The sequence below is a fragment of the Periophthalmus magnuspinnatus genome, chromosome 9 (genome assembly GCF_009829125.3).
Source record: "Periophthalmus magnuspinnatus isolate fPerMag1 chromosome 9, fPerMag1.2.pri, whole genome shotgun sequence".
Taxonomy (NCBI): domain Eukaryota; kingdom Metazoa; phylum Chordata; class Actinopteri; order Gobiiformes; family Gobiidae; genus Periophthalmus; species Periophthalmus magnuspinnatus.
The window spans coordinates 4,524,412-4,810,062 of NC_047134.1; the positions used below are offsets into that span (position 1 = coordinate 4,524,412).

The 285,651-nt window shown below is 42.7% G+C and overlaps 15 protein-coding genes, 1 long non-coding RNA gene, 3 other non-coding genes and 1 pseudogene across 25 annotated transcripts; 11 read left to right on the forward strand and 9 right to left on the reverse strand.

Annotated features, from left to right (window-relative positions):
- Positions 1-9,505, reverse strand: part of LOC117375778 (phosphatidylinositol glycan anchor biosynthesis class U protein-like) — a 54,650-nt pseudogene extending 45,145 nt beyond the window's left edge.
- A 12,428-nt stretch (positions 9,506-21,933) lies between these two features.
- Positions 21,934-22,020, forward strand: trnay-gua (transfer RNA tyrosine (anticodon GUA)). Its single transcript is given in 2 exon segments — positions 21,934-21,970; positions 21,985-22,020. It is a non-coding gene; the product is annotated as a tRNA-Tyr (tRNA).
- Positions 22,021-22,589: 569 nt separating this feature from the next.
- trnaa-agc (transfer RNA alanine (anticodon AGC)) lies at positions 22,590-22,662 on the forward strand. Its single transcript has one exon. It is a non-coding gene; the product is annotated as a tRNA-Ala (tRNA).
- Positions 22,663-23,746: 1,084 nt separating this feature from the next.
- ogdha (oxoglutarate dehydrogenase a) lies at positions 23,747-57,148 on the forward strand. 4 transcript variants are annotated; one of them, XM_055224021.1, is made up of 24 exons: positions 23,747-23,877; positions 27,856-28,202; positions 31,557-31,739; positions 34,678-34,780; positions 36,969-37,013; positions 38,552-38,581; positions 42,392-42,507; positions 43,858-44,012; positions 44,673-44,910; positions 45,840-46,019; positions 47,017-47,145; positions 47,935-48,114; positions 48,997-49,149; positions 49,480-49,582; positions 50,218-50,346; positions 50,543-50,693; positions 50,876-51,003; positions 51,171-51,349; positions 51,822-51,893; positions 52,363-52,488; positions 53,963-54,035; positions 54,399-54,562; positions 54,633-54,787; positions 55,637-57,148. In XM_055224021.1, the coding sequence occupies exons 2-24, from the start codon at positions 27,963-27,965 to the stop codon at positions 55,695-55,697; spliced, it is 3,093 nt and encodes a 1,030-aa protein (XP_055079996.1). In that variant the 5' UTR covers positions 23,747-23,877; positions 27,856-27,962; the 3' UTR covers positions 55,698-57,148. The 4 variants fall into 4 exon arrangements, with proteins under 4 accessions (XP_055079996.1, XP_033827974.1, XP_055079997.1 ...); XM_055224022.1 differs by lacking the exon at positions 38,552-38,581 and having other exon boundaries at positions 23,772-23,877; XM_033972083.2 differs by lacking the exons at positions 36,969-37,013; positions 38,552-38,581.
- Positions 57,149-58,671: 1,523 nt separating this feature from the next.
- On the reverse strand, positions 58,672-73,596 carry LOC117376726 (hippocampus abundant transcript-like protein 1). The gene is made up of 12 exons (XM_033973251.2): positions 73,344-73,596; positions 69,075-69,161; positions 68,889-68,951; positions 68,658-68,785; positions 67,239-67,353; positions 65,716-65,922; positions 64,790-64,903; positions 64,323-64,394; positions 63,888-64,000; positions 63,128-63,225; positions 62,327-62,463; positions 58,672-61,853 (listed from the first exon to the last, which is right to left on the reverse strand). The coding sequence occupies exons 1-12, from the start codon at positions 73,398-73,400 to the stop codon at positions 61,644-61,646; spliced, it is 1,401 nt and encodes a 466-aa protein (XP_033829142.1). The 5' UTR covers positions 73,401-73,596; the 3' UTR covers positions 58,672-61,643.
- A 4,050-nt stretch (positions 73,597-77,646) lies between these two features.
- On the forward strand, positions 77,647-88,929 carry LOC117376375 (spindlin-1-like). Its single transcript, XM_033972835.2, has 7 exons — positions 77,647-77,751; positions 80,578-80,915; positions 81,042-81,090; positions 84,172-84,269; positions 84,609-84,764; positions 84,963-85,196; positions 85,869-88,929. Exons 2-7 carry the CDS (start codon positions 80,867-80,869, stop codon positions 86,063-86,065), a joined length of 783 nt encoding a protein of 260 aa, XP_033828726.1. The 5' UTR covers positions 77,647-77,751; positions 80,578-80,866; the 3' UTR covers positions 86,066-88,929.
- Positions 88,930-92,107: 3,178 nt separating this feature from the next.
- LOC117377010 (small nucleolar RNA U13) lies at positions 92,108-92,209 on the forward strand. The gene has a single exon (XR_004541916.1). It is a non-coding gene; the product is annotated as a small nucleolar RNA U13 (small nucleolar RNA).
- Positions 92,210-94,806: 2,597 nt separating this feature from the next.
- Positions 94,807-101,503, forward strand: mak16 (MAK16 homolog (S. cerevisiae)). Its single transcript, XM_033972833.2, has 10 exons — positions 94,807-94,981; positions 95,674-95,723; positions 95,829-95,938; positions 97,430-97,494; positions 98,089-98,240; positions 98,494-98,548; positions 98,631-98,705; positions 99,071-99,187; positions 100,336-100,401; positions 101,148-101,503. Exons 1-10 carry the CDS (start codon positions 94,967-94,969, stop codon positions 101,385-101,387), a joined length of 945 nt encoding a protein of 314 aa, XP_033828724.1. The 5' UTR covers positions 94,807-94,966; the 3' UTR covers positions 101,388-101,503.
- Positions 101,504-104,825: 3,322 nt separating this feature from the next.
- rsph14 (radial spoke head 14 homolog) lies at positions 104,826-112,011 on the forward strand. Its single transcript, XM_055224027.1, has 8 exons — positions 104,826-105,000; positions 105,848-105,950; positions 106,625-106,743; positions 107,546-107,601; positions 107,774-107,800; positions 108,492-108,649; positions 109,015-109,151; positions 111,456-112,011. Exons 1-8 carry the CDS (start codon positions 104,826-104,828, stop codon positions 111,968-111,970), a joined length of 1,290 nt encoding a protein of 429 aa, XP_055080002.1. The 3' UTR covers positions 111,971-112,011.
- A 2,260-nt stretch (positions 112,012-114,271) lies between these two features.
- Positions 114,272-132,492, forward strand: LOC117376283 (dematin-like). 2 transcript variants are annotated; one of them, XR_008648825.1, is made up of 17 exons: positions 114,272-114,436; positions 120,294-120,352; positions 120,659-120,696; positions 120,791-120,865; positions 121,166-121,294; positions 122,526-122,570; positions 124,003-124,180; positions 124,278-124,322; positions 124,588-124,734; positions 126,565-126,668; positions 126,978-127,074; positions 127,297-127,346; positions 127,493-127,535; positions 128,755-128,799; positions 128,899-128,979; positions 129,077-129,758; positions 130,806-132,492. XR_008648825.1 is itself a non-coding variant. In XM_033972714.2 (16 exons), the coding sequence occupies exons 3-16, from the start codon at positions 120,682-120,684 to the stop codon at positions 129,088-129,090; spliced, it is 1,068 nt and encodes a 355-aa protein (XP_033828605.1). In that variant the 5' UTR covers positions 114,272-114,436; positions 120,294-120,352; positions 120,659-120,681; the 3' UTR covers positions 129,091-132,492. The 2 variants fall into 2 exon arrangements, 1 of the variants encoding a protein (XP_033828605.1); XM_033972714.2 differs by having other exon boundaries at positions 129,077-132,492.
- A 1,400-nt stretch (positions 132,493-133,892) lies between these two features.
- Positions 133,893-148,782, reverse strand: si:dkey-220o5.5 (actin filament-associated protein 1-like 2). Its single transcript, XM_055224442.1, has 16 exons — positions 148,692-148,782; positions 143,523-143,672; positions 143,365-143,430; positions 142,870-142,931; positions 142,223-142,316; positions 141,888-142,120; positions 140,565-140,744; positions 138,861-138,938; positions 138,613-138,682; positions 138,159-138,442; positions 137,360-137,460; positions 137,165-137,246; positions 136,965-137,019; positions 135,700-135,866; positions 135,065-135,175; positions 133,893-134,192 (listed from the first exon to the last, which is right to left on the reverse strand). Exons 1-16 carry the CDS (start codon positions 148,720-148,722, stop codon positions 134,166-134,168), a joined length of 1,791 nt encoding a protein of 596 aa, XP_055080417.1. The 5' UTR covers positions 148,723-148,782; the 3' UTR covers positions 133,893-134,165.
- Positions 148,783-151,001: 2,219 nt separating this feature from the next.
- Positions 151,002-159,608, forward strand: LOC117375978 (ras-related protein Rab-14-like). Of its 2 annotated transcripts, none has more exons than XM_033972378.2 (8): positions 151,002-151,158; positions 151,623-151,682; positions 153,415-153,468; positions 153,990-154,167; positions 154,774-154,840; positions 155,474-155,561; positions 155,826-155,856; positions 156,173-159,608. In XM_033972378.2, exons 2-8 carry the CDS (start codon positions 151,631-151,633, stop codon positions 156,342-156,344), a joined length of 642 nt encoding a protein of 213 aa, XP_033828269.1. In that variant the 5' UTR covers positions 151,002-151,158; positions 151,623-151,630; the 3' UTR covers positions 156,345-159,608. The 2 variants fall into 2 exon arrangements, with proteins under 2 accessions (XP_033828269.1, XP_055080418.1); XM_055224443.1 differs by having other exon boundaries at positions 151,007-151,040.
- A 244-nt stretch (positions 159,609-159,852) lies between these two features.
- ddr2l (discoidin domain receptor family, member 2, like) lies at positions 159,853-177,021 on the reverse strand. Of its 2 annotated transcripts, XM_055224441.1 has the most exons (20): positions 176,651-177,021; positions 173,379-173,476; positions 172,776-172,878; positions 172,284-172,350; positions 171,723-171,875; positions 170,112-170,259; positions 169,671-169,776; positions 168,626-168,806; positions 168,076-168,319; positions 167,247-167,342; positions 166,869-167,011; positions 166,346-166,454; positions 165,919-166,032; positions 165,372-165,476; positions 164,858-165,102; positions 164,657-164,772; positions 163,240-163,437; positions 162,689-162,923; positions 161,986-162,135; positions 159,861-161,593 (listed from the first exon to the last, which is right to left on the reverse strand). In XM_055224441.1, the coding sequence occupies exons 2-20, from the start codon at positions 173,434-173,436 to the stop codon at positions 161,462-161,464; spliced, it is 2,703 nt and encodes a 900-aa protein (XP_055080416.1). In that variant the 5' UTR covers positions 173,437-173,476; positions 176,651-177,021; the 3' UTR covers positions 159,861-161,461. The 2 variants fall into 2 exon arrangements, with proteins under 2 accessions (XP_033828597.1, XP_055080416.1); XM_033972706.2 differs by lacking the exon at positions 165,372-165,476 and having other exon boundaries at positions 159,853-161,593.
- A 13,304-nt stretch (positions 177,022-190,325) lies between these two features.
- ier3 (immediate early response 3) lies at positions 190,326-191,392 on the reverse strand. The gene has a single exon (XM_033972872.2). It carries the CDS (start codon positions 191,223-191,225, stop codon positions 190,749-190,751), a length of 477 nt encoding a protein of 158 aa, XP_033828763.1. The 5' UTR covers positions 191,226-191,392; the 3' UTR covers positions 190,326-190,748.
- Positions 191,393-217,747: 26,355 nt separating this feature from the next.
- On the reverse strand, positions 217,748-222,186 carry LOC129456520 (RING finger protein 223). Its single transcript, XM_055224191.1, has 3 exons — positions 221,946-222,186; positions 219,814-220,546; positions 217,748-218,891 (listed from the first exon to the last, which is right to left on the reverse strand). Exons 2-3 carry the CDS (start codon positions 220,464-220,466, stop codon positions 218,666-218,668), a joined length of 879 nt encoding a protein of 292 aa, XP_055080166.1. The 5' UTR covers positions 220,467-220,546; positions 221,946-222,186; the 3' UTR covers positions 217,748-218,665.
- A 2,772-nt stretch (positions 222,187-224,958) lies between these two features.
- On the reverse strand, positions 224,959-232,324 carry LOC129456521 (uncharacterized). The gene is made up of 8 exons (XM_055224192.1): positions 232,298-232,324; positions 232,027-232,132; positions 231,651-231,722; positions 230,856-230,965; positions 229,249-230,495; positions 227,812-228,124; positions 227,070-227,163; positions 224,959-225,121 (listed from the first exon to the last, which is right to left on the reverse strand). Exons 2-8 carry the CDS (start codon positions 232,129-232,131, stop codon positions 225,005-225,007), a joined length of 2,058 nt encoding a protein of 685 aa, XP_055080167.1. The 5' UTR covers position 232,132; positions 232,298-232,324; the 3' UTR covers positions 224,959-225,004.
- A 70-nt stretch (positions 232,325-232,394) lies between these two features.
- On the reverse strand, positions 232,395-233,449 carry LOC129456539 (uncharacterized). The gene is made up of 3 exons (XR_008648818.1): positions 233,378-233,449; positions 232,884-232,971; positions 232,395-232,449 (listed from the first exon to the last, which is right to left on the reverse strand). It is a non-coding gene; the product is annotated as an uncharacterized LOC129456539 (long non-coding RNA).
- A 7,785-nt stretch (positions 233,450-241,234) lies between these two features.
- Positions 241,235-248,601, forward strand: LOC117376359 (protein FAM240B). Its single transcript, XM_033972812.2, has 3 exons — positions 241,235-241,267; positions 243,314-243,435; positions 248,355-248,601. The coding sequence occupies exons 2-3, from the start codon at positions 243,314-243,316 to the stop codon at positions 248,467-248,469; spliced, it is 237 nt and encodes a 78-aa protein (XP_033828703.1). The 5' UTR covers positions 241,235-241,267; the 3' UTR covers positions 248,470-248,601.
- Positions 248,602-251,530: 2,929 nt separating this feature from the next.
- On the reverse strand, positions 251,531-257,574 carry nudt18 (nudix (nucleoside diphosphate linked moiety X)-type motif 18). Its single transcript, XM_033972811.2, has 9 exons — positions 257,507-257,574; positions 256,820-256,980; positions 255,693-255,803; positions 255,329-255,431; positions 254,846-254,969; positions 254,506-254,630; positions 253,951-254,027; positions 252,287-252,481; positions 251,531-252,021 (listed from the first exon to the last, which is right to left on the reverse strand). The coding sequence occupies exons 2-9, from the start codon at positions 256,976-256,978 to the stop codon at positions 251,911-251,913; spliced, it is 1,005 nt and encodes a 334-aa protein (XP_033828702.1). The 5' UTR covers positions 256,979-256,980; positions 257,507-257,574; the 3' UTR covers positions 251,531-251,910.
- Positions 257,575-259,777: 2,203 nt separating this feature from the next.
- sdhaf1 (succinate dehydrogenase complex assembly factor 1) lies at positions 259,778-261,319 on the forward strand. The gene has a single exon (XM_055224100.1). It carries the CDS (start codon positions 259,879-259,881, stop codon positions 260,128-260,130), a length of 252 nt encoding a protein of 83 aa, XP_055080075.1. The 5' UTR covers positions 259,778-259,878; the 3' UTR covers positions 260,131-261,319.
- The last annotated feature ends 24,332 nt before the right edge of the window (positions 261,320-285,651 follow it).

Genomic DNA, 285,651 nt, shown 5'->3' on the forward strand with positions numbered 1-285,651 from the left:
AAGTACAAGACTAAAGCAAACCAATAGATTATCATGGCCTAGGTGAGAGCTGTCCCAGATTAATACTGTGAAGAATTGCAATCAAGAGTGTTGCATATCAGTTTGGCTTCTGCAGTGAGACGTTTTGGTCAAATAAAGGCATTTAAACATTTGCATTGCAAAATTTGAATCTTAAGTTGTTCATTCTACAGTTATATTCCCATGTGTCTGATCAGTTTCCATCTTGACACAATATACAAGTCAACAATGCAATATTTGACACATGAATAAAATCAATCTATCATCTTATCTAATCAATACATACAGTGAAAGTGAAAGATAAATAAAATGAGCCATTAAAGCTCCCTGGACAGGAAGTTTTTTTCAGAATGTCCTGTCTCCATTTCTTTCAATTTTATATTTTTTATATGGCTTCCAGACTTTGCCAAAAGTATGATTTTAGCAATTATTTCCCTGCTACCCAAACCAGGAAGGTACAAATGGGAAATTATCTCCCACTCTGAGCTCATGTACATGTGTTTAGCTCGGGTAACCCATGGAATCACCCACGTGTGCACCACTGAATGTGCCTATGGAGCAGTATTCTTCACTGATAAAAACTACACTAGGATTAGAGTTGCAATATAACTTTTCCTCTGCTGGATCCACTGGTGCCAACTGCTTGTCTGCCTTGTCAGGAATGTTCCACAGGAGACAAGCACTTACATTTAAATACAAAGCTGTGGCAAACAAATGTTTTTTTTAATCATAATTATTAGTAAATGTTTTAATAAACCCAACATTTATTAATTTATTTTTTAAAGCAACAGTATCAAAACAGCAAACACAAAATAAATCTCTTTACAGTGCAGCAAAATAAATATTACATCATCATTCATTCATTCATTCATTAGCCTTCACAAAAACAAGGGGACATAAATTTGTATTTGAGAAAAAAAATCTAATTAAACAGTACAGTAATTATAGCATAGTAAAATTTGCAACAAGAGCTGTTATTTTGAATTAAAGTGGTTGAATATTATATGTGTTCAAAAATCAATGTTAATACAATCTTAACCATTAGTTCCCCAAGTACCAAAAGACATTATAATTAAGACGAATAAAGGTATATCTTTAAGCATGAAAAATCCATTATTTTTAGGTCAATGTTAAAATTGGGTATTGAAAAGACACATGCAGCTCATTTTAAAATGGTATTTTCCTCATTTTTGTTTACAATAATATTCCAGTTTGGCAGTAAGAAGAAAAAGGGCCTAGAATTATGCAGGACAATTATATTTGATGACAAGGCACACGGTTTTCAAGGTAACTTCTATGATATATTCATTGCTAAAACATAACTTACTTAGATCACCATGTTACCTTTTGTTGTTTTTAAAAATGCTATATCAGCCAAAAACAACACATCATGTTTAATAATTTTTACAGTCCTTTGTCCCTTTGTTCCCCACGCCAAGTCTCTCCTCCTTTAAAGCGCAATTACATTACAATCTGCATGCATTCCACTAATGAAACTACTGCTTATTGCATCAGGTTTGTCTTGTTTTGTGTCTTGTTTCATTGTCGTGTGGGAGTATGGCTACATGGCCTGACCATTGGGTGGGATCATACTGCTAACCGGAAGGAGGGTTCAAATCGTGTCCAGGTGAGATCACAAAATGAATGAAACATGCACGGATGACACCTAAAACCTCATGTTTTTGATGAGGGAATGCTATAACATGGTAGAAAGCTTCATAAAGTAGATTTTGCTTAATACCCTTCTTTAAACAATGTATTAAATCATGTAAGAGACTATAATAAATTGCTGAAATTTGAATATTCGTAACAACATTCCTATGAGTAAAAACGTCCAGTGTTGATTCAAAAGAACTGGTGGAAAACAAAAAAATATTGTGCACACAACTTAGTTTCCAGGAATTATTTCAGCATAAACTGACAACAACAACATCTTGCAAGAAGGAAGGAAGGTTTTCAAAATAAAACCCTGGCATTATATATGTTTATGTAGAGGAAGTTACAAACATGTCAAAGTAAAAAAGTCTACATCCCACATTTTTGTTGGGCTTAATACATTCAGTCTACCAGCATCTTCCACCAACACCGTTCCAGGAGTTTGGTATAATTTCGTCCTGTGTGGTGAAATGCCATTCCCTTACAGGATAATACTCGCCTGTTCTGTCCACTGGCTGGTCTGCTTGGTCAAATGTGACTGAAGAGGTCTTTAAGAGTTATTTTAAAATAAGTGTGGCCTCTGACCCGTCCTTCTTCTTCAGGTAAAGTCCATACGTGAGGTGGTCCTCTCTCCGCAAGAAGGCGTAGAAGTAGTCTGACACCAGGAAAATCTACAAAATGAATAATATAAATAGACAATATTTTATATTACAGTGAATACAGGGGTCACAATGTCTGCCAAAAGACCGCCATGAGATAAAAATCTCATTAAAACATTGTAAATGCTTTCAGTGATAAGAAACCAAGGCACCCCGAGGAAACCTATGCAGGGACAGGGAGACCATGCCCCCCACCCACCGTCTGGGAATGAGAACTTCTGCTCTGAGGCAAGAGCACCAATCGCTGTACCAGGTGTATGAAATAAAACTGATCAATCCAATTAAAAAATATATACATTTTTACATTAGTTTTGGTGTATAGAATACTGTGCAATTCTTGGGTCGAAATGATCATATTGAAACAATCCAAGGATTGAATGTACTTCACCCTCAACAGAATGAATACTAACACAAATATTATTGACAGCTAAAAAAAACAAAACAAAAAAACAAAAAAAAACATGCAAACATACTTTGACTACTTCTAATTTGCGCTAAACTCAGAATCCACAGAAACATAAGCTAAAACATCTGTGGGTCTGAAGTCAGAATATATGTCCACAAAAACACACAGTGGATCAAGTCCTGCTCAGAGCGGAGCACTGGTATTTGCCTTAAGCAGCCTCACTTCTGTCAGTCCAGCCCAAGGCAGTTGTGGCTACAGAAGCAGCTTACTACCATGCAGTACACTTTCAATATCTTGAAAGGTGATTTACATTCTGATTTAATTATGCTTCACCTGAGCCACATTGAACAGTAGTGTAATGGCGTAGTAAAAGTTGGAGTTGGCACTGCCAGAGTAGATCCACAGATGCCACAGCACAGGGAACAGAGCAGAGCAGGCGATCAGCACACATGTGACCAGGAAGATGTTTCTCAGGACTGAGGAGAGACAGAGTACATTTGATTACAAAGCACAATAATTCAGAATCAATGTTTCCATCTCAAACAGTTTAAATATTATTCTGATGCTCTTTGGAATATTCAATATAAAAGAAAAATGTGAAAACAGGTCAAAATAATCAATAAATAAATTAGCAGTATCAAATCGCTTCCCTTAAATGGAGGTTTCAAATTGTAGAATGTGAACACTTAACCCACCTTGCCCTCAGTGTCTGCGTACAGTGTGAATGGGTGAGTGGTAAAGAGTGGTTGTAAAGCGCTTTGAGTGCCTTGAAGGTGGAAAAGCACTATAGAAAAATGTGACCATTTACCATATGATATGGCAATACTAATTAATGCTGCCATATATTTTTTGTGAAATATACCAAAAATAGTCACAGTGACGTAATGACCACGATATTAATGCATCATATTAAGAGAGAAATTTTATTTTTTGTGAGCAAAAGATGAAAATGTTAAAACTGAAACAATAACATAAGTGCAAAGATAAATTAAATACTTATGATATAATCAGCATCAATGGTATAACAAGTATTCTGACATATCTATACAAAGACATTGGATCCTATGGTAGAACAACTATCCCATAGCTGCAAAGTTTCCCTTGAGAAAGACACTTTACCCACTTTAACCACTTCAGCCAGCATTTTCCAACAACACTTTCCACTAGAGATGCTGGGCAACAGTAGCTCAGTTGGTAGAGTGTTTGTCCACCAATTGTTTGTCCACCGATCCACCGATCCAAAGTTTGGTGGTTCAAATTCCGCTCTCAACATAAACGTCATTGGCTGAGTAGGTTGGCGGTGCGATTCTAGATGAATGCTGTTGTTGTGTCCTTGGGCAAGACACTTAACCCACGTCGCCCACCCACGTGTACACTTGTGTGTGAATGGGTGAGTGGTTCCTTGTTGTAAAGTGCTTCGAGTGCCTTGAAAAGCGCTATAGAAAAATGTGACCATTTACCATTAAACCAGCACTAAACAGGAATTGGCTCAAAAGAGCTCAAAACACTTTATCCATTGCATACTGCCATCTGGTGGTCAACATGAAGTTGTTCTCCATCAACACACCTTCAGCAGACAGATTCTTATCATTTCACTCAAACTATTCAATTCAATTCATTTATTTTTGTAACGCCCAAAATCACAACAACAACAACAACAACAATCACAACAAACTATCTTCACTAAGCTGATGAACTTGTGGTTCTTCTACAAATGACAAACTTTTGCCACTTGTAGAAAAAGAACCACAACTTTTACTTAAGAGTACAGTTACACTATTACATAATACATAATAAGTAGGAGTAAAAGTCTTAAAAACTGCTGACATTTATATATTAGCATTTGTCCTGAAGTGATTCTGTCAGTTGTCATATTGTTGAGGGTGAAGTACATGACTTACTTGAGTTTGATGGAGAGAGGAATGGTGTAGAAGAAGACATTGATTTGAAAATCACAGAGGAAGAACAGCCTGAAGTGTTCGAACATCTCAGTGAAAAAATACCAGAAGAGGCCGATGTTTGGAGTCAGGTCTGGAACAGACAAACTGTGGAGGAGAGAGAAGAAATGAATGCAAGAATAAAATCAAATAATGGCCTTATCTGAGTGCAATTCTTATATTTTTTACATCAAGTAGCACATATTTGGAAAATATTGACTTTCAAAGAACTAAACAGAGAACAAAATAATAGCTGTTCATTGCCATATGTTTTTATTCATGACATAAATCAGGACATGATCTTCCAGTGAACTGCTCAGGTATCAGTGTTTCCTACTGTTTTCTGTAAACATTTAGAAAGCAATGCAGCATAATTCTCTATATAGTCTTCTTGCTGAGTCAATTTGATACTAAAAACATTCAAAATGTGTGGAATTGAATGTAACAAAAATCATGTAGAAAAAACTCAGTAAACTTACATGAATCCATAGACAGATGGTATGTAGTCCCAGGAGCCCAGCAGAAAGAAGGAGAGGCAGATGATAACGAACAGACTGCCCAGGTAAATGAGAGGTACTGAACCATGAACCACCAAAAACTGGCCCAGCGGTAGTTCACTGGAATGTACAGCCGCTGGGGAGGGACAGGATGGAGTTCCAGATGATTAGGGAGGTCAATCTCAAATGTTAGTGTGAAAAATTGATTAAATAGCAATTGTTGATTTAGAGATGGGCAAAATTAGAATATCAAGTATATCATATTTTATTAAAAGAAAACATTTAAAACGCAGGACAAAGAACGCACTTGCAATTTAATATTTCAAGTAATGGTATAAAGTGCTATTTCTGCACTTTTGTTATAAATTTTATATCACATAGAGCTCAACCATGACCACCCATCCCCTGGTTCCAGAAATGAATTTCCCATTCATTTTTTCCATAGACTAAAAAAATATATATATTAGAAGTTTGAAAGCTTGCTCAGGGATACTCAGCTCTGTGGTGACTAATGGCCACAAGAACTGTCACTTTATTTAAAATCTGTTTCTGAAATTTTATAAACTGCAAAGTTATTAAAGCATTTCGCAGAATCTTGTGTTTTAAATGTGCTTTTTGAAGGTAAAACTACCGCATTATGGATATTAGTTACCACGTAGCTGGTTAGCCTTCGCGATGACTTTGAACTCTTAATATTTGAATTTTTTCCAAAATTCACCTTGAAAAATGAAAGGAAAATTTACTTCCAGAAATGGCACAGACTTGTTGAGCTCCATTAGTTTAGCACATTTTGGAGTTTATCTGATATTTATTTTCTTAGCTGATATGTTTTTTCTTGCTGTTGTGGCTGATATATTGGCAATATCTATATCAATATGTTAAAATCTAAAGCAAGTCCCAAGTCAGGGGCTTTTTCCAACAAGTGAAAAAAAAAAAAATGCCCAATATCCTGATAATGACACATTATATTACATTGCTACACTAGCTTATCAAAGCAGGCCAGATAAGAGTCTTGCCCAAAGACACAATGGCAATAAACATATACATGCAATAATTGTGTTAAATAATTTAATAATTTACAATAAATTAACCATTGCTGAACAAATTGGTTCAATATTAGTCCTTATAATTATAATATAAAATTATCATATAGTTAATACATTTTGTGCTTATAAAACATAGAGGAGCCTACCTGCATTATGTAGAGCATGGCTGGAGCACAGAGAGTGATGGGGTAGATGGACTGATACGTGGCCAGGGCCAGAAATATGGCACTCAACATGGTATTTTCTGTTCAACAAAAAGAATTTCATTTTGAATTAGACTGGGAGTGTTTAATTTAAATATTTGTGTATAAGATGAGCACATACTTTTAATAGTGCAGAGGAAGAAAAGGCCCAGGACGGCATTGTTGAGTCCACATGTGGATTTGGCAACACAGCACAAAATGGTGAAAGGGTTCAACATGTAACTGCAAACAGACAATGACAAAGAAATCAGGAAATATTTTCTTTTTTAATAATGATAGAAAGATTGTGGCGATTCATTAAGACTCTACTTACACCATGGCGACCTTGAGAGGAATATAATACATTTGCGTGGGGCTCCGGACCAGCTCTAGACAGTCCATGGGATAACAGTCTGCCTCCAGCTCAAATCTTTGCTTTTTCAACTAAAGAGAGGATATCTTTCTATTAGTAATAAACCATTACCACATTAATGAGAATGTAAGTTAATGTGTTTGGCTTGGAAATATCATGTGTTGAAAAGACTTTAAACGAAAGGAAGCAATGGAGTAGCAACTATAAAGGTTTCTTCACAAACTGTCACTTAACATCGTTTTGATAGCTGTTCTACTGAGGTGGTGAGATGATATTTTCTAACAGTAGATATATTTGCTGTATCATTGTCATAATTTGGACATTTTAAATTGCAATACTGATCTAAAATAATTTAATAAAAGAAACAAGTCCGCTGTCTTCCATGTTAGAAACCTGGGGCCAGATATCGCCATAAAGGTCATCACAACAAAAAAGTTACTATGTGACGCTGCGGAATCCTACACCTATCGATTAAGAAAATACAATTTTATAGCAAAGTAAATGCAGGGCAATGGCTGTGTACCAGATTGGAGTAATGACATCTTGAATACAAGGGTATAAAAATGACTCAAGCATGCATGACTCATGCTAAATACTCGTTTGAGAGTGTCAATGAGAAGATAAACAACTATAATATGGTTAAAAGCCCTGAAAATAATAGGGCACATTATTTGTATTGTTATTGGCCTTTTGACCAAGTCTAGAAATGATTTATGGACTTAAAAACTATGCTATTAAAATGTAGGCTATCTCTTTTTTCCTTCAAATGAGGAAGACCTAAATTCAACACTCATTCCACCCCCTAAAAAGTTATATTTCGCCTAATTCCCTCCTTCTCTGTGCCACTATCATCCCACACTGCCTAGGGACCACAGCAGAGGACACCAACTCATGAAAAGGACCCAGACACCTGTGCGCAAAGAGCAGCCCAGATGATGTCTTTTGCTCAGCATTGAGTATCAAATCTATTCCTTAGTATCAAAATAGATTTTTAAATTTCAGTATCAGTACTACAGCATATGATTTTCTGCTGCACTTTACCTGTACCTGGTTTCGCCAGTGGCTCATTTTTGACTGTGAAAAGATGAAGTGACAGTAGTGAATATAAATAGTGTACTAAACGTTGTAATCATAACAGTGCATTATAATACATAATTAGACCTGTCACAATATTCATTATATCGACTTATCCTTGAGTGAATTATAGCAGGAACAATTATTTTTGGGAGTCAATATTTACTGTGGGTACTCTTTCTTTGTAGTAGCACATAACATAACACATGACATATTTAGACTCCCATGTTACATTTTATTGTTTTGAAAAAGATATATTTGATGAACACAAAGTATTAACTTGAGTCTCTCCTTGCTTTGCTCTCCACGCTAAGCCACTCCCCCTTCAGAGTTCTATCGCAACACAATCAACATGCAGCTCATTAGTGAAACTGCTGCATATCTCATCAGCTTCGTCAAGTTGTTGTGTACAGTTCCGTATCATGTTTTTGTATATTTATGGAGAATAGCCGCGTGTGAGCCTGACGTCGACTTGAACAGAATCTTGCAACTAACTGTATTAATAATTATTATTTTAGTCAATGTGGGTGAAGTGCCTTGCCAAAGGACACAACTACAGTGAACAGCATTATGATGTGGTAGAAAGCTAAATGAAAAAATGAAAATGAAATTTTGCAGTGTTTCATTCTCTAATTTGCTATACATTGCAACTCATTTTTTTTGTGTTATCCAGTGGTGTTTTTTTTTATTTTTTTTTTATTGGAGTAGCGTTTTTTTAAATAATCCTGGTTTGTGTCTATAGAATAATTACTATACAATTATTATATTAGCGATACAATTGCGATATTAACATTTATTGTCTATATTTTATTCAGTAATATTTCTCACTTCAAAATGTGTTATTGTGACAGGTCAATACATTATTTCTAAATAAAAAGTTCTGTACCTTGAAGGAGTATTTTTTGTTTTGTCACTCTGAAACCCCGTGCCTGCACTTTACAGACACACCAGTAGACCCCCTCGTCCTCCTCACCCACATTACTGATAGTGTACTGAGACTGGTGAGCTGGGACGGTGTCACAGTTATATTCGCTCTCTTTACAGATAAATTCTCTCTCCAGGTCCTTACAGACAATGGTGGTTTGCTTTGCTTTGGACGTGGTCTGAGTGTATTGATGGCGACAATAAGAATGATCTGTAGAAAGAGGAAATAACAGATTATGGATTTTGGCTACACATAATACAAAACAATAGTACTTTAAAGGTCCTATAGCATGCAAATATGACTCTTGTGAACTTTTAGCCATGTTAGAATGTTGTTTTCCTCTCAAAAACATACCTGGAGTTGTGTTTTGTTTCATTTACAAAGTGGAATACAATGTTTTTTGTTGTTGTTTTTTGCAGGGTTTCTGTGTTAAATATGGGTGAATGAAACAAAACACAACTCCAGGTGTGTTTCTGATAATAAAACAATATTATAACATACATCAGAAAAGAGCGTAATATGGGCACATTAATGTTTTTTTCTTTTTCACACATGCAGATACATTTGTGTAGCTTGCCCATGAAAAAAAAAAAAAGAAATATCACAACCGTATCTTACAAGAGGATAGATTGAATAACTTTGCAGGAGTCTCATCAAATCTGCAGTAGTACGACCCAAAGTCTTCCTTTTGAATCTGCCTCACCATCATCTCAGATATCTCCCTGTGGTGTCGTGGTACAGGCAATATGGCCCCACCTGCTCCCATTGATCATCCACGTTACTGCATATCTCATGTGTTGGAGTAGATACTGTGTGTTCTGTATACATTCCTTTATATGGCCAGATGAATTCAACCCAGCCTCCAGAGCAGCCCGGCACATCTATAATTTCTGCAAAGACTGAAGAAAATAACATTAAGTGGGGTTTGCACCAGTATCTGTGAACCATCTGAATCCCAGGTGCTAATATACATCCTAACCTTCTAAAGAACACATAATGCATTCTTGGCTCTTATTCCCCAGTTCTTTAACATGAACGACTGCAGCAGGATTTTTTTTTTTAAAAGAACCAAATCTTTTTGTTTCAAATTTTTAGATTAACGTTGAACCAATACATGAATCAGCACAGAAGCAGAACGGACAATATAAGTGAGACGTTTCTGCACAAAAAAACATTTTGACATCATAGTAACAGTTTAATTAGATGCATAATTCCAAACACACACTCTCACTATAAACGATTTCAAACACATCTGAGTCTTGGTCTTTTCTCTCTATGAATAGTTTGTCAATTACATTGGCTTCTCTCATATAAATGAATTGCAAAAGAGCCAGTCTTTTGAATGGATCAAAAGGATTCAAATCAAAGAGCCAAAGGTTCCATCACTACTTTGTACATGCTTTTGGCCACCTCACGATAAGTATTTCACATTTTCTAAGTTAAAATAACTTTAACTTTAACTGCATTTAGACTATAAACTACTCTGTTACCAATGGAGCTCCCTCTGCTGTCAGGAATAGGAGAGAACAATCAGAAAGTAAAGTAAACAGTTGAAGTCCTTTTCTTCTGTGAATGCTATGTTTATAGAGCCACGTGTTTGTTGTGAACACAGTTTGACTGTAGAATAAGTTTGGTGATGGTTTATGGGCTTAAAAAGTATAGGAGAAGTACCAGAGTACAGTATTAACTGTGGGCAAAATGCAAAAGGAGAATTGAGGTGCAGAGAAGATGACTTTGCATTAATTGATTAATGAAACAAGTGTAAATGAAGTGAAATATAACTCCAGGTTTTGATGAGGGGACAATAGTATAACATGGACAAAACTGCAAAAAGTTCATTTTGCATAATATGTGTTTAAAGTGCAAAGAAAGCTAAATACAACTCCAGGTATGTTTTTGATTAGGAAACAACAATATACCTGGAAAAAAGTGCTTTTAGAGGCTTCCACAAGCAAGTTCATTACAATTGTAGGGCGTTACTGTTATTATTATTAAAAGGCTATAAAAAGTCAATTTTGCATAATATGTGTTCTTTAACAAAGCTATTACTATAGATAAAATTATGTAAAATGTCCTTCAATTTGGGAACATGGTGTAATATTTCTACCTTGAAGTAGTATTTTCTGTCGTGACACTCTGTGGCCTTCGCTCAGTGATCTGTTGCCGCACCAGTAGACCCCATTGTCCAGTGCCCTCACATCACTGATGGTGTACTTAGCATAAGGGGCATAGAGTGTGTCGCAGGTGTAATTCATCTCTTTACAGATAAAGCCATACACATCATTACAGGAAATGGTGATATGAGCTGAAATCAAGCTAGTTTGTTTGTAGTCTTCATCACAGAAATCAGGGTCTGTAGAAACATGGGATAACTTAATGAGGGGCACAGTAAAGTTGAAAGTAGAACTATGGCTATGTTCACACTGCAGGGTATGTGGCCCAATTCATATTTCTTGTTTGTATTTGATTTTTTTATGTAGTTGTTCACATTACAACAAAAATGAGACTGATATCTAACCTCGAAGTGACCCACATGCAGACACCAGAACACAACATCACATGCAGCACGTTGTGTTTGCGGAAGTAAAAATGGCCTCTATTCGACTTAATCCTGGTGCATTTGTGACTATTTCAAGTTCTTTCAAGTGATTTCACAAAGAAGGAAGAGGGCAAAGATTTTGTGATATGAGACAGATTTTTTAATAACTTTCGGATGAGCAGGAGAACATTTGCCTACATACGTGATTGGAAACATTTATTTATGACGTGTATGTCGCATGAGCATTCGGACTGCAGTCATATGAAATACATATTGGATTTATGACACATACAAATGCAGTCTGGGTCAGATTTGAAAAAAAAAAAAAGATTTGAGCTGTTTACACTGACATTAAAAAATCAAATACAGATCACATATGAGAAAAAAAAATCAGATATGTCCTGCAGTGTGAATGTAGCTTAAGTAGTTTTAATGCACGTGTATAGAAGTTGACTGAGGGAGTGTGCCGCCACTGTGGATCTATTAAAGTATCTGAATAGAGTATTGCTAGCTTAGAGCTGTCTTAAATTGGATTAGTGGCCACTCATTGGTACTACAACGAAAAAATCCCTCCTGCCCAGAAAGATCTTTTCTCATAGAGCACAATGTAATCACAAACTGCTCGTGTTCGACTGACAAATTTCACAATGGTCAAATTTTGTGGCAATTTTTACCTATTTTCCAGATCATACACTTTTTCTCAGCTCAAAATCCGTGTGTTTTCAATCATTTGCTTCGGCTACACTCTATGTCTGCTGTAGCTAAGTTCAAGCTTTGTTAGAGCGGTCACGTGATACGACATGAACGATGTGAACGATATGAACGAGTCCTATTGTCATGAACGGGCAGCAGGTTTAGAACATGGTTCCGAACCGCCCTGGAAGCAGAAACATTCTAATTTATGATTTGCAATTTATCTATCATTCCCTTGTCTCCTTTGTGGCAGCTCTGCTCGCTCAGAGTCTCATGGGGTTAGCTCAACCACGCATGGTCCATGGGCAGGGTAGGATCAGATGTACCTAAAGGCTAAACTCACGACATGCACCTTTCCAAGGAAGGCAGGAATGTGACTAAAAGTACAACATGTGTTAAAAAAACAAAAACAAAACAAAAAAAACAGTAGCATAAGATCCCTTCTGTATGCATTTCCATTTCAAATTGAAAAAAGGGGGGAAAAATCTAATTGGGGAAAAAAAATTCAAGCATTTAATTTCATATTTAAAAGTGTAAAAGGTGAACCTGACAGATGCGGGACAGGCGCAGGGGAAGGCGCAGTGCAGTCTCTCTCTTTCGGACGAGAAAAAGCAGCTTCTCCTGTTTGGATCCAGTGGTCCTGCTGGTCAGTTTCCACATTGTGATTTACATTCACAATATTAGTATAACCCTTGTGCGTCCCTTGTGCAACTCTCACAAGGGGACTCCCCAGAGGGGGGTCATGTAGACCCCCCGTGCTATCGGAAGGAGACTAGTTGTGGGTGGGGGGGGGGGGGGGGGGGGGGTGGAAGACCCCAGCCTCTAAAAATGACACACACCCCCACACACGCACCCCCCCACACACACACACATATGGGTGGGACGAGGACGTGTGTGTATGTGGGGGGGTGGACGACCCCAGGCTCTAAAATTGACACCCCCCCCCCCCCCCACACACACACACACACACACACACAATGGGTAAGACAGAGGTAAGGGGGCGGGGGTGGACGTCCCCAGCCTCTAAAATTGACACACACACACACACAAAATGGGTGAGAGAGAGGTAAGGGGGTGGTGGGGAGGGGGGTGGACGACCCCAGCCTCTAAAATTGACACACACACCCCCCACACACACGCACACACACAACGGTTAGGAGAGAGGTGAGGGGTGGACACGTCTACACACACACAGACATACACACACATATATACACGTCTACATACAGACGCGTACAGAACACACACGCACACCCACACACACATCTACACACACGCCCTACTCCCCACGGACCGGAGTCCTCCGGTCGGGTCCTCCGGAGCTTCGGTCAAACCGTATACAGGGCCGCTACACGAGGAACGCGCAGTGTAAAATATAGAAAAAAAAAATCATTATTATTATTATTATTATTATTATTATTATTATTATTATTATCATTATCATTATCATTATTATATTTTTTTTTTTTGCCAAATTCGTATAAAAATCCATCTCGAAGGAATAAATCTAACGCACGCAAGCAAGCACGCACGCAAACAAAAAAACAAAACAAAAAAAACAACAAAATGTCTCACTACTAAGCATCCCGCGCGGCGGCGGCGGCAGCAGCAGCAGCTAGGTTGACGATGAAATAATAAAAAAAAAACAAAAAAAAAACAAACAACAACCCCCAAACCATCGAGAACAAATACATAAAAGCAAAAGAAATCCCTACAACTCAGAGAGGTCATGTCCCGCACGAGACGCGGGCTCGAATTCACGCCTCGGTACGCGACGGGCTCCTCTGAGCCCGGGGTTTCGGGACGCGCCAGCGGGACACGGGTCTGGATCGAGGGCCTCGGGTCCCGCGAACTTCCTCCTCCTCCTCCTCCTCCTCCTGGTCCTGGTCCCGGTCGTCGTCGTCGTCCTCATTCTCCCCGGCACGATACAGACCCGCCGCAACCGAGGCCCCCGCGGCCTCCGCGGCGGGGTCTCGCTGCGGTTACCGCTGACTCGGATCGAGGGGGAGACCACAACTACTGCAAGCACCGTTATTATTATGATGATGATGATGATGATGATGATGATGATGATGAAGATTCTCATTCTCCCGAAGTTGCCCATCACGGCTCAGACCACAATTATTACAAGCACCGTTCTGATGACGACGACGCCGACGGTGGGGGTGACGAAGATGACGAAGAAGAAGATAACGGTGAAGAAGATGAAGTACCAGTAGTAGAAGAAGAAGAAGAAGAAGAAGAAGAAGAAGAAGAAGAAGAAGAAGAAGAAGAAGAAGAAGAAGAAGAAGAAGAAGAAGAAGAAGAAGAAGATAATGGTGAAGAAGATAACGGTGGTGAAGAAGAAGAAGAAGAAGTAGTACAAATGTTTTCAAAACACGGGGACATCGCGTGGAACTCGAAGCCTCCTCCGCGGACGTCGCTCAGGGGCCCTCAGTCGATCGCGGCCTCGGAACTAGTCGCGTGAGGCGGACCGACCGCCGCGGCCCGCGAGGCCTCCAGGGACGTGTTATCCACTTTCCTGGCGTACTTCACCCCCGAGCTAGAGGACATCGTGATCGAGATGACCAACCTGGAAGGGGTCAGGAGGACGACGCGGAGGCGTCGGGGGCGAGACGGAGAGGAGGAGGAGGAGGATAGAAGCCCGTGGAAGCCCGTGGATCGCACCCAGTTACGCGCCTACGTGGGGCTGCTGATCCTGGCCGGAGTCTACAGGTCGAGGGGCGAGGCGTGTGAAAGTCTCTGGGACCCGGAGAGCGGACGCGCCGTATTCCGCGCCACCATGCCTCTGAAGACCTTCAGATCCTACTCCAGCGTCCTGCGCTTCGACGATCGCGAGACCAGAGAGGCGAGACGCACGATCCCGGACCGGAGGTCACCGTGGACGAGAGGCTGGTTCCCTTTAAAGGTAGTAAAGAAGAAAAAAAAAAGAAAAGAATCAATCAATTAAAAAAAAAAGGATGGAGATGAGGAAAGGCACCTGTCTCTCTATATGAGACAGAAAGAGGAGACACGCACACACACACACACCCCACACACACACACCCCCCACACACACCCACACACACACAGAGAGAGAGAGAGAAGGAGAGAGAGGGAGAGATATTGTACCAAAGGATCGGTTTGCAGCTTTCCACCCCTAACAACAACAATAATAATAATAATAATAATAGTCATATATTTATTTCTTTTCTTTTCTTTTTTTTCACACACACACACACCCACACACACAGAGAGAGAGAGAAATATTGTACCAAAGGATCGGTTTGCAGCTTTCCACCCCTAACAACAACAACAATAATAATAATAGTCATATATTTATTTATTTTCTTTTCTTTTTTTTTTTCCACACACACACACCCACACACACACACACACACACACCCACACACAGAGAGAGAGAGATATTGTACCAAAGGATCGGTTTGCAGCTTTCCACCCCTAACAACAACAATAATAATAATAATAGTCATATATTTATTTCTTTTCTTTTCTTTTTTTTTCACACACACACACACACACACCCACACACAGAGAGAGAGAGATATTGTACCAAAGGATCGGTTTGCAGCTTTCCACCCACACACACACAAAATATAATCCAGGCCGCTGCGCCTTCCGCCAGTACATGCCCTCCAAACGAGCTAAATACGGTATCAAGATGTGGGTCGCGTGCGACGCGCGGTCCAGTTACGCGTGGAAAATGCAGGTGTACACCGGTAAAGCTCGGAAGGATGGCCCCGCGGAGAAGAACCTGGCCGCGCGGGTCGCGCTGGACCTCACCGAGGGACTGGGACCGGGCCGCACCGTGACGTGCGACAACTTTTTCACCTCGTTCCAGCTCGCCCGGAGGCTGTTCTTCGAGAGGGGACTCACCCTGTTGGGGACGCTGCGCGCCAACAGGACGGAGGTCCCGCGCGAACAGGCCCGCCCGCCCACTACCCGGGGGAACGGCAGACGGGTCGGGTCCTCCGCGTACGCGTTCGCCGCCGGCGAGGGGGGAGGCCCCTCGGTCGCCCTAATCTCTTTTATGGCCAAAATAAATAGGAACGTGCTGATCCTCACCACGGCGCCGCGGCACCTGCTGCTCGGAGAGCCGGGGGAAGAAGCGAGAGAGGGAGCTGGAGGAGGAGGAGGACGAAGCCGAAGCCGAGAAAGAGACCGCCGTATCGGTGACGGCAACGAAGACCAACAACAACAACAACAACAACAACAACAACAACAACAACAACAACAACAACAACAACAAAAACCTTCCGCCGTGCTCCATTACAATCGTACCAAGGGAGGAGTGGACAACCTGGATAAAGTCACGGGCACGTACAGCTGCAGGAGGAAAACCTGCCGCTGGCCCATGGTCATCTTTCACAACATGATCGACGTGTCCGCGTACAACGCGTTCGTTCTCTGGAGAGAGCTGAACCCGACGTGGATGCCAGGCAAACGCAACAGACGCAGGCTGTTCTTGGAGCAGCTGGGCAGGGCGCTCGTGGGCCCCAGCGTAATCAGGAGGAGCGCGGGCGGAGGGGAGAGGGGCCGCGGCGGCGGCGGAGGCGGCGGAGCCCGGGACCGCGGCGGCGACGGAGATGAGCGGGACAGAGATGAGGAGGAGGAGGAGGAGGAGGACGGAGAGGACGAACCCGGGACGCGTCCGCGTCCGAAATCGCGACGCGCGCCTGTTCCGGCGAAAAGGAAGAGGTGTCGAACGTGCCCCAGAAGCAAGGACGTCAAAACCACAAACGTGTGCCGGGGGTGCGGTGTGCACGTGTGTGGAAAGTGCGCTCTATCCTTCTGCCCCGCTTGCGCCCCGGTCTGATTTTTATTTTTATTTTTTTATTATTTTATTTTATTCTTGTATTTTGTTTTGGTTTTTTTTCTTTCTTTTTATTATTATTATTTATTTATTTATTTATTTATTCAATTATTATTATTATTATTATTATTATTTTTAGGTTTATGGTTCTCATCGTTCATCCCTTATTCCAGTGTATTTCAACCTTTTTTGAGCCACGGCACATTTTTTTCATTGAAAAAATCACGAGGCACACCATAAGCAGAAAATGTTAAAAAAAATGAAACTCTGCATCCAATATAAAGTAATTCTCATCAGATTATTTTGAGCAGGAATCAAATAAACACGCAAAAAAAGCTTTTTATAATAAAATAAAAATATTTCTACTCACTCAGTGTGAAACCTGATATTTTTTAGCCCAGTTAGGTGTAATTGGATAATTTCCTACGGCACACCGGACAATATCTCACTTGTGTGCCGCGGCACAGTGGTTGAAAAACACTGCCTTATTCGTTTTGTTTTGTATCCACGCCCTCTAGTGGTATTAAAGTGGTTTAGCAAAAGATCAGAATTAACCTGGCCCAAATACCGAATTGCAAAAAAAAAAAAAAAAAAAAAAAAAAACTGTCAATATCCCACTTTATGTGCAACTGATCTGAGCGTTCTCTGGTTTATAGACTGTGAATGTAAACATAAATAAATGAATAAATAAATGAACTAAACAATTTTTTTTCCATTACTTCTGTCTCTGTTACATTTTTAACGAGGTATACACGCACGCACGCCTCTCTTTTTTATTTTTATTTTATTGTCATCGATGGGACTGGGGTCTCTAGGACCCCCGTCGTCCCGACCCCCGCCCCAGAGTCCTCCTCCATTTTGTTTCATGAAGTCCTCCTTCATTTTGTTTCATGAAGTCCTCCTCCATTTTGTTTTTGTTTTCATGAACGGACTAGGGGTCTCCAGGACCCCCGTTGCGGTTCTTCTCCGTTTATTTATTTATTTATTTACGCGAACAGGCTGGGGGGGGGTCTCCTGGCCCCCCCCCCCCACACCGCACAGCCGCTCGCTGGGGTCTCCTGGACCCCCCACCGCCGCTCGCTGGGGTCTCCTGGACCCCCCCATCGCACCGCCGCTCGCTGGGGTCTCCTGGACCCCCCCCCCCCCCACACACACACACACACACACACACCCACACACACACACACCGCACAGCCGCTCGCTGGGGTCTCCTGGACCCCCCACTGCCGCTCGCTGGGGTCTCCTGGACCCCCCCATCGCACCGCCGCTCGCTGGGGTCTCCTGGACCCCCCCCCACACACACACACACCCCCACACACCCCCCCACCGCACAGCCGCTGCTCGGTGGGGATCTCCTGGACCCCCCCCCCACACCGCACCGCCGCTCGCTGGGGTCTCCTGGACCCCCCCATCGCACCGCCGCTCGCTGGGGTCTCCTGGACCCCCACACACACACACACACACACACACACACACACACCGCACAGCCGCTCGCTGGGGTCTCCTGGACCCCCCACCGCCGCTCGCTGGGGTCTCCTGGACCCCCCACCGCCGCTCGCTGGGGTCTCCTGGACCCCCCCCACACACACACACACACCCACACACACACACCGCACAGCCGCTCGCTGGGGTCTCCTGGACCCCCCACCGCCGCTCGCTGGGGTCTCCTGGACCCCCCCATCGCACCGCCGCTCGCTGGGGTCTCCTGGACCCCCACACACACACACACACACACACACCCACACCCCCACACACACACCGCACAGCCGCTGCTCGGTGGGGATCTCCTGGACCCCCCCCACACCGCACCGCCGCTCGCTGGGGTCTCCTGGACCCCCCATCGCACCGCCGCTCGCTGGGGTCTCCTGGACCCCCCCCCCCCCCCCCCCCCACACACACACACACACACACCCACACCCCCACACACACACCGCACAGCCGCTGCTCGGTGGGGATCTCCTGGACCCCCCCCACACCGCACCGCCGCTCGCTGGGGTCTCCTGGACCCCCCCATCGCACCGCCACTCGCTGGGGTCTCCTGGACCCCCCCCCACCGCCGCTCGCCGCTGGGGGGGTCTCCTGGACCCCCGTCACGGCTCTTCTCCGTTTATTTATTTATTTATTTATTTATTTATCTTTGCGTCTCCTGGACCCCATCGAAGTCTCGGTGGGGATCTCCTGGACCCCCCCACACCGCACCGCCTCTCGCTGGGGTCTCCTGGACCCCCCCCACCGCCGCTCGCCGCTCGGGGGGTCTCCTGGACCCCCCCACGGCCGCTCGCCGCTGGGGGGGTCTCCTGGACCCCCGTCACGGCTCTTCTCCGTTTATTTATTTATTTATCTTTGCGAACAGGGGTCTCCTGGACCCCCCCCTCCCCACCGTGATGGAGGGGGTCTCCTGGACCCCATCGAAGTCCTTCTCCGTTTATCCATCCATCCATCCATCCATTTTCTTCCGCTTATCCGGGGCCGGGTCGCGGGGGCAGCAGTCTAAGCAGGGACTCCCAGACTTCCCTCACCCCGGACACGTCCTCCAGCTCCTCCGGTGGGACCCCAAGGCGTTCCCAGGCCAGCCGAGAGACATAGTCCCTCCAGCGTGTCCTGGGTCTTCCCCGGGGCCTCCTCCCGGTGGGACATGCCCAGAACACCTCCCTAGGGAGGCGTCCAGGAGGCATCCTGAGCAGATGCCCGAGCCACCTCAGCTGGTTCCTCTCAACGTGTAGGAGCAGCGGCTCTACTCCGAGCTCCTCCAGTGTGACCAAGCTTCTCCGTTTATTTATTTATTTATTTATTTGTTCTCTTCTTCTTCCATAAACGGACTCGTGAGGTCTCCCCCCCGACCCCCGGCGCTCCACCGCGGGGTCGTGGTATGCTGCGACTCGGGGTCCCGGTGACCCCCCTTGGGGAGCACAAGGGTTATAATCTGGGTTTGTCGCTGCAGGTGACTCTCACGCACAGAGTCCGCTCTGCGTAACATACGGGAAAAGCAAATAAGGCAATGAAACCTTCAAAACTGCTTTGGCACATGGAGAATAAGCACCTGGGATTAAACGATACGCTTTTAGAGTTTTTTTTGTTGTTGTTTTTTTAAAGAAACTGCAGAGCAGAGTAGACATAATCACATAATCAGCGCGATGCATGATGCAGTTGTATTTTTTTAATGCACTTAAGTTGTTTTTGCCATATTTATCTGCCACGTGTAGAAGGCTTGTCCGTGAAAATAAAACCTACATTATTCCGTTATATTATTATTATACAGTGTTATCTTCATTTTAGATGTCAAAAAGTATTTGCGGCTCCCAGTGTTTTATTTTACGTGGAAAGTGGGTCCAAATGGCTCTTTGCGTGTTACAGGTTGCCGACCCCTGCTCTGTTTCCTTCTTTATCTTAAAAACTGCATCATATCCATTTCATGATGCGCAAAATGATCGTTCAAAATCAAAACTAGTGAATTCTTCAGAGCAGAATCTTTCCCCACGTCTGTCTCACTTTTCCACGTCTGTCTCACGACCGAAAGGACAAGATCGCGGATACAAGCGGCCGAAATGGGTTTCACTTCACTTCAGAGTAAGTATAAATCTGTAATCTCCCTATGAATGAGAAACAATGGTTTTCTAATCTCGTCTGTTTAAGTGTTAATGTAATTATCTCAATGGGGTCTATGAGGTCTACCACCTGCTGATCTCCATCAAGATGTTATTGCTTTGTCTGGAATGTTCCACACTACAGCATTAACTGTATTTGCTCAAAAATGTATTCTTTATTGATACTTTGCAGTGGCATTACGCAGGAGGTGTGTACCTGTATCTCTATGGTGGAATGTTCAGCAGTTACCATGGAGACACAATGCACACATTAGCAAATACTGCCAAAACATTCAACATCATCGGAAACTGATTTTTAAAATGTATTTATTTATTTATTTATTTATTTTTTACATTTTTTTAATGGTTTTAAACATCACACTTTCAGGAGCCTGTGATCATGGTCCTGTTTAGGAGTTTGATTTTCAACAAAAAGGTGAGAGTGACTGGCTGAAACTGGAAAAACAGCTAGCTTCTGACTGTAAATGTATGTGTGAGAGACTTTATTAACAGTACAAATCAGCTCACCTGATGTAGTTCAACTAAATCAGCTCTTTATGGTCAGAAAGTGTTAAATTATAGCTCAGATTGAAGTCTAACAAGCCTCAGACAGAACAGTGCCTAGGTTAACATCACATCCCCAGTTAATATTGGTGACATCAGCTGCAAATTACCGGGGGTGACCTCTCCAAAGATCTGACCTGGAAGTATTCTTAAGGGAGATAAACAAATTTAAGCCTGTACTGTGGAACATTCCAGGCAAAGCAATAACATCTCCATGGAGAGGTGGCGTGCCCTCCAACAGAAAATGTAAGCAATACATCTTTGATGTTTACAGAGACTAGATACTAGGCAAATTTATTCTATAGGCACTTTAAAATGTCTTATCCTGTAATTTCAACTTGAACAATTCAATTTAGAGAAAGTAAACTTTTCCAAGGATACTGTTTCTGTCAAAATGGCGTAATAAAACAATTGCGTTGGATTAGTTTGATCACATAAGCTTGGTTATTGCGTCATCTGGTGGTGAGCAAAAATACATTTTAAATATAATATTCACTAGACCTAAGTATAAAGTATTTCTATATAGACAGCGTTTCCATTTTGTATACAAACAAGATTAAATATTACACAAACCTGTCATTTTATTTGCTGTAGTTAAATTAATAAAATAAACTATGTTCTGTTGGGAGATTTCATTTCACTTCTGTACCACCAGATAGCGCCACAGACCATTGTAATTATAAGTTAATATTCACAGTAAAACATAAATCACAAAATAATTATTTTCCGTAATTTCAGTCCTTGCAGGAAACTAAATAAATCTAGCTGCATGTTATTTTTAGTATTAATAGGCAAATAGTTTAAAATTACAGTTAAATACACTTAAAGACCATAAAAAGTGTTTTTCTTTCTTTTATATCTCATACTGAGCTCTAATCGGGGCCTGATGCTCCTGGATCGTGACACCGGGCTGCCCTGCGGCCTGCGGCCTCTTTAGAATGCGCCATGCCGGCCACTACTTTCAGCCCCTTCGATAGCTCAGTTGGTAGAGCGGAGGACTGTAGAGGACATGGCTGACATCCTTAGGTCGCTGGTTCGAATCCGGCTCGAAGGAGGTGAATCTTTTTTTTTTTTCGTGACTTTATAAATTATTACCAAATCCGTAATTGATCGAGGGTGTGGCTAGTCGGAGCTAAAAATGCTAACGCGGGTCATTAGGTGAGCTAAAGATAATTTATTTTAATTAGCAAAACTTCATGAAATTAGATTAAAATGGGTCAAATGAGGCGGTTAAGATGTATTTAAAAAAGTAAAACCTGTATTTAAAGTGCATTTCAGCAGCTTTTCAACGTTAAATATGTTAAATGTGCTAAGGGCAACTAAGCTCGGGGCTAAATAGCACTTAACCCCGATAGCTTGGATAAATAACACATAAATAACTAATTTTTGAGTTAAAAATGCCAAAAATAATAAGGTTAATCAGTAAAACAAGTCGTATTTCACATTTGTTCGCGCTCAGGCTGTTGTTATTTGTTAAAATACGCACATTTTACGTTTTAATTGACTTGGGCGTTGCCTTTTAGCATTAGCATCTAATCTAGCCTTAATTTAGCCTTCCGTAGCTCAAGTGCTCTGACTCACTAAGACGCTTTTAAGTGACGTCACAGGGTCATATCTAACACAGGGGGATTAGCTCAAATGGTAGAGCGCTCGCTTAGCATGCGAGAGGTAGCGGGATCGATGCCCGCATCCTCCAAATTTTTTTTTTGTCGTTTTATTTAGATAATTTAGAATTTTACACGCAGAGAAGAAAGAGACAATGAGAGAATAATAAATACAAGATAGAATAAATACTGGATTTTATTTTTCAGGAAAGAGTGCGTGTAGTGGCAATGCTGAGTCTGTTCTGCCCTTTTCGACGGCAGCCCACATAAAGATCTTGGTAAAAGTTTGTGAAGAAATACATTCGAATTTCCATAAAAAAGTTTATCACAAAATACAACAAAATCAAGATGATTTTGTCAAATGAAAACCACTGAGACACACGTGACTGATATGAAAGCTGGGTTTACATACATAATTGTAATTTAGATAATTAGTTTATTTAATTTGAGATTTTGACAGAGAATTAGCTTTTTTTTTTTTTTTTATTAAGGCCTGATTTAATATCTTAATAGACTAGTTAATTTTATCAACATATTTATATCACACTGCAAATTATACTTTTTTAAATCTAAATTAATTCTTTGTCAAGGCTAGAAAACAGTGGGTCCTATTTGTCCCATTCTGTGTAATAGAATAGCAAACTCTGACATCTGAGATTTACTTGATACACTTTGAAGTTTTAAGACTAGTATAAAGTAATGTTATAAGTAGAAAAGTTTACTTGTAGTATTACACATTTATGATGACTGTTTTTCGACAGACATGAGTGGTAACACAGTCACAACACAATCAGCATGCATCTCACTAATGAAACCACTGCACATCACATCAGGTTTGTGTAGTTGTAGTGTATCAGGTTTTTGTGCATTTATGGACAATTATCATGTGCGAGCATGGGTGATGTAGGCTTGTGGGCGGAATCTTGAACAGAATCTTACAGCTAACCTTAAGGAGGGTTGGAATAGGGCCTGGGAGAGATCGCTAGATTACTCAAACATGCATGGATGACACGTAAAACCTCTTCAGGCATGTTTTTGATGAGGGAACAACGTTATAACGTGGTAGAAAGCTCCAAAAATCGATTTACCATATTACTCCGTCTTAAAGATAAACTCTATAACCGCGTGTTTTGTAGTTTTGTTCTCTAAACTGCCCTGACTCATCCGGCTGCGCGCGGTGACGTCAGTGCCGTGCGTCACTCCCGGTGGTCACTCCTCTGTCACATCGCCGCTGCACCTTTCACCGGGAGCCGCGAAGGGCATCAGGGGAACCGGCCTCACGGAGCACCGCAGCCCGCCTTCTCCAGGTCAGTGCGCGGGTTTGGGAGCTCTGCACGCCGGGCTCCGGGCTCCACACAGCCCGCCCCGGTGGACCCTTGTTCGGGGTAAACGTCGCAGTCTGACCGCAAACGCGACCATCTCAGCCCGGTGCTCAGGAATTCCAGATAGCATGCTAAGCTAAAGCGCGTTTACAGCCACTTTAACGACTTTTAATGTTTTAACGTGTCTATGGAGCGATCGCAGCAAAAGAAAGTTGCATTATTAGTCAGTTATTACATATTTTAATCGATCGTATGTTTAATTAACCCACATTTGCCTAACCTGAAGCTAAATCTGCTAATAGCATTTGTAGAAAGTAGTTGTGTTCTGTGCAAGCTAACCGGCTAATTACATAACTAATCCTGACCGCATCATTTCAACACAGATAGAAGTCATTACGGTACGGATTATTTCACAGTTTGAGCATATTTAATCGCTCGTTTTCGCCGTGTTTTAGCCGTGTTATGCTAAAATGTGGGTGTAATTTTCGGGAACTCATGACTCGTGCAATGAAAAAGGACACGGTGATTGACAGCGCGCCTGGCAAATAGCGCTGCGGGAGACGTGCGGACGGCCAATAAGAGGGCGCAGGGGGCGGGCTCTCGCGGGGGAATATTGTGGAAGGTCAAAACACTGAAGCGCCGCTGGTTTAGAGCCAAGAATAGACCCAGGTCACGGGGGCCAGAATGGGCTCAAAATGGACAGATATTACTCTAAAATAATGTTACTCAAGTGCTAATCCAAATATGTTTTCTAATAGTTAAGGGTCATAATTTGGTATAAAACACACAAGTATTCACTAATTTATTTTTTAGTGTTAAGAAATACTACTACTACTACTAATAATAATAATAATAATCATAATTTTTAAGGTCACTACTCAATTCCGATTGCAATATGCAAAAAACAAAACAAAAAAACAACAGTTATATCATCATATATATCATGTTATAATGTTGTTACCCCCTCAAAAACATACATACATGTATCGATACAAAAAATGTCCCATTCACAGGACAAAAATGAAAATCACATTCTACTCTCTAAAGAGTGTTCTTATTATCATTGTGGTATCAGAATCGATATTGAGTATCAAGTATTTAGTATCAAAATCGACTTTGAAATTTTTAGTATTGTACCAACACAAGTTCGCAGATTACAATGTTTCCTAAGAATAAATCACACTACATTAAAGGTGCACTGTGTAACTTTTGTCTCCATGAAGAATATTCCACTGTATGGCATTAAACATATCTTACAGGTTATATCTGTAGAGATGCGCCTCCACTCACAGTAAGAATGCAATAAAAACACCTTTGCTAACTAAGTGCAAGACAGATACCCTTTATGCTGAACTATGGAACATCTCAAACAAAGCAATAACACCTCCGTGGAGACAGGCAACTGGCAGACCCACCACACTCAAAGCAAAGTTACAGAGTGCACCTTTAAATCATAACTGAAGGGCAAGTATCAATTTGAGGTGTTCTCTCGTAAACTTAAAAAAGATCAGTTTAAAGTATAATTTTAGTCATGTTTTTAGTGCTTGGTTTAGTCCTGGTTTAGATTATATTTTCACATTTGTTTTTATAAACGTGAGTAGAAAAACAAAAGGGTAGTATTCTTTTTGTATTGCAAAGACAAAACAGTGACTCAAATATAAAGCCTCTTTTTGAACTGAAGCAGAGTTTATAAATCTGTAAATCCTACAGTTGTTTATCAGAATGTTGTTAATGTGTTTTTCTAAACGTGAGGAGAACAACACACCTCAGGCCAAAATAAACAAAGTAAATCTAGTTTAAACCTGAGTGATCTGTGGGTGTGGTTCAGTCCTGGTTCAGTCCTGGTTCAGTCCTGGTTCTGTCCTGGTTCTGTCCTGGTTCATTCCTGGTTTACTCCCAGTTCGGCCCGGGTTCATTTCTGGTTCAGTCCCGGTTCAGTTCTGGTTTAGATTATATTTTCACGTGTGTTTTTTATAAATGTGAGTAGAACAACAAAAAGGTAGTATTCTTTTTGTATTGTAAGAGCAAAACAGTGACTAAAGTATAAAGTCTCTTTTTGGACTGAAGCAGAGTTTATAAGTCTGTAAATCCTACAGTTGTTTATCAGAATGTTGTTAATGTGTTTTTCTAAGTGTGAGGAGAACAACACACCTCAGGCTCGTTCTTTTGCCAAAATAAACAGTGAATCTGGTTTAAACCTGAGTGATCTGTGGGTGCGGTTCACAGGGTCTCCACAGATCTGGCATGTAACTTGGCCTGGTGGCATCAACTATTTCTCTCCAAGAAGATATAATTAATGCCAAATTATAGAACATTCCAGGCAAATCAGTAACATTGCCATGGAGATGTCTTGGTTCCTTCTGGTTTAGTCCTGGTTTAGGCCTCTATAATCCAGTATTTCCTCTTGTACTAGTCCTGGTTCAGGCCTGTATTTAGGCCCGTGTTTAGGCCTGTTTTTAGTCCTGGTTCAGGCTTGGTTCAGGCCCGATTCAGGCCCGGTTCAGGCCCGGTTCAGGTCTGGATCAGGCCCGGTTCAGTCTTAATGGTCACATACACGTTGTGAATAAATCTCACCCAAGATTTGACGTGACTCCAGTGTTGAGGTTAGTTCTGTTCTTCAGACTATTTTTAGACTTTGGTGTGACCTTGAACCTGACTTGAGTACATGCCTTTTAACTTCCTGCTTTTGTAGGCCTTGTTTAGACCTGGTTTAGTTTTGCCATAGACCTGGTTTAGACCTGGTTTAGTTCCCCCTTAGACCTGGTTAGTCCAGTTTTTGTCTTCTTTTTTTTTTTTCCTCCCAAGTTTTTTTAATTTTACACATAATTCTGGCTAATCCTTCAACTTGGTTTCGATAATTAGTTTACACAGTGCAGTTAGATCTGTTTTTGCTCTAGTTTTAGTCCTGGTTCAAAACTGGTTCAGTCCTGGTTCAGGCCTGATTCAGTCCCTGTTCAGTCCTTGTTCAGCCCGGGTTTAGTCATGGTTTAGTCCCGGTTCCTTTCAGTTGTTTCCTCGTTGTAAATAAACTTGTGATTGTGTTTCTTTCCCTCGTTCGGTATTAGGCGCTCACCTGTTTGAATGGAGCTTAACTGTGTAAACCTGCCGTACCCCACACCCTTACTGTTTACATAGTGATCTCTGCGTGACATTTGTGTCACCTTTAGTGACCCTCTCAGCCTTTACTGCAGCTCACCGGGCCAGTAAAGTATTCATATTCCTGGGTCAATATAACAGCGCACTTCCTGATTATCAGACAATAAAATGCTTTATAAGTTACACTTGTGTTTTTGTGGATGGTGACTTGTGTTGGCAATGTTTTAAAAATGTATTTTCAAAAACTCACCCCTGAAAAAAAAATCGTATTACCATATGAATTCTAACTGTTTAGAGTAGTGTTATCACGATACTAACATTTAAAAATAATATTTTTGTAACCTATGGACCACTATGAATCTACTTGGACCACAGTGGTCCAGGTAGGTTCATAGTGGTCTATGGGTGTACACCAGTCTGTGTCTAATACTTGTGAAAGATACAGCTCAAGACCATTCTAAAGATACAGTGGTCCCTCGTTTGTCGCAGGGGTTACGTTCCAAAAATAACCCGCAATAAACAAAATCCAATTTTTTTTACAATTATTATATATATTTTAAGGCTGTAAAACCCCTCACCACACACTATATACACTTTTCTCAGACAGGCATTAGCATTTTTCTCACATTTCTCTCTCACATTTCAAACAAAGCTTTTAACAAAGATTAAAAAATATTTAAAGATTGGGCTGTACTAATACCCAGAGGAAAACCGTTCCAGAGTCTGGGACCTGCTACAAGGAAAAGCCCCGCCCCCTCGAGTTTTTTGCCCGAACCTTGGAACAGGAACTTTTGACAGCCCCAGTTTAGACCAACCTGATGCCATCATTTTGAGGCGTTCTGTTGTAACATTTCTCTCTCTCCACAGAACGAGGAAGAGGACCACGCCCACTTCTTGTTGGATACTTCCTGTTGGACGTTACACTTCCTGTGGACTAACCCGGACTCTGTGGGTCTGTGGACCGGACCAGGACTATGCATCGCCTCAGGACTTGTGCGGCTCGTTTGCGGCCGCTAACGGCGACGCAAACCGCTCAGACTGCCGGCCCCAAGCGGCCAATCACAGCCCAGTATCCGGGCGGATCAAGGACGTTTCAGCCAATCAGGTGCTACTCTGCTCCTGTGGCGTCAGAGCCTTTTTTGAATGGAACCAGTTCAAATTATGTCGAGGAAATGTACTTCGCCTGGCTGGAGAACCCAAAGAGTGTACACAAGGTTTGTACTGTACTACTACTGCTACTACTACTATTTATTCTACTATTTAATTATGTACCACGCTGGAGGAGTAGTTGGCACTCTTGCCTTACTGGGAGTGTAGTTTGCATGTTCTCCCTGTGTGTTTACCCCATCAACCTAAAACAAGCACAATGGGTCAAAAACTTCAGCTAAGATAGTCCTGACCAAGACTAGACTAAGATCTGGAGATGGGTCTCCCTCTGGTTCTGACAGGTTTAACCTGAAGCATGAGTCAAATGCAGAGAAAGAATTACCCTCTTGAAGGACTAATAACGCATAAGAAAAAAATATATCTAAAGCTCCATCTGAACCTTACACAGGTTTACCTACCACACACTGACTACTGCTAGTAGTGGTACTAATATTACTAATACTACTACTTTTACTGTTACTGTCTCCACTACAGCTCACCCACGTCAACATGTCTGTACAAAACAATTAAGAAGGCGGCCCCCTCTAATTCAAAATAATGGTCAAACTTAAGTTGTGTTTGCAGCATCAGATATCTAACGTTAAGGATGTCAGATAGTTGAAATGTATCAATATAATCATGGAAAAAATAATGGTTTTTCATGAAAAATCTGACTGGCTGGTTTTAAAATGTTACAGAAATGTGTGTGTCTCCTGCTTATCTCTACGGAGATAAGGCCGTACGGTGGAACATTACAGGCAATGTAATAACATCTCCAAACAAACTCCAAGCGGGCAGCAGAACCTCCACCCGAAAAGTTCCATAGTGCAGCTTTAATGACCCTGGTGTGAAGTTTGTCCTCTGCATTTGACCTATCACACATCCACTGGACCTGATGTGGGTCAAGTATGTAACTGTCCCAGAGCCAGAGGAGCTGTGTCCTTGTGCTGCAGATAATGACAGGAAAGTCACACTGGATTATGTAACACACACACACATATGCAAAGACGTAAACACACACAGACATACACAAGCATACACACACACACACACCTAACTAACTGCCTGTAACCCACAAGAGGGAGAGACTAAAATCTCAACTTTAAACTAATCTAAGAATCCCCTGTATTTCATAACATGTTTGTAGAGATGTAAACTACAGGGTTAGCAGCTTTTACAGAGAATAAGACCCCATGGACACACAGGGAGGGCATCTGGCACACAGGGAGGGCATGTGACACACAGGGAGGGCATGTGACACACGGGCATTTCAGAACATGTCTGCAAAGGTCTACACTTGAGGGTTAGTTTTTACACAGAGCAAAACCCGATGGAGACATGGGGAGGGCATCTGACACGCAGGCACATTTCAGAACAGAGACACTGAAGGACGGGTCAAATGCAGAGGACACACTGTGCTGAGAGGACACTATAATTGACATGAATAAATTGCCAGTCTAATGCCTTGAGCGTTTATTGTGAAAGGCGAGGACTTTTACTGTGACGAGGTGTTCCTGCAGCAGAGTACACCATGTCACAGTGTATTGCCGCGGGTTACAGATATTTTTAGAATGAGACGTCGACACATTTGAAACAGTTTAACAACAATCTGTGAATGTTGTGCTCTGTCTGTCCTCTGAGGATCTTTTCAATATTTGTCTTCTTGTGGCCAGTTTTGCCTAAGTCTGTAGAAGTTTTGGAGGGCTCACTCAAATTAACTGATTGGTTTTGTTTGGGGGGAAAAGTTGAGAAGAAAAGTGCAAAAATACAGGAAGCAGTGCTGAGTTATAAAACCAAATCCCTCTGCCACTGTTGTCGACACAGGAAACTCAAGCCAAAACACAGAGACAGTTTACTCACGATGAAGACATTTTTCTGACAGTTTTCAATTCATCTGGACTCATGGGTCATTTTTAAATCAGACCAGGACAGTGACAATAAACAGTAAACACTGTTTTAAAAAGACAATGACCCCACACTACACGACCCTGACCTCACACCATCTGAGATTGAAGCGTTTTATACTGAATCTTCTTTTTATGAGTCACATTATTATTATAGACCTGAGACTTGTTCAGACTTGTTCAGTTGCAAATAAAACTGTACATTGAAGTTCTTAGTAAAAATATCACTCGAGCAGTGACCCAACACCTCCATTGCACTAGTCCTCCTTAAGAGCACCCGTAAAATGCACCCACACAGTGCACCCACAAAAACCGCCCACAAAGTGCACCTGAAAAGTCCAGAGGGGGGCAGTGAATAATGATGTACAATATGATGTAAACAATATGAACTTTATATCATCTGAACAAGAACCAAACTCGTTCATAAGTGTTTCAGTGTTCACCTGAGCCACAACATCCTAAAGCATCCTGCTGTTTAAACCTTCATTCAAATAAAGGTGATGTCATATTTATTTTTTTATTTGCCTGATCATATTTTGTCATCATCATATTACACTATTGTGTAATTTAGACACATTTTGGCCCTTGTTTACATTATGGTTACTAGGTAACAGTTATGGAAATACCATACATAAACATTATTAAAATGAATAAAATAGGTAATATTAGTAACATGTTGAATTTAATGATTATATTTTAGTTTAGTTAGTCTAACTTTATGCAGTTTAAAGTATTTCTTGTAGGTGTCCTGTAGTATTTCCATGTACTTTATTGTATAGGGCGTAATAGTAAAAACATATTTTTCTGGGATATTTTTATGCTGGTTATGTAAACACTTGCCGTGGATTCAAAAACCACACTTCAGTACTTTACAAAGGTTATGAATCAGTTCAGATGGGTATGATTGACAGGTGACTTAACCAATCACGGACACGCATGATCCGCTCATATCAAAACAAATATGGCTGCTTACAAAAAAAACAAAAATGTCACAGACTGGAAAAACATGGAGGATTTCTGTAGAATCAGTGAGTAAAGCCCAAAACGAAATGGAGCAAAATCTTGTGCCAAAAATTATGGCTCCAAGATGAATCACTGTTTCAGTGAATGCAGCTGGAACATCACAAAGGCTGACATTTTAAAGTGCTGTCATTTCCTCCACAAACAACAAAATCTCCTGTTTTATTCTGTATAAAAACTGCTCTCCCAGTGCTTTAGATCTGCACAAACATGTTCTGAAATGCCCCTGTGTGTCAAATGCCCTCCTTGTCTCCATGGGGTCTTATTGTGCATTCAAACGTCTAACCCTGTAGTTCAGATCTGTACAAACATGTTCAAATTTTGAATCCTCTTATTAAACATAAATCACAAAACTAACCACAATCACAAGGTTTGTCAGAAAAAGTACCATGAGAGACTGTCTCTATGGCGCATGTGTCATCAACCCCCTGCTGATGGAAACTACAGCTCAAACTTTTTGCAAAATCTAACTTCTCATTGTGACTGTTTCTGTTTCAGTCGTGGGATGTGTTTTTTCGTAACGCCAACGCCGGAGCACCCCCTGGTGCTGCGTACCAGTCTCCTCTGGGTCTGAGCTCGGCTCTGGTGTCCCCTCTTGGCTCCGCTGTCTCTGCACAGCCCAATGTGGAGAAGCTAGTGGAGGACCATCTGGCCGTGCAATCCCTCATCAGGGCCTATCAGGTACGAAAACAAGCGCACCCTGCAGCAACAAGCACACTGTACAGAAACAAGCAGACACTGCAGAAACAAGCACACTGTACAGAAACAAGCGCACCCTGCAGCCGCACACCAGACTGACGTCTATAATGCTGATAATGATGCGTCTCACAGAAGTAGTCATATTCACTCAAGGGCTTTGAGGCTTTATGATGACCCAAGGAAGTCAAAATGTGGCCTCTTATGTCACTGCAAAAATTTCGCTCTCGCAGAACCCCTGTATTGCAGTTTTAAATTTTAAGAGCCAGTGAAGCTCTCCACATTGAGGCCTTACCTTATTACAGAAAAGGCAGAAGTCTATACTATTACAAGTATAAGAGATTGCAAACACGATAAACACTGAGGCTCAAAATCCATGGTGGCTATTAAGTCTCTTTATTATAATTTTAAAATGTAATTATAAAGGCATTTGATCAGATATATTCATTAGATTTGTTCTATTGTTCTCAGTGGTTATAAAAGTTTTTAATCACACTGGGGTCAGCATGTTCATGGGTTCCTCAAACAAGGGATGGACCTCCTCTACCTCCTTTTAATCTGAAATCAAATCCATATTTTATCTGCAGATCATGGTTTGAGGGCGGTTTTGGGAGGTTTTTAGTGAGTTTAGTAGGAGATTGTCAAAAATATGCCAACGTTAAATCAAATGTTTAAGTTCATTCAGTTGCTCCATTACCTGTGGTACAAATTGGGCCTGTTCTTAGTGAAGTCTGAGCGTCTGCACCTTGAACCGAGGAACACATGGCAGAAGTTTAGTTCAGTTTGTGTTTTAATGTCACATAACCGTCTCCTCGCAGCAGCAGCATCCCCTGGTTCCTGGTTGTATACCTCAAGGACCTATTTTAAAGTGCATATGACAGGTTTTCATGTTTTTTCTAATTCTGACTTGGTTTGGTGGACAGAACCTGTGCTAAATATTTATCAGAGTCTTACATCAGTTCAGTGGCAGTTTGGGAGAAAAAGTTGAAAAGTATAAAAATACAGAAATTACAGTCCAGTAGAGTCCTAAAACAGAATCCCTCTGCCTTTATATCTGTTTATATGTTTCTATGTCGCCAACACAGAAGGTTTAGGCTCATGGAGACATTTTTCTGACACTTTAAACTTTCATTTAAGTAAAATGTTGTCTTTTATTTTTATTAGTCTAATTATAATTATTGTGTAATTTAGACAGGTTTTGGCCCTTGTTTACATTATGGTTGCTAGGTAACAGCACATGTCCATCCAGGAAGTAACATTAATTAATAATAACTATGTTTTAATGAAATAAATAGTTTAACCTGTCACATGCACTTCTAAGTATTTCTTGCGTACACGACCAGTCAAAAGTTTGGACACTTTTTTATTTTTGTTTTGTCTTTATTCCCACAATTATTTATACTGTACACTATGAGTGTCACATGTGAATGTAGTGAGCAAAAATTAACTCAGAATAACTCAAAACTTGTTTTAGATTTTTTTAAAAAGTTTAAATGAATAAAAAATGAATGTCCTTCACCCTTTGCTTTGACCCTGGTTCACATTTTGTCATTTCTTGACCCTGACGCTCAGCTGTGAAGTGAAAACCATTTCAGGGACTTCATCGTGAAGCTCAATGAGAGAAGCACAAGAGCACTTCAGGATAAAATATAAAACATATTTAGTCAAGTTATTTCACTTTTTTCTTTACTACATGATCCCATATATCTTACTTCATATATTTTATGCGTTCCATCTTTATCTAAAATGTATAAAATAATAAACAAAGGAAAAAAACTTGAATAAAACATGTTTCCAAACTTTAGACTGGTAGTATAAATGTTCTGTAGCGTTTGTATTTCCCCTATACTTCCTGTATATTGCACATGTTTCTGTATATTGCACATATTTCTGTATATTGCACATGTTTCTGTATATTGCACATGTTTCTGTATATCGCACGTATATTCTATTGTGTTGCCGCGGTGACGGGCAGGTGATTGGACATCACTCGGCACAGCTGGACCCTCTGGGCATCAGCTGTGTGAACTTCGATGAGGCTCCTGTGTCCAGCTTCCAGGACGTGGGTGAGCGCCGGACGCCATGTTTGGGACTGTGATGCTAATGATGCTGCTCCACCCACCACCACCCTCAACACCACCCCTCTCACCTCTCCCCTCTCCCCTCTCACTCCCTCTTCACCTCCTCCTGTCTCACTCTCACTGCTGATGGCTGTTTCACTTTTTCCACTCTGTTTTGTTTTGTTGCATCTTTTTATTCCTGCTCTCTTCATCCTTGTGTTCACCCTTGTCATGCTTTCATTCACTCCCCCCTCTTCTGTCCCGCTCCTTATTCTCTCTCTCTTTCTCTTTCTAACTCTATGTATCTTTTCTCTCTCTCTCTCGTCTCCCGCTCCTCTTTCCTCTACCCCTGCCTCCTCTCTTCCCCATCTCTTTCTTATTTGCCCTCACTCCTCCTTACCCCCCCCTCTCTTCTCCCGCTCTTTCTGCTCTTCTTGACCCTCTACCCCTGATCCTTTTTTCTGCCTCTTCCTTGTCTACCTCTTTCACTTCACTCTTTCCTCCTTTAACCTCCTCTCTGTTTCCTGCTCTTCTATTACCCCTCTCTCCCCCTCTCTCTCTCCCCCTCTCCTCCCGCTCCTCTTACCCCCCACTCGTTTCTCTCTCCCCCCTCTCTTTCTTCTCCTTTTACCCTGCCTCCTTCTCTCTTTCTCCTCTTTCTCCTCTTACCCCTCTCCCTCTGGTCCTCCTCTCTCTTTCTCTCCCCCTTTCTCTCTCCCTCTCTCTTTCCTCCTCTCCCCCCTTTCCCCCCTTTCTCCTCTTACTTCTCTTCTCCCCCCTCCCCTCTTTCTCTTTCTCTCTCTCTCTTTCTCTCTCTCTGGTGGGTGGTTGCTCTTGTTTTTGTCCCTCCTCCCTTGCCGTAGATCCGCGGGCACCATGTGGCTCAGCTGGATCCGTTGGGCATCATGGACGCCGATCTCGACTCTTGTGTTCCCACTGACATTATCACGTCCTCCGACAAGCTGGGTAATCATTTCGCCTTAAGCACCTCATTCCACCTTAAATCTGCTCCCCCCTCTCTGCTTCTTCATAACACATTCTGGACTGGGGCTTAGCTGAAGGCTGTGGACTGAACTGTACCGGGACTAGACCTAGACTGAAGAACTAGACCTGGGCTAGACCTGGGCTAAACCTGAACTAGATCTGGACTGAACTGGGTACTAAACCGGGACTAAACCAGGATGAAACCGGGACTAAATCTAGACTTCTCTGCCAGAGTCTTCTTCTAAACCTTGGCCCCTTGTGTTTCTTTAGTTAAATGTCTGAAATTGAGCTGTGAGTTTGTAATAGCTTTGTTTTGGTTTGTTGCGTTGTTCTGGCCAATTACTCAGTTTAAAAGTGGCATCAGGTTTGAAATGATCTTTAATCATGTGTTTATAATCTTGTATCCTCCTCAAAATGCTGTGTTCCACCTTGTGATGTTCTCAGGTGGTAATACAGGAAGCGCTCCTCTGTCCACATACGCAAATAGAAAGAAAAGAGCATACGTAAAAGTATGTTTTTGATGAGGAAACAACATTATACCCTGGTAACGTTAAGCCGAATTTTTGCTCTCCAAAAATGAAAGTTTTGGATTTTGATTTTATTTTAATGTTTTGGGTTTTTTTTCCTGTTTTTCGGTTTTAAGATTAAGCCTCAAACTCAATCTTTATTTTAGCATGGTAAAAACTCCAAGTGGCAGTTTTAGAGCTATATTTGGGTTACAGACAAGCCACCCGGTTATCGCGCTAACCAACTGTGGACGCTTGGGAAAGGTAAGACCAAACCGATTTAAACTTTGGGATTCCTGACGTAAAATCTTCATATTCTAATATGTGAAAATGACACCCAGGACTTTTGGAAAACTTTACTGAACCTGGTGCGTTTTTAGAGATGGGAAATTTTATTTTCCAAAATTGAGAAGGTGAAGGCGTCCGCACAACCGCACGTCACTTCTGTACACTCACTGTGGGGGCACTGTTGTGATCTTTCTTCACGTTTCACAGCACATTTTGGGTGTTCTCTTGTCTCCTTAAATCCTCAGTGCGCAAGACCTTTTTAAGCTCCGCCCACAGTTAAGCTTCACCCTCAGTTTCTCATGAGCCCAATGGACTTAAAGAACTATTTTTGTCAAACCCAGAATTTTTATTCAGATGTCAGTCCGGTCCCATTGGGTCTTAAGCCAGAACCAAACATGGTCGTCCAATCAGATTAGCGATTTTCAGTGACACATGTGAAACAAAGGAGCTCATTGCTTATCTCTGATTTACTCGTTTCTGTGTAGACTCACCTGATGACCGAGGCGACAGGTGCATTGGAGGAAAGGTTTTAAGATGACTCCCGCACTCTCGTTGTTGATCCATCAAACGTTGTGTTAATAAAAGTGTCCCAGGGGTGAGACAGTGTGTGGAAATCTTCTTAAAACCTTTCACCTCTGATTTACAAATAAAATCAAATTTATCTCCACCACATTTTTCAAGACCCCATGATTTTTTTTTTCTTCTCAAAAGCAGCCATATTTGTTTTGTATTATAAGTAGGGCCTGGCACCAGCCGACTCTCCGTTGTTCTTGGTCCACTCAGTCACTCCTGTTTACTTGTGTTATATGTCTCAAATGCAGAAGACATCTCCTCTGGTTTGAAATTGGAAGAATTCAGAAACAAAATGATAAGAGTTTCCATTCTGATTCTGTAACCCAAATCACCTCCATTAAACCTGCGGTACCTGTCAGTATCGAGCTGTGTGTGCATCTCTTTTATGCTTTTGGATGAGGTTGTGTTGGCTGTGTGCCCTTAGACCTGCTTCACTGTCTGAAAAAGCTGTTCTAAAGCTCTGCACGTTTAGTATTCACATGCATGAGTTTTCAGAGAAGTGCCAAAGGGTTTGTGAGAGAGGAGGACGAGAAGGAGCCAGTTTAAATACCCCCTCCTCTCACAGTTTGACAATCAGGTACCCCAGAACTGAAACAGCTCATCTAGACCCAGCCTCTGTTATATATATATATATGAGATACTCTTCTGGTTTCAGAGTTGTATTTCATAGGAGCTCAGTTCGTTCTGTTGCGGCTTTGTTGCGGCTCTGTTCTGGCTAAGTTGCGGCTGCCGTGTGCTGTCTGTTGTAATGTGAACTGTATTCTAATGGTGTGGGTGTCTCTCCACTGCCCCCGCTGGACCAGACGTGTCAGTGTTCAACGAGAGGATCAGAGTTCTGACTGTGGGAGGTAGGGATTCTGCTTAGAACAGAACACTGCTGCTGCTGCTTTAGACCAGTAGAGAGAAGGATGTTTCACTGGACAATGGCAACATGAACAAAAGGAATAGATTAATACAGTTAGACTTCAGTGCAAAGTCACCATTTGTGTAGGTCTCTATTATCCAAGACCAACTACTGTTAAGGTATTTTTTAATGTGGATGCACAATAATATTATTTTATTTTATTTTATTATTTTATTTATTGATTGCAGATGATTAATGGCCAATAATGCCAATTATGACGTCACACCGATAATTTATTCAGATAATTAGAAGCCCAAAATACTTCAATCAGCTTCTTTTCTTCCGAGGTTTCCTCAGAGCACTTTGAGCCCTGGCTCCGCCCCCTGCTCCACAAACACAACATTGTGACAGACCCTGCATTAGCTCTGAGGCTGATGGGCTTGGACTATGTAAAGATCTTGTTGTATTTTAGTTCTCAATCAAACGAGAGGAGGCATGGTGCAGCCAGAGGAGTTTGTTTGAGCCACTTTGACCATGTGACCCTGAGCTCCATGTGACCATATACTCTGTTTGCAGACGAGCAAACCTGTTTCACTAAGAGTGCGGTACAAACGGCCTGTACATACCTGTCTGCATCTTCCCCACCTCTGCTGACTTTATATTCAGTCTATAGACACATTATACGGAGTTGGTGTTGAGCTTTTCCCCTCTGAGTTGCACAAACCACGAACCCCACAGATGATTTTGGCTTATCTGAAGCATATTGTTTATAACAAAAATAACCAAATGGCTTTTACAATGTGGCCTGATGAATTGACCTTATGAAACATCATCTGGACTTAGGACGTCTGTAATTTGAGTTTATGAGCCGCTACAACCTGGTACTGTGACTTCAGATTTGTAAATGTCATATTTTTTTACTCACCTAGACACAGATATAAACATGTAAACTCACAGGCCCGGGAGTCGAATCAGGAACCTTCTGTGTGAGGCTAGCTACTAAGCCACTGCTCTCCCAATATGATCATCTGGAGTTGAGTAATCCTGCATATTTAGTCTCCCTCCCAACCTCAGAATGGTCAGTTCATTTTGTGACTCCGGGAAATGTTCCTCCGTCCATGATTTTCATCGGACTCAGATTAATTTACCAATCAAATTTTACTTTGGTTTGATGCATCTCTAGCTGAAACTAATGCTAAAGTTCGCAACTATTGACTATAGCCTCATTTGCTCATTTGTAGCGTGTATTCAAATTGTCCACATTGTTTCCATATTTCAAAATGCTGTTGTGCAGTGAAATATTCTTCCAAGAAGCTCTCAAGAGACAAACTTTAAACATTTATTCAGCAGTGTTTACTTACTGCTGTTTCCTGAGTGCTTCCTGTTAGCTTCAGTCGCTTTGTTAGCCTCATTAGCCTTTAGCATTAGCTTCTTCAGCCTGTTCTAAAAGAAAGGCAGTAGTTTCAGCTTTAGCGCAGTGCTTTTGACTGTGTGAAAGTGTTAGCGGCGTGGCTAAAGCTGTAGGTTTGTGGTTTGTTGCAGAGTCGGTGTACAGAGGCATCATTCGACGTGGTAAACCTGAGCTAAGCCTGGGTCAAATGAGCCTGGTTCACTTGAGTTTGGATTAGTGTAAGCCTGGCTCTGGGTTTGAGCTGGAGTTTGTGATGTTGCCATTTATTCCTCTCCTCCATCAGAATCAAAGGAGGTTTCAGACCACAGCTTTGTTCATTCGTAAAGCGCCGTTCAGTTTGTAACTTCTTGTATCAACAATGATACTAAACTAAAATCATCATTTCCTGGGCTCTAAATTGGTTTAAAATGCAATGTTCTCATTCCCAGATGTCCTTGTGTACGAGCCTAAACCTTCACGATCAGTTTTACTACAGCAACACAATCGGACAAACTACATCTACAGTATATTATGCCTTCAACACTGCGTAAGCTTCTTGAGCTGACATGCCACTGGCATGATTATATGGAAAAAGAACGTTAATATACTTTTTAACATTCTCAAAGAAGTTTTATGCCATACTGTGGATTATTATAGTCAGAGGAACAACATTTCCATGGAAACCAGTAGGAGGCCAAATCAGAGTCAGATTTGTGGAGAGGCAAGCCCGCTCACAGTGAGGACACATATTTTTCAGTGCAATATAAACCTGCGGTGATTTTAGTCTCCATTATTTATGTCAAAGGGTTTGAGAGAGACGGGGGCGAGATGGAGCCCCGGGGACATCTTAAATGCACCCTTCTTTCACCATTTGAAAAGCAGGTACTGCAGAAGTAAAACATCTGATCTAGATCCAGCCTCTGAGTTGTATTTCACAGTATTTTAGTTAGTTCATTTTGTTGCCGTTGAGTTGCGACTGATTGTTGCGTGGTGGCGCTTTAAATATATGCATTTTAACTTGAATATGTGCCCTATTTCAGTTAAAACATGTTTAAAGATTTTTATTTTTTATCACTCCTCTAACATCAGGGCCAGGGGACTACAGGAGAAAAATAGCCTTTTAGCTAACTCTGGCTTTTTTACACATGTTTATTCACATATTTATTGCACCGTCCCCTTTCAAATAAACTAATCTAATAAAGTACAGAATAACATTCAACCAAATGATGGATGATCAACTCAGGAGCCACAGAAGGATGTGATGACGTAGCGCTGGTTGTCATGGTGATAAGAGAGAGTGAAGCTTTATTGATCTCTCAATGGGAAAATTATACCATAATTCCTGTAGTTTGCTCTCAAATTAAAATGGCATCTGGCGGAATCCGACACCAAGACCCTGGTTTGGTCACACAGTTTAATTTAGAGCCATGTTCTGTGAGGAGAGGAATGTCTCTGTTTGTCCACTGTCTTCAGCAGCCGGTCCTGTGTTTTGGCCAGAATCTGGGAAAGTTTGAGTTATTGTCCCGACATAAATAAAGGCTGCGTGCTGATTGGCTAAAGACGTGTGGTTATCTCTGCTGCGATTGGCTGATGTGTAGTCATCTTTGTTTTGCTGTGGTTAAGGTCAGGTTTGTATTCTCTCCTTGTCTCCTCTCTTCTTTCCTCTCCTCCTCTCCTCTCCTTGTCTCCTTGTCTCATCTCTTACATCTCATTCTTCTCTAAACACTCACTTGCTTCAATGCTTTACTTACATTTTTGCTTTGAAGAATGTATTTTGCATCTTCCCGATTGAAATGTTTTAAGTTATAAAATGTTTTTAAAAATTCTTTAAAGTTTGTACAAAAGGTTGCGTTCAATTTCACAAAGTCACGCATAATGGTCAGAGTTCTCTCTAAAATCAAATGTAATATTTTGAATCCCCATTCCTTAACATAAACAATACAAACTTTTAATCAGTTCACACACAAAATATATCTCATTCATATATATCCAAATATATATGGACATAACTAACCTGCTAGCTGCCGCATTCCAAACAGAAAGTGAGTATGGGCGCGCTGCCAGCTCCCTTGACTCCGTCTCCAATTCTCTTTCTATGGAAAAACTGTGGTCCCTCTCTCTGTAACTGTTGCTATCAGACTCATCATTTTGGTCTTAAAATGTTCATATTAACCCACTCTACATGACCCTGTGGTTTTATATCACAATTTCCCTGAATGTCCCTAAATCAAGTTATGAACATTAATAACAGACAAATCGGCTGCCTTTTTTCCTCGAGGTCGCTCCCTCTAGTGTTAGCAACAGGTTTGACTGACAGTGTTGCTAAGCGCCTGCTCTCTGACAAACCAGCGGTGCGGGGAGAGAGCATTATCCTCAGTAACCTTGCTCCAGATTGGCTCTTTAGTTGCTATGATACGGGTGGTCAAAATTACAAATATGTAACTCTGCTCCAAATTGGCCGCTATAACTGTTATCCACGATCAGCTTCATTTGACTGGAGCCGAACGCTGTGGCTGACGTCGCACTCACTTAGTCCAAAATCATCTTATTGCAGAAGTTGCTGTGGGCGTCGCCATCGTCATTGGGGTTGTATTATTTTGCATGGGCCGATGTCAACAGTAAATAACTTCTGTCTGGACTACAGAGCTGTTTTAAAGCCGCCAGAGAATCGGTGCAGTGTTGTTCACATGACACTGAACATATTACACACATAAACCTACTTCATATCAAATTTTAAAACTGTTCCCAGATTCTCTATTTAAATGAATGGGATTCCCACTTAACCTGAAGTGCCACCAAAAAAGTGAGCATTTGCGGCAAAGTGGGCGGGGCCAAATAATATCAGTACAGCTTATGGTTCCACCCAGAAGCCATTTTCAACTTTATAGTACTGGGTTGAGTCATTAGGATTCATTATATTTTAAGGCAGGAGTTTGGGAGTGAAACTGCCCTGCCCTTGTTTACAGCCAACATCGTTATGGTTCATTATGTCCTGATTGAAATCAGACATACTGGCTCCCACCAAAAAGCCAACACACAAACAGTGTTTGGATAATCACTTTTGAAACCCTTTCTAACATGGACTACTCCTTAACAAATGAGGGATTACATTGTCTACACAAAAAAGTCAAATTTTTTTCCTCTTTAAGTCTCGTGTCTGCTCCAAACCACTTGCGTCTTTTAGTGGCAGAAGATTTGCACTGAGAGTTGATCACTGACCATTAGAAGTAACTGAATCTTGATTAAAATGTAATTATTTCACCTGCCTTAATTAAAATTGAGTTTTATTATAAGAAGAAAAATTACCCCTGTTCTTAAAGGCCCTGTACCTGATTTTTGTTTCATGTTTTTGAGCAAAATGTTTTTTGCCCCTATACAGATGTATTGTATAAGAACCTCTTGAGGTTAAAATAAGTCTGCTGTGTACTGTCTGCATCTAAGTATAAAGTGTTTTATTGTCCAAGAATCAGGAAGTGCACTGTTGGCATGCTAGTTGTTATTACTGTCTCAACGAAACTCCACTCTGGTTTCTGAAAGTTGTGAAAAGTGCTTGTAAACTCATCGTGGTGAATAATTTGGATCCTCTAAATGCATAAGGTAAGTGAGGACTTTGGACCACTGCAAAACATTTAAAATGAGTTAGTTCAGTTTCTCACATGTTTAAATCAGGTACAGCCCCGGTAGTACAGTACAACAGACTTATTCTGAACGCAGCCTTTGCATTCTGGAGCGGTTACATGCACAAAAACAACCATGTTTAACTTTTTCCATAAATTCCAGATTACATCATATTTAAAATTACTTCTCTTAATAAAACAGTGATAATGTTGTTTTTTGTGCATGTAAACTATGATCTCATCCAGTTCATGTTTTAAGTAACTTTTGAATTTGTAACCAGTCTTGTTTTTCTGTGGCTCACCTGCCTCCTCCCCCTCACTCTTTCTCTCCCCCTCCCTCCCCTTCTCTGCCCTGGTGCATGATGGGACTTGTAGGCTTCTATGGTCTGGATGAGTCGGATCTGGATAAGGTTTTCCGTTTGCCCACGACCACGTTCATTGGAGGATCTGAGAGCGCTCTGCCTCTGAAAGAGATCATACGGAGACTTGAGGTGAGGCTTTAACAAAAACACCAAACAGTAAAGATAAACACCTAAAGTCCGCCTGCAACTATTTCGAATAAAGCTGCTAAATTGGGCAGGGCCTGGAGGACTAAAGGAGAGAGTGAGGGGGGAGAAGGGGCGGGGTCTGGAGGACTAAAGAGGAGCATGAGGAGGGGCGGGGTCTGGAGGACTAAAGAGGAACGTGAGGGGGAGAAGGGACAGGGTCTGGAGGACTAAAGGGGAACGTGATGGGGAAGGAGGAGCGGGGTCTGGAGGACTAAAGGGGAGCGTGAGGAGGGACCGGTTCTGGGGGACTAAAGAGGAGTGTGAGGGAGGAGGAGGGACAGGGTCTGGAGGACTAAAGGGGAACGTGATGGGGAAGGAGGAGCGGGGTCTGGAGGACTAAAGGGGAGCGTGAGGAGGGACCGGTTCTGGGGGACTAAAGAGGAGTGTGAGGGGGGAGGAGGGACAGGGTCTGGGGGACTAAAGGGGAACGTGATGGGGAAGGAGGAGCGGGGTCTGGAGGACTAAAGGGGAGCGTGAGGAGGGACCGGTTCTGGGGGACTAAAGAGGAGTGTGAGGGGGGAGGAGGGACAGGGTCTGGGGGACTAAAGGGGAACGTGATGGGGAAGGAGGAGCGGGGTCTGGAGGACTAAAGGGGAGTGTGAGGAGGGACCGGGTCAGGGGGATTAAAGAGGAGAGTGAGGGGGGAGGATGGGCGGGGTCTGGTCTAACACTTCAATTTTGTGTTTATAATCAGAATCTAATCTAATTAGGGCAGTTATGTGTGATGTCACATAGTACTTGAAATTGCTGTAGCCACCCAAAGCACCAAAATGAAAAAAAAAATTCTAGGAACAGTAGGCAGTAGTATTTAAACATCTACAGTTTAGTAGCAAAAAAGTAAATTTAGTGTTTAGTTTCATGTTAAAAGGTCCTGTACTTGATTCTGAACATGACAGAAGAACAAACCACAGGATCTTTGTAGTAATACCTTTTATGAATGCATAGGTCAGTGGTTCTCAAACTTTTTACACCAAGTTTTCTGTGTGGAGTTTCCATGTTCACCCTGTACCTGTGTAGGTTTCAAACGTGTACAGTAATGTCCCCTCTGGAGTCCCAAGAAGAGATTCTTAATCTCAGCGAGTCTATCCAGATTAAATAAAGGTCAAAAGCAGGATTCCTAATGTGGTGATAAACCTGATTTAAATGCTTTGTTGCAAATTGTGCACTGCTATTCTCATGTTTCTCCTGTAGATTGCGTACTGTCAGCATAGTGAGTTCATGTTCATTAATGACTTGTCTTGTCCTGTAGATAGGTATTGCCTCTAACCCTGCTGTTCCTTGTTTGTCCTGTAGATGGCGTACTGTCAGCACATCGGTGTAGAGTTCATGTTCATTAATGACTTGGAGCAGTGTCAGTGGATCAGGCAAAAGTTTGAGACTCCAGGAGTGATGCAGTTCACTCTGGAGGAGAAGAGGACGCTGCTCGCTCGCATGGTCCGCTCCACCAGGTAAGTCTATTTTGTTCTACAAGTCTAAAAATTAAAGAAAAACTCCCGCACACTGTCTCACTCTTAATGCAATTTTATTCCATACAACGTTTCGGTCGCTCTGACCTTCTTCAGGTATCTACCTATTTAATTTAATTAAATCTATTTAATTTTTAGACAAGTGCTTCACCTCCTACGCACCTGTCGCCCAGTCGGGTGTGCGGAGTTCACACAGAAACGAGTTCTACAAGTCTCAAAAAAATGCATTACTACTGTTAACATGGAAACATCTCCCCATAGATCTGACTTGTAACTGTGTCTAATGGCACCAGTTGCTTTAATGACATACTGTGGAACATTCCAGACCTACATATACCCTTTACCAAAATGTTCTCTTCCACTGATTTACCCTTTACCTGTTTGGTGGAACAGGAGTAGTACCTGCTTAAGTATAGTTCACTGTATTTTCTCTTTGAGCTCCCAAACCCGAGCAGGCTTTGTATTACATGGTGGAGATGATCTATTGTTGCCCTAGCAATTAAACTAAATGTTCTATCCTTTGAATGGTAAAAAGTACTTAAAATGTTACAAATAACGGGAAGCTGAAACCCACGAATAGCAACATTTATACTTTTATCAACAAATCCAAAACCTCCTTTACCCCCTCCTCTCTGTGTTCAGGTTTGAGGAGTTCCTGCAGAAGAAGTGGTCTGCAGAAAAGCGCTTTGGTCTGGAGGGCTGTGAGTCTCTGATCCCAGCTCTGAAAACCATCATCGACAAATCCTCCGAGAATGGAGTGGAGAACGTCATCATGGGCATGCCCCACAGGGGGCGCCTCAACGTGCTTGCCAACGTCATTCGCAAAGAGCTCGAGCAGATCTTCTGTCAGTTTGACTCCAAGCTGGAGGCGGCCGACGAGGTGCAAGCATCCTCTATGTCATCCCTCTCATCCTCTGCATCATTCCTCTAATCCTCTGCATCATCCCTTTCCTCCTCTACATCATTCCTTTCCTCTGATCCTCTGCATCATCCATCTCCTCTCATCCTCGGCATCATCCTTCTCATCCTCTACATCATCCCTTTCCTCCTCTACATCATTCCTTTCCTCTCATGTTCTGCATCATCCCTCTCCTCTCATCCTCTGCATTATTGCTCTACTCCCATTCTCTACACCATCCCTCTCCTCTCCTCCTCTACATCATCTCTCTCATACTCTGCTCCTCTGCATCATATGCTCCTCTGCATCCTCTTCTCCTTTGTTTTATGGATCCTCTTCACTACATCATCTGCCCCATCTGAGCCTCTCATCTGCTTCCTCTGCTTCTCTCCTCTGTTCTTCTGACCCTATTTTCTCATCTGCTCCTCTTCTCCTCTGGCTCTCTGACCCTTTCTCCTCTTTTGACCCTCCCCTCCTCTTCTCCTCTCCTCAGACCCTCTCCTCCTCTGACTCAGAGCCTCTCCTCCTCTGACCCCTTCTCTTCTTCTGACCCTCTCCTCCTCTGACCCTCTGACCCTCTCCTCCTCTTCTCTTCTCCTCAGACCCTTTCCTCCTCTGACTTAGAGCCTCTCCTCCGACCCTCTCCTCCCCTGATCTTCTGACACTTTCTCCTCTTTTGACCCTCTCCTCCTCTTCTCCTCTCCTCAGACCCTCTCCTCCTCTGACCCCCTCTGTTCCTCTGACCCTCTCTCTGGCCACAGGGCTCTGGGGATGTGAAGTTCCACTTGGTCATGTACCATCATCGTTTAAATCGTGTCACAGACAGAAACATCACTCTAATCCTCTTTTCTGACCCCCTCTCCTCCTCCTCCTCTGACTCTCTCCCTCTCTGACCCTCTCTCTGGTCACAGGGCTCTGGGGATGTGAAGTACCACTTGGGCATGTACCATCGTCGTATAAACCGCGTCACAGACAGAAACATCACTCTGTCTCTGGTGGCCAACCCGTCTCACCTGGAGGCCGTGGATCCTGTGGTCCAGGGAAAGACCAAAGCTGAACAGTTCTACTGCGGAGACAACGACGGCAAGAGGGTAACAACAGGGGTGCTGCGCAGGCTTAGGGCAGTTTAAAGGCCAGGGACATGTTTTAGCCCTGCCCACTTGGTCCTTTTTTGATACTGTGATATTGATAATTCACAGTGACATTACACTGGGTGTGTTCTATAGGTACATGTATGATGGAAACAATGCATGGCAAAACAATGCACACATAAAACATTGTCAACAAGTTTTAAAATAGTCTGAAAATTCAAGAGAAAAATGCAAAATGGGTTCAAACAACACATTTTCAGGAGCCTGTGAGTAGGAGTTTGATTTTCAACAAAAAGGTGAGAGCGACTAACTGAAAAACTGTTGGCTAAGCTAGCTAGCTTGTAGCAATAAAGTTATGTGAGAAGGAATTGTTTCACAGCAGAAATCAGCTCATCTGCTGTAGTTATAACTAAATCCTTTATGGTCAGATTGTCTTAATGCAGACATGCCCAAACTGTGGCCCTGGGGCCAAATGCAGCCCTCCAACCAATTTTTCTTGGCCCTCAAGCTTTCAGGTGAATTGCCCCATATTACCTTAAACTGTACTTTTTACCCGACATTTCTTCATTCCATAGAATCTGAGTGCTACAATAAAACAAAAACTTTAAACCAGTACTAATTGTTAAAAACATCAACAATAAGCTTTCCTAAATAAAAAGGTTTTTAGATTAGCTTTAAAAGTATTCACTGTATTGGCGACCAGTCTATGACCCCCAATCAGCCCTCTGCTTTGTCTGTGTTTTTATATGTGGCCCTTAAAGAAAAGTTTGGACACCTCTGTAGTGAAACCTCAGAGTAAAGGGAATGTTGATGACATCAGTTGCAAAGTATCAGTTGCAACATGACACAGAAACAACTGATATTTTACAGTTAAATTTTTCTTATTTATCTGTTTTCACTGCACGATACCTGTTGTAAAGAGCATTTAACTAGACAAGTATAAGTTCAAATCAGGTACAGGCCCTTTAAAGTGGACTTTCTGACTGCCATTGTTCAGGTGATGTCGATCCTGCTCCACGGAGACGCCGCGTTCGCCGGTCAGGGAATCGTCTACGAGACGTTTCACCTGTCGGACCTGCCGTCGTACTCCACCCACGGCACCGTGCACGTGGTCGTCAACAATCAGGTGAGACTGGACGAAATCTGATACTACTACAATGATTACTACTAACACAATTACTACTACTGCTGCTACTACCACTAACATGACGAATGCTGGTTCCGCTACTATTGCTGCTAATACGACAACTTCATCTACTACAATGGGTACTATGACCAAACCTCCTTCTGTGGCCACACCTCCTTCAAAGTCTGATCTCGTTGGATTTCTGAAGCTAAGTAGGGCTGGGCTTGGTCAGTATTTAGATGTGATACCATTGGGCATACCAGGTGACAGGGGGGTCGCCAGTGGAAAAAACTGTTGTTTGTCCTTTTGGAAGACACTTCACCTACATTGTCTAGTGTCAATGTGCTGTGGAAATTTTGGTGGTGGGACGGGCTGATGGCACAGATTGGCAGCCTTGTTTCTGTCAGTTTGTCTCGGCAGCTGTGGCCCACCACTGAGTGTGGAGTGAATGAACAACGCACCAAATTGTAAGGTGATTTTGAGTGTCTGGAAAATGCTAATGCATTTTTATTATTAACTGTATGGACACTCAGACCAACTTGTGTTATGTCCATAGGCAAGACACTTCACCCACATTAATTTCCTTTTGTAGTTCATGGGAGGAGGAGCCATAGTGCGAACACAGTGCAGATAATACAGTGAACTCAGCATCACAGAACTGATCAAAATTACCTCAAATTGGCAAAACATTCCACATTTACATTGTTTGATATTTTAATGTCCAATGTCCCGTTTCAAATAATAAATAAATTCTCCCCTCTCCTGTCCTCCTCCCTCTTTCTCTCTCAGATCGGCTTCACCACAGACCCTCGTATGGCTCGCTCGTCCCCCTATCCCACAGACGTCGCTCGTGTGGTGAATGCTCCGATCTTTCACGTAAACGCCGACGACCCCGAGGCCGTGATGTACGTGTGTAACGTGGCTGCAGAGTGGAGAGCCACCTTCCACAAGGACGTCGTGGTCGACCTGGTATGAAAGCAGCAATGACTGTGGACTTCTAACGTCATCTTTGTCAATTTAAATACAATTATTTTCTTTGTTCGAGACTAAATCTAATTCAAACTTTATTCAAACCAGTACTTCTCTTGGAAACATAAAACACTGACAGCAAACAGTGCATTCATTTAAATGTCCTATATGACACAAAATTGACTATTGTGAGGTTTAAGTCATGTTATGCTGCTACCTCCTCAAAAACATAGCTAGAGGTGTGTTTTGTTTCATTCACACGTTTGAGGAACCCTTTATTATTAGTCATCTCCTTTTACCTTTAGTTACCTTTCAAATGGTTCTAGTGAAGGTGCATTGAGTTTAAAAACACAGTGGAGCACTTCCTGTATTACCACATGACATCACAAGGTGGAACAGAGTGTTTTCAGTCTGAGAGAAGAACTCCTAAATGTGTGTTGTGTGTTAAAAGTTGTGTATTTGTGTGTTAAGTGTGTGTGAATGAAACAAAACACAACTCCAGGTCTGTTTGTGATGAGTAAACTACATTAGAACACAGATCAGAAAACATAAGAGGCCTTTAAAGGTGCACTCTGTAATGTTTGTGGTTCGTGCATTAGCTGCTTTCTTTCATGGAGATTTTCTTTCTTTGCCTGAAATGTACGACATAAACTTATCTCAATGGACACACTCTCCACCAGAAAATTTAGTCAGTGCATCTTCACATTTTCCATTAGGCCACATTGTTCTGAATGTTTTGCCTGTTTAAAAATCCATTATCATTAAATATCATCAATAAGGCACATTTTGAGATTTTGGATTACATTTACTCCCATTCAAAGATTCCTGTGTTCTTCTTGTTTCTTTGCTGCTAACGTCTATTTCCTTATTGTGATTTTTCAGGTGTGCTATCGTCGCATGGGCCACAATGAAATGGACGAGCCCATGTTCACTCAGCCACTCATGTATAAACAGATTAAGAAACAGAAGCCAGTGCTGCAGAAGTACGCAGAGAAACTGATCAGCGAGGGAGCTGTGACAAGGCAGGAGTATGAGGTAAATTCAATTCGCCTTTACATCTGTACAAACATGTACTGAAATGCCTGGGATTCTGAACCAGGCTTTCTCCAGACGGATGTGTGGAATGGCTCTCGCTGAAAGCCATTCTAGCGTTCCATAGAATCCTGTATAAATCTCAATTTTCAGAAAAAACACTACTGTTCTTCCAAATGACTCAGCCTCACTACATATTCTGGTCCATCAAAGTATTGGAAAACATATCACAGTAAGGCCTTGCTCCTAAGACATTGGATTATAAATCGGTTAGGTTGGGACTAATCACTGTGTGTGTCATGTCTGATTTGTATGTGATATTTTTGTCTTTAGGAGGAAATTGCGAAGTACGACAAGATCTGTGAAGAGGCGTACGCTCGCTCCAAAGACGAGAAGATCCTGCACATCAAGCACTGGCTGGACTCACCCTGGCCCGGTAACACTGATACTACTGCTACTGCTACTGCTACTACTGCTACTACTGCTACTACTCAAATCAGGCTAGAAATCTAGGGGTAATAATGGACTCAGACATGAACTTTAACAGCCACATCAATAACATCTGCAGCTTTTTACCATCTAAAAACATTGCAAAAGTCAAAGGTAAACTGTCAAAACCAGAATTAGAGAGACTTATCCATGCATTTGTCTCCAGTAGGTTAGACTACTGTAACAGCCTGCTCACTGGCCTCTCCAAACGAGCCTTAACACAGCTGCAGTACATCCAGAACCCTGCTGCTCGGTCCCTGGCTAGAACCAGGAAGTACTTCACACATGCGTCCTGTGCTCAGGTCTCTACTCTGACACCTGTGACTCAGAGAATAGACTTTAAAGAAGCTCTGCTTGTGTACAACTCTCTCCATGGCCTAGCACCAAAGTAGTCTCCGACATGTTAGTGCCATATGAACCATCTCACACTCTGAGGACTTCAGGGACCGGCCTCCTGATGTAGTCCTGGTTTAGTCCTGGTTCAATTCTTGTTTAGTCCCTACCACTACTACTGATAATACAACCATTACTAGTGCTACTGCCACTACTTATTTTACTGCATGCTGTTGTGTTTTCTTGTAGGTTTCTTTACTCTGGATGGACAGCCCAAGTCCATGAGCTGCCCGTCCACTGGTCTGACTGAAGAAAATCTCAACCACATCGGGGGTGTGGCCTCCTCTGTGCCCGTTGAGGACTTCACCATACATGGAGGTAACCAGTAAATACTACTACTACTACTGCTATTGCTACTACTATTACTACTATTATTATTCTATATCCAGTTCAGTACAGGTCCAGTACAGGTCCAGTCCTGGTCCAGTCCTGGTCCAGTCCTGGTCCAGTCCTGGCCCAGTCCTGGCCCAGTCCTGGTCCAGTCCTGGTTTAACCCTCTCTTGTCTTATTCCAGGTCTAAGCAGGATCCTTAAAGGCCGTGGGGAGATGATCCGTAACAGGACTGTGGACTGGGCTCTGGGAGAGTACATGGCCTTTGGGTCTCTGTTGAAGGAGGGCATCCATGTGAGGCTGTCTGGGCAGGATGTGGAGAGGGGGACCTTCAGGTAAAAGTTACACAATGAAGCTTTAAAGCTTTTAACCATGTTCCACTGTCTCCTCATGAATACAAACCTGGGGTTGGATTTTGTTTCTCTGTTGGTTCAATAATCTACTATCAGTGGATTCATCAGTGGTCTCATCCCTCCTTCTCTTCTCACACTGATGTTTGTGTTTTGTCCCTTCATAGCCACCGTCACCACGTGCTCCATGATCAGAACGTGGACAAGCGCACCTGTATCCCCATGAACCACATGAGCCCAGACCAGGCTCCTTACACAGTCTGCAACAGCTCCCTGTCCGAGTACGGCGTCCTTGGTGGGTCAAAACTCAAACACATTAAGCCATCATAGGCACGTCACAACAAGCTGTTGCCATGATAACCCTTTATAGATGCTGACTGTAGTCATGTATTTTAATGTTTTGTACTTTGTCAGGTTTCCAGCTGGGTTTTACTTGATCTTAATGTATATTTTTCTTCTCAGGTTTCGAGTTAGGTTTTGCGATGGCAAGCCCGAACGCTCTGATCCTGTGGGAGGCTCAGTTTGGAGACTTCCATAACACGGCCCAGTGCATCATTGACCAGTTCATCTGCCCGGGTCAGGCCAAGTGGGTCAGACAGAATGGCATTGTGCTGCTGCTGCCCCATGGACTGGAGGGCATGGTACATGAGGAGCCATCTTTAGACTGTATGAGTCTAGATACAGACTCTAGGGGAATATGTAGCTCTAGAGGAGCCGTAGACAGGTGTCTGTTGTATGTGTGGTTTACAGTAGATCCAGACGTTAATGTCTGTTGTGTAGTTTGTTTACAGTAGATCCAGACGTTAATGTCTGTTGTGTAGTTGGTTTACAGTAGATCCAGACGTTAATGTCTGTTGTGTAGTTGGTTTACAGTAGATCCAGACATTAATGTCTGTTGTGTAGTTGGTTTACAGTAGATCCAGACATTCATGTCTGTTGTGTGGTTGGTTTACAGTAGATCCAGACGTTAATGTCTGTTGTGTGTTTGGTTTACAGTAAATGTAGACGTTAATGTCTGTTCTGTGGTTGGTTTACTGTAGATTGAGACGTTCATGTCTGTGGTGCATGTGGTTTACAGTAGATCCAGACATTCATGCCTGTGTTTGTCCTCAGGGTCCAGAGCACTCTTCAGCCCGACCTGAGAGGTTCCTCCAGATGTGCAACGACGACCCCGACGTGCACCCGGTCAGACTCTGCTCCTCTGCTGTCGGGTTTATTTTACAAAAGGAATTTTAGATTTTGAAGCATTAAATACTCAAGTATAAAGTGCCATGTTCTGTAGTGCAGCTACACAGGGATAGATAATACTGGCCATTTAACACATAGAAATTAGTCCTGGTTCATGTCTCTAGTTTAGGTTCAGTCCTGTTTTAGTCCCTGCAGTAGTCCTGGTCTAGTATCTGGTTCTAGTACTTCGTTCTAGTTCCCGGTTCTCTTATTTAACCCCTATCTCTCCTGGTTCAGTCCCTTCTTTATTCCAGGTTTACTCCTGCTTTACTCCAGGTTTTGTTTTGCTTTAAACCCTGTCTCTCCTGGTTCAGTCCCTGGTTCAGTCCCTGCTTTAGTCCCGCTTTAGTCCCGCTTTAGTCCCGCTTTAGTCCCACTTTAGTCCCGCTTTAGTCCCGCTTTAACCTGTGTCTTCTCCTCGTTGCAGCCCATCACAGAGGACTTTGCCGTTCAACAGTTGTACGACTGTAACTGGATCGTGGTGAACTGTTCGTCTCCAGGAAACTACTTCCACGTTCTGAGACGCCAGATACTGCTGCCCTTCAGGAAACCAGTGAGACCGGAGACAAAACTAACCACAACACCACTGCAAGAAACTACAACCCCACAACAACCAACACACCATAATTAACATAACACCACGACAAGCAACCACCAATCTAACTGCAACATTTAAACAAATGGCTAAGATCTCACTGCTTATCAGGAAGCCAGTGAGACCAGAGACAAAACTAACCACAACATCACAACAAGCAACTACAAAACTAACCACAGCATCACAACAAGCAACCACAAAACCTAACCACAACACCACAACAAGCCACCACAAACCCTAACCACAACACCACAGCAAGAAACCACAAAACTAACCACAACACCACAAGAACCAACACAAAACTAACCACATCACAACAACCAACCACACAACTTACCACAACATCACAACAACCAACCATACAACTTACCACATCACAACAAGCAACCACAAAACCTAACCACAACACCACAACAAGCAACTACAAAACTAACCACAACACCACAAGAACCAACACAAAACTAACCACAACATCAGAACAACCAACCACACAACTTACCACAACATCACAACAACCAACCACACAACTTACCACAACATCACAACAACCAACCACACAACTTACCACAACACCACAACAAGCAACTACAAAACTAACTACAACATCACAACAACCAACCACAAAACCTAACCGCAACACCACAACAAGCAACCACAACACCACAACAAGCAACCACAACACCACAACAAGCAACCACAAAACTAACCACAACACCACAAATAGACATGGGGTGATATTAAAATTAGGTGTCAGGATTACCATGGCCAAAATAATTGCAATAAACGATTACATCATGACAGCGATTAAAGCTGTTGACAATTTAAAAATGCTCTGGATATGAATCATTATAATTTGAATATTATAATGAAATTCCATGTTTAAACAACTTCTATATAAATGTACTTTATCAGAGAAAACCACTACGAGCTAGCAGAGTGCATTCTGGAGACGTAGCTTTGTTCTCCACATTCTGGTGATAAAATGGAGATTATCTTTGTTGTGTTTGTTGTCTACGTTTTGTTTTATGTTTTTTTATATATACCTAACCGCAACAAGCAACCACCAGTATAAGCTAACATTTAAACACAGCTCAGATCCTTCTGCCCTTCAGCAAACCAGTGAGACAAATCAAACCACACCACCACCACATTCACTACAAAACCCTGAAAAAAAATCTGCCACACAAAAGTGCCATGTTTCTACTGAATATAGAACAATAATATATTCAAAAATGAACAATTAAAGATTGTGATGGCTGGTTTCATTAGTCCCAAATATGTTTTACAGCTCAACTGTTCTCATAAAGTAAAACATCTCTGTAGAGAAAATAAATGCTGCGTAGGATGTGTTTTGAGCCCTAAATAATCTATTCTAATGGTCTAATCTAACTAGTCTGAACAATGGGAGTGAAACCTGCTTCTTCTGTTCCAGCTGATCGTCTTCACTCCCAAATCGCTGCTGCGCCACCCAGAGGCCAGGTCCAGCTTTGACGAGATGCTCCCAGGTAACACTTTTAAAAGATGCATTGTTTATGCAGCTCTTGAGGTCAAAATAAGTCAGCTGTGTACTGTCTGAATATAATTATTAAGCTTTTCATTGTCTAAGAATCAGAAAGTGTGTGTTAACATGCTAGTTTGTGTTAGCGTTGCTGTCAAGGCAAAACTCTACTCTGGTCTGTGAGAGTTGTGAAAAGTGCTTATAAACTAATCATGATGAATAATTAGCATGCTCTGAATGCATAAGGTAAGTGAGGAGTAACTTTGGACCATTGCAAACTGTTTAAAATGAACTTGTTCTGTTTTTGAATGTTTTTAAGACTGTAAAAATCAGGTAGACTTAAATGCTCAGAGATGAGTGTTGTTTGCAGGGACACATTTCCAGAGGTTGATTCCTGAAGGGGGCGCTGCAGCTCAGAACCCACAGTCTGTGAAGAGAGTGTTGTTCTGCACCGGCAAAGTCTTCTATGAGCTCAACAAGGAGAGGAAGTTACGTGGGCTGGAGGACCAAGTTGCCATCGCCAGGGTGGAGCAGGTACTGCAGCAGGAGGGTGTAGGTTCAACTCCTTTGTGGCAGAGTGGTTACCCTCTCTTTCTCTCCGTAGTTGTCTCCGTTCCCGTTTGACCAGGTGAAGGCAGAGGTGGAAAGGTTCCCAAACGCAGATCTGGTCTGGTGTCAGGAGGAGCACAAGAACCAGGGTTACTATGACTACGTGAAGCCCAGAATCCGTACCACCATCCAGAGAACCAAACCTGTGTGGTACGATTTCACCCAATCACACTTTTCTACAGTAAACACCAGTACAGATCTGTTGTGCAAGCAGCTCTTGAGGTCAAAATAAGTCCACTGTGTGCTGTCAGCATCTAATATAAAGCATTTTATTGTCCGAGAATCAGGAAGTGCGCATTAGCATGCTAGTTGTTGGCTTTACAGTGACGGTAAAATTCCGCTTTGGTCTCTATGAGACTTGTGAAAAGCTCTTATAAACTCATAGACCACTGCAAACTGTTTAAGATTAACTTTTTTCACAATAAAAATCCAGTACAGTGACTTTATAAGGTTCTATATTAGGTCATTTTGTAATGCTGTTTCCTCCTCAAAAACAGACCTGGAGGTGTGTTTTTTTTCATTCACACATATTTGAGTAACACTTTATTATTAGTCTGGAACAGAACAGTTTGAGCTTTGGAGATGTAGACACCTTGTGATGTAGTGGTAGTTTCAAGTTCACAGCTCCTTTTACCTTTAGTTAAGTAGAGACTGGCAACGCCAGGGCTGAAATCATCCAAATGATTCTATTGAAGATGTATGAAGTTTAAAACCACAGTGGAGCACTTCCTGTGTTACCACATGACATCATAAAGTGGAACAGAGTCATTTCTGTTTGAGAGATGCCTAAATGTGCAGGGTTTGTGTGTTAAACATGTGTGAATGAAACAAAACACAACTCCAGATCTGTTTGTGATGAGCAAACAGCATAGCTCAGAGAATAGTGTAATCCGGGAACCTTTAAGCCGTTTTAGAATCAGTATAAGGATTTTTTGTATTTATTTAGTTTTTTTTTAAATTAGTTTTTAATGAAATGTTGATTTTTTAAATGTGTTTTAGGTATGCCGGGCGAGGGGACCAGCCGCTGCTTCCAGCCACAGGAACAAAAACACTCACCTGATGGAGCTGCGACGCTTCCTCGACTCCGCCTTTGACACTGGACACGTTGAGGATGGAGTAGGATCAGAGGTCACAGAGGGGTCAGAGGTCAGGGGGGCCGAGGTGGGCGAGGTTACAAGGGGAAAAGACATCTCTGTTACAAGCGATGCTGCTCAAACTGAAGCAGAAACTCTGACCTGAGAATTTAAAGGTTTTATCTTTATCATCGCGGTATCTCAAAATATGAAAATAAAATGTTTTGGATTCTTTGGGAAACAGTAGCTTCAGTTTCACACATAAAAACAGGAGAAAGTGACCTGAATATTCAAAGTCCAGTATTTGAAACTGGAACAAGAACAAACATGTCAAATATTTGTAGTTTTTTAAAAGTTAAAACCATATTTCTTTGACAAAACGGGTAAAAATATAAAACTTCCATTATCATTTGTTATGTCATGGGTGAACATAAAATTCTACAAACTTAAGACATTTTGGAAATACTTAAAATGTAGAAATATTGGCCTTAAAAAAATTGTAAAATTTAAGTTGAACATTTTAAGATTAAGTTGTTCCATTTTATTAAGAAAAGTGTGGGAAAATATGAGCATTTCGATCTCATTTTGTCCAAAACATGAATGAAATCACTCCTTTTTCTCTTTTATTTCCAGGTCAGAGGTCGTATTTGACTTTTGATTTTCGCCCAGTGTGTTTTGCCTTTTGCAGGTGTAGATTTAAACATGTGATATTTACTCTCAAACACTTTTGTTGGCACATCCTTGACATGAACACTGTGATCAGCCGAGCTCGGGACAACTTCAAATTTCAGTTTAAAATTAAGCTTTTTTAGATTTTTTTTTTTTTTTAAGTTTAAAATGTTTGAAATTTGGTGAAATATTGTATTGTACATTTTTAATTTTTTTTTGCGTGTATGTTCCTGCTTTCGAGTCATCTTAAAATTTTACAGATTTGCAAAACAGATATTGTGAAGTAAATAGTTAATAATTTTGTGGTAAAATGAAACGATGGAATGAAAAAATCTGTTTGAAAGTATCGCTACATACTGTTGGTTTTTATTGAATGTCAAATTAACCATAGCTGTCAAACCAAATTACTTTCACTTTATAGAATCTATTCCTTAGTATTGAAATGGAGTTTGAAATTTTATTATCGCAACATTTTGCCAAAGGACACAATGGCACTACAGGGACAAGGTTTGAACTGGTGACGCTGCAATTGCTGGGTGAATGCTTAACCCTCTGCTCCACACAAGAGTTTCAAAGAGTTTTTAGTTGAGTGTTCTGAAGTTGTCCCGTGTTCCTCTGTCCTGTGTCTGAACTCTGCACTGCTGTTTGAACCGGTGCAAAACACGACCAGTAAAAAGCAACTATTTATTTTCATAACCAGGGAAACGACTCGCTGCGAAGAACCAATAAAAACTGTATTACTCCAACCACATCTGAGTCGAGTTTGATTCCCCAGGAACAATCATAGAATCTTTATAGTCTAACCTGAATCGAGACGGGTGAAAATCCACTGTCAGACTGCAGACGTGTGGACCTGGTTTAGACCTGGTTTAGACCTGGTTTAGACCTGTTTTAGACCTGGCTTAGTCCTGGTTTAGACCTGGTTTAGACCTGGTTTAGACCTGGTTTAGACCTGGTTTAGACCTGGTTTAGACCTGGTTTAGACCTGGTTTAGACCTGGTTTAGACCTGTTTTAGACCTGGCTTAGTCTTGGTTTAGACCTGGCATAAACTTGGTTTAGTCCTGGTTTAGAGTCACTCTACTTTAACCTGAACTGGAGGTCAGAGGTCAGAATCCTCAGGTGGAAATCTTTATGTAACTGTCAGATTACAGATGTGTTGACCTGGTTTATGGTTAATATCTCTAATCACTGGGCCTATCCACATGAAACAAAAAAACTGGCACAAACGTCACAATAACCACAACAGCTTCAGAAAATGGAGCCATTATTCAATCCTAAAGACGTCAGTGTTGTCATTTGAAAGGACTTTTAAATCATAAAATTAATATGAGAAGTTTGTGGAGCTGATCCCAAACTAATAAATGAGAAGGTTTCAACATTTGTGGCACACAAGTTTGGAGATTTCTTTCAAAACAGTGAATATCCCAGAGTTATATCTGAAATTATGACATCAGATTGTAGAACATGAACTCAAATGGTTGAATCTCAGTAGTTTTAAGACCCATCATAATTTTACTCAAGTAATCTATAGTGCAGTGTAACAGTACTCTTACTCAAGTAAAAGTTGTGGTTCCTCTTCCCACTGCGAGTAAGTCTGAAGTTACTTGAGCTTTATGTTGACAAGATGAAATGATTTGAACGTCTGTTTCTTGCAGCTCCTTCAGATATGATTTAGTTTGGCTAATTTTTGTGTCTGTCTTTTGAAGAATGCACAAAATCTGGTATTTTGTATGCATTGTTTTTCAGATTACATTAATTTCACATACATCAGATGTTGTATGCGTCCCTTTCTACAGGTTAAGGCTCTGGACTCATTTTTCTCATTCTCAGTATATGGACAGGCCTGTGTCCAGAGGCTTAACCTGCAGATAGACACATACAGTGTGTCTCATTCTCAGTTTATGGACAGGACTCATGTTCAGAACCTCCAGAATGCACTCACTGAGCTGCAGAGGCTGCACTAGCACTGAGTCATGATTGGCTGCAGTGTGCTCGAGTTTAGGCAGTGATGCGTTCAGATCAGAGAGGCATTTTAGGTTTGAAACAACTGGATTTCAGCACTTGAACTGGCAACCCAAATGAGTCATGTGATGCTTATCCTGCTTTCTGACTGGATTCTGTTTGATTTGAACTTGTTTACCACATATCTAAATCTTACATACAGTTCCTTTCATTTGAAGTATCAGTAATCCTAAGAGATTTTACCCATCCCATAAATGTTTAAAACATAAAATAAAACCATGGACACCAGTACTGCCCCCTGGTGTCAGAGATAAGAACCACACGAGCATCGTTTCACTATAGACACTTTTATTTAATTATATTTATTTAAATCTAAACAGACGTTTTCTGAGCGTCTGAATGAAACGGGATGGAGCCACAGCTCAGATAAAGTGCAGCGTCCAGAGCGAAAATACAAGTTTAATATTTCACTGCTCAGAGTTTGAAGAGACTCAACAGAAATGGCTTTGAAAATAAAAACAGGGTTTTAAATGAGATGCATTTATGTGGTTCAAATTAAAATTAAAGGCCTTGTACATGATTTTCATTCCATGTTTTTGAGCAAAATGTGTCCAGTTCAGATCTATAGTGTAGTATAGGTGTATAAGCAGCTCTTGAGGTTGAAGTTCAAACTAAGTCCACCCTGTGCTGTCTGCATCTAATCATTAAGTGTTTTACTGTCTGATAACCAGGAAGCGCACATCAGCATGCTAGTTGTTGCTGTGAAACTCCATTCTGGTTCTGAAAAGTTGTGAAAACTGCTTAAACTCCTGGTGAATAATGAGGATGCTCTGAATGCTTAAGGTAAGTAAGGAATAAGTTTGGACCATGGCAAACTGTTTGAAATTATATCCAAAACCAGTGTCGTTTTGGTGCATCCCTGGGTCATGTTTTGTATTAGAATGAACTAGATATTACAACAAAAAAATAATTGAAAATATTTTGAGTGTAATTTGAGCAGCTTCGGTTGAGCCTCAAACACAGCGTCGAACCTAAAAAAAAAAAAGATGAAACTTCAGTAACTTTAGTTAAAAACATTTGTGTTGGTTATGTGTCAGTTTAAAGCCTCAACAACAAAAGGAAAACGTGAAAATAAAAACATAAAAACGCAACAGTCTTTGAAGAGCTGTGTCAGCCAATCAGAGCACAGCGTTTATAGGAAACAGGAAGTAGGAATGTGTTTTTACAGTGAAAGTAAACATGGCACTATCTGAAAGTCAAGTTTGAGTTTTGTAGTATCCTGAACAGGTCTAAAACACGATTAAATAAAGGGTTTTTCTGTGAGACAAACTGAGTTTTTGCTTCAGTCCGGTTTTCTGTTTTGACACCTTAAACTTGATATTTGGCATTGTACAACCTGCTGTCACTTGCTCGTCTCCATGGAGACCAGGGCTTTGCCCACAGTATGGCATTACAGGGATCCATCTTACTTTTAACCAATTGATCATTAAAATGAGATCACATCTAAACAAGTGTAACTAAAGCAGACCAGTTTCTTACATCTGGATCTGATAAGGAAACAAAAAGAGCTTGTATTTGAAACACGAGTTGTCCAGCTCTGACATACCCAAAAGATAAAATCAATTTTTAATCTATCGTGCAGCCCTACTGGGATATATACATTTAATGCCCTTTGGTGACATTTCAGAATAATGTCTCCATGGAAACAAGCAGGGGGCGGATCCTGCATCAGAACAGTTATATTGGACCTAAACTTGTTTGAGCTTTTAACCCTGTTACAATGTTGTCCCCTTATCAGAAAGACCTGGAGTTGCATTTTTCACTGGTTTCATCAATCCTGTTTATGTCACCGTGAGGCCTCAGAAAACACTACATTTCAATTTTACCCCGATTGTTACGTCACAGGTAAAAACCTGAAGTTCTTCATAAACTATCACCAGAATCGTATTTTTCAGACTATAAGTTGTACTTTTTTCATAGTTAGGCCAGGGGTGTGACTCAGATTTGGCTTATATGCGAAATTATTAAAATATTGAATTTCACATCTTCAACCACACGAGGGCACTCTAGGCTTGTGTACCAGTATCTACTACTCCTGTACCATCAGAAATTTAAAATTTCAACATAGTAATTTAAGGCATCTGAGAAAGACTGAACAAAAATGCCTCCTAAAAGAAAATCTTATTCTGCTGTGTCTGATAACAGCTATGCAGAAGAGGAAGCGGAGTTTTTCAGAAGTGACACCGAGAATGAAGAATTCAATGGATTTAGTGATTTGGAGTGAGATCAAGAGTAAACTTGTTTTTTATGCTTTAGTTATCTGATTAACTGTTAATATCTTACGTTAAAATGTGTATTCAGTTCGTGGTCTATGCTTCATGTAGCTGAATAAATATAAATGCGTTATGTTAGTGTGCTGTACTGCCATTCAGCCTGTTGTTCTTTTTTATTATTAAAACTTGGCTGTAAAGATAAAATGTCTGTTCTTGGTCTCAGATTTTGTAAAATAAATTTCCCCAAAAAATGCAACTTATAGTCCAGTGCGCTACGTTTTTTTCTTCATTAGTATGCATTTTTTGGCAAATGCGACTTATACTCCTGAGCGATTTTTAGTCTGGAAAATACAGCAATTTCTTCCATTGTCAGCAGACATGAGTCCATTGTATTATTTTAAGTTCTAAAACATGACATGCCAAAGAAAAGGGACTGGCGCTGGTTTAAAGGCCAATAACAACATATATGCATCACGTGTGTCCTTCAAGGCCAGTGAGACGGAGACAAATGAAACATGAAACACAGCTCCAGATGTGACTCAGACGAGAAGATGACCAGATTATGAAGTTCAAAGCGGCGGAGGGGACACACCAAAAATATAACCAGAAAAACATCACGAGTCATGTCAACTCTAGATACCTCTTAAAAATAATAATATAAAAAACGTTTTCATTTGTACTAAACTGAATGTGTGACGCTATTGAATCCTACGAGTATCACCAATTGAGAAAATAAAACTGGAAAAAGAAGTGCGTATGTCACAGTGGTGTCTACTGGTGAAGGTGAAAATAAGAGATTAAAGATTATTCAAACGTGAATCACTCCAAATACAACTTTTGGTGAGTAAATGGTGAGAATACAACTGTAACATGGTTAAAAGCTCTGAAAAGTCTAGTTTGGAGAATAAATATGAAACAAGCATTGGAGATTCTGAGATTGACTTTTAGTGTCACTGTTATTATCCAGAAACTTCTTCAAAATAAATATCGGCTTAAAGTTTAAAATCTCCATGTGGGCGTGTACTTGGTCACATGACAGTGTCCTGGAGGAGGGGTTCAATGTCCTCCGGATCGCTGAGGGGCGGGGCCAAAGCTGAGCCGTTCTGAGCATGTGCAGTGGCGCCTGGCTTCGAGGCATCCGACAGTTTGTGATTTTCAGGAATAAAAAACGCCACAAAGACAGCAACGAGGACCGCACACGAACCAATCAGGAAAGGAGGACCAGGGACCAATGGGGTCTGAGGAGAGAGACCAGAGACCAGGTTAAACCAGGACTAAAGCAGGACTAAAGCAGGAATAAAGCAGGGCTAAACCAGGACTAAACCAGGGACCAACGGGGTCTGAGGATAGATACCAGAGACCGGGTTAAAGCAGGACTAAAACAAGACCCCCCCATCCCCCATTCCCCATCCCCCGCTCACCTCTGTGTATAGGGGGTGCGTGTGTCTCACCTCTGTGTGTGGGAGGGGTGTCTCACCTCTGTGTGTGGGAGGGGTGTCTCACCTCTGTGTGTGGGAGGGGTGTCTCACCTCTGTGTGTGGGAGGGGTGTCTCACCTCTGTGTGTGGGAGGGGTGTCTCACCTCTGTGTGTGGGACGGGTGTCTCACCTCTGTGTGTGGGACGGGTGTCTCACCTCTGTGTGTGGGACGGGTGTCTCACCTCTGTGTGTGGGACGGGTGTCTCACCTTTGTGTGTGGGAGGGGTGTCTCACCTCTGTGGGGGGGGTTTGTGCCGGTTGTTCGATGTCGCTGAGTTCGACATTAAACAGGAAGAAGATGAATCCGTAAAGAGCAGGACCCAGACCGTTACACAGGCCTCGGATACCTGTGATCATGCCCTGTACCACTCCTGTAACAGAGGAGAGAGGGTTAGAGGGAGGAGAGGGAGGAGGAGGAGGAGAACAGAGGGTTAGAGGGAGGAGAGGGAGGAGGAGGAGGAGAACAGAGGGTTAGAGGGAGGAGAGGGAGGAGGAGGAGGAGGAAGAGAGAGGGTTAGAGTACTTGTGACTGTAAAGTGACTACAGATGCTGTACATGTGACTGGCCTCACACTGTGTGAACTGTTGGCCTTTGCACATGTCAGTATAATCACTATCAACTTCTCATTCAGTATATAAAGCTGGGACTCAATATTTATTGTGTACATTGTCTGTGTAAAAGTGAAGGGCTGGAGTACTTTTGTAAAAGTGGAGGTCTTGGGTACTTTTGTTATAATATGATAAGATTTGAGCTGAGCTGCTAACTTCTATAGTTAAATACTGACCAATCAGAGCACAGTATGTGCTGCAGCCTCTTAATGACTAATCTGTTTAAAAATGGTTTTCTGGGATTGTCCTGTTTTATTGTTTTTGCGTCAGTTGTATTGCTAGTATTTCAATATAAATGTGTTCTTGTGATAGACCAATGCCCCATATATCATTATATCACCACAAAAATCGAAATCAGGCTCAACCAGCAATAGCAATAGTAGTAGCAGTAGGAGAAGTACTAGTAGTATATAGCATATACTTGTACCTTGTTGCTCTGCTGAGGCGCAGTGTGAGACCAGAGCAGAAACTGCAGGAAATGTGATGGAGGAGAGCGCCGCGATGGTCCCCGCCGCCCACATCATCCTGAAGAGTACATATAGAAGTACTATCAGGTACTAATACTTATATTGCACCATTATAATACACCCAGACCACATCATCCGGGAGAGTACAGACTGTCATGTACTAGTACTGCTACTACTACTGCTTAAACAGAGACACAGAAGTGAAATACCAACTTTTTAACCCTGCACATAAAGGTCATATGACTCCTAGAACAGTGGAACATACGAGACAGAGCAGCAGGGATGAACCAGGGAGCAGTGTGCATGATCCTGTACATTTACATATTTAGCAGTCCCTGTGTAGAGTCCTAATATAAACAGGCATATAAACATACCAGGGCTGGGAGCTGTTTAACCCAGTACATTTACATATACAACAGGACTGTGTAGAGCAGTCGTTTCCAACCTTAGGCGCAGGACCTGAATTTGGGTCCTCAAAGATTCTCAGGGTCCCTACACAGACTCTAGACTGTGTTAATTTTAATAATGCTGAGGTATGTTAACTGCTTCTATAAGGTATCGTTTAACCATTACTTTTCTATAACATCTTTATTATCCAGAAAACAAAACATTTTCCTTTTAAGACAATAGGTAGAAGGATGTTACCAATGTATCCTCAAATAAAATACAGATGTACACACATACACATGTACATATAAACCTTTAACCATATGCACATACCAGGGCTGAGAGCCAAGGCCATACCAGACCAACTGCACGATCTGAAACATCAAACCCAGAAGAACAGTACGTTTGTTCCCTAAGGTTCTCATCAGGACGCTCAGCAGCACCGTCTGTGGACAAAGAGGGTACTACATGTGAGTATACAGTGCCGTCTGTGGACAGAGAGGGTACTACATGTGAGTATACGCCCCATCTGTGGACAGAGAGGGGACTACATGAGGATTAAACCACGAGGAACAGAGTTTTACAATTGTAGAAGTTTTCCTCTGTGCATTGCAGCGGTGTCTCAGTGGTTAGGACTTTTTCATGTTGGCTCAAACCACATGTTTTACTGACAGAGGATTGGATGTGGACCTCTGCATTAAAACACCAGTGCTGATCACTGACCTTTAGACAGGTGTGAATCTCAGTTCAAAAGCTGTAGACTGTTACCTGGGCAATGATGGAGAGGATGCCCACCATGGCGATGAAGGCAGCAATGGCGGCCGGAGTGAAGTGGATCACCTGAACACACATGACAGAGGCATGAGGGAGGGCATCTGGGATAAAACCAGAGGACCAAAGCCAGAGGAGTAGTAGTTTCAGTGTAGTTAGCTCCTCGCTCCAGAAAGATATAAGGCAGTGTCCAGCAGTAATATGACCAGAACTGAAGAAGCGGCTTGGATGAGCAGCCAACCGTCTTCACTCCTATAACTGTTTGTCCAGTTGGCAAATTTGAATTTTTCCTTTACTATGGATAATACCTGGACAACTGAGGGATTACACAGGCATCAATAGTAGTAGTAGTAACAGTAGCAGTAACAGTATTCGCAGTAGTATTTTCTGACTTCTTTGAGGTAGAGGACGAAGCTGCAGTACTGTCTATAATAGCAGTAGCAGTAGCAGTAGTATTTTCTGACCTGTTTGAGGTAGAGGAAGAAGCTGGAGTACTGTCCGGCCTCGGGAAGATACGACAGGAACACAGTGACACAGATGAGCAGAACAGTGGGGTCCTGTCCCACACGACGTAGAGACTGAAGACAACAGGAACATTCACTTTAATACTGAACACCAAGAAAAAGTTCTGTGTCCTTTTAAACTAAAACTAAGATCATTATCTGACATTTAGTAAACTGTAAGCCACAAACACAGACTCTGACGAGAAAGAAACAAGAAAAATCTACTTTATACCATCGACGATAACCTTAAGGCAGGATTATGTCAGTATCACTTTTCAAAATATTTAAAACACCACATAAATAGAACAACGAAAGACTTTAGCTTAATGACTTTTTATAAATAGGAAATTAGTGCTAAAGGGCTGTTTGTGATGAGAAAACAACATTAGAACAAAGATCAGACAAACATACCTGGAATTGTGTTTTGTTTCATTCACACGTTTAACACACAAACCTTGCATATTATTATTTTTTTTATTGAGTTCTTCTCTCAAACAGAAAACACTCTGTTCCACCTTGTGATGTCATGTGGTAATACAGGAAGTGCTCCACTGTGTTTTTAAACTTCATACACCTTCACTAGAATCATTTGGTTCATTTCAGCCCTGGAATTTCTACTGAAGTACAAGGTAAAAGGAGCTGTTAACTTGAAAACTACCACTTCATGACATCACAAGGTGAAACAGAGCATTTTGAGCTCTGGAGATGTAGACAGACTAATAATAAAGGGTTACTCAAACGTGTGAATGAAACAAAACAACTCTAGGTATGTTTTTGAGGAGGTAAGAGCATTATAACATGGCTTAAAGTTCAGAGTCAGTTTTGTGTAATATAGGACCTTTAAACTTTTAAAACATGGACCCTCTACAGCTGAGACTGAGACTCACGTTAAAGGGGTCCGCCTGCTGCCAGGAGAACTCGGTGGCCCTGATCTTGTCGGGGAGAGACTCTGGCACCAGGAAGAAGACGAAAGCAATGTCAAGCACAGAGATCACCGTTGCAACCAGCACCACCACACTGTCGTCGAAACGCTGAGACAGGAACGCTCCGATGGCTGGAGACGTGACCAGGGACGCAGCAAACGTTGCAGACACCTGACATACAAAAAACAGGAGTGAGCCAGGAGTGAGCCAGGAGTGAGCCAGGAGTGAGCCAGGAGTGAGCCAGGAGTGAGCCAGGAGTGAGCCAGGAGTGAGCCAGGAGTGAGCCGCCAGTGAGCCGCCAGTGAGCCGCCAGTGAGCCGCCAGTGAGCCGCCAGTGAGCCGCCAGTGAGCCGCCAGTGAGCCGCCAGTGAGCCGCCAGTGAGCCGCCAGTGAGCCGCCAGTGAGCCGGGACGTCAGAGGCATTCATAGTCAGAGTAAAAGCTGTGGTTCCTCTTCCCACTGTGAGTAAGTCTAAAGTGACTTGAGCTTTATGTCGACAATATGAAGTGATATGAAAATTTGCATCTCCTTCACATATGATTTAGTTAGGCAAATTTTTGTGTCTGTCCTTTGAAAATACCAGACTTTGTGCAGTTTGTGTTTAATTTAACCCCACACATACAGTGAGGCAAATAAGTATTTGAACACCCTGTGATTTTGCAAGTTCTCCCACTTAGAAATCATGGAGGGGTCCACTGTGAGAGACAATCTAAAAAAAAATCTGGAAATTACATTGTATGATTTTTAAAATAATTTATTTGTGTGTTACTGCTGCAAATAAGTATTTGAATACCTGAGAAAATCAATGTGAATATTTGGTACAGTGGCCTTTGTTTGCAATTACAGAGGTCAAACATTTCTGCAGTTTTTCACCAGGTTTGCACACACTGCAGGAGGGATTTTGTGGACATGCACCCAAGATGAAAATTTCAGACCCCTCCCTGATTTCTAAGTGGGAGAACTTGCAAAATCACAGGGTGTTCAAATACCTATTTGCCTCACTGTAAATAGAATCAAGGGCCTTCTGGCTGTGAGGCAGAATCACTAAATCACTGTGCCAAAGAGAAGCTGCAGCCAAGTCTGAGTAAAACATCAGATATCACATGATCCACTAACACATGATACTGAAGGGTCTGAATCAGGCCTGAACCAGAGCTGAATCAGGAGTAAAGCAGGATTGAACCATGGACTGAACCATGGACTAAACCAGGAACTGAACCAAGGGCTGAACCAGGCTAGTACTTAGATGTGAAACCACTGGGGATACCAGGTGCCAGACTGGGGCGCAAGTGGCAAAATGGTGGGAGGCCAATGGCAGCTTAATTTCTGTCAGTCTGTTCCAGGACAGCTGTGGCTGCAGAAGTATCTAACCAATGTGGAGAATGAATAATGTACAAAACTGTCTGGTAAGAGACAGATAAAAAGCTGTGGCATTATAATTACTAAAACCAGGACTAAAACCAGGACTAAAACCAGGTGGTACTGACCAGTCCGTAGGCTGTGCTCCTCTCGTGTTCCTCAGTGATGTCAGCCACATAAGCGAAAATCACAGAGAACGTGACAGAGAAGATCCCAGAGACAGAGATTAGGGCAAAGTACCACCTGAAAACAGCAACACAAAATGAGACCAAAAAAAAGAAGAGCTTGCACGATACAAATATGTCAAACTAGATTTCGATACCAAGGAATAGACTCAATACACAAGACCAATTCTGATACCACGATGATAATAAACTCTCTTCCTTTAGACAATATGCTGTGATTTTTCCACATTAAATGGTAATACTTTCTTTTATATTCCCATGTGGCCCTATATCTGTTTAATCCCTTAGTGGTCCAGGTAGGTTTCATAGTGGTCCATGGGTGTATACTAGTCTATGTGTCTTACATTTGTTCTGATACAGCTCAAGATCATTTTAAAGCTATTCAGGAAAGGTTCATTTCTGTCTTGTCAATGGGACTTTTTTAGTATTAATACCTGCAAAAAATTTGTATCTAGCTTAGACACTAATCGACACTAAAACTGAAACCTCTTCTTTGCATAGTTGTACATTTATAACCATGACTAGAATGATAATGTTTGTTGATCCAGGCTAAAGCAGACTGTAATTTTGCCCTGTTGATCATGAAGCTCTTGTGATTAGAGCAGATCAGAGGGAGGGCTGTTGGAGCAGAGGGTAAAAGTAAAGCCCTGGAGTCACATGAGGCTCACGAGGCTCAGACTCAATGTGCTTCTTATAAAGACTCAAAAGACTCAATATTTTAAACCAGACACAGAAGAACAAGAAAGGAACTGGAGTCAACAGGAAGAGCCGGGAGATGGACCACCACATGTATAACTCACGATATTTAATTAACCAGAGGTACACAAATAAGACTTTTAGGATTCACAATAAATGGAGGGTCCTAGGGTCCTACACTTGAATAGTGGCTTTGGACACTCTCTTAAAGGGGGAACTCCATACATGGTGTCAAAACAGTATTTTCTTCTCTAAGGGCCACGCATGAATTTGATTTATTTATTTAAAATGGTAAACAGTCATTTTTATACAGCGCTTTTCCACTGTCTAGACACTCAATGCGCTTTACATCAAGGAACCGCACATTCTTTCACATACAAATTCATACACCGGTATACGCAGACGCTGGGGGCGAGGTGGACACAACAACAGTATTCATTTGTTGGAGCTGGAATCACACCGCCAACCTGTGGGTCAGTGGGCAAATGTTCTACTACTGAGCTACTACTGGTGTTTTAGCTCCGTTAGCTTCGCTGTGGGTTTGAATCTCATGAAGAGGGTGGGGGTTGTTACTGAAGTTTTTCTGGTCTTTAAGATGTGTTAAGGTCATTAGGTCATTAGGACTGAACCAAGGCTGTGGTGTTAGCTCTGTTATGGTGTTTTTACCAGGGGTTGAGCCTCATGAAGGGGATGGGGGCGCAGGTGAAGAACACTGTCATCAGGAGAAAGGACTTCCTTCCCCAGATATCAGAAAGAGCGCCGATCAGAGGAGCGGAGAGGAATGACAGGAAACCCTGAGGAAAATCACATCATGTTTTAGTCTTTTATACAGTTCAATATGATCAAGTGTATATGATCATATGTGGCCATCCTGTTAAAAGTAAACATAGCTCTGACCTTGACACCCTGGACCAGTCCATTCATGAGAAACGTGTGCTGCAGGAATGTCTCATTGAGAACCTGAAAGAGAACAGGGGGGTTTATTGCAGTGACAGAGGACGGTCAGGAGACTTTCACATCGTAGTTTCAGATGAAGGGGCTTGGCAGGGGTCTAAATAACTCTCTGGGGGATTCATTACAGACCGTGAGCATGGGTGTGGTCAGGAGGCCCCAGGCGAAGAACTCCAGGAAGATGACGATGACGGCGTGAGTCACTGTGGCCCGACCCCGCTGTATACAAACAAGCATAAATAACATAAACAACAGAAGCACAGGACGTAAACCCATGAGGCTTTAATAAAGGCTGGAGAAATCGAGGGTCCTGTTGCCGTGATTGTAGGAGCAGCCTAATTGGCTCTGTGCATAACAGTATCCAGCTAAAATCACAAAATACAGACTGATCAGTCAGTGAACAGAGAGCTGCAAGGGGGGTTAGCAGTCAGTGGTCAGAGGTTAGGGTCAGGCAGTAGACAGGGATCTGCAGGTGGATGTCACTGACTAACAGTATTAAAGGTAAAATTATAATTAAAAATCCAGCTCCCTGTTACTCTGAGTTCTACACTCACAATATGTCTACTGCAACTGGACATTCTTTACTATACGTTACCATGGCGATAACCTCTCTAGCCCTTATTACCACCCATAGACTGTAGAAAGAAGTGGACTGAGTGAGTGTGACTCACAGCGATCAGCTCCAGTCAAACATGTAGCTCAATGAGGCTAGCAGTTATAGCTGTGAATTTTGGAGCAGAGTACCATATCTGGAATTCCGGCCAGGAATCAGAGAAACCACAGAGCTAATCCAGAGCGAGGCTGGGAGTAACGTCCCTTCCTCCCCGTACTGCTGGTTTGGCAGGGAGCTTAGCAATGCTGTCAATCAAACCTGTTGCTAACACTAGTGAGATCAACCTGGAGGAAAGAAGGCACCTAATTTGTCTGTTACTAATGTTCCTATCTTGATTTACAGATGAAATGATGAAATAAAATCCCCAGAATCGTGTAGAGCAGGTTAATACAAACATTTTAAGCCTGGACGAATGAGGCATTACACAAACATACACAAACATTTTAAGACCAAAAGGACGAGGCTCACTTCAGCCATTACAGAGGAGCTGCAGTTTTTGAATAGAAAGTGAATTGGAGCCAAAGGTACTATCACATTCCTGTAAACAATCAACAAAACATGAACATTATAAACATGGGAAATATAATACTTTAGATCAGCGGAAACACTGCACTTCCCGTTATAGTGACCTCACTTCCTCTCTGAGCGAGGTGACAATAAACAAATATGACTTTGTACTTTCACAGACGCAGCAGAGCCATTGTTCTGAGTCACAAACGAGACCAGCCCAACTCACATGAAATGTGGGGACAGAGCTTTGGTTTAGCTCCTGGTTTAGTTCTGGTTTAGACCTGGTTCAGTCCTGCTCTAGACCTGGTTCAGTCCCTGGTGCATTTATGGAGAATGGTGTGAGCATGGCTGACTTAGGCTTGTGGGCAAATTTGACCAGCTGGCTAAAATAATTAGTTGCAGTCCTAATTTAGTGTCTGTTAATATGAAAATAACCCCTTTGTATATTTTGCATTTGTGTATCATAATTTATATTATTCTTTGTTTAATTTTTTTTTTTTTTTTACCATGTTATAATAACTTCATCAAAAACATGCTTGAAGAGATTTTAGATTAGCGTGTTTGAATAACAAAACTGTACACTACAACTTCACTGCGTTGTGCAGTAGTTTCATTAGTGGGATGCACTCGAATTGTGTTGTGATAGTGCTCTGAATGGGGAGTGACTTAGCGTAGACAGCAAAAAGAAGTGAGACTCAAAGCATCAAAAACAAAAGATTTTTCCTGTTGTTTGATTTTCCTGTTTGTTTTTGTGTGTAGGTGGCTGAGTGGCAACACTCATGCCTCACAGCAAGAAGGTTTGGTTCGATCCCCGGGTCGCCCAGGCCTTTCTGTGTGGAGTTTTGCATGTTTCTCCCCGTGTCTGGATGGGTTTCCTCCGGGTACTCCGGTTTCCCCCATCAACCAAAACATGAACGCCCTTCGAGACAACTGTTGTTGTGATTTTGGGCGTTACAAAAATAAAATGAATTGAATTGAAAAGTGAAACTTAATATGTTGTTTTGGGTGAATATAGCATTTTCAAAACAATAAAAGGTAATATATTTTCTCCAAATGAACAACTCCTTTGATGTCTTCCAGTCAGGTTTTAGACCCCACCACAGCACCGAGAGTGCTCTTATCATGACAAATGACATCCGCTTGAACACTGATGCAGGCAAAGTCTCAGTCTTGATCCTGTTAGATCTGAGTGCTGCCTTTGACACTGTGGATCATGGGATCCTCTTACAGAGACTAGAGGACTGGGTGGGCATCTCTGGTACAGCACTAAAGTGGTTCAAGTCCTATCTAGAAAACAGGGAGTACTTAGTTGAAATTGGAAAGTGTGTCTCAAATAAGGTGTCCCTGACCTGTGGGGTGCCCCAAGGGTCAATCCTGGGACCCCTGTTGTTCAATCTCTACATGCTGCCGTTAGGCCAGTTAATACACAGCAATAATGTGTCCTACCACAACTATGCAGACGACACTCAGATCTATGTCTCACTGGCAACAGGTGAATATGGACCAGTGGATTCACTCTGCCACTGCATCCAACAGATCAGTGTGTGGATGCAAAACAACTTTCTCCAGCTAAACTCAGACAAGACTGAAGTCATCATCTTTGGTCCACAGAAACATAGAAAAAGTGTTAGCAGTCATCTCCAGTCTCTCTCTCTAAAACCTTCAAATCAGGCTAGAAATCTAGGGGTAATAATGGACTCAGACTTGAACTTTAACAGCCACATCAAATCAGTAACATCTGCAGCATTTTACCACCTAAAAAACATTGCAAAAATCACAGGTATACTGTCAAAGCCAGACTTAGAGAGACTTATCCATGCGTTTGTCTCCAGTAGGTTAGACTACTGTAACGGTCTGCTCATTGGCCTCTCCAAACGTGCGTTAAGACAGCTGCAGTACATCCAGAATGTTGCTGCTTGGGTCCTGACTAGAACCAGAAAGTACGAGCACATCGGTCCTGTGCTCAGGTCTCTGCACTGGCTTCCTGTAGCTCAAAGATTAGACTTTAAAGCAGCTCTGCTTGTGTATAAGTCTCGCCATGTCTTAGGTCCAAAGTACATCTCTGAAATGTTAAGTGTCATATGAACCATCTCGCACTCTGAGGACTTCAGGGACCGGACTCCTGCTGGTGCCCAGAGTCAGGACTAAACATGGGGAAATCGGCGTTTCAGTTTTATGCAGCTAAAACCTGGAACAGTCTTCCTGAAGATGTGAGACAGGCCTCTACTTTGACAATGTTTAAATCCAGGCTCAAAACAGTTCTGTTTAGCTGTGCATACGACTGAAAGGTTTTTATTCTGCACTCTTCTGTTTTAATGTTAATTTTATGATAATTATTTGTGATTATTTATGTTTTTATTTGTGTGATTTTAATGTCCTTCTTATTCTGTAAAGCACTTTGAATTACTTTGTGTACGAATTGTGCTATACAAATAAACTTGCCTTGCCTTGCCTAATATGACGATCTAAATATGTTATGTGTTACAGTCCCCATAGAAGTAAAATACGCCGTCTTTAATATCTCAGAGGTAAAATACTCTTGACTCTTGCTACATTTGATGCAGAGATTGGGAACACTGTGGACTTTTTAAACTGTAACACTTTCCCATAATTCTTCATGTGTGGAAGTCTTCATGAAAACACGTTTAATCTGAGGTTAATGTGGTTAAAGCATGAAACACCCGCGCAGTTTACTTACTTACAGTCTACCTACTTTGGCTCACAACACGATTCAAACGAAAAAGACGCACATTTGCACCATTATGAACACTTAAAATAAAATGACAGCACACGTTTTAATCACTTTCAAATTAGTAATTTTAAGGATAGCTAAAAATAGCAGCTTGGGATTTGTATTCGTGTCAAACCAAATCAAAATGTCGTATAACGGGAATGATAAACGTATTCAGAATGTTAAAAACGAGACAAACCGGTTTAATGACATGTTTAACGTCTTTAAATGTGATAAAACATGTCTATGTTGTTAGAAAAGGTTTTGACACAATAGTACATGAATAAAACATGTTTGTAAAATCCATGTGGACGTTATTAGTGTCGTTTTTCGCGTTAGAAAAACTTCCAAACTGTTTATTCAAAGTGTTAGCTAACTGCAGCTAACGTGTCTTTAGCCGCTAATGTTTGTAGCATTTAGCTCGTTTAAAATGTCAAGATTTGGTTGTGAAAACAGTTTAAAGTACGTGGAAGAAGTTTAGCCCAGTGTGAAGAGTCTGTCCCGGGGATAAGTAGCCCCCGGAGCCGAGCTAAAGTGGCTAACTCACCGAGCGGCGGACCGACATGCTGTGGCCGGCCTCGGACGCTGATTTCCCGCAGAGCATCTCACATGGTCCCGGTGCTGCTTCGGTGCGTGCGGAGGGAAGAGGACCGTGGAAAGTGGAGCGGGTCGGTCCGTGCCTCTGTGCCCGCTCTCATCCGTCCCACAGCGGCCGGAGCAGAGTCTAGAGCCGCGGGGAAGAGGAGGGACGTGAGGAGGAACTCTGCCCGAGCATGAGGCACTTCCGCACGGGTCAGTCCGCGGGAGCAGACCGGCCGGGCGGAGCTTAGAGAGGAAAGCCTGGGAGATATACAACTTTCTCATGTTTTAGTACCTATTATTTTTTGTCAAATTTGAGTTGTGCTCTTGGGCAAAACACACCACTTACCTCTGTGACTAATGTGTTAGTTGTGGTCAAAGGGACATTTTAGAATCACATTCCCAAAAGTTTTCAGTGTGCTTATTTGTTTATTTAGGCATTGAAGCTAAGTAAAACAGGATTTACAAACTTGTGAATATTATAAAATAAAACAAGATAACGTCCCACTATGGGGAAAGTTCCAGACAACTGATACTTTGCAGCTGATGTCATCAACATGCACTGGGGGTGTGATTTTAACTGGAGGCACTGTTCGGTCTGAAGCTCTGTTACCCAAGTTAGACTTAAATCTGAGCTCTATTTTTAATACAATCTGACCAGAAAGACCTGACTTAGTTGGAACTACAACAGGTGAGCTGATTTGCCTCTCGAATAACATTACACCTGCAAGTACACTTAAGTTAGAGTAACATTCCTTCAGAATAACATTACTCAAGTAGAAGTACAAAGTAGTCATCCATGAAAGTACTCAAGTAAGAGTAAAAAATGTGTATGGGAAAACTGCTACCCATGTAAGAATAACTTAAATATGAAATAAACCACAAAATGTGTTATTTTCAAACAGACACAATGAGCCAAACTAAATCATATTTGAAGTTCAAGTCACTTCAGACTCACTCACAGAGGGAAGAGGAACCACAACTTTTACTCGAGTAAGAGAACTGTTACACTGTACTACAGCTAAACAGTACAGTACTGTAACAGTACAGTGTACTACATACTACTTGAGTAAAAGTACTGTTACACTGTACTATATATTACTCAATAAGGAGTAGAAGTTTTCTGCTTGAAAGGTACTCTGAGAAGTACTATTTATTTAAAAAGTTACTCCCGGCAGATCGATTTGCAAAAAAAATTAGAATTTACACAAAAATTCGAATTTTTACAGTCTGAATTTCTGCTGACTCCATCTGTATTAAATATGACTGGCCTGTAGAATGTCTGTGTAATTCCACAGTCTTTCAGGTCTGATCCTGTGGACGACTGTTTTGCTATGGTCTGTAGAATGTTAAATTAACTTTATTTTTTATTATTGTGTTTATGGTTTAACTTTATCTGATTTGCGTTGACATTCATTGTTGTGACTATACAAAGAACCATTCAGACATATAGTAATTAGCGCCAAAGAGTTTAATCTATACATAATGTTTTACAGTGAAAACAATTGCATTCACTGCAGTATTTGAGCCAGAGGGAGCAGTCAAAGTACTAACTCCGCCCAGCCCAAGTGCTGCAGTGTGTGAATGTAACGCTCCGTCTGCAGGAGGAATGTGTCTGCTCATGTTTAAATGGGCCAAAAGAGCAAAGTTTGAGCTGTTCATTTTGTTCGGTTCTGCCGTAAAAACCTTAGGCCTGGAGCAGAGATGTGTTTCATTCTGCTGTCTCTTTCGTTCCACCTTGTGATGTCATAAGGTGACATCACCTAAGTTCCACCTTGTGATGTCATAAGGTGACATCAGAGATGTGTTTCATTCTGCCATCTCTTTCTCCAGAGCTCAGCACGTGTTGTTCCACCTTGTGATGTCATAAGGTGACATCACAACATGACAAAATTTTCTGTGTTTATTAAAGGAGGGGGTATTTTACTTCTATGGGGCATTAACTGCTAACAAATAATATGTTCACCATGCAAAGTTACCCCGCCCCCCCTCACCCCCTTCAGAGCACTACCACAATTGGCTACACTAATGAAACTACTGCACATCACATCAGGTTTGTCAAGTTGTAGTGTATTGTATCAATACATTGATTGTATTGTTTTTGTATATTTATGGAGAATAGTCATGTGAGAGCATGGGTGATGTAAGCTTGTGGGCGGAGCCTTGTACAGGATTGTACAACTAACTATAAGGAAGGTTTAAATAGGGTCGGGAGAGATCAGTAGATTACTCAAACATGCATGGATGACATATACAGATGAGGGAACAATGTGATAGAAAGCTCCAAAAAGTAGATTTTGCATAATACCCCGCTTTAAGTAAAGTGCCATATGGCCTTCACTATGACAGAAATAAGAACCTTTATTTTGTATGTTATGTGTTACAGTTAATACCTCATAGAAGTAAATGAATCCCTTTAATACCCCACAGAAGTCAAATACCCCCTCTTTAATACCCCATAGGAGTCAAATACACCCTCTTTAAAAGAAACTGTACAAAAATAATACAATATTAACACTCAACAGTGAAGCGTCTTACATTGTGTCAGATTTATTGAAAAGTCAGTGTCATTTTCAGTGTTCATGAAATGAAAGAGGGAAAAAGAAACTGACAAACAGAGAGAAGAGAAGGGGGGAAGAGAGATGGTAGAGAAAGAGAGAGAAGGACAAACAGGGGGGTGAGAGAGAGAGGAGAGAGAAATGAGAGGGAAGAACAGAGAGAAGTAAGTTTAGAGAGACATAGAGAAGAGAGGGAGGGAGTGAGGTGAGAGACAGACAGAGAGAGAGAGAAGAGAGGGAGATAAAGAGAGGAGAGAAGAGAGAGGAGAGGGACAAGAATAAAAGGGTGAGGGAGGAAGAGGGAGAGAAACAAGGGGAGAGGGGGAGAAAGGAAAGAGAAGAGAGAAAGGGCAGGTAGTAGGGAGAGGAGAAAGCGACATATGGAGAGAGAAGGATAGAGAAAAAGGAGATGGGAAGATGGTGAGGAAGAGAATAAAATATAGAGGTAAAGAGAGGAGAAGCAGAGAGAGGGAGTGGGAAAAGAGAAAAGATGAGAGAGGTAAAGAGAGAGATAAAAGAAAGGAGAAGCAAAGAGAGACATTAGGAGAGATAAAGGGAGAGGCAGAGAGAGAAGGATAGAGGGAGAGATATGGGGGAAGAAACGAGGAGAAAATTAAAGCAAGGAGAAAGAGGTAGAGGTAGAGAGAGAGAGAGAGAGAGAGAGAGAGAGAGAGAGAGAGAGAGAGAGAGAGAGAGAGAGAGAGAGAGAGAGAGAGAGAGAGAGAGAGAGAGAGAGATGCAGACTCGAAGTCAAACTGTCCTCCGTCTGTTTGGTCTTTTCCAAAACAGCAGAAAGGCGGGACGCGGACTAACGAGACTTCCTGTTTGAGACTTTCACAATAAAACACTAGTGAAGAACAGGCAGCTTTATTAACCACAGCGCTGCGCTCAAATCAAGAAATACAAACGCTGTTCCAAACGTGACTATGGGATAAATAAAGGAAAATCAAATATAGATTACTGTGGGAAAACATTGAAAATTGTTTAAAATGAGAGAAAATCATTAAGTGTTAAACTAAAACATCAAACACTCTACACTTGAACTGTGTCGCTCCAAAAACTTCATGTACAATAAGCTAAAGGTCCATCCATCCATCCATTTTCTTCCGCTTATCCGGGGCCGGGTCGCGGGGGCAGCAGTCAAGCTATAGGTGTACTATGTAACTTTTCTGATGGAGGATCCGTCACTTGCTGTTTCCATAGAGATATTACTTTGCCTAGAATGTTCTACAGTGTGCCTTTAAACATAGATATCTTGTATTTTTTTGGTAATTTACTATTTTTGTTCATTGGTGGACTTCAGATGTGATGACGTCATACTGCCATTTGGGGGCAGAAGACAGTTTTTTCATATTACATTTTACTTCGTTCTTCACTGTGTATGAACTAAAATAAAACACATTTATGTTATTATGGGTGATTTTATTGCTAAAAAACTTTAAAATCTGCAGTTTTACTGTCACCGGACTTGCCTCTCCCCAAACCTGACCTGTAACTTGGCCAGGTGTAGGACATGCCGCCTGCTTGTCTCCGTTCCAGAATGACATAAAGCTGATCTATCTCCAGGCAGAATGTTTTGTTTTAACTTAACCAAAATATTCCCAGGACACTCAATGAAACAATGATAATAATCCCTGGCTGTCTGTGAGTGTTTAGTCTACGTTTAGTCTCACTTCTCGGAGACTTTTATTGTGAAGGCGAAACTTCCGGCCCGTATACAGCTCACTGCTCAGCTCCTTTAACGCGGATCGGTCCCGGTGCTCCGCGGCGGCTCTGCTTGGCCTGCTCCTCGTCTGCAGCGGCTCTGATCGGTGCACGGTAAGTAACGGAACCCCGCCGAGCCTCCCCCTGCTCCGGTCTCGGTGCATGCGGCCCTTTAGCCCAGTTAGCCCCCATTAGCTCCCCCGCTTTAGCTCCTGCGGCTAACAACACGGCTAACTCCCGCTCCCTTTGTTCAGCGGAGCTTTTACCGTGTCCTCGCTCGGTGCACGGCGCTGCGGCTCAGTAAACACGTCTCCCCGCTGCGGGAGTACCGGGGTGGTACCGAGGCTGTTGGTACCGGAGAGCGGCGCGCGGTTTTGGTTGGTAATGAGTTTTAATGAGAAACGTGACCTCTGCTGCAAACCCGAGCTGACAGCCGCACACCCACCTCCGCTGCACAGGTGAGCCGCAGCCAAACACCGGCGATCTGCCGGGAATGTACCGGGAATGCACCTGGAATGAGGCCAGGAGACGCGGGGACACCGAGGGGAAACACGGGATTACCAAAATGTCGTCCTAAATGTTCTGTCAACAAAGGAACGTGGAAAAATAGCTCCTGCGGTTTGTTGTTGTTGCAGTGGATTGACATGTGGAAATGTCAACGGCTTTTAACGGTGTTACAGTCTGTCATTTGGACGTTTTAAATAATAAATTTTAAATACTTACGTATTGTTTTTGCTTTATATGTTAAATATTAGCCTAATCTTTGCAGTTTATTCATGGATTTCAGACGAACTAGACAAACGGGAACCGGTGAGGACCATTCCCTTTCAAAAGGTGTTTGATTTAATTGCTTAATTGCTATGACCACGGAGGACGGTTGCCATAGCTTGAAACGCATGAATATCTATCCAACGGTTTCAGAATGATGGAAAATTACGATTGTTGCCATAGTGATTAGCAACAAAATATATATTTTTGAATGGGAAAAAATCCTCAAAATGCTGCATATAAACCCATGAATAATCTGTGCCCAGTTTAGTGGAGTTTAGTAACAGCTTTTGCAGAGAAACCGAACTGTGACACAAAATAATGAACAATTTTCAATAGTAGAATATGAAATTATGTGTTTTCTTTATTTCATGTCCATGAAATGTTTGGAAATCCCAGCGTTGCATTATTCTACATGTGCAGTCACAGTAATGTGCCGCTGTATTAAAGGTCTATTAAAAGTCTACTATGTACATCTAATAAAGGTCTACTATGTACATTTTCTGGTGCAGAGGTACTCTGGAATTTCCCCACTGTGGGACTAATAAAGGCTTATCTTATCTTATCTTATCTTATCTATCTCCATGGAGACAGCAGGGGGCGCTCTATAACCTGGCCAGACAGATTAAGTGATATTTGTTAGTTCACAAACTGATATTTCATCTGCATTGTGGTTTGAGCGGAGTCAAAGGTGAAGTGCGCAAATGAACCCAAACAAACTGGTTGACGCAGATGAACGTGAGCTTGTTTTAGTGAAAATCCAGACTGTTTAGTTTGTGTGGGTCATGCAGTGGGAAGAAATTTGTGCATCTGGATTTAACTCGACTTTGATTTTTTGACTTGTTCTGCTGCTGTGAAGCTTCAACCAATCAGATTCAAGTATTTGTCATGGCATTCCGCCAGCAGACTGTTACATGTGTGGAACTCGAGCAACACACGTCAGTCTGGTGTGAACCTGAAAAGGTTACACACTGTATCTTTATACAGTATTGAGTCTCTAAGGCTTAAGTTTAATGATGCCTTTAGCAGTAATTTAACTCAGATGTGTTGACCTGGTTCATGGTAAAAGTCTGTGTAATTACTGGGCCTATCCACATGAAATACAAACTGGCATAAAGTCCAACGTCTTCTCTTTAAAAGTGTTTAAATCTGTTGTGTTTCTTGGATTTTCTGCTCTGATTTCATTCAAAAACAGTGAATCTCCCATAGAGTTACATAGGCCCCTTTCCTCTTTACCTGAAATTATAGACTGTTTACTTCCTGGTTGCATTCCTGTTTCTTCTGGAGACTCCTGCGGTGGAGGAATGCAACCCTAACCTCTGACCCTGGAGGACTAAGACCCTTGACTATAAAACCTTGGCTTTGTTTGAACCAGTCTCTTTTCACTTTTCACTCACCAGTAACATAAAGTTTGGTCTATGAGACTGAAGTGGTGACACATCTGGAAAAAAAGGTGAAATGTGAACCCTGCATTTGACCCGTCCTTCAGTGACTCTGGGTTAAACCTGCATTTGACCCATCCTTCAGTGTCTCCCATTAAATTTTCATTTGACCCTTCCATCAGTGACTCTGAGTTAAACCTGCATTTGACCCGTCTTTCAGTGTCTTTGGGTTAAACCTTATTTGACTCATCCTTCAATGTGTCTGGGTTAAAACTGCATTTGACCCGTCCCTCAATGTCTCGGTTAAACACACAGATTAATGCTGCATTCCAGTTGCCCTTGGAACACAGATCTCGGAATGACGTAATCTCTGAGTTAAAGATCAGATGCCGGTTCCAGTTGTTCTAGTAAAGTAACAAATACTAAGGAAGTGCTCGAATCAGTTAGCATAACAGAGTATTTATAAGAGGCTCAGTCCAGGAGCAAGTCTACCGGAGCAGGTCATATGATTTCTATATATAAATATATGTATAACTGTCGGGTTTTGAATTTTCACCAAACATAGGGACCCGCAGTGTTGGATTTTGTAACTCTGACTCTGAAAGGTTGTCAGAGTTTGCAACTAGAAATTTCAAGGTCACAAAACTTGGAAAATCTGACCTTCGAGGCCGACTGGAATGCACTATAATACAGTGACTTAGTGGAGATTTTACTGACAAACAGGGAAATATTTGTGGATTTTAACATATTTTTACATTAACGTTAAATCCTCCTGTTTGTTTGGTTTCAGGTCGGACTTCGCGCTTCAGGAGATAGTCTGCCCCCGGCTCCTTTGGTGTGAATGACTTTTCCTCTGGGTCTGGTCTAATTCTTGGGACCTCCACCCCCTTCTCCTCCTCCTCTGCCCCAAACCCCTTCACCATCTCCCCCTCGGCCTTCCCGGTACTGCCCCTCCCCCTACGGCCTGGAGCTCCGTGTGCTACCCCCTGCTGCCCCCGCGCCTGAACTGCCCCTGTGGTCATCACGGTAACTGCCCCACTCCCTTGGCTGTCGTGGTAACAGCAGCAGAGTTTTTATAAATGAAGACGCCATTCAAAAACTCTGTCCCCAGACCTCCGGGTGATGGAGGTGAGACTGAAATGGGACTGGACCGGGGACTGGACCGGGGACGGGACTGGACCGGGGATGGGACTGGACCGGGGGCGGAACCGGGTTTGTTTTTTTGTTTGATTTCCATCTGTTCTTTTTGTGCAGGACACTCTGGAGTCTCTGTCAACATGATGAAGAAGAAGAACCCTCACAAGTAAATATTTAAACTAAACTGTGAAAATTTGTTGTGCTGCAGTGAGTGGGTTTAGTCTCATTTTGCCACATGCCTTAGCCACTGTAGCAAAAGACGAAGTTTAAATCTGTCATCTGGACAAATCGTTGTATGAGTGAAGACATTTCACTGATCATGCTCAGTTCTGAAGAACTGAAGAAGTGGCAGTGACATGCTGGAGGTGTTCTACATGTGTCTCTAATGGTGGAATGTTCAGCAGTTACCATGGAGACACAATGCACACTTTAGCAAACACTGTGAAAAAAGTTTTAAGATGGTCTGGAAACTTAAGAAAAAACAAAATAGATTTAAACAGCGAGTGTTCATGGTCTTGTTTAGGAGTTAGATTTTCAACAAAAACATGAGAGTGAAAAACTGAAAAGCTGCTAGCTAATGCTAGCTAGCTTGTGACTGTTATTTTAATTGGAGCTAAAAAAAAAAATACATTAATGAATAAAGTCTAACAGAGCTTCTGAAAGAGCAGTGCCTTCAGTTAGAATCACACTCCCAGGGAATGTTGATGACATTAGCTTTTAATCAGTGACATTTTACACAAAAAATGGCAGCGTCTGAATGTCCACTCTTCCTACAGGGGGCACTATTAGAGGTCATGCCATTTTTAGTGTCTGAATGTCCACTTGGTGTAAAAGTAGTGCACTCAAAATTTTCCACAACCCACCTTGAAAAGTAGTTGAAGATCCAGCTTATCTCACTGCTGATCCTGATGTGACTAAAACACTCTTAAATAAATCATCATGGTGTAAAGTTGCTAGCATTAGCCGCTTAGCTTAGCTCGAGCTGTTAACAGAGTAAACATTTTTTGTCCAAGATGTTTAAATGATCAAAGTCCAGTCCATTTATGTGAGATCCAATTTGACCTGAACCTGTATGATTATTATTAGTCCATAAAGACCAGTCAAATCTGGTAAGTACTTATGACAGAAATCAAGTTTTATCAAAGTTTACACTTAAGACTTTTTTTCACCCAGACCCAGAGTCACATGATCTGAATGTGGTGAGCTGTGAGTCTGAATCTCTTCTTCAAAAGTCCTTCTTCTGCTCCAAACCACATGTTTTTGCCGACAGAGAATTGGCTGTGGCCCTCTCCATTTAAAGCATTCAAACTGATCAATGCCCATTAGACAGACCTGCTCTGCTCCATACAAGGTGCTGTTCTGCATAATAAAAGTAAAATGAAAAGGAGGGATGATATCTATGGATTATTTTTAGACATCCACAGCTCTGTTTTATTGCTGACCCATAATGAAGTGGTGTGGTTACATTTAGGCATGCGATATTCAAGAACTGTGTTTTGTATAGAGGTTATGCACTGACATCATTGTATTTCAAAAATGCTTCTACTGACGCAGAACTATGAGCAGAACAATGTACAAAATGTGTTTCTTTGGCCTTTTTGGTCTGATTTTTGTCAAATTATCTTCATACAGCAACATGGAAACTTAAAGTTTGCTAGCTTGTTAGCTAACGATGGAGGGAGATAAACATAGACTGTATATATAAATGGACATAGCTAACCTGCAAGCCGCTGCGTTCCAAATAGGAGGTGAGCATGGGGTGCGCTTCCGGCTCCATTGACTGGCTGTAGCCCCTCTTTCTGTAACTGCTGTAGCCCCTCTTTCTGTAACTGCTGCATAGTCGTCATTTTAGTCTTAAAATGTTCATTTTAACCCGCTCTACATGATTGTGGTTTTTATATTTTGCTGTTTGTTATTAATGTTCATATCATGAGTTACATACAAAACAAATCAGGTGCCTTCTTTACGTGAGGTTCCTTCTGCTACCATTAGCAGCAGGTTTGATTGACAGCATTTCTAAGTGCCTACCCACTGCCAAACCAGTGGTGCGGGCAGGAAGGGGTTGTTACCTTAAACAGCTTTGCTCCTGATTGGCTCTTTGGTTGCTATGATACTCGCAGACAGAATTCCAAATATGGAACTCAGCCCAAATTGGCCCCTATAACTGCTAGCCTCGATGAGCTTCATTTGACGGGAGCGAAGGCTGACGTCACACTCACTTAGTCCACTTCTTTATATAGTCTGTGGCGATAAATTACATTTCAAGTCACCCCAGAACAATTATATCCCCAACACTGACTGAGAGTCCTGTTGTTTAAGGAGAGAATGGTTCAGCTGTTTTGTGTTTGATCCAGAGTCTGTATCAGTGAGTCAGAGTCTGCAGTCTCCTGTGGCTTCACTCTTCACTTTATTTTCTTGTTTTAGAATCAAGTACAAACTAAACATTTCTCAGAGTTGTGACTTTTATGTTTGTTTTTAAACTACAGCAGCTCAGTCATGTCTTAGATTTAGTTTTGAGTATTTTTTACAGGAGGAAATGTCATTACTCACCATTGTCGTTCTAAAAATTCATAATGTTGCGATGTCATCTCCATAACCTCTACATGTTTTAACATTCTCCCCTCATCTTCTCTCTCCTTACCTTCTCTCTCCTCTGTCCCTGCCTCCTCCTCGCCTTGTCTCCTCCTCCCTCTTCTCCTTGTTCCCTAACCCCCTCCTCTCTCTCCCCTTTCCTCTCTCCTCCTCTCCTTGTCTCCTCCCTCCTCATCTCCTCCTCCCTCTTCTCCTTGTCCCCTTACCCCCTTCTCTCCTCTCGCTCTCCCCCTCCTCTCTCCTCTCGCTCTCCTCCTCCTCTCTCCTCATCTCCTTGTCTCCTCCTTCTCCTCGTCGCCTCTGTCCTCGTCTCCTCTCGCATTGTCCCCTTAACCCCTCCTCTCTCCTTTCCTCTCTCTCTTCTCCTCATGGCCTTGCTCCTCCCTCTCATCTTCTCCTCTCTCCTTGTCCTTTAACCGCCTCCTCTCTACTTTCCTCTCTCTTGTCGCTCTCCTCCTTCTCCCCTCCTCTCCTCTCTCCTTGTCTCCCCTCTCTCTTCTCCTCGTCTCCTCTCTTCTCCTCTCACCTCCTTCTCATTTCCTTGTCCCTGTACCCCCCCCCCCCCCCCCCCCTCCTCCTCCCTCTCCTCCTTTCCTTGTCTCCTTGTCTGCTTTGTCCTTGTCTCCTCCTCCTCCTCTCTCCTCGTCTCCTTTAGGAAGCAAAAGACCAGTGTTGGTGCCAGTAAAGCTCTGGCTCAGACTCAGAGGAGGAACATTGTGGGCTGCAGAATCCAACACATCTGGAAGGAAGGCAGTAAGTGACCAGATGCCCTCCCATTCTCCTGTATTCCTGTGTGTCAGATGCCCTCTCATCCTCCTGTGTATTTTTAGCTTTATGCTTTAAGTTTTAAAATCCAGATTAAGTTCACCGATCTCATTTTAAACTTGGCGCTTGGTCCTGGCGCATATATTTTTTAAAGACTGAAATCTGAATTAATCTGTGAATCCCCATGAATTTTAGAACATTTTTGTAGGAAGCTAAACTACAGGGTTAGCCGCGTTTACACACAACAAGACCTTATGGAGACACAGGAGTGACACATGAGTGTAGTTCTCAAAGAGGTCGTTGTTTACCTGCAGTGCTTTTGTGCAGGTAAGTCGTCTGTGTGGAAGGGCACAGTTCTGGACCAGGTGCCGGTGAACCCGTCTCTGTATCTGATCAAATACGACGGCTTCGACTGCATCTACGGACTTGAGATCTTCTCCGACGAGAGGGTCATCAACCTGGAGATCCTCCCAGACAGAGTGGGTCAGTACGAGGGACTGAACCAGGGACTGAACCAGGGACTGAACCAGGGACTGAACCAGGGACTGAACCAGGGACTGAACCAGGGACCACAATCAAATCAGATCTCAACCAGGGGCTGCTCCTCTGGCTCCTGCTCTTCTGGCTTCTGCTCCTTTACTCTTCTGCTCCTCTGATGACTCTCTTTCTCTTTCCACTCAGCGCCCTCTCGTGTCGCAGACTCCCCCCTTGCGGACACGATGATCGGTAAAGCTGTGGAGCACATGTTTGAAACGGAGGAGGGGCCGAAGGAGGAGTGGAGGGGGATGGTTCTGGCCCGAGCGCCGGTCATGACCTCCTGGTTCTACATCACCTACGAGAAGGACCCAGTGCTCTACATGTACCAGCTGCTTGACGACTACAAGGAGGGCGATCTGCGCATCATGCCCGACAACAGTGAGTCCAGCACAGTGACCGCATGCTCTGACCACACTGGCCCATCCAGCCTCCTCCTTTGTGCTTCCTGCTTCCTCCTTCCTCCTCCCTCCTATTACCTCTCCCCCTCCTTCCCCCTGCTTCCTCTCTCCTCCCTCCTGCCTCCTCTCTCCTCCCTCCTGCCTCCTCTCTCCTCCCTCCTGCCTCCTACCTCCTCTTTCGTGCTTCCTGCCTCCTCCCTCCTGCTACCTCTCTCCTCTCTCCTCCCACTTGCCTCCTCCCTCCTGCCTCCTCTGTAGTGTGAGTGACAGGCTGTCTGCACATAACCTGAACTGCAGATTAATCGTTGGGGGGTGGTCTGGTTTTGGGTTTGTTTTATGAAGTTCCTCATGATTTGAAGGATTTGTCGTGGCAACAGTCCGTTCTGTTGACTGAAGAGAGGCACTGTCCTCACACTAGCTACTAACCCTTATACCTGACGCCCAAGAACAGGTCCTCCTCACTTTAACCCTTAAGCCTGATGCCCATGAACAGGGCCCGTGAATGTGTGAAGGCTGGAGATGTCAGCTGCCTCACCTTTGTTACTTTGCCCCAGGGCAGCTGTGACACAGAGGTCCCTCCCTCCTCATAGTGACAGAGGCTGGTGTCATTACTGCAAGTGTGATTCTAATGTGCTCTTCCTGTCTTCTCCAGACGAGGGTGGTGCGGAGCGAGAGCCCGGGGAGGTGGTGGACAGTCTGGTGGGCAAACAGGTGGAGTACGCCAAAGAGGATGGAGGCAAGCGCTCGGGGATGGTCATTCACCAGGTCGAGGCAAAGCCCTCCGTCTACTTCATCAAGTTCGACGACGACTTTCACATCTACGTGTACGACCTCGTCAAAACGTCGTAAGAATGCAGCGAACATGGACTCAAAGAGACCAGCACCTGACGCAAAGGAGCACGTTTTATAAAGAGCCTCTACTCTTCATTTATTTAGTGCCGACGCTTTCAAATTAATAAAAATATATTTGTATTTTAACATGTAGCTTTGTAAAGAGAGATCAGGAGTCTAACCCACAACCTCCAAGATAACCACTCTGCCACAGTCACACAGGGAAGACATGCACACTCCACTCAGAGAGATCAGGAGTCTAACCCACAACCTCCTCACTGAGTCCTGGTTTGGCCCTTTTTGAATCCCTTTTTGTAATTGTTGAAGTTGTATATTTAAAGTTACACTATGTAACATTTCCATGATGGAATCCACCACCTGCTCTGTCTTGAAGATGCTGTTTTGTCTTGAATGTTCCACAGTATGGCATTGAACTAAAATCTGTCTCCATGGGGACAAGCATTTCAGAGCTCAGTGTTCATTGTAAACTGTTTACAGCGGTCCAAAGTTATTCCTCACTTAATGTATTCAGAGCATCCCAATTACTCACCATCATGAGTTTATAAGCATTTTTCAAAACTCACAAACCAGAGCAGTTTTTGTCAACATGGTAAAACTAACAACAACTAGCACATTAACGCGCACGTCCTGATTATTGGACAGTAAAACTCATCAGAATCAGATACAGAAAAAATGAAAGCACCTTAAGTTTAATAGATATTATACATTTAATACCGTATTGTGAAACATTCTCAAGAAAGAAACAACATCTCCCTGGAAACAAGCAAATGACAGACCCACACAGGAAAAGTTGCACAGTCCATCTTTAAAGAGGGGGTATTATGCTAAATAGTTTTTAATCATGTTATAACGCTGTTTCCTCACCAAAAACACGCCTGAAGAGGTTTTAGATGTCATGCTTGTTTGCGTAATCTAGCGATCTCTCCCGGGCCCTATTTCAAACCCTCCTTAGCTGTAAGATTCTGTACAAGGCTCTGCCCACAAGCCTACATCACCCATGCTCCCACACGACAATTCACCATAAATATACGAAAACATGATACAAAACTGTACACGGCAACTTGACAAACCTGATGTGCTGTGCAGTAGTTTCATTAGTGGGATGCAGCTGATTGTGTTGTAATAGCTCTTTAATACCTCACTGAAGTAAAATACCCCCTCTTTAATACCACATAGAAGTAAAATACCCCATCTTTAAACAATGCCCCTTGTTTGGCTGATTAGAGGTTCTTTATGAAAACTGTTTGTGTATTTGAATCGCGGTTTGGGTTCGAACTCCTGAGACCTGCCTGGCTCCTGACGTTTGGGGTCTATGAAGGAACGGACCAAAAATGGCAGACCACAGACTCAGCTGCTGCTCGGACTACGTTTCCCATGAGCCCTCACTCCACATGCCCTTTTACGGAACTTCCTCCTGCCGTTCGGAGTGCCCCGATTGGTCGAACGTTCTGGTTTTGTCCATATGTATGTTTTAAAAGCTGAAATATTTAGAGTTTATCCATTTTTACTTTTTTATATTGAAACGATGCATGTGGTTCAGAGGCCTTCATTTCATAAAACTGTTTTTTTTATGACCACAAGTTTGAGGACGAAAGATTTTTATTAATTTATAGAGAATATCAAAGAGGTTTAATCATGGTTCAGTTAGGATTTCGCATATGGTCTAAATCCCTCTTGTTCATACTTGGTCCAGTCCTGGTTTAAAACCGTTTTATTCCTGGTTTAAGTTTGGGTTGGACCTGTCTCTGTCCTGGTTTTGACCTGCCTGGTTTAGTCCTGGTTTAGTCCTGGTTTAGTCCTGGTTTAGTCCTGGTTTAGTCCTGGTTTAGTCCTGGTTTAGTCCTGGTTTAGTCCTGGTTTAGTCCTGGTTTATACCTTGAGTCCTCATCAGATTTAGTGCCTGTTTAGTCCCTGTTCTGGACGTGGCTTAGTTTAAATTGTCTATACTTTACCATATATTTCACTTTTAACTTAAATCAGACGTTTTGAACCAAACATTCTAGATTATTTTTGTAATTTGTGAAATATTGCCAACATTTAAACTGTAAAATATTAAGATTTTAAATTCAAGATGGTTGAAAAATCCCCAACATCCCAACATGTGAATGTCCTCAGAGTTTTGGTCATTGTTGAAAGTGTAAATTTTACCTCACGATTTCTGTTTTACACAAAGCACTTCTGTTAAAACTGGAATTCAGATTTAGACCAAATGAGAGCAAGAGGTGATTGTAATGCAGTTATCAGTTCCGGGTTTGGTCCGGATTTAGACCTGGTTTAAGTTTGGGTTGGGCCTGTCTCTGCTCTGGTTTAGACCTGGTTTAGACCTCGATTAGAGCAGATCTGGTTTAGACCTGGTTTAAGTTTGGGTTGGACTTGTCTCCACTCTGGTTTAGACCTGGGTTAGTCCCGCTTTAGTCCCGCTTTAGTCCCGCTTTAGTCCCGCTTTAGTCCCGCTTTAGTCCCGCTTTAGTCCCGCTTTAGTCCTGCTTTAGTCCTGCTTTAGTCCTCACTTAATCCATTCATTCTCTCTTGTAGCTAAACCTTGGGGAGTTTCATACTTTGCCTTCTTGATTCTCATTGGTGGGTTTGACTGGTTGGGCGGGCCTCAGTCAGCGGTTCTGCGTCCTGATTGGTGCGTTTGCATGCCTTTCTCTTGTATTTACTGTACATTGGTGCGCTGCATGTGTATTGTTGGTTCTTTTGAGCAGATTTTGTCTTGTGAAGAAAATTTTATATGATTTTAATCATTCTTTTTGCTGTTTGTGGCTGAAAATCTGTTGGTTTTTTTTGTCGTCTTTGAAATGTGCCAAGTTCAAAAAGTGTTGTACAGAAAACTATTCACTATTAAAACTGTTTTTCACAAAAGAGAAGTTTAGACCTACTGTGTGGAGTTGGTTTGGTCCTGGTTGAGGGACTGGTTTAGACCTGGTTAGTCCTTGGTTTCGTCCTGGTTCCTGGTTCAGTCCTGGTTCAGGTTTGGCCACAGACTGTATAAATGGACATGGCAAACCTGCTAGCCACCACGTTCCAAATAAAAAGGGATTTTGGGCGCTCTTCTGGCTCTACCAACTCCAATTCACTTTACATTGATAAACTGTGGCGCCTCTCTCTGTAACTGCTGCTGTCAGATTTATCATTTTGCTCTACATGATCCTGGTGTTTGTTTTTCTTTCTCTGTTTTGTCTAACTCAAGATAACTACACAAATAACAGAAAAATCAGGCACCTTCTTTCCCCAAGGTCGCTCCTGTTAGCATTAGCAAAGGTTTGATTGACAGAGCCAACACCACTGATTAAGCACAGCGCTTAGCAACGAAAGAGGCATTACCTTCAACAACCTCGCTCTGGAATGGCTCTTTGGTTGCTATGATACTCTCAGTCAGAATTCCTTATATACAACTTTGCTCCAAATTCTCCCTATAACTGCTAGCCTTGATGAGCTTCATTTGACTGGAGCCGAACGCTGTGGAAGACGTCATACCCAGTCCACTTCTTTATACAGTCTGTGGGTTTGGCCTAACAATACACAAGTACAGTCATCATAAATATGACATAAAAACATGATCAGCTAAAGTTTAAGTCTAGTGTTTGTGTGGCTCTGTCTGAAGCACAGACTGAAGCCTTAGGTCTGAGAGGACACAGGAGTAGGCTCAGAACCAGAACATGGACCAGACACATCAGGAAAACAAACCTCTGAAAACATATAAAGGCTTATCTCTTTATAGACCTCTAAATGCTCTGGAATGCAACGGATTGCATACAGTTTGATCCAACCTTTACTGGAAATGACCCCAGATCCCGGATACACAAGATAAACGATACACATTTACAATATTCAGTTGAACCAATAGAAATCTCTGTAAACCAGGTGTCCTCCTTACATGATATAGGTATATCATAGATATAGATAGCTATGTTACCACCGTATTAGCCCCTCCCAGATGAGCATCACCTGTGTCTGCATACAGAAGCATTATGGCAGTGATCGTTTGGACGTCTGCTACAGCTGCTCCTTGCTCTGATGTTTATGCGGATTGAATAATGCGACGCTGTGATGGATTTTCAAATGACAACACAGAAAGGAACTGTTGTGTTCATTCCACCCTGTGGATGTGTTTGAATGAAATGACTCACTGAAAATATATGAACTTATATGAAAGGAAAAATGGGCCAATGAAATGAAGCAGCCTCGTGTCAAAGGAGCAAACTCACAACAAGACCTTTTTGAATAAAGATCAAAGCAAAAGTTTTGTCACTAAAATGAAGGAAATGATCCTGGAAATGAACACGCTCATGAAACAAAAACAAAATGTGTCTCAAATACAAAAATCTCTTGGTTTGAATGAAATGTGTGAAAATGCCAACTCTACTCACAATGATCAAACCAAGATGAGAAAATGTTTTTCAGACATAATGAAATACACTGAAAGATTTAAACATGTTCAGTGAGTCAAAGACACAGTGACTCACACAAACCTGATTTATATGAAATGTATATGAATTATTTTATATGAATTCATATAAATTGAGTGAAATAAGATGGAATATGAGCTGCCATAAAAGCTTGCAGCACTCCACAACCATCTTCACCACCTCCACCACCTCCTCCACCTTCACCAACTCCTCCACCTCCTCCACCTCCACCACTTTCACCACCTCCTCCACCACCTTCACCACCTCCTCCACCTCCTCAACCTCCTCCACCTCTTCCACCACCTTTTTGATGGCACAAGATGGAACCAAATGGAAACTCCACCTCTGTTCAAACCTCATTATGTTAAATAAGGTTAAAGTTATACCTTATTAATCCCTCATGAGGGAAATTCACTTTCTGCATTTGACCCGTCCATCAATCAAGTGCTGCTGGGACCCACTCAGCCACTGCACTATGAGGACGATCACATGGGCACTTTGAATAGCTGGACAGTCTTGGGTTTTGATCCAAGAGATGAGGCCCTTGTGTTGTGTTTGAGATCTGAGCCTGTCCAAGAGTGGGCAACATATGGACTGGCTGAGTGTAATAGTTCTAACCCACCTGAGTGCTGGGTTTGTGACCCAAATAATCTTTAATTAGACTGTATGTTTTGTCGAATATGATGGTTTTAACCCTGACTCTTCTGAAATTGCTTCTCTTTGCAGATCTGTTTTATATAACCGTTAAACTGGTCTTCGCAGGACCCAGAGTGTTGTTACTCTTATTAACACACTAACCCTATACAAACTTGGTCGGTGTGTGTGTCCCTCTGTGCCAGTCCCCAGCCTGGACAAATGGAGAGAGGTACTTCGGCATCAAAGCTGTTTATTTTAGTCTGACCTTAAAGTGCGTTTGCTCCGTTTTTCAAATGTTGACTTGGATTCGTGACGCAGTACGGCATCTGTGTTTATTTTCTGATATTATGAGTTAAAATAAAAGAGCAGCGGATTCTACCAGAGCAGCCCATGCCACTGCTCCCTACAGTGACTCATTTTAGCAGCATGGGCCTATTTCTTTAACTTTTCTGCCTTGTGCGTTAAGTTATTTATGTCAAACAGGCAGTTCAGCAGTTACCATAGAGACACAATGCACACATTAGCAAACACTGCCAAATAAGTTTTTAGATTGTCTGAAAACTTAAGTAAAAATACAAAATGGATTTAACACATTTTCAGGAGCCTGTGACCCTTTTATTTCAATATAATAAACAAAATAAGTCAAACATACATCAGACACCGTCCAGTCCACACGTAAAAACAAAACAAGTCAAAAAATACACAAGTGTACAAAGTGCTTTTACAATCAAGGCATCAGGAACAGAAGGGGGCAGTGTTTACTCGTTCACAGCAGCAGCTCCCATGATGCATTTCACCATTTACCTCGATTTTTCCGCATTTATTCATTTTAATTTAAACTTTGTGCGTTATTTCATCACCTTATAGCATTTCCACGTCACAGCGGGAGATACAGTACCCGTATATGCGTTTAAGCGTGCCCGTTAACACCGTGAGCGAGCCTGGCGTGCCTGCTCTTCATTATCACTGCCTCACCGTAAGCTGCTCCACGATCCTTCTCGGTTTATCATATGATGAGTGGGTGTGTCACGTATATACGTGAGAGGTACTGACCCACAACTTGTTACGCATCAGTGCCTCAGCCATTCTGACCCCACCGAGAAGTCTAAGGAATCCAAAGTAATGCGTAAAGTTGTAAAAGATCGTTATTCAAGACTGGCTGTTTAACTGCTAATTTTACGTCTGTCAAACTCAAGGCTCAAGGGGCAAATGTGGCCCGCCACGTAATTTTATGTGGCCCGCGAGACGGTAAATTAAAAGGCGCGACTGTCATTTTAAATTAAATCCATGCTGCTTTAATGTATGCATTGGCCATAAACTAACGAGAAATATTTGCAAATAATGATCCCAAAATGTTCAGGAAGGTGATATTTGTAGACATTTAGGGCAGTTTCGAGAAAGCTGAATATAAGTTCGTGCATCAAGGAGAAAAACCTGTATGAAAAAACATACATGTGTTATGAGGCGGAGTCGGTTGTGAAAAAGTACAATCTATGTCGGCATTTTGACACCAAACATGGAGGCAAGTATGCAAACATTAGCCTTCAAGAAAAACAACAAATTGCCCAATAATTAAAAGGCTGTTTTTGAAGCAGTGCTGAAGGTTTGTGAGCAGGTGTGCCCTTATACACTTTTAAAAATGTCTGTAACTGCGTATCCCCTGATAAACTGACATGTGAGTTATTTATCAACAGAAAGAGCTATTTTTGAGCTTATTTTACATAACTTTTGGTTGCATTTAGTGACATTTATACTGCCAGAGTTATATCTGGCCCTTGATGGCAGCCATTTTGTTGATGTGGCCCTTAGTGAAAATGAGTTTGACGCCCCTGGTTTATTTGAATGACAGAGAATTCATTTTATACAAATATTTAGAGAGAAACGACTCAAGCACAGATGTGTTTAAAGTGGTTCAAACTGAGAGTGATAAAGTTTACCCTTTGTATTTTGTAGATTATAACTCAAACATTACATTAATAAACATTTGTCATGTTATCACAATGCCAAATATGTTTTCTGTTTAACAAACCTCTCAGTGGTGTTGCCTGCTCTGCAGAAAGAAAAAGATTTGGTTCTTTTCAAAACAGTTCTAACTATTCATGTAAAGGAACTGTTCAAAAGAGCCGACTCGTTCATGAACACCACATCACTAATAGATAGCCCTGTCATAGTTTCTGGTAGCGATGGGACTTTCGACTCTGTTATGGGATTCAAAGCTTTTCTCTTTATTCTAGTGATGTGACATTCATGAACGAGTCGGATCTTTCGAACGGTTCCCTAATGTGAACGGCTGGAGCTGGATCTCAGTTTTCTGGATCTTTTCTTTTTCTAATTTGTATGCAGTTTTAAAAAATTTATTAATAATAAATTTGACATTAAGTGATCCAAAAGTTTCGGATAGCATAAAAGAGCCGAAACTTCCATCACTAATATGTTCATTTCTAAGAGCCATTCAAAAGACTGGCTCTTTTTTATATTTATTTATATGACAGGAGCCAATGTGGGAACTCATTTTATACAAACTAATCACGGAGAGAAACAACCCAGGCTCAGATGTGTTTAAATTGCTACAAACTGAGAAAATCTAAATAAAAAATTGCTGTAATTATGGTGCCAAATATATTTTTTGTGCACAAATCTCTCCCTTGTGTCACCTCCTTTGCTTCTGTGCTGATTCTCATGTAGTTTCAGTGTTAATCAGGATATAAATGCATAAAAATTTGAAAGAAAAATATCTGGTTCTTTTAAAAAATGAGATCTGGTTCCAACCGTTCATATTAAGGAACCATTCAAAAGAGGTTCTATGTTCTGTTTATCTCAGTTTCAGAAAGAAATGCCAAAGCAGAAAACCCAAACATTTATTAATTAACCTTATTAACTTTGTTCATTATATTTACCCTTTAATTTTGTGGTTTAAAGATGCAATATATAACTTTTCCTACTGAACTGCTTCCAGAGTTAGTGTTACACCTGAAAAGTTAATGTGAAGCAGTCTGAAGAGTCTTTGTGCAAAAGTAAATACAAATCTGTGTAAAAGTAAGCCTGTGCTGCATTCATGTGACCTTGGAAACTCAGGAGATCTGAGTTGAATTCCAACCTGAATGCAAGTCAGGTTGGAATTTCAACTCAGAAAATCGTGCGGAATTGTTTGGGAGTCTGTTTGATTGATTGAAGCCAAAACTCAACTGTATATTCTCATTAATTAAGTATACCGCAATAAAATTTTGCAAAACCTTCCTAAATTACTTTATATTGATGTGTGGGATGATTAAGTAGCTATCTCCGAGTTTTTGAGATCACACAAAAGCAGCATGAGACAGGTGTGACAGGTGTGACAGATGTGACAGGTGACATAGGTGACATTCTGGCTGGCCCTGATGGTTGCTCCTGTTTGGGTCTGACCCTCGCCACACTCAGATCAACACAGATTGAAACGGTGCAGGTGGAGTTTATCTGATATGAACCTAATAACATCTCCATGGAAACAAGCAGCATTTAACAAGAAAAGTTACATGGCCACCTTTTAATTTTTCAGTTTGTTTATTAATTAATTAATTATTTTATTTATATATATTGTAATTATGTATTTATTTTATTTTATATTAATTAATTTATTTATTGAGACATTATTCTCCTATATAAAATTACATAAAGCATCAAAATCTCAGTCTCGCGATAGTTCCTGGAAGCCCGAGACCTCCGCTGCAAACAGAAATGGCGTCTCCCTAAAAATCCATGTGGCTCCGGTGACGTCCTGAAACGAACGAATTTAGCAGAAATCTTGCATAAAAGTGCGGATTTACAAACAGACCCCGGTTTGAGAGTTTAAGAGACACGACAGGACGTGAAAATGCAGCACGACGACGTAAGTTTGACCCGTTTAAACCAGATGAATGCTAGGATAATGCTAAAGCTAACACCGGTGTCTAAAGAGTCTGATAAATGCAGAAACGAAGCAATAATCCACGAGAACGACACTTTTATTTAAGTAACGAAGCAATGACATGGAGGATAGTTTTAATGTAATTTTAATAATGTTGATCAATATTAACCACACGAAATTGCAGAACTCGTGTGTAATAGTCACATGTGGACGGATAGTGTGTGTAAAAGCTGCCAACCCTGTATTTTATACCTTTACAAGCGTGTCAGATGCCCTGCCGGTGTGTCAGATGCCCTGCCGGTGTGTCAGATGCCCTGCCGGTGTGTCAGATGCCCTGCCGGTGTGTCAGATGCCCTGCCGGTGTGTCAGATGCCCTGCCGGTGTGTCAGATGCCCTGCCTGTGTGTCAGATGCCCTCCCTGTGTCATTGTGGACATGGGGTCTTATTTGTGGATTTCCTTTCATTGTAAAAGCTAGGATTAGAAACAGGACTGCTCAGACCAAAATCGGGGACCAAAACCAGATCAGAGCTTAGACTAAAGCAGAATGGAATCAACAATGAAACAGTATTAAAACCAGGGACGGAACCACTACGAGAACCAGGAGCTAGAGCCAGCGCCTGAACCAGGGGACTAAATCACTTGTGTAAAAGTTAACCACTTGTTTCTTTTGCAGGTGATCTGGGACATTATTGGAAACAAACAGTTCTGCTCCTACAAAGTCAAGTGAGTCTAAAACACAGTATTGTTAAAATAGTGATATTTGAAGAAATGTAATAATTTGGTCTATTTTTTGCTCCTGGTTTTAAAATGAATGTCATGATTTTTCAGAACCAAAAGTCAGAATTTTTGTCGTAATGAATACAGCCTCACGGGACTGTGCAACCGGTCCTCCTGCCCCCTTGCCAACAGCCAGTACGCCACCATCAAGGAGGAGAAAGGTACTGCAACTCCTACTCTTAACTCTCTGAGTACTACTATTTGTACTACAACTACTTCTACAAAATAAAAAAAATACACTGATATATGTTGTGGCTGTTTTTAGAAGTCTAAAAGTCCCTGGCACATTCTTAAGCACTAACTAAAGGGTGGGCAAATAATCAGAAATATATTATTATATTTTTGGAGAATCCTGATAACGTTATTCAGACGATTCCCACAGAAACGTGCTAAAACCTCTCTTTAAATGTGTTAAGTTTTAAGTATCGAGACTCAAAAGCAGGAGCGCCTGCACCATGTCTGTGGCCGGCTCATCCCGCTCACATTAGGACCTGCCCCCTTCAGCTGATGCTGAAGTCTCATTTAAAACACACTTTTACTCACTGGTCTTTAATCCATCATGAGAAATCTGTAATCCTCCATCTTTTATGCAACTATTTTTTAATTAATTGTTTTATTTTGTATTCACTTGCTTATTTATTTTTTATACTATATTTTATGCAGTGTGTTGATTTCTGACGTGCCTCCTCTGTGCAGTACGTTGGGCTTTTTATGTTGGTAAAATGTGCTGTACAGATAAAGTTGGATTAACTACCAATGAAATGTAAAATTACTCACAAAAGTGCACAAATATTCTTGTTTTAAAAAACGCACTCACAAGACTACACTTGCAGGGAGAGCTCCCACAAAAACTATTTATGCACAAAAAAGTAAACAATTTATTTATAAAAAGACTGCATAAATTTGTGTATAATGAATTTAATCTGACTTTTTACAGATAAATTTGGGATCCAGAACGCACACTTTTCCAATATTTTATGAAGATGTGAGGTCACCGGTGAATCTCTCCATTTTTAAATGGGTGTGACTGACAGGATTAGCCAGTCAGGGACATGCATAGTCCATCCATATTAGAAAATATAAAATAAAAATATCACAGGGGGCTGAAAAACATGGTGGATTTCAAGGATTTTTAGAATCAATGAATGAAGCACAAAACTTTGTTAATCTGAGGTGAGATAAATTAGAATTTATTTGGAAATCATAGATGACCAATGAGCTTGTTTGTTTCACATGTGTCACTGAAAAAACAGATCTGATTGGATGATCACGTTTGACTGGGTTCAAGACGTAACGGGACCAGACTGATCAATCTATATAAAAATAAAGAGAGATTGTTTTGGATTTGTCAGGCAACATGTAAATACCAAAAAATACCAAATCTTCAGCCCACTCACTGTCTTCTCCTTTCTGCTGTTGTCCCATAGAAACCCTTATCAGATTAGTCAAATAATATAATAGTTGGTCTAAACATTAAGTAATTTCTCCTCAGTTCAAGGACTGTTATATCGGTCTGTTGATGCCACAAAGGATCATGGGACATGTAGTTCCCTGTGCGGTGTATTGTGATGCTGCAACAAAAGACTCATTTAGAGTGTTTTCAGAGTCGTCCCTGTAGAAGCCCTGTTTAAATAATCTTGTGTTCTTTTCAGGCCAGTGCTTCCTGTACATGAAGGTAATCGAGAGAGCTGCGTTTCCTGCCAAAATGTGGGAGAAGGTCAGACGCTATTTTGGGATTTTCAATACATTTAACTAAAACCTGCAGCGAGACAAGAGCCGGTTTATATGACAAAGATCTCATCATTATCTAGAGCCCAGATCCAAGCTGTGATCACATTGTCAAATTTGATTATGTCATAGTTTCAGACAGGGGGCGGGGCCTATATAACGTTATGGGATAGTTACTGTTTTTGAACGAAATCTCCAAACGTCTGCTCCACACATTTTGAACCTTCTCATTATTTGTTTTGGATCGGCTCCACAAACTTGTCATATTAATCTTATGGCTTAAAGTTCTTTCAACTGAGAACATTGAGGTTGAATAATGGCTCCACTTTTTGAAGCTTATGTGAAAAAATCATTTGTCTTTTGTTTATTTAATCTGATGGAGAAGAGACTGAACTTCGTGCCAGTATTTGTTTTATGTGGATAGGCCCAATGATTACAGACATATTAACCATAAACCAGGTCAACACATCTGTAATCTGACAGTTACACAGAGATCTCCACCTGAGGATCTGACTTCCAGCTCAGGTTAAACTAGAGCGGTTCTGATGGTGTTTGCTCATGATGTTGCTGTGGTATGTTCCAGGTGAAGTTGAGCAGAAACTATGAGAAGGCTCTGGAGCAGATCGATGAGAACTTGATTTACTGGCCTCGCTTTATACGACACAAGTGTAAACAGAGATTCACCAAGATCACGCAGTACCTCATCCGCATGCGCAAACTGGAGCTCAAGAGGAGGTGAGTCCATGGACCAAAATGGGATTAGACCAGGACTAAGGTTGTTTTCACACATGTAAGGTTGGCCTTGCTCACTGCATTGCGCATCATTCACCCCAAACACCATGAATGTCGCCAAATGTATTTCCATGACAGCCGGCTTCAAACAAACAGAGCCATCTGAATACGCACATGCTCCCTCCCTGGTGCTGTACCACAGTCCCCGTTCAGTAAATGTTTATGATATTTTAAACTTGTTTTATCTGTGTTTCAGGAGGAAGCTGGTGCCTCTGAGTCGAAAAGTGGAACAGCGTGAGAAAAGAAAAGAGGTTTGAAACAAAAACGCAAGAAAAATCGTAAAATGATCTTAAAATATTTATAAATCTAAACACAATGCTTTCTGTGTCTCAGGAAAAGGCCCTGATTGCAGCACAACTGGACAACGCCATCGAGAAAGAACTGCTGGAGAGACTCAAGCAGGGAACGGTGAGGAGTAGGACTAACCCGGGACTGGACTAGGACTAGACCTGGGACAGGGACTAGACTAGGACTGGACCAGGAACTACTACTTGGTCTGGGACTGGAACCGGAGACGGTACCGGGGACGGCACTGAGACGGGTCTGGTACCGGGGACGGCACTGGGACGGGTCTGGTACCGGGGACGGCTCCGGGCCCGGAACCGAGACCAGAACTGGACCTGGACAGGAACCAGGACTGGACCGGGGACCGGGACTGGATTGGGGACGGGACCGGGACTGGATTGGGGACGGGACCTGGACAGGGGACTGGCCTGGGACTGGACCAAGACTTAAGACTTTAGAAGAGATCATTGAAATGTTTTGTTTTTCAGTACGGAGACATCTATAACTTCCCGGTGCACGCCTTCGACAGAGCTCTGGATCAACAGGACGAAGAGAGCGAGGAAGAGGAGAGAGAGGAGGAAGAAGAAGAGGAGGAAGAGGATGAGGTAAAGGGTGAAAGAGGGATGGGGAGAGGGGAAGCAGAGAGGTAAGAGGAGATGATTATGAGAGTGAGGTGGAGGAAGAGGATGAGCTAATGGGAGCGAGGGAGGGAGAGGAGAAGCTCAGAGCAGGGGGGAGATGGGGCCATGACTTGACTCTTTTCAGGTATTTAGACATACTTTGATAATCGTTTTACATTTTTTTCACTGTAAACTTTAATATTAATCTAAAACTGGTTAATAATGAAGCTCAACAGTGACTGCACAGCCCCGGTCCCGGATGTACATTTTTCATTCATTTTTCCCATAGACTTTCCAGAAAAATAGATATTAAAAGTTTGAAATCTCAGGGCTGATCAGCACTAAGACCTTGAAGTGGGTGGGACTGTTGAGCTCTTAAGAAACAGATCCACCTCTCCATAGTGACGTAACAAGCAGCAGCAGATTTGAGTTTGCGGTTTTATTGTTTTATTTAAAGAAGCTGTGTGACATTTTTGAACCCTCCATGTGTGATTCTGAGGATTCAAGCCTCAAATGCAGGACAAACATATTAATTAAACATGTAAGAATCACTCTAAACATAACTGTTTTATGTGTTACTACGATCTCACTCTTTAAAGGTCCTATATTACACAACACTGACTCTTTTGAGCTTTAAGCCATGTTATAATGCTGTTGCCTCCTCAAAAACATACCTGAAGTTGTGTTTTCTTTCATTCACACATGTTTGAGTAACACTTTATTATTAGTCTGTCCACATCTCCAAAGCTCAAAATGCTCTGTTCCATCTTGTGATTTCATGAAGTGGTAGTTTTCAGGTTAACAGCTCCTTTTACATTTAGTTCAGTAGAGATTGGCAATTGAAATCAAAACCAAATAATTCTAGTGAAGATGTATGGAGTTTAAAAACACAGTGGAGCACTTCCTGTATTACCACATGACATCACAAGATGGAATGCAGTGTTTTCTGTTCGAGAGTAATTTGCAGGGTTTTTGTGTTAAACATGTGAATGAAACAAAACACAACTCCAGGTCTGTTTGTGATGAGGAAACAACATTATAACATGGATCAGAAAATAGCGTAATATAGCCCCTTTAAAACTCAAGTTCATTTCACATAATATCTCCTTTAAATAACAAACGCTTTTTTTCAGGACGTGGGGAGGAAGGAGTTTGTGGCGGATGAGGACATAGACGAGAGCGACCTTAGCGACTTCGAGGTAAAACTTTTAGAATAAATAAAATAAAAATCATAAACATTGTCCATCGCTGGCTGCGGTCACATGGAGACTCTAAATATGATTATTATCTGGTCCCACAGATTCGGTGGTCCTATTATAGACCTGGTTTAGTCCGAGATTAGACCTGGAATAGTTCTGTTATGTACTTGGTTTATATTTACTGGATCTGGTGGTAGTCGGAAAGCCATATGTTTGAGAGCCACCAAGTTGTGCTGTGAGGCCATTAAATTATAATTCAAGAGGGGGTATTATGCAAAATTGACTTTTTGGAGCTTTTCCACCATGTTATGTTCCCTCATCAAAAATATGCCTGAAGAGGTTTTCATGTCATCCATGCATGTTTCAGTAATTTAGCGATCTCTCCTGGTTCCTATTTAAACCCTCTGTACAAAGCTCCTCCCTCAAGCCTACATCAGCCATTCTCCTCAATGACGATTATCCATAAATATACAAAAACATGAGACAAAACTGTACACAGCAACTTGACAAACCTGATATGATGTGCAGTATTTTCATTATTGGGATGCATGCTGATTCTGTTGTGAAATGCTCTGAAGGGGGAGTGACTTAGGGCCCCTAGCAATATAGCATTTGCAAAATGACAAATGGTCATCTAAGTGTTATATGTTGTTACTCCACAGAAGAGGAATACCCCTCTTTAATATTTTTGCCGCTCTGATTATCCAATCAAGAGCAGCTCTCATGAATGAACATTTTGTTTTCAGGACATGAACAAACTGCGAACGAGCAGCGACGAAGAGGAGGAAACATCGAGTGAAGAAGAGGAGGAGGAGGAGGAAATGGAGACAGAACTACAAAAACACACTGGACCACAACCAGAGAAGAAGAAACAGTCCAAGGGAAAGGGTCCTGCGAACGGTGCTGCCCCCCGCAGGAAACGAGCCTATGTCGAAATAGAGTACGAGCGAGAGACAGAGCCCGCTTCCATGAGGAGGAACACGTAAAACCAGTCAATCATGGGCCAGCATGGACTGTCAATCAAAGCCACATCACAGGACAGCCAATCAGCAGCTGGCACAGACTCAAATCATTTATTATTTTACATTTTACACATTTCTTCAATTTTTCGTCTGACGTCTTCAAAATAAACCTACTGTCTAACTGTTCAGACTTTTATTTTGGAGGTAAACGATTTTCCATGTTATAGCATTGCTCCCTCATCAAAAACATGCCTGAAGAGGTTTTTGATGCATCTTGGGCCCTATTTGAACCCTTCTTACGGTTAGCAATACGAGCCTGTGTAAGGAAACATCTTAACAAATCAGAGAATAGAGTAACATGGGCCCTTTAAAGTTTAATAATATAATAAAAACAATTGGAAAGAGACACTCGAGGATTTGGAAACATTATTATTGCAACTGAGAAACTGTATAAAAAAAGGAAATAAAACATTTACAGTTAAAAAGCACTGGTCCTTCAGATTTGCAGAGGTTGAGGGACTAAACAGACACTGTTTAGTGTTTACTCAATGGACTATTCAGCTGACAAAAACGAAATATTAAAACAAAAGTAATCAGTGATGACCACAATGTACACACACTGTCTCTGACTTCATCAAAACTCAACAAATATGAGCAGAAGAAAGGGAGCAAGATTAAAGGTTGCACTGTGGAACTTTTCTGGTAGAGAGTCCACATCTGCTTGTCTCAGAGTGATGTTGTAATAACTTTGTAATTAAATATAATATACAAAATAGATCCAGAAAAAGCAATAACTTTGATGGAGTTGAGTAGTTATCAGATCCTCAGCCTGAAAAGTTACATAATGCCCCTTTAAAGCTCCCAATGAGACAATGTCTTGTATGAAGAGGACTGAACCAAAGCCCTGTGCTGTTTTAGAAGTTATTTTCACATACATTTTACCCATAGATTTGCCATGCTCAGTCTGCATCTAATGATAAAGCAATATGCTAGTCGTTAGCTTTACTGTGACGACAAAACTCCCCTCTGGTAGACTCCAGAGGGGAGTTTTGTCAAGAGTTGTGAAAAATGCTTATGAACTTATCGTGGTGAATAATTAGGATGCTCTGAATGCATAAGGTAAGTGAGAAATAACTTTGGACCACTGCAAACTGTTTAAAATGAACTAGTTCTGTTTTTCACATTTTAAGAAAAATCTGTTACAGCGCCTTTAATATATATAAGTCTATGGGAAAATTAATTGTATTTTACTTCTGGAGTGGCAGACATGGGCAGCCCTGGCACTGACAGATAAACTGAATGCCCTTAAAGGCATACTGTTTTACAGGAGTGGTTGCTGGTTCAACGCCTGCACTCTGGCGGCAAACAGCACGACTCTCTTCTCCACCTCTGAGTTGATCTGAGCTTCAGTGGCTCCAGGATTCTGTTTGAGGAAGTCTGCGATTCCCACGATGCACTCCCTCTGAAACCAAAAGCAAAGGTGGAAAAAAAATGAACCTCTGGGGGCCACCGTATGCTGCACTCGAAAAACACAACCAAACCCCACTGCCTCAGCAGTGAACAGAGGGACAAAACAGCAGTAAACCAGGTTTAAACTTTGTCTAAAGTAGAATTAAACCACGGCTAAGTTGGTGGAGAATCTGCCACCTGCTTGTCTCCATAGAGATGTTATTGCTTTGTCTAGAATATTCCACAGTATAACATATTTCAGATGGAGGGCAGGGGTCTATATAACTATTAGAGATTCACTGTTCTGCTCCACAAATGTTGAACCCTCTCATGATTAGTTTGGAATTGGCTCCACAAACTCGTCATATAAATCTTATGACATCCCCATGGAGATGAACAAGTAGCAGATCCCCCAACAAAAAAAGCTACATAGTGCAGCCTTAATATACAAAAATCAAACTAAAGTGTCTTAAAATGTCACAAAAAAATCACTGAAATGTGATCTTTATGTCTGTACTTTGAAAGCGTTGATCTGGTCCTGTCCCGTGATGCGATTGAACAGCTCCGATGCCAACCTCACCCCAGTCACTGAGGCCAGAACGCCACGATCGTCCTCCGACTGAGAGGTCAACCACTGCCACAGTGCCATCTGCAGAAGAGACAGAGGAGGAGAGTCCATGTGTGAACAGGAGAAAGGAGATTTATGAATGTGGTGGAATAGGATGCGGAAGAGAGGGTCAGAGGAGAAGAGACTCAGAAGCAGAGGAGAGAGTCAAAGGAGCAGAGGAAAGGGATTAGAGGAGCAGAAGAGGAGCGGGGGTGAGGGTCATAGGAGTGGAGCAGAGGATGCAGAGGAGAGAGGCAGAGGAGCAGAGAAGTAGAGGAGCGGGTCAAAGGAATGGAGGAAAGGGGTTAGAGAAGCAGATGGGATGCAGGGGAGTGGGTCAGAAGAGCAGGGGATGGACTGTGAACGTATTTAACATGGACGTATTAACACGTATTAAGATGGTAGCCTAAAAACAGACACCTAAAATCTAAGGCAGTTTACAGTTTGATAATGTTAGCTTCATAATTAGTTTACAGATTTAAAAACGATTTAAAACAGATTATTGCACTTATTTTTCACGTATGTTTACGTTTGTTTCTACGTTTGTTTACAACTAGAACCAATATGGCGGCAGGTGTCAACTCAAAACCCGATATTAAAGTAGTGAGTGCATGTCGCAATGATTAGTTTTATTTCATAATGTTTTATCTTTACCTGTTGTAAAAGCTCTGTGTTGGACATTTCTCCTCCAGAGGTCAGTGAACCCGACATGACGCAAAAACGGCTTTAAAAACTCGAAAATCCACAAAAACAGCAAAATATCAAAACCACAGAGACTTTAAATGTCGTACACGGTTAAATATTAAAGGTCGATGGATGAAAAACCGTAAAATCGCGTACATTTATCAGATCAGCTACAGAATGTGTGCTTCCGGTTTACGATCCTCTCGTGCGCATGCGCAGCTTCACGGGCTCTTCCATGGATTTTTTTTTCTATTGCTAATTTTACGTTTTTAAATAATTATTCTGTTGTAAAAATAAATGTAAAACTCCGAGCTAATTTTATAATTAAAAAACAAAACTTTTAACGGAAGAAAACAGCAAAACGTATTATTACTTTATATTTGTTTATTGATGGTTTTCACTTTTTAGAAATTGAATATTCAGTCTTTCATTTTAAATTGGTAACTTTCATAATGTTTCACCATTTTGTATTAGATTATTTATTCTAATTTTATTTATTTATTATTGATATGTTGTATTATATTTTGTTTATTTATTTGTTGTTCATTCCATTATTATTTTAGTTTTCTGGTCGCCTGTTGTCGGTTGCTAGGCAGCGGTGCGTTGTTGTGCGTCCTTGCTGTGGAGTTTTCCTCCTCTCATCCTGAACTCCTTTTACCGGGGCTTAACCGGAGTTTACTGAGTCTTACCTCTCTCTTCGCGGGTAATTTGTCTTACGATCCATGGCCCTGGCCGCGGCGGACCAGAGCCGGGCTCCGGTGGCCTACGGGCTGCGGGCGGTACCTCGGCTGTTTGAGGATCTCCAGAGGCCGGACTCGGAACAGCGGAAGCGCGCTCTGACCTCCCTGTGTGACCTCCTGCACGAGCCGGAGCGCCTGTACCAGACCATCACCGCAGGTACAAGCGTTTATAAAACAAATTAACTCTTATAAAAGACAATGCAGACCATCACCGCAGGTACAAGCGTTTATAAAACAAATTAACTTTTATGAAAGTGAATTAGCAGTACCAGCCCATCACCATAGTACAGGTGTTTTGGCCCTAGCTCTGAGGGAGCCCTAAGCTGAATTTGTCTCTGGGCCCCTTTTCAGCAGATGTATCCTGGCTCAGCTATTGGTGATACACATTTGACAACTCTGCTCTCATCACCTTGACCAGTTGTATTTGTGTTTATTTGACCAACATCAGACGGAAATCCAGAATGTCACAGCTACTACAGCCACAAGAACAGTAAACAAAGATATAAGGAGGGTCAAGATTTTTGAAATTCTAGACTAGTTTCTGATGGATTTTAATGTGTTCCAGTTGGCGAGAGTGGGTTTAGGTTTACATTATAAAGGGTCCATGCACTGGTGTAAACACTTAGTTGCCCTCACCTCTGCCTGGCTCAAAAATAAATGGAGGTAGCAGTAGATATTTTGTTATTATAGATATAAAACAAATGTAATCGTTTGAGAGGGATATTTAGGCTGCTGTAAACTCAGTGCACCTTTAATTTGCGTTTATAGCCAAGTAAAATTGGTTTACCAGATAAAACTTGTGACATTTGAGGCTGAAGACATCCATCACATCAAGTATGGAAGTTTGACTCCAGCTCTGACTGTTGAGGTGTCTTTGGGCCAAACACTTGACCCTTTTTTTCCTGTGCTGTGTTGTGTGAGTGATTGTTGGTCACAGAGGGCGTAAGCTCAGACTGGCAGCCACAGCATGCCCCGGCTGTGGCTGAGACAGATGTGTGTTTCAGGTCAGGTGCAGGAGCTGAGTCTTCTATTACGAGACCCAGATTCTGGAGTGAGGACTCGAACTTGTGACCTGCTGCACCTGATGTCCTCCCACGCCATTGGACGGTAAACTCTCTCTGTGTCTTTCTATCACACTCATATCTGTCCTCTTTCACAGCAGCACTAACCCATTCTCTCTCTTTCTCTTATAGTAATACTCTTATTTCCACAGCCGTGCTATCCTCTTCTCTTCTCTCCCTCTCTGTCTGTCTCTCTCTCTCTCCTCTCTTCCCCTCCCTCCTTCCCTCCGACTCCCCGCTCTCCCCCTCTTTCTCATATAGTAACACTGTTTAGTTCCACAGTTGTGCCCTCCTCTCCTCCTCTCTCTTTCTCCCTCATATTAACACTCTTTTATTTCCACAGTCATGCCCTTCTCTCCTCCTCCCCTCCTCCTCCTCCCTCTCTCATATTAACACTCTTTTATTTTCATAGTCATGCCCTCCACTCCTCCTCCTCTCCTCCTCCTCCTCTCCTCCTCTCTTCCTCCCTCTCTTATATTAACACTTTTATGTCCACAGACATGCCCTCCTCTCCTTCTCTCTCTCTACTCTCTCTCCCTCATATTAACTCTTTTATGTCCACAGTCGTGCCCTCCACTCCTCCGCCTCTCCTCCTCTGTCTCTCTTGCTCTCTCTCTACCCTCTCATATTAACACTCTTTTATGTCCACAGTCGTGCCCTTCTCTCTTCCTCTCCTCCTCTCCTCCTCTCTCTCATATTAACACTCTTTTATGTCCACAGTCATGCGCTCCTCTCCTCCTCCTTGCTCACTCCTCTCTCGTTGCTCCTCGATGATCCAGACTCTCACTGCAGAATCTCAGTCCACAGAGTCCTGAACCGCCTCAGCCTCCTGCCCTCAGGTCTGCACACTTAATTCAATTCAATTCAATTCATTTATTTTTGTAACGCCCAAAATCACAACAACAGTTGTCTCGAAGGGCGTTCATGTTTTGGTTGATGGGGGAAACCGGAGTACCCGGAGGAAACCCATCCAGACACGGGGAGAAACATGAAAAACTCCACACAGAAAGGCCTGGTGACCCGGGGATCGAACCAACCTTCTTGCTGTGAGACATGAGTGATGGCACTCAGTCACCGTGCCGCCAAGACACAAAAAACAAAACAACAGGAAGAATCAGACACAACAGGAAAATCAGACACAACAGGAAAAATCAGACACAACAGGAAAAATCAGACACAACAGGAAAATCAGATACAACAGGAAAAATCAGACACAACATGGAAAATCAGACAACTTAGACCTGGTTTAGACCTGGTGTAGACCTGGTTTTGACCTGGTTTAGTTTGGGTTCAGTCCTGATTTAGTCCTGGGCTAATTCTGGTTGTGGCCTGGTTTAGACCTGGTTTAGACCTGGTTTAGTCCTTGTTTAAATATGGTTGAGTCCTGGTTGAGTCCTGGTTCAGACCTGGTTCAGTCTTGGTTCAGTCCTGTTCTGACCTGGTTCAGACCCGGTTTAGACCTGATTTAGACCTGGTTTAGTCCTGGTTTAGTCCTGGTAGTGGGCAGTGGCTCTACAGAGGGCGGCTCGTGTCAAAGTCACAACAGGAAATGCCAAGACGCGAGTCATTTCAAACTTTGGAATGATTCAGAATATTAATAAAAATAAAGAAATAAAAATGATGTGTGCTTGTTTTTTTCAGGAGCTGAAGCTTTACTAAGTTTGATCCCAAAACTGATCCTCAAACTAAGAAAGACAGTCCAAGAAATGGATGAGAAGCAAAGGGGCAAGGAAGGAGCTGAGGAGGGAGGAAACAAGGAAGGAGAAGAGGAGGGAGGAAACAAGGAAGGAGCAGAGGAGGGAGGAAACAAGGAAGGAACAGAGGAGGGAGGAAACAAGGAAGGAGCAGAGGAGGGAGGAAACAAGGAAGGAGCAGAGAAGGGAGGAAACAAGGAAGGTGCAGAGGAGGGAGGAAACAAGGAAGGAGCAGAGGAGGGAGGAAGCAAGGAAGGAGCAGAGGAGGGAGAAACCAATGAAGGAGTAAAGGAGGGAGGAAGCAAGGAAGGAGCTGAGGAGAGAGGAAGCAAGGAAGGAGGAAAGGAGGCACATGAGGAACTAGGCATCAAGGAGGCACAGGAGGATAGAGGAAGCAAGGACAGAACTGAAGAAGCAGGAGTCAGTGAAGAAGTTGAACAAGGATCTAAAGAAGCAAAGGACGAAAAGACAGAAGTGGAAGGAGAGAAAGAACTAGGAAACAAAATGGAGGAACAAAATCAAAAACAAAAGCCCGAAGAAAAACAAGAGAAGGAGGGAGGAGACAAAGAAGGAGACACAAAGGTACAGACGAGGAAGTGTTAGAAACATACAAATGTCAAATCAGAGCCAAGCTCCATTCTCTGGGAGGGCATCTGACACACCGCAACATCTGGGAGGGTATCTGACACACACTGCTACATCTGGGAGGGCATCTGACACACACTGCTACATCTGGGAGGGCATCTGACACACCACAACATCTGCAGATTAACTAGAGACATTTGACCTGACCCCATCTCAGTTTAACATTACAGGAGGATGGGAGGGCATTTGATACACAGGGATACAGGAGGATGGGAAGGCATCTGACTCAGTTCTTTGTGTCTCAGGAGGAGGAGTTGGTCCTGCTCTTGTCCACTCTGGCGCGGTGCTCTCACCTGGATGCCCTACCAGCTCTGGCCTCTGACGGTGTGGCACTGCTCCGTGACAAACTCTCTCACGGATCGGCTCATGTGCGCAGAGAAGCGGCGGCAGCCATGTTGGCTCTTAGGTGAGATCTGTCCTGGTTTAGACCTGGTTCAGGCCCGATTTAGTCCCTGCTTCAGTTCCGGTTCAGTCCCAGTTCAGTCCTGGTCTAGTTCCAGTTCAGTCCTGGCTCAGTCCTGGGCTAGTCCCAGTTCAGTCCAGGTGCTGTCCCTGTTCTTTCCCTATTCAGTCCCGGTTCAGTCCCAGTTCAGTCCCGTTTCAGTCCCGGTTCAGTCCTGGTTCAGTGTTGTCCTGGTTTAGTCCTGGTTTAATCCTGGTTCAGTCCTGGTTCAGTCTTGGTTCAGTCCTGGTTCAGTCCTGGTTCAGTCCTGGTTCAGTCCTTGTTCAGTCCTGGTTCAGTCCTGGTTCAGTATTGTTGTCTTGTTACAGTATTCCTCTGGAGGGGAAGCGGCAGATCTGTGCCCTAGGTGTGCTCTCTGACCTTTTGACCCTACTCCGTGACCCTGACACCGAGGTCAGAGCCAACGCGGCTGGAGTGTGTATGAACACGTTTGTCATCACCGCAGGTACGGCTCCCTCTGCTGCTGTCCCTCTGACCAACGCACCACACATCCAATGTCACTGTAGTGCCCCCATAGTTTAACCTGAGATGAGGCAGGTCAGAATTCCCAGGGGAAGTTTGAAAATGTGTTGTTTAAATCCATTTTGTACTTTTTCTTGAGTTTTTAAACTGAAAACATTCCACCATTGCGATATTCGTAGAAAACCCCCAGCATGATGTCACTGCAAAGTATCAATAGACCCGTATGCATGTTGCAGAGAAAGACCTGGTTTAGACCTAGTCTAGTCCTGATTTAGAACTGGTTTAATCCTTGTTTAGACCTAGTTTAAACCTGGTTTAGACTCAGTTTAGACCTAGTTTAGACCTGGTGTAGACCTAGTTTATTCCTGGTTTAGAACTGCTTTAGTCCTAGTTTAGACCTAGTTTAGACCTGGTTTAGACCTATGTTATACCTGGTTTAGACCTGGATTAGTCCTAGTTTAGACCTAGTTTAGACCTGGTATAGACCTAGCTTAAACCTGGTTTAGACCTGGTTTAGTCCTGGTTTAGACCTAGTTTAAACCTAGTTTAGACATGGTTTAGACTAAGTTTAGAACTGGTTTAGACCTAGTTTAGTTCTGGTTTAAACCTAGTTTAAACCTAGTTTAAAAATAGTTTAGACCTGGTTTAGACCTGGTTTAGACTTGGTTTAGACCTGATTTAGACCTGGTTTAGACCTGGTTTAGACCTGACTTAGACCTAGTTTAGTCCTGATTTTGGCCTGGTTTAGACTTGGTTTAGACCTGGTTTAGACCTGGTTTAGAGCTAGTTTAGACCTGGTTTAGAGCTAGTTTAACCCTAGTTTAGACCAGGTATAGACCAAGTTATACCTAGGCTAAGACCTAGGTTATACCTAGTTTAGACCTAGTTTAGACCTGGTTTAGACCTAGTTTAGAACGGGTTTAGACCTGCTTTAGACCTAGTTTAGAACTGGTTTAGACCTAGTTTAGACTTAGTTTAAACCTGGTTTAGACCTAGTTTAGACCTAGTTTAGACCTGGTTTAGACCTAGTTTAGAACTGGTTTAGACCTGGTTTAGACCTAGTTTAGGACTGGTTTAGACCTAGGTTAGACCAAGTTTAGACCTGGTTTAGACCTGATTTAGACCTAGTTTAGACCTGGTTTAGACCTAGTTTAAACCAAGTTTAAACCAAGTTTAGACCTGGTTTAGACCTAGTTTAGAACTGGTTTAGACCTAGTTTAGACTTAGTTTAAACCTGGTTTAGACCTAGTTTAGACCTAGTTTAGACCTGGTATAGACCTAGTTTAGAACTGGTTTAGACCTGGTTTAGACCTAGTTTAGGACTGGTTTAGGCCTAGTTTAGACCAAGTTTAAACCTGGTTTAAACCTGATTTAGACCTAGTTTAGACCTGGTTTAGACCAAGTTTAAACCAAGTTTAAACCAAGTTTAGACCTGGTTTAGACCTAGTTTAGACCTGGGTTAGACCTAGTTTAACCCTAGTTTAGACCAGGTTTAGACCAAGTTATACCTAGGCTCAGACCTAGGTTATACCTAGTTTAGACCTGGTTTAGACCTAGTTTAGTTCTGGTTTAGACCTAGTTTAACCCTAGTTTAGACCTGGTTTAAATCAAGTTAAGACCTAGTTTAGACCTAGTTTCAAACTGGTTTAGACCTACTTTAGACCTGGTTTAAACCAAGTTGAAATCTAGTTTACACCTAGTTTAGACCTAGTTTAGACCTACTTTAGTCCATTCTCCTCTTCTCAGTATAAGGACATTGTGGGTTAGACTCCTGATCTCTCTTGAGTGGAGTGTGTTTGTCTTCCCTGTGTCCCTGTGGCAGAGCAGTTATCCTGAGGTTGTGGGTTAGATTCCTGACAGATGACTTGCGTTCTTCCTGATGTTTGATGTAGATTCACATTTTTTGGACGCGGCCCGTTCCTTCCTGTGGCTTATTATTGTTTTGTGTTTTTTACTCTGAACCTCTTAAGTCTCCTCCCAACTCTTGTTTGGTCTCTGTCTTCTTCCTGTTTGTCTCCAGATCAAAATGGCGTCCGTTGTTTTTGTAGTTGTTTATTTTGAGTCAGGGGGCCACAGAGTATCAAATGTTTCATGAATGAAGTAAAAAACGTTTGGTCGGATTGTGGTGATGAAGGAGTCCAAAGGCAATGCTCTGGATTTACCATCAACCTACATCGCTCACCAATGGTCCTAGTTTAGTCCTGGTTTAGTCCTGGTTTAGTTCAGGTTTAGATCTGGGTTAGTTCTGGTTTAGTCCTTTAATCTTTTGAGTTGTGTTCGTGTCCAGGTAAAGTCCAGGGTCTGGAGCTGGGTCTGATCCCAGTCTTGTTGGACCTGGTCTCGCCCCTGGATCTGCAGCAGACTCAGATCCCAGAGCAGACCTTGGACCTGAAGCAGACCATGGAGTGGACTTGGGGCCCAGAGCAGACCCTGCAGCAGGAACAGACCCTGGACTTGGATCAGACCATGGAGCAGGAGCAGACCCTGGGACAGACTCGGATCCCGGAGAAGATGTGGATCACGGAGAAGACTCGGGTCCCAGAGCAGACTCGTGTCCCGGAGCAGACTCGGGTCCCGGAGCAGACTCGGGTCCCGGAGCAGACCCTGGACCCTGAGCAGACCCGGAGAGTAAAGGCTTTGGTCCTCTATTGTCTCAGGGCCCTGACGGCGCTCAGCGAGGCTCCTGCTGCACGTTGCCGCCTCATGAAACATCGTCCATGTCTGGAGAGGAAGAGAGACACAGACCCAGAACTGAGACAGGCCACAGAGACCCTGCTCCGGGTCATCAGCTGGACTCCATAATAAACCTGTGAAACCTGTAACTGGACTGGGTTTAGTCCTGGGTTAGTCCTAGGTTAGTCCTCACTTAGAGAAAGGAACTGGGCTTTAGTGCCGGTGTAGTCCTGATTTAGTCCCGGTTTAGTTCTAATTAAGTCCTGGTGTAGTCCTGGATTAGTCTTGATTTAGTCCTGGTTTAGACCTGGTTTAGTCATGGTTTAGCCCTTGTTTAGTCCTGGTTTAGTTCTGGTTTAGTCCTGGTTTAGCCCTGGTTTAGTCCTGGCGTAGCACTGGTTTAATCCTGGTTGGGCATTTTACTGGATGTAATTATGAGACTATTTACTGCTGATTCTCAATAAGTCTCATAATGTTTGAACAAAGCTGTTCAGTCATGGGATGAAAGCCAGGTACAAAACACAACTGGATCCATTTTGCAACAAATTCAGTTTTCATGTTTTCCGTCCTGCCACTGGGGTCAGTTTATGTTAAGTATCGTCTTGGTTTAGTAATAACTTTAACAATAAACCAATCCAGTCTTTACAATATTCAAACCAGCTCTGTGTTAAAGTGCAAGGTTCACACTGGGACTCTGAGCATGTCCTTAATGTGAGTGCTCTCATTCACTGCAGCAGGTCACCTGTGGGTGCTTGTATGGGTGTTTGTATGGGTGCTGGGTCTTCTGCTCCAGTGACTCTGAAAGAGACATGGCCCTCAGATGCCTGCAGCTCAGTGAGTCTCTTTAAACCATGTTCATCCAAACTCCTCAAAACTCAGAGGAGAGGTTTTCTATGTTCATGTTGCACAGTTTCATAATAGTTTATTTTATACAAAAATAAATGTTGTTTTATCTTTATCTTAAAAGAGGGTATTATGCAAAATACATTGTTGAAAGCTTTCTATCTTGTTCCCACATAACAAAATGCTGAACAGATTTCAAATGGTACACCTATTCAAACCGTCCTTATGGCTAGCTGTAAGATTCTGTTCAAAGCTCCGCCCACAAGCCTATGTCACCCATGCTCCCACACAATTCTCCATAAATATACAAAAACATACAAAACTGTACATTACAACTTCACAAACCTGATGTGATTGTAACATCAGTAACTTCATGTGTGAACCTGATTTTTAATGAGAATAGGCCACAAATGCAGACACCATAGAGAAAAGTTGTTTATTTAAACTGACAGAGAAGACAATGATGTTTGTGCAATTTTTTTTTCATGTGGATAGGCCCAGTGATTACAGATATTAACCATAAACCAGGTCAACACATCTGCAGTCTGACATTTACACACACCTGACGATCTGATCTCTGGCCTCCAGCTCAGGTTAAACTCTTTAGACCAGACATGGGCTTTTTTTTTTTATCCCTGTTTGGCAAAATTTTAGGTTTCAAACTTTACTTCCTGGTTGGAAATCATGACACTACCGCTCAGGTTCTGGTAGTAAATTTTCCATTCATTTTTCCCAAAGACTTTTCAAAAACTCAAATATTAAAAGTTCAACCTGCTACGTGCTAAACCCCTAAGTGCTAACCAGCTGCGCTACAGTTAATATCCATAGCATGGTTGGTTTAAGTCCAAAACGGCCGTCTATGCAAGATTCTGCGAAATGTTTTAATAACTTTGCAGTTTATAAAGATTCAGAAACAGATTTTAATTAAAATGATAGGTCTTGTGGTCATGAGTTAGCACATAGCTGATTATCCCCAAGCGACTTTCGAACTTAATTTTAACTTTTAATTTTAACTTCTTTCAAGAAGTCTGTGTGAAAAACGGGCGGTCACTGTTGAGCTCCATAACTGTTACCTAGCAACCATGTCCCGCACTGGGCCAAAACCACTCTATGCACATAATCTGCACACACAGTTTATTATTTGATACACAAGCACCCCCCCCCCCCCATATATATATATATATATATATATATATATATATATATATATATATATATATATATATATATATATATATATATATATATATATATATCAGTGTGGAACTCTCTACTTCCATGTTTTTCACCTTTTCTACACAAACTGCTTCTTGTTTGGTGTAAAACTATAATTTATTTTTACAACGGGTTTTATAGCACCAAATTAAGTCAGAAAGAGAAAGTTTGAAGCCTGCTTAATATTGAGAAATAGCCTAACTGAGCGCACGTGGCCCGCAGCGGTCTCGAGTCTAGAATGTTTTGGCTTCATGAACTCGCGTGCTTTGTTTTTGTCTTTTTTGAGTTGGTTCCAGCGGCTTCACTGCGCCTCACGCACACACGCGCACGCCCCTCCCTCCCTCAAAATGAAAAAGAGAGTGACCGGAGAGAGAGACAGAGAGAGAGAGACAGAGAGAGAGACAGAGAGAGAGACAGAGAGACGCACACCCCCACACGCACACTCGCGCACGCTCCCGTACACTCCGCGCGCAGTCCCGGAGCGGTGCAGAGACGCGCAGCCGCTGGAGGAGTTCGGTGATCGGTCGCTGGATCCAGGTAAGCGCCGCTGACTCCGCTCCTTTCGCGTCTCACCGGTAAATATCCGCTTAAACTGTAACACGAAGGTTAAATACGGGAGACGGGGTGTCATTTTGCGTGAACGTGAGCACATTTACAAACCGATACATCCTCTGCGGACTCAGCGAACCAATTCACTCCATTATCGCGAGATCAGCCACAAGTTCAAGCGGCAGGAGACCGGGATTATCCGTTTATTAATCAACTAAAAAGATACAGAGAGCGATGCTGTTCAGCGCGGGGAGTTGAGCACAGCAGCCGGGCCAGGGTGCTCGCCCCCCGGCTGCGCTCTGGGCCGTGTCCCGCTGAAGTCTCCGGTCCTCTCCGTGGGCACCTGCAGAGGCGGCAGCGCAGAGGAATTATGTAAGGATGCATGTACGTAAAATGAACGGGACGAAGCGAACAGAGGGCGGCAGGACGCGGCAGGACGCGGCAGAGGCGGCAGGACGCGGCGGGGAGGGGGCGGATTAAGAGAAGCACCAAGCCGGTTTATGTAACACTCTGAGCGGCATCCCCCTGCAACATCTGCCGCTGAACGGGACCGCTGCGGGGGGTCTGGACCAGAGTCAGACCAGGACTCAAACAGGGACTAAACCTGGACTAAACCACATCTAAACCAGAACAAAACACAGGTCTAAACCAGGTTGAAACAGGACTAAACGACATCTAAACCAGGTCTAATCCTGATCTGAATCAGGACTAAACCAGGACTAAACAAAAATTAAACCGGGTCTAAACCTGGTCTGAACCAGTACTAAACCAGGACTAAACCAGGTCTGAACCATAACTAAACTAGGACTAAACCAGGTCTAAACCAGGTCTGAACCAGGACTAAACCAGCTCTTAACCAGGACTAAACCAGGTCTGAACCAGGACTAAACCAGCACAAAACAAAGGACTAAACTTGGACTAAAACAGGATCTATGTCTGGACTAAAACGTGACCTGTCTAAACCAGGACTAAATAAACCAGGATTAAACCAGAACTAAACCAGGATTAAACAAGGGTTTAACACAGGTCTTAACACAGGACTAAGCTAGGATTTAACTGGTCTAAAACAGTTCTAAACCAGGTCTAAACCAGGTTTAGTCCATTATTTGTACATTTGCCGACCCTAAACTTACTGCATTGCACTTTGTTATAATGTCCCTGAGCAAGACACCTCATATTTGCTCATATAAATGTGTTAACTGTGAGTGGTCAGAGTAGCTGCGAGCAAACGGGCTGCTGCTGTTTTTATCTGAGCCCTGGGACTTTGTGAATCGGTGAATTTGTCTGATTGTGAAGAGATTTGAAATTTATGCTGAAAAAACATTTTCGGTCAAATAACACATTTTAATCTCTACACCTGGTGTAGACCTGTTTTAAACCTGATTTAGTCCTGATTTAGACCTGGTTTAGTCCCGGTTTAGTCCTGGTTTAGATCTGGTTTAGACCTGGTTTAGATCTGGTTTAGTCCGTTTTAGTCCTATTTTAGTCTGGGTTTAGACCTGATTTAAACTTGGTTTAGACCTAGTTCAGACCACATTTAGTCCTGGTTTAATTCTGCTTTAGTCTCGGTTTAGACCTGGTTTGGACCTGGTTTAGACTTGTCTTAGACCTGGTTTAGACCTGGGTTAGTCCTGGGTTAGCCTTGGTTTAGTTCTGGTTTAGTCTTGGTTTAGACCGGGTTTAGACCTGGTTTGGACCTGGTATAGACCTGTTTTAGACCTGTTTTAGACCTGTTTTAAACTTGGTTTAAACCTGGTTTGGAACTGAGCCCAGTTTAGTCCTGGTTTAGATCTGATTTGGCTCTGTTCTAGTCTTAAGTTAGTACTAGTCTAGTCCTGGTTCCTAGCCTAAGCCGGTGTGATTTATTACAAACTCAGGATTAGACCAGGACTAATGCAGGACTTCCTGAAGCCACCAGACTCTGCAGACGACGTCATCACCATCCAATGAGAATGCTTATTGCTGTGATGATGTCACAGGGTGTGGTTGTGTGTCTGTGTGATTCTGATAACGCTCCACTTCTGCGAAAGAGACACAATTTCACCAAAACAAAAACTTGTTTCATTTTTACTGTGTAACTTTGCCCGCTTGTCTCCATGGGGATGTTATTGCTTTATCTGGAATGTTCCACAATATAACATCAAACTTATGTAGTTTGCGTTTAATCAATTAATTATTTTTATGTCTTCAAAATCCCTCGAAAAATATACATTCTTACTGTGAGTGGGGCCACCTGTCCACAGATCTGACCTGTAACTGGGCCTAGTAGCATCACGTGCTTGTCTCCATGGACATAGATATGTTTAATGCCATATTGTGGGAAGGTCCAGGGAAACTACCAGAAAAGTTACACAGGGCGACTTTAAAGCTTTGGTTACTATTGGTTACAGATATGATTTGAAAGTTTGTTTGTTGCATTTTTTTAAATTATTTTTTATTATTATTATTATTATTATTATTATTATTATTATTATTATTATTATTATTATTATTATTATTATTATTATTAATAATAATAATTATAATTATAATTATAATAATAACAACTACTACCATTTCTACCACTGCTACTACTACTACTACTTCTACTGCTACTACACTCTCCCCTCTCCTCTTTGCCCTCTCATTTGGGGTTCTGTTGTCTCTTTTGTTTTGTTTCAGTCTGAACTTTTAGAGTAAAGTTTATGTTCAGTCTGAGGAGGTCTTTATGTTCACTCACTGAGTCTGAACAAAGAAGGAATCTAACCCACAACCTCAGGAGTCTAACAACAACAGCCTCCTTACAACTGTTGTCACGATACTAAATCTTATGTCTGTGTAATCCCTCAGTGGTTCAGGTAGTCTATGTGTCTTATACTAGTTCTGACACAGCTCAAGATCATTCTAAAGCAGGGGTGCTCAGACTTTTTCAGTATGTGAGCTACTTTTAAAATGACCGTGTCTGTAAGATCTACCACCTAATACAAAAATGTTAAACATATATTTATTTGTAAATGTATTATGAATTCTTACATGTACAGTGCATTTTGATGTACCTTGCACAGCGTCATGAGATAATACTGCACAACACAATTGAACTTCTTACATGTTCATAATTAGTTGAATGATGATTACTGCTCTGATGACTTGCACTGAATGGAATCAGTGAGGGATGCATAGTTCGGGCAGTAGCTTCTGACAGCCAGGAGTAAAATTGCATTTTTCATTTGAAAGCGATAACAGAGCTAATCATGTTGATTAAGGTTTTGTCTTTTTTTTTATAGCCATAAAAATCACGTTAAACGAAGTATCAGAATTTACTGCATTTTTTAACACAACTACTTCTATTTTACACATCCATCCGTATTTTTTCTTTTACACATCGAATAAATGACTGGGAAAATCCCCGCAGCCCCCGCGCTCTCACTCGTCACCTTCTAGGGACAACAGAGGCAGATTACTGTAATGATGGTAAAATATTTAGATAGCCCCATGTCTCCGCTTTGAGACGCCGTTTGAATTTACATGAGAGCACGACTGGGCACGGAGTTACGCTGCTGGAAAGTCCGCAACCACGATCTATCTGTGACGATAAGATCCGACGCTATAGGGTTGAACTAACTCGCGCTTGTTTATGCGTGTGCAGTGCCCATGATGTGACCTAGGGTCAGGTGTAATCTGACTGGTTGTCCTGTATATTAGTCATGTGACTGGATGGATGACGGGACGTGATCTACCCAAAATGCCTTCGCGATCGACTGGTAGATCGCGATTGACGTAATGAACACCCCTGTTCTAAAGGTATTCAGAAAAGCCTCATTTCTGTCTTTCAGTGGGACTTTATTTAGTATCGATTCCTGCAAAAAGTCTGTATCTAGTTTCGATACTAGTTTTATTATCAATTCGTATCCGATTTTCGATACTTTTGACAATCCTCTCATTAAGGAGATAGAGGATTGTCAAAACTATCAATTCGTATCCAATTTTCGATAGTTTTGACAATCCTCTATCTCCTTAATGAGAAGAGAAGACAGGCCAAAACCAGATCTAAACCAGGTCTAAACCAGGATTTATATAGGACAAAATCAGGTCTAAACTGGGTGTACAACAGGATTTATCTAGGACTAAATCAACTCTAGACTAGGACTTATCTTGGACTAAACCAGGCCTAAACCAGGTCTACACCAGGATTTATCTAGGACTAAACTAGCTCTAAACCAGGACTTATCTAGGATTAAATCAAGTCTAGACCAGAAGTTATCTACGACTAAACCAGGTCTAAAACCAGGACTAAACCATGACTTATCTACGACTAAACCATGTCCAAACCAGGTCTAAAACCAGGTCTAAATCAGGACTTATGTAGGACTAAACTAGGTCTAAACCAAGACAAAATCAGGTCTAAACCAGGACTAAACCAGGACTAAACCAGGACTAAACCAGGTCTAAACCAGGTCTAAACCAGGTCTAAAACCAGGTCTAAACTAGGCCTTATCCAGGACTAAAGCAGTTCTAAACCAGGACTACACCAGATCTAAACCAGGTCTATGCTCCATTGTATTGGGTTGTGCGTTTGTTTTGGTGTTTGGTAGTGCCAGGCGGGCGGTGTTTATGTGGGAGGTCTGTTTTGGCGCCCACTTGTTTTACTCACAGCTGATTGGACATAGAGGATCCGTTACTATAGCGACCTGGACCGATTCCCAGCATACCTCTGATGTATCTATGTGCCAAATGCCCTCCCAAACCCCTGTATTCCTGTGTGTCAGACGCCCTCCCAAACTCCTATATTCCTGTGTCAGATGTCGTGCCATCCTCCTGTATTCCTGTGTGTCAGATGCCCTCGCATCCTCCTGTAGTGTTAGACTGAGATGGGGGCAGGTCAGTGTCTTTAGTTAATTTGCAGATGTTGTGGTGTGTCAGATGCCCTCCCAGATGCTGTGGTGTGTCAGATGCCCTCCCAGATGCTGTGGTGTGTCAGATGCCCTCCTAGATGCTGTAGATGGGTAAATGCAGTGGGAGAATGAAGCTTGTCACTGATTGAAATAATCAGGGACATTTGTGGGTTTGACACATTCTGCTGTTGAAATTGTACTTGTCCTAAATTATAACGAAATATTTGTACACACTAAAATATTTGTAGTATTTGGTCGTAGTAAAAGTACACTGTAGTACATGATATTACAGAGATGAGTGAGAGATGGTCTCTATGGAAACAGCACTGATGCTTCTTAAAATAGAGTCACAACAACAACCGGGACTAAACCAGGTCTAAACCAGGTCTAAACCAGATCTAAACCTGGTGTAAACCAGGACTAAACCATGTCCAAGCCCAGGTCTAAACCTGGTCTAAACCAGGACTAAACCAGGTCTAAACCAAGACTAAACCAGGTCGAAACTAGGTCTAAAGTAGGACTAAACCAGGTCTAAAGCAGGTCTAAACCAGCACTAAAGCAGGTCTAAACCAGGACTAAACCAGGACTAAACCAGGACTAAACCAGGACTAAACCAGGACTAAACCAGGACTAAACCAGGTCCATACCCGGTCTAAACCAGGTCTAAACCAGGTATAAGCTTGGTCTAAACCAGGACTTAATCAGGTCTAAACCAGGACTAAGCCAGGATTGAATCAGGTCTAAACCAGGACTAAACCAGGTCTAAACCAGGACGAAACCAGGACTAAAGGAGGACTGAACATATTGATGACTCTAGTGACTTTTGAGGATTACAGATGCAGGCCTGTGATTGGCTGAGCCTGGGTCACATGATACTGGCTTGTGGCAGATTAAACGTTTTATTCAAAGAGAGATTCAGAAACATGATTTTATTGATTCATATTTTTATGTTTTTGTATTTTTTATTTTCACAGAAAGGCGCAGAAGCCCGACCCTCACACCATGATCCCCCTCTCTCCTCTCTGTCCCTGAGGTGAGGCCACAGCTGCCCCAGGGCAGACAGACAACATGCTCACACTGCCCATCTGTGCCCATCTGTGCTAATCTGCGTCAACAAACTCTGACCAAATCACTCAAATACTGCATTCACACAGAGCAAGTGAGGGGAAGTGTCTTGTCCAAGAACAAAATGGAACAATTCCACAAGTGTCAAGTGTTTGGTCTCTGGTTACAGGAATATGATATTACTCAAGTAGAAGTACAGAGTAGTGGTTTAAGAAATTACTCAAGTAAAAGTAGTAAGTATTTGGGAAAAAAATTAATGATTTTGTTGTTTCAGGAAGTGGCAGCTCCGACAGGAAAATGATGATGCCAAAGGTAAAGACACAAAAAACAGAATAATCTGATTTTATTTTTCTGCTAAATAGTTTTAAATATTTTTACTTTTTTTTTTTTTCGTCTGTTTTTGCAGCCGACCGTCCAGACGTCTCCAGGGAGTGTCCTGTCCTTAAGACCTACTGCCCCTGGGTCCCCCCTCACCATCACTGTGAGAAATATTAGCAGAGGAGAGGGGCAGAGGAGCAGAGGGTCAGAGGAGGAGAGGGTTAGAGGAGCAGAGGAAAGGGGCAGAGTTGCAGAGGAAAGGGGCAGAGGAAAGGGGCAGAGGAGCAGAGGAGCAGAGGGTCAGAGGAGTAGAGGGTTAGAAGAGCAGAGGAAAGGGGCAGAGTGGCAGAGGAAAGGGTCAGAGGAGCAGAATGTCAGAGGAGAGAGCATCAGAAGAGGAGGAACAGAGGAGGAGCAGATGATACAGAGGATGTCTCTCATATTGTATATTTATATTCTCCAGGCTCGGGTGGATGGGGGAGTGATCGGGTACAAGGACTTGGCAGCTCTGCCCAGAGACAAGGCCATACTTGAGATCGAGCGGCCAGATCTCATGTTGTACCAGCCGCACTACTGCTACAGCCCCATAGAGGTCAGTGTGACAGCTTGCATTTACATTTGATATTTGTCCCTCTTTGTGTCTGATTTTTACTCATAAAAAGGTGAAAAACAGAACCAGTTCATTTCAGATGTTTTGCAGTGGTCCAAAGTTATTCCTCACTTACCTTATGCATTCTGAACATCCCAATTATTCAACATGATGAGTTTATAAGCACTTTTCACAACTCTCAGAGGCCAGAGCAGAGTTTGCGTCACAGTAATGCTAACAGCTAGCATGCTAACACTCCATTTCCAGATTCCCTGACAATGAAGCACTTCCTGATTAGATGCAGACGGCACACAGTGGATTTTGACTTCATAGTACAGGGCGTTTAAAATTAATATCTATAACTTTCTCCTAATTGGCTTAAAAACGTCATTACAATCACTGTGAACCATCATCATCAACTCTTTGTGTTTAGTACAAACTTGTTTAAGTCATAGGATCTGGCAACTCAAACTGAGGAGCTCATTCTGCTTTCTGATTGGATGATAGAGCCAAACAAACAACAAACTAAATAAAATAACCAAACTGTACACTACATAAAACACTTCTGAGTAACACCAGGTCTAAACCAGGACTTATCCAGGTCTAAACCAGGGTTTATCCAGGTCTAAACCAGGACATATCCAGGTCTAAACCAGGACTAATCCAGGTCAAAGACAGAACTAATTCAGGTCAGAACCAGGACTAATCCAGGTCTAAACCAGGATTTATCCAGGTCTAAAACAGGATTTATCCAGGTCAAAGACAGGATTTATCCAGATTGAAACCAGGATTTATCCAGGTTGAAACCAGGACTTATCCAGGTCTAAACCAGGACTAATCCATGTCTAAACCAGGACTAATCCATGTCTAAACCAGGACTTTTCCATGTCTAAACCAGGACTTTTCCAGGTCTAAACCAGGATTTATCCAGGTCTAAACGAGGATTTATACAGGACTAAAGCAGAACTGAACCGAGCCTAAACCAGGATTAAACTAGGGCTAAATCAGGATTTATACAGGCCTAAATCAGGACTAAACCAGGCTTAAACCAGGACTAAACTAGGTCTAAACCAGGATTTATCCAGATCTAAACCAGGATTTTATGAACAGATTAACCAAAACCAAAATAACACTTGCATTGCAGAGAAAAGCCAGTCATTCCTGTACCTCAAGTTTATGAACACCCGTGTAATAAAAACTGTTTCTAAGCTGCAGTTCTCCTGTTCTCCTGCAGAGTTCGCTGTCCCCATACTCCGTGTCTCCTCCTCCCTCTCCAGAGGTAAGTACCTCCTCCCCAGGGTAAATTTTTAAAAGACCCACATGATTGTGATCTATGTGATAATGTTGTTTCCTCATCACAAACAGACCTGGAGTTGTGTTTTGTTTCATTCACACACACAAACCCTGCACATTTCTTCTCTCAAGCTGAAAACACTCTGTTCCACCTTGTGATGTCATCTTGTGGTAACACAGGAAGTGCTCCACTGTGTTTTCAAATTCCATACACTTTCACTAGAATCATTTGGATAATTTCAGCCGTAGAATTGTCAAGTTCTACTGAACTAAAGGTAAAAGGAGCTGTTAACTGGAAAACTGCCACTTCATGACATCACAAGGTGGAACAGAGCATTTTGAGCTTTGGAGATGTAGACAGACTTACAATAAAGGGTTACTCAAAATTGTCTGAATGAAACGACACAACTCCAGTATGTTTTTGAGGAGGTAACAGCATTATAGCTCGCTAAGAGCTAAGAGTCAGTTTTGCGTAATATTGGACCTTTAACCCTATTGTGGTGGATGCTATTGTCGCCAATAGAGCGCGGTTGCAAACTTTCCATTGCCGTAACTAATTGTGCTGTCATGTAAATTCAAACAGCATCTCAAAGCAGAGGCATGGGGCTCTTTAAGTATTTTACTGTCATTATGGTACTGCCACCGTTGTCCCTCGAAGATGACGAATCAGTGTGCAGGTGCTTCCCTTAACATGATTTTTATAGCAAAAAAAAAGAATAAAAGTTTAATCGAGCTATACTGGTCTATAGTGTGCTCAGTCCTTAAAGGGTTAAAAGTGCACAATGTAACTTTTTGAACGAAGCATTTGCCATCTGCCTGTCTCCATGGAGATATTACTGCCGTGCCTGGAATGTTCCACAGTATGATATTAACTCACCAATCTAAATGGGAGCAAGCGAGGTCTGCGGAGAGGCAACCCCACTCCATACCTTGAAAAAAGAGAAGTATTTTTGGGCAATAAAAACATCCATAATAGAATAAACACACAATGGATTAATGCCATACTCTGGGAAATTCTAGGCAAAGCAATAACATCATGGATACAAGTAGGTGGCAGACCCCCCACCAGAAAATTTACATAATACACCTATAATAATAAAATAGTTAAAGAGGGGGTATTAATTATTATTAACAGTTAATACCCCATAGACGTAAAATCCCCCCTCTTTAATACCCCTTAGCAGTAAAATATCTCCTCTTTTAATACCCCATACAAGGTAAATACCTCCCCTTTGATACCCCACAGAAGTAAAATACCTCCTCTTTAATAGCCCATACAAGTCAAATACCTCCACTTTAATACCCTACAGAAGTAAAATAACTCCTTTTTAACACCCCATAGAAGTAAAATACTCCCTCTTTAAACAATAAAGCGGCCCCTCTCTCCATCTGATCTTATATTTTCTGTATTTTTGTAGCACATGCTGAAGGAGACGCGTGATTGGCTGGACAGACGCTCAGGGGGAGGGTCTTCTCCCAGCTCCACCAATCAGAGTCGGACTCAGAGCAGCATGTCGACGCCCACCACCTCACAGACCATGCCCACTCCCACCCAGACGAGCACCAAGACCCCCCCACAACACTTCCATAGACCAGGTACTGAACCAGGACTGAACCGAGACTAAACCAAGACTGAACCGGGACTGAACCAGGCCTGAACCAGGACTGAACTAATGTTTTTGCTTTATTGTAGAAAATGGCACCAACATTTACAAGAAGCCTCCGATCTATAAACAAGGTACTGCCCCTGTGTGCGCCTCATACTGTTTTTTGTACATCCACGCCATATTTAATAATGATAATGATCTCTTCCTCTCATCCTCTCCTCTTCCTTTTCTCTGTCCTCTCTCCTCTCATCCTCCTTTTCTCTCCTCTCCTCCTCTCCTCACGTCCTATCATCCTGTTCTCTCCTCCTTTCCTCCTCTAACCTCCGCTCCTCTTCTCCTCCTCTCCTCCCACCTCCTTTCTCCCTCTCCCTCTCTCCCCCTCCTCACCTCTACTAGCCTCCTCCTCTCCTCCTCAGCTCAAACACATGGAGGACTTGATCATTGAGTCGTCTAAGTTTCCTTCGGCTCAGGCCCCAGATCCAAACCAGCCGTCAGCCATCGAGACAGAGTCCTGGCCCTGCCCCCCCTCCACCGCTGTCATAGGTACTACACTTGATAGAACCAGGACAGAACCAGGACTGAGGTTGTTTTCACACATGTTAGTGGCTCTGTGATGGCCCCAGTGGCTTTAGATTTAGTTCTGTTTACTTCACTTATCAGTTGGTCTTGTTCACATACATCAGACATGTCAGACTCAGGCCCTCGGGTCAAATTTGACCCTTGATATAAATATATTTGGCCTGCGAGATCAAATATGTATTAGAGCTGGCCCGCCGGCCGACTGCGCCAGTATAGCACATGCACCTTTAATACTACGAATCCCAGAATGCTTTGCAAATGTCTTGGCACTGGCCCCCACCACTTCTGTTGAAACTCATTAGCGTCTGCTACCTGTCACCTCACTCAAATTTAATCCACCCTTCTGAAAAACATGCACATGTTGAAATTGTTCAATAAATATTTAGTTTGGCCCACAACTTAGTCACAGTTTTTAATTTTGGCCCTCTGATGTGATGATGTATGTCATGGGTGTTAAACTCAAATTCACATTTACACCAAACACCATGAGCCACATGAGAGTCCATAAGCTGATCAAAGAACTTATCTCTATGAAAACGAGCTTCAAGAGACAGAGCCCCCGTGAACACACACACACCTGAACGAGGAGGTCTTTTCTTTCACCTGTGGTTAAATACACTGAGGACTGGTGGAGGAGAAAAAGCTTATGAAACACAGACAGACCCAGGCTCAGCTGCGCAGACAGACCCAGGCTCAGCTGCGCAGACAGACCCAGGCTCAGCTGCGCAGACAGACCCAGGCTCAGCTGCGCAGACAGACCCAGGCTCAGCTGCGCAGACAGACCCAGGCTCACCTCCTGTCGTAACGTCAGGTGCAGGTGCGGACCAAGGAGTGCAGACTCGGGGCAGATTTACAGTGTTTATTTACAGTTTATGCAAAAGCAGTTGTCAAAAGTTCATTTAAACACACAAAGAGCGGGTAGCGGGAGGCGAACCAGGAAAGCGTCGTGTAGAGCAGAGCCGTGGAAAGCCAGGACCGGAAGGAAGACTGGACCGGGAACGAGACCAGGGAAGACCAAGCAGGGGTAATCCGAAGAGCGGGAGCCAGGGCAGGAGACTGGAAGCAAGCCGGAGACCAAGACAAGACAGGAGGCGAAGACAAGGGGTGGACTGTACTGGAGCTGGAGCGCAGAGTCAGGAGCAGGAACGAGCGAGAGCAGGAATCTGGGAAGTAGCAAAATCCAATGAGTGTCAAACAAGCAGGCACCAAAATACAAAAGCTAAGCTGGAGCATCCACGTTGGACACGCAGATGATCTGGCACCGAGTGTCTTCTGCCGAGCCCTCATATACTCGGCAGCAGGTGGAGATAATTGCGCTGGTGCGCGCGGGAGGAGTTAGGAACTCCGCCCAGCTCCAGGTTCAGACAGGTAGGGGAGGGGAAGAGCACACAGGGAGACAGATAATGCTTTTGTTACATATATGTTATTTTTTGCCCAATTCCAAGCACTTTTACAGTCCCAGCTGACTGCGTAAGTCAGACTGAAGTCGGCCGCTTCACACCGCACTCTCCCTGCTCCAGAGTGAGAGTGGCGCCCCTCTGAGACTTCCAGCTTGAAGTGCTCTCAGAGCGGCCTTTACTGTGGTCCAGAGTGAGACTGTCATGTTCACTCCGGCCCAAGCACCGTTCTCAGAGAGAATGTTCTTTTACATTGACCTGAGGCAGTGTGAAAATGACCTAAACCAACTGTAAACCAGGACTAAACCAGAGGTAAACTGGGACTAAACCAGAACTGAACCAGGACTAAACCAAAATTGAACCAGGTCTAAACCAGGTCTATATTTGTCGGATTCAGAGCAAGAGAGTCGGAGGAGAGCAGCGGTCGCTGATGAAGAGGAGGAAGAGGAGACGGACGAGTTCTTCAACCTCAGAGTTCGACAAACACAACATCTCCACAAGGTACGAGTACTATAATACTGTGTAAAAGAACTGCAATATTCTGTACAAGTACTGAAATACTGTGTACAAGTACTACAATACTGTGAACAAGTACTACAATACTCTGTACAAGTTCTGAAATACTGTGTACATGTACTACAATACTCTCAGTACTGTAGTAATGGGCGTAGTAGTAGTAGTATCAGTAGCAGTAGTGGTACCAGTAGTAGCAGTAGTAGCAGGGGTAGTAGCAGTAGAAGTAGTTGTAGTAGTAGTCACATAATTAATACTAAGGGTTTTAATCACAATTATGTGATTTTTTTATTCCAGATCCAGGGGAACCTGGGTAAGATTCTACTGAAGGACGAGAAAGGCTCTGCTCCAATGAGACGCAAGAAAACACGATCACTCCCTGAACGCACCACAGGTCTGTCACTTTAAATACCACAGAAAACTACAGAAACACACTGTACTTGAACACACAACACAGGTCTATGACTATAAAATAATAATAATTAAACAAAACAACATGTATATTGTCACAGGCCTAAGAAGCATCTGCCCTCAGGCCAGAAGGTTGCAGGATCAAATCTCACTCTTGTTATTATAGATAATTATTCTTATTTACATGTTTTTTTTTCTTTTTCAGGGTCCAAATGGTCTAAATCTGCTCCATCGAACACCCCAGGCCTCTCCAGGGTGAGTCCTGCCCCCACACACAGACTAACTAATCACAAAGCAGAACCACGATATTAACACGTCCAGTCCACTAACCACACAGAGCCATCACAAACAAGACTTTAACTGTATTTCTCAACAATTGCTGTTTCTGTGTTTGTTCCTAGCTCCAGTCAACAGAGTTCAGCCAATCAGACACAACTCCTGAAGGTTTGAAACATTTAAACTGTTCAAATATAAACATCTTTTCTTTTTTTGAGTTGTTAATATGTTTATAATTCCTTCATGCTGCCCCCTTCAGGACTCCAGGTAGGTGCAACTCTTCAAACATCAACCCAAACAATCATGGAGTCACAGTATGCAACTTTTTTTTTTTTTTTTTTTTTTTTTGCCAAAAACAGAGTAAAATAAAACCACATTGTTCTATTTTGGGTGTGTTTATTGTATTGAAAAACACATAAAACTATACATCCTTACTGTGAGTGGGCTTGCATCTCCACAAACCTGACTCTTACTTGGCCTGGGGGAAGGATTTCCTCCGCTTGTTTCCATTGAAATGTTGACCTTTTAGCTGTAATATTCCTCTGTATGGCATAAAACACATCTATTCCCATGGAGAATGTTCCTCAGTATGTTTTTTTTAACTTTCTATTTCCATGGAGTCATACAGGTGCCATCTCCAGAAAGTCACATACTGTTCCTTTAAACACATTCCCATTCTCAGCACTACTTTGGAAATTGGTCAGGAGCTCAAACGCTTGACCCCACCTGCTGATGTCACAAGGTAGAGCTCCTCTGTGTTCCTAAAGTCCAGACACCTTCACTGTTCTGATAATAGTTTGACTGACAGCTACTGTGTTTAGCCTTATTTTAAAAGACTAAAATCATGTAACAGGTCAGTGAACTTTAAAAACACAAAGGAGCACTTCTGAATTACCCTCTGACTATGTTAAACTCTATAACTACTGATTTTACTAAAGATCTTGCCTAGTTTAAATTATTATTTTTTTTTAATTATTATTATTTTAGAGAAGTTTACAATATTACTTCCTGGTTGGACAACTGTTAGCTAGCAAAGATAATCTAAACAAGGCCCAAAACTTGTAAATTACACAATAGTTATGAACAGACTAATAAAAATAAAAGGCAACACCTTTATTTACTAGTTAAATGCAGGTTTAACATGTCAAAAAAAAAAAAGTCTTCCTCGTGAGTAAATTGTGTCTGTTTTGGATGAATTTTTGTGTTGACTGAGGCAGAGGGATTTGGTTTTACTTCCTGTATTTTTCTTCACAAACTGCCACTTAACTGATGTAAAACTATGATAAATATTTAACCAAACCAAGTGTGAATTAGAAAAAAAACCCTGAAAACCTGTCACTTAAACTGTGAAGAGTAACTAATCCCTGATGATGTTATGTTTGTACAGAATGGAGACAGAGGAGCCTCACTGCCCTCCATGTTACACTACAAGGTCCAGTATCTGTCTGAAATAAACACTTTAACTATTTATTTACTTGTTTGTTATTATTATCTTCATAAACTTGATCTGTTATGCCTGTGTCTTGTTCAGGTGTTCCCGTACTCGACGCTTGTGGTGACGCACAGAGGGAGGAGCACACTGCCCCCAGAGGTCGATCGCACTCAGCTGGAGGTCAGAGCGCAGTACAACAAAATTACTCTTTTAGTTTTATTACGACTTAAAAACATCACAATGATCAAATGATGTTGAAGTCCCGTGTGCTCCACAGCGCCACCTGTCTGAGGACGAGTTCTACAGCGTGTTCAGGATGACGCTGGAGGAGTTTGACCAACTGTCGCTATGGAAACGCAACGAGCTCAAGAAAAGAGTCTGCCTCTTCTGAACCGTACTACCCACGATCCTCCTCTCTACAGGCTGCTAAACCAGACAGAACTGCAGCACCCACAATGCACTGCTTCACAGGGCCCTGACAGAATCACATTACACACATCCTCTGCTCCACGGGCCCCTGATCCAGAGAAAACTAGAGCCCCCACCATCCACTGGGCCCTTACAGAAGTACGGGTCCCACAATGCTCTAAGCCTGCCTCATCTGAACTGCATCACCCACAATCTTCTACTCTTCTGCGCCACCAGACCCAGACAGAACCACATTGCCCACCATTCCTCCTCTCTACAGGCCCCTAAACCAGACAGAACTACAGCTCCCACAATCCTCTGCTTCACTGGACCCTGACAGAGCCACAGCTCCCACAAACCTCAGAGTCTGCCTCCTCTGAACAACATTACCCATAGCCCCCTGCTCCTCCCTTTACCACAGACTGATGCTGTGCTCCTCGGAAACTGGACCCAGTGTTAGAAACACCCTCAGGATTTAGATGCCATGAAACTGAACACCAGCAGAGGGTGCACAAACAGCATTTTGTGTAAAAACGAAGACCAATAAGATGGTAGGTCAGATTTGTCTGAAGAGGGGGTATTTTACTTCTATGGGGCATTAACTGCTAACACATAACATATTTAGATAACCATGTTTCCTTTTATTGTTTTGAAAATGCTATATTCACTGAAATCAACATATTAACATGTTTTAGAATTTTCAACACTTACATTTTTGATGCTCTGAGTTTCCCTTCCCTTTGCACCCCCTTCCGACCACTATAACAACACAATCACCTGCATCCCACTAATGAAACTACTGCACATCACATCAGGTTTGTGAAGTTGTAGTGAACAGTTTTGTATCATGTTTTGGTATATTTATGGAGAATTGTCGTGTGGGAGCATGGGTGAGGGAGGCTCGTGGGCGGAGCCTTGGACCGAATCTTACAGCTAACTGTAAGGGAACAACATTATAACATGAAAGCTAAAAGAAAATAATACATTTTTCATAATACCCCCTCTTTAAATAAAAATACCCTTTAGTAGAATAGAGGAGCTTTGGACCAATTCCTCTTTGTTTTCGGTGATGTCATTAGTTCAACATTCCAAATAAAAGTCCTGAATCCGAGGAGCACCTGAATGCAGAGTCTGGCGGCTCCCTCCGGTGGACACTGTCGGCACTGCAGCTGAATGGACTGCAGTACTTGAGGGGCATTTTTTTGTCTCTCACTAAAGTCCAATGCCACTAAAACCACGGGGAGCAAAGACAAGCGATCCTATTGGCCTGTACTCCAATGATGTCACAGTGATGTCATTGTTTTTTTTGTCAGGATGAGGTGCGAGAGAGAAGAGTAGAGATGCGTTGATCAGTAAAACATTACCAAAATAAAAGTTATAATTAATACTGGTTAGTTTTGGTCTAGTCCTGGTTTAGTTCTGGTTTAGTCTTGGTTTAGTTATGATTTAGTCCTTTCTGATCAGATCGTCTCCTCTTCTCTTTCACGTCTCTTGAGCCAGAGTCACTGCCCACAGAAACAGCAGCTAAACACGTGAGTGAAGCATGATGAAAAATGTAGTTTTTAAATGAACCCACCAGCATCTGACCGACCAATGAGATTCGAGGAGCAATTTAAACCGAAGTGTCTGGAGGTTTAAAAATACAGACTTTTATTTTGAAATGGAATTATTTTGTGAAACATTTAGGTTTGGGGAGAATTGTTTTAGGAGAAAGTGAAGGTCAGTTTTAAAGATATTTTGTTGAATCAGACGTATTGCGCTTCTATAGTAAACGTCATCACAACAAAGCTCCGCATGTTGTTGGCGCCCTCTATGGATAGCTGCACATCACACTAGCAAGCAGCCCATTTTTCATATGTACCAAAAAGATTACGCAATGCTGCTGAATCCTATCACCATTTAAGAAAACAAAACTCAAAAAGGAACTAAGTATGTGACAGTGGGCATGTACGTGACAGTGAGCGTGTACTGGTGGAGGTGAAAACGGGGGTTGATCGACAAAATGGCGTCTTGAAAATAAGAGATTAAAGATTACTCAACTTCAGAGGGTCAATGAGAAGAAACTATAACATGGTGAAAAGCTCTGAAAAGTCCCATTTGCAGAATAGGTCTGCTTTAATAATTTAGATACAGTCTAACAGTTTGGTCTTTGAGTAGTTTTGAGTCATTTTATTAAGACATTTTGGCGAATTAGGTGCAATTTTCTAACTCCACTGTCGCCTCATAAGCTTCCATTTATATTAGTTGTAACTTCACCCAAATTATCTCTTACGCCATTATATTTTCTGAGATGTCGTTTTTGGGGATAAAAGTGCATGTGGCAGGTCAGACTACTCGTTTCACTACAACATAGTTTACATTATATTTAAACTATGTTGTATTTGACTAAAAACCTTGTCTGATATTTTCTAGCTTTGTAATTTTGGTGAAGTTTATAATTTTACTTCGTGGTTGGACACGGCAGCAGATGTGACATACATAGGGGTATTTCCATAACTGTTACCTAGCAACCATAATGTAAACAAGGGATTAGATTAAACAACAGTTATGATTAGACTAATAAAAATATAAGACAGCACATTTATTTAGTTCAATAAAGGTTTTAAGTGTCAGAAAAATATCTTCCTCGTGGTTAAACTGTGTCGGTGTTTTGGATGGAGGGGTTCTATCTTAGGATCAGCACCTTTTCCTGTAATTTTGTACTTTTCTTCTCATCTTTTTCTCCTAAACTGCCACTAAACTGATGTAAAACTGTCAGAAATATTTAGCACAGGTTCTATCCACCAAACCAAGTCAGAATTAGAAAAACATTAATTACTCTGTAGGGATGATGCTTGAATTAACCAATCAGAACTAACCATTTTCAGTGGGAGGGGCTTTAAAACCGACTAAAATATTGTACTTTCTTTAGTTTTTATCATTGTTGTTTCGTTTCAGTTAATAAATAACCTCTGGACGTGTTCTTAAACTTTGTACACAGCAATAGAAAAACACACCTTTAATCGCTTCTTCCGCTGAGCGCTGCCAAAATAAAGCCGTGAGCATCAATCACTTTACTTTTATTTTGAAATGTTGGCGATTTTTTTTTCTTTACAAAGATGTTTCTTTGCTTTGTTCTGACTGGCTGATGTGAAGTGGAAAACAGGAAGTAGTTGGCGCCATGACGACACAAAGATTGTTTTGCTTTTTGTACATTTTGGAGTATTTTATTTTGAAGAGGCGTTTCCTGTCTGAAGCTGTGTTATTGTGAAAAACAGGAATTAAAATAAATTGCATTTTTAAACACTTCCTTTGTATTTCTTTTTTATTTTTAGAGTGTAAATGTGTCCTCTGCATTTGACCCATCCTTCAGTGTCTCTGGGTTAAATCTGCATTTGACCCATCACCCTGCCTCTGGATTAAACCTGTATTTGACCCATCCTCAGTGTCTCTGCTTTAAACCTGCATTTGACCTGTCCTTCAGTGACTCTGGAGTAAACCTGCATTTGACCTGTCCTTCAGTGCCTCTGGGTTAAACCTGTATTTGACCCATCTCTCAGTATCTCTGGAGGAGCAGTGGACCAGGTCTGAGCTAGGATTCTGGTCTGGAGTACTTGGTTGGGCCCTTCTCCTGATTTAAAGCCACAGTGTGTAACATTTTAGCCAAAAATAGACATAAATATAATAAATATGTTTTTTCATTCTGTTTGTGTTTATTGCCCTGCGTCCTTACTGTGCGTGGGCTCGCATCTCCACAAACCTGACTCTTATTTGGCCTGTAGAAGGGCTTTCACCTGCTGTTTACATGGAAATGTTCCTTTGGCTATAATGTTCCACAGTATGGCATAAAACATACCTATCTTCATGGAGAATGCTACGAAGTATGACTTTAATTTTCTGTTTCCATGAATGCTTTAAAGCACTTTGTAGTTTGACTGATGTTATCGCTTTGCTTGGAATATTCCACAGTATGGCATAAAACTTCTCCATGGAGAGAAGAAGGGACACAGGTAAAGTTAGAAGTCAGATTCGTGGAGAGGCGAGCCCACTCACAGTAAGAATACAAGTTTTTCAAGGGATACTGGAGCAATGAAATGAAACACCTGAATGCATTGTGGATGTAAGACAGATAAGTTTAATGCCACACTGTGGAACTTTCCAGCAAAGCTCTAAAATCACCATGGAGACTATGATAAATGTACTTGCAATAAACGTAAATACAACTGACCAACTACCCTGAGAGTTGGTGGTTATTTTTGGATATTTTTTATTGTGTCCTTGAGCCTAACACTTTTGCCTGTGTATATTTCTAAATGTGTGACTGATGGTGGTCAGAGAGATTAAAGGCGCAGATTGGCAGCCATGTCTCTTTCCGTCTGCCCTGGGGCGGCTGTGGCAGGAATGTATCTGTGTGAATGCAAAATAAACCTTCAAAATAATGAGAATCTCAAATTAAAGGAGTTTATAAGAGTTTTTCATAACTCTCAGAGACCAGAGCGGAGTTTTCAGCATGCTAACTTCCTGATTATAGACCAATAACCGCTTTATAATCAGATGCAGACAGCACGCAGCAGATTTATTTTAACCTGAAGAGCTGCTTTTATAATAGACCTGTACTGAGACAGGAAACATTTAACTCAAACACTTGGGACAGAATCTCTCAGAAGCTCCAATCTCTCTTTAAGTGACAAATAGGAAACATTTTACTAATAATACAAAACAGGTTAAAATAGTTTAATTATAAATGACTTGTTTTTTCCATATAAAAAGTGCTCCTTATAAAACATTGTACAAAAGGACAGTAAAAGGACAGTGCCAATGTGGTGATCCTGAGGTGGGATCCAAAACTGACAAATAAGAAATATTAATATAGTTATTAATAAAAACATTGGATTCATCCCTCGTTCATCCCGAGCCCCTCTGTTTGTTGTTCTTATGCTGTATTTTACACTTCAAATTACTCTGAGAATTTTTGATGTTCAGGCTGCAGCTTTCATCTCCCACTCCTGTGAAAACAAAAATATAATATTAGCTTTACATGTTAAAGACGCACTATGTAACTTTTCTGGTTGGCCACATGCTTGTTTCCATGGAGATGCTATTGCTTTACCTGGAATGTTCCGCATGGCATTAAATGTATCCATCTTAGACTAGTTCAAATACAGATGTTTTTATTGCTAAAGAAGAACTTGGAAAACATGTTTTCTTACTGTCTGAACTGTAACTTAGTCTGCTTGCGTCACATGCTTGTCTCCATGGAGATAAATATGTTTGATAATGTAATACTGTAAAAGATTCGAGGCATAGCAATAACATCTCCTTGGAGGAAAGCAGGTGGTGGTTCCTTCACCAGAAAAGTTCCATAGTGCAGTTTTCATTGACTTTCACTTTCTACTGAAAAACCGTCACCACTCTCTCTGTAACTGCTGCTGTCATACTTGTCATTTGGTCTTAAAATATTCATATTAACCCGCTCTACATGATCATGAGGTTTTTATTTCACTATTGTGTCCATAAATCAAGATATGAACATTAAGTACAGATAAATCAGGCTCATTCTTTCTGAGGTCAATTCCGCTAGCGTTAGCAGTTGACAGCTTTGCTAAGGGGAAGAGGCATTACCTTCAACAGCCTTGCTCTGGTTGCTATGATACTTGCAATCAGAATTCCAAAGTTGGCGCTCAGCTCCAGATTAGCCGCTATCACTGCTAGCCTAGAAGAGCTTTATTTGATTGGAGCTGAACGCTGTGGCTGACGTCACATGCACTTAGTCCACATCTTTATACAGTCTATGGACAAACCCCAATGGACCCTCAGGGGGCAGTGTTTGTAAAGTGTGTAGTTTTATTAAGAGTTCCACAGTGTAGCGTTAAAGTACCTTCTTCCTGTTGGAAACGCGCCCGGTCTCCAGGAATAGCATTGACGGAGCTCGTTTCAGAGACAGTTTGGCTGAAGCTGTCCTCCTCAGCAGAGGTGTCAGGAAATTGGACTGTACATAATATGAACATAAATGAAACTTTTACATCATAAACACACAGGATGTGAGCACTGGACAAGGACATACAGGTAAAACTATGGTCATTCCCTTTGGAGTGTGTCAGTCTGACTATGAAAGTCCTTTGGCTCTCTTCAGCTCCAGGTGTACTTAAGCTAACAATTAGCGAAAAAAACAGGTTGACATGTTATAATGTACCTGGAGTTGTATTTTGTTTCATTCACACTTGTTTCATGAATCCATTAATCCTTCTATGAGTCTCAAAAATCCTCTATTTGCATTTTGGCAGTTTAGCTGCATCACAGATAAAAATCCAAACTTCTTCTGCACAGTTCTTAAGCCCATAACCTATCACTATCATAACAATGCATAATATGTGTTTTAAAGGTGTACTTTTCTGATAGAGGGTCCTTCACCTACTTGTCTGCATGGAGATTCAAATGCTTTACTTGGAATGTTCCACAGTATGGCATTACATATTATCTATCTCTATGGAGACAATCAGGAGTTTCTCTCACCTGGGCGCGCTCGGTGCAGATGGCCAGCGACTGTCTGAAGGAGATGCGTTTGTTTTTCGTTGCCAGGTTGATCTCTGACTCTGCCCGCAGCTTCACTCCATTTGAGGCGTGAGGTTTCCCAGCGAGCTCCAGTCTCTGAACACACCGCTGCTCCCCACCCCTCCGCTCTGACAGAAAACAAAACAGCATAACATTAGAAAGGCTCTAGTTTAACCTAAGCTGGAGGTCAGAGGACAGATCCTCAGGTGGAGTTCTCTGTGTAACTGTCAGATTACAGATGTGTTGACCTGGTTCATGGTTGATATCTGTGTAATCACTAGGCCTATCCAGTGATAGGCCTAGAGTAATCACTGGGCCAGCCACTGGATAGGCCCAAAAATGGCACAATGTTCAGCATCTTCTCAGTCAGTTTAAATAAACAAAAGTCAAATGATTTTCTCACAGCAGCTTCAGAAAGTGGAACCATTATTCAATCCCAAAGATGGGATTGTTGTCAGTTAAAAGTTTGTGGAGCTGATCCCAAACAGATAATGACAAGGTTCAATATTCGTGAAGCAGAAGTTGGAGATGTATTTAAAAACTGAATCTTCCATAGAGTTATATAGGCCCCTGCCCATCACCACTAACCCAGGACTAAACCAGGTCTAAACCAGGACTAAAACAGGTCTAAACCAGGAGTAAACCGGGGCTAAACCAGGGCTAAACCGGGACTAAACCAGGACTAAACCAGGGCTAAACCAGGACTAAAAACAGGTTTAAACCAGGCATAAACCTGGTCTAAACCGGGTCTAAACCAGGACTAAACCAGGGTTAAACCAGGACTAAACCAGGGTTAAACCAGGACTAAACCAGGACTAAACCAGGACTAAACCAGACCTAAAAAAGGTCTAAACAAGGACTAAACCAGGGCTAAACCAGGACTAAATCAGGATTAAACCAGGACTAAAACAGGTCTAAACCAGGACTAAAACAGGTTTAAACCAGGAATAAACCAGGTCTAAAACAGGACTAAAACAGGCCTAAACCAAGACTACAACAGGTTTAAACCAGGACTAAAATAGGTCCAAACAAGGACTAAGCCAGGTCTAAACCAGGTCTAAACCAGGTCTTAACCAGGTCTAAACCAGGACTAAAATAGGCCTAAACCAGGAATAAACCAGGAATAAACCAGGAGAAAGCCAGGACTAAACTAGTTCTAATCCAGAACTAAACGAGGACCAAACCAGGTCTAAACCAGGGCTGAATCAGAACTACATGGTACTGACGGTTGAGGCTGGTGTTGCTGTAGGTCCCTGAGTCTTGGCTGGAGTCTTTGTGGAGCTGAACAAACAAAAACAAAAACATCTATATTAGTTTTCCCAACAGCTTTTGTAGTAGTAGTAGTAGTAGTAGTAGTAGTAGTAGTAGTAGTAGTAGTAGTAGCAGTAGTAGCAGCAGTAGTGGTGGTGGTGGTAGTGGTACTGACCTGGTGCTGTACGACTGAGCTGTTGGAGTAGAGTTGGGTCTCATAAGTGTTCGGTGACGGGAACCTCCGAGTTTGGAGACCACTGAGCAAACAAAACGAGGTCTGAACCAGGACTAAACCAGGACTGAATCAGGACTTAACAATGTCTGAACCAGGAATAAACCAGGACTGAACCAGGACTAAACCAGACCTTACCTGAGGGGATCGCTGTCCTCAGGTGGGCTGGGCTCTTGTTTCTGATTAGCCGATTCCTTTAGTAGTTTGATCCAGTGCTCCCTCTCCTCATCGCTGCTCACCTGCATACACATACATACACACCCCCACGCACACGCACACACACACACACCCCCACACACACACACACACATTAGAGTACACACTCCCCTATGATTGGTTAAAGCCACCTGTCACTCACTCAAAGCGTGACAGAGGCTGACCAATAGGAAGAATGAGTGAGTGCTACATTAAACAGAAAGGCATGAATCAACAATGACCAAAATAGCCCAGCGCTAACGCACACTCTGATTGGTCAGTTCTCTCTCTCTCCTGTCTGATTGGTCGACTCCTTTCACACTAAGAGCGACAAAATGGTTTCCCTGAGCTCAGTTCACTCCTGTGTAGTCCTCTAACACCGACAGTTTATGAAAGAATTATCATGTAAACTACATTACTAAGAACATTTATATTCAGACACTATTCAATATCATCTTTCTCTAAAATCTGAAATCATTCTGAGTATCACACCCCTGGTTGGGAAACACTCCTCTGACCATGTGCGGGGGTCACTGGGATGTTTTGTGCCTCGGCAAATTCAAGTGTCTATTCAAAGGTGTCCCCTGATTGGCTGTTGCCTCTACGATATCGCTCTCAATTTGCATAAAGTTGACTCAGGGGCCCGCCTCCTCTAGTCTCCTCCTCCTCCAGCCAAACAGAGGAAGTCTGACTGTAGTGTGATTAGTCCCTCCCTGTCTCCTCTCTGATGATTGACCCTCACCTCCAGCACAGCGGGTGCCTCACTGAGCGTGCTCAGTGTGATCCTGTAGGAGTGGAGTGTGTCCGGTCCAGAAGTGACCTCACAGCCAATCAGAGACAGCATGTACTGAGGGGTCCTTCCACGGTCCGAGTTCTGGTTATGATCCTGGTTCTGATCCTGGTTTAGACCCTGATCCTGGTCTAGATCTGGGTCCTGGTCTCTGTGGGCGAACATGTTCAGGATTCCGCCCTGCACCTCACAGTGCAGACTCTGCCACTGACAGTTCATCAGCACATTCAGGTAACCTACAACACAAACGGGAGGGCATCTGACATATCTGATACACAGGGAGGGCATCTGACACATAGGGACACAGGAGGACGGAAGGGCATCTGACACACAAGGATACAGAAGGATGGGAGGGCATCTGACTCACAGGAATACTGGTATAATGTACTGCGACTAAGGCTCTCACCTTTGTCCTGTGGAGAACGCTGTGGAGCTGAGGATCTCTCGTCATCTGAGTCTGTCTGCACTGCACTGGTCTGAACACAAGAAGAACAGGATGAACCAGGGCTAAACTAGGACTAACCAAGATTAAATGAAGACTAAACCAGGTCTAAACCAGGTCTAAACCAGGTCTAAACCAGGTCTAAACCAGGTCTAAACCAGGTCTAAACCAGGTCTAAACCAGGTCTAAACCAGGTCTAAACCAGGTCTTACCCTGCAGGACAGTGGTTCAGTTCTGATCAAAGATGAACTTTGCGTCTCGATGTCTCCACAGCTCAGCTCCTCAATCACCTGCGACAGAGTAGAGCAGGTTCAGGTTTATACAGGTCTCAGTCTGGACACAGCTACATCACTGGTTCCCACGGAAGAGGTCAAGACCCCCAGGAAGTCATGAGGCACTGAGCTCAGTGTCCCCAGAGGATTTGTTCTGATGTTCTAAGGTTTGAAGAGTCTGATGTCCTAAGGTTCTGTAGTTCTGGTGTTCTAAGGCTCCAAGGTCCTGATGTTCTATCAATCTATGGTTCTGATGCTCTAAGGTTCAAATGATCCAATGTTCTGATGTTCTATGGCTCCTAAGTTCCAATATTGTAATGCTCAGATGTTCTCATGTTCCAAACTTTGAATGTTCTATGTTCTAAAGGTCTGAATTTCTGATGTTCTATGTTTGGTGGCTCTAATGTTCTGATATTCCAAGTTTCAAATCTTGTGATGTCCTAAGGTTCTAATACTAATCCTAAAGGTTCTAAGGTTTCTATGTTCTGATGTTCCACTGTTCTAATTTTCAAAATTTCTGATGTTCTATGCTCCACAGTTCCAATGTTCTAAGTTTCAAATGTTCCATTTTCCTGATGTTCTAAGGTCCAGTTCTTCTAATGTTCTGTTGTTCTCTGTTCCAATGTTCCACTGTACTACAGTTCCAATGACCCATGATTCTAATGTTCCAATGCCCTAATGTTTCATGTTCCAGGGTTCTAAGGTTCTGATGTTCCAATGTTCCACCGTTCTATAGCTCTAAGTTTCTGATGTTCTAATGTTCCAACATTCTAAGGTTAGAATATCCTGATGTTATAATGTTCTGATGCTCAAAGATTCTAATGTTCCAATGTTTCAAAGTTCTACTGCTCTTATGTTCTAAGGTTATGATCTCCTAAGGTTCTAAGGTTCTGATGGTCCAATGTTGTAAGGGTAAAAAGTTCTGATGTTTTCAGGTTCAGATGTTCAGAGGTTCCAGTGTTCTAATAGTCTGAGGTTCCATGGTTCTAAGGTTCCAAAGTTCTATTTGTAAGGTTCCAATGTTCTTACTTTCTAATGTCCTGATGTTCTGTTGCTGTTGTATATATTTTCTCCCTTTAAGTATTTCATTTGATTTTTTAAGCATATCTTTTTAACTTTGTGCATGCCCTTATTTGTATTTGTATTTATTCAGTGTGTTTATGTTGCACTTTTTCACCGAAGCAAGTTCCTAGTTTGTGAACTGTGTTCACAGACTATGGCAATAAAAGTCTTCTGATTCTGATTCTACTGTGCTGATGTTCAAAGAGTCTAATATTCAAAAGTTGTTCTAATGTTAAAATACCCTAATGTTCTAATGTTCCACTGTTCCAAGGTTTTAATGTTCTACATTGCTAATGTGCCAGAGCTCCAAGGCTCTAATGTTCCAATGTTCTAATGCTCCAATGTTCCAATGTTCTAAGGTTTTAAAGCTCAGATGTTATAAGGTTCTAATGTTCTGATGTTCTAGTGTTCCAATGTCCTACGGTTCTAAGGTCTAATGCTTAGGTCAATCTATTGCTTGGTTGATAATTGCAGCAGCTGTATTAGGGACAGATATATAATAAATACTGTATATAGTTTCCACTATTGGGCGTGCTGGTAGTAGTAGTATCAATACTAGTAGTAGCAGTAGTAATATTGTACCGTCTTCCACTCCTGGGCATGTTGGTAGCTACTAAACCCCAGGACGAGGCTGTGTGACCCGGGAAGGAGCAGTCTGAGGGTGTGGGGGACTCTCCTCTGGGGCTTGGCTTTATACACCAGGACACAGCCACGGAGGTCCAGCGCCATCTGCGGGTCAGGGTCCCGAGGGCACTTATAATACTGTAACACAAGCACAATATAAACACTCTTATCACTGTGACACAATCACAATATTCATATTTTGCAGTTGATGCACTGCTCTGTCTGAAGCTCTGTTAAGGTAAAGTTTAATCTAAACAATATTTGAACACAATCTGACAATAAAGAACTGACTCAGCTGGAACTACAACATGTGAGCTAATTTATACTGTTAACAAATCACATTACGGTGAGTGTCGCCAGATGAAGACTTAAGTCATAAGATTAATATGACAAGTTTGTGGAGATGATCTCAAACAAATAATGAGAAGGTTTAACATTTGTGGAGCAGAAGTTTGGAGATTTCTTTAAAAACAGTGAATCTCCCATAGAATTATACAGACCCTGCCCTCCATCTCAAACATACACAGCAGAATTATAAAAGTTATATAAACTTACCTCACCAGAAAAATGACCTAGGTGCACTATGTAATTTTGAGGGAATCAGTCTCCTCTTTGCCTCCATGGAGATGTTATTGCTTAGTCTGAAATGTTTCACAGCCTACCATTAAACATATCTACAGAATTTATTTAATTATATCTTGTTTTTATCGCTTAGAATACCTTGAAAAACATGCATTCTTACTATGAGCAAGGCCGCCTTTCCACAGATCTGACCTGGTGTTGTAACATGCTTGTCTCCATGGAGATAAGTTTAATGCCATACTGTGGTACATTGTAGACCAGTAGCTCTCAAACTCAGTCCAAGTATCGCCAATGTATAGATTTTGCTTCACGAGTACCACCAGATCTAAAACACGTCTATAACAGGACTATTCTAGGTCTAATTTAGGTCTAAACCATGTCTAGTACAGGACTATTCCAGGTCTAATATTGGACTAAACAAGGACTATGACAGGACTATTCCAGCTCTGATATAAAAGGACTATTCCAGGTCTAATCTAGGACAAAACCAAGTCTATAACAGAACTATTCCAGGTCTAATCTAGGACTAACACAGGTTTACAACAGGACTCTTCCAGGTCCAGGAATACAGGAATACATAATTTCCACTGTCCTTCTAAACAGAAACATTCCTCCAAAAAAACATATCCATGGAGACAAGCAATGAATGTGCCCTGTACCAGAAAGGTTCCGCAGTCCCCTTTAAAACTTTCTCTGTACCATGAGCGAGTGGTTCTTGATGATGAACAGTTGTTTGGTCCACTGCCCGAGCCACTTCCTCCTCCACAGGTAACCGCAGAGACGGGACTCAGGGGCGGGCCTTAGACATGGCTGTGACGCACTCCATTGGACAAAGCGCCTGTCCAGCATCAGCCTGGCCCCACCCTCAAACACGTCATCGTCGTCTTCATCGCCGTAGGATTCATAATGACTGCTGTCTGACTCCGCCTTTTCTGCACAGACAAAAGTAGTAGTAGTAGTAGTAGTAGTAGTAGTAGTAGTAGTAGTAGTAGTAGTAGTAGTAGTTGTAGTAGTTGTAATAATAGTAGTAGTACCAGTAGAGTTGCAGGTGGACTGTGGGGCGTAGGGAGCAGCTTCTTCGTACGTGTCCTCTTCATCGGGAGGAAGAGTCAGCACAGAATGGACACTCTGAAATATATAATAAAACATAATCTAACACACAAGGATATAGGAGAGTGGGAGGGCATCTATCACAGGGGTACACAGGAGGACGGGAGGGCATCTGACACACAGGAAGCACAAATAACTTTATCTTAAAAGAACAACAGCATTTAAACCAAGACTGAACCAGGTCTTTCTTCTGGATTTGTGGAGACATGTTGCGGTGACACGGATCAGGTAGCACCAGCATCTAATCTTCCTCATCTCTGACCACTTCCTGTCTGCTCCGAGTGACAACCAATCAGACCTCCGCACCTCTAAACACTCACTTCCTGTCTCAAGTCCAAATTCCAGTGAGACCAGACCACGGACAAGGACTAAACTAGGATTAAACCAGGACTGAACCAGGACTGAACCTGGACTTAACATGGACTAAAACCTATTCTAAACCTGTATAAGATCTGAGGTGTTTTGTGTCCTTTCCTAATATAACCCATCCTTCAGTATCTCTCAGTTAAACCTGCATTTGACCCATCCTCCAGTGTCTCTGGGATACACCTGTTGGGAGCAATGGACTTACTCCCAGTTTGTGTTGTAGTTTTGGGTCCTTGTTGGGGTCCAGCTCTGAGGTCCAAGTCACATCTGAAACAGAAAAATCACACTTAAGTTCACATTCAGGACTGAGTAGCAAAATAGTTTAAGAGACAATCTGGAAACTTAACAGGAGAGCCACTTCAGTGCAGGTTTAGTCCTGGTTTAGTCCTGTTTCAGTACTAGTTCAGTCAAGGTTTATTCCTGGTTCAGTCTTGGTTTAGTCCTGGTTCAGTCCTGGTTTATTTCTGGTACAGTCCTGGTTTAGTCCTGGTTTAGTCCTGGTTTAGTCCTGGTTTAGACCTGGTTTAGTACTGATTTAGTCCTAGTTCAGTCCTAGTTCAGTCCTGGTTCAGTCCTAGTTCAGTCCTGGTTCAATCTTGGTTCAGTCCTGGTTTAGACCCGGTTTAGTCCTGGTTCAGTCCTGGTTTAGTCCTGGTTCAGTCCTGATTTAGTCCTGGTTCAGTCCTGGTTCAGTCCTGACCTGGTGCTGGGGGATCTGTGGGAGATGAGGAGGGGCAGCTCATCACCATGTACTCAGCATCCTCCACTGGAAATATACAACACAAATTTAAAGGAATAGTAGAAGTAATAGTACTCGCCTGTAGAAGTAGTAGCAGTAGTAGTAGTAATAGTACTCACCTGTAGTAGTACCTGTAGTATTCGCAGTAGCTTGCAGAGTAGACAGCAGCTCGGAGAGTGATTTCTTTTGGGCCTGTGCGATGAAACTCAGGTTTTCAGAATCCAACAGGGACAGAAAGGACTGAAGATCCCACAGCACACGAGCTAGGACTGAATAGAGAGGAAACAAGGAGAGAGGAGACAGGAGGTGAGGAAAGAGGAGACGAGAGAGGAGACAAGGAGAGGACGAGAGGAGAGAGCATACAAGGACAGAGAAGACAAGGAGGTGAGGAAAGAGGAGATGAGGGAGGAGACAAGGAGAGAGGAGAGGACGAGAGGAGAGAGCATACAAGGAGAGAGAAGACAAGTGAGGAAAGAGGAGACGAGAGAGGGGAGAGAGGAGATAGGAGACAAGGAGAGAGATGATGAGCTTGAAGACAAGGGGAGAAAAGAGGATGAGAGGAGAGAGCAGACAAGGAGAGAGGAAAAGAGAGTAAACAAGGAAAGAAGAGAGAGGAGGTGAGCAAAGAGGAGACGTAAGAAGAAGAAGGAGACAAGGAGAGAGGAGAGGAGATAGGAGACAAGGAGAGAGGAGACAAGGAGAGTAGACAAGGAGAGAGGAGACAGGAGGTGAGGAAAGAGGAGACAAGAAAGGAAAGGAGGAGAGAGTAGACAAGGAGAGAAACGACAAGAAGAGAGGAGAGGAGCAGATGAGACAGGAGAAACAAAGGGGGGAGGAGACAAGGAGGTAAGGTTAAGGTAAGGTACACTTTAATAATACTTTGTCAGGGAAATTCTTTCTCTGCATTTGACCCATCCTTCAGTGTCTCTGGGGCAGGAGGTAAAAAGGTAAAGGGGAAGGAACGAGGAGACAAGGAGACAAAGTTCCACGGTGCAGCTTTAAACAGTATTATGTCATAAGGCCACATGTGTATTTAACAGTGTGTACATTGTTAAACATTAGATCTGAAGGACACAGCTCTCACTCATTAACACTGAACACACAGGACAGAACTGTTCTACTCAAGCATTGAGGAAACAGCAAGTAAAAAATATAACACAGGTGAGCCACAGTGGTACAGCCTCACACGTCACGGTTAGGTCTCAGGCAATGCCCCTTCCCTTTCCCTTGGCAAAAATGTCAAACAAACCTGTTGCTAATGCTAGCGTGACCAACCTTGGGGAAATAAGGCACCTGATCTGTCTGTTATCAAAGTTCATATCTTGATTTACAGATGAAATAGTGAAATAAAAATTATGGGGAGCAGCAGTCACAGAGAGAGGGCGGTGACAGTGTTTCAATATAAAGTGAAATGGAGCCAGAGTCGATGGAGCCAGAGGGTGGTCTTGGTTTCGATCTGGTCTGGTCTGGGTCTGATCTGGGTCTGATCTGGGTCTGGTCTTATTCTTGTCCTGGTATTGGTCTTGTTCTGGTCTTGGTCTGGTCTGGTCTTGGTCTAGGTCTGGTTTTGGTATTGGTCTAGTCTTGGTCTGGTCTTGGTCCGGTCTTGATCTGGTCTTGGTCTTGGTCTTGGTCTTGGTCTGATCTTGGTCTTTGTCTTGGTCCAGTCTTGGTCTTGGTCTTGGTCTGGGTCTGATCTTGGTCTTTGTCTTGGTCCAGTCTTGGTCTTGGTCTGGTCTTGGTCTTGGTTAAGTCTTGGTCTGGTCCTGGTTTTGGCCTTGGTCTTGACCTTGGTCTGGTCCTGGCCTTGTCTTGGTCTTGGCTTTGGTCTGGTCTGGGTCTGGTCTTGGTCTAGTCTTGGCCTTGTCTTGGTCTGCCCTGGGTCTGGTTTTGGTCTAGTCTTGGTCTGATCATAGTCTGGTCTTGGTCTTGGTCTTGGTCCAGGTCTTGGTCTTGGTCCAGGTCTGGCCTTGGTCTGATCTTGGTCTTGGTCTGGGTCCTGGTCTGGTCTTGGTATAGGTCTGGTCTTGGTCTTGGTCTTGGTGTTAGTCCTGGTCTGGTCTCGGTCTGGTCCTGGCTTTGTCTTGGTCTTGCCTTTGGTCTTGGTCTGGTCTGGATCTTGGTCTGGTCTGGATCTGGTCTTGGTCTTGGCTTTGGTCTTGGTTTTGGTCTTGGTTTTGGTCTGGTCTGGTCTGGTCTTGGTCTGGTCTTGGCTTTGGTCTTGGTTTTGGTCTGGTCTTGGTCTGGTCTTGGTCTGGTCTTGGTCTGGTCTTGGTCTGGTGCAGTCTTGGTCTGGTCTTGGTTTTGGTCTTTGTCTGGATTTGCCTTGTCTTGGTCTGATCTGGGTCTGGTCTTGGCTTTGGTCTTGGTTTTGGTCTGGGCCTAGTCTTTGTCTGGTCTTGGTCTGGTCTTGGTTTTGGTCTGGGTCTAGTCTTTGTCTGGTCTTGGTCTGGTCTGGTCTGGTCTGATCTTGGTCTGGTCTTGGTCTGGTCTTGGTCTGGTCTTGGTCTGGTCTTGGTCTGGTCTTGGTCTGGTCTTGGTCTGATCTTAGTATGGGTCTTGGTCTGATCTTGGTCTGGTCTTGGTCTGGGCTTGGTCTGGACTTGGTCTGGGTCTGTTCCTCGTCTGGTCTTGGTCCAGATCTGGTCTCGGTTTTGGTCCTGGTCAGGTCTTGGTCTTAGTCTTGGTCTGATCTTGGTCTTTGTCTGGTCTGGTTTTGGTCTGGCCTTGGTCTAGTCTGGTCTTGGTTTGCTCTGGTCTTGGTCCGGTCTTGGTCCGGTCTTGGTCTGGTCTTGGTCTGGTCTTGGTCTGGTCTGGGTCTTGGTCTGGCCTTGGGTTTGGTCTGGTCTTGGTCTGGTCTTGGTCTGGTCCTTGTCTTGGTTTGGTCCTGGTCCTGCTCTTGGATACTCTGGGTCTGGTCTTGATCTGGGTCTTGGTCTGGCCCTAGTCTTGGACTGGTCTTGGTCTGGCCCTTGGTCTTGGTCTGGCCCTGGTCTTGGTCTGGCCCTGGTCTTGGTCTAGCCCCTGTAAAAGTCTTATTCTCAGTTCATTGACTGTAAAATGATTTTGCTTCATGAATAATATTTATATCCGCTCAAACATAGCCTCCATTATCCTCACTGACCCTGGATCTGCCCCATACACCAGGCCTGGTCTAGTCCTGGCTTGGTCTGGGTTCAGTCCTGGTCTAGTCCTGGTCCAGTTCTGGCCCAGTCCTGGTTTAGTCCTGGTTTAGTCCTGGTTTAGTCCTAGTTTTGTCCTGTTTTTCCCTCTTTGTTTAACTTCTCATTCACACACACAGTGACAGTACACAGAGGGTGAGTAGGAGTCCGAGGGGTTCAGTCCTCGTTCAGATACTGGTTGAACCCTGACTAAACTCGGCCCCCGGACTCTCAGGACCTGGGTCTTGGGCACATTCAGACTTTTGTGAGAGAATCATGAGGGAACAGAGAGCTTTGTGTCGTGGAGGCGAAAACATGAATGAATCTCAAAACACAAAACACTAAACACAAGATCATAACAGAGCTTTGTCTGTGAGGGGATTACACAGACAAAAAGACCCCAGACCAGCGCAAGCATCTGCTTCAGACCCGGTTTAGACCTGGTTTGGTCCTGGTTTAGTCCTGGTTTAGACCTGTTTCAGTCCTGGTTTAGTCCTGGTTTAGGTCTGGTTTAGTCCTGGTTTAGTCTTGGTTCAATCCTGCTTTAGACCTGCTTTAGACTGCTTTAGACTGCTTTAGTCCTGGTACAGTCCTGGTTTAGTCTTGGTTTAGTCCTGGTTCAGTCCTGGTTCAGTCCTGGTTTAGACCGCCTTTAGACCTCCTTTAGACCTGCTTTAAACTGCTTTAGTCCTGGTACAGTCCTGGTTTAGACCTGGTTTAGTCCTGGTTTAGTCCTAGTTTAGTGCTGGTTTAGTCCTAGTATAGTCCTGGTTTATAATAATAATGCATTAGCCCATTTCCAGACGCTCAAAGTTCGGTGGTGGTAAATTACTGTTGTAGCCTGTAGACTGACAGATCTGGCCCCATCTGACCCTCTCAACACCAACACACACATACGCCACACTCACAATCATAGTGGGTAAAGTGCCTTGCCAAAGGACACAATGGCAGCTCTGCTCACTGTGGCTCCTGGTGTTCCCCGGAGCAGACGAGGATGAACCAAACAGGACGCCGCTTTATCTGAAGAATGTTAAATATCGGAAACACATCTCCTCTCATCCTCTCCCAACGGACCTGTGTTTGTACAAGACCAGGACTAGACCGGGACTAGACCAGGACTAGACCAGGACTAGACCAGGACTGTACCAGGACTAGAACAGGACTAAACCAGGGCTAGACCAGAGCTAGATCAGCACTGAACCAGGACTGAACCAGGACTGAACCAGGACTGGACCAGGTCTAAAGTCTGGGTAATAATGACTTTTTAAAAATGTCTCTCAATATAAATTTCCTGAACATAAATATACAGACTTTTAGGGATACATCGATCCAGCTTTTTCGTTCTTATATCAATACTTTGACTTTAAGCATCTGTCGATACCTGATATTACCTAATACCAGTGTGGGAACAGAAAATGGGTCTAATTTCTTTAAACAAAATTATTACACAACAAATCCAATAGTGTTATGTAACTGTTGTTTCTCCTTCAAATCATAATGAACAGCTTTGTGTGAAGAAAAGTTCAAACATTATGAGATGTTCTGGGCCAATATCAGCCTCTAAGTCATCTTGTTAATGGTTAGGATATCCACTTAAGCGTTATCATGAAACCGATATCTGAAATGGCTAAATATTCAGTATTAGCGTCGATATTTCATAGTATTATTGTGAAGAAATTACATTTAAGTTTGATTCAAATGTGAATAATAACATTAAACCAGGATTAAACCAGGACTGAACCACAACTAAACTAAGACTGAACCACGGCTAAACCAGGACTGAACCAGGTCTGAACCGGGACTAAACCAGGACTGAACTTGGACTGAACCAGGTATAAACTAGGACTGAACCAAGATGAACCAGGACTAAACCAGGACTGAACCAGTACTGAACCAGTACTGAACCAGCAGAAAAAGCACAAATTCAAGTATTTTGAAATAAACCACCAAAACATCGCGTCCGGTGTAAGGTGAAAGAAACACAAATGTTCAAATGATGTCACTTGTACATTTGTAACACAATACTTTTACTCGATTAACTCCGGTTACTTGAGTATGAGTAAATAGAAGTACTGTGTCATTTACACATCTTTACTCAAGTAAAAAGTACTGTGTGATAAAACGTACCTTTCTGTTTGTCCATGTTTTCAGACTTCATCACATCCTAAAGAGGAACGGGAAAACCTGCTCTTCTCTGGTCCTGGTTTAGTCCTGGTCTAGATCTGGACAGGGATGAGGTTAGAGAGAGAGAGAGAGAGAGAGAGAGGGAGGGAGAGAGAGAGAGAGAGAGAGAGAGAGAGAGAGAGCGAGAGAGAGAGGGGATGAGGAAGGGAGGAGAGAGGTGGAGCTTCAGAAGAGAAAATTACAGGACACGCAACCACATCAATCTAAGGCTAAAACCAGGAACCAGGACCAAAACAGCACTGAACCAGGACTGTACCAGGATCAAAACAAGACTGAACCAAGACCAATATAGGACTGAACCAGGACTAGTTCAAGACCAAAATAGGACTGAACCAGGACTGTACCAGGATCAAAACAAGACGGAACCAGGACCAATACATGACTGAACCAGGACTAGATCAAGACCAAAATAGGACTGAACCAGGACTGTACCAGGATCAAAACAAGACTGAACCAAGACCAATACAGGACTGAACCAGGACTAGATCAAGACCAAAATAGGACTGAACCAGGACTGTACCAGGATCAAAACAAGATGGAACCAGGACCAAAACAGGACTGAACCAGGACTAGATAAGGACCAAAATAGGACTGAACCAAGACTGAACTAAGACTAGATCAGGACCAAAAGAGAACGGAACCAGGACGGAACCAGGACTAGACCAGGACCAAAACAGGATGGAACCAGAATCAAAACAGGACTGAACCTGGACTAGATAAGGACCAAAACAGGACTGAACCAGGAGTGAACAGTACTAAAACAGGACCAAAACAGGACCCAAACAGGACCCAAAACAGGGCTAAACCAGGACCAAACCAAGGCTAAACCATGACTGAACCAGGACCCAACAAGGATCAAACCAAAACTGAAGCAGGACAAAACCAGGACCAAAACAGGACCACACTAGGACCAAACCTAAACCAGGACCAAACCAGAACCAACTAGGACTGCACCAAGACGGAACCAGGACTGGCGAGGACCAACCAGGACCAGAAAGAATCAAAAACAGGACTAAACCAGGACTAATTAGTAATATTTAACTTGGGAATAATTAAAACGGATAATAGACTTGTAGAATCAGCTGCTGTCCCTCCCTCACGACCTCCGCAACACACACTCACTCCCACACTTCAAATCTAAACTCAAAACTTATCTGTTTAGAAAGGCCTTCTCATCCTGACCACTCTGACCATAACTGCTCTGTCTTTTAATCTATATTTGTTTTTAAATGTATTTTTAATCATTTTACATTGTTCTATTTGTATTGTGTATGTGTGTATATGTGTACGGCGACCTTGAGAGCCTTGAAAGGCGCCTAACAAATAAAATGTATTATTATTATTATTATTAAACCATGACTGAATGCACACGATCAACTAATTCACATATAATTAATACAGTATATTTTCAACAGTTTAACAGTAAAATGCAGACATATAGTGGTCTTTTGCTTGTTCACTTCAGCTCCACGAGGCCTGGTTTAGTTTAGACCTAGGTCAATCTTCGGTATTGTCCTATTTCGATCCTTTAACCACATAAACCTATAAGTTACACATTAAAATGAATTAACTAAATTGCATATTAGGCTGTAACAAATTATAGTTTCACCCTGTTAAGATGCATCTATAGAATTAGCAGAAAATGCTTTAAAGTATCATTAAAGGGCCCACATTAGACCTATGTTATAATGAGCTATGTTATTATGCTGTCATCACAAACAGACCTGGAGTTGTTTTGTTTCATTCACACATGTTTAACACACAAACCCTGCATATTTACGCTAAGTTCTTAAACTGAAATTACGGGGGTGCTTTACGGGGTGCTTTCTTAAACTGAAAGCACCCCGTAATGTCATTAAGTGATAATACAGGAAGTGCTCCACTGTGTTTTTAAACTCCATACACCTTCACTAAAATCATTTGGATGATTTCAGACCAGGAATTGCCAATCTCTACTGAGCTGAAGGTAAAAGGTAGCGGTTAAATTGAAAACTACCACTTCGTGACATCACAAGGTAGAACAGAGCATTTTGGACTTTGGAGATGTAGATAGATTAATAATAAAGGGTTACTCAAACATGTGTGAATGAAACAAAACACACCTCTGGGCACGTTTTGATGAGGTAACAACATTATAACATGGCTTAAAGCTTAAAAGAATCAATTTCGTGTAATATAGGACATTTAATATCAGTTGTATCGTTTATTTGTCAACTCGTCTCCGTTATCTCACCCCAAGTCTCGTCCATCACTGACAGCCACAGAGGTCTCGCGATGTTTGCCTCAGAACCGGTGAGGAAGCGATTTCCTGTCTGATGACCAGGCTAACAGCTAACAGCTTACCCACTACACATTTACGCATTTAAACAGTTTTTAGTAATTTATCGAGGCGGACACGCACAGACACAAGGTAAATCTATCTATTCGTGCCCTTCACACTCTTTTTTTTAATCACTGTTCTATCGTAAATCTGTGAAAAAACAGCCAGAGTTTACACCCCTCGTTAGCATCCTGGTTAGGCGTTGACAGACCGGACCAATTAGCGCCTAAGCTAATGTGTAAAAACGTACATGTAAAGATTCCCTTTGGTTTAAACCGGCATATTTGAGTGTCTGAACAGTTATACTTGTGTTATCTTTAGCTCCACGCCGCTGTCACTGTGATTTATGTCTCACATTAGCGCAGAAGTCCTGGTTTAGCTGAGTAATGTAGAAGCCCCGCGTCTCCTCCTTTTGTGTCCCGGTCACAGATGATTGTTTATCCAGGGATGGTCGCCTTGTTTCGGGGTCTAGCACTTTAAAGACACGCTGTTTTAAACCCGGATATATAGTGTTTATGAGTTGTTAATGTGTGTAAAAGTGTGTTGTTTTGCAGTGGGAAAGATGACAGCCGCTCCCTACAACTACTCGTATATCTTCAAATACATCATCATTGGTGAGTGAACGAGGAACGAGTTGGCTTTATATTTAAAATACTGTGTTATCAGAATGTGCAAAATTCTGCACTGGAGGCAAATAAAGAGAAAGTGAAGCAGATCATGAGATTAACTGACATGAAATATACATGCTAATAGACAGTGATGAAGAATACTTGAAAATGTATTTAGTTACACAATGCTGAATACCTACGATAATCAAGCTCTATTATATTATAGTTCATCCATCCACTTTCTTCCGCTTATCTTGGGCCGTGTCACAGGGGCAGCAGCCTAAACAGGGATTCTCAGACTTCTCTCAGCCCAGACACAGCTCCACAGTCCAGCTCCTCTGGTGGGACCCCAAGGTATCCCCAGGCCAGCTGGGAGACATAGGCCCTCCAGCGTGTTCTGGGTCTCTCCGGGGCCTCCTCTCGGGGCCTCCTCTCGGGGCCTCCTCTCGGGGCCTCCTTTTGGGGCATCCTCCTGGGGCATCCTCCTGGGGCTTCCAGGGAGGTGTCCTAAAGGCATTCAGAACAGATGCCTTAGCCACCGCAGCTGGCTCCTCTCAACGTGAAGGAGCAGTTGCTCTCCTCTGAGCTCCTCCCATGTGACTGAGCTCCTCACCCCATCTTTAACTCCTCACTTGTCAGGGACTCACCACCCACCCGGAGGGGGCAAGCCATCTTTTTCCGGTCGAGACCTATGGCCTCAGATTTGGACCTCATCTGCAAACAGCAGAGATGAGATCCTGTGATCCTCGAACCCGGGCCCCTGAACCCTCCGGCCCCTAAACCTTCCAGTCCCTGAACCCTCTGGCTCTTGAACCCTCCGGCTCCTGAACCAGATCCTGCCTGGTCCCTGGCTGTGTCTAGAAATTGTGTCCATAAAAACAATGAACAGAAAAGAGCAGCCCTGGTGGAGACCAACATGCACTGGGAACAGGTCTGACTTACAGCAGAGAACACAGCTCCTGCTCTGGTCATACAGGGACCGGACAGTCCTGAGTAAAGGACTCTGGACCCCGTACTCCCAGAGCAGCCCCCAAATGGCACCACAAGGGTCACAGTCAAATTCCTTCTCCAAATCCACAAAGCACATGTAGACAGTGACAAACCCCCATGAACCCTCAAGGACCCGATGGAGAGTATAGAAACTGGTCCAGCGTTCCACAACCGAGACGAAAACTGCACTCCTCCTCCTGAATATGGGGCTCTCCAGGCCCTGGATAGACCATGGAGGCTGAGGAGAGTGATTCTTTTGTAGTTGGAGCACACCCTTTGATCTCCTTTCTTAAGCAGAGGTGGCCAGAAATGCCTAAAATGTAGAATTTTTCATCGAGAATGTGAAGTGCGTGTGATAATACAACTGTTCGTGTAGCAGAGCGTTCGGGCAGGAGAAATGCAGGAGGCCACAATACTAGATTATGAAAGAGGCAGAATGAGCGAGAACCTACACTCTCTATATGTTACACCCCCACTACATAGAGCTGTTTAGTGGCTTTAATCTAGTCACACACACACACACACTGCAGTCAAGGCTCAAAGGCACAATGACAGTGTTCTATAGTATCACATTTCAACAGCAGGTGCAATCAGAAAAGGATGAAACAAGCAAGCAGACACTCCTAGACACTCCTCAGCAAAATCTGCAAACTCTTTTTCTCTTCAAACTTGTTCAGCTTGACTAAAAATCTTTGTGTTTTTGTCTAAAATTTGACCTGATAACCTGTTTCTTTCTCTGTCTGTACAGGGGACATGGGAGTGGGCAAGTCCTGTCTGCTGCACCAGTTCACAGAGAAGAAATGTACGTATGAAGATGGGAGGGCATCTGACACACAGGCATAGAGTGATAGTCCTGGTTTAGTCCCTATTTCTGTCCTGGTTTAAACCCTGGTTCAGTCCTGGAGAAGTTCTGGTTCAGACCTAGTTTAGTCCAGTCCCTGGTGTTTAGTCCCTGGTGTTTAGTCCCTGGTGTTTAGTCCCTGGTGTTTAGTCCCTGGTGTTTAGTCCCTGGTGTTTAGTCCCTGGTGTTTAGTCCCTGGTGTTTAGTCCCTGGTGTTTAGTCCCTGGTGTTTAGTCCCTGGTGTTTAGTCCCTGGTGTTTAGTCCCTGGTGTTTAGTCCCTGGTGTTTAGTCCCTGGTTTAGATCCTGTTTTAATCTAAAGGACTAAAGGAGGATGGGATGGCATCTGACATACAGGCATATAAGAGAAAGGGAGGGCTTCTGATGCACAGGGATTGAGGGAAATCATTGGCTTAGTCCTGGTTCAGTCCCTAATTTAGTCCTGGACGGGAGGACATCTAACACAGGTTGTTTGCATTGCAGTCATGGCGGACTGCCCTCACACCATTGGGGTGGAGTTCGGCACCAGAATCATGGAGGTGAACGGGCAGAAGGTGAAGCTGCAGATCTGGGACACGGCTGGACAGGAGCGATTCAGAGCTGTGACCCGATCGTACTACAGAGGAGCCGCTGGAGCCCTCATGGTGTACGACATCACCAGGTAAGACAGGAGCAGGCAGGAGCAGGCAGGAGCAGGCAGGAGCAGGCAGGAGCAGGCAGGAGCAGGCAGGAGCAGACAGGAGCAGACAGGAGCAGACAGGAGCAATTAGTTACTTGAGTTGTTAAAAGGTGCACTATGTAACTTTTCTCATGGAGGGTCCAACTCCTTGTCTCCATGGAAATGTTATTGCTTATCTGAGAATGTATTAATTAAAGTAATTTAATTTAACATTTATTTAGTTACAAGTTTATTTATTACAAAAACAATTACCTTAAAAACATGTATCCTTATTATTGTGTGGACTCACCTCTCCACAGATCTGACCTGTAACTTGACCTGTTGACCTGGTGGTGTCATGTGTTTATCTCCATGAAGAGTTGAATTTAACCCTGTACTATGGAATATTCCAGACAAAGCAATAACATCTCCATGGGGTTATTTTCTGCATACATCTTATTTGATAATAGTTTTTTGTTCAGTGACCATGGAGACACACCGGTGTCCAGAAAAGTACCGCAGTGCATCTTTAATCTGTTATAATCAGCTAAAACGTTTAACCCCCCACTGTCGCTCAAGTTTCTACACTGCCCTCTTGTGTTTTTACAGGAGAAGTACATACAACCACCTGAGCAGCTGGTTAACAGACGCACGCAACCTCACCAACCCAAACACAGTGAGTCCACCTGTTCAGTCCTGGTTTAGTCCTTTGTTTAGTCCCTGCATTCGTCCCTGCTTTAGTCCTGGTTTGGTCCTGGTTTAGTTCTAGCCTGTTCACTGTTCAATCAAATCAAAATCACAATCTGAGTTGGTGGAATAATCAAATGGCGAAGACTGTCATTATTAGTATATTACAATTTTATAGTGTACTATTACTATTAAGTGTCTTTAATATAAAACTCTAGTTCTGTTGTTAAGATGTAAACAAACATGTGCTTTGAAATGCACGAGATTCTTGTATTAGTTTTTCAGTCAAATTTGTATGCTGTTGAAATTTAGCGTATGCCCTTTGAACAGAATCCTTCTGTTTAAAGTGGAACTGTGTGCGTGTCAGATGCCCTCCCTCCTTTTGTGAACTAAAGGGTCTATGGTGTTTTAACAGTATCTACTCTTCTCCTTCTTCTCCTTCTTTGGTCATTTTACGGCAAACTAGGTACAGCAGTAAATGCTTTGTATGCTGCCTCCAGTGGCCACTGCTATTTCAAGCACTATGTAACTTTACACAGGACTGCCCTGAATACCTCATTTGTGTCAGATGCCCTCCCTCTATAGGTAAATGACTCCAAACAAATCCTCTTTTCTGTTTAAGGTGATAATTCTGATCGGGAACAAAGGCGACCTGGAGGCTCAGAGGGATGTGACGTACGAAGAGGCAAAACAGTTCGCCGATGAGAATGGTACAAACTGTGTCAGATGCCCTCCTTGTCTGTGTGTGTCAGATGCCCTCCCTGTCTGTGTGTGTCAGATGTCCTCCCTGTCTGTGTGTGTCAAATGTCCTCCCTGTCTGTGTGTGTCAAATGCCCTCCCTGTCTTTGTGTGTCCGATGCCCTCCCTCCCAATGTCTGTCAGATGCTCTCCATCCCTCTGTGTGTCAGATGCCCGCCACGTGTCTCCATGGTCTCTGTGACCGAATTTTTCTCAAATTGTGAACTGTTTTTCAGGTTTGCTGTTCCTCGAAGCCAGCGCTAAAACGTAAGCAACAAAACACTTCAAATGTTTTCTGCTGTCCTGGTTTAGTTATCTTAGTTTTAGTTCAGTCCTGGATTAGCCCTGGTTCAGCCCTGGTTCAGCCCTGGTTCAGCCCTGGTTCAGCCCTGGTTCAGCCCTGGTTCAGCCCTGGTTCAGCCCTGGTTCAGCCCTGGTTCAGCCCTGGTTCAGCCCTGGTCCACACCTGGTCCACTCCTGGTCCACTCCTGGTCCACTCCTGGTCCACTCATGGTCCACTCCTGGTTCACTCCTGGTTCACTCCTGGTTCACTCTTGGTTCACTCTTGGTTCTTGTGCTTTAGGGGGGAGAACGTTGAGGAGGCGTTCCTGGAGGCTGCTAAGAGGATCTATCAGAACATTCAGGACGGGAGTTTGGACCTGAACGCGGCTGAGTCTGGAGTCCAGCACAAACCGGCCAATCAGACAAGACTCAACGGAGAGGCCACGCCCCCCAAGGAGAACTGCTCCTGCTAACAACCAATCAGAGGAGAGGACACCCCCGGGGAGCTCAGCAGTGCCTGCCTACTTCTGGTTTAAATCCCCATTCATTTTTCCCATAGACACAGATGTAAAGAGTTTAAAGGCACGATAGAGGCTGGTCAGCTAAGGGTTAACTCACTATTGACCATAACCTATAGTTTAAACTGAGCTGGAGGACAGGTCAGAATTCTATGATGGAATTTCCTTTCTAAAGTCTCTGTACCTGATTTTTACAGTCTTAAAAATGCAAAAACAAATGCAAAAACAGAACTAGTCCATTTTAAACATTTTGCAATGGCCCAGTTATTCCGCACTCCGCACCTTATGCATTATGACCTAATCATTCACCACGATGAGTTTATAAACACTTTTCACAAGTTTCGAGTCTGTCAACAAACTAAAAACTAAGACTTAAACCACAGTATGTAACTTATTAGCCAATTATTTTATTATGTTTTCATTTTGGTTGCGTTTACTGCACTGAAAAAGGTATAAAAAATGTGTCATTACTTTTAGTGGGCTTGCATCTCCACAGACCTGACTCTTACCTGGCCTGGAGGAGGGCCTGCTTTGCTTGTTTCCATGGAAATATTGTGCTTTCTAATCTTCCACACTACTGCATAAAACATATCTATCCCTATGGAGAAAGTTCATAACAAAGGTTTTAACTTTCTTTTTCCACGGAATCAAGCAGGTGATGTGTCAACTCCAGAAAGTTACATACTGTACTTTAGTCTGACTTTTGTTATTTCCTTTCCAAATCTTGCCCGTTCCACAGTTTCCACATGAAATGACCAATCGTCACATTTTTGCCATAAACGTGACCTCTTTATGCGTTTGAAGCTATGGCAACCATCGTTGTTGCAATTAATCAATTTGAATCTTTTGAATCTTCCTCACAAAGTCCTAATGATAATCAGCCTCAATCAAACTCTAAAACACATTTTTGTCTATGGAGAAAATGAAATGTCACTTTTGAGCTCCTGTTTTACTGTCAGTTGGTTGTGTCAGATTTAAGATGGAGGACTGGGCAGAGTCTGCTCCTTCAGATCCGGATTGCAGATGTGTGGACCTGTTTTATGGTTAATATCTGTGTAATCACTGGGTCTATACACACGAAACAAAAACTGGAACAAAGTTCATCATCTTCTCTTGTCAGTTTAAATAAATAAAAGTCAAATGAGTTTTTCCAGAACAGAACAGCTTCAGAAAGTAGAGCTGTTATTCAAGCCCAAAGACGTGAGTGTCGTTATTTGAAAGGACTTTAAAGGGCCCATCTTACTCTATTCTCTGATCTCTGTTCTAATGTTGTTTCCTCATCACAAACAGACCTGGAGTTGTGTTTTGTTTCATTCAGACATGTTAACACACATTATAACACATCTCTCAAACAGAAAACAGTCTGTTCCACCTTGTGATGTCATGTAATACAGGAAATGCTCCACTGTGTTTTTAAACTCCACACAGCTTCACTAGAATCATTTGGATAATTTCCAATTGCCAATCTCTACTGAACTAAAGGTAAAAGGTACATGTTAACTTGAACACTATCACTTCATGACATCACGAGGTGGAATAGAGCATTTTGAGCTTTGAAGATGTAGACAGACTGATAATAAAGTGTTACTCAAACGTGTGTGAGTGAAACAAAACACAAGTTCAGGTATGTTTTTGAGGAGGTAACGACATTATAACATGACTTAAAGCTCACAAGTGTCACTTTTGCATCATATATGACCTTTAAACCATAAGATTAATATGACGAGTTTGTGGAGCCAATCCCAAACTAATAATGAGAACGTTAAACATTTTTGGAAGATAAGTTTGGAGATCTCTTTGAAAAACAATGAATCTCCCATAACACAGGCCCCGCCCTCCACCTGAAACTATGACATCATCAGACTGTAGAATGTGTCCACGACCTGTAACGTCTCCAGACCACTTCCCTGGTTTTCATGCAGAACTTTACCTGATTTGGTAACTGATTTCAATGTAAAATGTATTATTTCTGATTGAACCGGCCGATGACATGACCATCTCACTCCCTCTTCAGTAAATGCAAAATTCTTCAAACTCGACCAAAACTAATATTCTGCTATTTTAAAATAGAACTCTGCAATGTTCTTTGCCTTACAGCGCCCCCTACAGAGCAGGGGCGCTCTGTAGGCAATTATTATTTTTTTTAAAGGTGTGGTACCCGATTTTTACAGTTAAAAATACGAAAAACTGAACTAGTTGATTTTAAATGGTTAGCATCAAAAGCAAAACTACTTTAACATGTTCATACGTTGTTTTGGGTGAATATAGCATTTCCAGAACAATAAAAGGAAACATGGTGATCTACATGTGTTATGCGTTAGCAGGAAGTCAAATACCCCCTCATTAACCACAGCCGGTCAACTTGTCTGAACTAAAAGAACCTTGCAGAGTTCCTAATAATAAAAATGTATAATGATTTAAATGTTGTGACCAAAAAATCTCCAAAAAAATCTGTTTTGAAATGATTCTTGTATTTGTTTACATTTATTTTCTGTTTTGTCCTTTTTAAATGAGGACCAAAATGATGATTTCAAACGGTAGCTTTTATTCCGACCATTGCCTTAAACTTTCTTTGTAAATAACATGTAGAATGTCTGGGGTCATTTGAGATTGTAAAAGAGATAATGGACTAAAGCCCAGAGTGGCAGAGTGGTTAGCCCTACATGAGCTGCTGAACTGGAGAGTTTTAACTGTGTTTAGTCCTGGTTCACTCTTGGTTTAGTTCTTATTTACACCCTGGTTCAGTCCTCCCTGGACCGATCCTGGACTGAACGAGGACTCAACCAGGGTGTAAATCAGAATTAAACCAAGACTTAAACCAGATCTACAGACCTAGTTTAGTCCTAGATAAGAATCTGGTTCAGTCCTGGCTTAGACCTGGTTCAGTCTTAGTTCAGTCCTGGTTTAGTTCTGATTAAGACTTTGGTGTAGTTCTGTTTTAGTCCAGGTCCAGTCTGGTCTAGTCCTGCTTTAGTCCTGGCTTGGTCCTGGCTCAGTCATGGTTTTGGTCTTTTCAGATGACCTCAGATGTCCTTAGTGTTTTCGCTGTTTGTTGTTTTTCTTGTACATTTTGACTCTTTAATCTCACACTAAATCTGTCAAAGGAGCTGAACTAATCAGGCTTATTGTGTGCTGTGCTTCTGAGTGTCGCCTATTTATATTTTAATCTTTGTGTGGGATGCACAGAACTGTAAATAAAGTACAAACTGTAAACTACAATGGTCTGGTTTAGCCTTGATTTAGCCCAGCTTTGGTCCTGATTTAATCCTGATTTAGCCCTGGTTTAGTCGTATTTTGGTCCTGGTTCAGTCCTCGTTCAGTTCCAATTCACTCCTTGTTTACTCCTGGTCCAGCACTGATTTAGTCCTGGTTCAGTCTTGATTTAGTTCTGGTTGAGCCCTGGTTATTCACAGCACTACTACTACTACTACACACAAAAGGAGCTTAAAAACTACAAACCACTGACATTTGTACAGTTTTATTCAAATGAAACGATTGCTTTAGCTCTTTCTGGTCAAAAATATTTCTTAAAAACTCGCCTTGTCCCTTCACCCACAGGTTTAACACATTCACAAAATGACACAAATATTACAGAAATAATAAGAAAAATAAACTCTATAAACACTAGCCCTAGCTCCAGTGTGGCTAATATAGCGATGATCGGTAATGACAAACAGTGCTTAACATTAAAATAGTACAAATGTTTAAGACCACAGGAGGAAACTGCAGCGACTCCATCCAGAGACGCTCCGAGAAACAGCAGCACCTTTGGCGCCATAAAGTCCATAAAACAAATGTCCTACAAAACAAAATGTCTGCCATGACGAGAGAGGAGGGCTGGTCATTTGCTGATTTGGCACAGTACTGAGCATGCCCAGATACTTTGGCGTAAGCAATGAAGTAGCTGTAGTGCCCGTACTTAGGATGAACTTCGTCTTTGAGATTTGTTGGATCAAATTTCCTCTTCAAATATAAACAGTTTTACTAATAATTCTTGCTTAAAGTCTGTGAAAATTCTGTATTTAAACTGTTTATAAACTTTAGAAAACTGAGACAAACTGTTTTAGAATTTTAAAGATTCTGGTCAGATACGATCGTGTTAATTTCTAGTTCTAAGAATAAATGAACTTTGATATGAACACATTCAGCTTCGCAATACGTGTGGCTACAGCGGCAGAACACAGAATAAACACATTTTAAAAAGTGAAACGGGTTTAAAAGGGGTGAAATTGGACAGTGACAGGGCTATATCGAAATGTCCACCCTCCCCTCCTTATTTAGGGTCACGCCAGGTTTAGTTCTGTCCGAATGTCCAGTGAGTGAAAAAGTAGTGCACTCAAAAGTTTCTCACAATGCACCTTGAAAAGTAGTGTCCGGTGCTGGCCACTAGACTGGTCAGTATATACCACAATGGATTGTGGGAGTCGGAATACCAACAGCGACAGGTCTTTTGTTTTAATGTACTGTTGTCTTGTGATTATGAATAAACCACTCTTAAATAAACATTGTTTCATGAGTTATGTGACTGTCCAAATGCAGTGAGCTCTGTGAATGAGGCTCTGTAGAGTCCACTAAAGAGGGAAGAGTTGTGTACTGTTTGAAGGATTAGGGGCTAGGGTGGACATGCAGACACAGCCGAGGAGGGAAGACGGGGAGGAGAGAGGAGGAGGAGAGGGACAAAGAGAAGGAAACACAGAGGAGAGAGGAGAGCAGCCATTTTCAGAAACAGAACCAGGTGAACGGTGAGACGCAAAAGGAGAGAGTTCCGTCAGCTGATTCAGACCTGATTTAGGACTAAACCGTTGAGAGTAAATTGGTGATATTTCAGTGAAGTTTTGGTGAAATTCTTGTGATGTTTTGGTGATGTTCTGGTGATGGTTTGCTTCTCGTTTCTTCTCAGTTTTAGTTTGGACTTGTTACCGATTCTTTTTTGCGAGTTACTGTTTGAAATGAGTGGATGCAGCATTCAGAGTGGATTGGTAAAATTTTGGTGGAGTTTTGGTTGTGTTTCTGGTTCTTTGGCCCGGTTCCTTTTGGTTCTTTCGCCTGGTTCCTTGGATTGGTTCCTCTGGTCACTGGGCGTGGGGTCTAAGCGCCTGGTACAGACCCTCAAAGGTGGGCCGGTCCTGGATGTTTCGGCTCCAGCAGCGCATCATGAGTTCAAACAGAGAGGGAGGACAGAGCGGAGGAGCATACAGGAAAATCTGGAACAAAGACAACAGGATTCAACAACATGGAGAAGATTTATATAAAGCCTATGGATTTTACCCTGGTTCCTGAGGTATGGTTTACCTGTCGTCCCGGGTTCCTGAGGTGTGGTTTACCTGGGGCGTGGTTTACCTGTCTTCCCTGGTTCCTGAGGTGTGGTGTATCTGTGTTCCCTGGTTCCTGAGGTGTGGCTTACCTGTCGTACCTGTTTCCTGAGGTGCGGTTTACCTGAAGTGTGGTGTATCTGTGTTCCCTGGTTCCTGAGGTGTGGTTTACCTGTCGTCCCTGGTTCCTGAGGTGTGGTTTACCTGAGGTGTGGTGTATCTGTGTTCCCTGGTTCCTGAGGTGTGGTTTACCTGTCGTACCTGGTTCCTGAGGTGTGGTTTACCTGTCGTCCCTGGTTCCTGAAGTGCTCTCCAGTGTTCTCGATGACCTGCTCGTCGGACAGCAGAGAATACGGCTGCTCCTTACACAGAGTGAACATCTCCCACAGAGTGACTCCGAACGCCCACACGTCACTGGCCGTGGTGAACTTACCCTGAAACAACACAAGTCCTGCTTTAGTCCTGCTTTAGTCCTGGTTCCATCCTGCTTTAGTACGAGTTCAGTCCTGGTCCAGTTTTGGTCCGGTCCTGATCTAGTCCTGCTTTAATCCTGGTCCAGTAATGGTCCAGTAACGGTCCAGCCCAGTCCTGGTTTAGTTCTCGTTTAGTCACTGTCCGGCCCTGGTTCAGTGCTGGTCCAGTGTTGTTGTAGTTATGTCTTAGTCCTGGTCTAGTTTTAGTCCTAGACCAGTATTGGTCCAGTCTTGTTTTAGTCTAGGTTCAGTCCTGCTTTAGTACTGTCTTAGGCCTGTCTTAGGCCTGTCTCAGTCCCGGTCTAGTTTTAGTTCTAGTCCATTATTGGTCCAGTCTTGTTTTAGTGCTGGTCAAGTTCTGCTTGTGTCCTATCTTAGTCCTGTTTTAGTCCTGGTCTAGTTTTTAGTCCTAGTCCAGTATTGCTCCAGTCTTGTTTTAGTCCTGGTCAGTCCTGTTTTAGTCCTCTCTTGATCCTGTCTCAGTCCTGATCTAGTTTTAGTCCTGGTCCAGTACCAGCAGGATGCTCTCCCAGGCCATCCATCGTATCGGCAGCACGGCTCTTCCCTGGATCCTGTAGTAGTCGCTGCTGTACAGGTTCCGGCTCATTCCGAAGTCGGAGATTTTGATGGTGAGTCTTCGGTCCAGGAGGCAGTTCCTCGTGGCCAGGTCTCGATGCACAAAGTTCAGAGATGCGAGGTATTTCATCCCCGAGGCAATCTGGACCGACATGTGTAGAAGCTCCGACAGACTGAGAACAGAGAGGAAACAAAACAAAAACAAAAACTGTCTATGAACAACAAAACCAGTGAAGTGATCAAAACTGTGCCAAAGGACAGTTTAAAGAGGAGGTATTTAAAGAGGGGGTACTGACTTGTATGGGGTATTGAAGAGGAGGTATTTTACTTACATGGGGTATTAAAGGGGGGGGGGGTATATTAATTGCTAACACCTTTTATTGTTTTGAAAATGCTATATTCATCCATTCATGTTTGTAGCTGTAGCAGTAGTACTAGTAGTAGTAGTAGTTGTTGTAGTAGTTGTAGTAATAGTACTTGGAGTAGTACCTGACAGAGGGGATGTTGTTGGCATGCGTCAGCGTGCTCTCAATCTCACGTTGGGACAGAAACATGTTGAGGTCACCGTTCTCCATGTACTCAGTGACCATGCACAAGGGGTCAGAGGTCACGCACACACACAGCAGACGGATTATGTTTGGGTCATTCAGCCGAGACATGATCTTTATCTCCTTCAGGAAGTCATTTCTACAACGAGACGTGTTTATGAGAGCAGAGCCAGAGAGCCAGAGAGCCAGAGGAGCAGGACCAGAGGAGGGAGGAGCAAAATGCCGGAAAGCCAGAGGAGCAGAGCCAGAGAGCCAGATAGCCAGAGAGCCAGAGAGCCAGAAAGCCAGAAAGTCAGAGAGCCAGAGAGATAGAGGAATAGAGCCAGAGGAGCAGAGCCAGAGGAGCAGAGCAGCAGAGCCAGAGAGCCAGAGGAGGAGAGCCAGAGGAGGAGAGCCAGAGGAGCAGAGCCAGAGGAGCAGAGTCAGTGGAGCAGAGCCAGAGAGCCAGAGGAGCAGAGTCAGTGGAGCAGAGGGGCAGAGGGGCAGAGCCAGAGGAGCAGAGTCAGTGGAGCAGAGCCAGAGAGCCAGAGGAGCAGAGCCAGAGAGTCAGAGAGCCAGAGAGCCAGAGGAGCAGAGTCAGTGGAGCAGAGGGGCAGAGCCAGAGGAACAGAGCCAGAGGAGCAGAGCCAGAGGAGCAGAGCCAGAGGAGTAGAAAAGCAGAGCCAGAGAGCCAGAGGAGCAGAGTCAGTGGAGCAGAGGGGCAGAGCCAGAGGAGCAGAGCAAGAGGAGCAGAGCAAGAGGAGCAGAGCAAGAGGAGCAGAGTCAGTGAAGCAGAGTCAGTGGAGCAGATCCAGAGGAGCAGAGCCAGAGGAGCAGAGCCAGAGGAGCAGAGCCAGAGGAGCAGAGCCAGAGGAGCAGAGCCAGAGAGCCAGAGGAGCAGAGCCAGAGAGCCAGAGGAGCAGAGCCAGAGAGCCAGAGGAGCAGAGCCAGAGAGCCAGAGGAGCAGAGTCAGAGAGCCAGAGGAGCAGAGCCAGAGGAGCAGAGCCAGAGAGCTAGTGAAGCAGAGTCAGAGGAGCAGAGCCAGAGGAGCAGAGCCAGAGGAGCAGAGCCAGAGAGCCAGAGGAACAGAGCCAGAGAGCCAGAGGAACAGAGCCAGAGGAGCAGAGCCAGAGAGCCAGAGGAGCAGAGTCAGTGGAGCAGAGCGAGAGGAGAAGAGCCAGAGGAGCAGAGCCAGAGGAGCAGAGCAAGAGGAGCAGAGCCAGTGAAGCAGAGCCAGAGGAGCAGAGCCAGAGGAGCAGAGCCAGAGGAGCAGAGCCAGAGGAGCAGAGCCAGAGGAGCAGAGCAAGAGGAGCAGAGTCAGTGGAGCAGAGCCAGACGAGTAGAAAAGCAGAGCCAGAGAGCCAGAGGAGCAGACTCACCTAGCCTGGTTGGTGGCGTCTGGTCTTAGTTGTTTCACTGCGACGAGGACAGAGCGAGAGTCTGAGCGCGAGGAGCCCAGGACCTCGAGCAAACCCTCCGCCTCGCACAGGTGCACCTGACAGACACCACTGTTTAGTATTTGAAAGTACACCCCTTTCTGCCTGGTGTATATTCCAGTATAGTGCTTGTGTGAAAGGTACCTCTCCAAACTGCCCCTCCCCGAGCTTCTCCCTGAAGAGCAGTCTGTGTCGGGGGATCTCTGCGGCGCTGATGTCTTTGCGCGTGAGGGAGTCGACGGTGAGGGCGGGGACAGCGTACATGTTTGACCCTGTGACCCCCTGCAGCCTCACGATGTCCGTCTCCGCGTAGTGAGGAGCTGAGGCCTGGAAGCTCTGGTGAGGAGTGCACTGGGTCACGTCCGGCTCCGCATACCCTCCTCCGCATGCTGCAGAAAGTAAGGACAAACTGTGTCAGATGCCCTCCCATACCCCTGCATCCCTGTGTGTGTACATTATTATTACTATTATTATTACTAAACTTATTTATTTCCATGGAGAGAAGCATGCGGCACAACAAAGGGGCAAGTTACAGTCCACATCTGTGGAGCGGCAAGCAATGGTGATGATGCACAGAACTCAGTGATAGACTTTCCTGCTGGTTGTAAACACGCACAAAACGACAAGGTAAAACTAAAGCACACCTGTAGAACCTTACCACGCAGCCAGCCCGCGGTCAGCTGACAGGAAATGAAGGGATCAGAGGTCATGTGACAGGAAGTGAGGAGCAGCAGGTCGTACAGAGGGTTACCCAGAAGGAGGGCTGTGAGGAAGGGAGAGAGAGAGGAGAAAACAGGGAAGGGAGGTTGGCAGGAGATAGAGAGTGAGAAGGAGAGAGGTAGAGAAGAGGAGAAAAGGGAGAAAAAGGAGAAAAGGAGGAGAGAAGAAGTAATTAAGGAAGTAATGCAGAACAAAATCCCACTGAGTCTGGCTCATTGAAACCAATCTGACGGCCATTGGTTTAGAACAGGTGGGATTTCCCCAAGTAAGACAACTGCAGTGTTTGTGGTATTTGAAGTAGTAGTAGTATTAAAGTAGTAGTAGTAGTGGCGGCAGTAGTAGTAGTAATAATAGCAGTAGTAGTGATAGTGACAGTAGTACTAGTAGTATGGAGTAGTAGTAGTTGTAGAAGCAGTAGTAGTAGTAGTAGTAGTTGTAGTAGAAGTAGTAGTAGTAGTAGCAGTGGCAGTAGTAGTATTTAGTACCTGAGGCCTCTGCGCTCTGGGACAGCTCGGGGAGTTTGTTTCTCAAATGAGCCGGGTTCTGGTACTGAGGGTCCAATAGGAAGACGCGCTCGTAATGAGGGTCAGAGTTCACCCCTACAAAATAAAACCAAAGGCTCACCACTCTGCCACAAAGGAGTCTAACCCACAACCTCCTTACTGAGAGGAGGAGACGGAACTAAACCAAGACTAACCAGGACTAAACCAGGTCTAGACAAGGACTAAATCAGGTCTAAACGAGGACTAAAACAGGTCTAAACTAGGACTAAACCTGGGTTAAACCACAGCTAAAGCAGGACTATAAACCAGTTCTGAACCAGGACATAGCCAGGATTAATCTGGACTGTTCTTTCTGACGGGGGGTTGTGGGTTAGACTCCTCCTCCCTGCACAAAGTTTAGGGGTAGTACCTTGTGTGTGGACGTTGCGGGGGGGCACAGGGGGGGTCTGCAGGACGATGGTGTCGCTGCAGGAGGACAGTCGCACCGTCACCTCCTCCTCCAGGATCCTGCGTGGCGCCTGAACACAGAGAGAGAAATATAACTTTTACTGATAACTATTTTAATGCCGATTTAATCTTAATTACAAAAAACACGAGACATAGAGTTGTTAGAATTTGGTTTTGGTTCTAAAGACAATTATCCAGTCAGAAAGCAGAATGAGCCTCATGTGGGCTCAATGCTGAAATCCAGTTGTTTTAAATCTAAAAGGACTCTCTCTGATCTGATTGGCTGCAGGTGCTGGGGTTTAGGTAGTGACCAATCATGAGTCAGTGCTAGTGCAGCCTCTGCAGCTCAGAGGTTCTGAGTTGAGGCCTGTCCATCTACTGAGAAAGACTCTTTAATCAGGCCACGTATGTTTGCATTGACACTGCAAAAAGTGAACTTAAGTTTGGAATAACTGATCTTATCGTGATATAAACATGAGACAGACCTTCTCCAGGACTTTGCAGACACACTGACACCACAGAATCAAGAAGATCACCACCAACAGGAGCAGGATGATGGACACGAGGCAGCCAATAAGAACGGGTGAGCTCCTGTCTTCAGGGGCGGGGCTAGACGATGCATTCGCCACTGCAGAAAGTAAGAACAGATTTCAGATGCACTCCCTATGTCACTGGGTGTTTCTCAATTCCCAGGATCCTTCCTCCATAGGCCACTCTGCAAGTGAGAGCTTTGGAGGAACAGGAACACCACCAGGTGGAGCTCAGAAGCAAAGGATCCTGGCACTTGGTAAACTTCCTCCATGTTGTTTCATATGCCCTCCCCTCTTACTGTATTTTGTGTCAGATGCCCTCCCGTCCTGTACCTGACTGGGGAGACACAGTGGCAGTCAGATCGAGCACCGGGGCTGAGGTGGTCTTCTCTTCTTCGCTCGGAGGTGTCTCTGTGACAACGGCGTCCTCTGAGGGACAAACGACATGAGAGACATGATAGCATGTTAGCACATGTGCTTTACGAGTGTTAACCTGCTGAATCAAAGGAGCGACAGACAATGGAATGTGCTTCACTGTGTATCGAGCTCAACAGAGCGCGCCAGCCCCACAGTTCTTCAAGTAAATTTCTCATTCATTTTTTCCCATAGACTTATTATTTACTACTATACTTTTATTTAAAATCTGTTTCTGAAACTTAATAAACCAAGATAAGTTATTAAAACATTTCATTAAATGTTGTGTTTTGCATATGGTTTAAACCAACCATGCTCTGGATAGTAATCAGCATGTACCTGATTTGCCTCTGTGATTTCTCTAAACTCATTTGAAATTTTCAAAAAGTCTTTGGGAAAAATAAATGGAAAATGTATTTCCAGAACCGGAGCCGGTATCACTGCTGAGCTTCATGGCAGAACCATCTGAAGAGAGTGATCTGTTCTGGAGATCTGAAATAAGCCCAGTGATGCGAGTATAAGCCTCAGTCATGACATTTAAATATAAAGATTTACCGTATATAAAAAAAGACAATGTTTCACAAATGAAGACAAACATGAGCAGGAACTGACAGGACTAAACCAGGACTAAACCAGGACTAAACCAGGACTAAACCAGGACTAAAACAGGACTAAAACAGGACTAAAACAGGACTAGACCAGGATTAGACCAGGACTAATTCAGGAAACTGCCCCGCCTACCCACTACCTGAGTGGAAGGAGATCTCGCTGAACATCATCCACATGTCTGCGAAGGTGAAGCTGCAGTGTACGACCCTGGCTGCGCGCCCTAAAGGCACCGTCACATAGCGGGCACTCGGGTTTCGGTCATCCAGAACCGTCCTGAATGCCACACGCTCAGCCCCATAAGGACCCTGGAGACGGGGCTTAAACGCACATGACACTGACGAGAAGATCTTCACACCACGAGAAAACATGTTATTACTGTGGACCTGAAAGAGAAGGAAACCAGGACTAAACCAGGGCCGAACCAGGACTGAACCAGGACTAGACCAGGTCTAAACCAGGACTAAATAAGCGTTGTCATTGCATTCTCTGCTCTTCGGCTCCTCTGCTTCCCTGGCTCTGCTCCTCTGCCTCTGCTCCTCTGCCTCTGCTCCTCTGCCTCTGCTCCTCTGCCTCTGCTCCTCTGCCTCTGCTCCTCTGCCTCTGCTCCTCTGCCTCTGCTCCTCTGCCTCTGCTCCTCTGACTCTGCTCCTCTGACTCTGCTCCTCTGACTCTGCTCCTCTGACTCTTACCTTCATGTGGGTGAAGTTTCTGGTCTTCTCGAAGGTGAACTCAATGTCCACTTGGGCAAGGGATTGGTTTTTCCAGCCGACGTAATCGTATCCGGGCCAAACCTGGTACTGCCGTGTGGACAGGAAGTCGTCCTGACCGGTCACTCCATCAGTCAGCTGCCCCAAGCCTCCCACCAACCGCCTGCCACCACAGAAACAGAGAAACTTTTAATGGCCTATATTACACAAAACTGACTCATGTGATATTTAAACCATGTTATGTTACTTCCTCAAATACATGTCTACACCTCCAAACCTCAAAATGCTCTGTTCCACTTTATGATGTCATGTAGTGGTAGGTTTCAAGTTAACAGCAACTTTTTACCTTTAGGTTAGAAGAGATTGGCAATTCCAGGGCTGAACATTTCCAAACAATACTAGTGAAGGGGTATGGTGTTTAAAAACACAGTGGAGCACTTCCTTTATTACCACATGTGGTAATAATAATAATGCGTTGGTCTTATATTGTGCTTTTTTGGCCGCTTGGTGGTAAACTACTATTATACTATTATAGCCACAGCTGCCCTGGGACAGACTGGCAGAAGGGAGGCTGCCAATCTGTGCCATCACCCTTTCCACCTCAAACGCATATCATCCTCACACATCACATTCATACTAAGCAATGTGGCCGAAGTGTCTTGCAAAAGGACACAACAGGTAGAATTTAGAAACCACAGCAGTCCTGGTTTAGTCCCGCCTCAGTCCTGGTTTAGTCCTGGTTCAGCCCTGGTTCAGTTCCGACTTAGTGGGCCTGGTCAGTATTTGAATGGGGCACTGCTGGGATTACCAGCTGCCACAGTGCGGCAGCAGTGGTTATGGTGTCAACTACTGTTGTGTCCTTTTGCAAAACACTTCACCCACATGGCCTAGTGTGGATATGGAGTGTGTTGGTGGTGGGAGGGGCAGATGGTGCAGAATGGCAGCCTCAGAGTGAATGAATAATGCAAAGAACTATAGAATTATACAGTAAATATGTAAGATGTAGTATTGATATAAGTGCCCCTGCCCTCTCTGTCGTGAGCCGTCGTAGGTGGAGTCGTTGAGGCTGACCACAGGGAAACCAGGAGGAGTCATGATCTGTCCCTCTGGAGCTGAGTACGACACCAGACCGTCTGAAAATATATAAACAAACACGTTTAAACACAGTAACATCTACAGACCCAAGAGAGCAGACTGTCGGGACAGAGGACAGAGACAATTAAACATATTTAAATACAACTGTGTGTGGAGTGCAACAAACAGCCGTCCAATCACAGCCTCTTATTTGTGTCACATGTCTCTCCCCTCCTCTCTTATGTGTTTTTAAGAGGGGCTTGTAGGGCCCATGTAGGGGGGTCTGGGGGGTCCTCCTCCAGAAATCTTGATAAAGGCCCATTGTTGTGGCTACTTCTCCTCCTCCTCCTCCTCCTCCTCCTCCTCCTCCTCCTCCTCCTCCTCCACCCCATACCTGTCCAGTTGCAGCCGTACAGCTCCAGCCTCATGCAGACGGTGGTGGCTTGTCTGGGCACAGGCAGCACTCTGACGAAGCGCGTGATCACAGGAGGGTGGAGGTCATTTAACACGGAGGCATACGCGTTTGTATTTCCCTCCAGGACCTAAAAACAAACACACAATTACACCCAATGCCCTCGCCCACACACAGACAACTACACTTGATGCCCTCCAGTCCACCTGAGTCAATGTGATAACAGGAGGGTGGAGGTTGTTTAACACAGAAGCAACTGTGTTAGTGTTCCCTTCCAGGACCTCAAGAAATAAATCACATCAGATGCCCTCCCGTACCCCTATATCCCTATATGTCAGCTGCCCTCCCATCCTCCTGTATCACTGTGTGTCAGATGCCCTCCCATCCTCCTGTATCACTGTGTGTCAGATGCCCTCCCATCCTTGTGTGTCAGATGCCCTCCCATCCTCCTGTATCCCTGTGTGTCAGATGCCCTCCCAGCCCCATTATGTTGTGTCTCACTGAAAGGACAGGAAGTGTAGCTGATGTCATTTCCTGTCATTTAATCCTCTACATTGTTTACATTTCCGTCTCTTTCTGAGTTCATTCACCAAACCGTTGTTTAGGAAATCATATTTTGCCCTGTTTTTGTTTTTGTTAAGTCCTGGTTCAGTTCTGGTTTTGTCCAGGCTCTGTCCTGGTTCAGTCCTGGTTAAGTCTTGGTTTAGTCCTGGCTCAGTCCTGGCTCAGTCCTGGTTTAGCTTTGGTCCAGTCCTGGCTTAGTCCTGGTTCAGTCCTGGTTTAGTCCTGGTTTAGCTTCGGTCTAGTTCTGCCTTGGTCCTGGAACAGTCCTGGTGTAGTCCTGGTTCATTCCTGGTTTAGTCCTGGCTCAGTCCTGGTTCAGTCCTGGTTTAGTCCTGGTTTAGTCCTGGTGTAGTCCTGGTGTAGTCAGTTTAGTCCTGGTGTAGACCTCAGTTGTGGCTCAGTCCTGGTTCAATCCTGATTCATTCCTGGTTCAGTCCTGGTTCAGTCCTTGTTTAGTCCTTGCTCAGTTGTATTTTAGTCCTGGCTCGGTCCTGGCTCGGTCCTGGCTCGGTCCTGGCTCGGTCCTGGCTCGGTCCTGGCTCGGTCCTGGCTCGGTCCTGGCTCGGTCCTGGTTCGGTTCTGGTTCGGTCCTGGCTCGGTCCTGGCTCAATCCTGGCTCAATCCTGGCTCAGTCCTGGCTCAGTCCTGGCTCAGTTGTGTTTCAGTCCTGGTTCAGTCCTGTTTTAGTCCCGGTTCAGTCCCGGTTCAGTCCCGGTTCAGCCCCGGTTCAGCCCCGGTTCAGCCCCGGTTTAGTCCTGGTTTAGTCCTGGTTCAGTCCTGGTCCAGTCCTGGTCCAGTCCTGGTTCAGTCCTGGTTCAGTCCTGGTTCAGTCCTGGATTAGTCCTGGTTTAGTCCTGGTTGAATCCTGGTTTAATCCTGGTTCAGTCCTGATTTAGTGCTGGTTTAGTCCTGGTTCAGTTGTGTTTTAGTCCTGGTCCAGTCCTGGTTTAGTCCTGGTTCAGTCCTGGTTTAGTCCTGGTTCAGTCCTGGATCAGTCCTGGATCAGTCCTGGTTTATACCAAGTTTTACCGTGTTTCCCTGGCGGTTCTTCCAGGACTTCCACAAAACCCCGTCGCGGCTGTAGTTAAGGCGGTATGCTCGGGCGAACTCATTCCCCGAGCTGTGAGCGTATCGTCCCTGAGTGCCCACCATAGTGAGGAATGTCAGTCGGCCCAGGTCCACCTTAAAAACACAACACAGTCAGGCTGCCCAGATGCACTTTAAAAATTCAATATTGATGTTACAAGAAAATTTGACCCATCCTTCAGTGTCTCTGGAATAAACCTGTATTTGACCCATCCTTCAGTGTCTCTGGGTTAAACCTGTATTTGACCCATCCTTCAGTGTCTCTGGAATAAACCTGTATTTGACCCATCCTTCAGTGTCTCTGGGTTAAACCTGTCAGGGGCAGTGGGACCCATCTCTACATATTGGTCTAGTCTTAGTCCAGACTATTTTAGCTGGAACATTTGACCAACTGTGCATGTTTTGGGTTGATGGGAAAAATCAGAGGAAAGCCACCCAGACACAGGGAAAACATGCAAACTCCACACAGACCGCACACTGTCCCCTGCAGACCCTGTGACTGACCTGTAGGTACTGGGAGTCAGAGGCGACTTGAGGACACCAGGCTCCATCGCCTTCCTCGCGGTTGAGCCTACAGTAGAGACGTGTTCAGGTGATGTAAGATTATAGAACTATAGAAAGAAGTGGTCACCATAGCGACGCAGAGTTATAAAGAAATGTTTATAACTTTATTTGGGAACAAAATAGCGAAATAGTGAAAAGTGCCAGGATCGTGTATAGGAGGTTAAAACCAACATTTTAAGGTCAGAATACAGACAGTGGGGTGACAGTTTTTCAATAAAAAGTAAATTTTGAGTTGATCGCACCCATGATCACTTCCTGTTTGGAACGTGGCGGCTAGCGGCTTAGCTATGTCCATTATACATACAGTCTATGACAAATTACTCAATTAAATGCATTTGTGAAGTTGAAATTGGAACTGGACATTGTTGCAAGGCACACCTGGCAACGCATCACACTATTGTTTCTGACCTTTGACCCCGGTGTGTTATGTACCTGGCGTATTGAGGCCCAGTGGTGAAATGCCATTGGCTGGAGGCGCTCAGGGCCTCGTCTCTGATTCGTCCATCCTCCAAACCCAGAGCGTACCTGCACAGACCTGACACAAGGCATCATGGCAAATATAGTCAAACAGAGAGAGTTATGGGTAATGTAGTGCAGTATACTGAGCTAAGACAGGTGAGTTCAAGAAAAAATACAAAATGGATTTAAACTGTGATCAATCTGAGCGTTTGAGAGGGACTTGTTTAACACCACAAATCAGCTCACCTGTTGTAGCTCCAGCTAAGTCAGTCCTTTATGGTCAGATTGTGTTATACCAAAGCTCAAATTAAAGTCTAACTTGAGTAACAGAGCTTCAGACAGAGCAGTGCCTACAGTTAGCATTACACCCCCAGAGAATATTGATGACATCAGCAGCAAAGTATCAGTTCTCATTCAGTTCAGAAAGTCATAAAACCAATACATGCTATTTAATTGGTGCAAAATATAATAATAATAATAATAATAATAATAATTATTATTATTATTATTATTATTATTATTAGTATTATTATTATTATTATTATTATTATTATAAATATATATATATATATTTACTTGGGTCGATCTGTCCAGAGGCTGCAGCAGTGAAGAGCAGCAGCAGACACAGGAGCATGGTTCTCCAGCAAGACCAGGATCACAACCGGACTACATCTCTAAAAGAACCAAAAAGATTTAGACCAGGGTTAGACCAGGGTTAGACCAAGTTTAGACCAGGTTTAGACCAGGTTTAGACCAGGTTTAGACCAGGTTTAGACCAGGTTTAGACCAGGTTTAGACCAGGTTTAGACCAGGTTTAGACTAGGTTTAGACTAGGTTTAGACTAGGTTTAGATCAGGGTTAGATCAGGGTTAGACCGGGTTTAGACCGGGTTTAGACCAGGGTTAGACCGGGGTTAGACCGGGGTTAGACCAGGGTTAGGCCGGGTTTAGGCCGGGTTTAGACCAGGGTTAGACCAGATTTAGACAAGGGTTAGACCAGGTTTAGACCAGGTTTAGACCAGGGTTAGACCAGGGTTAGACCAGGGTTAGACCAGGGTTAGACCAGGGTTAGACCAGGGTTAGACCAGGGCTAGACCAGGGCTAGACCAGGGCTAGACCAGGGCTAGACCAGGTTTAGACCAGGGTTAGACCAGGGTTAGACCAGGTTTAGACCAGTGTTTGACCAGTGTTTGACCAGGGTTGGGCCAGGGTTGGGCCAGGGTTAGAACAGGTTTAGACCAGGGTCACACTAGGTTTAGCCAGGTTTAGACCAGGTTTAGACCAGGTTTAGACCAGGTTTAGACCAGGGTTAAGTAAAAGGAACTGTGTGTAAGATGTTACTCCATAAAGATGACCTGAGTGTCCCCAGATCCAAGCTAAACAAGTTCACATCAGATAGAACTTTTACTGAGAACTATTGTATCGCTGATTTATTCTTAATCACAAAAACACTAGACATAAAGTTGTTATAGTTTGGAGTTTTGGTCAAAGCAGCTGTTGCACTTTTTTATATTGATAGAGGCAGGATACAGACGGTTCCTTTGATTCTACAAAATTCCTGATAAATCCCATAGAAATGTTAAAACTCTCACAACACCAGGATCATAACTAGACTATAGATCAGTGTTAGACCGGAGTTAGTCCTGGGTCATAACCGGACTATAGATCTGAAACTAGGACATAGATCAGTGTTAGGCCGGAGTTAGACCAGGATCATAACTGGACTATAGATCTGAAACCAGGACATAGTTCAGTGTTAGGCCGGAGTTAGACCAGGATCATAACCGAACAACAGATGAGTTCTGATGTGGAGCAGCTGTGGTTTGTTGTCACTTGGAGTTTACAGAAACATCCAAACATGACTCTGTTATGTAACACAAGGTCTAAGAGGGTTCAGTCATGATACAGTCCTGGTTCAGTCCTGGTTCAGTCCTGGTTCAGTCCTGGTTCAGTCCTGGTTCAGTCCAGGTTTAGTTCTGCTTCAGTCCTGGTTCAGTCCCGGTTCAGTCCTGTAAGAGGAGACACACCTGGAGGGTTTATGTGCGACAGGTCTCAACATGAGACTCAGGTATGTCCTGAACCAAAGGGAATTTAACACACAACCACTGAGCAGAGCTGCAAGGACTAAACCAGGACTGAACCAGGACTGAACCAGGACTGAACCAGAACTAAACCAGGACTGAACCAGGACTAAACCAGGAGTCCTGTACCACAGACTGGAGTGAATAATGGACTGTTATATCATTGCAATTAGAGCAGCTTGAGTTGGGAAAAAAATATATATTATGATTATTCTGACCAGTACAGTTATGATTTACAAGGAATATGTCAAATCAAGATAGCACATTTTAAACCTGTAAGTCTGAAATCAGAACTTTAAACTAATCTCAGAATCCTCCATGTTCAGAACATATCTGTAGAGGTCTAAACTACAGGGTTAGCATCTTTTACACAGAATAAGACCTCATGCAGACATGGGGAGGGCATCTGACACATGGGGAAGGCATCTGACACACGGGGAGGGCATCTGACACACAGGGATATTTCAGAACATATTTATAATGGTCTAAACTACAGGGTCATTTTTTTCTGATTAAAAACTCTTCATAGACAGAGAAATGTGATCTAAGAGAGAACGTGTGTGACAGATTTCACTCTAGTTCAGTCGTGGGCTCATAAAGTATTGAAGATCAGATACTAATAGATACAGAAACTAGCATCGTGGTATCAGAATCAATATCGAGTCTTAAGTCTAATCCTATCAAAATCAAATTTGAAATTTTGGTATTGTGATGACACTGCTTGTCCTGGTGAAGTGGCCTTTACTCCTCTTTAGTTTGAGCAAACCTGTCAAGTATAAAACTAAACCAGATTTAAAAATAACTCAAACTTGATCTTCAGGGTCAAACTGGGGTCGCGCCCTCTGACCTCACTCACATAATGTAGGTTTGGACTGTTTGTATACAGATTTATATGAACTTTACAACATATTTACAATGCTAAAGGGCTCATCTCTATATACCCCAGAACATGCTTAGACTAAACCATGACTAATCCAGGCCTCAACCAGGACCACAACCAGAACTAAACCAGGACTCAAGTGGGAATAAATTGGAACTAAACCGGGACTAAACCAGGACTAAACCAGGAATCAACCAGAACTAAACTGGGACTAAACCAGGACTAAGCCAGGATTGAGCCAGCACTAAACTGTGACTAACCCGGGACTAAACCAGGACTAAACCAGAACTAAACCAAGCTTAATAAAGGAACAGGACAATGAATCAAGCCAAAGAACAAACTTTGGAACAAAAGAAAGACAAAGGACTAAAGCAGATCTAAACCAGGATTCAACCATGTCTAAACCAGTCTACACCAGGACCAAACTAGGTCTAAATCAGGATTCAACAAGGTGTAAACTAGGACTAAACCAGCATTCAACCAGGACTAAACCAGGTCTAAACCAGATCTAAAACTGTATAAAGCAGTTGTACACCAGGACTAACCAGAACTCAACTAGAACCTGGCCCACAGCCGGTATAATCCTGGTTTATGGAGGGACTTTGTTCAAACCAGTCCTAAAACAAGTATCAAACACTGATTAGGCAAACCATAACTAAACCAGAGCTAATCCAGGACTAAACTGGTTGTAGACCGGGACTAGACCAGAACTAACCCTAATCTCCTCCAGACTCCGCTCGCTGAAGCTTCAGAAAAAGTTTAGGCCTGGAGCAGCCACGGCCTCGGATCCTCTAGCTCATTATGTGACGTTTTACGCGCAAAACTCTTTATTTTAACAGAAAATTCACTTTTACGTCACTTTTCCTCGAGTTTGTCCTAAGTTGTTACCTGTTCTTTTTGTCGCTCCAGCAGCAGCGGGGCCTCGGTCCGTGTGTAGCCGCCTCACGGAGCGCTGTGCTCGGCCTGGCTCAGCGCGCACACTCGGTCCTCAGCGGTTCATCCTGGAGCTCAAGTAACGGTCCTTGGTGAGGTCACACGCCCAGAGGAGAGGGCTGGAGAGCGGCCTGGAAGCGGCGTGGAGCCCGAGGAGGCGTCGTTAACTCGGTGTGGGGCTCGGACACGGGCACGGGGCTGGAGACGGAGCTGAGGGGCCGTGTTTACATCACATCCGCGGGGAAGAGGAGGAGGAAGAACCGGGGAAGAGGCGAGGAGGAGCCGAGGAGGAGCGAGGTGGACACCCGAGAAGTTCAAGCCCGGAGACCCCGTGAGGAGTACGGTGAGGGTGGAGGAGGGGCGCACAGCCGGATGGGGGGGAGGGGGGGCTAATTGATTATGATCAATTAGGCCAGTTCAACTGAAGGCCTGAGGGCCAATAAAGATGGCAGACCCTCCACAAGAAAAGTTACACAGTGCAGCTTTACGCTTCCTCAGTTTCTATAGATTTGCTGGTTTATAATATCGCCATATTTTTTTTATTTAAATTATTATTATTATTTAAATTATTTCTATAAATTATCAATACAATTCTAAATATAAACACTTTTTTCTGAGAAATAAAGATGCGCATGTCGACTGTGACCAGCAGAGGGCAGCACACACTCTTGCTGCTCTTTCATGGCACGTGTTTGTGTGGCCTGCAGTTGGCGCTATTTACGGTGGCATTCATAGAGGGCCATAAATGCTGTTTTTTATTACTTATTTACTTCAGTAACTTTTAAATAAAACTGTAGCCTATTCCTAGTATCCAGACTCCATACTTTTACTCTTACTTAAGTATTATATAGTACAGAGTAACAGTCCTTTTACTCCTCCCACCCTGAGTAAGTCAGAAGCGACTTGAACTTTATATAGCAATATGAAATGATTTGAACTTTTGTGTTTCTTGCTTCTTCAGATATGATTTAGCTTGGCTTATTTTTGTGTTTCTTTGAAAACACCACATTTTATGTTTTAGATGTTATGTTATGTATCATTTCTTATAATTCCATCCATTTTCTCATCCGAGTCACGGGGGCAGCAGTCTAAGCAGGGACTCCCAGACTTCCCTCACCCCAAACACGTCCTCCAGCTCCCCGGTGGGATCCCAAGGTGTTCCCAGGCCAGCCGAGAGACATAGTCCCTCCAGTGTGTCCCCAGGGTCTCCTCCCGGTGGGACATGCTCGGAACACCTCCCTAGGGAAGCATCCAGGAGGCATCCTGAACAGATGCCCGAGCACATCAGTTGGCTTCTTTTGATGTGGAGGAGCAGCGAATCTACTCTGCACTCCTCCTATGTGACCAAGCTCCTCGCTCTATTACTAAGGGAGCGCCCAGCAACGCTGCGGAGAAGACCTATTTTGACCGCTTGTTCATGACCATAGGTCAGTACAGGAACGTAGACTGACCGGTAAATCGAGATCTTTGCCTTTCAGCTCAGCTCCTTCTTTAACATGACAGTCCGATACAGCGACTGCATCACTGCGGACGCTGCACCGATCCGTCTGTCAATCTCACGCTCCATCCTTCGCTCACTCATGAACAAAACCCTGAGATACTTGAACTCATCCACCTGAGGCAAGGACTCTCCACCCACCCAGAGAGGGCAAGTCACCTATTTCCAGTCAAGAACCATGGCTTCGGATTTGGAGGAGCTGATTCTCATTGCAGCCCTTGTGGAGTTAAGCATGCACTGGGAACAGGTCTGACTAACTGCCAGCAATGCAAACACAGCTCCCATATAGGGACCGGACAGCCCTTATTAAAGGGCCCCGGACCCCATAATCCCGAAGCTCCCCCCCAAAGGACACTATGAGGGACACGGACAAATGCCTCCTCTAGATGCACAAAACAAATATGGACTGGTTGGGCAAATGCCCATGAACCCTTGAGGATTCGATGGAGAATACAGAGCTGGTCCAGTGTTCCGCGACTGGGACGAAAACCGCACTGCTCCTCCTGAATCCGAGATTTGACTATCGGTCGGCTTATACTTTCTTTCATATAATTTTAGCTAGACCTTTGATCAACACATATCAATAATCAAAACAAATTCCCAATTGTAGATACTTTTTAATGATGTATTGATACTTTGCACTGACATAACGCTGGAGGTGTTCTGCCTGTATGCTCACAGAGAAATGTTGAGCAGTTACCATGGTGACATAATGGTCCTGTTTAGGAGTTTGATTTTCAGCAAAAAGGTGAGAGTGACTCACTGAAAAACTGTTGGCTGATGCTAACCAGCTTGTGACTGTAATGTTCTTTGAGAGAGACTTGTTTAACAGCATGAATCAAATCATCTGTTGTAGCTCAGATAAGTCAGTTCTTTATGGTCAAACTGTTAAAAAAGATATCAGATAAAATTCTAACAGAGCTTCAGATAGAGCAGTGCCTACAATTAACATCACACCGCCATTGAATTTAGATGAGATCAGGTGCAAAATATCAATACTCCAGAAAGGAACTTCTCAAATCTAACTGTCTCTGTGCATAACTGTATCAGGTTGGTTCCATCAGAGTCAGCACGGACGTTTCCTCTGTGATGTGTGTGACAATTTGTGTGTCAATGCAATGTTAATGCTAATGCTAATGCTATTAAAACATTGAATGTAACATGACAATAAAATAAAATGTGTTGTAAGGATGATGAAATAATTTTTTGGTGTAGATTATTTTAGTCAGTAGTTATTATATATTGTATATATATATATATTGTAGTTACATTATTTAAATACTTATTAGAAATTAGCTTTAGCATTAGCACTGACAAACAAAGACACAATTATAAAGTGTTTAAGATGTTGCCAGTGACACCCACAGCTCCCTGTCCACTGTCTAATCTGTCAGGACTGTAGATTGTATAAAGAAGTGGACTAAGTGAGTGTGACGTCTCCCATAGTGTTTGGCTCCAGTCAAATGATGCTCAACGAGGCTAGCAGTTACAGGGGACAATTTGGAGCCCAATTCCAACCTCGAGTATCACAGCAACCAAAGAGCCAATCTGGAGCCAGGTTGTTGAGGGTAACGCCCGCACTGCTCGTTTAGCAGGGAACGGGTGGTTAGTAACACTTTTGCTAACACTAGCGGAAGCGACCTCGGGGAAAGAAGGTGCCTAATTTGTCTGTTATTAATGGTTATATTTTGATTTACGGACAAGTAGGTCAATAAGACTAAAATGACGAGGTTTGTTGCAGCAGTTACAGAGAGGTGACAGTTTCTCAATGTAAAGTGAATTGGAGTCAGAGTGGATGGAGCCGGAAGCGTGCCCGTGCTCACTCCCTATTTCAGCGGCTAGCAGCTTAGATATGTCTGTTTATATATACAGTCTATAGTCAGGATTTAGTGGTTTTAGCGCGACTCTGTAAAAACCTCATAGACGTTATAGTGTGTGGAGACTGGTCCTGTGGTTGAGACGAGGACATGAGACCTCCTCGTGCTCCTATCACACGTGACGTCGTTTCTCTGGTCTAAATATTTGTGTTTTGTTTAAACAGTAGGACGTGAACATCAACTCCTCCTGTGCTCTGTGTGGGCTCCACTTCTGCTCCTCCTCTACGTCTCCTCTGCTCTGTGTGGGCTCCTCCTCTGCACCTCCTCTGTTCCTCCACTGCTCTGTGTCGGTCTGACGCAGGCCCTCATGTGACAACAGCACAGTGTAAAATCCCTCTATTTAACCTGAGCTGAGATTTGACTTCTATGGGGTATTAACTGTAACACATAACATATTTAGAGCACCATGTTTCCTTTTATTGTTTTTGAAAATGCTATATTTGACCAAAACAATGTATTAACGTGCTTTATAAGCTTCACTTTTCATTTTTTTCTAGTCTCTCCTCCCTTTTCTCACTCCCTTCAGAGCGCTATCAGAACACAGTCAGCTACATCCCACTAATGAAACTAATGAAGTCAGTTTTGTGTCATGTTTGTGTATATTTATGGACAATTGTCATGTGGGAGCATGGGTGACATAGGCTTGTGGGTGGAGTCTTGTACAAATCTTACTGCTAACCATAAGAAGGGTTCGAATAGGGCATGAAACAAAAATCTGGCACAAAGTACATTGTCTTCTTTGTCAGTTTAAATACCCAAAATCACTTGAGTTTTTCTCAACAGCTTCAGAACGTGGAGCCATTACTGAGTTGTTGTTGCTTTGCTTGTAATGTTCCTCAGTAGGGCATTATTTCATAAGGCTATATTTTTATTGCTCATTGAAAAAACATGCATTCTCACTGTGTGCTGTCTCGCCTTTGTCTCCATGGAGATTGATGCATTTAAAGCAATACTGAGGAGCATTTCAGCCAAAGCAATAATGTGTCTGGGTAAAAGTGACAGAGTGCAGTGTTTTAAAGCCCTGTGTACCCTCTGACCTCACATTCACTGCAGTCTCATGTTTCCGGTCTGCAGCGGAGCGTTTGTTTCCATCTTTACCAAAAGTGACGTGTGAACCACATTCCTCTGAGTCCACAGAGAAGTCATGGAAAATCCAGACCGAGACCGGGACTAGACCGGGACTAAACCCAGTCTGAGACTAGACCTGGACTAGACCTGGAATGGACCTGGACTAGACTCAGACTAGACCCAGACCTGGACTAGACCTGAACTAGACCTGGACTGGACCTGGACTAAATCTGGACTAGACCTGGACTAGACCCAGACTGGGATTAGACCTGGACTAGACCTGGACTAGACCCAGACCGGGGCTAGACCTGGACCAGACCTGGACTGGACTAGACCCAGACTGGGACTAAACCTGGACTAGACCTGGACTGAACCTGCACTAGACCTGGACTAGACCCAGACCAGGACTAGACCTGGACTAGACCTGGATTGGGCTAGACCTAGACCGGGACTAGACCTGGACTAGACCTGAACTAGACTAGACCCAGGCCGAGACCAGACCTAGACTAGACCTGGACTTAAAGTAGACTAGACCTAGACCTGGACTAGACTTGGACTAAACTGAAGCAGACCTGGACTAAACCTGGACTATACCTGGACTAAACCTAGACCAGGTCTAGCGCAGACCTAGACGAGAGCTGGACCAGACAGAGATATAGATATTAACCATAAACCAGGTCAGCACATCTGCAGTCTGACAGTTACACACATAACTCCACCTGAGGATCTGACCTGTGACCTCCAGCTCAGGTTAAACTAGAGGGATTCTAGACCTGGAATAGACCTGGACCAGACCTGGACTAGACCTAAATGACTTGAATGCCAAATACTTCTCTTGTTTCAAATAGTGACTTGTTTAGATTTAATTTGTTTGCTGTTTTCAATATTTCTTTATGGTTTTAAGTTGTTTTTTTTTTCTTTTCTACTTCTATGGGCTATTAAAAGGGGGTATTTTACTTCTATGGGGTATGTTAGTCTCACCTGTCTTCTGTGGTCTCACCCATCCTGTGTAGTCTCACCTGTCCTCTGTGGCCTCAGCTGTCCTCTGTGGCCTCACCTCTCCTCTGTAGTCTCACCTGTCCTCTGTGGTCTCACCTGTCCTCTGTGGCCTCAACTGTCCTCTGTGGTCTCACCTCTCCTCTGTAGTCTCATCTATCCTCTGTGATCTCACCTGTCCTCTGTAGTCTCATCTGTCCTCATTAGTCTCATCTGTCCTCTGTGGTCTCACCTGTTCTCTGTGGTCTCACTTGTCCTCTGTAGTCTCACCTGCCCTTGTGTAAAAGTTCATTATATCATGAAGATGTGGCCCTGCTTTTATGATGTATGTTTGTCATTCTGGTCCAGTCTCAGAGCTCAGCTGCCCTGAAGAGAGAGCTGAAGAGAGAGGAGAAAGAGAGAGGGGGGACAGATAGAGGTGAGCGAGAGAGGAAAGAAGCTGAAGAGAGGGAGGAGAGAGAGGAGCGAGGGGGGAGAGAAAGGGAGAGAGAGGGAGAGGCAGACAGAGGAAAGCAAGGGAATCTAACTACACAGTGCAAGAAAGAGAGGAGAGAGAGAGGAGAGAGGGGGGACATAGAAAGACGAGCAAGAGAGGAGAGACAGAGAGAAAGGCAGAGAGAGAGGGGGGAGAGAGAGATGAGAGAAAGCGTTAGAGAGAGAATAGAGGATGGAGAGAGGAGCGAGAAAGGGAGACTAAGTACACACCACTAGAAAGAGGGAAAAGATTGAAAGGGAGAGAAAGGAGAGAGAGAGAGTGCCAGAAAGTCAGAGAGAGGAGAGAGAGAAAGAGAAAAGAGAGGGATTGCAGGCAAGGAGAAGAAGAGAATTTAAAAACATACTCAAAGATTATGTCACTCAAGAAAGGAAAGAGGGAAGAGAGAGAGAAGGACAGAGTGTGCAGGGAAAGGGAGAGAGAGAAACAGAGTAGCTTAAATAGGGAGAGAAGTTAGAGAGATAAAAGAGAGTGAGTGGGATGGTAACAACATACCTGAAGGTTATATCACTTAAGGAAATGTAGAGAGGGAAGAGAGGCAGGGAGTGGAGAGAGCGATTAAAATATGAGGCGGTAGAGAGATGAAAGAGAGGGAGTGGGATAGTGAGAACATACCTGAAGATTATGTCACATAAGAAAGTGTAGAGGCAGAAGAGGAGGAGAGGTGAAACATGACCCACGGCTGATATTGGTCCAGTATCGGTCTGAGGCAGGTCTGATCTAGTCCAGGATTATAACCGGTTTTAGAAAAATCCCAACGATTTAAAAACTGTGGATTTCATCAGGAGTGAAAGTTCATGACCTGAGAAAATCCGAGCATCCTAATTATTCACCATGATGACTTTGTAAGCACTTTTCACAACTCTCACAGAATGCAGCGGAGTTTTGCTGTGATGGTCAAGCCAACAACTAGCATGCTAACTCATACTTCCTGATTATCAGACAATAAAACTCTTTATAACTGATGTGAACAGTACACAGAAGAGTTAGCTGAAACTCACACTTCACCTCAGAAGCTTCCAGGTTCCATCCACGGGTCACCGGGGATCTGTGTAGAGTTTGCATGTTCTCCCTGTGTCTGTGCGAAGTTTGTGTGTTCTCACTGTGTCTGTGTGGAGTTTGTGTGTTCTCACTGTGTCTGTGTGGAGTTTGGATGTTCAGCCTGTGTCTGCATGGAGTTTACATGTTCTCCCTGTGTCTGTGGGGAGTTTGGATGTTCTCCCCATGTCTGTGTGGCATTTGTATGCTCTTTCTCTGTGTCTGTGGGAGTTTGCATGTTCTCCCTGCGTCTGTGTGGAGTCTGCTGTTGTGATATTGCACCATGCCACAGAAAGTACTGTCTGGGATACTGCCAGGCAGTTGGTTTATCATAATTCTTTGTATAACATGTCTGATTAGGAGATAAAATGTGACCCTGTCCGGATCTTCTGGAGCAGTTATTAAAGGCTTGATGTTACACTGTTTTCTCATCACAACATTAGAACAAAGATGAGTATAAATACCAGCTCTAGTTTCCTTGTGTTTGAGATCAGATATAAAACAACTGTTTCCTGGAACATCACAGTTACAGTTACAGGACTGAACCACAACTGTTCTAGAAATATGCAAATAAATAATAACTTGGAATAGTGGTGTCACTATTGATACTCTGCAGCTCATCAACATTCGCTGGGGATGTGATTTTAGCTGGAGGCACTGCTCGGTTACTCAAATTAATCTGAGCTTTGTTTTAACAAAATCAGACCAAAACAAACTGACTTAGCTGGAAATACAGCAGGTGAGATGATTTGTGCTGTTAAAGTCTCTCTGAAATTACTTTACAGTCACAAGCAAGCTAGCCTTAGTTTTTCAGTTAGTATCTCTCACCTTTTAGTTGAAAATCAAACTCCTAAACGGGACCAAGAGCACTTGGATTGATCGAGCTCCTGAATCCGTCAGTCCATTGACTTCTATATTTGTAAACTGTGGTGCCCAATGGGAGCTGACGTTGCCATTAACATCATCACAACAAAGCACTGCAACCTGTCTGTGCTCCCTATGGATAGCTGCACGTCACACTAGCGAGCGGCATTTCCCATATAGTTCAGCAATTCCAGGGCTGAAATCATCCAAATGATTCTAGTGAAGGTGTATGGAGTTTAAACACATCGTGGAGCACTTTTCTCTATTACCACATGACATCACAAGATGTTTTCTGTTGAGAAGAGAACTCAGTCTAAATATGCAAGGTTTGTGTGTTAAACATGTGTGGATGAAACAAAACACAACTCCAGGTCTGTTTGTGATCAGGAAACAACAGTAGAGCAGGAGGTCTTGTTTTCTTGTGTGTTTGGTTTGAGAAACAGGTCGTGTGTTAAGATAAACACAAAGAGGCAGTGCCTGTGTCAGAACATGTGAAGAAACAGAACTCACTTTGGGCGTTTGACCGAGGACCAGACTAATATGAATCTGTATAAAAATACAGAGAGAGATCACAGCTCTGCTTTCTCTTTAAGAGGAACTTAACTTAAAAGGATCTGAAGTGATTTTGAATATTTGAAGAGTAAATATTTATACAGTGACTCACACATGTGACTGCTCCAGAGCGTTAAACAGGTCAGACTGTCACAGATACAGAAGAAAACAGCTCATGATGCCTGCTGCATCTGAACAGAGAAGAGCCACTGTCACAGAGGTTAGGTTTCTTTTTGACAGTCCTATAGGCCTCCCTCATTCTGTCCCATGCATCTGAGCTAGATCTGCCCTGCCTCTGTCCAGATATATTGTATAAGTAGCTCCTGAGGTGAAGTCAAAATAAGTGCACTGTTAGCATGTCAGTTGTTGTTGTTAGCATTACCGACAGCAAAGCTCTGGTCTCTGAAATTTGTGAAAAACGCTTATAAACTCATTGTGGTGAATAATAGGCTGTGTGCACAATGGCAACTGGCTCCTTCCAGTCAGATGGACAGTCAATGAAGCGATTTCGATTTCCACTGTAAAGTAACTCCTGACAGATCAGGCAGTGGACAGAGAGCTGTGATGGACAATATGTTAGACACTTTACACATGTGAGGAAAACTTCCCCGAAGTACACTTCTGTGTTTACAAAGGGACGTCTTTGTGTGTCAGTGCTAATAATATTGCTAACTCATATCAAAAGATTGTGTCTGTGACAAAACTGAAACATTTATTAGGCTTTAAAATTAGCAATAGGCCTCAAACCAAAAACTGTATTAAATGAGCCTTACTGTGCTTGTGTGTGCTCTATAGTTATAATCTCTGACACCCGTGGATCAGTATCTTATAATTTGAACATCAATCACAATCACAATATTCAACTAAAATACGCGTCAAACATGAATCACTCCAAAAACAACTTCAGAGGCTCAATGAGAAGAAATGACTAGAACATGGTTAAAAGATCTGAAAAGAACAGTTTTAGGTCTGATATAAATATTATCGTCCCATAGAATGTTTAGATGATCTGAAACCTGCAGCATGTCACTTAGGTGCAGTCTGACCTTGTACATGGTTTGAAGCTGAGTCACAGAGAGACTACTTCCTTTTGTTTCCCTGTAAATAATCCCCCATAATCCTCCTCTCTGTGTGAGACTGCTGTAATACTTAGCGTGTCTTTGGGCAAGACACTTTTTAAAGGTTCACTATGTCACTTTTGTGCTTGTTTCTGTTAGTGTTGTCATGATACTAAAAGAACAAAAAACACTCTTTCTTTAGACAATAGAATGTGATTTTCCATGTGATGCGTTCCAAACCGCACACAAGGCCAAGTCCAGGTCAGATCTGTGGAGAGACGAGACTGCTCACAGTAAGAATGCATGTTTTTGAGCAATAAAAGCACTTGTAACTAAGTACATGCAAGATAGTTTAATGCCATACTGTGGAATATTCCATGCAAAGCAATAGATCTCCATGTAGGTGGCTTTAGTCCTTCATGTTTCATCCCCAGCTCAGTCCTGGTCCGGTCCTGGCCTGGTCCTGATCCAGTTCTGGTCTAGTCCTGGTTTAAACCAGTTTAAGTCCTGGTTTAGTCCTGGTCCCGTCCTGTTTTAGGTTGAATCCTGATTTAGAGTTGGTTCAGTCCTGGTTTTGACCTGGTCTAGTCCTGGTCTGGTTTTGGTTTAGTTCTGGTTCAGTCCTGCTTTGGGTTAAATCCTGGTTCAGTCCTGGTTCAATCCTGGTCTAGTCCTGGTCTAGTCATGGTCTAGCCCTGGTTCAGTCCTGGTTTAGTCCTGTTTCGGGTTCAGTCTTGCTCCAGTTCTGGTCTTGGATCCGGCCTGTGTTTCCAGGAGGTTTGACACAGCTGAGTGACTCCTCCTTCCTGTGCATTCCTCTGAGCTGAATCACATCAACAACACAGGAAGAGTACTACTACTACTACACAATGGGACCAGTACTGCAAACATTACTGCAAGAAATATGTGGAGGATCTCAGTCTGGTTGTGTGGCTTGAATCCCTCCACAATCAGTGTACACTATAGTTGTGCTCTTGAGCATGACACTGCTGCCTTAACCCCAGTGTCCTCTAGAGTCTGAGTGTGAGTGCATATAATAGAGAATGCCACAGGACCTTTGGGAATAGAACTGTCACTCTGTCTGTGCAGTCTAGGAACGCCTCTGAAAAACAGCAGGACGACTCCAAAGACCTCACGAGTCTTGATCCTGGTCTTGGTCCCGGTCTAGCCCAAATATGGACTGGCGGAAACACAGAGGGGGAGTTCACACAATGCAGGTTAATCCTGGACTTACTCATCTGTTTAGTCCTGGACACACTGCAGATCTGGTCTTGGTTTGGTGCAGATTCAGACCATGGTCCTGAATGGGAGGCTATCTGACACACAGGGACACAGCAGGGTGATAGGGCATCTGACACAAAGGATCCTCAGTGTTCCTTTCACAGGTATCAGGTAAGGACAGGTGAGAGAGCTGATGAGATCAGCGATCTGAGAACAGAGTTACACAGAAACAAAAGCTCTGAGTGAGTAACCTGAGAGCAGGCAGAGAATTGACAGAGAGCAGACAGAGAGCAGACAGATAGCATCCAGAGAGCATCCAGAGAGCATCCAGAGAGCATCCAGAGAGCAGGCAGAGAACAGGCAGAGAATTGACAGAGAGCAGACAGAGAGCAGACAGAGAATTGAGAGAGAGCAGACAGAGAGCAGGCAGAGAGCAGGCAGAGCAGATGGAGAGCAGGCAGAGAGCAGACAGAGAGCAGGCAGAGAGCAGACAGAGAGGGCCCTTTAAGAATAGCATTTACACTGTTGGTCTGACTCCAGGTGCAGGAGCATAAGGCAAACAGTGAGACAAAGGAATGATCCTAAACACGAGCTCAGCTTAACTCAGAGTTTTTGCTCAGAGTTTTATCTGAGCAAAGTTTCACAGCAGCAGTGGCAGACCTGCCACAATATGAAATGTTGAAATGTTATATATTGGTGAAGAAAATATAGACAATAAACGATAATATTGAAACTAATTTATGACACTGACACAAAAACCCTGAAGCAGAATTGTCCTCAAAAACTATTGATTGCAGGATTTGCAGTAGATAAATAGCAGAATTAAACACTGAGTTTGTTTCTATAACAAATCAAGTTATTTACTCAAGCCTCCACAGCTCAAATAACTGTAGTGCAGAAAAATACCAAAAAGTCCCCCATGACTACAAAGAAAAGTCCCCATGAAAAATATTGTTCCATCTAATATTGAACAAGAAGCTGATATGGTGAATATTGTCACAGGCCTAACTAACACTGATGATACAAACATTTCTCACACTCAAGAACTGGGTGGGACTTTACATAATAAATGATTTCATATATGACACACTGTTCATTCACTCCACTTTCTGCTCAATACTTGTGTAGCCACAGCTACCCTGGTGGATAAGGAGGATGAAGTGTCTTGCCCAAGGAAACAAGGGAAGACCACTCTAACCCAGGACTCCCAGAACCAGATCTGAGCTGAGCCAGGGTCAAGCTCAGGAGTGAAATGACTGGACCCTGGTCCCTATTTGTAAAGCAGTGTGTCCAAACTATGGCCCAGTGGCTAAATGCGGCCTTCACACACATTTTTCTGAGCCCTCAGGCCTTCTGCTAAACTGGTCCCATTCATCATAAGTGGCACTATTTACAGCCAGTCACTCCACCACTATGAACTCTGTAACAGACCTGAAAGGAATGAGTCTTATTAAAAGTAAAGGCTCTGTCCAAACGGGGTCAAGTATACCGTTTGATTGACCACAGCACGGACCTGTGGCTCCAGATTTTGCCACTACTGTAGTGTCTGGGGTAAATGTGACTGTGGAGCTGCTGAGTCCTGGAAAAACAAATGGTTTCATTTGAGAAAAAGGAAAAACCAAAGACTCTGTGAAGAAGCGCTGACTCAGACCAGTCCAGGTCTAATTCTAGTCTAAGTCAGGTCTGTGGTCTGGACTTCCAGGAACTGAAGTCAAGAAGACTACACAGGACTAAACCAGGACTAAACCAGGACTAAACCATGTCTAAACCAGGACTAAAGCCGGACTAAACCAAGACTAAAACCAGGACTACACCAAGTCTAAACCAGGACTAAACCAGGACTAAACTAGGAGTAAACCAGGTTTAAACCAGGTCTAAACCATATCTAAACCAGTACTAAATCAGGACTATTCCAAAATCAGAGGAATCCCTTGTTTCCTCTCATGTTTCAGAACTGCTTGCTGATTGGTTGAGAGCTGGGAGATGTCATACTTTCACCCACACACCGACGGCATTATAGGTACACCCGCGCCCCTCGGCATTATGGGATACCCCTGTCACCACGTTGACACATACCTGAGGAATTATGGGATAGCGGTGTTGCTGTGGTGATGCCCAAACAACTGCGACTCAGGCACTGACTGGTTATGTAATCAAATAAGTCACATGGGAATAATACGATACACTCAAGCTAGACCTGGTCAAGTCCTGGTTTAGACCAAGTTTAGACTTGGTTTTGCCTGTGGTTTAAAGGACCCATATTACACTATATTTTGATCTATGTTATAATGTTATTTCCTCATCACAAACATAGCTGGAGTTGTGAATGAAACAAAACACAACTCCAGGTGTGTTTTGAGGAGGCACCATGGGTTAAAGCTCACAAGAGTTCATTTTCTGTAATATAGGACCTTTAATCTTGATTTAGACCTTGTTCATTCCTGTTTTTTTCTACTGTTTATTTCTGGTTTAGTCTTGGTTCGGCTCTGGATTATTCCTGTTTTTGCCATTGGGTGAACTTTTTTAGCACTAAGTCAGTTCTTACAGAGGACACTTATGATAATGTACCCTATATTTTTATGCAAAAGCCCTTCTGAGCTCCCTTGACCCTGTCTATGAACACTGTTCTTATCGGTCCTATTTTGTTAGAAATAACTTCATGAGTGAAAATAAAATCTTTCATTTCCTCTGCAGCTGCAGACTGATGCTCTGGTTTACACAGAGATAAACTTCAGCCTGAACCACATTGATAAAAGTCCCTTTGTCGCCACAGAGGGTCAGGCTGTGTTACGTCATCAGCCTTTCAAAAGACAAAGAAAGAATCTGGATATTTCCCAAAGAACTTTGATCTGATCTAGTTCTACTCTTGAATATAACAAGACCTGACCAAACATGTAAATCACACATTTATAACACGTCCCATAGATCAAATACTAAGGCAAACACTGAGAAAAACACATGGGGATTCATTTCAACACGTTTTATTACAAAACAATAAATAGCAAATACTTCAATAAATACTAAATAATATTATGACATTACAGTAATGAGTGTCAGTGCGCGTGCGCGTGAGCTCACTTCAAGTCTTTTCAGTTTGATTCAAGTCTCAGAAAAACAGTTTTTCAAAGTTTGAAAAGTTCCACATTTTCAAGTCTTTGTTTGATCCTGGTTCAGTCCAGGTTCAGCTTCGGTTCAGTCTGGCCTCGTGGCTCAGCGGGGCTCTGTGCGGACTGTGGACGTCTCTGGGTGCGCTGTCCCCGGCCTCAGTGAGAGGTTTGTCCCGCTGTGGAGCTAATCATTCTGTACTCTCCAGGTATAGTCCTGGTTCAGATTCGGGTTCCTGGTCCAGACTCTGATGTCATGCTCAGGAGTAGAGGTCTCGCGGGGCTCAATCGGACCCGAGGCGGTGCGCCACGAGCAGCGCCACCACGTAGCTGTTGCGCGCTCCCTCGAAGCTGTGCCCGGGCTCGTGCGCAGGGCCTGCGGAGCGAGCGGGACACACAGGGCTCTGCTGCCTGGAGGTGAAGTACACGGGAACGTAGGACGGGCACGTGGGCTGAGGCGCGCGGGGACTGGTCTTAAGCTCCGGTTCCTCGGTCCAGATCTGCCACAGCAGCACGAGCAGCAGCATTAGTAGCGCGCGCTTGGCCGCGCTGCGCTCGGGCGGCGGAAGGTGCATGCGTACTTTGGCAGGGTACATGACGCGAGTGCACCGCTTCTTGGGTCGGATGGGCGCGTAGTAGCTGAGCGCCGCGGTCTGCGGAGGAATCCTCTCGAAGGTGAACACCTCCGGTTCCGTGCTCCGGGCGGTCCAGCGGCACTCCGCGTACCGCTCCCTTCTCTGCGTCAACGTCAGGGTCTCCATGCGTCTGTAAGGGATGAAGGCTGAAGATCTGATCTTAGAAAAACTCTGATAAAGTCTGTGACTCTATTGACTCTGTTTGTTTTAGACCTGGTTTAGGCTCTAGTCTCGGTTGTGTTTGTCTCGGTTGTGTCTGTCTCGTTCGCGTGGTGCGTTCTCGGCAGTTCTGGAGCTGTAGCCGGGCTCCACAGGTTTATAAAGCTGGAGCACCCAGGGGGAGTTCAGGTTGTGTTTTTAGAAACGCCCCGTGACTGGAGGCCACTCCCTGCGCTGTTGCACAAACCCAAAAATCCCAGAAACGGTGCATTCCCGCGGGTCCTGGGGCCCAGAGCCGCTGCTGCCCGGAGAGGAGGCTGATTCATGGGTCAGTGTGTGGTCAGCTCCGGCCTGTGGGGATAAACATGATAAGCACGTGTATTATTCTAATAAGTCATATAGAGAGCGCTGCGCGGTGACGTAATGCCTTAAGCTTATGTTTATTGCGACATTATAACATGACAAATATCCATTCACTGTTTCATCACAGAAAAAAACCCTCCAGGAATTAACTTTCTACCATCACATTCATCATGCCTGCATTTAACCCACCCTCAGTCTCTGGGTAAACCTGCATCCATCCTCATTGTCTGTATGAGTCCTCTGCATTTGACCCATCCTTGGTGTATGTGGGTTAAACCTGCACTTAACCCATCCTCAGTATCTGTGGGTTAAACCTGCATTTGACACATCCTCAGTGTCCGTATGTGACGATTTAATGATTACTTGTAATTTTTTATGTTTTGATTTGTTTGTATTTTGAATTCAATGTCTTTCTTATTCTGTAAAGCACTTTAAATTACTTTGTGCAATACAAATAAACTTGCCTTGCTTGGCCTAATGGACCAGATCTGTGGAGAGGCAAGCCCGTTCACAGTAAGAGTGCTTTTTACACTGCTTTTTTGAGCGGTAAAACACATATAATTGAAGGAAATGTAAGATTTTAATAGTATACCGGAACATTCTAGAAAACTATTAAAATCTCCACGGAGACAAGTAGTTGATGGATGCCCCCGTGTTATGCAGTGCACCTTTAAAGTGCATGTGCCAGTTTAGACCACTCCTTTCAATAAAACATTGTTCACTTGATTATATTTGGACAGCAGCAGTGACAAAGGTACAATGTAACTGTTACCTAGCAACCATAATATAAAGAAGGGCTAAACCTAAACCTAAGTCTAAATTATAGTTATATAATTATAGTTATAGTTAGACTAATTAAAATAAATGACACTTTTATTTTGTTAAATGTAAATTGTTAAACAAATAGATAAACAGTGTGCATTTTGGATAGAGGTTTTCATGTGGACGGCCTCATTTTTTGCCTCATCCAAGTTAGGGCCACAGCTGCTATTTTGTATCGATGCTATGCTAGCAAAGAGTTAATTTTTTTGACTAGCCTATATTTATTTTCACAATCAGTTTAAGGTTTGGGTTAGGATAAGGGTTACGATTAGGACTAGGTTTAGGGTTAAATTTAAGAAGAGTTTATTTAGTTAAGGCTAGCACTGGGACAGGTAGCTAAGCGAGTGTTAGCAGAAGTGTGTTGGAGGGAAAAAGTGATGAGTGTTGATGACAGAGGCAGAGGGATTCCCTTGTACAACTCACCCCTGCTTCCTCTATATTTCACCCCTACTTCCCATAGTTTCACCCCTAATGTCTTGTATTTCATGATTTAGTCCTGGTTTAATCTTGGTTTAATCTTTGTTTAGTCCTGGTTAAGTCTTGGGTTAGTCCTGGTTTAGTCTTGGTTTAGTCCTGGTTTAGTCTTTGGTTAGTCTTGGTTTAGTAAAACATTATGACTGTGTGGGTTTGTTTGGTTTCTCGTGAGCAGTGTGGTGAGGTCAGATTGTGGCGACACTTTGACTCATCTTCCTGTGGTCAAAAATAAACAACATAAAACCCCAGTTTCCTCCTTTCCGCCCAACCTCTGAGGTTCTTGTGGTTCATACCTGCTTTGTACTTGGTTTGACCTGGGTTAGCTCTGTCTTGGATTTGGTTTTCACCTGGTTCAAACCTGGTTCAGACATGGTTAAGACCTGGTTTGCACCTGTTTTAAGACCTGGTTCAGTCCTGGTTGGGACCTGGGTCAGACCTGGTTTGGTTTTGGTATGTTCTGCTTTAGATCTAGTTCAGTTCTGGTTTAACCCTGGTTCAGTCCTGGTTCAGTCCTGGATTAAACCTGGTTTAGTCCTGGTTTAGTTCTGGTTTAGTCCTGGTTTAGTCCTGGTTTAGTCCTGCTTTACACCTGATTTAAGTTCTATTTCTTTCCTGGCTTTGTCCTTTGTTTAGTTCTGGTTTAGTCCTTGGTTTTGTTTGAGTCTGAGCTGGTTTGATCCAGTTTCTTTGTCATACTTAGAATTCTCGTTTCCAAGAACCAGCCGCAGGTCTCAACTTCTCACTCTCAATTATTGCTTTAGTCGTAAATTCAATCCTGGTTCAGTCCTGGTTCAGACCTAATTCAGACCTGGTTTTGTCCTGGATTAGACCTAGTTCAGACCTAGTCCAGACCTGGTTCAGTCGTGGTTTAGTCTCAGTTTAGCCCTGGTTTAGACCTGGTTTAGCCCAGGTTTAGATGTGGTTTTAGTCCTGGTTTAGCCCAGGTTTAGCCCAGGTTTAGACCTGGTTTACTTCTGGTTTAGACCGGGTTTAGTCCTGGTTTAGCCCTGGTTTAGACCTAGTTTAGCCCTGGTTTAGACCTGGGGTTTAGTCCTGGTTTAGACCTGGTTTAGTCCTGGTTTAGTCCTGGTTTCGCCCTGGTTTAATATTAGTTTAGTCCTGGTTGAGACCTGGTTTAGTCCTGGTTTAGTCCTAACCCGTATCAGTGACATGGGTCGAGGGATTCCTGTTAAGAAATTATTTTTATTGTAGTTTTTAATTTTTTTCCAAACTGTTCTCCACAAACTGTATTTTTTAATGTACTTTGTACTTTTAAGCACTTTAAGGAACTGGAGGTCTTTCATAATCTGGAATAAAGCATCACTCAGAGCACTTCCTTTCCAAAGAAGAAGTGGGAAATTCTTACTGGTCAGATGTGAGTGATGTCACTACATCCGGAGGTCAAGGGTTGGGTGAGTTTCGAAAAAACAAACAAGTGATGACATTAGATTGTGTGTTGTCAATTATTTTAGAGTAGTAATGTAGTGGTAGTAGAAGTGGTAGAGGTAATAGTAGTAGTGGCATTAGTAGCTGTTGTTGTGGCAGTAGTAGTAGTAGTACTAGTAGTAGTAGTAGTTGTGGCAGTAGTGGTAGTGTGTTTTTAAAGGACACATATCAAGCAATGTGGACTTTTACAATTTTTTATTCATGTTATAACCACACCTGTCATTGTATTTTGCTTGATTCACACTTTCTCTGAGCCTCAGTAATCACTCATTTCATTTCAGTTTTCCCAGATTGTTACATCACAGGTAGAAATCGTGCAGTGTTTAAGTCTGTAAGTCATTGGCAGACTCGCTCTGTGCAGTAGCATGATGTTATTTTGCTTAGTTAGCTACTTTTGTTTATTTTTGTTTTGTTTTAACATGGTTCATTCCCACTCGTGTATGAAGGGGTGTGTACGGCTTGTATAATGTTTTTGTAATGTTTTGTATTTATGGAGAATTGTCTTGTGAGAGCATGGGTGACGTAGGCTTGTGGGCAGAGCATTGGAAAACCTCCAAACCTCTTCAGGCATGTTTTTGTTGAGGAAACAGCATTATAACATGGGAGAAAGTTTCAAAAAAGTCAGTTTTGTCATTTTAGATCAACATTTTAGTTTACAATTTATAATATGAATGTATGTTATACTTAAATTAGTCCTATAGTGCTTGTGTCTCTTTAGTTTATAATCTCTGGGCTCTGAGCTGTCGGCGCCCCCTGGATAGCTGCACATCACACTAGCGAGCAGTGGATTTTTTTTTTTACCAATTGACTACATGACACTGCTGAATCCTACGAGTATCACTGCTTAAGAAAATAAAACTGGAATAAGGAAGTGCGTAAGTCACAGTGGGCGTGTGCCGGTGGTAAAATGGCGTTTCAAAAGTACACGATTAAAGATTACTCAAACACAATTCACTCCAGAATACAACTTCAGAGGCGAAGAAACGACTTGAACATGTTTAATGATCTCAGAAGAACAATTTGCAGAAGAGGTCAGCTTTAAGATTCTCTCTGTTTTTATGCAACAAGTCTCATTAAATGATTTTCAACTGTAAAACATGAATGACATTCTGAGCACAACAAACAACAAACAACATGTAAACAGCAGGGACCAGGTGGGGAGGGGGCGGAGTCATGTGACTAAATTCCAGACCGGGACAAAGACCCAAAGCTCCAAAGTCCTGGCTCTGGACCTGGAACACTCTGCCCCGACCGGCACGTAGGTCCGTTCCCATGGCAACCAGCCAAACTGACCAATGAACCGCAGCGACCCACATCCAGCCAATCGCAGGGAGGGGTCACGCCAGCACACGTCCTAATATGGGCATGAGGAAAATCTGGCACTGGATGTTTAGTCCTGGTTTAGTTCCAGTTGAGACCTGGTTGAGACCTGGTTTAGTCCTGGTTGAGACCTGGTTGAGACCTGGTTTAGACTTACATTTAGCCCTATTTGGGACCTTGTTTTGTCCTGGTTTAGTCCTGGTTTAGACCAGGTTTAGTCCTAGTACTCATGGGTTTCATGGGTTTGCTTTTATATGTTACATTTTGAGGATCTTCATTTACAAGATATAATTGTCATAGCGATTGACAATTTTGTATTAAATTGTCAATCACTATGAAAACAGTTCAAACTTTTCATCACTCTAAAACCTCTTTGTTGAGTTCTGTTTTTTTAGACCTGGTTTAGACCTGTTTTGATTTGGTTTAGTCCTGGTTTAGACTTGGTTTAGTCCTCGTTTAGTCCCATTTAGACTTGGATTAGACCTGATTTAGACCTGGTTTAGACTTGCATTTAGCCCTATTTGGGACCTTGTTTTGTCCTGGTTTAGACATGGTTTTGTCCTAGTTTAAACCTGGTTTAGTCCTGGTTGAAACCTCGACCAGACCTGGTTTAGACTTGGTTTAGACCTGATTTAGACCAGGTTTAATCCAGGTTTAGACCTGGTTTGGATATGGTTTAGATTTTGTTTAGACCTTGTTTAGTCTTGGTTTAGTTCTGGTTTAGACTTTGTTTAGAGCTGGTTCAGTCTTGGCTTAGGCCTGGTTTAGACCTGGTTTAGACTTGGTTTAGATCTGGTTTAGACCTGGTTTTGACTTGATTGAGGCCTCGTTTTGTCCTAATTTCGTGTTGGTTTAGGCCTGGTTTAGTCTTGATTTAGATCTGGTTTATTTTTGGTTTAGACCTGATTTGCCCTACATTTTAGTTTGAATGTACTGCATATGGTTTGCAACACAAGCTGGCCTCGCCTCTTGACAGACGTCGTTCTTTTGTGGCTCTTAAATCTCTTCTTCTCTAATTACAGTTAAACGCCCCATTATCTTTTAAAATCAATTTCAAATGTAAACAAAACTTTTTGCGATTTGCGTCAGGTCTTTGTTTAGTTCAAGGAAACTGACAATTAATATTTTACATACCTCCTCCATGAACAACACTGCTACTATTACAAGTATTTGAACTGCAGTAACTCGTGTACTCCAGAGTATTCCAAGTATTAGAAGTATTCAGATGCCCTCCCATCCGCCTAAACCAGGACTGAAGCAAGACTGATCCAAGACTGCACCAGGACTAAACAAGGACTGAGCTAGGACTGAAACAGGACCAAACCAGTTCTATATCTCCTGTATCCCTGTGTGTCAGGTGCCCTCCCAGATGTTGTGATGTGATTGGGTAAATACAGCAGGATAACAGACCTTGTCACTGATTTGACTTGTGTAGATTTATGATGAAATACCAGAGAATGACATGTACTACTGTCACAATAGGATATTCAAAGTACAGTATCGCTGTGTGTCCTGAGAAGTATTTGAAATATTCACCGCAGTAACTCCTAAGTGGCATTGGCAGGTCTCTGGGACATTCTTTGGTTCATATTCTCTTCTAATTAAAAATGATGACACAGTGAGAGTCATGGGGCACATTTAGAACAGAGACAGAGATGGAGGTTGTGGGTTTGATCCTGAGGAAAGAGTTCAGACATGCACCGAGGCACTGAGCCACACTCAAGTTTGAGTTAGTTTCACTTTCATGCTTTAATTCAGGGGCGTCAAACTCATTTTCACAGAGGGCCACATCAACAAAATGGCTGCTCTCAAAGGGCCAGATATAACTTTAAGACCGTATAAATGTAACTAAATGCAATGTAAAATAAATGCAACTACTTTTTAATCTTGTCTATATAAAATTTTTAATTGTTTCTATATTTATTACTTATTCAAATTACAGATATTGCATATGGATTTACATAGATATGGACAAAAATGGCTGTATAACTGTGTAACTCCTGATATTTTAAGACAGTCAGACCTTTTAATTTACCTTGTCGCGGGCCACATAAAATCACATGTCGGGCCGCATTTGGCCCAGGGGCCTTGAGTTTGACACATGTGCTTTAATTTCTTGTTTTGGATCATCCTTCACTCCAATGATACTTTGCAGCTGATGTCATCAACATTCCCTGGGGGTGTGATGCTAACTGTAAGCCCTGCTCTGTCTGAGGCTTAGTTAGACTGAACTGATTTAGCTGAACTACAACAGGTGAGCTGATTTGTGCTGTTAAACAAGTCTCTCTCAAATAGCATTGCAGTCACAAGCTAGCTAGCAATAGCCAACATTTTTTCAGTTAGCCACTCTCACCTTTTTGTTTAAAATCAAACTCCTAAACAGGACTATGAACGCTTGGATTGATCACAGGCTCCTGAAAATGTGCTGTTTAAACCCATTTTGTATTTTTTCTTGAGTTTTTGAGAGTGTTTGCTAATGTGTGCATTGTGTCTCCATGATAACTGCTGAACATGTCACCCTAGACATACATACACGTAGACGTCATGCAAAGTATCAACTGCTGCCCTAACGCATTCTGTTGCTGGGTCAGTGAGTCAGTAACTTTTCTGATGGAAGATGCAAAGCTGCCTTTTCTCCATAAAGATGATTTGCCTGGAATGTTCCATACTACAGCATAAAACTTTACAATCACCATGGAGATGAGCTGGAGGCTTCAACAAACAAAGGTATTTTTTGCCAATAAAAACAAGTTTATACCAGAACATTCCAGGCAAAGCAATAATTTTAGTTAAACAGGGATACAGGGATACAGGAGGATGGGAGGGCATCTGACACACAGGGAAACAGGAGGACGGGAGGGCATCTGACACACAGGGAAACAGGAGGACGGGAGGGCATCTGACACACAGGGAAACAGGAGGACGGGAGGGCATCTGACACACAGGGAAACAGGAGGACGGGAGGGCATCTGACACACAGGGATACAGGAGGACAGGAGGGCATCTGACACACAGGGATACAGGAGGACGGGAGGGCATCTGACACACACCTGTCTCCTCACACCTCAGTGTTGTTGTGGTGAATCAGGTTTCTGGTGATGAGCTCATGTCTGTTCCTGCATGATTCTGTGAAGTGACAGAAGTGACTATAAAAGGAAACAAGAGACTTACAGAGACCTGAGTCAGCAGGAGAGGATCAGAGAAGAGGAGTAGAGGAGAGAGGAGGAGAGAGGAGAGGAGAACAGAGGAGAGGAGTAGAGGAGAGGAGGAGAGGGGAGCAGAGACAAGAGGAGAAGAGGAGGAGAGAGGAAGAGAGGAGAAGAGGAACAGAGAGGAGAGGGAGAGAGCAGAGGAGTAGAGAGGAGAGGAGGAGACTAGAGAGGAGAGGAGCAGAGAGGAGGGGAGCAGAGGAGGAGATCAGAGGAGAGGAGGAGAGAGGGCAGGAGAGGAGGAGAGAGGAGCAGAGAGGAGCAGAGGAGAAGATCAGAGGAGAGGAGAGAGGAGCAGAAGAGAGGAGGAGAGAGGGCAGGAGAGGAGGAGAGAGGAGGAGAGGAGCAGAGGAAAGAGGACAGGAGAGGAGGAGAGAGGAGCAGAGGGGAGAGGAGGAGATCAGAGGAGGAGAGGAGCAAAGGAGGGGAGCAGAAGGCAGAGGAGCAGAAGAGAGAGGAGCAGAGGAGCAGAAGGGAGAGGAGCAGAGGAGCAGAAGATGACTGTAAAGGTAAAGAGGAGTGACTCTTCACTGTAACAGTTTAAATCCAGTTGAAATATAAACAGTGATTTTACAGCTCCACAAAACTGAGTCTGGACTCGCTTGGTTTTTTACAATCCTCAAGTGAATCTGCTTCACAAGCTGTGGAAAAGTACTGACTAAAGCAGGAAAAACACAAGACTAAAACAGAACTAAACCAGGTCTAAAGCAGAACTAAACCAGGACTAAAGCAGAACTAAACCAGGGCCCAAGCAGGACTAAAGCAGGACTAAAGCAGGACTAAGCTAGGACTGAAGCAGGACTAAAGTCGGACTAAAGCAGGACTAAAGAAGGACTAAGCCAGGACTAAAGCAGGACTAAAGCAGGACTAAAGCAGGACTAAAGCAGGACTAAGCCAGGACTAAAGCAGGACTAAACCAGGACTAAACCAGGACTAAACCAGGACTAAAGCAGGACTAAAGCAGAACTAAACCAGGACTAAAGCAGAACTAAACCAGGACTAAAGCAGAACTAAACCAGGACCCAAGCAGGACTAAAGCAGGACTAAAGCAGGACTAAAGCAGGACTAAAGCAGAACTAAGCTAGGACTGAAGCAGGACTAAAGTCGGACTAAAGCAGGACTAAAGCAGGACTAAGCCAGGACTAAAGCAGGACTAAAGCAGGACTAAACCAGGACTAAACCAGGACTAAACCAGGACTAAAGCAGAACTAAACCAGGACTAAAGCAGAACTAAACCAGGACCCAAGCAGGACTAAAGCAGGACTAAAGCAGGACTAAACCAGGACTAAACCAGGACTAAAGCAGAACTAAACCAGGACTAAAGCAGGGCTAAAGCAGGACTAAAGCAGAACTAAACCAGGACTAAAGCAGGACTAAAGCAGGACTAAGCCAGGACTAAAGCAGGACTAAAGCAGGACTAAAGCAGGACTAAACCAGGACTAAAGCAGAACTAAACCAGGACTAAAGCAGAACTAAACCAGGACTAAAACAGAACTAAACCAGGACCCAAGCAGGACTAAAGCAGGACTAAACCAGGACAAAACCAGGACTAAAGCAGAACTAAAACAGGACTAAACCGGACTGGGACCGTTCCAGTGTCATAAGTTCATGTGTTTATTTCTTGTGTAAACGCCTCAGGTCTCACCCTTAGGTCTCACCCTGTATGAGCCATGTCCTAAACAGGCACACGCTGCATTCAGCACATACCAGGGCAAGTCTAGGCCAGGACCTGGACTAGATCCAAGTCTCAACCAGGAACCCCCTCTGAGTCACAGGACCGTGTTACCCACAATCCCTTGGGAGAGACCCTACCTGAGCCAGACCTGGACCAAAGAGAAAGAGAGAGAGCATTGTTCCAAAGTGGAGCAGCAGAGGAGGTTTACCAGAGGAGGTGTGGCAGAGAAGATTTGGCAGAGGTGTGGCAGAGAAGATTTGGCAGAGGTGTGGCAGTGTGTCTCCACTGCTCCTCTCCTCTGCTTCTCTGTTCCTCTCCTTTCTCCTCTGCTCCTATCCTCTCTCCTCTGCTCTTCTGCTCCTCTCCTTTCTCCTCTGCTCCTCTTCTCTGCTCCTCTGCTTCTCTCGTTTCTCCTCTGCTCCTCTGCTACTCTCTCCTCTGTTCCTCTCCTTTCACCTCTGCTCCTCTTCTTTCTCCTCTGCCCCTCTCTCCTCTGCTCCTCTCTCTTCTACTCCTCTGTCCTTTCCTCCTCTGATCCTCTCTCCTCTGTTTTTCTGTTTTTTTCTCCTCTGCTCCTCTTTTCTCCTCTCTCCTTTCCTCCTCTGCTCCACCTCTCTCCTCTGCTCCAATTCTCTCCTCTGCTCCTCTCTCTTCTACTTCTCTCCTTTCCTTTTCTGTTCCTTTCTCCTCTGCTCCTCTCTTCTCCTCTCCTCCTCTGCTCCTCCTGTCCTCTCTCCTTCTGTGTTTCCTCTGTGGCCAAGACTTTCTCACCCTCTTCCTGCAGAATCGAAGAGAGGAGTCAAGGAGAAGGAGGCGAGAAAAGAGAAATGTGTTGCAGCCCAGGATCCTCCTCTGAGTCACCCACGCCCCCTCACTTAAGGACCACGTTACCCACAATCCTCTGGCTCAGATAAGAACTACAAACACAAAGTACTTCCTCTGAGTCACATTTCGGCAGTAGTTCATTTATTGAGATATGGGACTAATATTTACAGTAGCTGCTGGTTCTTTCCCCCTGCTGTCACTGCACTCTGATCTCGTGCCCTTTGGCAATGCACTTCCCCTGCTTTTCCTGTGTGAATGCATTATTGTGCTGTTGCTCACAGCTACCACTTCTCTGTCAGTTTGCCCTGGGACAGATGTGGCATAAGTGCAATAATTTAAGAGGATCATGATCAGAGAGACTGTCACGTTTTATTTCAGCTGGAATTTATGTAGTTTTTATTTTAAGCTTTTATTTGATTTTATTGTGAACTCTGCTCTTGACCCATCCATCAGTGTCTCTGGGTTAAACCTGTATTTGACTCATCCTTTAGTGTCTTTGGGTTAAACCTGTCCGGAGCTGTGCACCAGGTCTGTACCTAGCTGGAGAATTATTGGGAATGTTTTTTGGTTTATTTGGAGACAGGAGTAAAACTGTGATTTAATGAGAATAAGAAATGTCCCGCATGGGAATAGAACTTGCGATCTTCAGACTCTGAAGCTGAACCGCGGCTTTGGCTCCATCTGCTGACACATTTTGGTTTAGCAGTCAAATGTAAACAGAAACAGAAAGACTCAAAAAATAATGATTATGTACAAAATAATAATAACTTCAAATAATGTTTTTTGTTGTTTGTTTTTTTTTGTTTTTTTGAGTAAAAAGTACCATTACAGAGTATTTACATATTTATATGAGCATGTAGTTATTAAATATTTTACAGAAACATGAATGTATAAGAAAGAGGAGATTTATTTCAACAAATTTTCAAAATGACTTTCAAATGGTTTAAAGTCTAACATTTCTGCACTATATAAAAACTGTTCTGAAAAACAAACAAAAGACAAAGGCAAACCATTAAAAATATTGGCCCAAATAAAACATAAAACCAAAGAAAAACAGTGACTGCAAAATAAGCCACATGAAGGGCTTGTGTAACTTTACTCTCTGATCTCTGTTCTACTTTTGTTTCCTCATCGCAGACAGACCTGGACTTGTGTTTTGTTTCATTCACACACGTTTAACACACAAACCCTGAATATTCTTCTCTCAAACAGAAAACACTCTGTTCCACCTTGTGATGTCACGTGGTGATACAGGAAGTGCTCCACTGTGTTTTTAAACTCCATCCACCTTTACTCGAATCACTTGGATGATTCTAGCTCTGGAATTGCCAATCTCTGTTGAACTAAATGTAAAGGAGCTATTAACTTGAAAACTACTTTGTGATGATTCATGACATCACAAGGTGGAACAGAGCATTTTGAGCTTTGGAGATGTAGACAGACTAATAATAAAGTGTTACTCAAACATGTGTGAATGAAACAAAACACAACTCCAGGTATGTTTTTGAGGAGGTAACAGTGTCATAACATAGCTTAGATCTCACAAGAGTCAGTTTTGCGTAATATAGAACCTTTAAAATAAACAGAAATCCTTGGGCAATTACTACAGGTCTGTAGTTGACTGGAGCTCATGTGTCAAACGCCATACTCCTGCTCCATCTGCAGACCAAGGCCAGTCTACTCTGACATGGCGGCTCTTTGTTCACAGCAGTAACGACCAATCAGAGACCTGTGTTTCTCAATCACTGTCATTTCACACTTTTGCCCCTCCCACCACTTCCTGTTTCCTGCTTTACCCTCCCATTATTTATCACAGAGGAAATAACAGAAAGGTAAGAGTAAGGCCAGGTTCAGACCAGATAGTCCAGGATTTACCTTAGTCCTGGTTTAGACCTGGTTCAGATCTGTTTCAGATCTGGTTCAGACCTGGTTCAGACCTGTTTTAGTCCCAGTTTAGTCCCAGTTTAGTCCCAGTTTAGTCCTTGTTGAACCAGTCTTCTGTCAGGCTACCACACACTGCAGCTGGGTGTCTGTTGTGGTCAGGACCCTACAGGGCTCCACCCCCACTCCGCTCTGAGCTGTACGCACGATCGGTGCACCGTCCTGGGGCTCGATGGCTGGCATGCCTGGGTCCTGGTTTTGGAGCTCTGGAGGACAGTAGAGAGGAGCCATTTTAGAATTAGTCCTGGATCAGACATACTTTTAACTTGCTGAAAAAAACAGGACTCAGCTATAGAAAAGCTGAGATAAAAATAACTGATATACTTGTGTTATTCTGATCATTTACACCAGATGCCCTCCCCAAAGCAACCGTTGTTATTAGTAGTAGGATTGTAGTGGTAGTAATAGTTGTACCTGTGAGAGTATCCTCGGTGTAGATCTGGAGACAGAGCAGGACCCACAGCAGTAGAAGTCCACGTTGGACCAGGTCTGGTTCTGGTTTGGGATCTGGTCTCTTGGTCCTGAACGGAAACAGGACTCTGCGGACTCTTTGGACTTTACGCCGGTTCAACTTAGTCCGGGTCAGATCCTGGTTTAGGTCCTGATTTAGATCCCAAGTTGGGCTTTGGGAGTCCTGAGAGATCGAAGGGGCCATAGGCTGTTTAAAATGAACTTACAAAATTATTAAAAAAAAAAAAAAAAAAAAAAAAACAACATGAGAAAAATAACAAAATACAAAAAGTGATACTAATAAAATAAAAATGAACTAAATTCTGAAAATGACTGGAGTAAAAATGAGTTTATATCTTAAAAATGTAGATCTAGACTAGTGCAAAGTACAGGCCCTCTGTCAGCTCGTGTCCTTTATTAAACATGGAAATCTAAAACTATTTCAGATTTTTATGCAAGTTTGTGAAATAATTTTTAGAGTAAAAGTGAATCTGGAGGTGTCCACTCTGAGCAGGTTTAAATAAGGTCCGAGTGGGCGTGGCCTCTGCATAAACCCCGCCCTCCACCGCAAAGATGACTTTGTTTTTGAGGTTATTTTTAGAATCACAACATTTTCCTCCCAAACTCTCATGTGGTTTGTATCTGGGCTGAACCAGGTCTAAACCAGGTCTGAACCAGGACTAAACTAGGACTAAACCAGATCTAAACCAGGTCTAAACCAGGTTTGAACCAGGTCTAAACCAGGACTAAACTTCTTTCACATTGTGGCATTAATTACTATTTTGTATTTAGACACTTGAGAGTGAAAGTGCAGTGGGTTCACCTCTCCACAGACCTGACCTGTAACTTGGCTTGGCAGTGTTTGTTTTTATGTTAGATAAATGTAATGCCATATTGTGGAAAATTCCAGATCCACTTGTGTCAGATGCCCTCCCTGTGTGTCAGATGCCCTCCCTGTGTGTCAGATGCCCTCCCTGTGTGTCTGGCGCCCTCCCACGGGGTCTTATTCTATGTAACAGCTACTAACTCCATATTTCAAACCTCTACAGACATGTCCTGAGCTGTCTGTGATGTGGGATCAGTTTAAAGTTCATATTTCACTCGCTCAGATGCTGGAATAAAAAAATGGTCTTTGCAAAATCACTTTAAATATTTAGTTTCCTAAATGTTCCTTTTCGTGAGAAGATGCAAGACTTTCCCCGAGGCTTCAAACCACAAAATGTGTGTGCGGAATGTGTCTCCCCCTCACGCACACGCCCCTGCTAACATGCACGTGCCTCCTAATGTGCACGCGCATCCTAACGTGCACACTCCTGCTAACAGGCACACTCTTTTATGTCCACACTCCCCTAACGTGCATGCCCCTGTTAACGTGCACACTCTGTCTCATGCACACTGCTCCTAATGTGCATGCCTCCCCTAACATACATATTCCTCCTAACGTGCACACTGTTCCTAACGTGCACACTCCTCCTAACGTGCATGCCGATCTAACATGCAGAGCCCTTCTTCACAAGCGCGCCCCTCCTAACATGCACACTCCTAACGTGCACAATGCTAACGTGCACACTCCTACAAGTGCACACCTCTCCATCATGTGCACACTCTTTTCACGTGTGCGCCCCTCCCTTCACATGCACTCTCGTTCACGTGCACGCCCCTACATTATCGCTCTCAGATCTGTCAGTGGTTCAGCCCAAAAACAGCTGAGACAGTCTCGAGTCACGACAGAATCTGAACGGCTCCAAATAAACAAGAGAAACTATGAAAAACATTTAATGTCTGTAAAGATACACACCTGACTTTTTCAGGTGGACGGGGCTCTGCTTTACCTGCATAGAGATGTTATTGTTCCACAGTATGGCATTAAACGTATAAATCTCCCAATATTCACTTCATTGTAGGTTGAAAAAAGCTTGAAAAACCTCTTAGTGCGAGTGGTTTCACCTTGCCACAGATCTGACCCGTAACTTGGCCCAGTGGAGTCCCCTGCTTGTCTTCATGAAAGTAGTTTAATGCCATACTGTGGAACATTTCAAGCATCTCCATGGAGATGCTCCAGAAAAGTTACACAGAGCACCTTTAAGATAAGAATGGGATCTGAACTTAAAACAAATCACAGAATTTGCTTGCATCTATAAACATGTATGTAGAGTTACTAGCTTTTACACAGAATAAGACCACATGGAGACACGGGGAGGGCATCTGACACTCAGAGAGAGCATCTGAAACATAGGGAGGTCATCAGAGGTTTAGTTCTCACAGAGGACATTATATTACTTAGAGGCAGGTTCTTCTGTGTTGACGTCGTTAGCAAAAGACAAACCAGTGATGTGGATTCAACAAAGCCTGGGTTAGCTCCAGTCTAAGCAAAGTCCTGTTATTGTGCTGGTGTTTGAGGCTATTTTTACCTGTGTTTGACCTGTGAGAGAGCGGGAATCGAACCCACGTCACAGCCGCCACCTAGCGTGTTGACAGAGGACACACAGACAAAGGGCAGGACTGTTTCACAACATGAGAACGGAACAAAAGAACGACGATAAAGGCAAGTGTGGTGCCAACAGAACAGTTCAATGTTGAAAACAGTTCAAAACTGAGAATCTTTGGGATGTGCTGGAGAAGGCTTTGTGCAGCGGTCAGACTCTGCCATCATCAATGCAACATCTTGGTAAAAAATTAATGCAACACTGAATGGAAATAAATCTTGTGATATTGCAGAAGCTTATCGAAACAATGCCACAGCAAATGCATGCCGTAATCAAAGCTAAAGGTGGTCCAACAAAATATTAGAGTGTGTGACCTTTTTTTTTTGGTGCCGACTTTTTTTTTGGCTTGGCAATGTATACATGTATAAGGTAAGGTATGTTCTAGCAGTGCAGCACTACATTAAACTGGTATCTTGATTTACTAATGGTAAGGTAAATGACACATGCCCAACAGGGGGATGCAGACCTATGGAATGTGTGCGAACTCATGGAGATGTTGTGTAGACCAGTGTGGGCCTTATGAAGACACTATGTGGATTAAAAGAAGGACCCTCCTCACACCCACACACACACATTGAGGGACTCTATAAAACCTGTCAGCATGCACATCTCAGGGCTCTCCACCTATTCTTTCCAGAGAGTCAGAATAATAATATACGTTGGTTTTATTAAGTCCAAAATGAGGCTCGATGTCATCCTGATTTTGTGTCTGTTAAGTTTAAATGTTGACTGAGTTTTACCTTTTAAAAATTTCTCTTGTAAATTAAATTCATGAGTCAAAAATGATAATGAAAGAAACGCAAAAATGCCATCATCATGAACATTGTCCCTTCAAATTAAGACTAAACTAAACTGGAAATGGCCGTTCACAGCTGTGTCACAGGTTCTCCTCATGGGGCAGCTCTAAAGTGACGCTACATTGCCTTAGCTCAGACCTTGAATCAGAGTCTGTCCCTGGTTCGTGTCCTCAGACTGTCCTGTGATCTGTCCCTGGGTTTTGTCCTCAGACTGTCCAGTGGTCTGTCCAGTGGTCTGTCCCTAGTTCATGTCCTCAGACTGTCCTGTGGTCTGTCCCTAGTTTGTGTCCTCAGACTGTCCTGTGGTCTTTTCCTGGTTTGTGTCCTCAGACCGTCCTGTGGTCTGTCCTGTGGTCTGTGCCCTCAGACTGTCCTGTGGTCTGTCCCTAGTTCGTGTCCTCAGACCGTCCTGTGGTCTGTCCCTTGTTCGTGTCCTCAGACCGTCCTGTGGTCTGTCCCTTGTTCGTGTCCTCAGACCGTCCTGTGGTCTGTCCCTTGTTCGTGTCCTCAGACCGTCCTGTGGTCTGTCCCTGGTTTGTGTCCTCAGACTGTCCTGTGGTCTGTCCCTGGTTTGTGTCCTCAGACCGTCCTGTAGTCTGTTCCTGGTCCTTATCCTCAGACCATCCTGTGGTCTGTTCCTATTTCATGTCCTCAGACTGTCCTGTGGTCTGTCTGTGGTTCCTATCCTCAGACCGTCCTGTGGTCTATCCCGTGTGAGCAGGCGATTTCATCAGATCCGGGACTGCCTTTTTCTCGTGCCTCATTTGTTTACATCTCCATGGAGACGCCAAACACCCCAGGACCAGAGCGGATCAGGCAGGATGTGTTCGTGCTAACAGCTAATTAGCACCATGCAGGAACACACACACAGACCTGAGGCTAGCGCTAGCGTGCGGAGCTAACCCCACCAGCACTGAGGCATGCTGGGAGAGGGAGTCACAGCAGGGTCAGAGCAGTTAGAGATACGGAAAATCCTGGTTTTCCAAAAAATATCAACAATAATTCTACTAGTAAGTGATATAGGACCTTTAATTCCTCTTTTGTCCTGTGCAGCCTCAAATTAAATGAAATAAATATTTGTTTTTTTAAGTTAATCTAAAGCAAATAGTTGGATTATGTGTAGATCTATTTAAAACTTGCCCTTTCCTTTCATTAAATACTTCTGTGCTGTTTCTTGTCTGTACCTGTGAACAGTGTGTGATATATCTGGAACGTCACGCCTTCGCCAAACACAGCGGTAACCACAGCGACGGGCTAAATTTACCTGACCACACCTGGTTCACCTGAGAACATGAAGAGGATCAAGTGCAAGCCAACGTGAAAACACAGTATTCCACGTATACAGCAGGGTTACAGAAATGCCTGTGCATGAACCAGGAAGTCCTCTTAAAGTAAACACGTGTCTACCAGAGAAGAATCTAGGACTAAACCAGAACTAAACCAGGTCTAAAACAGGACTAAACGCCTCTTAAAGGAAACATGTGTCCACCAGAGAAGAATCCAGGACTAAACCAGAACTAAACCAGGTCTAATCATGAATGAAAGTGAGTGCACTTGACAAAAAGTTGTAACAGTGGTAGTAGTAATAGCAGTAATAGTAGTCGTAGCAGTAGTAATAATAGTTGTAGTTGTAGTAGTACTAGTAGTAGTAGCAGTAGTATTAGTAGTAATAGTAATAGTAGCAGTAGTAGTAGGGGTAGGAGGCACATTTAAAGTAGAGTCAGTGCTCCCTCTGGTGGACACGGAGCAGAGTGCCACTTGTCACAACAGTTTGTCCTGGTTTATGGTTCATATCTCTGTCAGTACTGGACCTGTCCACAAGAAGCACACACTCTAGAAGTAATAGTAGTAATAGTAGAAGTAGTAGTAGTAGTAGTAGTAGTAGTACCAGTGGCAGTAGTAGTTGTAGTAGTGTCTGTGTAATACCTCAGTCATCGAGGCTTAGATGATCAGCCAAATGTCTTCACTCCTACAACAATTTGTCCAGTTGACAGATTTAAACTTTGTCTTTTGGCATAGTAGTAGTAGTAGCAATTGTATTAGTTGTAATAGTAGCTGTAGTAGCAGTAGTAGCAATACTAGTGGTAGAAGTAGAAGTAGTAGTAGTGGTAGTACTAGCGGTAGTTGTAGTATTAGAAATAGTAATAGTAATAATATTAGTAATAGCTGTAATAGCAGTAGTAGTAGGATGAGTAGGAGACACATTTAACGTAGCGTCAGTGCTGCCTCTGCTGAACACACAGCAGAGTGGCGTTTGTCACAACAGTTTGTCCTGGTTTATGCTTCATATCTCTGTCAGTAATGGACGGTCAATTCCAGTCATAAAACTACTCTTATTTAAAAGTTGTGGGGGAAGCCCTGGGGAACACCCAGGACACGATGAAGGGACTATGTCTCTGGCTGGCCTGGGAACGCCATGGGGATTACCTCCTCTTTAAGAGAGGGGCAAAGTTTCATGCACGTATTTGAGTGTGTGCCATAAGAGAGAAAATGTTTATTTTTAGTCTTAACAGTACATTCTATAATAGAATCTCATCTTCATTTAACTGGCTCTTGTTGGAATACATAAACACAGCCAAAACCTTCTGTGACGCTCTGTTCAACCTATTTCTCTCCTGTGTGACTTCTCATATGACTTTTCTGATTGCTTCTACGCGTAAATCGCTTATTACAGCCAGAACAGCTGTAAGGTTTGTCTCCTGTGTGTGTTCTCATATGGTCTGTTACATGACTCTTTTTAGTAAATGCTTTCTCACAGACAGAACAGCTGTAAGGCTTGTCTCCTGTGTGTGTTCTCATGTGTTTTGTGAGATTACTCTTTAGAGTAAATGCTCTCTCACAGACAGAACAGCTGTAAGGCTTGTCTCCTGTGTGTGTACACATGTGGTATGTCAGATTACTCTTTAGAGTAAACGCTTTCTCACAGACAGAACAACTGTAAGGCTTGGCTCCTGTGTGTGTACTCATGTGGTAAGTGAGATTACTCTTTTGAGTAAATGCTTTCTCACAGACAGAACAGCTGTATGGCTTGTCTCCTGTGTGTGTTCTCATGTGTAGTGTGAGATTACTCTTTTGAGTAAATGCTTTCTCACAGACAGAACAGCTGTAAGGCTTGGCTCCTGTGTGTGTTCTCATGTGTTGTGTGAGATGACTCTTTTTAATAAATAGTTTCTCACAGACAGAACAGGTATAAGGTTTGTCTCCTGCGTGTGTTCTCATGTGGTATGTAAGTTGCCACTTTTGAGAAAATGCTTTGTTACAGACAGAACAGCTGTAAGGTTTCTCTCCTCTGTGAACTCTAAATTGTCTTTTTAAATTGTTTTTAAAGTCAAATCTCTTATTACCAATGGAGCACTGGTGTTTCTTCCCTACAGCTCCTTCGGCTGTTCCTGACACGTCCCCATTGTCCACAGTGGTTTCTGGTGCAGACTTGTATTTGGGGGATAGACTTGACCTTGGTGCAGTGGCGCTTTTGGCTGTGATCTGGACTTGGTTGTAGTGGTCTCCAGCTGCCTCTGTCTCCATCTGTGCAGCTGAATAGCTGATTGGAGCACTCCATTCTTCATCATTGTCAGTGTCAGAAGAGTGCTCCATCTCTCCCTCAGTCTTGGGGTAGACATGTGTCTCTGGGCTGATGTCCTCTCGCTGTGCGTCCTCTCGCTGTGCGTCCTCTCGCTGTGCGTCCTCTCGCTGTGCGTCCTCTCGCTGTGCGTCCTCTCGCTGTGCGTCCTCTCGCTGTGCGTCCTCTCGCTGTGCGTCCTCTCGCTGTGCGTCCTCTCGCTGTGCGTCCTCTCTGTGATCAGACTCTTTTGTCTTCACACAGCCATCGTTGGACTCAGGGACAGACCTGAAGAAAATGAAATAAAATCTACATAAATCTAAAACAGAACATTTTGGAATAGTTATCTCTGTGTCTGCATAAAGTAGACACAGAGACATAGAGATTGACATAAAGTATTCTTATGTATAAAACCTGCTAACCTTGTACATGGGATTCAATTAGCACTTTGCCCTTCTGGCTATTCTTAAATGTCCCTAAATTCAGATGTATTTCTAATTGGAGTGGCGAGGGGCATTGTTCTTCCTGGGTTTCTTCTTCTTCTTATTGGCCCTCGCCACTCACGAAGTAATGGCGAGGGGCATTGTTCTTCCTGGGTTTCTTCTTATTATTTTTTTTCCCCCCCTGGGATCGCAATTTTCACCCCCTGAACGTCAACGAAAAGTCTCACATGGGGGTATCAAATCGACCGGCTTGGCAAAAAATTCAAGAAAATATGCATCACGAAAATGACCCACGCACACCAGCTCGACAGCGCCACCTAGAAAATTCAAAATTTTAAAATGAATTGGGAGCCGACACGCATTTTTCGCCCTAGCTTGACGAAATTCACACCAGTGATAGAGCTCATGGAGACAAGCAAGAAAGCCAATCATAGTGCGGCCCTAGGACGGACAGGAAGTCAGCTATATTGAATCGAAAATTCGCCAAATTTTTCACTGCATATTTTCAAAACGCTACTAGTCTCAGGTTTTTGGTCCAAATGAGCTCAGATTTCACACGCCACATCCAGACACATGGGTTTTCATAACTTATCCACTTTTTCTCCGAATTCCACACAGTTCGCCCGTACGCCGCCACCGAAAAACGCCTTTGTTTCCTGTTTTTTCGATGTCCTCTCACGACCACAGGCATTGCCCTACAGAGCTCACATTCACATCACATATGTGTGATTGGGGCATGAATGGAATGCAATATTAATTTTAATCAAAATGAACACTATAGCGCCCCCTACCATAGGGGTGAAATGCCAACATTATCGGATTCCTACGAAATTCAGGGAATAAATTGGGGGCATGACGTGGACCAAAAAATAATATTACGGGCATAGGTCATTTTTCACACTTGGCCACCAGGGGCGCAAAGACTCCAAATAAAATCATTGAAAAATGTCTGACACGCGTATGCATTGGTCTACACAGCTCAAATTCACATCACACGTGTGATGTGAGGGTATTAATAAAATGGATTACTAATTGTAATAAAAATGAACACTATAGTGCCCCCTACCATAGGGATGAAACGCCAACATTATCGGATTCCTACGAAATTCAGGGAATAAATCGGTGGCATCAGAAGAAACAAAAAATTACATTATGGCCATGAGTCATTTTCCACGGTTGGCCACCAGGGGCGCAAATACTAAAAAAAAAAATCATAAAAAAATTTCTTACACGCACATACATGGTTCTAGACAGCTGAAATTCTCATCACACATGTGATATCAGGGTATTAATAGAACGCACTATTAATTGTTATCTAAATGAACACTATAGCGCCCCCTACAGTACTGGTAAAATACACAACTTTGTCCGATTGGCATGAAACTTGGGGAGATAATTGGGGGCATTAAAAGGGGCAAAAAAGTCAATTACACCATACCTGTACCTGTATTATGTACGTGGTTGCCGGTGCAAAGCCACAGACCCCTCTCATATAGAGTCAGGGCCACACAGCCCAGGGCCACACTGCATATTAACATTGTTCTTCGTTTTTCCGCCAAAACCCCCTGAACATTCACGAAAAGTCTCACATGGGGGTATAGAATCGACCAGCTCGGCGAAAAATTTCATAAAATTGGTGTCAGGAAAATGTTCCATGCCCCCTGACTCGACAGCGCCACCTAAAATTTCACCCCTATGGGAGAGGAGCCTGGTTAATTTTGGAATACATGCACAAAAATTAGAACAGTGATAGAGCACCATCGGACAAGCATAAAAATGAATTGAAGCACTGCTCTATGACGGACAGACACATGCATTGGTCTACACAGCTCAAATTCACATCACACGTGTGATGTAAGGGTATTAATAGAATGCACTATTAATTGTTATCTAAATGAACACTATAGCGCCCCCTACAGTATTGGTAATATACTCAACTTTGTCCGATTGGCATGAAACTTGGGGAGATAATTTTGGGCATTAAAAGGGGCAAAAAAGTCAATTACACCATACCTGTATTATGTACGTGGTTGCCGGTTCAACGCCTTGCACAGCCATTGTAATGTGTTGGTCACACATATTTATATAGAAACTGTGTGAAGGGGGGCGGATTGCGGCCATGGGGTGGCCGGGCGGGGAAAAAGGTGCGTGGGGGCAGTGGCCGGCCCCGGGCGGTCGCGGGCCATCATCGCCGCTTGCGGCTTTAATCTAATCCTATTTTTTTAAAATTGTGTTGAAAGTTATGAGACTCACACTTGCAGCTCCTCCTCCTCCTGTTTGACGTGCTCTTCTTCTGGCTCATCTTTAATCTCTGGAGTCTCTGCGATTTCCTGACCAGGACTCAGAGAGGAGACGTAGACACCTGCAGGAGACAATGGGCAAACAAAGATGAGATTTCCTTACACATACACAAACATACATATTATTTGTCCACGAAGTTGCACATTTAGCCGAAATCAAAACTTTAATTTTGAGGTCAGGATTGTGTCGTCACATGTCACAGAATGTTCAGTTCCCCCAATGTTAAACAAATGGAGATTTTAAAATGCTAAATACAAAACCTTGGCGTTCACTCAAAAGTATTCACATACTATAATGTGATGGATGCATTTAGCAGCAGTTTATCAGGCTGTTGCACGGCTCTTTTATACTTATATTGTTGTTGCTAATGAGTGTCTATGGATGTACGGCACATTTGGATAGTAACGCCAAGTTTTTGACATCCCAAGCTCTAAACTTCTGCAAGTTGTGTCCGTATAGACACGGCGTAAAGTTTCTATCATTTGCTTTTCATCTTCATTTAACAGAGACGCTTCAACACGTGGCTTGGACACATCAGACTTACCGGCTCTGGTCAGTACGACTCTCGGGCTCAGAGCCGAGTCCAGGAGCCGTTGCTTCCTCTCGTTCTCCTGTTTGGAGCAACACAGTTCCTCCTCATACTCGGCTATGATTCTTTCAAACAGCACACATATGTCTTCAACAGCTGCAGTCAGCCGCTCCTCCACCAAAGCTCTCAGACTTTGGCCTCTAGACATTTTACAAACCGTTTGGCTTTATCAGTGGCTCTCACTTTTCCTTCTAGCTGGTTGTCTTGGTGAAAAAATCTCGCTTCTTTGGATGCTACTCGCTATGGCCGTGTGGCGTGTTGCTGCCGCACACTGGTCACCCGTGGTACTGCAGTAGAGGTAAACTCACGTCTTATTGATATAGACAAAAGAATATCCACTACTCTGCTATATTTGCAGTTATTTTAGACGCCCACTTTCCAGTTTGACTACAAAACTAAAAGTCTCTTCACATGTTCTGATAGGTTCGCAACCTATATTACAGTTCAAAAGAGAAGAGAAGACAAGAGAGATTATTTTGTCTCAATATTGAGGAGAAAGAGCGGAGAGGCAAAAAACCCCAGTTACAAATCACCACCCTCTCTGGGGGCCCAGACCGTCTTTCTCCTCTTTTATTAAAGTTAGGAAACCCTAGTTACATACACATACTCTGAAAGGGGGGGGGGGGGGGGGGGGGGGGGGGGGGGGGGCATATACTTTGCAAGCAGTGTAAAAACATATGACGAAATTCACAGACAAATATATTCTGTTTTTGCATTTCCAGAAGGTTACAAAACATCCTCCCATGATGTTTCTGTTTTAGGGTTTCACAGTGACCTTCTTCCCGTGGGATCCTGCACTTTCAAAAGACATTTTCTGCAAGACTCAAGAACAAACATTAGTGCAGATTACATAGTTTACATAGTTGAATATAATGACTAAATAAAGAGTGAACATTACATTACAGTACCTTTAAAATGAACAGTGAGATAACATAATATAACTTGAATATATATTTTGAATCCATCAGGTTCGAACGGCGCATTTAAGGGCTACGTAACTTCCGCGATAAGCGCTGTCCCATTTAATGCACCCCACGAATGCGATCGGAAAGGTGTTGTTGTAGTACACAACATAACATAAGAACACATAAAATGCCAGGGAGGAGGCATAAAAAAAGGTTAAACGGTTCCACTGTTACATTTTACAAAGATGTTTAAAGATATGCAACATTCAAATGTTAATATGGCTTTTTTGTTTAAGCTTTTGGAGAGAGTAGATATATAGGATTCTAATTGCTTAATTAAAACAGGAAACAAAATTTCCAAGAAAATTTACTTTTATGAATACAAAATTTGATCAAATATAATAATTAAATTAATTGCAATTAAAAAAAGCCTAAGTTCTTATCATGTACACCAAAAATTATATGCTCAAAAAATTCTCTTAAAATGATAAATTATAAAATTACTATAAAATTATATGCTCTTAAAAAATTACATTGGTTACAACAGTATGTTATAACCTTTTAACAAGGTATATTTTGTTAAAATTATGAAGTAGCTAAAATTGAGAAAAAAAAAAAAAAATCTCAAACCTTATATTTGCCTATTGATATTCAAAGGGAAAGATTAATTCCTTACTTCAATCTAAACAGAAATAAACAGCTGTGATGAAGACATCTTGACACTTCTATTAAATAATAATATAATAATAATAAATAATAATACAATTAAAATAATAATAGAATAAAAAATAACATACTTATTGTAAGCGAAAAGACAGAGGTGGAAGTATGCTCCGTGGTGTAGGCCTGTCCCATTTAGGCAAGATGGCAACTACATGGAGGAGTACTCTTCGTCGGCTGGGCACTTTGAACAGTACTTTGAAAGGTACATCAATGGTTTTAAGTGTTGTGGGGCAGGCAAGAGACCAAGTAGTTAAACAATAGTCTATGTGGGAGATGATCATAGAGTAGAAGTAGGTTTTAGCAGCACTCATGTTTAACTTATTCCGGATATGTCGAAAATTCTGATTATTGAATTTAATTACCTGGGAGACTTTTTTTTACATGACTTTTAAAGGATAATGTTGGAACTAGGATGACTCCAAGGCATTTAAATTCCAAGACCAGATCAGATTCTACACCGTTAAGAAAGATGTTTTGAAAAATACAGACTGTTTTTGTGGTGTTTAATAGGAGGCACGAGTCCTTAAGCCAGTTATGCACCGATGATAAGGCAGCTGTGAGGTCATCAGCAGCTTGCTGAATGTTTTTGGCTTGAGCGTATATGACTGCATCATCCGCATACATCTGTGAGAATACATTTGGAAAAGCATTTGGTAAGTTATTAACAAAGAGGGAGAATAAAACCGGCCCAAAGATCATCCCCTGCGGGACACCAACATCACAGTCTTAACATGAAGATTTTACATCATCAACTACCACATGCTGTTTCCTGTGGGACAGATACGATGTAAACTATTGAAGAGCTGGACTAGAGTCAACCTGGACAGTAAGATGTGGTGGTTTACGGAGTCGAAGGCTTTCTTCAAATCTAAGAAAACAGCCCTAACACAGAGACTCCTGTCCAGCAAGCTCTCAATGTTTTCTGTTAACACACACACAGGGCAGTGTCTGTGAAGTGATGGGTATGAAAGCCAAACTGTAGTGGATGTAATGAGGGTTTGGTGTTTTCTAGGTGAGCAGTGAGAAGTTTGACCACCCACTTCTCAACTATTTTAGATATAACAGGAAGTATGCTTATAGGTCGATAATTAGCCATGTCTGTTTTAGCACCTGATTTAAAAACTGGTGTTACCGCAGCTACTTTCCAATCAGCTGGGACAAAGGAATGTTGGAAGGACATATTGAGAAGATGGGTGATTGGTCGCACACGAAGATCCTTAAATTCTTTCAAAAAATTGTATTTAGACCAGCTGCATCAAGTGCAGTAGCAGACTAAGTAATATTAGTTGTAGTAGTAGTAGTGTAATCCATCCAGAAAAACATTTAAAGTAGACTCAGTGCTCCCTCTGGTGAACATAGAGCAGACTGCATGAGTTCAGAGTCAGCTCTTGTCTGAGTAGTATGAAAATGAAATTATAATACAAGTGTTTTGCCATGAAATAATTAATTACTGGGCCTCTCCACATGAAACAAACACTGGCACAAAGTTCAGAATAAATCAACTAAAGTGGAATATTTTTTTCACAACAGCTTCAGAAAGTTCACATGAATTACCAGTTAAAAGGATTAAGATGTACTATGTAGCTTTTCTAGTTTAGGGTCCGCCCCCTGCTTGTCTCCATGTTAAAAACCAAGTTACAGGCAAGATCTTTAGAGAGGTGAGCCTGCCCATGTTTTTCAACCTATTCATGCAATGAACAATGAAAAGAGCTGCGATGGAATAAATGAAAGATACACATGTGAAACTTTACAAAAGACAGCAGAATACAACTTCATATTTCACACTTTAAATACCTGTATTTTCTTGTGGATGCCCAAAGAAAAATAGCCAGTCCTGTAATGAGGACTGTAATATGCGCTAGCTTAAATGCTGGCTAGCAATTACTGCAGGGTGTCAGTTCAGGACAGTAATGAAATTTGTTCAGGTGAGCTGGAAGAATGAGGGAATCCACATTTAGGTACTGGTAGAACGTTCCTTTAATGTCCTTACTTGGGGTGTGTGTGTGCACTTGGGCCCGTCTAGTGGTGAAACAAGGGATAACAAGGAACAAGGAACAACAACTTAATAACTAAACCAATAATATAAACATAACTAAATGGGCTCTTTGGATTGTCTTTTATACAAGTCCCACAATGCACTTATGGGCCTAGACTCAAAATATCAACGTACAAATGAAACAGTACAGCATTTATTTATTCAAAACATCCTAAAACAGTCTCTTAAATATATAAAAGTTCTACTTTACATCAGAATATAAACAAAAACTATTAAATCTAAAATGGGTTATAAAGTGCCTTCAGTGACAAAAAAAACAAACAAAACAGTCAAACATTAAAACATGGGTTTATGTCATAGCATTCGGGGCTAAAATAACTGACTCATATTTGCATCATCCCCTCTGTTTGTGGAACATGGAAATATGGAAAAAGTAACTGGTTCTGACTTTGCATCTGATTTGAATGACAAGCCACAACTCAACAAGTCCATAGTTTGGTTTTCAAAATGGCTCCTCTGTGCGCCATCTTTGTTATTGACATAAAACAGGAAGTGACACAATGATGATGACGCAGATCTGGTAGAGCAGACGTATACTGTCTGCAGAAAAATATTTGACATTCAAAATGGTTTGAATTTACAAGTTTATATCGGTCATGGCATGTCAATTGGATGTCACTACCAGATCTGCGTCATGTGGTCCGCCATTTTGAGTCAACCTGAATGAATAATATTGAATGTCTAACATGATCCATGGTACCTTGCACGCTAGGTTAAATTTCTACGTGGGCTGAAACACCTAGATACTCTTTTTAAAATGAGAACATTTTAAAAATCCTGTCAAAAATTATAATAGATCCAAAGACAAATTATTTCATAAAATTTACCTTAGATTTTTCATATTATACATTATAGTGACCTCATCTTGATGTCATGTGACTCTTCTGCAGTGGGGATATGCAAGTCCATGCACCTTTCTTTTCCAGTCAATCCTGATGCATTATAGGGGATTTTGGCACGTGCCAACTAAATGGAGGACACATGTCTGGGGTGGTGTGGGTGGGACAGGTGATATCACGGTGTTTAGGTCCTGAAGTGGGTGAGCAGATAGACGACGATGGCAGTGAGGAGGACGATCATGGAAATGACAGTCATGAGGAGGACGGCCCGACAGGCTGGACGACCTGTCAATCTGAACAGAGCCCCACCCATTCCGCCTCTGGTCCTGCCCACTGAGTCTCTGGGGACCGGACTGGGCAGCCCCACGTCCACAGATCGGCGCATGCTTTGGGTCAGAGTGGCGTCTGGCCTGAAAGAAAGAGGGAGGGCATCGAGGTTAATGTGGATTAGGGCTGCAAGATTAATTGCAATCCAAAGTAAATCAAGGAATAATTTGGTCTATTCCAGGACTCAACACCAGGTGTAAGCTGGGTCTAAACCGGGTCGAAGCTGGAAAATTTTACAGTAGATACTTTTTACTTTTACTTCACTACATTTGAGAGCAGGTATCTATTCTTTCTACTCTACTACATTTTTGAACTGGACTGAAAAGTAAATACTTTTCATTTGATTTGAGGAGTTATTTTTACAATGTTGGTGGTGCTCCTGACTGGTCCTGACTAAAGCGAAGTTAAGAAATGTATTTTTATTGTTACTGTCGACCAACATTTATCATTTTTTAAATCAATATCACTACATTTAACAACTTTAACAAAGTACCAACACTTTATCAAAATCTGTGTGAAATTCTCTAAAGGTACTTTTAAAAAAATGGATACTTAAATACGTTTACTTCAGTACAGATACAGAAGTAAAATATTACTCAAGTAAAAGTATCACATGAAAAAAAAAATCTACTTAACAAAACTGAGTACTTCATCCACCACTACCCAGGGCTCAAAACCAGGGCTCAAAACCAGGGCTCAAAACCAGGGCTTAAAAACCAGGGCTCAAAACCAGGGCTCAAAACCAGGGCTCAAAACCAGGGCTCAAAACCAGGGCTCAAAACCAGGGCTCAAAACCAGGGCTCAAAACCAGGGCTCAAAACCAGGGCTCAAAACCAGGGCTCAAAACCAGGGCTCAAAACCAGGGCTCACCCAAAGAGTGAACCAAGGAGTAACCCAAGACTATCTCAGGTCTAAACTAGAACCGACTCAGGATGAACCCAAGGACTAAAGCGGTCTGTCCCACAACTCAAAAACCAGGACTCAATCCAGGTCTGAGCCTCTAACCTCTTGAGTTGCAGCCGGCCCTTGTTCCTCACGAATCGGACGCTGTAGACTCTCTGCATGGAGCTGGGGAGGCAGGAGAGCACGCTCGTGTCGTTGCTGAGCCTGGGTAGTCCCAGGGTAGGCAGAGGCGTGAAGGCGCGGCAGAGCGGGCACAGCAGGGCGCTCGGCTCCGGAGATTTCACGTTCATCCTCGCCAAACACTCCAGGCAAAACGTGTGACCGCACTGCAGCATCTTCGGGCAGCGGAAGGCATTGTTAAACTGACTGAAGCAGATTGAACACTCGAGATCCGGGCTCTGCGACGACACGATGGACAGGCGGGGAGGGCTAGAGACATCCGATTGGTCCACTGGGTCAGTCGACAGGAAATAGTTTGCATTTTCTGTAATGTTCAAGCTCTCTGATTGGACCAGTGTGGGGTGGTGGGCAGGTTGATCGTTAACAGTTGCAGATGACACAGGGTTGGCGTGACTATTGCAGAGTTCTGATTGGTCTGTTTGATAGGGGTTTTGGTGATGCTCCGCTGGTTGGGTGGTCGGAAAAGGGGCAGGGATAGGGGGAGGAGTGAGCGCAGATGGAGGGTAAATGACATCATTGCCAGAGGAAGAAGTGAGGTCATAATGAGTAAATGTCACGTCACTGTAGAGGTTCATGGTGAGGCATCAGGAAGACGGACGAGCAGGTGACCACAGTGATGAGTTTGGTGGGTCTAAGGAAGGAACCCGAATGACACCTAAGGAAGACAGAGACGACAGTTGTAGTAGTTTGTCAGAACTGAGCAGTGACCCCCATTCACACATGCACCAGTCATAGAACATTGCTGGGTCTGCTCTGTTCACACTTTGCAGCTGATGTCATCAACATTCCATGGGAGTGTGATGCTAACTGGAGGTCCTGCTCTGTCTGAAGCTCTGTTACTAAAGTTAGACTTAAATTTGAGCTTTGTTTTAACACAAACTAGCCATAAAGAACTGGCTTAGATAAACTACAGCAGGTGATCCAATATTTTGCTGTTAAACAAGTCCCTCTCAAATAAGATTACAGTCACAAGCTAACTAGCATTAGCCAACAGGTTTCAGTAAGTTACGCTGACCTTTTTGTTGAAGGCCTATGAACACTCATATTGATCACAGGCCCCTGTGTTGCTTAACAGTCAACCCTCCTGAGTGTGGTGTCACCGCGGCATCATTTAAACTGAATGAGTTGAATGGAGCCAAGCTCGTAACCAAGGAATCCAAGTGATGTTACTAACAATTTTGCGGCTTTATTCACACATCGTCATTTATCTGGGAAGTTGCCAGATTCAAAATGCAGGGAAATCAGCTCTGGCTATGTTCAGACATTAAAGTGCATATGACAAGTTAAGACTACCATTTCTCTAAAACATAGTTAACATTTCAGACTTAACTAAAATTTGCCCAGTCTCTTCTAGTTTTATTATTTTGGTGAAGTTTCATTTTTTCATCATTTTATTTCCTGGTTGGGGGCAGCAGATGTGACACAGTAGAGTTAACAAGGACCAAAACTTGTCTACATTACACAACAGTTATTATATGACATAAAAATACATGACAACTCCTTTACTTTGTTGAATGAAGGTTGAAGGCGTGTCAAAAAATGCCTTCTTTGTGCGTAAATCTGCATTTTGGACGGAGCTGATGACAGTTGATGACTCATGTGAGACTCTGTCCAATAGAAAACAACCAGTCAGGCAATTGTTAAAAGGCGGACCATTTACAGGGAATTTCAGATGACGGTCTGAATAAACAAAGAATCATGCAAATACGTTGTTTCCTCAACAAGACCTGCGACTGTGCTTTGTGTATCTGACCTGGGGCAGTTCCTGGTTCATTACTCGCTTTAGATCAGTGTACCATTGTCTATTTGGCACCAGTTTGAACAATACTTATAATTCAGATGTTTAAGCAGCTTTCATATAGAATAACTTATACATATTCTTTACTTGCCATAACCTTAGCCTTGATAACATTTATCAGGAGAAGCTGAAGCCTTCCAAAGATTAAAATTTAAATCTACATTAAACTAATTCTATTTCTTTCAAAATTTGATCATATTGTCATGTATTAACAACGGACTAAAATACCGTGTTTTTAATCATAGTTTGGTTTTACCGTGCGCATGTCCTCCCTGTGTCCACGTTAGCTGCTCATTCTCGAGTCATACAGGTCCAGTCCCGTGCGTTCTGTTCGTTGGAGCGTGCGTAAAGACGCGTTTGGAACTTGGACAGAGCCAGGGCGCAGACTGGACACAGTTGAGACAGTAAACTCGCTGGATAGAGGGGATGGAGCGCGCGGTGATTTGAATAAACACGAGGACGCTTTCACCTGTGGACGTGCATCAGGAGGTCAGAGCGCGTGCACAGGTGGAGAAGTATCGCTTATAGAACACGCGAGACCCCGCCCACAAATAGAGCATGTCCAAGATTTTCAGAAGGAAGAGAAAGTAGCACCGTTGGCATGGCGATTAACAATTTAAAACTAAATATCTTCTGAAGGAACAAAAGTTCTCAAAAAGTCGATTTAAAAAAAAAAAATTCTTTATATCAGTTAAGCGCTACTGTAAGTGCTATAATGTCAGCCCGTCGATCAGACTCCTCTGCTGAGAGGGTGAGTAGTAGTCATTTTTATAAATAACTCTTTCCTGTTTTACAGAAGTCCTCAGACCTGGCTATTGCAATACCTGTCAGTCTGATTTAAGATACACAGATTGAAAAATTGTCAATCAACAAATAATTCTGTAAAACCAAAACAATGATTTACACGGTATGTGGTATAAATACACCAGCTATCAAACAAATTCAATTCTCTTTCCTTACAGAGAGCCAATACGCACAGTGATGCTTTGGGGACCTCTTGTGGTCACATATCATGTTTTTCAGTCCCCTGTGTATGGAAGCCCGTTTCCGCCATGAAAAAAAAAATAAAAGCCCCACAAAAAGCCCCACAAAAACTCGTAATTATGAGTTTAAAACTCGTAATTATGAGTTTAAAACTCGTAATTACGAGTTTAAAACTCGTAATTTCGACTTTTAAAACTACTAATTATGAGTTTAAAACTCGTAATTATGAGTTTTAAAACTACTAATTATGAGTTTAAAACTCGTAATTAGAACTTTTAAAGTCTTAATTGAGCTTGTAGCACACTGCAACTGAGTGTACAGAGCAGAGGAGACAGGAGGAGGACTGTTATGTTTATCACCTACATACTTTTAAAAAATGAATAAATTAAGCTCCAGTAAAGTTTCTGGCGTCTTGAACAAATCAGTGGGCCCTGAGTGCTGTTCTGACCACTCATGAGCTGTGCTCTGTGTCTGTGAGCGCTCGTTTTCCTGGTCTGAGCAGAGTGCCAGCTGGTCACAACCCCGCTGGTTTATTGAGGAAATTATTAAAATACCAAATTCATTTAATCAAAATTGATAAGGTTCACTTTTTGTAAATGTTACATTCCCAAAATTACGAGTTATAAACTCATAATTCATACTTTTAAAAGTCCTAATTACGAGTTTTAAACTCATAATTAGTAGTTTTAAAAGTCGAAATTACGAGTTTTAAACTCGTAATTACGAGTTTTAAACTCATAATTACGAGTTTTAAACTCATAATTACGAGTTTTAAACTCATAATTACGAGTTTTAAACTCATAATTACGAGTTTTAAACTCATAATTACGAGTTTAAAACTCGTAATTTCGACTTTCTGTGGGGCTTTTATTTTTTTTTTCATGGCGGAAACGGGCTTCCATACCTGTGATGTTTTTTCGTTTCTTTTTTTCCGGTATGGATGGACCATGCGTGTCCCTGATTGGCTGATCCACCTGTCAATCACAGCTATTTGAAAACGGGGAGATTCACCGTAACCAGATTCACATCTTCAAAAAGCATTGAAGTTTAGGAAATGAAGGTTCTCTTATCTTATCTTCATAGCTGCTCCAAAAGAAGAGGGAGATACTGACTGATTTTTCTTGATATATTCCATTATAGAAACCATGAACCATTCAAATATAAATCTTTTTTATCAAACACACTTTTTATTGTAAATGTGATAGAAACTGATGCTGTGACTCGTTCAGTCCTCTCATAGTTTGAATAAATAGCATCATAAATAAATGTACTGAATCCATATTAATAGTACTTTTTTATAAATATCTGAAACTCTTTGGAGTAAAATGCATTGTTTTGTTTTGCAGCAGTAAAAAGCAGAAGGAACCATGATGCTTTGCTGCATTTGTAAGCCCTCACTGGTAGTACTCAGTTACATGTGATTTTCAGGACAGTATCACACCCTAGATACTTTTACTCCCACTTGAGTTTTTTTGTTTTGTTTTTTGTTTTAATCAACAGTTACTCAAATAAAAGTTGTGGTTCCTCTTTCCACTAAACATTTGAACATTTGCGTTTCTTGCAGCTCCTTCAGATCATTTTTGTGGTCTACCCTTATTAAAATATCAGATTTTGTGGAATATTTAATGTGTCATTCTTACAATTACATTCACCTCAAGATATAAATCAGATGTTATGTCCCGACAGTCACTTTTTAATGGTAATAGTCACATTTTTATATGACGCTTTTCATCAAGGAATCATTCACCCATTCACACACACATTCATACACTGGAGGCAAGGTGGGTTAAGTGTCTTGCCCAAGGACACAAAAACAGCATTCATCTGTGGGAGCTGAAATAGCAACGCCAACCTGTGGATCAGTGGACCTGACTGCTCAACCAATGATGTTTATGTCATGAGCGGGATTTGAACCGCCAACCTTCTGATCAGTGGACAAACATTTTTTACTTTTAATTTCTTGAATAACTTTGCACTTCTACTTGAGTAATGCTATTTTGACGTATTGGTCCTCACTGCAGACAGTATTTGGCCACTCTACGCACCTCTGATCACGATATAGTAGAGAAAATCACAAAGGCTGCAATTCTTGTATTACTTGTGTTACTTATCAATTCCTCTGGACGTGTTTAAAATGTGAACTTTGAAAAGAATCATGTCCCCTGTCGTTCAGCCCTACTGCATAAAAATGAACATTGCACAGTGGGGTTGGTCCTTTGTACTTCCTTAGAGTACATTTTGCTCATATTTCTGTCCTCTCTCATAGGTCAGAGTTGGCTGGTCCTTTTTGATTGGTTTCCCTGAGTGTATAATTCTGTCCTCTGTCATAGGTCAGGGTTGGGAGTGGCTGGTCTTGAGGTAAGTTTGTAGATGTGAGATCAGACTCCGCACACACAAAGCCTTTCTCCTCATGATCTGCTCCAGCTGCTGCACGTACTCCACAAAAGCCTAAGACAAAAAGTACACAACACAGTACATCAGGGTTAGGCTAAGGGACTGTAGACTATTGTCAATCTGTCTCCACGGCGCCGTGTCTCCTGTATAGTACAGAATGCGTTCAGCCAAATTTACGTAAATGTTCCATTGCAGTGTAACTCTCAAGTGCTGTATGTTTGCAACTTTTCTCTGCAACTTGAGAGTGTTTAAACAAGAAAATGTGAGAAAATGTGAGAAAATGTTAATGCCTGTGTGAGAAAAGTTTATAAAGTGTGTGGCGAGGGGTTTTACAGCCTTAAAACATATAATAATTGTAAAAAATAAAGCTGACTATTTTGTGGATTTCGCCTATTGGGGGTTATCTTTAGAACGTAACCCCCGCGATAAATGAGGGAACACTGTACTCAGTTACATTTACTTGAATAAGTTTTTAAAGAAATTGTACTTTTCAGAGTACTTTTCTAGCAGCATACTTTTACATCTACTTGAGTCATTTTTTTTTTTTTAATAACAGTACTCTTACTGGAGCAGTATATACTACAGTGTAACAGTACTTTTACTGGAGCAGTATATAGTACAGTGTAACAGTACTCTTACTCAAGTAGTATATAGTAAAGTGTAACAGTACTTTTACCCGAGTAGTATATAGTACAGTGTAGCAGTACTCTTATTCAAGTAGTATATAGTACAATGTAGCAGTACTCTTATTCAAGTAGTATATAGTACAGTGTAGCAGTACTCTTATTCAAGTAGTATATAGTACAATGTAGCAGTACTCTTATTCAAGTAGAATATAGCAGTGTAGCAGTACTCTTTTTCAAGTAGTATATAGTACAGTGTAGCAGTACTCTTATTCAAGTAGTATATAGTACAGTGTAGCAGTACTCTTATTCAAGTAGTATATAGTACAGTGTAACAGTACTCTTACTCAAGTAGTATATAGTACAGTATAACAGTACTATTACTCGAGTAGTATATAGTATAGTGTAACGCTAGTCTTAGTCGAGTAAAAGTTGTGTTCTTCCCTCTGTGAGTGAGTCTAAAGTGACTTGAGCTTTACGTTGACAATATGAAATGATTTGAACAATTGTGTTTCTTGCAGCTCCTTCAGATATGATTTAGTTTGGCTCATTTTTGTGTCTGTTTGAAAATACCACATTTTGTACTTTATTTAATGTTTAGTCATGATAAATGATAAATCAGATGTTAAGTCCCGACAGTTACTCTTTTAATTGAGTAATAATTAACCCAAATACTTTTTACTTTTACTTGAGTAATTTCTTGGACCACTACTTTGTACTACTACTTGAGTAATATTATTGTGAAGTAAAGTTACTTTGGGATAATCATAATTCCTAAGGACTTTATACAGGGTTTAATTTCATTTTAGACCTGGTTTAGGCCCGATGAAGTCTGGGTTTAGATCTGGTGGAACTCGCAGAGCCAGATATCTTTTCTGGTGTAAAAAGAGAACGATTGCATGATGGTCTTTGACAATTATCTCTGCTGGTATTCTGCAATGTTTCTGAAAATTTTATTGCATTATTTTCATTTACATTTTCTGTTAATTGAAAAAAATAATGACTCAAAATATTTGCTTTAAATCTGCATCAAACTGTTAAATGGAAAAAGATGACACTGTAATATTAATATTTACAAGTGCTGACCTTACTGGAATGCTTCACAATATGGCATTAAACTTATGTATCATCATGGAAACAAGCAGGTGGCAGATGCACCAGGCCAAGTAACAGGCCAGATCTACAGAAAGGCAACGCTTACAATAAATCATGTATAATTGAATCAGTTCACTATATATAAGTTTAATGCTATACTGTGGAGTATTCCAGGCAATGCAATGCAATCTCCCTGGAGATAAGTAGGTGGCTCCATAGTTTTCTTCACCAGGAAAGTTCTATAGTGCATCTTTAACACAGACTTCCCAGTAACGCGTGCTCACCATGTCAGGCTGCTGTCCCAGGAGAGTCCCCTCTCTGTGCGACAGACGCTCCATCTGTTTGAGCGTCTCTAAATGAGCCTGAACCACGAGCCAACTGAAAGAAGAGACAAGGGTTTAGGACCAAAACACAACAGCAGAGTGGTCAAGTCCACAGTATGAACAAAGTCACAGAGTCCTATCCAGACTCTTTTACTCCTATGACAATAGATTTTACACTGACGGTTCTCTTATGAACAAGTTTAGGTGATTCATTTAAATGTGGGGGATTTTCGTGGTCTGTCAGCAGCTCTGGAATACCAAAATCAGTTCATTATTGTCCTTACAATAAACATGAACTGTGTAATACCTCTGGTAGAACATCCACCACCTGATTGTTTCCACAGAGATGCTATTGCTTTGCCTACAATGTACCACAGTATGGTATTAAACGTATCTATCTCCACTGAAACAAAAAGGTGTCTTTACCAGGCCAAGTTACAGGTCAGATCTGAGAGAGAGGTTACAGTGTGAACATATGGTTCAATAAAAAAACAAAACACATTAGTAACAGAACATTACAGTAAAAGCCATAACATCTCCATGGAAACAGGCACATGGCATACAATCAACCAGAAAAGTTCCATAATGCTACTTTTACTTGTCTGAATCATTTTTGTCACTATTTTACTACTAGAGTAATACTGTTTTCAGGTCAGGGCACCTGTCTTAATCATATTTATTTAAATTATGTTTTTTTTCTTACTGGTCTCCACTCGTCCACTCCTCACATGTGCTTTGGTTCAGACCGATTCTCTCCTCTTTAGACTGCAGGACCTCACTGCTGCTGTTCCTAGAGTGACCAAGGGGTGGCGCTGTGCTGTTCTGGCTCTGGGGGCAGGAAGTCACGTTGTTACTGTTGTAAATCTGGGGACTGTTGTGTGGGGCGAGGCCGGAGCTTTTATTAAAAACTACATCATTTAAAGCAGAGATGGGCTGAGCAGTGGGAGCAGTTGACTGGATAACTCCCCCTTTTGGCTGTGAATGGAATCGTATGGCCCAAGGAACCATAGACGAACCTGTAAAAGATGAAAGAATAACTTGTAACATTGACTTTAATTATGTATCTGACATTTCACTGTAGCAAGAATCACTTGAAATACAGGACAATACAGGATCACTCAAACACACATGAATCAATCCAAACACAACTCTGAGTACGTTCATGATGAACCGTTCTTGTAACCTGGTTCAAGTTTAGAATTATATTTCTCCTTTAAGGTGGGGGTAATGTGCAAAATAATTGTTTTGAGCTTTCTACCATGTTACAACGTTGTTCCCTCATCAAAACATGCCTGAAGAGGTTTTAGATGTGATCTGTAAAACTATGCGCGGTATGTGCGGTTAACTGTAAAATTTTGTACAAGGCTCCACCCACAAGCCTACGTCACCCATGCTCCCACATGACAATTCCCCATAAATATACAAAAACATGATACAAAACTGTACACCGCAACTTGAAAAACCTGCAGTCAAGGTGCAGTAGTTTCATTAGTGGGATGCACACAGATTGTGTTATGATAGCGCTCTGAATTTAGTGCGGGGAGCAAATATAGGGGAGAGTGTCAAAAATGAAAGTGAAACTTATAAAACATGTTAATATGTTTTTTTGGGCGACTATAGCAATAAAATAAAATACTTCCTCTTTAAATAAGTGGCAAACACTTGACTGTAGCGTTGTGAACTGATTCTACACATCAATCTGGAGTGCTGTGACATTGTTCAGGGAGAGGGACTCTCAGCTGAGTTTTAGACAATCACAACAGCAATTCACAAACTTTGATAACAAAATGCAAAAAAGTTAAAATACAATATAGTTTTTGACTAAATTAATGTGTAGCATCATGATTTACTTTTGTTTATTTGTTGTTTTTTGCCAATATTAAAGCTACCATCTGTAAGTTAATTAGGTTTTTGTTACCTGGCCCCTCAACCTCACCTGGCTCCTCCCCTCACTTATCCTTTATTAAGACTCATCTGTGCTCTCTGGTCTCCTTCTGTCAGACCAAACCTGGCACACTATCAGATGGTTAGCATCTAGTGGTCCCTGTTGCGTCAATCTAATTACAGACGGTAGTTTTAATGAAGTCTTTTACCGAAAATATATGATTTATGCTCCGCACTCAAAGTTCTGAGGACTCACCTATTGCTTGGGGCACCTCCAGGTAGGACTCCTCAGCGCCCTCTTCTAGCCCCCACCCCATGCTGCACACAGGTACGGCTGCTTCTTGGTTCCTCTTTGAAATGGTTGGCTTTTGTTGGAGATACAAGACTGATGCTAGTTCCTGCCCCTCCTCCAACATGGACAACCGCAGCGGGTCCATATTCACACTGCTCTGTTCTTCATTGCGTTGGTTGCATTGATTATGTTTGGGACTATTTGGTATCATTTTAGAGCAGTCCAGATCTGAAAGTGTTAAAAGCGAGTTGCTGTTCTCTGCAGCAGGAGACAGGGGGCGCTCTGCTGGGGCTCGTGGGTCACAAAATTCAACAGGAAATCCTCGTCTTGTGGTACAATTCTTAATATTGTCGCCCAAACTTAAACAATTTCCTGAGACGTCTTCATTCTCTGAAATCCAAGCACATTTAACTTCTCTATTTTCAACATTTTTTGTCCTTCTGTTGTTTCCAGTCCTATTTTCTCTCAATATCACACCTGTTTCATCAACCAAATATTTAAAATTTCCACTTTTACGATTATTCAGCCATAGACCAGCCTCAGAACTTGACACACAAGGTTGCACTTGGTTAATACGAGCTTCAAATCGACCCAAAATGTCTTCCATAGCCACTGAAGACGTAAGCATGCTTTCCATAGCATGTGAATTCGCTTTAGGGGAATTAGTAGACGTATTTTGACAGAGCAGGCCAGAAGATGTCAGAAGTGGGTCAAATTGTTGTAACTGTTGGTGATACAGTTTAAGATGTCTCCTCTTCTCTTGGTCTTCAAAATATCTACTTAAATCGTTCCATTTATGACTTCTTTGGCTTTGTGATGGTTCATTTTCTATCTTTCTGGGACCAAACTCATGATTTTGTTGTTGACTTGATGCTTGGTTCCATAGTTTTGCTTCCCTGTATTCGCTCTCTTCACGTCTCACTCTTGGTCGACTCTGAACAGGTGAGATCCAGTCACACCGCCCCCTGCTGTCCTGGTTGTGTTGGTGGTTCTTGGGCGTAGAGCAGAGGAACGCGCTGTCTTCATGCATTCTTATGGCAGAGGGTGTGGACGGGACAATGGAGGTGGTCCTTGGTTTCTTGGGTGGACTCAAGCCTCTGTAGCGCCCCCTGCTGGCCCCGTTGCTCTGGGACAGGTGTTGTTTTGGGCAGGGGGGGTTCTTGCTTCGTCTGGCTGTGTGCTGCCCGCTCTGGCCTTTCAGCTCCTTTACACTGTCAAATGGAATACCAACGTTAAATGAAAGTAAGATTAAACAGCTTTAGCCACATTTAAAGGTGCACTATGGAACTTTTCCAGTGCGGGGTCCAGAATCTGCTTGACTCCATGGAGATTGTATTGTTTTGCCTGCTATGTTCCACAGCATGACATTAAACGTATCTACCTTCAAGCAAGTGAGCATCAGATCTGTGGAGAGGTGACGCTGCTCACAGTAACAATGCATTTAGTTTAAGCTTTTAAGATTTCAACTTAATGCTACACAGAGGAACATTTCAGGTGAAGCAATAATATCTCCATGGAGACCACCCACCAGAAATGTTACACGGTGTACCTTTAAATCCGGATACTCTCACCGGTCGGCATATCGGAGCGTGTTCAGGGTGTGTTCTGTGGAGCAGTGACCAGGAGAGACGTTTGCGATCATACAGGTCAAAGAGTCTCCAACGAATGAGTCCTTCAGCACCTGAACACAGAAATGTTTGAGCGACAGGTCATCGGCTCAGGACACTGAGGGCAAACACCTCTGATTCACTGTAAATCTCTAGGGTCAAGAGGGATGTTTTGCCCAAAGGCACAACTACAGGCTGCACTGATGAGAGGATCTAACCACCAACCCTACTGAACACTCACTACCCAAAGACTAAATCTTTCTTTCCTCCTCCTTCTCTCCTCTTCTTGTTCTCCTCCTCCTCTCTTCCTTCTTTTCCCCTCCTACTCTTCTCCTCTCCTTTCTCTCTTCCTCTACTCCTCTTCTTTCTCTCCTCCACTCCTCTCCTTCTCCCCTCTCCTCATCCTCCACCTCTCCTCCTCTTTCTCTCCTCTTCTCTTGCCCCTCTCCTTCTCCTCTCCTCTTCCTCTCCTTCTCCCCTTCCCTCCTCTCCTCTTCTTTCTCTCCTCCTCTCTTCCTCCATTCCTCCTCCTCTCCTTCTCCCCTCTCCTCCTCCTCTCTCCTCCTCCTCTTCCTCTCCTCCTCTCCTTTCTCTCTTCCTCCTCTCCTCTTCTTTCTCTCTTCCTCCTCATCTCCCCTCCTCCTCCGACACTCCTCCTCTTGTCTCCTCCTCCTTCCCTCCTCCTCTCCCTTTCCTCTCCTCCTCCTTTTCCCCTCTTCTTCATGTGCTCCCTCTGACCTTAAAGGTCCAGTGTCCCACCTGGGTGAGCTTGCTCTGTCTGAACGGGGTGTGGCCCTGCTCCTGGTCCAGAGAGCGGATGCACTCCTTCAACTGAAAACACACAGACATTTATAAGTACCATTTAACATTTCCATGTAATACTGTTTAAAATATATTCGTATTAAAAGTCCTATATTACACAAAATAGCACTTCCTGTATTACCACATGACATCATAAGAGTGTTTTCTGTTTGAGAGAAGAACTCCGCCTAAATATGCAGTGTGTATCTTGGTATGTTTGTGATGAGGAAACAACATTATTACATAGATCAGAAAATAGTGTAATATGGGCCCTTTAAACATGGTTTATGAAGTCCTATATACTGTAACTCTATAACCCCAAACAGAGCCGTACCGCGAGCAGGCTCTGGTTGATCTCTGCTCCCTCCATTCGGCTCCGTCTGTCTGAGTCTCTAGAGTCAGATGCACGCTCACTGCCGGCCAGGTCCACGAACCACATCCTACCACAGATAGTAGACTCTATAACAGTGGGTTTATAATGTCATCATCAAAAGAGCTCAACAGTGATCGACTCCCATTCAATTCCCATTCAATTTGATTTTGTTTAGCACACTCGGATTTCTCTGTGCTTGTAAACGTAGTGAGTGTGAGTGTGAGGGACTGACCGGCCATGCACGCTCTGACTGTCCCCTCTCGACTCTGCCCCTCTTGGCCCCGCCCCTCTCAGCTGGATCTGTAGCAGAGCGTGAGAGCGAGATGACACTGGATTCACTCCACTGCAGCCCTGAGAGCGCTCCTCTGTGCCCCGAGAGATGACCTGATTCAAACATGACAAATGAGGCAAGAGGTATAGTTAAAAACTATAGTTAATAAAGTATAAGTATAGTTATATGAACGGTATGTACATTTTTAGCCAAGAATTGTCTAAAATTAACATGCAGCCTTACGGCGAGCGGGCTTGCATCTCCACAAACCTGACTCTTAATTTTGTGTGATCATGCAGGTAATGTGTTTGTAAACCTTAGGATCAGTTGTGTGTATATGAAGAGAGGTGAGGAGCAGTGAGGAGCAGAGGATGACCGCAGGTGAGGTCTTGGTTCTTCTGTGTGTATGTGAGGAGCAGTGAGGAGCAGTGAGGAGCAGTGAGGAGCAGTGAGGAGCAGTGAGGAGCAGTGAGGAGCAGTGAGGAGCAGTGAGGAGCAGTGAGGAGCAGTGAGGAGCAGTATAGCCTGGAGAGGTCCTGGTTCTAACCTGCAGCAGTGACTGGACGGACTCCACTCTCCTGTAGCACATTCCTGCGATGTGCACGTTCCTCTGGCCGTCCTCTCGTGCAAACAGCCTGCACACAACACATGGAACACCAAATACTGAAGTTTATTCTTACAGAATCTCATGTAATCTGACGTAACAAGGCTACACCTCTCCCTGATGATCCTCAATTATGACAAAAATCTTAAACATGATTGTTTGCCTAATAAATTAAATCACATTTATTTAAAAGCATTATACAGTCAAAACAAACCTATAAAGAAAGTATATAACTAATAGATTTTATAATATGACACTTCAAAGCCACAGTAGTTCAGTATAGTGACTTTGCTCCCAGTTTTAAGAGGCAGTTTGAGTGCTCACATCTTTCTGAACAGAAGGTGATTTCAGTGTATTTTTGATTATTACATTTTTCCAGTTGAATAGAACATTAATTAAAATCCTGATTATAAATGTGATTAATAGCATAGCCCCACCTCTTTCTGTGGTCCAGTAGGTCGTACAGCTGTCCACAGTAGATCTCAAAGAAACTGACAAAAACACTGAGGGTGGGGGAGGAGGAGAGGTAAGAGAAGAGGTCCTGAGCAGCCAGAGCGTACAGGCCTGGCTCCTCCCCACTGCCCGTCCCACCCTGACCACTACATCGACCGCGACACCCGGCCGAAGAAGAGCCCAGCATGGTGTGGGTCTTTCCTGCTCCTGTCTGCCCATAAGCAAAACAGGTGGCACTGCCCCTGCAAACACCCGGTCAAATGGGTTAATTAACATAAATGGGTGTAAAGTATAAATGTGAACGTGTGCCTGAGCTCACCCTCGGAGCATGTGCTGGACCAGAGGGGAGGCCGTCCTCTGGTATACCTCCTCATTAGAGCAGTCCTCCCCAAACACGTAGTCAAAGTAAAACTTGTGCTGCACAAACACAACAGGAGAAAAATTTTTCAATGTCAATCTGTAACTGTGGCGGCGGAAGTACGTTTTCTCATTCCTTGGATTTTAAGTCACTTTTTGAGACACTCAAAGTGCTTTAGATTACTCATTCAATAGACACTTGGTGGCGATATGTGGCTCCTGTCCTGGGACAGACTGACAGCAGTGAGCCCACCAGTCTGTGCCATCGGCCACTCCCACTCACACACCAGATTTATACTAGGCAAAATGTCTTGCCCAATGACACAGTTTGCACTAGCGCTCCCCTGTGGCACCTGGTATTTCCAGCAGTCTCTCATTCAGGTACTAACCAGGCCCAGCCCTGCTTCAGAGATCAGATGAGATCAGATGATGTTATTCTTAAAGAGGTACGGACATGGGTCTAAACTTGAGTGTATGTGGACACTCACCTGCAGCTCGTAGTGCGTCAGGTCCACAGCCGCTCTGCTCTCTTGCACCACACAGCTCTGACCACTAGAGGTCACTACATCGGTCTCCTGTCTCTTCTCCTCCGCAGGGGTGAGAGGGCGCTTCCTCACACACACCCAGATCCGAGGCTCCCCTGATCTCCTGCACGCACACATTTACACAGTTTTAATTTAGTTTGAGTAACTTTTATTGTTTATTTCATAAAAAAATTATATTGTGGCAAACTTCCACATTGCCATATGAGAACTTTCCTGTTACCTTTTACTGGGTGTGGGCAGAGATCTGGTTTGGGGCAGTCCATAGTTGCACTCAGACGGACTAGACTGGTACACCAGTGTCCTCACGTTTTCTGTATCCAGGGTTGGTTTGTTGGGCTTCCTTCTCGATGATTTTTTAGAATTCTGTTTTGGTTTCATATCTGTATAATCTTTCATTACATTTTTGATAACTTGTTTTTCTAGTAAGCTCTTTAACTTGCCACAGTCCTTTCTGAAATTATTATTTGCAGCTGAATTTCCAAATGATTCTTCAGTGTTACCAGTCGGTGGCTCACTTGCTGTTTCTGAACTAAAATCCAGCTGTCTGCAAACTGAGGACATATCATTCCATGTTTTATTATCACATTGTTGAGAATTTGGGGTAGCAGAGTGGCTGTCCTCCTCTGCCCCAGTCTGGTGCATCCTCTGGGGGTAAGACGTCTCCTCCTCTGCCCCAGCCTGGAGCAGTGTTTGTGGGTCCAGAGTTCGGAGCTGTTGAACCAGGCGGAAGAGGCAGGTCCGGTCCTCCATAGTTCTGATGCCCAAAAGAGGGAAGTCGTCCAGGGTCAGGACTGTGAGGTGAGCCAGGCTCCGCACACCTACGGAGCTCAATCTGAAGGAGATTATCTGTGTCATTCATTTGCATATTTTCAAATTCAGTTTATGAATTTAAATAGATTTACTTCAGTGGGATATTAACTACCACATAACATATGTAGATCACCATATTACCTTTTATTGTTTTGAAAAGGTATTAACTTAAAACAACATATTAACATGTTTAATAAGTTTTATTTTTGTTTTTGAGTTTCCCCTCCCTTTGCTCTCCACGTCACTCCAAGTCACTCCCCCTTCAGAACGATATCACAACACAATCAGAGTGCATCCCACTAATGAAACTATTACATATCACATCATGTTTGTCACTCGCTTTTTGTATATTTATGGATAATTGTTGTGTGAGAGCATGGGTGAAGTATACTTTTGGGCGGAGCATTGCACAGAATCTTAAAGCAGACCTTAAGGGCTTGAATAGGGCCCAGGAGAGATCACTAGATTACTCAAACATGCATGGATGACATTATCTTCAGGCATGATTTGATGAGCGAACAAGAAGTCAATTTTGCACAATACCTCTGATAAAGCAGTTGAGCACCTGTACTATAAACATTATCACTGTGGACTCAAAATCACTCAGTTGGAGTTCTTTATAATGTCCTCTGCAAATGAAAATGGGGTCTTATTCTGTAGTGCCTCCTTAGCCAGTAATTTAGACTATAGGGCTGGGACTAACGCTCATTATTTAATATGATGTATTATACATTGGCCATGACACATAATATCACATTATGGTGATGTGATGGGCCACATTAATATATGTGCAGAATATTCAAACAGTAGATCCATTCAAGGGTAAAATATGAGAGTGAGATTACCTGTCATAGTGGTGCTGCAGCCCCACAGCCCTCAGACTCTCAAACAACCTCCGGGACATGCTCCTGTCTGTTCCTCTGACTCTGCTCCTCTTACTCTGCTCCTCTCACTCTGCTCCTGTCTGCTCCTCTAGTTCTGCTCCTTTAGCTCTGCTTCTATATCTCTGCTCCTCTGGCTCTACTCCTCTGGCTCTGCTCCTGTCTGTTCCTCTGTCTCTGCTCCTGTCTGCTCCTGTCTGTTCCTCTGGCTCTGCTGCTGTCTGCTCCTCTGGCTCTACTCTTCTCCCTCGGCTCCTGTCTGCTCCTCTGTCTCTGCTCCTCTGTCTCTGCTCCTCTGTCTCTGCTCCTCTGTCTCTGCTCCTGTCTGCTCCTGTCTGCTCCTGTCTGCAGTCTTGTGGTGTATATCTTTGCCTGCAGAGGACACGAGACCAGAGGAAACCTGACCCTCCGCTCCTCTGCACACGCCCGGTCGCGCTGTGGAACCTGTCACACATTTCACAACAGAAATATGATAAAAATAGCAGAGCCGAATGAGCAGCAGCAGCATAACTGGGCTACAGCGTACAGGGACTGGCATCTGATCTAATCCATGGTGCAAAGTAACAGAGTAAGATTAGTTTAAAAGGTGAACTGTGTAACTTTTCAGGTGAAAGATCTGCCACCTGCACAGATTTCTTTTAGTGTCATACTAAAAGATACTAAAATTTCAAGCTCGATTTCAATACTAAGGAATAGACTCGATACTCAGTACCGATTCTCATACCACAATAATAAAAACACTCTTTCTTTAGACAATATACTGTAATTTTCCATATTAAATGGTAGTACTTTGTTTTCTGTTCCCATGTGGCCTTATATCTGTGTAATCCCTCAGTGGTCCAGGTAGGTTCCATAATGGTCCATGGGTGTATATTAATCTATGTGTCTTATAATATACTTATAATTAGACTAGGCCTATTTTCTAAGATATGCTTGACTTTTTGTTTGAGGGCTGCTAAAATGACAACCCTTAGCATTACACTGCCAGAGAAGACATCACTTTCTACACCAGGTTTGTCAACTGATAAAATCTACAGTAGTTTTACATTATTTCGACGCGATTCAACTTTAAAATAAACAGAAAATGCTGCCGAAAGCTCCGGCCATTTTGAAAGTGTCCATGGAAATTCTCACCTGTTGCACCAGGAGCGATTTGATACCTATTTTTCACCCCACTCCGACCTAAACAAACCAATCAATTTGCACAAACTTCAGACAGCGGTGTCAGTATCACTATTTCCGTACACAGTCAGGTTTCCATAGCGACGAGGAGCAGCGAAGAACCGCGTGCTGCCCCGTTTGTCCCGCGCCAGTGCGCTTCTGTGCGCTTTCTGTGCGCAACTCTTTGCGCTTTCAGTGAGCTTTCTGTGCGCAACTCTTTGCCCTTTCAGTGAGCTTTCGGTCCACTTTCTGTCCGCTCTCAGTCCGCTCCTGTTCACTCCTGTTCGTTTCTGTTCGCTTCTGTTCGCTTCTGTTCGCTCTTGTTCGCTCTTGTTCGCTTCTGTTCGCGTCAATGCGCGTCTCGTAACTTCTTGTCTCCTTTCTGTTCGCTCTCTGTCCGCTTTTTGTGCCCTTTTTGTCCGCTTTCTCAGGTGCAAAAATTAAAAGGGAGCTCTTCCAAAACAGCCGGTGCATTGGGCTGATCGTAAAGGAGACAGATAATCCTAATCTTTGGGGTGGTTAATGCCTTCTAACAACCCCCCCAGACATAAACCTAAACCGCCTATGGGGCTCAGAAAATATAGGTCTAATCACATGTTTTAGAGGCGTAATAACCGATATGAAACTACCCTATATAAACATAACCACCTTTACTTTTTCAGTATATAAAAGTAAATTGGTGGGCTAATTGGTTATAACTCCTGCATTGGTTTCTTATGTCCACACGGGGGCGCTGCTCATCAGTCTGCTAAACTACACGCGCTCGTTGAAAAGTGGACGTGGGAGTGTCACTGCAAAACTGAAAATCCATCCAGATCCTTTAAAATGGCTTCTTTTCATGAAGTTAATGTCAAATTGGTTTGTTTTGAATGTTTTTCTTTGTGCTTGTTGAATGATTTTTGTCACTGGCATTTTGAAGCCTGTCCTGTTCTGCCGAGGTGGTAGTACTGTACTCTCAAACATCCTCCATGACGAGTAGGTGTCACCTTTAACAACACCACTATAGTAAAATAATGTTTTTATTTTGTTCATCATATGACAGTTGACTCATGGAAAGAGGAGAGTTACCAGATTTACACATTTTAAATCTGGGGCACTTGGTTAGTTACAATAAAACTGTGAAAAGAGCTCATAGTTATTATACACTCGGCCTATTCTCGACCCACTTCTGAGCTGAAGTTTAATCTCAGAGACTTCTGTCAATGCAATTGAGGAGATTATTTTGTGTTCAGGTCACGCTCAAACACAGTTTTCTGTATTTTGGCTGAGCAAATGACAATATACTCTCTTCTTTACTGTTGGTGGGGATCAAGTTGGTAAAAAATAGGTACAACTGGCACATTTCTTGTGTAAAACTGGGACAAATCACTGGTTTTGGATAAATATGCTGGGACAGGGAACCCAGGGCTCAAAACTGGACTGTCCCTGGTAAACAGGGACATCTGGTTACCCTCAGAAAGAGGACATTTTAAATGTGATTGATCACAGTGTAAGACACACAAGTAAAATATTTTTTTTATATTATTATATTTTATTATAATTACATTTTTAAATCTTTTGTGGTTCTTTAATAGCCAAACTGCAGCATCCTGGACCTCATGCCCGCGCTTCCTCAGTTCAAGGTCCCCCTTAGACTCAGTCCTGGACCAGACTTGGACCAGATCTGGGTCTCGGATCAGGTTCTCCCAGACCTTTCTCAGACAGCTGCAGTGAGGTAAGTGTGAAAACGGGGAGACATTTAACACGAAACAATCTGCCCCCATTAAACTGGTAACACAGAGAAGACATGGATACTCCACTCAGAGACATCAGGAGTCAAACCCACAACCTCCTCACTGAGAGGAGGAGGCAGGATAACCACTCTGCCACAGTAACACAAAGGACATGGATACTCCATTCAGCGAGATCAGGAGTAAAACCCACAACCTCCTCACTGAAAGAGGAGGCAGGATAACCACTCTGCCGCAGTAACACAAAGGACATGGATACTCCATTCAGCGAGATCAGGAGTAAAACCCACAGCCTCCTCACTGAGAGGAGGAGGCAGGATAACCACTCTGCCACAGAGTATCTGGTGTTTGTAATGAAACTCAGTCTATTAATAATCTCCTTCACACCTCGCAGCTCTTTATGACCACAACAACCCGTAAATAAACCACGATACTACTACTCCTACTTATTATTAGTTTAAATCTGTCACTTTTCTGGCGAGGGATCTACCACCTGCTTGTTTCCATGGAGATCTTATTGCTTTGCCTAGAACGTTCCACCGCCAAAGAAAAGAAATGTTCTGAAAGGGGACTTAAAGGAGCAATTTTTGGGGCAATTCTTCTTTGAACTGGAATGGGGCCTTAGACATCATCTATCTCCTATTTATAACTCCATCCGTCCATTTTCTTCCGCTTATCCAGGGCTGGGTCGCGGAGGCATAGGTCTAAGCAGGGACTCCCAGACTTCCCCACCCCAGACACGTCCTCCAGCTCCTCCAGTGGGACACCAAGGTGTTCCCAGGCCGTATAAGTCCATCCTCAGGCCTAAATCAAAACAAGGAAAACAATAGGGCTGCCGGTATGCTAATAGTCAGCGTGCTAATAGATGTGAGAGTGCCCATTAGGGGCCTGAATGATTATGTAAGATGGCACAGTTCACTCTTAGTGTAGTCCAATAGACCTAGCCAACAAACAGAAACTGTAAACAAACAGCTGTTTTCAGTTTCAGCGTAGAGAGCTCCTCCCTTCAGATAGATATAAGGCAGTGTCCAGCAGTAATCTGACCAGAACTGAAGAAGTGGCTTGGATGAGCAGCCAAACATCTTCACTTTAAAACTTTCTGTCCAGTTGACAGAATTGAATTTTTCTTTTGATATGTTCCACAGTATGGTATTAAACATATGTATCTTGAATTTATTGTTCCTTGAAAAACATTCTCACAATGGCGTTGCCTCTCCGCAGATCTGACTTGTAACCTTCACGCTTTTCTCCATAAAGATAGATAAGTTTAATGTCGTCTGATTAGGTCCAATAGGTTTTCTGATATAATTACACTCAGAGGTGGGTAGTACAGATACATTTACTTGAGTTACTTTTTAAAGGAATTGTACTTTTCTGCTTTTACTTCTAATTAAGTAATATATTGTACAGTGTAACTTGTACTCTACTTACTTGAGTACCATACACAGTGCACCTTTATAAACATGCAAAGTCCCAACATTTACTCTCAAGTGTAACTGCTGGCTTAAAGATATTTTAAAACCACAAATCCACAAATGTTGAACCTTGTCATTATTAGTTTAGGATTGGCTCCACAAACTTGTCAAATTAATCTTATGTCTTAAAGTCCTTTCAGCTGATGACACTCATGTCTTTATGGCTCCACGTTCTGCAATCTGACCCATATTAGGCTATGATCTTTGTTCTAATGTTGTCTCCTCATCACAAACAAACCTGGAGTTGTGTTTTGTTTCATTCACACATGTTTCACACACAAACCCTGCAGATTTAGAGTTTTTTTCTTCTCTAATAAAATCACTCCACCTTGTCATGTCATTTGGTGACACAGGAAGCACTCCACTGTGTTTTTAAACTCCATACACTTTCACTAGAATCATTTGGATCTTTTCAGACCCGAAATTTCCCATCTCTACTGAACTAAAGGTAAAAGGAGCTGTTAACTTGAGAACTAACACTTCATGACATCACAAGGTGGAACAAAGCATTTTGAGTTTTGGGGATGCAGACAGACACCAGATTACTTGAAACATGTGTGAATGAAACAAAACACAACTCCAGGTGTGTTTTTGAGGAGCTAACAGCATTATAACATGGCTAAAAGCTCACTTGAGTCAGTTTGGTGTAACACAGGATCTTTAATCTGCACATTCCACCATAAAATTATGTGATTAATCATGGTTGAGGTTAGGACCAGTCATCAGGAAATGAATGGAAGTCAATATAAAGTCCTAGAGAAGCATAGAAACCCAACATGTGTGTGTGTGTGTGTTATTGTACTTGTACCTGTGTGGATGTGGACTGGTCTTGTGGGTGGAGCCTCGTGTCCCTGATGTAAAAACTCTCTCGGAGCTCCACTGTCGGTTGGATCTTGCACAGCTCCACAGGCAGAGGTGAGTTTTGTCTACTTTAAATGTCATCAGCCAAGAGGAAAAATATGTAGTAATGTTTTTTAATTTTTAATTTTAAAAAAATTATATTTATGAAATGTAATTATAAAAGAGATAGACTGTATGGGGCTGATATTCGGACGTTTACGTGTTTCAGCACAGACCTGACCTGCTGCCTAAAAAACACACACAAAGCTTTAACGTGAAGAGGAAATTATCAATATCTGCCCTATTTCCACCCAACAATATTAGCAGATATTTGGCCATCAGTTTGTCTGGATTCTAAACAATCAGCACGATGAAAAACCCCATATCCGTCGATCTATAATTAAAAGGACAAACTCAAGTCTGTTTGGCTCAGTTATTATTGTTATTCATTTGTAATATTGTTGTTGTAATTTTAACAACATATGTTATTATTTTAAAAAAACAACAACATTTCTTTTGATTAGGTTGAGTACTGTGGTTGTGTTCTTGGGCAAGACACTTAACCCACCTCACCCCCAGTGTCTGTGTATGCTGGTGTGTGAATGTGTGTATGAATGAGTGGTTCCTTGCTGTAAAGAGCTTTGAGCCTTGAATGTGGAAATGTGACCTACGTAGAAATGTGACCATTTACCAAATATTATATTTAAGTTTTAAGTCGACCGAATCCAAAACACATTTATTAAATCTTTTTTTTTTCCTTTCATTTATAATCTTGATTTAGTCCTGGTTTAGTCCTGGTTTAGTCTTTACTAGTGTGTGGGAGATGCAGGTGTACCTCCTGTGGTTCAGTCCCAGTCTGGTCTTGGTTTAGTCCTGGTTCAGCCCTGGTTCTATCCCGGTCAGGGCCTGATTCACTGCTGGTTTAGACCTGGTTTAGTCCTGATTCAGTGCTCATTTAGACCTGGTTTAGACCTGGTTCAAACCTGGTTTAGACCTGGTTTAGTCCTGGTTTAGACCTGGTTCAGTCCTGGTCAGGGTCTGATTCAGTGCTGATTTAGACCTGGTTCAGACCTGGTTTAGACCTGGTTTAGACCTGGTTTAGTCCTGGTTTAGACCTGGTTCAGTCCTGGTTTAGACCTGGTTTAGATATGATTCAGACCTGGTTTAGACCTGGTTTAGTCCTGGTTTAGACCTGGTTTAGACTTGGTTTAGTCCTGGTTTAGACCTGGTTCAGTCCTGGTTTAGACCTGGTTTAGATATGATTCAGACCTGGTTTAGACCTGGTTTAGTCCTGGTTTAGACCTGGTTCAGTCCTGGTTTAGTCCTGGTTTAGACCTGGTTTAGTCCTGGTTTAGTCCAGGTTTAGTCCTGGTTTAGACTTGGTTCAGTCCTGGTTATTCATGGTTTAAATCTAGTTCAGTCCTGGTTTCGTCCTGGTTTAGACCTGGTTTAGTCCTGGTTTCGTCCAAACCATAAAGCATAATTTACATATGTAACAGCTGAAAAAATCTGTATTGGAACATCGCCACTTATTAGTCTATGGAAAAAATGTGTGCATTTAGTCTGATGAAGAGATGAGATCCCCATTATGGTTTACACACTGAAAAGAATTCATGACAAAATGTTAAAGCAATATATAAACAAAATATGCATAGATTTATTTTTTTAATTATATCAAAATCATGTCTCATTTTATGGAATTTTTGTCTCAGCCAAACCCCAAATTTAGTCCTTATTTTTGGCTGCAAAGATATTATGATTACCATGACTATCACTACATGACACTGGGGGTGTTCTAAATGTATGGCTATGGTTGAATGTTGTAGTTATAACTAAGTCAGTTCTTTATGATCAGATTGCGTTAAAACAAAACTCAGATTAAAGTCTAACTTTAGTAGCAGCTTCAAACAGAGTAGTGACTTTTGTTAACTTCACTGTGCAGAGTATAAATAAAAACATGTAATGGCTATCTCAGCAATAATATCGATTTGTTCTTATATGTTTTGTTTGTTAATTCATTATCTGTTATTTTTGGCACAGCTTCATGTGCGTAAAGTATTTTGAAAATCTAATGAGACTTAACGGTAGATCCATGGACTAAACCTGCGTATTGTGTTTCAGATGAACTTGGCTCTGGTCCATGATCGTCTGCACATAAAGTCCTTTTGGGAGAAGAGGATTCAGGACGACTCTGAGCATGCAGAGACCGAGGAGCAGAGGAGGAGCCAGAGCGCACTTGGCAAGTATGATTCCGACCCACAACCTCAAGATCTCTGCCGCAGTAACACAGGGAGGACATGCACACTCCACTTAGACAGATCAGGAGTCGAACCCACAACCTACTTACTGAGAAGTCTGGTGCTTTTTGGTGCTATAGTTCCCCTCCTCTTCCTCCTTCTTCTCCTCTCTGTAGTGTATTCTTATACCCTCTTGTGATGAGGTGAGATTAGATCGTGTTGTGCTGTTCCGTCCTTTAAAGGTTGATGTCTCTGTTGTTTACACATGAGGGTGAGTAAACATGTGACAGATGATGTCATGTTTATGTGTCCTTGAGTCCTCCTGAGGCAGTATAATTAGGTTTACTTAGGACCACCTGGCATCTCCTGTGGTTTAGTCTGAGACAGTAAAAATACCTCCCGGCAAAGCATGTTGAGAAATGTATTTATTCATGGCTGAGTGGCTAGTGCTGTTCTCCCTGTGTCTGGGTGTGTTCTCTGCTGGGAAGATGGCCCAGCAGCACTGAAAGATGGGTCAAATGCAGAGGACAAAAAAGTGTACCATAACCTTATTCTGAAACCCCAGCAGTGGGAGCTAGTACTGCATCTGTTGACACAGCGAAGAAAAAATCAGTTTGTATCATGTTACAATAAGAGGTAACTGATGTAGAGGCCATCTGAGCTTCATGGATAAGAATGTGCCGAGGTGTAACAGTGGAGGGCAATGGAGGTTTGTAAGGCAGGGTGTACTGTACTTTATTTATCTCTCATGAGGGAAAATTATTCTCTGCATTTGGCCCATCCTGGAGCAACTGCCTCAGGGGCATTAAAGGATGAGTAAAATACCTGCGGGAACAATCAAGTGCACCTTAACCTTAACCTAGCAACCTGTCCGGAGCAGTCAACCATTGGCATACAGAGTCCGGCACCTATCTCCAGATCTCAAGCTTGTTTTAGTGAGGAGCTGGAGGATTTGACCTATTGTGCATGTTTTGGGTTGATGGAGGAAACCAATCCAGATACAGGAAGAACATGCAAACTCCACACTGAAAGGCCCAGGAGTCAAACCTGGAATCTTCTTGCTGTGAGGCGAGAGTGTCGGTCAGTTACTCCATTACTGCCGAAATAGAAAAACATCAGTACTGTTTGTATCCTGCCTCACAGTTTAAAAAAGTACTACAATCACAATCAATGCCTTTGCTCAATTGTGACCGTAAAACCTTTATTCCTATTCCTTATTTATATTTGTGATCTAATTTAACTGTTTAAAAGCTTGTTTCCCATGGCCACATTATAAGGCACCTGTCTGCTCCTGTTTGCTGATGTCATAGCAAGGCACCGGGACATTAGACCTCAGAGGGATCTACGGGGGCCTGGTGGGGACAATTACACTCTCATTAGACATTCCAATCAGAGCAGGGCTTAAGAGGCTCCTCCATAATACTGCTGCGCTCACATAACAAACTCTTCTGCACCCTCTGACCCTCTCCTCTGCATCCTCTGCTCTTCTCTGCTCCTCTGGCTCTGCTCCTGTCTGCTCCTCTGTGTGCTCCTCTGGTTCTGCTCCTCTATCTTTTCCTGTCTGCTCCTCTGTCCTCTGTCTGCTCCTCTGGCTCTGCTCCTCTGTCTGCTCCTGCCTGCTCCTGCCTGCTCCTCTGGCTCTGCTTCTATCTGGTCCTGTTTGCGCCTCTGTCCTCTGTCTGCTCCTCTGTCTGCTCCTCTGGCTCTGCTTCTATCTGGTCCTGTGTGCTCCTCTGGCTCTGGTCTTGCCTGCTTCTCTGGCTCTACTCCTGTCTGCTCCTGTCTAACCATCTGAAGTATCTCCTGAGTGAGTGTGTCCTTTGCGGGCCTCCGTAGTCCTGGCTCTGACTTGTAGCTGTTTGTCGCGTTTGTGGATTATAACATTTGTCCTTTCAGCAGCTGTTAATCCGGATGACCTCAGCGGATCCACACGAGGCCGGTCTTAGTCCTGGTTTAGTCCTGGTTTTGGCCTTGGTCTTTGGGAGCCCAGACCTGGTGATGACAGAGGAGTAGCGAGTCTGTGCACACCTCAGGATTAAAAAGACAGCCAAAATAGATCCAGGGGAGTCGTTACAATCAGAGGACTTAGACCTGGATCATAACTGGACTGCAACAGGACCAGAGCCAGACTGGGACCAGACCGGGATCAGAGCCAGACCAGGACCAGACGGGGATGAGGACCAGACCACAATCAGACTGGGTCACTGGACTGTGATGTTTTCCTGTGATTTTTGAGTTAACATAAACACTACAACTTTTTGTCCAATTCACAGATTTAACTTGACCTGGACAACTGAGGGATTATACAGACTTCATAAAATAAAACAAAAATAAGTTTTGTCATTTGGACTGAAACAGGACTAAACAGGACTGCCACCAGGACTGAACCAGGACTAAAGTCAGGACTAAAACTAGGACTAAAATTAGGACTAAAACCAAGACTAAACCAGGACTGGGCCAGGACTGAACCAGCACTAAGATTAGGACTGAACTCTAACTAAACCAGGACTAAAACCAGGACTAAAACTAGGACTGGACCAGGACTAAACCAGAGCTAAACAAGGTCTGAACCATGGTTAAATCAGAACTAAACCAGGACTAAACCAGGACTGAACCAGAACTGAACCAGGACTAAACCAGTACAAGGAGCTTTAAAGACCCCCAAGACCAGTCCCAGTTCTGACCCGGGTATAGGTTTCTCCTTGAGACCCTGTGTCCCAAAGAAGAGGTGATAATCCCCACACTGATGGATGAAGGACTGTGGACCTCCGATTAGACCTGCTCCTAATGAGGACTAGGTCTAAACCTGAACTGAAACAGGTCTAAACAAAGTCTAAACTGGGACTAAACCAAGACTAAACTAGGGCTAAAACAGGCCTAAAACAGGACTAAACCAGGACTAAAATAGAACTAAACCTCATCTAAACCAAGACTAAACCAGGACTATGTGAGGTCTAAGTGATGAAAAAACAGGATTAAACAAGGACTAAAACCAGGTCTTTACCGAGAATAATTAACAAACTAAACTAGGACTAAGGTATGTCTAAACCAAGACTAAACCAAGACTAAACCCATCAGCTCAAAACAGGTCAAATGCTCCAGCTAAGGTAGGCCTGAACAAGACTAGACCTGGAGATGGGTCCCACTGCGTATAATAGTTTAACCCAGAGACACTGAAGGATGGGTCAAATGCAGGAGACACATTTCCCTATAAGAACAGAGAAGTCCAACTCAATCTTAAACCAGACCTATTCTGTAAACCGGACTTTTCAAAACTTTTAACCATGTTCTAGTCATTTCTTCTCACTGACCCTCTGAAATTGTATTTTGAGTTAATCATGTTTGGGTAACCTTTAATAGCTTATTTTCAAGACAGTGTTTAAAGAGTGCGAGAGAGAGTTTTTAAAGGGTGCAAACGAGTGGGTGAGAGAGTTGCAGATTGGGTGATTATTTATGTTTTGATTTGTGTGATTTTAATGTCTTTCTTATTCTGTAAAGCACTTTGAATTACCTTGTGTACGAATTGTGCTATACAAATAAACTTGCCTTGCCTTGCCTTTCAAAACACAATTTTGCTGATCAATCAATACCGCTTTCACCACCACCGGTACACGCACTGTGATTTTTCTTCATTGGTGATACACGTAGGATTCAGCAGTGTCACATTTTGCTACAAATTAACATAAATCCACTCCTTGCTAGTCTGATGTTTTCTAACTCAGAAGTCAGTAATAAAATTCAACCTAAAAAGATCTCCCAGAATTGTGCTTCAAGAGAGGGTATTATTCAAAATCGGCATTGTACCATGTTATAAAGTTGTTCCCTCATCAAGGACATGCCTGAAGAGGTCTTACATGTCATCCATGCAGGTTTGAATAATCTAGTGATCTCTCCCGGGCCCCTCCTTATGGTTAGCTGTAAAATTTGTCCAATGCTCCACCCACAAACCTACATCACACATGCTCCCACACGACAATTCTCCATAAATAATACGACACGACAATATACTACAGCTCCACAAACCTGGTGTGATGTGTAGTAGTTTCATTAGCATGCCGACTGTAATGTGATAGCTCTGTGAAGGGGGAGTGACTTTTGACTCAGAGCATCAAAAATGAAAGTGAAACTCATAGAATATGTTTACACATGGTTTGGATAAATGTAGAATTTTCAAAACAATTAAAGGTAACATGGTGACCTGAATGTCTGTTAATACCCCATAGAAATAAAATATCCTCTCTTTAATTTAATAACAAATAAACAACAAATAAAATGTTTTATTATTATTATTATTATAAAACATGTTATTTAAAATGTTTCTCAGGAGAAGTGTCTAGTCCTAGTTTGGGCCGGGTCCTGCAGCTGTCGACACTTAATCTTGATTTTGATCCCAACTAAATCCTGGTTAAGTCCGACTCAGATCCTTTTCTGCTGAACGGACTCTGGAGTGATTTTACTGTCCCACAAAGTCCACCTGTGGACACGCGTCTGTGTGCATGGACATGTATGTGTGGACAGGGACACTTCACCTGTACATGTGTGTGTGGACAGCGACACTTCCCCTGTGTGTGTGTGTGTGTGGACAGCGGCACTTCCCCTGTGTGTGTGTGTGTGGACAGGGACACTTCACCTGTGTGTGTGGACAGCGACACTTCCCCTGTGTGTGTGTATGTGTGGGTGGACAGGGACACTTCACCTGTGTGTGTGTGGACAGGGACACTTCACCTGTACGTGTGTGTGTGTGGACAGGGACACTTCAACTGTACATGTGTGTGTGTGTGTGTGTGTGGACAGGGACACTCCACCTGTGTGTGTGTGAGTGGACAGGGACACTTCACCTGTACATGTGTGTGTGTGGGGTGGGGGGCGTGTGTGTGTGTGTATGGACAGGACACTTCACCTGTATGTTTTTTTTGTGGTTTCAGGTTGAGGGGAGAGTGGTTGGTTCGGTTGGAGGCTCGGAACAAACATCTGAAAATGTTGAATGAAAGCTTCCTAAAGAAACCGAAGACAGAATCCACGGAGCAAAACCAGACCTGAACCAGGACAAGACTAGCACTAAACCAGGACTAAACCAGGACTAAACCAGGACTAAACCAGGACTAAACCAGGACTAAACCAGGACTAAACCAGGACTAAACCAGGACTAAACAAGGACTAAACAAGGACTAAACCAGGGCTAAATCTGGACTAAACCAGAGGGATGTGTGTAGATGTATTGGAAGTCGGAAGTCGTAAAGACACCAGTTGGTTTATGTATGTTGTTGTGATGATTCATGTTATTGACTTTGACTGAAATATTTTGTGATTGTCACCTTTAAATGCAGCGAGTTCTCTATATAAAGTGAACTAATACCTTGTTGTGTTTAAAGAAATGAATAAATACTTTGTGATGGCATGATTTTTTATTTTTTTTTTCTGATTGGTCGACTCAAGCCAAATCTGCCTAAAACTAAGATTGATTTTCATCTTTTCTTTTCACAATAAAAGTCTTTAAGAACCTGCATGTATATATGTGTATGTGTATATATACACACACTTTTTTAAGAGGTGTATTATGCAAAATTTGAGCTTTCTAAGTCTGAAATGTCATCCATACATGTTTGAGCAATTTAGTGATCTCTCCCGGGTCCTATCCTCGTTACAGTTAACTGTAAGATTTTAACACTAAACTCCATAAACCTTCACTAGAATCATTTGGATAATTTCAGCCCTGGAATTGCCAGTCTCTAGCTGTAAACTTGAAAGCTACCACTTGACATCTTCATATGTTTTGTTAGTTTAAATATCACCAAAATAAATGTTTATTTTGTAGTTTTAACAGTCACATTTACATTTATTGGCTGAGGATCATCCTTTTTTCCTGCCTCGTTGTTTATAATAAGCAGCCATCTTGGCATGACATCCATTGGTGTTGCTCTGAGAAGGCTTCTATGATTTCTATGGGTCTGCACCTGCTTGTCTCCATGGAGATGTTATTGCTCTGCCTGGAATGCTCCACAGTATAACATTAGACCCATGTATTTTGCATTTATTCAATTACTGGTGTTTCTGTTGCTAAAAAAATACCCTCAAAACCATGCATTCTTACAATGAGTGAGATCACATCTCCACCAGTTTAATATCTCTCTGGCGACAAGCATTTTGTAGACACTCCACAAAAGTTACACAGTGCACCTTTACAATATGTTGTACACAAGGTAAAAAGTATGCTCAACTTTTCAAACCATCCTAGATGGTTTTTGCAGCATAAATCTGGTCCCAAAACAGCATGTTAGCATATACTGCAGACCCTTCGGCTACTCAGATGTTCAGTGTCATTGTTCTTCTGGTGGGAGATGACTGAGCTCTGACAGTGCTTGCAAGAAGGCACTCTTCACAGACTCTGGAGAATCTGGTCTCCTGGAACATACAGCGGGTACGGAAAGTATTCAGACCCCTTTAAATTTTTCACTCTTTGTTATATTGCAGCCATTTGCTAAAATCATTTATGTTAATTTTTTCCTCATTAACATACACAAGCACCCCATATTGACAGAGAAACACAAAACTGTTGAAATTTTTGCAGAATTATAAAAAAGAATTTAAAAAAAACAAACAAACTGAAATATCACACAGCGATACATATTCAGACCCTTTGCTCAGTATTTAGCAGAAGCACCCTTTTGTAATATAGCCATGAGTCTTTTTGGGAATGATGCAATGAAGTTTGTCATGCCTGGATTTGGGGATCCTCTGCCATTCTTCCTTGCAGATCCTCTCCAGTTCTGTCAAGTTGGATGGTGAACGTAGATGGGCAGCCATTTTCAGGTCAATTGGGTTTAAGTTGGAGCTCTGGCTGGGCCATTCAAGAATAGTCAGAGTTGTCCTGAGGCCACTCCTTCGTTTTAGCTGTGTGCTTAGGGTCATTGTCTTGTTGGAAAATGAATCTTCGGCCAGTCTGAGGTTCTGAGCACTCTGGAGAAGGTTACAGGATATCCCTGTACTTGGTCGCATTCATCTTTCCTTCGACTGCCAGACTTTCTGTCCCTGCAGCTGAAAAACATCCCCACAGCATAATGCTGACACCACCATGCTTCACTGTTGTATTGCACAGGTGATGAGCAGTGCCTGGTTTTCTCCACACATACCGCTTAGGCCAAAAAGTTGTATCTTGGTCTCATCAGACCAGAGAATCTTATTGCTCACCATCTTGGAGTCCTTCAGGTGTTTTTTTTTTGCAAACTCCATGTGGGCTTTCATGCGTCTTGCACTGAGGAGAGGCTTCCCTCAGGCCACTCTGCCATAAAGCCCTGACAGGTGGGGGGCTGCAGTGATGGGTGACTTTCTAGAACTTTCTCCCATTTCCCAACTGCATCTCTGGAGCTCAGCCACAGTTATCTTTGGCATCTTTACCTCTCTCATCAAGGCTCTTGTCCCCGATTACCCAGTTTGGCTGGACAGCCAGCTCTAGGAAGGGTTCTGTTCATCCCAAATGTCTTCCATTTAAGGATTATGCAGGCCAATGTGCTCTTAGGAACCTTAAGTGCAGCATAATTTTTTTGTAACCTTGGCCAGATCTGAGCCTTGCCATAATTCTGTCTCTGAGCTCTTCAGGCAGTTTCTTTGACCTCATGATTCTCATTTGCTCTGACATGCACTGGGAGCTGTAAGGTCTTATATAGACAGGTGTATGTCCTTCCTAATCAAGTCCAATTAGCTACATTCCAATGAAGGTGCAAAACCATCTCAAGGATGATCAAAAGAAATGGACAGCACTCGAGTTAAATGCATGAGGGTCACAGCAAAGGGTCTGAATACTTATGTCTGTGTGATATTTCAGTTTTGCTTTTATAATAAATCTGCCAAAAAATTCAACAATTTTGTGTTTCTCTGTCAGTATGGGGTGCTGTGTGTACATTAATGAGGGAAAAAAATGAACTTAAATGATTTTTCGCAAATGGCTGCAATATAACAAATACTCTCTGTACTCACTGTAACAAAGAAGTCAGGCTAAAGCTAACACAGGCTACAGTTACATGCACACTCAACATCTGACTATTATTTGACTTTTGGAGTTACAAAATTATGAAATGACAGCAAAATCATTTGATTTCTTTTTAATCATGGTCTTTATTACATTAGCATTAAATGTACAATATGCATAAAAACATGCATTTTTGTTTGTTGTATAAAAAAGAAATTGTACAGCACATATATAATTTGAAATTTACAAGCATCAGTTTGTATACTCTGTCATCAAAATAAATAATAAAGCAATCTTTTTAAATACAGTTAACCAAAACATGAAAACATTATGCTCTAAGACAGCTCTGACACCATCTGCTGCTCACTCATAGTACTGTAAATCTGTTTCTAATGGACTATATTGAAAAGTGAAGTCCTAGTGCAGGCTATGCAGTGGTCAGTATGGTCCATAGGGGGCACACTCCTCAGTATAGGCTGTACAATGGTCTATATAGTCCATAGGGGGCGCTCTCCTCAGTACAGGCTGTGCAGTGGGAGGATAGCTGTGTTTTTGATCTTCAGCAGAAGTTTGTCCTTGAGTTCGATGCTCTGGATTTCATGCCAAATGTATCGAGGATTCTCAATCTAAAAAACAGAAAAGATCACGCACAAGAAAATTAGGTTAGTCTGTTTTTAATCCTGGCTTAATTCTGGTTTAGTTATCTGAATTAGCCCTGGTGGTTTTGATCAAATCTGGTTCAGGTTGAGTTTTTAAACTTGTCTCAAGGATGGGAGGGCATCTGACATACAGGGATAGAGGAAGATGGGAGGGGATCTGACACACAGGGATACATCAGAAAGGTAGGGTATCTGACACACAAGAGGATTGGAGTGCTGTGGTAGCTGTGACCTGCGGGGGGCGCTCTGTGTTAGCCGGGGGCAGTTTGAGTCCATCCTCGTCTCTTTGGGGTGGTTCAGGTATCAGTCGCACGAGCGTGTTCAGACAGATGCCGTCGCTGTGCCCGTTCTCACGACCACTGTGCTGCAGAGACATCACGCCCACAGTGCTCACGTCGTGGTCGTAGTAGGACGAGGGGACGGCATCCTGCGCAATCAGACGAGTTTGGTACGCTTTTGTTATTCATAAGCAGTGAGTATTTTATATATTATTTTTGTATACTTTATGTATTATAGGGAACTGTAGTAATTGATACTTTGCAGCTGATGTCATCAACATTCCCTGGGGTTGTGATGCTAACTGTAGACACTGCCTGTCTGAGGCTCTGTTACTCAAATTAGAGTTTAATCTGAGGTTTGTTTTAACACAATCTGACCAGAAAGAACTGACTTAGCATCAACTACAAGTGAGCTGATTTGTGCTGTTAAACAAGTCTCTCTCAAATACCATTACAGTCACAAGCTAGCTAGCATTAGCCAACAGTTTTTCAGCCACTCTCACCTTTTTGTTAAAAATGAAACTCCTAAACAGGACCATGAGTGCTCGGATTGATGACAGCAAATAGCAAAGTATCAATAGTAGTGGCACTAGTTTAAAGCAGACATATTGTGCTTCTGTCTGCTATGTAGTTATAACCTGGGACACCTGGATCAGTGTTTTATTTTGGACATTTTAAAATCATCAAAAATATTGAGCTAAAACAGCTGAATAAAAGAAAAAAAGTCTGCTGATTTCTGGTTCAAAGCTGCAACTCTGATTTTGGCCTTGCCATGAAATCTTATAGAATAGAATTAAAAAAATTGAAAAAAATAGAATACAGGAGAAATGCGATTGCTCAAAGAAAAATCATTCCAAATACAACTTCAAAGGGAAAATGAGAAGGGAACAATTAGTCTACTTTAATGATTTACAATAAACTTTCTCGATGCTGAGGTCCATCGAAAATTCCTGTTTAGAATGTTTCAACGTTTTAATCAGTTTAGTTCTGATTTGGTATTTACATGCAATTACCAGGTCAACAATAGGACAAACTTTTTCATTTATGTTTCTTTATTATTTCTATGATTATTTCCATTGTAGTTGCTCACTGAAGCATCAAAACTATAAGTGTGGAATATAGTAAACAAAAAATGTACTTAAAATAACGCCAAACTTTTCAAAAAAATTGTAATTTCTTGACCCTGACAAAACACATCTGTGAAGTGAAAACCTTCATCATGAGCTCACTGAGAGAAGGCCAAAGGTTTGCAGTGCTGTCGACAAAGGGTCGCAAATTTTTCAGCATTTGAATATATATATATATATATATGTATATATATATATATATATATATATATATATATATATATATATGAGTTTTTCAATTTTTTTTCTTTGCTACATAATTCCATATATTTTGCTTCATATATCTGAGTTCTTCCATGTGTACCTAAATGGTAGAAAGTAGTAGAAATAAATAAAAAAAATAATAAAAAAAAAATTTAAATAAGAGGGTGTGACCAAACTTTTGACTGGTAATGTGAATACATACTACTACGTATACTGCTAATGATGTCTAGACCTCAGTATGTATTAGTCTAGTATTAGTATAGGTTAGATAATTAATGCAGATGTACCTGGACCACCATATTGGCTCCCCACGTGACCGCATGAGTCCGGATCGCTGCCACCACGGGCAGGTGGGCAAACGGCACTGAGGAAGATACAGGATTATACAGGATTAAACCATCACTAAACTAGAACAAATGCAGTGACTAAACCAGGACTAAACTAGGACTAATACAGTAACTAAAGCAGGGATAAAGCAGGGCTAAACCAGGACTAAAGCAGGAGTGAACCAGGACTAAATCAGGACTAAAGCAGGGTTAAACCAGGACTAAAGCAGGGCTAAACCAGGACTAAAGCCAAACTAAAGCGGCACTACAGCAGGACTACACCAGCGCTAAACAAGGACTAAACCAAAACTAAAACAAATCTAAACCAAGACTAATACAGTGACTAAACCCAGACTTGACTGAACAAAACCAGGGATAAAGCTGTTTTAAAATAAGACTTAACCAGGAATAAACATAAAATAATTACCAGGAGATCTTAACCAGATCCATATCTTAACCTGGACTAAACCAGGTCTAAATCATGTCTAGATCAGGTTTAACTAAACCAAGACTAACCTCTGAAGACTAGGACCCAGACTTGGTCCTTTGCATTGGTGTAGAGCAGGACGAGTCTCTGGACCACGTGTTGACAGCTCAGGTCTATGGGTCGAATCGGAGGGTACCCAGGATCCCCACGGTACCTGAATGCAGTCACAGATATAACAAAATCATACACTAACACACCCTGGCTGTTTACAGTATCTGTTATTAGTTGAGCCCAGTGAACTCCCTTAAGTGTGAACTTAAAAAGGTTTATGGTTAATAATTACAGGGCCTATCAACATGAAACAAAAACTGGCACAAAGTTTGAGCCCTCTCTAATATAAATACATAAACTGATAAATCCGAGACGTACTTGAGCCCAGAGTCGATGAGGCGGAGGATGTCGCGGCCCCTCAGGCTCAGGGAGCTGTGTCTATCCCACCAACAGGCCTGAAGCGACTCCTGATCGGCCCCAGACAGAGTCTTCAGGTGGCCCCCTGCACAAAACACAGATTGATTCAATGCATTTATTAAAGGTTCACTTCAAATTCTGTGTATGGCAAATAATAAAAAAGATAACAAAAATTCAGAGCCTGAAACATTTTATAACATTAAAGAAATTATTTTTACAAAATGTATTAGCAAGAGACTAAAAATTTGGGACTGAACCGGGCACAAACACTGGATTATGGCAGGACTATAAGAGGACAAAGTCTACATCAGGAGAAAAATTAGCTCAAACAGAACCAAATCAGGTGTGAACATTTCCCAAGTATCTATAAATGTAACTTTGAATGGTTTATAACAAAATAATAAACTAGGCCTTTAAACCTGAGTCAGCAGTTAAAGTTCTGACCTGTGACTGAAGCCAGAAAAATGAATCTGATCCACTGAGGGCCCTGCTCCTGGATCAGCAGCAACGAGACGGGCTCACAGTCGAAACCAGACTCCTCCTTCACCTGTGAGGAAGAGGGGAGGGAGGAAGGGAGGGAAGGGGAGAGGAGGAGATGGGAGTGGAAAAGAAGAGATGTTGTGGGGGGAGAGATGTAAAGAGGGAAACGAGGGACAGAGGAAAGCGGAAAAGGAGGGGTAGAAGAGGGCTATTATGACATGATACATGTGTTTTATGTTGAATCTTTTTTTATAAGAAACATTGTAATTTGATGTATTGTTTTTTTTTTAATCATGCTCATAATTCAAGTAAAAAGTTCAGCTCTCACTTCTCTCTTGAGCGCCTCCTCCAGACTCTCTCCCACCTCAACTCGCCCGGCCGGGAGGTACCACTGTTTATAGCACTCGGACTTGGCCTCCTGCACCATCAGCACCTCCTCCTGTTAAACAAATTAGGACTGTCAAAAGTATTGAAAATCAGATACTACTTATCGATATTAAAACTAATATCAAAACTAGATACTTAAAAATCACATTAACAGGCCATTATGAGCTTTCTTGAACATCTTTTGAGCTGTTGATCTGTGAATTTTGAGCTTTATCAGAACAATTATAAGACCTCCTAGTAAAATAAAGAAAGTGCCATTATTTTCTGTATGAACATTACATTCTACTACAATAAAAGGAGCATTTTTAAAATCTCTATTGTGGTATCATAATCGGTATCGAGTATTGAGTGAATTCCTTTTTAGTACTGAAAAGAAGTTTGAACGTTTAGTATTGTAACAAAGCTAAAACAAATATATCAACAATACATGTACTTAAATAAGGCCCAGCAGAGGGACTAACCCAGAACCACCTCAGGTCTACCACTATCACCACAATCTTCATTCACTAGGCCTAACTTTATACAAGAGCGCCCACTGGTGGACAAATAAAACCATTGCATCCATTCTGCTTCTTGGACCTATGAGGGCACACAATAATATTTTATTTACCAGAAAGATGCCATATAAATCCTAAATATGAATCAAAGGTATTATAGGCATTATGATGATACTTATGATAAAACCACAGCAGCACAGATCTAAAACAGGACTTAACCAAAACTAAGGGTATGCTCACACTTGTATTTGTTTGGCAGGGATTTGAGCCCAGTTTAGTTTTGATAAAAACAGTTAAAAATAGTTAAAATAGTGGTTCTGTTCTAGTGCTGGTTTAGCCCCTGGCTTATGACACAGAGGATTGAGAAGCAGTGTGGGTTTCTTCAGAATCAACAATAAAGGCACCAAATTGGGTGAGGGAACTCTGGGAGTCCCTACTTAGACTGCTGCCCCCGCGACCAGATAAGCGGAAGAAAATGTATGGGGTGCTAGTTAAATCCAAATTTTAATGTGGTATTTGTGCAACTAGGAATGCACCTTAAAGCAGACAGGTCTAAAACATTATTCAGTACCTTGTCATTGAAGATGACCGCACCTACAATGTAGGTGACGTTTTTCCGGAGCGTGGCCGGTTTACTCTGGTCCACACCCATGTCACAAACCATCACCTCTGCTCCCTCCCCTTTTAGCAGCCTCTCCACCTGCTCCTCCATCTCTTCCATCGCCTCCATCACTGAAACAAAGAAATACAAGAGTTTAGACAGGGTTCAGTCCTGGTTTAGTACTGATTTAGTCCTGTTTTAGTGCTAGTCCTAGTTCAGTCCTCTCTCGATCCTAAATTAGTTCTGGTTAAGTCTTAGTTTAGTCCTGGTCTAATATTTGCAGAATTCTCGTTTAGCCCTGGTTGAGTACTAATTTATCCTATTTCAGTTTAGTCCTCAAACTGAAACATAATATATAGCACTACTGACTATTATAAAATACTTCATAAAAGTGAGACTGGCTTTTGTTCTATTTTCTGGCACAAAAAGTAGAACCAAACGTTTGTGTCACAGTGTAAGTGACCATAAGTAAGTAACTCGTTATTATCCCTGAAAAAACCCTGTCAGAGACCTGTTAGCCATTCACAGATTAGCATGTTCTTCAAAACGAAAGAAACATTTAACAGCTATGACATATATTTATTTGATATGAAAGAACACATTAAGTAGTATCCGTGAGTGTTATTTTGAGCTAAAATAGGCGTATCTGACTCCAACCTGAGCGCTTTTTGCAGCTAATCCCCGCATCCACTTGGTTTGTTTTGATATTTGACGCTTACGTTCACGAGCGAAATTGCGTCATCACGTGAGCAAGACGTTTAATTTTTAAAAGTATATATATATTTTTGTGTATTTATATTTACTAACAACATGAAGCTAAATTATATAATGTGTGAATTATTTGATTATGATGGAAAATAATAATAACAATAATAAATTACCCGGAAGTATGTGTTGGGTAAAGTGGTCGCCGCTTCCGCTGTTGGGTAAGGTCGTGTTTACGTCAAGCGCGAAGGACACATGTCAAGTATTTTGGACTTAAAATATCTGCTCGAACATGGACATTTAACGATCTATTTCACACAGGTATGTTCGGTATTTCCTTTGTTTTTTTCCCCGAACTAAAACAATAACATTTTGCTAGCTTGTGCACAAAATTTCACCCTTAACTACATGCATTAGGCATCGTAACAAATCTATAATAGTTACTATTTTCAGAGAATGTACTAAAGTTAAGTTAGGCCATGTAATTATCCTTCATAACGAAACAGTGCAATGAGACAGGTTGAATCCGTGAATTTTTATGGTACAATGCAATTTACTGTATCATGTTGTTCCCTCAATAAATTTCCTTGCATCTTTCAATAGTTAATATCTTCTTATCTGTCCCTACATACATTTTCATTTGATGCATTTATTTCTCATATAATTTGGCGAGTATAAATGTGGCTTATTGCCATATTGAGTCTTTAAGCAATCCTTTTTGTTTAGAATAGTTACCTTTTTTAGTGTTTGTGGTGATACAACAAGCAACAAACTGTGATTTTGTGATGTCAATGTAAGAGTCTAGGGCAGTGGTTCTTAACCTGGGTTCGATCGAACCCTAGGGGTTCGGTGACTCGGTGAGTCAGTCTCAGGGGTTCGGCGGAGGTCAAGACATGCACCCGACTCATATGATTCGCGGACTGCGAGCGTCTCCACACGCTGGCCATGTCCCAATTCAACAAATGCAGCCTTTGATGTGTTTATCGAAGTACCCGCCCAACTTAAATGAGCCGTTCGAACGGCATCAAAACAAAACGACATAAAAACGAAGAAAAGGAACAGACTTTGCTGTGAAAATGACATAAGAGTGGCACTTGTCAAGGTGAAGCCATGCATTTCTGAACTAGTCTCTCAAAGGCAACAGCAGAAGTTATACTGATTTGCAGTAAATATTCATTATTATTCTAGCCTGATGGAAATTAGGTGATGGGTGTGTGTTAAAATGTCAAAAATAATAAAAAGCATAAATACAATAAGTTCATTATTGGAATACATAAGGTTAAAAATTTAAATCATTTCAGTGTGGTGGTATTAAAAAAGGTCATGTCTTTGTAAAAAGGTATGCATGTAATTTGTTGTGAGTTCATGCATTGTATTGGTTTTATTCTTTGACAGTGATGTTAATGCACGGTTCATTTTGTGCACCAGTAAAACATACATATGTCTTGAATTTGAAAAAAATAATATTTTATTTTTCAATAAAGAAGGGTTCGGTGAATGTGCATATGAAACTGGTGGGGTTCAGTACCTCCAACAAGGTTAAGAACCACTGGTCTAGGGTGTTTAAACGCAGAATTGACTGATGTTGTTACCTCATCCAAAACATATGTGGAGTTGTGTATTGTTTCATTCACACTTTTATTATTAGTCTGTCTGCATCTCCAGAGCTCAAAATGCTCTGTTCCACCTTGGGATGTCATGAAGTGGTAGTTTCTATCAATTTTAGCGTCAATTGAACTGCTTTACTCTACAATAAACTACAATAACCTAAAGCTGTTACCTTTTAAAAATGTTTTTGTTTTAACTTTTGTTGAGATTACAATCTACAATATTTTCTGGTGCAGCGAATAGCAAAAAAAGGTTCAACAATGCTCAAACAATAGCTGTACTTTCAAAGTTTAACAATTCTTGGGCTGCAAATTTGTAAAGATGATTTTAGTGAAGGTGTATGGAGTTGAGAAACACAGGGGAGTGCTTCTTGTATTACCACTTGATGACATCACAAAGTTGAAACAAGTGTTTTCAGTTTGAGAGAAGAAACCGCCTATATGCAGGATTTCTGTGTTTAAAAAATATGAATGAAACAAAACACAAAGTACTAAATCTGCTTTTATTTATTTATCTATCATAAATATAACATATTTTAATGTGTTGGTTTACAAAAACATTATACACATTTTAAAATTGTTGTTGCACCTTCTGTCTGTTTTAACAGGTTTCAAATGGTTTGGTCCGTCATTACACTACAGTTTAAGAATGCGTTCTCTTCCTTTCTGCCTGAGGATTTCACAATAAGGTCCGTCTGCGCCTACCTCCGCTAAACCATGTCTCGCCACAGTAAACTCCAGAAGCAGGTGCTCTCTCTGTATCGCCAGTTTCTCCGTGCGGGAAAGGCCAAACCAGGATTTGTCCCAAGGATTAAGGATGAATTCAAAGCAAATGCTAAAATCAAGAAGTCTGACGTGATGCACATTGAGTATCTGTACAGAAGAGGACAGAGGCAGCTGGAGCAACTCAAAGACCACAATACTAAACAGCTGGGAACATTCTCCAAGACGAATGATGAAAGAAGCTGACACAGACTGATCTGGGAGAGAGGAGAGAGAGGAAAACAGTTCAAACTTCTTCACTGTGCTTATATTTAGGGAGCTAATGCACATACAGCAACGCCTCTTGAAGTGGAACTAAACACATAAATGCCGTCCACAAACACATTTAAAATAGAGCTGATAAACGGGGCAGTACTCGGAGGACTAAAGTGAGTGAGGGGGGAGGAGGGACGGGGCCTGGACATATGAACAAAAGTGTGATTGGTCTAACAGGTATCCACACTTCAAACTTCGCCCCTGCAGACATGTGTTTGTAATCAGATGGCAGTTCCGTGTGCCACACAGTACTTGGAATTGCAGTGGCCACTGAAGGCAGCACACACTGAGAACTTAGGACTTGTGAAGCTTGACAAAAATATGAGAACTAGACAACCATCAGAGCATGTTCAATATTGCATATCTTTTGGGGGTATTCTCAGTCTGCATTGGTCCATATCTATCAGAGGAGTCCTGGTTTAGTCCTAGGTTAGTCCTGGTTTAGTACCACTTTAGTGCAACTCATTTGGGGGGTTCTGAGTCTGCTGTGGTTTATGGTGTGAAAACTAATCCAGAGGACAACCAGGACTGAACGAGAACTAAACCAGGACTACACCAAATCTACAGTAGGACTCAAACTGGTCCTAACCAGGACACATGTGAAAACACTCTAGACCTGGCTTAGTTCTGGTTTAGTCCTGTTTTTTAGTCCAGCTCTAGAGGCGTGTTACTGGTTTGAAGTAGTCAGTATCTATCAGAGATGCATTGGACCTGGTTTAGTTCTGGTTTAGTCCTGGTTAATTCCTATTTAGATCTGGTTTAGTTATGTTGCTTCTGGGGACCCTGATGTTCTGGCCAATTGATGTATGTTAAAATCTCATCTTCTTTGCTGTGTTTCTCCTGTATTATTTTGAGCAGATGGACTACTTCTTCACTACCTCAACACTGTAACATAATATTGACAAAGTACTTGAATATTGCAGTAACATGTCAAGTCCCTCCTTATGGAATTATATTGTGCCTCACTGACTCAGTATGTGACAAACTGGTAGATTACTGTGTCTAACTCTCAGTCATTTCCTTTTTGGAGAAATGTTTAATGCAGCTTTATCCATTACCCTCTCATCCCTACAACTGCTACAATTTCAACTTGTACTGCAATTTCATTAAAGTTCCTATATTACGCAAAATTGACTCTTCTGAGCTTTAATCCCTCTTATAATGCTATTACCTCCTCAAAAACATACCTGGAGTTGAGTTTTGTTTCATTCACACATGTTTGAGTAACTCTTTATTATTAATTTGTGTACATCTCCAAAGCTAACAGCTACCTTTTACCTTTTGTTTAGTCGAGATTGGAAATGAAATTAAAATTAAAGCCGCAAGCGGCGATGATGGCCCTCGCCCCCCGCGCGACCGCACCCCCATGCGACCGCCCGGGGCCGGCCACCGCCCCCACGCACCATTTTCCCCGCCTGCCCACCCCACGGCTGCAATCTGCCCCCCTTCACACAGTTTCTATATAAATATGTGTGACCAACACATTATAATGGAGGTCCATGGCGTTGAACCGGCAACCTCGTGCACAATACAGGTATGGTGTAATGGACTTTTTTGCCTCTTTTGAGGTCCTCAATGATATCACCAACTTTCATGCCAATCGGACAAAGTTGAGTTTTTTACCTGTACAGTAGGGGGCGCTATGGAGGTCACTGGCCACATGTTTATAATGGTTCTCTATTCACAGTTTTAATTCGCATCAGTGATTAGAATTTGAGCTTTTTAGTCTGATCCACGTGTCTGTGAGAGGGAATCAAATATGCAGGAAAGCAGTCATATTTTGACAGTGTGCTGTGCATAAACCAGAAAGAATATCCCCAAAACGTGGATGATTATTGACAATAATCATGTGTACATGCTGTATGTGGAGTTTGAGGAAATTTGGATGAAAAACCTAGGACTAGACAGGTTTCATTTGCACTTAAGGAAAAGTCGTGTAGGAATTTAAATCCAATGACGAAGTCATATTTTGAGGGCATCCTACTCATGAACCATAAAGAATATCCCCAAAACGTGGATGATTATTGACAATCGACATATGTACATGCTGTATGTGGAGTTTGATGTAATTCGGATGAAAAACCTAGGAGTAGATATAATTCATAGACATGCAAGTCAAAGTGCCAAGTGCCAATTTCTTTTCAATTCATTGCGCCCCTGGTGGCCAACAGTGGAAAATAACCCATGGCCCTAATGTAATTTTTTGTTTCGTCTGAGACCATGAATTGATGCCCCAAATTTCATAGGAATTGGATAATGTTGGCATTTCACCTCTATGGTAGGGGGCGCTATAGTGTTCATTTTGATTAAAATTAATATTGCATTCCATTCAAGGCCCAATCTTGCATATGTGATGTGAATGTGAGCTCTGTAGGGCAATGCCTGTGGTCGTGAGAGGACATCGAAAAAACATGAAACGAAGGCGTATTTTGGCGGCGGCGTACGGGCGAACCGTGTGGAATTCGGAGAAAACGTGGATAACTTTTGAAAACCCATGTGTGTGGATGTGGCATGTGAAATCTGAGCTCATTTGGACCAAAAACCTGAGACTAGTAGCGTTTTGAAAACACGCTGCGAATGAAGCGGCGAATTTTTGATCCAAAATGTCCGACTTCCTGTCTGTCATAGAGCAGTACTTCAATTCATTTTTATGCTTGTCCCCCCATTCTCTATCACTGTTCTGCTTTTTGTGTGTGTTTTCCAAAATAAACCAGGCTCCTCTCCCATAGGGGTGAATTTTTAGGTGGCGCCGTCGAGTCAGGGGGCATGGGACATTTTCCCGACACCAATTTTATGAAATTTTTCGCAGAGCCGGTCGATTCTATACCCCCATGTGAGACTTTTCGTGAATGTTCAGGGGGTGAAAAATGCGATTGTTTTGGCGGAAAAACGAAGAACAATGTTAATATGCAGTGTGGCCCTGAGCTGTGTGGCCCTGACTCTATATGAGAGGGGTCTGTGGCTTTGCACCGGCAACCACGTACATAATACAGGTATAGTGTAATTGACTTTTTTGACCCTTTTAATGCCCACAATTATCTCCCCAAGTTTCATGCCAATCGGACAAAGTTGTGTATTTTACCAATACTGTAGGGGGCGCTATAGTGTTCATTTAGATAACAATTAATAGTGCATTCTATTAATACCCTCACATCACACGTGTGATGTGAATTTGAGCTGTGTAGACCAATGCATGTGCGTGTCAGAAATTTTTAAATGATTTTTTTTTTTGTATTTGCGCCCCTGGTGGCCAACCGTGGAAAATGACTCATGGCCATAATGTAATTTTTTGTTTCTTCTGATGCCACTGATTTATTCCCCGAATTTCGTACGAATACGATAATGTTGGCGTTTCACTCCTATGATAGGGGGCGCTATAGTGTTCATTTTTATTACAATTAATAATCCATTTTATTAATACCCTCACATCACACGTGTGATGTGAATTTGAGCTGTGTAGACCAATGCATGTGCGTGTCAGACATTTTTAAATGATTTTTTTTGGAGTCTTTGCGCCCCTGGTGGCCAAGTGTGAAAAATGACCTATGCCCATAATATTATTTTTTGGTCCACGTCATGCCCCCAATTTATTCCCCGAATTTCGTAGGAATCCGATAATGTTGGCGTTTCACCCCTATGGTAGGGGGCGCTATAGTGTTCATTTTGATTAAAATTAATATTTCATTCCATTCATGCCCCAATCACACATATGTGATGTGAATGTGAGCTCTGTAGGGCAATGCCTGTGGTCGTGAGAGGACATAGAAAAAACAGGAAACCAAGGCGTATTTCGGTGGCGGCGTACGGGCGAACCGTGTGGAATTCGGAGAAAACGTGGATAACTTTTGAAAACCCATGTGTCTGGATGTGGCATGTGAAATCTGAGCTCATTTGGACCAAAAACCTGAGACTAGTAGGGTTTTGAAAATACGCAAAGAAAAATTTGGCGAATTTTCTATTCAATATAGCCGACTTCCTGTCCGTCCTAGGGCTGCACTATGATTGGCTTTTTTGCTTGTCTCCATGAGCTCTATCACTGGTGTGAATTTCGTCGAGCTAGGGTGAAAAATGCGTGTCGGCTCCCAATTCATTTTAAAATTTTGAATTTTCTAGGTGGCGCTGTCGAGCCAGTGTGTGTGGGTAATTTTCGTGATGCATATTTTCTTGAATTTTTCGCCGAGCCGGTCGATTCTATACCCCCATGTGAGACTTTTCGTGAATGTTCAGGGGGTGAAAAATGCGATTGTTTTGGCGGAAAAACGAAGAACAATGTTAATATGCAGTGTGGCCCTGAGCTGTGTGGCCCTGACTCTATATGAGAGGGGTCTGTGGCTTTGCACCGGCAACCACGTACATAATACAGGTATAGTGTAATTGACTTTTTTGACCCTTTTAATGCCCACAATTATCTCCCCAAGTTTCATGCCAATCGGACAAAGTTGTGTATTTTACCAATACTGTAGGGGGCGCTATAGTGTTCATTTAGATAACAATTAATAGTGCATTCTATTAATACCCTGATATCACATGTGTGAGGAGAATTTCAGCTGTCTAGAACCATGTATGTGCGTGCAAGAAATTTTTTTATGATTTTTTTTTTAGTATTTGCGCCCCTGGTGGCCAACCGTGGAAAATGACTCATGGCCATAATGTAATTTTTTGTTTCTTCTGATGCCACTGATTTATTCCCCGAATTTCGTAGGAATCCGATAATGTTGGCGTTTCACCCCTATGGTAGGGGGCGCTATAGTGTTCATTTTTATTACAATTAATAATCCATTTTATTAATACCCTCACATCACACGTGTGATGTGAATTTGAGCTGTGTAGACCAATGCATGTGCGTGTCAGAAATTTTTTTTATGATTTTTTTTTAGTATTTGCGCCCCTGGTGGCCAACCGTGGAAAATTACTCATAGCCATAATGTAATTTTTTGTTTCATCTGATGCTACCGATTTATTCCCCGAATTTCGAAGGAATCCGATAATGTTAGCGTTTCACCCCTATGATAGGGGGCGCTATAGTGTTCATTTTTACTACAATTAATAATCCATTTTATTAATACCCTCACATCACACGTGTCATGTGTATTTGAGCTGTGTAGACCAATGCATGCGCGTGTCAGACATTTTTAAATGATTTTTTTTGGAGTCGTTGCGCCCCTGGTGGCCAAGTGTGAAAAATGACCTATGCCCGTAATATTATTTTTTGGTCCACGTCATGCCCCCAATTTATTCCCCGAATTTCGTAGGAATCCGATAATGTTTGCGTTTCACCCCTATGGTAGGGGGCGCTATAGTGTTCATTTTGATTAAAATTAATATTGCATTCCATTCATGCCCCAATCTCGCATATGTGATGTGAATGTGAGCTCTGTAGGGCAATGCCTGTGGTCGTGAGAGGACATCGAAAAAACAGGAAACGAAGGCGTATTTCGGTGGCGGCGTACGGGCGAACCGTGTGGAATTTGGAGAAAACGTGGATAACTTTTGAAAACCCATGTGTCTGGATGTGGCATGTGAAATCTGAGCTCATTTGGACCAAAAACCTGAGACTAGTAGCGTTTTGAAAACACGCAGCGAAAAATTTGGCGAATTTTCGATTCAATATAGCCGACTTCCTGTCCGTCCTAGGGCCGCACTATGTTTGGCTTTTTTGCTTGTCTCCATGAGCTCTATCACTGGTGTGAATTTCATCAAGCTAGGGTGAAAAATGCGTGTCGGCTCCCAATTCATTTTGAAATTTTGAATTTTCTAGGTGGCGCTGTCGAGCCGGTGTGCTTCAGACATTGTCGCGATGCCAATTTTATGAAATTTTTCGCCGAGCCGGTCGATCCTATATATATATGTGGGACTTTTCGTCGACGTTCAGGGGGTGAAAACTGCGATCCTTTTGGCGGAAAAATAATAATAATTAAAGCCGCGAGCGGCGATGATAGCCCTCGCCACCCGCGCGACCGCCCCCCCACGCGACCGCCCGGGGCCGGCCACCGCCCCCACACACCATTTTCCCCGCCTGGCCACCCCACGGCCGCAATCCACCCCCCTTCACACAGTTTCTATATAAATATGTGTGACCAACACATTATAATAGAGGTCCACGGCATTGAACCGGCAACCTCGTGCACAATACAGGTATGGTGTAATGGACTTTTTTGCCTCTTTTGAGGTGCACAATTATCTCCCCAAGTTTCATGCCAATCGGACAAAAATGTGTATTTTACCAATACTTTAGGGGGCGCTATAGTGTTCATTTAGATAACAATTAATAGTGCATTCTATTAATACCCTGATATAACATGTGTGATGAGAATTTCAGCTGTGTAGACCAATGCATGTGCGTGTCAGACATGTTTTAATGTTGTTGTTTTTTTGGAGTATTTGTGCCCCTGGTGGCCTGCCGTGGAAAATGACTCATGGCTATAATGTAATGTTTTGCTTCTTCTGATGCCACCAATTGATTCCCCAAATTTCGTAGGAATCTGATAATGTTTACATATCACCTTTAATGTAGGGGGCGCTATAGAGTTCAGTTTGATTACAATTAAAGTGCATTCTATTAATGCCCTGATGTCACATGTGTGATGTGAATTCGAGCTGTTTAGACCAATGAATGTGCGTGTCAGACATGTTTTAATGATTTTTTTTTTTGAGTCTGTGCGCCCCTGGTGGCCAAGTGTGAAATATTACCTATGCCCGTAATATTTTTTTTTTGTACACGTCATGCCCCCAATTGATTCCCCGAATTTTGTAGGAATCTGATAATGTTTGTGTTTCACCCCTATGGTAGGGGGCGCTATAGTGTTCATTTTTATTACAATTAATAGTGCATTCTATTAATGCCCTGATGTCACATGTGTGATGTGAATTTGAGCTGTCTAGACCAATGTATGTGCGTGTCAGACATTTTTCAATGATTTTTTTTGGAGTCTTTGCGCCCCTGGTGGCCAAGGGAGTAAAAAGACCTATGCCCATAATATAATTTTTTTCTCCACGTCATGCCCCCAATTTATTCCCCGAATTTCGTAGGAATCCAATAATGTTGGCGTTTCACCCCTATGGTAGGGGGCACTATAGTGTTCATTTTGATTAAAATTAATATTGCATTCCATTCATGCCCCAATCACACATATGTGATGTGAATGTGAGCTCTGTAGGGCAATGCCTGTGGTCGTGAGAGGACATCAAAAAAACAGGAAACGAAGGCTTATTTCAGCGGCGGCGTACGGGCGAACCGTGTGGAATTCGTGGAAAAAACGGATATGTTATGAAACCCCATGTGTCTAGATGTAGCATGTGAAATCTGAGCTCATTTGGACCAAAAACCTGGGAGGAGATGCATTTTGAAAACACGCAGTGAAAAAATTGGCGATTTTTTGATTCAAAATGGCCGACTTCCGGTCAGTCCTAGGGCAGCACTATGATTGGCTTTTTTGCTTGTCTCCATGAGCTCTATCACTGGTGTGAATTTCGTCAAGCTAGGGCAAAAAATGCATGTCAGCTCCCAATTCATTTGAAAATTTTGAATTTTCTAGGCGGCGCTGTCGAGCCTGTGTCCATTGGACATTGTTGTGATGCCAATTTTATGAAATTTTTCGCCGAGCCGGTCGATCCTATATATATATGTGGGACTTTTCGTTCATGTTCAGGGGGTGAAAAATGGGATCAAAGAGGAGGAAAAATAATAATAATAAGAAAAAGAAACTCAGGAAGAACAATACCCCTCGCCATCACTTTGTGAATGGCGAGGGCTAATTAAAGCCGCAAGCGGCGATGAGAGCCCTCGCCACCCGCGCGACCGCCCCCCCACGCGACCGCCCGGGTCTGGCCACTGTCCCCATGTACCATTCCTCCCGCTTGGCCACCCCCCGGCCGCTATCCACCCCCTTTCACACCGTTTCAATAGTCACAGTGTGGCCATTGCATTACAATGGCTGTCCACGGCGTTGAACCGGCAACCTCGTGCACAATACAGGTATGGTGTAATGGACTTTTTTGCCCCTTTTGAGTCCCACAATGATCTCACCAAGTTTCATGCCATTCGGACAAAGTTATGTATTTTACCTGTTCTCTAGGGGGCGCTATAGAGGTCACTGGACACATGTTCAATATGGTTCTCGATTCACAGTATTATTCCGCATCAGTGATTAGAATTTGAGCTTTTAAGGCTGATCCATGTGTCTGTGAGTGGGAATCAAAGAAACAGAAAATTAAGGTGTTATTAGGCGGAGGCGTATAGACAAACGGCGTGGAATTTGAAGAAAACGTGGATGTTTTATGGAAACCCATGTGTCTGGATGGGGCATGTGAAATCTGAGCTCATTTGGACCAAAAACCTGGGACTAGAAACATTTTGAAAACACACAGCGGAAAAAGATGGCGAATATTCGATCCAATATGGCCGACTTACTGTTTGTCATAGAGCAGTGCTTCTATTCATTTTTATGCTTGTCTCATGGTGCTCTATCACTGCTCCGAATTTTGTGCGTGTTTTCCAAAATTAACCAGGCTCCTCTCCCATAGGGGTAAAATATTAGGTGGCGCTGTCGAGTCAGGGGGCATGGGACATTTTCCCAACACCAATTTTATGAAATTTTTCACCAAGCCGGTCGATTCTATACCCCCATGTGAGACTTTTCGTGCATGTTCAGGGGGTGAAAAATGCATTTGTTTGGGCAGAAAAAACGAAAGGAGGAAAGGAAGAACAATGTTAATTTAAAGCCGCGAGCGGCGATGATAGCCCTCGCCACCCGCGCGACCGCCCCCCCACGCGACCGCCCGGGTATGGCCACCACCCCCACGCACCATTTTCCCCGCCCGGCCACCCCACGGCCGCAATCCACCCCCCTTCACACAGTTTCTATATAAATATGTGTGACAAACACATTATAATGGAGGTCCACGGCATTGAACTGGCAACCTCGTGTACAATACAGGTATGGTGTAATGGACTTTTTTGCCTCTTTTGAGGTGCACAATTATCTCCCCAAGTTTCTTACCAATCGGACAAAGTTGTGTATTTTACCAATACTGTAGGGGGCGCTATAGTGTTCATTTAGATAACAATAAATAGTGCATTCTAATAATACCCTGATATCACATGTGTGATGAGAATTTCAGCTGTCTAGAACAATGTATGTGCGTGTAAGAAATTTTTTATGATTTTTTTTGAGTGTTTGTGCACCTGGTGGCCAAACGTGGAAAATGACTCATGGCCATAATGTAATTTTTTGTTTCTTCTGATGCCATCGATTTATTCCCCAAATTTCGAAGGAATCCGATAATGTTGGCGATTCACCCCTATGATAGGGGGCGCTATAGTGTTCATTTTGATTAAAATTAATATTGCATTCCATTCATGCCCAAATCTCGCATATGTGATGTGAATGTGAGCTCTGTAGGGCAATGCCTGTGGTCGTGAGAGGACATCGAAATAACAGGAAACAAAGGCATTTTTCGGCGGCGGCGTACGGGCGAACCGTGTAGAATTCGGACAAAACGTGGATGTTTTATGAAAACCCATGTGTCCAGATGTGGCATGTGAAATCTGAGCTCATTTGGACCAAAAACCTGAGACTAGTAGCATTTTGAAAACACGCTGCAAATGACGTGGCGAATATTCGATCCAATATGGCCGATTTCCTGTTTGTCATAGAGCAGTGCTTCAATTCATTTTTATACTTGTCTGATGGTGCTCTATCACTGTTCCGAATTTTGTGCATGTATTCCAAAATTAAACAGGCTCCTCTCCCATAGAGGTGAAATTTTAGGTGGCGCTGTGGAGTCAGGGGGCATGGGACATTTTCCTGACACCAATTTTATGAAATTTTTCACCGAGCCGGTCGATCCTATACCCCCATGTGAGACTTTTCGTGCATGTTCAGGGGGTGAAAAATGCATTTGTTTGGGCAGAAAAAACGAAAGGAGGGAAGGAAGAACAATGTTAATTTAAAGCCGCGAGCGGCGATGATAGCCCTCGCCACCCGCGCGACCGCCACCCCACGCGACCGCCCGGGGCCGGCCACCGCCCCCACGCACCATTTTCCTCGCCTGGCCACCCCACGGCCGCAACCCGCCCCCCCTCACACAGTTTCTATATAAATATGTGTGACCAACACATTATAATGGAGGTCCACGCCATTGAACCGGCAACCTCGTGCACAATACAGGTATGGTGTAATGGACTTTTTTGCCTCTTTTGAGGTGCACAATTATCTCCCCAAGCTTCATGCCAATCGGACAAAGTTGTGTATTTTACAAATACTGTAGGGGGCGCTATAGTGTTCATTTACATAACAATTAATAGTGCATTCTATTAATACCCTGATATCACATGTGTGATGAGAATTTCAGCTGTCTAGAACCATGTATGTGTGTGTAAGACATTTTTTAATGTTTTTTTTTGTGTGTTTGTGCCCCTGGTGGCCAACTGTGGAAAATGACTCATGGCTATAATATAATGTTTTGTTTCTTTTGATGCCACCAATTGGTTCCCCAAATTTCATACGTATTGGATAATGTTTCCATGTCACCTCTAAGGTAGGGGGCGCTATAGTGTTCATTTTTATTACAATTAATAGTGCATTCTATTAATGCCCTGGTGTCACATCTGTGATGTAAATTTGAGCTGTGTAGACCAATGTATGTGTGTGTCAGACATTTTTTTATCATTTTTTTTGGAGTCTTTGCGCCCCTGGTGGCCAAGTGTGACAAATGACCTATGCTCGTAATATTATTTTTTTCTCCAGGTCATGCCCCCAATTTATTCCCCGAATTTTGTAGGAATCTGAAAATGTTTGCGTTTTACCCCTATGGTAGGGGGCGCTAAGTGTTCATTTTTATTACAATTAATAGTGCATTCTATTAATGCCCTGATGTCACATGTGTGATGTGAATTTGAGCTGTGTAGACCAATGTATGTGTGAGTCAGACAATTTTCAATGATTTTATTTGGAGTCTTTGCGCCCCTGGTGGCCAAGGGAATAAAAAGACCTATGCCCATAATATAATTTTTTTCTCCACGTCATGCCCCCAATTTATTCCCCGAATTTCGTAGGAATCCGATAATGTTTGCATTTCACCCCTATGGTAGGGGGCGCTATAGTGTTCATTTTGATAAAACTTAATATTGCATTCCATTCATGCCCCAATCACACATATGTGGTGTGAATGTGAGCTCTGTAGGGCAATGCCTGTGGTCGTGAGAGGACATGAAAAAAACAGGAAACGAAGGCATATTTCGGTGGCGGCGTACGGGCGAACCGTGTGGAATTCGTGGAAAAAAACGGATGTTTTATGAAACCCCATGTGTCTAGATGTAGCATGTGAAATCTGAGCTCATTTGGACCAAAAACCTGGGAGGAGATGCATTTTGAAAACACGCAGTGAAAAAATTGGCGAATTTTTGATTCAAAATGGCCGACTTCCGGTCAGTCCTAGGGCAGCACTATGATTGGCTTTTTTGCTTGTCTCCATGAGCTCTATCACTGGTGTGAATTTCGTCGAGCTAGGGCAAAAAATGCATGTCAGCTCCCAATTCATTTGAAAATTTTGAATTTTCTAGGTGGCGCTGTCGAGCCTGTGTCCATTGGACATTGTTGTGATGCCAATTTTATGAAATTTTTCGCCGAGCCGGTCGATCCTATATATATATGTGGGACTTTTCATTCATGTTCAGGGGGTGAAAAATGGGATCGTTTGGGCGGAAAAAAAAGAATAATAATAAAAAGAAACCGTGGAAGAACAATACCCCTCGCCATCACTGTGTGAATGGCGAGGGCTAATTAAAGCCGCGAGCGGCGATGATAGCCCTCGCCACCCGCGCGACCGCCCCCCCACGCGACCGCCCGGGTATGGCCACCACCCCCACGCACCATTTTCCCCGCCCGGCCACCCCACGGCCGCAATCCACCCCCCTTCACACAGTTTCTATATAAATATGTGTGACAAACACATTATAATGGAGGTCCACGGCATTGAACTGGCAACCTCGTGTACAATACAGGTATGGTGTAATGGACTTTTTTGCCTCTTTTGAGGTGCACAATTATCTCCCCAAGTTTCTTACCAATCGGACAAAGTTGTGTATTTTACCAATACTGTAGGGGGCGCTATAGTGTTCATTTAGATAACAATTAATAGTGCATTCTATTAATACCCTGATATCACATGTGTGATGAGAATTTCAGCTGTCTAGAACAATGTATGTGCGTGTAAGAAATTTTTTTATGATTTTTTTTGAGTGTTTGTGCACCTGGTGGCCAAACGTGGAAAATGACTCATGGCCATAATGTAATTTTTTGTTTCTTCTGATGCCATCGATTTATTCCCCAAATTTCGAAGGAATCCGATAATGTTGGCGATTCACCCCTATGGTAGGGGGCGCTATAGTGTTCATTTTGATTAAAATTAATATTGCATTCCATTCATGCCCAAATCTCGCATATGTGATGTGAATGTGAGCTCTGTAGGGCAATGCCTGTGGTCGTGAGAGGACATCGAAATAACAGGAAACAAAGGCATTTTTCGGCGGCGGCGTACGGGCGAACCGTGTAGAATTCGGACAAAACGTGGATGTTTTATGAAAACCCATGTGTCCAGATGTGGCATGTGAAATCTGAGCTCATTTGGACCAAAAACCTGAGACTAGTAGCATTTTGAAAACACGCTGCAAATGAAGTGGCGAATATTCGATCCAATATGGCCGATTTCCTGTTTGTCATAGAGCAGTGCTTCTATTCATTTTTATACTTGTCTGATGGTGCTCTATCACTGTTCCGAATTTTGTGCATGTATTCCAAAATTAAACAGGCTCCTCTCCCATAGAGGTGAAATTTTAGGTGGCGCTGTGGAGTCAGGGGGCATGGGACATTTTCCTGACACCAATTTTATGAAATTTTTCACCGAGCCGGTCGATCCTATACCCCCATGTGAGACTTTTCGTGCATGTTCAGGGGGTGAAAAATGCATTTGTTTGGGCAGAAAAAACGAAAGGAGGGAAGGAAGAACAATGTTAATTTAAAGCCGCGAGCGGCGATGATAGCCCTCGCCACCCGCACGACCGCCACCTCACGCGACCGCCTGGGGCCGGCCACCGCCCCCACGCACCATTTTCCCCGCCTGGCCACCCCACGGCCGCAATCCGCCCCCCTTCACACAGTTTCTATATAAATATATGTGACCAACATATTATAATGGAGGTCCACGGCATTGAACCGGCAACCTCGTGCACAATACAGGTATGATGTAATGGACTTTTTTGCCTCTTTTGAAGTGCACAATTATCTCCCCAAGTTTCATGCCAATCGGACAAAGTTGTGTATTTTACCAATACTGTAGAGGGCGCTATAGTGTTCATTTATATAACAATTAATAGTGCATTCTAATAATGCCCTGACATCACATGTGTGATGAGAATTTCAGCTGTCTAGACCAATGTATGTGTGAGTAAGACATTTTTTTATGATTTTTTTTGAGTGTTTGCGCCCCTGGTGGCCAACCGTGGAAAATGACTCATGGCCATAATGTAATTTTTTGTTTCTTCTGATGCTACCGATTTATTCCCCGAATTTCGAAGGAATCCAATAATGTTGGCGATTCACCCCTATGGTAGGGGGCGCTATAGTGTTCATTTTGATTAAAATTAATATTGCATTCCATTCATGCCCAAATCTCGCATATGTGATGTGAATGTGAGCTCTGTAGGGCAATGCCTGTGGTCGTGAGAGGACATCGAAATAACAGGAAACAAAGGCATTTTTCGGCGGCGGCGTACGGGCGAACCGTGTAGAATTCGGACAAAACGTGGATGTTTTATGAAAACCCATGTGTCCAGATGTGGCATGTGAAATCTGAGCTCATTTGGACCAAAAACCTGAGACTAGTAGCATTTTGAAAACACGCTGCAAATGAAGTGGCGAATATTCGATCCAATATGGCCGATTTCCTGTTTGTCATAGAGCAGTGCTTCTATTCATTTTTATACTTGTCTGATGGTGCTCTATCACTGTTCCGAATTTTGTGCATGTATTCCAAAATTAAACAGGCTCCTCTCCCATAGAGGTGAAATTTTAGGTGGCGCTGTGGAGTCAGGGGGCATGGGACATTTTCCTGACACCAATTTTATGAAATTTTTCACCGAGCCGGTCGATCCTATACCCCCATGTGAGACTTTTCGTGCATGTTCAGGGGGTGAAAAATGCATTTGTTTGGGCAGAAAAAACGAAAGGAGGGAAGGAAGAACAATGTTAATTTAAAGCCGCGAGCGGCGATGATAGCCCTCGCCACCCGCACGACCGCCACCTCACGCGACCGCCTGGGGCCGGCCACCGCCCCCACGCACCATTTTCCCCGCCTGGCCACCCCACGGCCGCAATCCGCCCCCCTTCACACAGTTTCTATATAAATATATGTGACCAACATATTATAATGGAGGTCCACGGCATTGAACCGGCAACCTCGTGCACAATACAGGTATGATGTAATGGACTTTTTTGCCTCTTTTGAAGTGCACAATTATCTCCCCAAGTTTCATGCCAATCGGACAAAGTTGTGTATTTTACCAATACTGTAGAGGGCGCTATAGTGTTCATTTATATAACAATTAATAGTGCATTCTAATAATGCCCTGACATCACATGTGTGATGAGAATTTCAGCTGTCTAGACCAATGTATGTGTGAGTAAGACATTTTTTTATGATTTTTTTTGAGTGTTTGCGCCCCTGGTGGCCAACCGTGGAAAATGACTCATGGCCATAATGTAATTTTTTGTTTCTTCTGATGCTACCGATTTATTCCCCGAATTTCGAAGGAATCCAATAATGTTGGCGATTCACCCCTAAGTTAGGGGGCGCTATAGTGTTCATTTTGATTAAAATTAATATTGCATTCCATTCATGCCCCAATCACACATATGTGATGTGAATGTGAGCTCTGTAGGGCAATGCCTGTGGTCGTGAGAGGACATCGAAATAACAGGAAACAAAGGCATTTTTCGGCGGCGGCGTACGGGCGAACCGTGTGGAATTCGGACAAAACGTGGATGTTTTAGGAAAACCCATGTGTCCAGATGTGGCATGTGAAATCTGAGCTCATTTGGACCAAAAACCTGAGACTAGTAGCGTTTTGAAAACACGCTGCAAATGAAGTGGCGAATATTCGATCCAATATGGCCGATTTCCTGTTCGTCATAGAGCAGTGCTTCTATTCATTTTTATGCTTGTCCGATGGTGCTCTATCACTGTTCCGAATTTTGTGCGTGTTTTCCAAAATTAACCAGGCTCCTCTCCCATAGGGGTGAAATTTTAGGTGGCGCTGTCGAGTCAGGGGGCATGGGACATTTTCCCGACACCAATTTTATGAAATTTTTCACCGAGCCGGTCGATCCTATACCCCCATGTGAGACTTTTCGTGCATGTTCAGGGGGTGAAAAATGCATTTGTTTGGGCAGAAAAAACGAAAGGAGGGAAGGAAGAACAATGTTAATTTAAAGCCGCGAGCGGCGATGATAGCCCTCGCCACCCGCGCGACCGCCCCCCCACGCGACCGCCCGGGTATGGCCACCACCCCCACGCACCATTTTCCCCGCCCGGCCACCCCACGGCCGCAATCCACCCCCCTTCACACAGTTTCTATATAAATATGTGTGACAAACACATTATAATGGAGGTCCACGGCATTGAACTGGCAACCTCGTGTACAATACAGGTATGGTGTAATGGACTTTTTTGCCTCTTTTGAGGTGCACAATTATCTCCCCAAGTTTCTTACCAATCGGACAAAGTTGTGTATTTTACCAATACTGTAGGGGGCGCTATAGTGTTCATTTAGATAACAATAAATAGTGCATTCTAATAATACCCTGATATCACATGTGTGATGAGAATTTCAGCTGTCTAGAACAATGTATGTGCGTGTAAGAAATTTTTTTATGATTTTTTTTGAGTGTTTGTGCACCTGGTGGCCAAACGTGGAAAATGACTCATGGCCATAATGTAATTTTTTGTTTCTTCTGATGCCATCGATTTATTCCCCAAATTTCGAAGGAATCCGATAATGTTGGCGATTCACCCCTATGATAGGGGGCGCTATAGTGTTCATTTTGATTAAAATTAATATTGCATTCCATTCATGCCCAAATCTCGCATATGTGATGTGAATGTGAGCTCTGTAGGGCAATGCCTGTGGTCGTGAGAGGACATCGAAATAACAGGAAACAAAGGCATTTTTCGGCGGCGGCGTACGGGCGAACCGTGTAGAATTCGGACAAAACGTGGATGTTTTATGAAAACCCATGTGTCCAGATGTGGCATGTGAAATCTGAGCTCATTTGGACCAAAAACCTGAGACTAGTAGCATTTTGAAAACACGCTGCAAATGACGTGGCGAATATTCGATCCAATATGGCCGATTTCCTGTTTGTCATAGAGCAGTGCTTCAATTCATTTTTATACTTGTCTGATGGTGCTCTATCACTGTTCCGAATTTTGTGCATGTATTCCAAAATTAAACAGGCTCCTCTCCCATAGAGGTGAAATTTTAGGTGGCGCTGTGGAGTCAGGGGGCATGGGACATTTTCCTGACACCAATTTTATGAAATTTTTCACCGAGCCGGTCGATCCTATACCCCCATGTGAGACTTTTCGTGCATGTTCAGGGGGTGAAAAATGCATTTGTTTGGGCAGAAAAAACGAAAGGAGGGAAGGAAGAACAATGTTAATTTAAAGCCGCGAGCGGCGATGATAGCCCTCGCCACCCGCGCGACCGCCACCCCACGCGACCGCCCGGGGCCGGCCACCGCCCCCACGCACCATTTTCCTCGCCTGGCCACCCCACGGCCGCAACCCGCCCCCCCTCACACAGTTTCTATATAAATATGTGTGACCAACACATTATAATGGAGGTCCACGCCATTGAACCGGCAACCTCGTGCACAATACAGGTATGGTGTAATGGACTTTTTTGCCTCTTTTGAGGTGCACAATTATCTCCCCAAGCTTCATGCCAATCGGACAAAGTTGTGTATTTTACAAATACTGTAGGGGGCGCTATAGTGTTCATTTACATAACAATTAATAGTGCATTCTATTAATACCCTGATATCACATGTGTGATGAGAATTTCAGCTGTCTAGAACCATGTATGTGTGTGTAAGACATTTTTTAATGTTTTTTTTTTGTGTGTTTGTGCCCCTGGTGGCCAACTGTGGAAAATGACTCATGGCTATAATATAATGTTTTGTTTCTTTTGATGCCACCAATTGGTTCCCCAAATTTCATACGTATTGGATAATGTTTCCATGTCACCTCTAAGGTAGGGGGCGCTATAGTGTTCATTTTTATTACAATTAATAGTGCATTCTATTAATGCCCTGGTGTCACATCTGTGATGTAAATTTGAGCTGTGTAGACCAATGTATGTGTGTGTCAGACATTTTTTTATCATTTTTTTTGGAGTCTTTGCGCCCCTGGTGGCCAAGTGTGACAAATGACCTATGCTCGTAATATTATTTTTTTCTCCAGGTCATGCCCCCAATTTATTCCCCGAATTTTGTAGGAATCTGAAAATGTTTGCGTTTTACCCCTATGGTAGGGGGCGCTAAGTGTTCATTTTTATTACAATTAATAGTGCATTCTATTAATGCCCTGATGTCACATGTGTGATGTGAATTTGAGCTGTGTAGACCAATGTATGTGTGAGTCAGACAATTTTCAATGATTTTATTTGGAGTCTTTGCGCCCCTGGTGGCCAAGGGAATAAAAAGACCTATGCCCATAATATAATTTTTTTCTCCACGTCATGCCCCCAATTTATTCCCCGAATTTCGTAGGAATCCGATAATGTTTGCATTTCACCCCTATGGTAGGGGGCGCTATAGTGTTCATTTTGATAAAACTTAATATTGCATTCCATTCATGCCCCAATCACACATATGTGGTGTGAATGTGAGCTCTGTAGGGCAATGCCTGTGGTCGTGAGAGGACATAAAAAAAACAGGAAACGAAGGCATATTTCGGTGGCGGCGTACGGGCGAACCGTGTGGAATTCGTGGAAAAAAACGGATGTTTTATGAAACCCCATGTGTCTAGATGTAGCATGTGAAATCTGAGCTCATTTGGACCAAAAACCTGGGAGGAGATGCATTTTGAAAACACGCAGTGAAAAAATTGGCGAATTTTTGATTCAAAATGGCCGACTTCCGGTCAGTCCTAGGGCAGCACTATGATTGGCTTTTTTGCTTGTCTCCATGAGCTCTATCACTGGTGTGAATTTCGTCGAGCTAGGGCAAAAAATGCATGTCAGCTCCCAATTCATTTGAAAATTTTGAATTTTCTAGGTGGCGCTGTCGAGCCTGTGTCCATTGGACATTGTTGTGATGCCAATTTTATGAAATTTTTCGCCGAGCCGGTCGATCCTATATATATATGTGGGACTTTTCATTCATGTTCAGGGGGTGAAAAATGGGATCGTTTGGGCGGAAAAAAAAGAATAATAATAAAAAGAAACCGTGGAAGAACAATACCCCTCGCCATCACTGTGTGAATGGCGAGGGCTAATAATAATAATAATAAGAAGAAAAAGAAACCGAGGAAGAACAATACCCCTCGCCATCACTTTGTGAATGGCGAGGGCTAATAAGAAGAAGAAACCCAGGAAGAACAATGCCCCTCGCCATCACTTCGTGAGTGGCGAGGGCCAATTATCCAAATGATTCTAATGAATGTGTATGGAGTTTAAAAACACAGTGGAGCACTTACTGTATTACCGCATGATATCTCAAGGTGGAACAGAGTATTGAGAGAACTCAGTCTAAATATGTAGGGTTTGTGTGTTAAACATGTGTGAATATAACACAACTCTGGGTATGTGATGAGGAAACAACATTATGATGTAGATCTTAAAATAGTGGGTCCTTAAAATGTTGCTGTCTTGTTCTAGGATTTGCTGATGTCATAATTTCATATGGAGGGCATGGAAAGTATGATCCACAAATGTTGAACCTTATCATTATGTGTTTGGGATTGACTTTAGTTATGGTGATTCTCTTCATTAAACATTGGCACTTTTATTAAAGTAATTTTATTTCTCTAGTATCAGTACTCTTACTTGGAGGATGGCAGGGCATCTGACTGGCACACAGGGATATAGGAGGTTGGGAGGGCATTTGACTGACACACAGGGATGCAGGAGCGTGGAGGCCATCTGACACACTTCTGTTGGGTTTTGTGACGTGGAGTTGACTTAACTGGAAGTAACAGTATTGATGATCCAAAGTGCTGTTGCTTTATTGATTAAAAAACAAAACAAGATGACATAAAAAAAATCGTGAGATTCTGAATGACCTGAGTCATCGACACATGAAAGGTGAGAAGGATTTCTGTTTAAACGTGGGACAAAATGGAAAGAATTATTGAAATATTAAAATTGTACTAAAATAATTCAAAATTAACAGCAATAAAAAGTGCAACAAATGGTGTAGACCTGATTAGTACTGGTTCAGTCCTGCTTCAGCCCTGGTTTAGACCTAGTTTAGACCTGCTTTAGAATCCTTTAGATCTGCTTTAGACCTGCTTCAGCCCTGGTTTACCACTGGTTTATTTCATCCCTGATTTAGATTTGTCCTAGTTTAGTTCTGGTTTAGACCTGGGTTTGTCCTGGTTTAGTTTCGACTTGGTTTACATTTGTTTTAAACCTGGTTTAGACCTGTTTAGATCAAGTAGATCAAGGTTTGTCCTGGTTCAGTCCTTACACATGATTAGTTTTAAACAAGACCAATCTTAGTCCTGGTGTAGACCAGATTAATACTGGTTCAGTACTGGTTTAGATCTCATTTGCTCCTGGTGTAAACCTGGTTTAACCCTGGTTTATTTTATTTTGGTTTACTCCTGATGTAGATTTGTATTAGTCCTGGTGTAGCTCTAGTGTAGATCTGGATTTGTCCTTTGTCCATTTAGTTTAGACTTGTTTTTTGGCTGATTTATACTTGTTTTAGACCTGGTTTCGTCCTAGTTTAGCATTGGTTTATTACATGTATTAAATGTAAAGTACCATTCCCACAAATTGTAAAACATCTTACATTTTTCATTCCATTTGAGAGAAAAATCTTAAATAGTAAGACTGTGGCAGTTTGAGCTCAGGTGATGAAATAAAATGACTCATGATGTACGGTAATTTATTAAGTTTTACAGGATTGGCCACTCCCCCAGGACGTGCTCGATTATAAGAACCACTGCTCTTGAATTTGACTTCTGTCAAACTGTTTCAAAATCTAAATTCTTAACCTTTATGCTGTGTCTGGAAACCGCTATCTGTCTGTTTAATTCGGCTATTTTTGTAAGTTTTAAAAGTGCGAAAATGAGCTGGAGTATGGGTTAAAGTTACCCGGCGTGATGCTTTGGTACCACGCCTCCACCATGTTATAAACAAACCCATGGACACGTGCTCTCTGTCGTAACGGGCAGGTTTGGACCCAAGGTGCAGACCAGAGCGAGTTTAAACAGTGTTTATTTACAGGAGGTGAAAATACAGTCTTTAACAGTTCACAAAGCAGGTACAGGAACCGGGGAGCGGAAGACGGGTCAGGCAGGTGCGGTGCAGGGAAGACGGGCAGAACAGGACCAGGACGAGGACCAGGACGGGCACAGTACCGGGACAGGCAGGACAGGCGGAGACCAGAGCGGAGACCAGGCGACAGCCAGGGAGCAGGACAGGACGGAGGACGAGACGAGCAGGAGACGACACCAGGACAGGAATGTAGGAGCTGGAGCTGGGCGAGCAGAGGCAGGGGTCTGGAGAGTAGCAAAAATCCAAATAAGCGCATGCAAAAGGCAACAGGAATCAAACAAGCTAGAGGCATTCACGTTGTACACGCGGACGGTCTGGCGCCGAGTGTAGTCTGCTCAGCTCTCAAATACTCAGCCGCAGGTGGTGCTGATTGCAGATGCGCTCCAGGTGCGCACGGGAGGAGAAGACCACTCCGCCCAGCTCCAGACACACAGGTAGGGGAGGGGGAGAGAGCACGGGAGGACAGGACAAACCGGCATCATGACACTCTCTCGTCTCATCTTTTAGATTGTTTTTCATCACTGATCCGATTTTAGAATTTTTCCACTGGTCTTCTTATATTTTTGTCAGATTTTTTTGAATAGAGGAGGAGGAGGGAAGCATGACTTTGTTCCACTCTCTGGTCTCAAAGATCATAGACGAGATCAATGATATCCTCAGGTCAGATTTTGCTTATTTTACACATTCTGTATGTTGTGTTCATGTTTGGTTTATTAAATATTTATCCTACTGATTGTTTTTGGTTTATAATATGTTTGATGTAAATGTGGCTCCATATTATCTGCAGTTTCATGCTATTTAGCCGGGTTTAAATTAGGTCTAAATAAGAACTAAACGAAGACTGAACTAGAACCAAACCAGGCCTAAACCAGCTAGGCACCACAGTAAATACGTAAATTAACTTGGTTGCTATAATCTGGGATATTTACAGATGTTAACTACAGATGTTCGTTAATGTGCATTGTGTCCATCAAAATATATGAAAAAAAACCCAGATATAAACCAGGACTAAATCAAGTCTAATCCAGGACTAATCCAGGACTAAACCAGGACTAAATCAAGTCTAATCCAGGACTAAACCAGGACTAAACCAGGACTAAACCAGGACTAAACCAGAACTAAACTATGCCCACACCAGGTCTAAACCAGGACCAAACCAGGACAAAGCCAGGACTAAACCAGGATTAAACAAAGACTAAACCAGGACTGCGCTTGGGCCCAAGCGCATCGTGAGGGTCTGCTGGGAACGTCTGGTGGAGCCCTTTGTCAGAGGGGTCTTCAACTCACACCTCTGGGAGAGCTTCTCCCTGATCCTGGGGGAGGCTGGGGACATGGACTCTGAGTGGGCCATGTTCTCCACCTCTATTGTCCATGCGGCTGCTCGTAGTTGTGGTCGTAAGGTCTGCGGTGCTTGTCGCGGCGGCAATCCCCGAACCCGGTGGTGGACACCGGAAGTGAGGGATGCCATCAGGCTGAAGAAGGAGTCCTATCGAGCCTTGTTGGCTTGTGGGACTCCTGAGGCAGCTGATGAGTACCGGCGGGCCAAGCGTGCTGTGGCTCGGGCAGTCACAGAGGCAAAAACTCGGGGTTGGGAGGAGTTCGGGAGGCCATGGAGGAGGACTATCAGACGGCCTCAAAGAGATTCTGGCAAACTGTCCGACGCCTCAGGAGGGGGAAGCAGTACTTCACCAACACTGTTTACAGTGCGGGTGGAGAGCTGCTGACCTCGACTGGGGATGTTGTCGGGCGGTGGAAGGAATACTTGAGGATCTCCTCAATCCCACTGTCATGTCTTCCGAGGAGGAAGCAGAAACTGGGGACCCGGAGGCGGACTCGTCCATCAGCCTGGCTGAATTCACCGAGGTGGTTGGCAAGCTCCTCGGTGGCAAGGCTCCGGGGGTGGACGAGATCCGTCCTGAGTACCTCAAGTCTCTGGATGTTGTTCCTCCGTAGGGTGGCCGGGCGCACCCTTAGGGATAGGGTGAGGAGCTCAGTCACACGGGAGGAGCTCGGAGTAGAGCCGCTGCTCCTACACGTCAAGAGGAACCAGTTGAGGTGGCTCGGGCATCTGTTCAGGATGCCTCCTGGACGCCTCCCTAGAGAGGTGTTCTGGGCATGTCCCACCGGGAGGAGGCCCCGGGGAAGACCCAGGACATGCTGGAGGGACTATGTCTCTCGGCTGGCCTGGGAATGCCTTGGGGTCCCACCGGAGGAGCTGGAGGACGTGTCCAGGGTGAGGGAAGTCTGGGAGTCCCTGCTTAGACTGCTGCCCCCGCGACCCGGCCCTGGATAAGTGGAAGAAAATGGATGGATAAACCAGGACTAAATCAGAACTAAACTAGGACCACACCAGGGCTAAACCAGAACCAAGCCAGGACTGAGCCAGGACTAAACCAGGACTAAAACAGGACTAAACCAAGACCAAACCAAGTCTAAACCAGGACCAAGCCATGACTGAACCAGGACTAAACCAGGACCGAACCAGGACTAAACCATGACTGAGCCAGGATCAAACCAGGACTAAACCACGACTAAACCATTAAACTTAAACTGGTCTAAGTAGATAAACAGAGGAGCATGAATTTGTGTTGTGTTTTTTTGTTTATTCTTTATATTTCTTATCAGAACTAGGACTTGTACTGCCGGTTCAGAATGAAGGCGTGTTTCAAAGTGATATTTCTCTGTTACATCCATCCGTACTCATTGACTGTACACCCGTTTACTGTTTGCTGTGCAGAGTTGGAGCCCCGGATGAGGATGCCCCTGCACGGGCCCCGAGGAGACCCTGTTCAAAGCCATAAAGGAGGTGCTCACGATGAACGCAACAGAAGAGGACAGGTACGAGCATTTTAACTGTCCAAACTCAGATGTCTAACCTGGTTTAGGGTTAATATCTCTGTAATTACTGGGTCAATTCATTATCTAGGTAACTCCAAATATTCCAAACTATTTCACAAAAAATAATGTAGATGTTTTTGGGAGAGAAGAAATTGTAAATGAATTTAATAATTTCTTTTCTAACATTGGCCCAAATTTATCAAAAAACATCCCAAAAGAAAGCAACAATGATGGAACAATAGCTGATAATGTAAACAGTATGTTTTTGGAGAGCGTGCAGGCAAATGAAGTCTTGAAAATTGTTCAAAATTGTCCAAATAAAAATCTAATGATTATACTGATATTAATATGTTATTGATCAAGAAAGTGATAAACGTTATTGAGCCTTTCATATATATATGTAATCTTTCATTCAGCACAGGAATATTTCCAGATCACATGAAAGTGGCCAGAGTTATTCCACTTTTTAAAAAGGGAAATAAAAATGATTTCCCAAATTATAGACCTGTATCACTGCTTTCGCAATTCTCAAAAATATTAGAGAAACTATTTGTTAGCAGATTAAATAAATGTATTGAAAAATACAAACTTTTAAGTAAGAGCCAATACGGATTTCGTTCCAATCATTCAACCGCCACAGCATTAATGGACCTGGCTGAAGAAATCACCAATGCCATGGACAAGAAACAATATTTAGTTAGTATCTTTGTCGATCTTCAAAAAGCATTTGATACTCTAGATCATGAAATATTATTACAGAAATTATATAAGTACGGTATACGAGGTGTACCACACAAATGGGTCACAAGTTACTTAACGAACCGTTATCAATTTGTGGAAATCAACAACATAAAATCAGAATACCGTCAAGTAACGTGTGGGGTACCCCAAGGTTCGATCTTGGGGCCAGTACTTTTTCTCCTTTATGTGAATGATATTATGTCTGTATCAAAATTACTAAATTGTATCTTGTTTGCTGATGATACCACATTATTTTACTCAGGAAAAAACATAAATGAGGTTATAAAAAATGTAGAAGTTGAGTTTCAAAAAATATTAAAATGGTTCAATGCAAACAAATTATCTATAAACATTAGTAAAACTAAATTTATGGTCTTTAGTGGTAAAAAAAAAAATAGATCCAGAGGTAAGATTATTCACACAAGGATTAGAGATAGAAAGAACAAGTACATTTCATTTTTTAGGAGTTATTATTGATGAGCAGCTGACATGGAAATCCCACATAGAGCAAGCAAGATCAAAAGTATCACAAACCATAGCTGTATTACACAAGGTGAAAGAGTCTCTCAACAAAGATGCATTGTTCTTATTGTATAACACATTGATTGTTCCATATTTGACATACTGCATTGAAGTGTGGGGAAGTGCTTGTAAAACATACATTGAACCAGTTTTTCTTTTACAGAAGCGTGCTATTAGAATTATCAATGGAAGTGGTTATAGAGCACATACAAATCCAATTTTTATTCAGTTAGAAATGTTGAAATTTAACGAATTGGTGGAATATAGCATTCTCAAAACCATGTACAAAGCTCATCTAAAAGTATTACCAGAGAAGTTGCAAAATAGATTTATTAAGAGAGAAAGTAGATATCAATTAAGAGGAACTGATTTATTTTCTAAGCCAGGGTTTAGAACAAAACTAAAGAAAAGATGTATTTCAATCAAGGGAGTCAGTCTTTGGAACAGTCTTGAAAGTAGTATTAAAAAATCCAAGTCCATTTATATGTTTAAGAAAAGCTTGAAATTATCATTAAGAAAGTATATAACTGCTATGTGACTGGATGATTTTGTGGGTTTTTTTTGTTTGTTTTTTTGTTTTGTAAAGTAGCCACACATCTAAGTTTGATTTTGTATAATGTAACAGTGCAATACACTGGAAGGAATAAGAGTTAGAGTTGACAAGGGGCAGATATTATAAGCTTTTGCTTCTTTCTGTGCCCTTTCATTCATCTATTATAATTGTACAAAAGCTGAAATACTGTATGCAGATATGCTGCATTGATTTGTTTTGTTTTAATGAATGAAAC

Coding starts and splice junctions, on each gene's coding strand:
- nudt18 (XM_033972811.2), bottom strand. CDS start 256,978: ATGGAGGCGATGGAAGAGATGGAGGAGCAGGTGGAGAGGCTGCTAAAA. Junction 254,631..254,845: donor CTCATCGACTCTGGGCTCAA/GTACGTCTCGGA, acceptor GACTGCATTCAG/GTACCGTGGGGATCCTGGGT. Junction 252,482..253,950: donor GAGCCAATATGGTGGTCCAG/GTACATCTGCAT, acceptor CTGATTGCGCAG/GATGCCGTCCCCTCGTCCTA.
- LOC117375978 (XM_033972378.2), top strand. CDS start 151,631: ATGACAGCCGCTCCCTACAACTACTCGTATATCTTCAAATACATCATC. Junction 153,469..153,989: donor CCAGTTCACAGAGAAGAAAT/GTACGTATGAAG, acceptor TTTGCATTGCAG/TCATGGCGGACTGCCCTCAC. Junction 155,857..156,172: donor CTCGAAGCCAGCGCTAAAAC/GTAAGCAACAAA, acceptor CTTGTGCTTTAG/GGGGGAGAACGTTGAGGAGG.
- rsph14 (XM_055224027.1), top strand. CDS start 104,826: ATGGCCCTGGCCGCGGCGGACCAGAGCCGGGCTCCGGTGGCCTACGGG. Junction 107,602..107,773: donor TCCTCAAACTAAGAAAGACA/GTCCAAGAAATG, acceptor GAAACAAGGAAG/GAGCAGAGAAGGGAGGAAAC. Junction 107,801..108,491: donor GAAGGGAGGAAACAAGGAAG/GTGCAGAGGAGG, acceptor GTGTCTCAGGAG/GAGGAGTTGGTCCTGCTCTT.
- si:dkey-220o5.5 (XM_055224442.1), bottom strand. CDS start 148,722: ATGAAGTCTGAAAACATGGACAAACAGAAAG. Junction 143,673..148,691: donor AAACATGGACAAACAGAAAG/GTACGTTTTATC, acceptor CTCTCTATTCAG/TCCTAGCTCGTGTGCTGTGG. Junction 140,745..141,887: donor TCAAGAACCACTCGCTCATG/GTACAGAGAAAG, acceptor CTTGTGTTACAG/TATTATAAGTGCCCTCGGGA.
- ddr2l (XM_055224441.1), bottom strand. CDS start 173,436: ATGCTCCTGTGTCTGCTGCTGCTCTTCACTGCTGCAGCCTCTGGACAG. Junction 172,351..172,775: donor ACTGGGCCTCAATACGCCAG/GTACATAACACA, acceptor TCTCTACTGTAG/GCTCAACCGCGAGGAAGGCG. Junction 168,807..169,670: donor GACGGCTCACGACAGAGAGG/GCAGGGGCACTT, acceptor CTGTGGTGGCAG/GCGGTTGGTGGGAGGCTTGG.
- mak16 (XM_033972833.2), top strand. Junction 98,706..99,070: donor AGAGACTCAAGCAGGGAACG/GTGAGGAGTAGG, acceptor TTTGTTTTTCAG/TACGGAGACATCTATAACTT. Junction 100,402..101,147: donor GCGACCTTAGCGACTTCGAG/GTAAAACTTTTA, acceptor TTTTGTTTTCAG/GACATGAACAAACTGCGAAC.
- sdhaf1 (XM_055224100.1), top strand. CDS start 259,879: ATGTCTCGCCACAGTAAACTCCAGAAGCAGGTGCTCTCTCTGTATCGC.
- LOC117376375 (XM_033972835.2), top strand. CDS start 80,867: ATGAAGACGCCATTCAAAAACTCTGTCCCCAGACCTCCGGGTGATGGA. Junction 81,091..84,171: donor AAGAAGAAGAACCCTCACAA/GTAAATATTTAA, acceptor CGTCTCCTTTAG/GAAGCAAAAGACCAGTGTTG. Junction 85,197..85,868: donor GCGCATCATGCCCGACAACA/GTGAGTCCAGCA, acceptor TGTCTTCTCCAG/ACGAGGGTGGTGCGGAGCGA.
- LOC129456520 (XM_055224191.1), bottom strand. CDS start 220,466: ATGAACCTCTACAGTGACGTGACATTTACTCATTATGACCTCACTTCT. Junction 218,892..219,813: donor GGCCGGCTGCAACTCAAGAG/GTTAGAGGCTCA, acceptor TCTTTCTTTCAG/GCCAGACGCCACTCTGACCC.
- LOC117376359 (XM_033972812.2), top strand. CDS start 243,314: ATGAACTTGGCTCTGGTCCATGATCGTCTGCACATAAAGTCCTTTTGG. Junction 243,436..248,354: donor AGCCAGAGCGCACTTGGCAA/GTATGATTCCGA, acceptor TTGTGGTTTCAG/GTTGAGGGGAGAGTGGTTGG.
- LOC117376283 (XM_033972714.2), top strand. Junction 122,571..124,002: donor CTCCTCCTCCCTCTCCAGAG/GTAAGTACCTCC, acceptor GTATTTTTGTAG/CACATGCTGAAGGAGACGCG. Junction 127,075..127,296: donor ACTCCCTGAACGCACCACAG/GTCTGTCACTTT, acceptor TTTCTTTTTCAG/GGTCCAAATGGTCTAAATCT.
- ier3 (XM_033972872.2), bottom strand. CDS start 191,225: ATGGAGACCCTGACGTTGACGCAGAGAAGGGAGCGGTACGCGGAGTGC.
- LOC129456521 (XM_055224192.1), bottom strand. CDS start 232,131: ATGTGGTTCGTGGACCTGGCCGGCAGTGAGCGTGCATCTGACTCTAGA. Junction 230,496..230,855: donor ACGCTCCGATATGCCGACCG/GTGAGAGTATCC, acceptor TCCATTTGACAG/TGTAAAGGAGCTGAAAGGCC. Junction 228,125..229,248: donor GGAGGTGCCCCAAGCAATAG/GTGAGTCCTCAG, acceptor CATCTTTTACAG/GTTCGTCTATGGTTCCTTGG.
- LOC117376726 (XM_033973251.2), bottom strand. CDS start 73,400: ATGCTCTGCGGGAAATCAGCGTCCGAGGCCGGCCACAGCATGTCGGTC. Junction 68,786..68,888: donor GACTGGTCCAGGGTGTCAAG/GTCAGAGCTATG, acceptor GATTTTCCTCAG/GGTTTCCTGTCATTCCTCTC. Junction 63,226..63,887: donor GGCCTTGGCTCTCAGCCCTG/GTATGTGCATAT, acceptor TGTACTCTTCAG/GATGATGTGGGCGGCGGGGA.
- ogdha (XM_055224021.1), top strand. CDS start 27,963: ATGCATCGCCTCAGGACTTGTGCGGCTCGTTTGCGGCCGCTAACGGCG. Junction 34,781..36,968: donor CACGTCCTCCGACAAGCTGG/GTAATCATTTCG, acceptor CCGCTGGACCAG/ACGTGTCAGTGTTCAACGAG. Junction 38,582..42,391: donor CAGAGGCATCATTCGACGTG/GTAAACCTGAGC, acceptor TGGGACTTGTAG/GCTTCTATGGTCTGGATGAG.